Source organism: Lathamus discolor, chromosome 3 (assembly GCF_037157495.1).
Source record: "Lathamus discolor isolate bLatDis1 chromosome 3, bLatDis1.hap1, whole genome shotgun sequence".
In the NCBI taxonomy this organism is placed as follows: domain Eukaryota; kingdom Metazoa; phylum Chordata; class Aves; order Psittaciformes; family Psittacidae; genus Lathamus; species Lathamus discolor.
Window position 1 is genome coordinate 6989079 of NC_088886.1, and position 221156 is coordinate 7210234.

The following is a 221156-nucleotide window of genomic DNA, read 5'->3' on the forward strand; positions in this document are numbered from 1 at the left end:
TTTTTTTTTTGGGGGGGGGGGAGGGGGGGTTAAAACTAGTTTGATTTTTATCCACTTTGAAAACCAAGTAATTCCACTCTGACCAAGCTCAGATCTTTTGGTTAGGCATGAGACTCTATTCATTCCCTTGTTATTTAGGAACTGAAAGCAATGAGATGGCAATATCTAATGGGATAGCTTTGAAAAAAATTACTAAAGACAAGCTAGTAAATCAAAAGAGAAAGCAAGAAAAAAACCCAACACATTCAGAATCCAAACTTGAAAAATATGCTTTTAATGAGCTTTCACTTTAAAAAGGAAAACAAATGCTGGGTTCCTATTCCTTCATAAGGAAGGACAGCCCTGTCAAGCAGCTGTAAGAATTTACAAATCAGACGACTTAGACTCTGCCTGCCGCTTAGCACAAAGGCAATAGATTCAGCGCTAGCTTTAAAGCAAGACAGGGTTTCAAGTGTTCTGCTGTCATATGAAATCCATACAAAAATAATGAGAACCATTCCATGCAGACATCATCCTCAATTCCCATTTGGGTATTGTTTTCTCATTGATGTTGTAATTAATGCTAAAATAATTTGTCTATGAGCCTTCAAGATGCTTCAAGCTTTCCAGAGGGCTGCGAGGAGCTGAGGGAGTTTTGCACCTCACAGAACCAGACCTTGTCTCTGCTTCCGCCATTCACGCATGATACACCGCTTCTTTGAAGCTCTGGGGCCTAAACAAATAAGGTGTGGGAGAAAACTGGAGCAATGTCTAGCCCACAGAATGTCTAAAAAAGGGAAAAAATAATGAATCCAGGCTTGGTGCTGTTACTGGGTTTTCCTGCCTGTGTCTAAGACCTTGGGGAGCCACAGAGCAAACAGCAGCCTGTGGTACTAATCTGCTGCTTTACAGCGCTGGTATATGGTGACTGTAGAGCTACACGAGACACTGTCAACTTGAGTTTTGCTCCAATTCATGATTCCTTTGTTTGCAGTAATAGGATAAATAGTTTGAAGTGAAACATCTTGAAAAAAGTCCACTGTACTTGTTACTAACCATGGCCTCAAGTCTGCATTTCTGTTGGCTTTCACAGTCATTAGTCACTGTACAACAGCAAAGAGTAGATCAGTCTAGAGCAGTGCTCCTCTGGCATGCAAAAGATCTTGCCAGACACCTAATCCTCACTTTTTTTTCTTCTTGGTCCCTTCATTCTTATGCTCATTAAAATTGATGGAAAAGTCCCTATTGTGACTGTAGGTTTGGTTGCACTCAAAGATTTATTGTGTAGGGATACTGCTATGGCAGGCTGTTTAGCCTAGGGAAGGGAATTAAGGGTAGAAGCCTTCACTGTTAACTCCTCGCTAGCTAAATAAAAACTTCACCAATGGACTGGAAAGCATCTCTTACCTTCCCTCTACTCCCATGAAAGAGCTGCTATAGAAAGGCAGCAGCATGAAGTGGAAGATGGGTTTGAAGCCACACTCAGTATTGCGAGTAACACAGTGCTCTCCAGGAAGCCAGATTCCCAGGAAGCTGCTCTTCCCAGCTACTCTTACATGGCCAGAGTACTGCTGAATGGAGCTAGGGAATATTTCAGTTGATTTGCTAAGGAAATCCAGAAAGTATTAGTCAAAGTGGACTAACATGGGTTCCCAGTTATAGATATATTGATACAAAAATTGAAGGGAATGCTTGTGAGAATTGCTCTGAAGACAAGAATCCATGAGTGTGAGATACAGACTGTTATCTGCGCACTTGTGTATGCAGTTAGTAAAGGTGTGATGCAGTGTGTTTTACATTTAAATGGAAGCTTTTGTCACTAAATGTTGGTTCCATACCTTTGGCCAGTGGTGTGTCAGTGTTACATCATCCTGCTACTTATACTTGAATAAAGAACTGAGTGACAGTTTTAGGACAAAGAAGAATTATGGCTATGGAAGGAGGAGATCCTGGCTTGGAGGAGAGACAGTTCTTGGATGATAAACTGATAGGGTTTGTAGTGTGATTTAAATCCGATTGTGTGATGTCCTCCTTTCCTTACTAGGCCGTGAGATAACTAAAATAAGGGTATCTTTAGAAAATGTTAAGAGTGCTAATGGGGTTAAATTGACCTTTTAGGCATGAAACAAGTCCCAGTCGCTGTGAAAGGGGAAATGTATCCAATAGACAAAGTAGTACAGAGCATGAATGTAAAAAAGAAATATAAAAAAACCCCATTGAGCAGCTGATTTAGGGAACTGGAGTCCCCTGGAAAGAAGATGAAGTTAAAAGAGAAGAAAATTAAGTTAAGAAACTAAAGAGATTATTGAAGATATTGAATGAAGCATTTTAATACAATAAAAGTAGCAAAAATAAGAGCATAGAAAAGGGAGATCAACAGACACCATTTAGTCAGATACGAATGAAAATGTGAATTGGAAACAAAAAACCTCTAAACAGTTAGAGCCCTAAAACAAAAGGGAAGTAAAAGGAACATTTCTATGTAAGATGGGTAGAGTTTGAAACAAAAGACTGAATTATCTTACCAGGTAAAACCAGTAAGTAGAATTTTAAACCAGGCTATTAAACAAGGTACAAACAAAAGTAGGTTTGGTAATCCCCAAAGTAGGAAGAAAGCTTGGGAAAAGTGTTAGTCATTTTGAGCACAGTAGGTAAAAACCAGGAGCTCTGCAAAAGTCTTAGGACCAAGTCCTGATCAGAAGTGAACCTCTATGCTGTATGAAGATAGGCTGAGGAAGTTGGGGCTGTTCAGCCTGGAGAAGAGAAGGCTGCGTGGAGACCTCATAGCAGCCTTCCAGTACCTGAAGGGGGCCTATAGGGATGCTGGGGAGGGTCTCTTCATCAGGGACTGTAGTGACAGGACAAGGGGTAACGGGTTAAAACTTAAACAGGGGAAGTTTAGATTGGATATAAGGAGGAAATTCTTTCCTGTTAGGGTGCTGAGGCACTGGAATGGGTTGCCCAGGGAGGTTGTGAGTGCTCCATCCCTGGCATGTTCAAGGCCAGGTTGGATGAAGCCTTGGGTGGGATGGTTTAGTGTGAGGTGTCCCTGCCCATGGCAGGGGGGTTGGAACTGGATGATCTTGAGGTCCTTTCCAACCCGAACTATTCTATGATTCTATGATTCTATTTATGCTCCACTGCATTTGTCGCTTATTTTGTGCTTCACTTCATAGGAGCAGCAGAAAAAGTTATTGTTCAATGTAATATACAATAGTACTTACACCTGAAAACTCACAGTAGTTTGGGGAAAAGAGTTTTATTTTAAAATGTAAATAACTGCAGGTACTGACATGGCATCAGGCCATCACGTCACATTAAGGATGTGGCTGCTACTGCATTGCTTCAACTAACTCTGATTAAAAGGTTTCATTTAAATATCTGAAAGCTACGAGGGGACTGAAACAATTACATTTGTCTGTTGAAAGATAAGACTGAAAAAGTCAACCTCATGGACAGGGGATATTTTCAAAGGCTATTATACAAATAGAGAAGAACAGGTGTTTAAATGCCCATTTGAAAGAATAAATAAATATATTGAAGAAGGACATGAAGTTTTGGGGGGAAAATGGAAGGGGTGTTAGTACAAACAGATTAGGAAACTGCCCCCATGGCTTGAAGAGTTTCAGCAGGTAGACTGGAGACTTCCCAGTGGCAGTCTGTATACACTGGTCCTCTCCCTCTGCCCTCAGTCTGTTTTGGGTTTTGTTTTTAATTTAGCAAAGATTTTAACGACAAAAATATGAAGCACCCCCATTCATCCGGCCTTGAGAGAGCTCTTTGTCTGGGGCTGTCTCTCTGACAATGGTCACAAGGCAGGGGAGGACTATGGGTCCTTGGGTGGCAGTAAATAAGCCAGTGTAATTCTGATACTGCTCTAACTTGGCACCATTACGCCCAGGTTCTCAGTGTTAAACGGATGGAATCAGTCAGTGTGGATGGTATTGGTCACCTTCTCTTGTACAGCGAGCCTGTGGCTTCTGCGATGCGGTGAACACTAAAATGCACAACAAGTGGAAGTGCTTGTAGCAAAATATATCTGTGCTGTTGCTTTACAGATTCCCACAGTCTGGAGAGAAGAACCCTGAGCTCCTCTTCCAGTTTCCGACTCAAGAGGTGAGCTCCTGGAGGAGACACACTTTGGCAGGTAAATTAACAGTCTTAATTAACTATTGGAACATAAGGGATAAAACTAGATTTAATTTTTTTACACACCAAATAGTTTCCCTTGCCCAAATTCCTTCCCCTTTAGCACCTCATTTCCCTCTTGCCTCTGCAATCCCTTGGAGACACAGATGTCCACAAGATGGTACTAGGCTACCAGTAGCCCCTACAATGGCTGGTCTGTGAAGGCTGTTGAACTTGCTATTTGGCAGGTGGCATTAGAGCAATTCATCCAAAAAAAAAAAGCCTCTTAATGTTGTTTCCTTTGAGAGGCATCAGGCCTAAATACCTGTTTGGGGTTTTTATTTAATGAAACAGAACTGTGACAGCAAAAGGCTGCTGTGACTGATGCTGTGTGCACCCACCTGTCTTGTACCAGGTAACTTAGTTACTGTCTTTGGAGTCACTTCCAATTTAAACTACTTTAAGAAAGAGAAGTATGAGGCCAGGAATTACAGCAGCACTATGAAACTGTGTTTTGGCACATTTAAGAAAGAAATTTGACCTAATGCATTATAAATACCTCATTTGCTTTCAGCAATTATTGCAATCTATCACATCGAGCCAGCCAACACAAACACGCACTACATTTTGCATGCTGAAAAGTTGTTCAAAAAGGCTTGAATAAATTGTTAATAGTCTAAAAGCTGCTAGTGAAATAGCTCAATGATTAGCTCTTCTCTTCACATGGTTCAAACGCATTAGTGACACTACTGCCTAATGACTTGCAAAAATTCTGTTAAAGGTATAGGTGCATTTTTAAACAGCGGAGAAGCAGTTCTGAAGCCAATGACATTTCAGGCTTTGAAATAGGAAAGTTGTATACATTGGGCTATGTAAAATTAGTGCTTGATTTATTTTAACATTCCACACACAATCACGTTAATCCTGTTGTGATGTTAGATTCAAGTTGCTTCTGAAAAATACCTTTTCATAATAAGATTACTGAAATTCTCCTAATCCTGACTCGATGAACAACACCGCAGTGTTAATTAAAGACAGTGACCCGCTTCCTCATCAGCGCTGTGCAACCAGAGTGATAAACATGGCCCCCAACAGCCTGAAGCATTTCCCCTGTAGGTGCTGATCCAGGCTCCTGTGTTTGAGTCGCAGCAAGGGTGAGCAGCTGCTGTGAAGGGACGTTGCACCCTTCCCATACTCCATACTCATTTTACTGATTTGAAGAAAATTAAGTGGAGGTGACCGCATCAGTACGGTCATAATGAAATCCCTCAATGGGAGATGCAAATTAACGAGGAGAGCACACAATTTGTGCCTCCAGGCCATGTGTTTAATTGACATATTAAAATTAGGATCACAAATGACACTGTCATAAAATCACAGAATGATCTGGGTTGGAAGCAATGTTAAAACTCATCCAGTTCCAACCCCTGCCACGGGCAGGGACCCCTTCCACTGGAGCAGCTTGCTCCAAGCCCCTGTGTCCAACCTGGCCTTGAACACTGCCAGGGATGGGGCAGCCACAGCTTCTCTGGGCACCCTGTGCCAGCGCCTCAGCACACCCACAGGGAAGAACTTCTGCCTGAGATCTAATCTCAGTTTTCCCTCTGGCAGTTTAAAACCATTCCTCCTTGTCCTATCACAACCTGTCGTTGTCCAAAGCCCCTCTCCAGGTTTCTCGTTGACAGCTTTAGGCACTGGGAGCTGCTCTAAGGTCTCCCCGGGGCCATCTCTTCTCCAGACTGAACAACCCAGCTCTGTGTCGCTGCAGCTGGGACAGCAGAGGGGACCTCAGGACCCTGCGCACCTGATGGGAGCGGGGCAGGCCCATCCGCCCGAGCCGGAGCTCCTTTCAGGGGCCTGGCCTGCGCCGCTCTCCGGGGGCCCTTTGGCCACCCGCCCGAGGGGCCGTGTAGGGACGCCTCCCGGCGCGGGGCGCCCGCAGGTGACCCCGGCAGCGCCGAGCCGGCGGCGTGCTCCCGGAGGCGGCAGCGCCAAGCGGCGGCCGGGGCCGAGTCGAGCCGAGCCGAGCCGAGCCGAGCCGAGCGGCGGCGCGCGGGGCCCGCCCAGCGGGGCGCGTCACGGCGCGGCGGCGCGCGGCGGGGCGGGGGGCGGCGCCGGCCGCGCAGTCGGCACGGGGCGGCGAGCGGCGCGCGGGCTGCGCGCACCCCGCACACGGCGCTGCCACCGAGGGAGCGAGCGAGCACCATGTGCCGGGCAGCGCTCAGCCGGCTGCTGCTCCTCCAGCTGCTGCCGCTGCTGCTGATCAACGTGCACCAAGGCAAAGGTGGGTCCGGCGAGCCCCGGCGGCTTCGCCTCGCTGCTCCCGGGGAGGGGATGAGCGTCCTGCCTTGCCCCAGCCGCCCCACAGCGCGGTGCGGTGCCCCACGGGAGGGCTGGGACCCGGCGAGGGCCCGGGCACCGTCGGGGCTTGCGACCTGCCGGGGCCGGGCACGCTCTTCATCGCGCGGAAGCAAGGCTGCCGCTGGTGACAGGAGCTGCCACCTTTAATCCCCTTCTGAGGAGATTTGTGCCTCGGCAGAGCCCCGCTGCACCGTGCGTCCGCAAAGCAGATTTGCTCCGTGTGTCTGTCCCCGCGTATCCGCCCCCGCCCTCAACTTCACTTGGGTCAGTTCCCTTTTCCCGGGCCGGCGCCGGTGTCCGTTCCCCCCAGCGTCCCCAGGTATCTCTGCGTTCTGCCCCAGTACCGGACGCGCGGGAGATCCCAGCATCATTGTGCTTTATAATTTGTCTTTGTCTTTTGCATTTCGGGTTTAAGCATCTTCTATTCCCAGGCTCCTTTTCCCCCGCCCTGCCTTTCAAACGATGCCGGGAAGCACGGGAATGGTCCCCGTTATCCCTGCACAAAGCATCTTAGGCATCACCGCTGGTCTCCCGCGGAAGCGCGTCTCTCTCAGCCCCACACCGAGCCCTACCCCAGCCCCCACCCGAGCCCAGTGGCTCCCGGCCCGGCTTATGTGCGGCCGGGACCGGGCGGCGAGGCTGCCCCGGGCTGTCCCCGCCGCGGGAGCGCGCCCCGCTGACCCAGGCGCGGCCCCGTGTCTCGCAGGAGCCGTCAAGGAGTGCGAGGAGGACCAGTTCCAGTGCCGGAACGAGCGGTGCATCCCCGCCATCTGGAAATGCGACGAGGACGACGACTGCTCGGATAACAGCGACGAGGCGGATTGCCGTGAGTGTCCGTGCACCGCGCGGTGGGGCGGGGGGCCGAGACCGGGATGGGCGCACTTCTTACCAGCGCTGCACCTCTGTTTTATGAATGAATGAATGAATGAAGTCGCGCCGTGCCCGGCTCCTGCGCCGATTGGCTGCCGGGAGCAGCCGATCGGTGACGAGGCGCCGGGCCCGCCGCGGGGCACGCCCCGCCCCGCGGGTAGCGGCTCCTTGTTGCCGGCCGCGGGCACCGGGAGCTTCCGCCCTCGCCTCCGGCCACGCTTGTGCTCGGAACTCCGGAGGGAGCGGCGCGGTTTGTGTCCTGGGGAACGGGGAGTGGTGGAGAACCCCGGGAAGGCCGTGCTCCGGGCTAGTGACAGGTGCTGGCGTGAGCCGCTTCCTACTTACAGGCGTCCTACACGGTGTGCAGGTGGCGTGAGCTTTGCGGTTAAATGTGTGCTTGCTGTGACGGTGCGAAGGGAGGTGAACGAGGAGCCCTGCTCGGCAGTGTCAGTCGTGTAACACTGACTGATTCCCTGGTAGTGTTGGGGAAGAGAGGGCAAGATTTGTACTTCTGATCCTGAGCAGGTAGCAGTCCTGCCTTCTCCTGTACTGTGCGCCTGGTGTGCGTGACTGGCACCCAGTAAACTTTGGGTAGTTTGTAGGGTTGTCTTGTTAGCTCTTTGTTATTTTGCTCACAGCTTCTGCCATCCTAAGAGAATTTGTGTCAACTGCAGTGTGAGAAGAAGCATCTGTAAAGGGTGTTATGGAGGCCTAAATCTTAAAAGAGAAATTTCTTTGAGTTGCAAATACTATAGCAAGTACCACATATCTTGAATTATCTCTGTAGGATTACAGGTGCTGAATGTGCATCAGGTTATAATTTGTGGAATCAACTCTTCAAAGTTCATAGACAGAAGGGATGTATCAAGAACAGTCACTGGTTATGTGTGTGACGATCCTGTTAACAGCTTCACTGGTAAATCTGTCTGTCTTCTCAGAGTGAAGTTTGAGTAGATCAGTGTCAAGAGGGCAGGGATTCCCAAACCTCCTGCTCATGGGGAATGTCTCAATGTTGTAACGTAAAGCATAACATCTATATCTGGTGCTTTTATACTCAGAGGTCTTGGCAGGCTTTATATGTGCCTAAGTTTGTGATCTGGGGAGCTAGCAGTGTTTCTTAATTCAGATACAGAAGTGGTTTATGCAGGAATTACATTGGCAGTAGTTAGAAGCAAATTAGGTTTGGAACATTTCAAATTACAAAAGACTCGGCGAAGCTGAGCTGAGAACTTGCTTGGACTCGTTCATAACGGGGCATGTTTCCTCAGAGCTTACGAGTTTCCAGAAAGGCACTAATCTGAGGGGAGCACTGGCAACCCCTGAGCAGGCTGACAATAGTGTTCTTGAAGCTGGCTTTTTAGAAGTCCCTTTGGGCCGTTGTACAAAGGCTTGGTGAGCTGCAGGTGACCTATGGGCTGTGCTTTGGGAGCTGCTGTTTCAGGAGTAGCATCTTGAGGAACAGATTCTTCATCTCGCATTCCACACTGAAGAGTAGGTTTTTGGCCTGCACTCCTTACCTAGCAGCAGTTAATGGGTCTCGCTGGGCTGCTTTTTATCTTTCCCTTTTCCTTGTGTTCCACCCTCTAAGCATTGTGTCAGAGAGTGTAAAACAACATCCTGGTGAATATCAGCTTTGTGTGTATTGTGCTGTGTTAGAATGGTTAGATGGAGAATTGCATCTTATTTAGTTTTATTTCAGAGGGGAGTTTATAGTTGTTGGGTTTGGGAGTAGTAGGCATATAATGCTAGATTGTGGTAGAGAGGTAACTTTTGAGATGTTAGGAAAAAGAATTTTTCGATGTGAAGACATCAAGAAGAGTTCTTCCCTTTAATCTGAACTTGGCATTTATTATTCATTGGGGAGCATAGTACCGAAATTACTCACGGATTCCTAATTTAGTTCATATATTTGTTGACTTTGCAGTTGCTTCTCCAAGCAGTCTGAAAGACACTTGAATTGCATTTTTCACACATTTTTCTTGCTTACATTGTTCTGAACATAGTTTTCTTTTAAAAATACATACCGTCTTTCAGCATATGTGATGTTCAGAGTTCTACTCACTGGGTGAAAGAATACATTCCATGTGTTCTTGTTTCTAGAAACCACCTCGGTTATCACTGCAGTAATAAACAGATATGTATTTAAAAACTATTTTATGAACATATGCAGTAGAAGAAACTGTTCTGAAAAACTCGGCTGGAGTGGTGACGGAGAGGGAAAAGAACATGCAAATAGCCTGCTGGTAATGAATACTGATACGGGCCCTGATAAATCCTGGAATTACTTGCTGATACCTTTGTCCAGGGTTGATAGCATATTTGTAATAGCTCACTGCTGCCTATGTTTATCCTCCCTTGCTTTCGAAGAGACAGTATGGTCTTCATCTGTGTTAATGATTGGTTTCTGAAACAAGCTTGGCCTACACGGTCTGTATACACTGGAAGATTTTGTAACCAAGAGTCTCCAATATACTTCTGGAAGGAGGTGGTTTTTCTGGCAGTGCCGTGTGTGCTTCTCACTAGAAGCCATCTTTATGCAAGACTGACATTTTGGTTATATTTTAGCATTTTTGGTTTGTTTCCACCCCACCCCTGAAGCTTTGCTGGTATAATGTTGGCTGTTTTTAAAGGAGTTTTAGACTCGTAAGAAGAACATTGCAGTAGTCGTCCTCTATCATCCCCTTGGAATTTGCTTTCCATTCAGTAATATCTCTCCATTGTGGTTGGTAGTTCAAGTTATCTGCCATAGGATGATGTTAATATGTTAATTGGCAAACATAGGAACTGAAGCATGAAAAGGTAATGATCTCAGCTCTTACTTAAACCAGATTTACTCAGTACTGGTTCATAAGGTGTGTTGAATTTATCCTAGGTTGCTCAGTAACCTTCTTATGTATTATGGAGCCAAATTCTTGTCGTGTAGCAGTCGACTTCAGAGGTTTTACTTGTGAGAAATGAATGAAATGAAAGGAATCCAGTTGGGTTTTCTTCCAAGAATAAAAGGTGTGTAACACATTTCTTAACTTTAACTGATGTTGCTGATGAAGGCAGAATTGACGAGCTCTCTGTGCACATGGTTCACTTGTGACAGCAAGCGGGAGAGAAATGGGATTTGTTGCTCACACTATTTGGATTATCCCAGGCACAGCTACAGACTGGGCAAAGAAGAGATTCAGAGCGGCCCTGCAGAGAAGGACTTGGGGGTGCTGGTCGATGAGAAAATGAACATGAGCCGGCTTCAGTGTGCGCTCACAGCCCAGAAACCAACCGTATCCTGGGCCGCATCAAAAGGAGCGTGACCAGCAGGTCGAAAGAGGTGATTCTGCCCCTCTACTCTGCTCTTGTGAGACCTCACCTGGAGCATTGTGTGCAGTTCTGGTGTCCTCAACATAAAAAGGACATGGAACTGCTGGAACAAGTCCAGAGGAGGCCACGAGGATGATCAGGGGACTGGAGCACCTCCCGTATGAAGCCAGGCTGAGGAAGTTGGGGCTGTTCAGCCTGGAGAAGAGAAGGCTGCGTGGAGACCTCATAGCAGCCTTCCAGTATCTGAAGGGGGCCTATAGGGATGCTGGGGAGGGACTTTTCATCAGGGACTGTAGTGACAGGACAAGGGGTAACGGGTTAAAACTTAAACAGGGGAAGTTTGGATATAAGGAGGAAATTCTTTCCTGTTAGGGTGGTGAGGCACTGGAATCGGTAGCCCAGGGGAGTTGTGAGTGCTCCATCCCTGGTGGTGTTCAAGGCCGGGTTGGATGAAACCTTGGGTGGGATTGGTTTAGTGTGAGGTGTCCCTGTCCATGGCAGGGGGATTAGAACTGGATTATCTTGAGGTCCTTTCCAGCCCTAACTATTCTATGATTCTATGATTATCATGCATTGGTTGTTTCTGTAAGATACCCACTGCAATACAGACTAGACTGTCTGTCACTGTGTTCAATTTAAATTATCTTCACAATTTTAGCATACTCCAAGAAGCATCTTTAGAGTTGAAACTTCTTGTCTCTCTGAGGTCCTCCTCATTTGAGCAAGTTTCTGTCCTGCATATCGTGTGTATTTCATGTTGCATATTTCAATGTTAGCAAGTCCTTTTAATAATGGTGGTGTTTAAAAAAGTCAAGGAGCCACCAGAAAAAAATACATGGTTCTTGCAGTATGAAGACAAAGTGCTGAGGATTTAGGGAAGAGCAGGAAAATAGGGACTGTAGAAAGTACCTTGCCTTTTGAGCAGAGGTGGAAAAAAGAGAACCAAATAGATGTAGGTAGCAAGTAAGTGTGAATAAAGTTACTGCCTTACAAGAAGTAAAAGGAAACTGGTAGCAAAAGAACTGTAGCAAAGGAGGCTACTAGGTGGCTCATGAAGCTTTAAGAGAGGAGGAGATGCTAATTGTGTGCGTGGTGGAAGTAGGTAAAGCTGTATGCAGATTGCTTAAATATGAAGATGCCTTTTTTCTGTCTCATTTTCAGAAAGCTACAGCATTTTATAGGAGATAAAAGAAAAAAAGGAGTAGAGAAATTCCTTAAAATGTTCCTGTGTATCTACTAAAAGAGCACCCAAGAGAAAAATTGTGAAAGTTCCAGTGCCTGGGCTGCTGGGGAAATAAAAGTCTTAAGCTCTGGAATTAGGAATGTTGGGTAGCTATTACAGAGTTTAAATCTGTGTAAGACTATTGAGTCTGCCCAACACAAAATTATTTGCTTGAGCTCAATCCTGTCTGTGTAGGCCTGACAAGATGAAAACTCAGTCGCAGTTTACAGCTTGGACAATTATGATCTTCACTGTATGTGATCCACAGAATGGGGAGAGGGCTCCAGGGTAATTCTGAACGTGATTTTTTAGATGTATTTTACTCCTTCCATGTACAGGCAAGTGATGCCTTTTCCTCTCAGGAAACTGTGGAACATCAAGACTCAATTATATAACCCATTTCAGAGAATGTTTGTAGATACCCAGTCATCGAGACATTTCCTTAACGGTATAGCAGCAGCATTACAAAGCACCAAAGCTATTTTTATAGTGGGGAAAATGTCCATTTTCTGAAGCACAGTGTTTTGGCAAAAGATCACTCCTTGCTGAGATACTCAGGATGTGGGATGCTGGGTTTTGTTCTGTGTCTCTCTCAGGATAGGTGGAGGCTGCAGGGCCAGGTCAGCCTCAGTGCCCACAAACTGTGTGCCCAGGGTGCCTGCTGCTGTGTGATATGTTGCCCCCAATGGAAAGTCCTGGAGCTGCTTTGGTGGGGAAGTGGTTCTGGGAGACTTTTTGCCCTATTTTGCGAGTTTCTTGCTTGCTACCGAAGCTAGCAGAAAGCAGGGAAGAACTTGCAAACTGCAACCAGACACAATGTATTTGACACAAAACAAGAGATGGTTGTGGTTCATAGCATTTTATTTTCCTGCTGCAAATAGGGTTCACGTCATCTTAACCCATCCTGAAATGTGGCAAAGAGTATAGTTGCAGAAAGCAACTGTAAGAAGCTTACCCAGTTCGCTGAAATGCAGCACCAGCTTCAAGACCACTTCAGCTTTGTAATACCTGCCTGCAGGGGGACACAGCCAAATGCAGAATGACTGCTGCTCTTTTTAAAGCTCCATTTCCTATCTTTGTATTGGGATCCTTTCTGTGGTGTTGCTTTCTGGCCAGTACTGTTCATAAGGGTATGTCTTACCGGCCAGGACTGAGGCTGCCTCAGATAGGAGGTGCAGGCTGCAGGGAGTTACTGTTTCAAAGACTGTTCCTAGGTATCTAGAATTCAGGATAAACACATGGCATCCACAGAATTCCCCCTGCCTCAGCCCTTGCCCTGCCTTGGGGCCACACTATGTGACTGTATAGCTGAGGCACGCTTCCCTTGCTATCTATCCAGAAGGATGCAGACTCCTGTTCTCACACTGGCTTTCTCCATAAAGAATCTGCAGTTTGACTCCTATGCAGAAGTCCAGGAGGTAGCCTGATAATTCTCCTTGCTTTTCAGTACAAATTTCACTAGGGCTGGAATTTGGGAATAAAAATATATCAAAAGTCTATTTGAGAAATAAAATCTGGATGTGTGAAGGGTTAAACATGGCCTAAGTGGCTTTGAAATCCAGGAGTGTAATGATTTGCAGGTTTTGGGGCATGGCAAGGTGAGACAGCAGGCAGTCACATACATTCTGTACATATTTTTTGTCCTTCCTTACCTGTTGGTCCAATTTTTCTTCCTGTTCAGTGTTAAGCCAATATTCTCTGTGCTGAGTGATGGCTGCATATTACTCTGGAGATGCCTGTGTGATACCTGTGTGTCTTCAATATGTGCACATTGCCATGAGGAGAGTTTTGGGTTTCCTTGGCATACACATGGTCAATATGCTCTTGATTATGTCAGTGAGAGTTTAGCTGGGTTGTGTGACCAGCTTTGCGCATCCCAAAACTGGGAGCACTGGGAAGTGTGGTGCAGAGAGGCAGCACAATTGCTTGCCTGTGTGCCTGTTGCCTGCCTGTCCTGGTCTGTACCGTGTTCGTGTGCAAGCGCGGCTCAAAAACAATTTACTGATCTCTTGTGTTCCACAGTGAATGTTATTTGCTTATCTTCCTTTTTTTTTCATTATATTCTCATTGTCTGTTATGAGAAAAATAACCCAAACCCCCAAAATATGCAAGTTATCTTTCCTGTGCTGCCTCCTTTATGTAGAAAATCGAACATTATGTACATGTGGGAAGCATGTCCTTCTCCACTTCCCCATTTCCTGGTACATTCACTTGAGGAATTCTGTTATCTTGAGATACAAACTACTTTCCAGGAGGTGGTGTTTTTCTCTTGTTCCTGCTCATGGTTTCAGAAAGAGAGACTTGGAATAGGACCACTAAAAAGACAGAAGAGGGAACCAGGATGCATAGGATAGCCACCGGGGGCATTATGGCTACAGAGGAAGGGGGACTATATTTTAGGGAGTGCTGCTGTGCTAATAGGAACAAAGCACATGGATTGCCCTAGATACAGGTACAGGAACAAGCCGTGATCTGAAAAACTTTCCTGAGGTCGAGGAGAATGGGAAGATTGAAAATGATTAAGTTGAAGAGGGAGATTATGAAAGTGCAGTCAAACCTGACAGTGGCTTGGTTGGTTTGTCCAAGAGCTCAGAGCATTCCTTCCAAAGCACAGAAACACATTCTACATTTTGAGCCAAAGGAGGCAAACTTCATCCAGAGCATCTTAACGTATAAAGAGATAAAAAAGGTCAGTGTAGACCAGTTCTGTTTTGTCTGCTGCGGTGTTACAGACTCAGGACTAGCACAGCTTTGGAGTGTGATTTCTTACTGGCTCATCTTAGAGTGGAAGATACTTGGGATAATTTAATATTAATCAGAAAATGTTTAGAGAATAATTCAAATAACAAGTTACAACCATGAGGCTGAAGGAACCAAGTGTAATATGCTGGTGAACACATTTATCTAGGCTTAAGAGATTGCCAGTGCTAGAAATAATGAGTCTTCTTGACTCCATTGTCCACCTGAAGGACCATTAAATGCTCTGTAAGGCCTGAAAATGTCTGACAATTATTGATTTTCTTAGCTGCTTCTAATAGAGCAGACATGCAGCTTTTGTTTCTGCTTGCTTTCTTAATGGCACCAGCTTTCTTAATTCACTGGCAAATGTACCATGTCCTTGGTGTGCCTCAGAGAGCGTGATGTTGTATTAGAGACACGAGTGGTAGACCTGGTTTGGTGTGAAGTTCTGCTGGTCCTTCTAGTGTTGCTTTTCTGATGCCCTTTTCCTATCTACAGCTTTCCCATTTACCTGCAGCTTTTCCTTGGTAATTTCAGAGATGTTCCCAAAGCACATTGCTGCTCAGCTCTTGCTTTTCTATGTCATTACAGGAAAGTGATGCAGCATGGGGCTGGAGAACCTCTCCTGTGATGGCAGTGTGAGAGAGCTGGGCTGTTCAGCCTTGAGAAGAGAGGGCTCCGGACAGACCTCATCACAGTCTGCCAGTACCTAAAAGGGACTACAAGAAATCTGGAGAGGGACTTTTTACAAGGAAATGTAGTGACAGGACAAGGGGGAATGGCTTTAAACTGACAGAGGGAGATTGAGATGAGACCTTAGGTGGAAATTCTTCCCTGTGAGGGTGCTGAGGTGCTGGCACAGGGTGCCCAGAGAAGCTGTGGCTGCCCCATCCCTGGCAGTGCTCAAGGCCAGGTTGGACACAGGGGCTTGGAGCAAGCTGCTCTAGTGGAAGGTGTCCCTGCCTGTGGCAGGTTGAATCTAGGTGGTCTTTAAGGTCCCTTCCAGGCCAAGCCATTCTGTGATTGTCTGCCTTATAAAATGCCTTAAGATGTCAATTTTTTCTTTCTTTCCTTTGCCCAGGAAAACAAATCAGTAAAGCTGAGTTTGAGTGATGGGGATGAAGGTTTGTGTTGCTGCTTATTTTCTTAAGCAGTGGCATGTCCTTGCTAGCAAAGCAGACTGCCTGCTCCTGAGTGCTCTGCTTCCAGTGCAGACAGCTGGTTCTAGCCAAAGGGAAGCCTACATTATTTTACGGTGCGTGTGTGGGAAGTGTTAAAAATGCTGAGTGTGTTTTTCCTAACTCTCTATTTCCTGTTAAAATTATTAATATTTAGATAGCCACAAGGGAGGGGAAGGGGCTAAAAGGCCCTGTGATAAAATTAATGCAGATTTTCTGCTCTGTGGAAGAATTCTGTCTGAAATACCAATAAGAGGTAACAAACTGATTAAAAGTTACAGTAATGCTGTAAGCTAATTGAAAAATAAAACTAAACCCTTCCAAGGTGAAACATATTCAAAAGCTAGATTTTAACTTAAGAGAAGCCAGAAGATTTTTGAAGCAGGGATGTCAGCTCTGTCTCTGATGGTCTCTCAGGGTGAGGTAGACTCTGTGTCGTGCCCTAGCAATGATGCTCTGGTAGACTGTGGTTCTGTTCTTGCCAAGGGCTGCGGCTCCTTCCCCAGAGCTGAGGCTGATCTGGCAGCCCTGTGCGTTGCTCCTCATGAAGAGGTGGATGAATATTGTTACAGCTCTTCTGCAGGTGGGAGCTGGCCCCAGGTGACTCATGATCGTACAAGTTGTCAGCAGCAGAGCCAAGAAATGAGGTCTCCTACCTACCAGCACAGTGCTCAATACACGTAACCATGTTGCTTACTGCAGAGGTACCTGTTGGACTAGTGGAAGTATTTCAGTTGTTCCTCCAGGTTTCCTGGCTTTTCTTCAGTCTAAGCTAAGGCCTTACAGTTAATGCCAAGAGCAAGTGTCAGAAACCAGGAGAGAACGGGATTTAGAGTTGGCTTAGAGTAAGGCTAGTAGTAGCCTTTGGGCTGCAGCCATATAAAGTGAGCTTTATTGTTATTTTTTTTTCCTTAGGCATCCTGGTTTTGATACATCAATATTAGTTTTGCATTATTAGTATTGATTAAATGCTTGAGAGTGTGTGTGGCACTGTACCAGGACCAGAGCAGTCAGGGACTCTGTTTCCATGGCAGCCAGAGCACAGTCCTGCACTTGCAGAACCAGAGGGGCTCTTTTTGGCAACCACTCTCTGTGCTGTGATTACTTTTTAAAGATTGATGAACTAGACTTCAAATTATATCTATGCTGCACAATCTTGTCCATCCGGGGTGAGAGTTTTGCCTGCTGTAAGTTTCTTTATCTTCTCTGGAGTTCTAGCATGGTTTCTGTAGCTTCCGTGGGGGTAATTTCTTTTGCTTGCAAAACACTGAAAGAGGGGAGAAAAAGAGTATGTTTAGGATCCATTGAAATGGATGGAAGTTTCCTCTTGATTTTGGTTAAACTTGAAATGTTATGTCATTGTAGCCTTCTCTCCCTTTCTGAGTAGCCTATAGCATAGATTTATCACTTTAAAAAAATAAGTGTTGAAGAAATGAGCATGTACAACAGGCAGTAAACTCTTAACTGTACTTTTACCTCCTTTAGATAACTGCTTCGATTCCAGGTTTTAACTTTAGTTTCTATTTTAACTGGCCTTGTTTCGGCCCAAACTGCCTTCCTAGAGAGGTAATGTGTAGTATGATGTACATTGAGGTGGTATTTTGCTTCATTTCAAAGGGTGAATTAGAATTTTCTTTTGATCCCAAGTCTTTGTTCAGCTGTGCATTACCCAGTAGAGGTTTTCTGTCCATCTTTGCTTTCCATGTATAAATCTAATACAGTTAATTTCTTTGGTGGCTTTTCAGGCTTTTTCTGGTCTAGAAAAACCTTACTCATCTGGGTACTCCTGATCTAGATGAGTAAGGTTGTAGGTATCCTTCCAGATGTGATGCGTGGTTCTCCTATGATACTAGCTGCTTGGTTTGCTGATTTAGCAGTGATTGTATATTAGTAAATCTTGCTGGATTTACTGGACCTATTCTGTCCAGATATGATGCTATTCTGTGTGATCCAGGGAGTAGTTAAGAGCATAAAAATCAGCAATAGCAGGAGAAATGCACTGAGAATGTCAAATGTAAACTTACAACTGTTCCTGTAGACTTCTTACCCTGAATCACAATTGAGTCTATGCAGCTACTTATAAACAGTGAGAAATGCCCCAGTTTCTTTGATACCCAATGTCAGTGTTGACTGATATAGGCCAAGAAATACACTCCCAGTCCCTGTAACCGAGTGGTTCTATTCTTGTTGGTGTAGCTGTGTTATGCCGATTACACATTTGTCATCCAGTGGCTGGTTAGCAGTTTAGCTTTCTATAAATCTTCACCATATAAGTGAGCTAAATATTATCTTATGGATTTGAAAACTGATGCTTAGAGAAGTTATCCTTTGCCCAAGGCTGTAGAGTGATTCAGCAACTCATCGTGAACATAAGTGACTCATGAAGAATGTCCCCAATTTCTTGTTCTCTGCCACAGAGTTTGCAAAATCATGGGATCATTTAGGTGGGAGAAGACCTTTAGGATCATTGAGTCCAACTATTAAACGTTTTGATAAATCTCAGTGTTGAGAGACCTCACTGTTTCGAAATAGAATCATAGAATAGTTAGGGTTGGAAAGGACCTTAAGATCATCCAGTTCCAACCCACCTGCCATGTTAGTGTTGGGTTAAGTACGTGAAATACTTCACATGCATCACTTCCTGTATTTAGGATCAGAGACACAAAATACAGGTGCCTGAGGGGGGACATGGTATTTGTTTTGCTTTTCAACATGGACTTCTTTCTTCTTAGACCTTGTAGCATCCTTCCAGTATCTGAAGGGGGCCTATAAGGATGCTGGAGAGGGACTCTTCATTAGGGACTGTAGTGACAGGACAAGGGGTAACGGGTTAAAACTTAAACAGGGGAAGTTTGGATTGGATATAAGGAAGAAATTCTTTCCTGTTAGGGTGGTGAGGCACTGGAATGGGCTGCCCAGGGAAGCTGTGAATGCTCCATCCCTGGTGGTGTTCAAAGCCAGGTTGGATGAAACCTTGGGTGGGATGGTTTAGTGTGAGGTGTCCCTGCCCATGGCAGAGGGGTTGGAACTGGATGATCTTGAGGTCCTTTCCAGCCCTAACTATTCTATGATTCTGTGATTCTAATCTCTGTGTTTTATGCCTGAAAAAGTAGAAAAAGCAAATCGGTCAGTGACAACAAATATGCTATAGCAAAGATTGACTTCCAAAATGTGTCTGAGGTTTTGGGATGCTTCTCTTTTTGAACATTCAACTTGAAAGCTAAGAGTGATTCTTGTACATTCTAACATACCCTGAAGAATAACAGAGCACAGCCTGTACACAGGGAGTCATCACTGTCCCCATTTTGAGACTGCACTTGACAGATGTTGTTCATTGCTAAAGAGGCTCTTTCCGTTTCATGTGGAGACAACATCTCTCCAGACCTCCGTTACCTCCATGCTCACACCTCGCTGTTATCTGAGCACTGGCTATTGAAGTAATTTATCACCAGTACACCCTTGCCTTGATAAGCTGTAATATATCCTTGTTCTGGTAAGAACCAAGATGACTGGGGAAGTTTAATTTGCTATTATTTGTTTTATTGCTACCTCTCTTTTCCTTCTTCCTCTCTTGCGTAAAGCAATAAAGATACAATTTAGATTGCACAACTCTTAGGTTTGTGCAACAACATCCATTTCTGCTGGCTTGGTAAGTAGGGCTTCATCTTTAACTCGGTGGCAATAACAGGTAGCGTTTAAATTAGCTGGGTACTACTGGGTAATCCCATTGGGCTTGTAATACACTTTTGAAGGGGCAGCCTATGTGGGCACAATTCTTTGGTGGGTGATAAATAATGAGTTTCAGAGGGAAGCTCTGGAACAATCTCCCAGGATAACATTGGTGTGTTAAAATTGCAGGCTTTCCTTCAAGGAATTGCTCTTTGGTGGATGATTTCTGTTCCCCTTTACACAAGAGCTCTTTAGCACAGATTCCTGTCCTATTTTTTCTAAAATAATGTGTTATGTATGTTTGCCCAAGGTGCCAGTGCGTGTTGATCCCTGAAGTGAAATGAGGATTAAGGAGCTGCCTTGGCAGGTGCTGAAAAGAATCACATCCGTCCAGTTCGGGGCTGGAGGGCCTCTGATCATGGCATGGCACTTCAAAGAGTGTGAGTGCAGAGCAGGGGAGAGATCAGGGTGCCTGCGCTAGAAATCCAGGCACCCTCCTCTAGAGGGGAATGATAAATTACATAGTTAATGTTTCTTTATGGTTGTGGATCACCATGTGCCTGAGTGATGTGGAGCCTTTCCCAGGCTTGCATGCAGCATCTCATTGCCTTGCTGGAATCATTTTCCTCAAGTCTTTCAGCATGAGTTTAGCCATTCATTCTCATGGCCCTGTTTCACAGAGTGCCTGTCCATGCACAAAGCCTTTGTTAACACCTTCTCTTGCTCAGGCATTGAAGGAGAATCTGCAAAGCTTGGCTGAGAGCAGCGGGCGTTTCTTCCCATTTGATTATGCACACAATCATGTGAATGCTGCCAGCCTTATTTTGTGCAAATACTTGAAGAAAGGATTAACAGCTCCTGCACAAATGCTGTATTTCAGCTGGCTGGAATCTGCTAAGTTCACCCTGCCCACATCTGTTTAGGTCATTTACAGTGTTTTTAAACTTGGAGACTGAAATCCAGGTGGAGGCTGCTGGGGTGGCAGTGCTGGAGAGGCTGGAGGTGACGTGGAGCTTCACGCCTGCCTACTGTTGACTCCAACTCAGTTCAGGGCAGTTGTGTACCACATTGTTGGGCATATGATTGGCAGAGGGTAACCCAGAAGATGTGAGCTCACAGAACAAAAGCCATCACTTGTCACTGAGCAGTTCTCATCCTCCAGCTTTTGAGGTCAGGACTGAGATATTCTGCACCATGAGAAATGGTGTGTTCCTGCAGCAAAGAGTCAGGTTTGTGCAGGGGTTTACAGGGTCCTTGGCTTACAGGGCTGTTGCCCTGGCAGCTTCATCTCTGCCTGCTCAGCACACTGTAGGAGTGTTTCAAGAAAACTTGAAACCAAAATATCCTTTTAGAAGAGTGTTTTCTTTCCTTCTCAATGCAAGCTGGATAGCTGTCAGTGGGTTGTCCATAATATAAAGGTTGAGCAGTGATTTTTGTTACTAACAGGTTTCTGTCCTGTACTGTGTTATGCAGGCTTCACTATCACATTACAGGGTTGATTTTACAGTGCAAAAAAAGATGCTTCTTTGGCAGTGAAAACCACAGAGGGGGGAGGAAGGCAGCCAAGTGCGGGACCTGTTTAGCCCCCATGGGGGAGTGTGAGTTTGAATGTGGCATTAGAAACATATGCAATGGTTTAGGGCAGAATCTTGCTGTAGTGTTTTTCTCCCTGCTATTTGTTTTTACTGAAGTCTTGTGGGATTAATTTCCTGAGGGAAGGAACAAGCGCGGTGAGGCCTAGAACAACAAACCAGAATTCCCTAATGTTTTTCTTTTAAAAACTAAGGCTGTGACTGTGATACACCTGGAAGCTGGTGTCATCTCTCCTTGAGCTGTTTGGGAGTGAATTTCCTGTGGATGAAGCTTTTGGTGCATCAGCTTGACCTTTACATAGAGAAAGGCTATGTGTAAATGTCAATTTTTGCAGTAATCAGTTGGGATCATCTGTTACTGTGTTGGTTGTTTTTTCCTCTGCTTTTATGATAACAGAGATTTTTCCAGCGGTTTGATACACAAGGATGATGCAGGTTTCACTGTCTTATATTGGATAAAATCTCATGATGAGAAGGAGAAGATTCATACCTGTTAGTGCTCTGTGTGTATGAGAGAGAGAACTGGGTATTAAATGGAAGATGGAAGATTTAATTTCATTCTGAAGGGTCAGAAATCAAATTATTAAGCGATGGGTATCTCAGGATTTGAGGAAGATCATTGTGGCATTTGGTGGGGTTTCCTTATTACTTTAATCTGTGGATAGCCCTGTTCCCGGTTGTTGAAATTTGATGAAAGAAAACATATTGTCTGTGTGAATACTCAGCCTGATCTTGTGCTGCAGAAGCCTCTGAGGAAATGCTGATCTGTTATTTCAGGTTGCTGACTAACAGCTTGGCCCTGTAGCTTCATAGCATGGCCTGACCTCACTCCTGCTGGCATAGCTCTGTGAGATTGATGTCTCCTAGCTGGAAAATCTGCTGCTGTGGGCCTAGAAAGGGTGAAAGGAGATGGGTTTGTGAGGTTCTGCTGAGAGAAGAGCCCTGAGAGAAGAGCCCTGGTTGGCCTTGGTGTGCTTGTGGGGCTGGACCCATATCGCCATGCTGGCAAAGGCTCCTCTGGTTTGCTCAGGGTCACCATCTCCCATCCAGGCAGTTTCTCATCAGGTAGGTTTTATCTCCTGAGGTGAGCCTTGTGAGATAATGGTCAGGGGAGCAATGTTGTCAGGGGAATACGCTGGATAAACCATCACATTTTAAGTGATGTTTCAAGAGATCTTTTGTCCTCCACAGTTAAAAACAATCACAGCTGACAATGAGGAACCTTTCAAACTCAATGGTTTCAGTCCTGTTTTGTTTTCTGCAGCAGTTTTCATTAGGGTATTGCCCTGTTTTCTTTTAGCCGCTAGAAGTTCATGGAGCATCATTGTGGACCTACAGAAAATCAAGGTCTGATCCTGGTTTGTAATGTGTGCTTTGTGATTGTATCATTTGTTACATATCTGCAGTACTGCAGACAGGACCAGTGGTGTGCAGGAAGAAGAGCAGGCTTGCTGGGGGACTGGACCTAGATGATCTGAAAGTCCTTTCCAACCTTAACTGTTCTATGATTCTGTCATTCTATGTTTGTTGACTGCTTCTTCATCACAGCCAAGTTGTCAGTTCCCACCCAGTTATGTGCAGAGTAGACTCGATGTGGGGGCAGCCGTTCCTGGGCTTGGACCACTGTTTTGTTCCAAGTGAGGGTTAACTGTGATTCTGTCTGGGAGAAGAAAGTACAGTTTCATTTACTTCCTGATCTCGTGCATCCCCCAGTTACATCATTGTGTGAGGACTTGCCACAGGCAAGCCATGAAAATAGAAACCATCCATATTTTATTGACTATTTGTTTGGTCTGTATCCAGCACTTCTTTTGCCTGTGTTCTCCAGTGACCTGCTTGAAACGAAGATCAATCACAGGCTTATTTTAGTTTGTAGTATCCCTAGTTAAAGAATGATCTTACTTTCAATTTGGACATTGTAAAATAGCCCCCTTACCTGCTGGTACGCTGCTTAGTCAGCATTTACTGCTTTCGTCTTCTGTGGAAGGGGCTGAACTCACTCCCAACAGCTTGTGTGTTATTCCTACAGCTAAAGCAGGTTTGTGGCGAAAGTTGCAGCCTGATCTGTCACAGCAGGGATGGAACCGAGGGAAATGAGCAGCATTTTTCAGCCCAACAAAGTGATGGGCAGGCTGTGCCTCTACCACCGCTTGGGTTGAGCATCCACAGTTGATGGTCCTTGTCCTGCCCAACAGTCTTTTTCCTGGTATGAATATGGCTTGGAAAGTCTCAATGTTATTGCTGTAATCCACTTCCTTGTGGAAAAACTGAAGTTCTTGTTCTGGTTTGGATATAGTGCAATATACTCAACTGACAAAAAACCAAAACAAAAAAAGCCCAGCCCTGAGCCATGTGGAGAGGCGTTTCCTTCTGCTACGCTGCAGGCTACTATGACTGCGGAGCAGAACTCTTGGTGAGTTCAAAGTGAGTTTATTGTTGCTGTGTGAGTATTTAGTGAGTCACTGTAAACCTCTCTAATTCTGTTACGTCAGTATTGTAACTTACATCCTGCTTTTTCAGTACCCATTTCTCAGCTGATGTTAATAGGATTTTCTTGTAATGTATAGATACTAAGCCACTTCCAGTGTGTTAGAGTTTCAGTTTGACTGCAGAGAATGGCCAGGAAGAATTGCCAGATGTGTAGGCACTACATTTCTATCTCTGATGTGCTTTTGTTTGTAAGTGTATGAACTTGATGGAGATTTGTTTTGACGAGTTTTTTCCAGCTTGGACTTTTGTTCAAACAGTATTATGGCTGGGTGAGTCAAATAATCTGCCTTTGTGTTTGCCAGCATGCTGTCTCTCCTCCAGATGTGATTCAGTCCTGCTGAATCTATTGTGTTACAAAGTTCTTGTAGGGAGGCGGCTGTAAAGTGAAATCGTGCTGCTCTTGCAAGTATCCTTGTTCATGAAGGCTTCATGCAGCCCCTCTGGGGTCAGCATTCAGGGCCTGTGTTCTGGGGGAACATGCAGGTGAGAGCCAGCCTTGCTAAAGGGTGATTCATGTGCTTTGGACAGTTATGTCCAGTTCCCCACTGGAAACGTGCCTCCCTGTGTACAGACCTTATAGTGTAAGCTTGCCTGATTAGGCTCAGAGACTGGAAGACAAAGGAAATCTATAGAGAAATAAAATGTCACCAGGGCTGAGAATGACCTCCCTGTGCAAGGTCTGGTGAGGGAGATGGATCTCAGCCATGCCTGAGCTTTGTGGTTTTCATTAATGCAGCTTGCGTGATGCCTGGTGAGAAAATATGCCCAATGTGGACAAACCTGTAAAGGGCAGAAAGAGGACATGATGGGAAGGGCAGGCTGAAAGCTTGACAAAACATCCCTGTTTCAACAGGCTCTGTGGCAGGCTGTCCCTTCCTCACCCAGAGAAACTGTAAACTTAACCTCAGGTGTCATCAGAGGAAGTCCTCATCTGAAAATGAAGAGCTGTTTGCACCCAGGTCTGTTAGTTAGTCTCACATTGCTGGCAATAATTGTGATGGTGTGTTCTGCAGCGCGTAGATCTCGCCAGTTTTTGGGGCGTGAATAACTCCAAGCATCAGATGACACTTAGCTGGATCTCAGGTGTCATGCTGTGAAGGTGAGTGGCTTTCCCCCTCATGACCAAGTCTGATGGGGTGACAACACAGTTACTAAAACTTGCCAAGCAGCAGATACACCACAGGGAAGCAGGAGACCTCTGCACTGATTGATTGTTGCTATTTCCTGTAGAACTGGCTTTGCATACAGAAAACTATTGCTGTCAATGCAGAGAAGTGGAAGGGTGCAGCTGTGTGTCAGTGAGGTGTTTTTGTGTTGCAGTAAGTAGCATTAGGAAAACAAAAATGCTTACCTTACCCATCTGACTATTAGTGGGGCAGATAGGCCACCAAAGTGATATTCAGGTTATTCAGTAAATGCCCTATTTTTAAACATGAAAGCAAGAAGTCTTATTATGGCCATCAAGAGGTGCAGGGTACTTAGCTCTATTAAAATGTGGGCCATTTATTCAGGCAGGGGCAGGGTCTTGCTGTAAAATAGGTTTTATTTTATATTGGTGCCTTTCTAAGTTGTCATTGACAAGGTTCTTCAGCTCTGATTTTCCCAAGTTACCGACTTGTGGGATGGGGGAAATGGTTTATCTCTATTTTTGCATAGTAGGGCAGTCGATATATGGTCAAAAGAGTGGAATAGGAGCTTGGTATTGCTATTTAGTTAAATGTGTATGCTTGCAAACAAAATCAGCAAGTTGGCATTTGGTCAAGAGAAGCTTTCAAGTTTAGGGGGATGGACTTTTGAATCCGGTAAGAATATTGAATGCAACCCAGATGGCATCCTGGAGGGAAGTTTTGTGGCATCAATTAGCTTTTAGGTGACCATGCTTCCAGCCAACTGTGAGTTACTTGGCAGCTTGCCACTTGACTGCTAGTGAAAATCCAAGAGCAATGAGTTGAAATAGAGTTCCTGAGAGACAAAGAGAAAGATGTCTTCACTTGGGGGAAGAGATTTGTGGGTACTGTTTCTTAAATGATTTAAGCTGTCTGCTGTTGTACAGCCACATATCTCAGCCTCATTTATATACATTTCTTTGTATAAATAAACCATTTCAAACTTCTCTCAAATTTCACATGCCATTTGTTCTCAGGAAGGAATCTGCAAATAAAAGGGTCACCACTAGCTGGACCAGTGCCCTTGTAGCTATTAAAAGGTGAGCTCAATTTAACATTTCCTTCTGGAAATGAAGTTCTTATCTAGAGTTTTAGGACTAGGGCATTTCTACTGTAGGTTAAGACTAAATGAAGTTGTCACACTCTGTACTCAAAAGGAGCTGCCAAATCCCTGAAGAACTGGCTGCATTGTAGCAGATTGTAGTACCACGGTTTCATGTCTTTCCACTAAGAACGGAGTTGAAATAGCGGTGAGAGTAGACCCTCACTATGGGACAGCTGTGGGAATGTGACTTACCTGATACTGGAATGACCTGGAATTGTTTAACTTGCACAATGAGCATCAGCTTACAGAAATACTTCTTTATGGAGTTCCTGTTTTGTTTTGGTTATTGAAAGTCCATTTTAAAGGGACTTAAAATTATCTCTATGTGTCAGGTGCTAACATTTCAGATGGCTTTTGCATCTGCGCAACAAGGGATAATGAGGTTTGTAGAGCAGATGTTCTGGAAGCCTGCACTGCGGTGTGTCTGGCTGTTTCTGGCTACAAAGATTTACTCCTGGGTGCACTTGTTTTCTTTTTATGTAGGAGAACAGCAAATTCCCAAACAGTCTTTTCTACCAGTAAGGACTTCAGGGTCTCATATTAGATTTAATCATAAGTGCTTCACTAAGAGCTTTAGAAAGGAACAGTTTTGCTCTCAAGATCTTATTTCAGCTGCTCATTACTGAGTTTTTACTCTACACTGAAATGTGGCTTTTCAAAATGAGCAGAAGTGTTTGCAATGAAGCAATGACGGTGAGATTTCCTACTCCATTCTCCTGAGGCATAACAATTAAAAAAGAAGAAAAGCCCCAGGGAAAGAGGAATTCTACCGTTATCCCAGAATTGCCTTCTGCTGTGTACTACTTTGTGTGTACTGCCTGTTGGAGGAAGAAATGGGGTTTTGGAGATAGCCAGATAGGAACAAGGATATGAATTATGAATATGGATGTATGCTAAGAGTGACTTAAGACTCCCTTTATAAAACACAAAGTGTTCTTACATAAAACACAAAATGTTTGAGCAACCTGGTCTAGTGGAAGGTGTCCCTGCCCATGGCAGGGGGTTGGAACAGTATGAGCTTTAAGGTCCCTTCCAACCTGAGCCATTCTGTGATTCTAGGAGTCTTCATGGCACTTTCTGGGTTGGAGATGTGGTTTTGCTCGGTTTTATAACAACATGCAAGGTCTCATGCTGCTCTCAGTGTGGCTGCTATTTAAAAAACAGTGGTTTGCTTTTGAAAAGCATTAAATGCCCAAAGGTATTCAATGGAGGTAGCCCTTTTGATCAAGAAGTCACCTCTGACTTTTTAACTGAACAGATAATATTACATGCAGATGTGCTTGCCCTCATTTAGTCAGGTATGGATGTTTTTCACAAGGGCACCTGATCTTCTGCCTTTCAGAGGTCACCAATTTGCTTCAACTCCAGAGGGGTCAGCTCTCTACCAGGAATGACTTTGCTAGGTCATGCCTTCTGGCATTAGTCCAGTACAGCACACACATTTGTTTTTACAGCTTCAAAAAGATGTGGTTTGAGCAACAACAATAGCTTCAAGGAAGGACCTGGAAATACGGTACTAAAATAAGAAAAGCTTTCAAAGCTTCACAGGACGGCATGTATGGGGGAAAAATACTACGCATTCAGAGCAATACAGTGGAAGGTTTTGGGTGGAGGTGTGTAAGCTTTCAGTTGAGAATCAGAAACAGACACTAGTTTCTTGTTTCCATCTTACTGCTACTGAGCTGGGGTCAGTTACGTTGCAATTCTGAGCAAACTCATCTCCAGTTTGAAGTCAATGGAAATTGCAGGGGTTTCCTCAGTCTGGTTCTTGTGTTTCATTGTGCCTGCTGAAGGAAGAAACAAGGGCAAGTAATCTCAGGCCTTTTACAAGGAAAGCCAAACCAGAATGTTATTTTTAGATCTGTTTTTTTAAAATGCCTGCTCAAAGACCTTTCTCTCTTTTGCTTTGCATAAGAATGAACCTGGCAATCAGATCCTTATGTAAATAAAACCTGCAGCTCACTCAGTCTATATGTTGTTCTGCTTTGGGCACGTATAAAGTAAAACACAGAGGAGCTAGTTAATTTTCACAATTCATGCTGATTTTGCATTGAGTCACCTGAAATCTCTGCAAAGTCCTGGTCAGAGAATTTTCTTCTTTCTCCAGAGCTCTCATTGTCAGGCACTCGTCTGTTCTGAGACTCTCATTTTCATACCACTTTTGGCAGAATCATGTTTGAGAGCTGCACGTTTCTCCTCTTTAAATACCATGGCAATTAGGAAGACATCCTGACAGCTGAGTCATCTGAGTGACTTTCCTCTCATCCTCAACACAGGATGAATCCTCCTTCTGCCTGATGCACAGGGACGCTCAATTCCTTCCTCTTAATTACTTCCAGTAGTTTATGCAGTGATCTAGCAGCTACTGTGCGGGAGAGAGGAAGCAATAAATATGGCAGAGGGTTGCTATGCATATACAATTTCTGTTGCTGGCAAAGTTTGAAGTCTGCTTCAATTTTCCCTTGAATCATTCCAAAGAATCCCTCCACAATGTTCTAATATCTTGTCAGGGCTGTGCTCCAAGGATACTGGATGAACTGTCAAAACCCAAAGTGCTGCCGCGCTTCCCGTATGCAACAGCAGCTGCTACAAGGAGGAGAGGGAGCAGTGCACTGTTCCCTTCTGCTAGCAACAGCAGGAAGGTCTTGTAAGGGGCACTGTAATATTTTAGTACCTGCTGAGACAGTTTTTCTTCTTATCTCTGAGGCAGAAAAGCCTCACCAAGCTGGAAGGCACTTACATTTTGGAAACTCAGCTGCTGATCATCAGCACGGAGAGCTGAACTTTAAATCTGATGCAGCCAAAGGTGTGTGAGGCTAAGAGAGGTTTGGAAAGCATTGAGATATTTCCAGATACAAGACTGTTAATCTCCAGAGTAGACAAGACCTTGCTTTAACTTCTGGGCCCTGAACAGTGTCTGTTGTTGTGTTCGTGTGTTTTTGGTCTGTATAAAGTCCAATTTAATCCTCAGTCAGAATATGAACTTCTGTGGCTTTCACATTTTGAAGTCAGCACTGCTGCTCCCGCAGGATCATCTGATGTGGGTTTGTGCAGGAGACATTCCACTAACATGTGGCAAGTGCTCATTCTCTTCTTCCTCTCCCCAAGGTTTTTGGTGTGGCACTGCATTCCTATCACGTCATTGCTCTTGGAGTCATGACTTTCCCATCCTCATGGGACATTTTAAATCTAGTTTTTCTGTTTCATCGTGGTGGGTACTCTTTGGTGGTTTTGCTCAGTGACTGACCTGATTCTTTTTAGATGCTTTTCATATTTTGTAGAAATGACAAAAGGAGGACTCGCCTCTTACTCACTGGTCTAGAGGTGACTCAGCAGCCTACGAGGCTTACAAACCTGCCAGGAATTCAGGCCAAGTGGCCCAGCGCGATTTATGCTGCTCATCCCAGGTATAGGCAGATCAGAAAAGATAACGTGTGGCCCAAAGAAGGACAGCTGTGTTCCTGTTCCTGGCTTAATCCTTCTGTTTAGGATTGCCTGGCCTTTGTGCCGTCTGCGACTTTATGTCTGCTAAGACAATAGTGACAAAATCTTCTCTACAGATTTGTTTTGGCAGCACCAAAACCAGAGGAAAAGTGTGGTTTGTTTTTTGCCTTTAAAATCCTCCTGCAGAAAGTATGCAAGCATGGTGGCAGAACTTAGGAAGTAAAGAACGGTTGTGTGAGTTCAGACTCTGACCACTTCCCTCCCAAGTATTTTTTGGTCACTGCCTATGTTGATTTGAAATGAAGCAGAGATTTAAGTGGAAGCATTTCTCAGACAGTTATCAAACAGACATATCTAGCTATCCCTTGTGGGTGTTTTCTTAAGTCTTCAATAGCATCCCCATCTTTCCAACCTAAGTCGTATCAAAGAATCAGAGACTGTTTTGGTTTGGAAGCGACCTTAAAGCTCATCCAGTTCCAACCCCTGCCACAAGCAGGGACACCTTCCACTGGAGCAGCTTGCTCCAAGCCCCTGTGTCCAACCTGGCCTTGAACACTGCCAGGGATGGGGCACCCTGTGCCAGCGTCCCACAGCAAGGTTGCTTTTAGATTTTCTAATGCCTTTCTTTTTTGTATAGTTTATTGCAAAATAAAAATATATAGTTTGTATACTTTATATAGTTTATTGCAAAATACAAAACCGTTGTTCTGATGCCTCATCTGATTACCGCTTATTCAGTATTAGTTACTGAGATGAGTACCTGAAAAGCACAACCAATCCCTGACACTCATGTCACTAATTACAGCTAATGAGTGTTTTTTAAAGCATTCTCACAAGCAAATCCAAACCCAGCCCAGCAGTGTTTCAGGCTACTGCGTGGGGTTTTACTTGCTTATATTTTTATCAAGTTCTAAAATCTGATGTTTCACTTTGGCTGTAGACGATTGTCTGGTTTTCTTTAGATCTCTGAGCACCCTGGCTCTCACTGGAAGATTTAAGTCTTTACGGCAGGGGGCTGGAACTAGGTGATCTTAAGGTCCATTCCGACCCAAACTGTTCTATGAGGATATGATGTCACATATCAACCAAAATGAATCTTTTCCATTTCACAAAATAAAAGGAGAAATTGTCTGTTTGAGCTTCTACTCTCAGTGTAGGTTTGAAATTCAGTCCGCAATCTTCCATACTCAGTTTATAAGTCTGTCCCTGTTTTTGCTTGGTTTGTTTGGTCTGGTTGTAGTTGTCAAGATCAGTGAGATGAGAGTTTTTCTTTAATTAGAAGGCATTAAAGAAAATTGCAGTTAGAGATACAGAATAAGATGTTCTAAAAGCACCCAGCTTAATAAAATCTGAGCCATGTACTTTTGTCCTATGTGTCTTACCTGCATTTTCACCCTCCTTGCCCCCAGCAATCAGCCTGATTTCTGTGACCTGCTCTTGAGAGAGCAGAAAAAGCCAGGTACTCAGTGTGAAGCTGTAGATACTCTTGATTGGGTTGTCAGTGCATTGCTGACTGCCACCAAACAGGATGTGTGCACAGGTTGAGATTTGCTTTCCTTCCGTGAGGATGCTAATTCAGAGCGCTCTCACCCTGGCTGTCATTTCTGAATCTTAATAAAGTTCCTATAAAGATAATCATCTTGGAGAACTATACTTTGTTTTCAGACTTGATTGAAATTAATCAGCTGGTTTGATTACTGGGTATTAGTGAGAGGTGCAAGAGACAGAAAAACAACATGATCACATATATAATCATTGTCCTTAAGATACCAATCTACAAACACACTAGACTTTTTAACTGGAGTTCCAGTTTTGTCTCTGCCAGTAGCAGGGGTAAGTTACAGATACGTATAACACAGACATCTAGTGGCTGAATACCATAGAGTGAACAGAGGCATCTGACATACCATGGTTCCATGGGGATGCCATACAGGAAAGATACTTCCAAAATATGAGACCTATCAAAGCTCACAGCTCCAGAGTAATGAAAAATTGGACTGCTTCATAGGTGCAGTTGGTTGCGCTCTGCAGAGTGGGAGTCGAAGCAGAAATCCCCTGTAATTCCCATGAAGCTGGTGGATTGCCAGTGGGAGCAGATTTATTGCTTATATTGTTGGTCTTTGTTAAAGAGAAGTAGAGGAGGATGTTCAGGGCTTAAGGTCACTATAAGAAATACCTTTCTGAATTAGAGGAAGGTGATCATGTTTTGTCATGACTTACTGATTGGTTTACATGGTGCTTCAGATATCCCTTTATTGTTCATCTTCCTCTAAACCACAGACTTCTTCCTCTGATTTGACTGCATAATATATTTTATCTTCATAATAAATATTTTTTATGTATATTCATGTGAAATTTTGCTTATCCCTGAAATGCAGTTGTCCCACATTGGCTCAAGGGACACTTGTCACACTGCTGTGAGGTGATCCAGGCTTGACACTGTTCAAGTTCTTAAGCAGTTTATGGCCTTAATCCTGGAACATTTTATCTTGAGGCTCAGACTTGGTGTCTCTGACACCCCTCTGGCAGCAGAGGCTATAAAATTGCTACCTTTTCGTTGGTACCGAGTCTCAGGCTGGTGACTGTTACCTTGAACTACCTTATTCCACTGCAAAGATGGATTTTCTTTTCTTTGATTCTATTGATCTGGATTTCCTCCTGGCAATCTGATTTTCTTCAATCTGGTTTTCCTTCTCTTTACTGTGCAAAACAGAGTGATTATGTGCTCTCCCCTGTGCTCAGGTTGGCCCATGCTTGCTAGAGGCCTCACTAGTTCACCTTGACTGCAGAGACTGGCTTCCACAGCCCTGGAGGCCTTCAGGAGTGCAGCCTTTGATAATGGGGCCATAGTGTTGGTTAGGATGCGCAAGGTGCAGGGAGAGAGAATATCCATGTTTCATATTTGTTTGGTTCTGATTGTCTAAATTGCTGAACCCTTCCTCCTCTCATGTTGGGCTGATGGAGCTCTTCATTTCCAATGACTATAAACTCAAGCCCTTGGGCACAAGCCCTTGCATTTTAATCTGTTTTAGCTGTTTAGTTTGGACTAGAAAATGTGTGTGATTTCTTGTAGCAGGAATTAAAGCTGCAAATGGTAATTCCAAGGATGAGACTGGCAGAAGAATCACAGAATCACAGAATCACAGAATCCCAAGGGTTGGAAGGGACCTAAAAAGATCATCTAGTCCAACCCCCCTGCAAGAGCAGGGTAACCTACAGTACATCACACAGGAACTTGTCCAGGCAGGCCTTGAATATCTCCAGTGTAGGAGACTCCACAACCCCCCTGGGCAACCTGTTCCAGTGCTCTGTCACTCTTACAGTAAAGAAGTTCTTCCTGATGTTAACGTGGAACTTCCTATGTTCCAGTTTACACCCATTGCCCCTTGTCCTATCACTGGATATCACTGTAAAAAGCCTAGCTCCATCATCCTGACACCTACCCTTTACATATTTGTAAACATTGATGAGGTCACGTATTCTTGGAGTTTTTTGTTACCAGCCTGCAGATAGAGTCTGGCCTTGATGAAATATTAGAGGCCGGTATTAGGACTAAGCAAAAAGGGTTTATTTATGTGCTTTCTTCTTTTTGGGGGTTAATTTAAGTAGACAAGTTAGTCACTAGTTACTGAAGAAAATGGTAGAAGGCTGTAGTGTGATGACCGTGATGAAAAATGCGCTTTGGTGTGTGAATACAGAGAGACATGCAAGGTAACCTTCCTACTAATGGAGCTTCTTTCCAAGCAAGTACCTTGAGACTAGTACTGAAAATTCAAACTTGTGGTAAAGATTTAGTTCAGACATGTAAAGGGTGGCAGCAATGAAGGTGTGGTGTGAGCTATGTAGGGGCTATGTCTGTCGCTGGAACTTCTTAAGAACAAACAAACGTCTGTCAGGAGTGGCTCAAAGCATTTGATCCTGCCCTGGGACAAGAGTTGGAGGTGGAGGATGTTTCAAGATCTCTTCTGCACTACCTCACGTATTTCCCTTTGCGGGAAGGAACTTGTGGCTGCCTGATTTTCCTGCTGCTTCCTCTTTGTACACAGGTTCACAGGGCTGAAATGCTTGGCTCTTGGTTGAGCAATTACTTGTATTTAAAAAGCAGTCACAAAACTGATCCTCTCAGTGTGGGAAGAAGATGCTCTTTGTGACAGCTGCCTGGTGAGCTTGCTTACCTACAGTGAGTTCAGCTCTTCTGCAGGTGCTGCGGCTGCTAGGTCTGTTGGAATGAGTTCTGCAATTTGTCAGATCCACACACAGAAAACCACATAAAATCTTAGCTAGCCATAAAATACATATGGTTTGCAACAACTGATGTTTATTGCTACTGTATTTCAGCAAAAAAAGAAATAAATTAAATCTTGCAGTAAATATGGGCTATTTTTATCTTTCCAAGCTTCAGAGGTCCTAGCTGTGAGAAAACAATCCTAGAATGGTTTGAATTGGAAGGAACCTTAAAGACCATGTAGATTCAACCCCCTGCCACAGGCAGGGACACCTTCCGCTAGAGCAGCTTGCTCCAAGCCCCATCCAACCTGGCCTTGAGCACTTCCAGGGATGGGGCAGCCACAGCTTCTCTGGGCACCCTGTGCCAGCGCCTCAGCACCCTCACAGGGAAGAACTTCTGCCTAACATTTAATTTAAAACTACCCTTGTTTAATTATAAGCCATTTCTCATTGTCCTATTACTACAGGCCGTGATAAAAAGTCATGGGGTGTTTTGCCACTTGGATTCTGTGATATGATGTGCTAGGAATAACTTCCTCGGCAAGACAAGGTGGGGGGAAATGCAAGGATGGTTAAATTGCAGTAATCTCAGAAAATAAGCATGCATGGGACTCTTATTTCACTGCTGGAGGACAAAAAGCAGTAAGGATGTAAAAGACTAGTCTGCTCCTTGAACAGAAAACCCTGCTGTACTTGAATGTGAGATGGAGGCCCTGGCAATTGAAGGCTGGAGGCCCAAATTTGGTTGTGGAATTTGGTGTCTTGGGTCTGGTAGCATGTCTGCTACTGGGTTCCATCTCAGGGGGCTGCTGACTCCGTGCTGGGATTCTCTGGTGTCTGTCAGTGCAGAAATGTGTTCATTAGAGATGGTGCTGGTGTCAGACGTCCACATGCAGGGTTGCCGTAGTCTGGTTATTCAGCAAAGATTAGTTCTTTTATTGACTTTCTATAGAAGATTGGCATGCATTTCCTGAGAAAATCTGGACACCCAGCCCTAAAAATAACTGAAGACAACTGGCTTCTGTGTAGTTTGCAGCCAGTCTGTGGCCTTAGAGGAAACAAATCTGTTCATGAGCTTCTGGTGAGCCAATCCAATATGTGACTCTGTCCGGTCTTTTACATGTTCATTTATCCTGAAGCTTCAACTAGTTCACAAAGTGCAACCTCTCTCATAAATTCAGATAGAATTTAGGAGGTCAGTATGGCACTGGGCCCTTGTGCTGGATATGGCTGCTCTAGGTAAATCCCACCGTGGGATTTAGGATGTGCAAGCTGTAGTAGCCCATGGTCAGAACCATCAAGCAGTTGAAGCTCTGCTGGAGTGGGCTGTGTTCACAAAAATGTGATGTGTCCATGTAATCAATGAGAGAAATTAACAGGACTCAGTGCGTGTACACGAGTGAATAGGATTGATGGCTGTATAACTCACTGTCCTGCTACAGGTCTGCATACCAGGGAAAGGTAGTAAGTAACATTATGTCCAGTGAGACCTAGAGGTGTAAGTCATTTGCTATGGCTGTATCTAGTCGCTTTTGGAAGAAGCGTGACTCCAGATGAGAGGGAACGGCTGGGATGTGATGGCAGAGCTTTCAGAGAGGTAAGGAGTCTGTGCTTCACTGCTCTTCACAAATGGGTCTGTCCTTGGCTTCAGCTGCATTTTGATGTGACATTGGACAAATGGCTTAACCTCTGTGGGCATCGTTGCTTAAAATGGAAATGTCAATATTCTTGCCAACCTTTGTGAGCTATCCCTGGATTAATGGATAAAAATTGCTGTATGAAGTGTAAGCATCGTTTATGATGTATTTTATCTTGTTTTCTTGCAAAGCAGCTGCTTTACCTTGAAATATCACCACTGCCAAAAGTGGTGAGAGGCGACCTATCATGTTTGCCTGAGCCAGGGTAGCCCCAAAACTAAGATTACCTAGAATTTCTTGAGATAGGTTTAGAAATATGTTTTAAATAGGTTTTATTTAGTGTTTGAAGTTTGATGTAGTGCAGAACTTGTCTCTTTCTAATGGCCTCTCTGAGCTCCATGGTTTCATGAGTTGTTTAGGAAGATGACAGTACAGACACTGACAACCACAGCCATCATGAGCAAACGAGGGTAGGCAGAGGAAGAGAAAACATACTGTTGTACTTCCAAATAACCCATCTGCTGCTTTGTTTAATTCCTTGGATCTTTGTCTTTAACCTCCTATTTTTATGCAAACTCTTCCTGTGCATTTTCATTACAGTTACATGTATCACTACTAAAAAGTAGTGAGCTGACTTTACTGAGGAAGAGCCTTAATATGAAAAGTGGCAAATGTCTGAGACAGACAAAGTGTTTTAAAGGGAAGGTAACTGGGATTACTCCACATAGAAGGAGCAGCATACGCATGGACAGGTCCTGAAGATCAGCTGATGTGCTAGCACTTCCCTGTGAGGTGTTTTCTCCCCGCACTTCCAGCATGCAAATTTAAAACAATGTTTAGATTTAGATTCTTAAGAATGGAGGAAAAAAAGTCAGGTTGGATTCCATTCAAGATGACATCTTTATGCACATGTGTGCTTAGAATTAGCAGCCCACACTGAATCTTGTCCATTGGACTTGCTTGTTTCTGAGGGTACCCTTACCCTGTCTTTTCAGCATGCAGCTCTGTCCTCTTGCTTTGCTGTTGTGGAACCATCACCCGATCTTCCATCCCTGAGCTGATGTTCAGCCCTCACATAGTTCTTGGAAGTACTGAGTTTTGCTGCCGGGTTGTTTCATGTCTGATGAATTTGTACTGAAATAGTTAACTTGCTGTGCTTTTCAGATGCGTTTTTCCATATCAGACAGTCACTATCTCTGAGTGGCTTTAAAATCTTGCAGCATTGTCCTTGGGCACGGTTACAGTGGAAAAGTGCACGGTCTGCAATTCTCAACCAGAGCAGCTGAAAGAAGAGGCCAGTATGGGAGAATAGTGAGCACAAGTCAGGGCAACACGTGAGAAATCTGGCTCATCCAGTACCCATTGGCAGTTCTGCACTGGGACACCGCCGCAGTGTTGGGTACTCTACAAACACAGGCAAGACCTGGCTCTGAGGTTTTTAATTCTCTGCTTGCTGCTGGCAGCTGAGAAGTGAGAGGAAGCACAAAGATAGAGTGTCTTATAGGGGTGGGGTACCATAAGGGCAGAGCAAATGTCTTTGAGTATCAGTCCATCTCCTTGTCTGTGTGACGCTTTGCTATTTGTGTTTCAGGACTCTTGGACGTAATGGTAGAACCATGTTTCCTCGCTGCTGGAAAAACTTTGCTTGGCAAATGTGGCGTAACTCAGGCTGTGATTGGCAATGATTGTGAGACTGTCCCTCAAAAGCTTGCTGAGGTTTGCCCAAGACTTAAAGAACACCAGGGAAGGGCTGGGACAGGAAAGCATTTGTAGCCTGCAGTGAAGTTTTGGGCCAAGCACTGTCAGCACAAAACCCTTGCACTAAGCTAGGAGGAAGATGTTGGGGTGTTCATTTTGATTCCTTAAGCCACAACGGCTGTCTGCTTTTGTTAGCAGGCTTCCCTGTTATCCCGTAATCCCTTCAGACACTTGGATTTGTCTGCTTTTCTGCCTAGATGGCGGGGGGTGTTGGGAAGCTTCTTGTTTCAGAGACAGTTGTGGTCTTTGAATGCAACTTTTTACCCTAATGTGACAAAAAGGAGGCAGAAAGCCAGAAGTAACATGCCGGGCTGTTTATTGCTTGATTTATTTGTGGCCATGTCTGTCACACAGATGCCAACATGTTTTATCTTCATTTACAATAGCCCAAAATGTTTCACCTGGACTGATACGCAGTCCCCGGCCAGACAGGGAGGTTCCATTGGGAGATTTTTCTTAGCGTGTAGCTTGTTGCTGTGATTTTATTTGTTTTTAACCCCTGCTTCCCTCTCGAGCCTTAGGTTCACTTGTAAAGCTGTGCGTGTTTTCAGTGCCCTGTTCAGATAATTAAAATAGCTGCTTGCGGCGCTTGGCTTCTGTACAGTCTTTTATCAATAGTGCCTCTGAGAATACCTTGTGTTTGGATGAGTGGTTTTAAATAGAGTGGTGAGAACTTCATGGCAGACAAATCAAGTAGGCCTCTTTCACAGCAATCTCTTTTTTCTTCTTTTTACTTTCAAATGCCTAGAAATTATTTTAAAACTGAAAAGATGCCAAGATTGAAAATTTGATGAATCCTTGTTAATACTCTTTTCTAGTTATTAATAATAATTATTACTATTTTCTCTTTCTGGTGGAAAAGTTCTGCTCACAGAAATCAGCCATCAGTGGATCATTCCAGTGTGCCGGACATGCAGGACCTGTCGCAGTGAGTCTTTGCAGGAACCCATCCTCATTACTCTGCCCGGTGCAGAACCCAGGATGGTGGGCTTAAAATGATGGTGCCAGAAGCCAGTTAGAAAACCATCAGCGAAAGTTGCTACTTAATCTCCTTCAGTGATTATCTTAGGCTCTGAAACTGAAGACATTATATCCCATTAAAACCAGAATTCTCATTAAAAAAAACCCTACAACCATACTTATGGTCAAAATGATGGTCTAATTTCTTTTCTCCCTTACTTCAGAAACATCCTCCTTCCTCTCATTCCAAATCTTGGGCATGTGGGTCATGTTTTATACTGGAAACCCAGGATATTTAAAACCTTTCAGCTCCTAGTCTGCCATGATCCGTCCTCTGTAAGAGCCTGTAGAGTTCCTCATTTCCTTTCTTTTTCCTGTGCCATTTACTTCATTAAAATACTTTCCCATGCTTTCTCCAGCTCCTCTCTATGCTAAACAGTTCAGGCGCGCTGGAGGAAAGGGGGAGATGTATGAATCGCTGTCGTTATGGTGTACTTAGCCTGTGAACTTACATTTTCAGAGCCTTTCTTTGTTCTGCTACATTTCATGAGCAATGCTTTCCCTTAAATAAGGGTGTGTAGATGTCAAGGAATAAAGGTTTCACCTCTTTACAGCCCATTTCTGGAACACTGATTCTTGTATGTTACTTCTCAGGAAAATCTCCTGTGGGTCTCAGTATCTTATTTCTTTCAGAAAAAGGAAGGCAGGTGAGGCTCTTCTGAGCAAGCTGAACATTTCATGAAGGTTTTATTGGTGTTTTCATGTGGGGTTTTTTGTTGTTTGTTTTTGTTTCAACAGGAATTACCTCATGTAATAGATGTAGAGATGTAGAATACGCCTATACCCCAGTAGTGCTGCACTGTAATCATGACTTGCAAATCTGCATGTGTAACCTTGGCCAGTGCAAAGCTTCCTGAATTCCTACGGAGCTTCTGTCCTGAGGACCTTGAAATCAAAGGCCTTCTTTAAGCTTGTACACACATTCTAAAGAGGAGTACCAAGTGTGTGTGTGCGCCTTTGTATGACAGGTAATTAAGTTATGTGTTACTGCAGTATTGATTTTTCATCACTGACAGACTTAGTGGTGACAGAGCCATTGATATTTTAAGTCCTGGAGCTATAGGTGTGTAACATGATTGGTTTGATAACATCCTAAGTCATCTTGATAGCGTTTTAATTTTACCTGTGGTGAATTTCTGATCCTGACTTTGTTGACATACACTTTTGAGGAGAAAAGTGATGTACGTGGTCTGAAGAGTGGTTATAGAATACCTGTGAAAGCATTGCTAGCAAAGCATGAAAGGGGAAAAAATACTGAAGCCATGGTGACTTGGTGATGTTTTTACTCCATTTTAATTCCTTGTCCTCTGCTTTGCAGTTCTGGTGTGGATAAGTGAAATGGGAATTTGGTTATGAGTGAACAGCTGCAGAAATAAATTCCCAGGGGTGTGGACTGGGCTGTCTGAAAGTTTCCTTCATACTCACTGATGGTAGGGCTTCCTTTTAGCAGTATCACCTTCCCATTACTGCTTACATTCAGGAGCAGACAGTTTCAGGATGCCTCTGTGTTGATTCTTATTCTTGTGTTGATTAGCAGAGAGCTGTCAGTCTGGTGTGTATGTGGTTTTCAGTGTCAGCCTTCCTGGCTTCACTTGCTTATCTTGCATTTAAATGGGAATTCAATACATAATCAAGACCTACAACCTGCTAAGCGCTGACATAGCAGCAATGCCCAGCTCCTCTCCTGGTCTGACCAGCAGTATGTAAGAAGCTAAATGAATATTAATGCATTCCTGTCGACTAGCAGCTTGGTTTACTTGTCTCTTTCATCTTCTGCAATGAAGTATGAGCTTTCTGGCTGGGTCATTAATAAAACAGCTAGTGGGTGATTTATTTCACCCAAAGTACTAGTTGGCTTTTGTGTCTCCAGTGTCAGCAGTGAATGGCTTTTCTGCTGTTGTCATGGTCTCCCCTTTAGTAATCACAAGGATTCAGGAGGACGCAAAGCACTAATATCATGGGGAACTTGCTTACCACGTCTTGCTGCTATTGTTCTTATGCAGTTTTCAACTGAATGTGAATCCTCTTTTCCTGGGAGACACCAGGACCTCCTAGGCCTCTCAGTAAGAATGCAGGGACCTTGTCACATCCCTCATGGTGCGGGGCAGATGAGACTGCTGTAGCCAGTACAAAACAAATACATATATTTGTTTTCCAGACTGCTGAATATAGATGGTGTCTGTCTTTCTTCCGGGTCCGGAGGCTGTCGTACCAACCATCTCTGTATGCCTGATGTCTTCTCAGCTGCAAGTTTTGGCTTTGTGCTGCCATGGAAAAATGTGCTGATTACCTACCTGTCTTAAGAAAATATATTATTGAGAGTAACAAACTTGTTATATAGTCTCACTGAAGCATAAACCAAACAATTCTGATGCAATGAGCAGAAGAACATGATCAGCTACTCTCAATTAATATAAGATCTATTAAGGAGAGGGATCTTCTTCTAGAGAATGTCACAAATGGGCTGAAGTTAATTGGTCTGGATTTGGAGCACTGTTCAGTTAGCAGACCTTCGTTAGCAGAAGAATTTGGTTTACAGCTAAATAGTTCAGCAGTGAACTATGAGGTGGCAAAAAGTGTCTTGGTGTATTTAGATGCATAAACTTCTGAAACAGATGTGAAGACTGTAGAATGGTGTAGACTAGCAGATTTTATCAGAAGAATGATACTACTCCTGCTAATTTTGGTATATAATAACCTTTAACACTTGTTTACAGCCATTAAAAAAAACTAGAACAAAGCATTCATTCCCTCTCCTGTGGTTTTAGTGGAAGCTGTACATGCATATACTGGTCACTACGGAACTAGTCGTGCACACTCTTACTCAGGGATACGGTCTTGCAGGTAGGCGATTACAGCTCTAAAGAGGCAAGTACATACTCTGAAAGGCTTCTGTACAGTGTGCATTTCCATGTATGCAGATGAATTTTTCTGGTTTTCTTCTTGTTCTTTCCCCTTTGCTGATTTTTTTTTTTTTTTCAGGCAGTTTTGGCATCTGCTGTCAAAAAATTTGCCCCTTCATTAAGATGCCAACTTTAAAAGACACTGAAAAGCTGAAATAACCGTTTCAGCTGGTATAAGCAATTACAGATATTTCCAGACATCAAAATGACAACCTCAGTGAAGCTTGGACAATTGCTACATAGACGTTAATTAAGAAGGACACAGGCAGATTCCTGAATTACTAAAAATGCAGTAATGCTTCCGAAGCCTTGATATGCCCTGATGAACCATGCTTAGGGAACAGATTTTGCCTGTCCTAAGCTCTCTTCTCTGGTACAGCAGAGTAAGAACTGAGCAGCCTCCTCTTACTGCCTTTCATCAGTTGGAACATCTTTTCAGCTTTGAATTTCGAGGCTGTTTCATTGCTTGTGCTGCCATTCCCCCTCCCGCCCTTCCACTTTGTTTGCTTGACAAGAAGAAAAGGCAGAAAGTGAAGTGCACAACCACATTTCCATAAGCTTAGACAAACTCTTTCTTTCTAGCCCAGAAAGAGTGCTTCTAATTAGTCATCCCTGCTGTGGCTGAAGCGGAGTTTTTAGAAGAAAGCTTTGGTGGTTGCTTACCAGCAAGAGTGAAGAATAAAACTAATGCAAGTTGATCATTAATTTGGGGGATGTTTGTTAGCCTCATAATCCAGGCAAATAGCTTGCTTCAGCCATGTTTGTTAGGAATGCTGGAGCAGAGACCTACTGATACCTTTCTCTGTCGTGCTGAGATCAGTCAATGCTGGTGTCTCAAAGCTGAATGCAGAATTAAAAGCTGCTTAAAAAAGCAGGCTATTAAAGTGGCACTAAGAAAACTCGTTACACTGCTTAATGGTTGGGTGCATTAATCTGAGCTTCTGCTTTTAATTAAAAGTGGACCCAAGTTGCAAAATGCAGGCCTGGGTTGAGAGGGTTTTGTGTGTGTATTTTAAGGCCTCCTGAAACTGGCAGTATTAAGCTCTTGGGTTTTGGCCAATGAGCAGTTTTAGTGTTGAGACAGAAGAAAGAGAAGTGGTGAAAGAAAGGAAATATTGCTTCCTACTAGGGAAGTCTGGAGTGTAAATGGTATTACAGACTTTCTGGTAAGAATTGTAAAGCAACTCTTTGCTGGTAAGATGTGAAAGATGTGGTTATTAACCTTTTAGTCTGAGTGATCAAGAGAAGTAATTTCTGTCACCGTTCTTCATACTTGCTTGGTCATTATTCTGTCTTGTAAGGAGCTAAGATGTGATCTAGCTTTCTCTAGCTCTACAAAGCTTATTCTTTCATCCTTTTTTTAGTAGAAAGAGAGGAAAAGTATACTGAAAAATATGCACATAAACCCTGGCTATTAAAGTCATATAGTTGTGTTGGAGCAGCTAAAGGGATGAGTCCTTGTGAGTAATGCACAAAATTTCCCCTTGATTTCTTTTAGACAGTTGAGTGTACATAGCTTGTCAGTGTACTGTCAGCTCCAAATACAGCTCAGATGTAGTGTGAATTCAGGACTTGTTTGCACACTGCAGGAATGACGAGCGTATTACAACGTGATGGATTTGTGCAAAAATTAGGCCCTCACTGCTATTTTTGCCATGCAATAGATTCTTAGAGCTATTGATTCCCATTTAATAAGCATAATGTGAACACCAGTTCATTAAATCTACCTTATTTCTTCTTTTTTGATAACCAGAGATGAGTTGGGTCATTTCCTGCTGTAAGCATGAAATTGCATTTGTAAGTTCTATTTAATCCTTCTGGAAAATCAGTTCTTCCTGGAAACTTGTACCAGTGTTGAACTGAGAAATGTTTTAGAATTGCTTGGTCATTCTAGGGGAAGGAACAAAGATGTAAAAGGGATTTAACTTTCTTAAAGCAGTAGAGATCCAGCATTTTGAAAGGCAAGCAGTGCTACGCCCAGTATTACTTAGTTTTGATTGAAATAACTGAAATCCTCTTTCCAAGTCCACTACACAACAGATTTACCACTTAACTGAATTTTAATTGACCCTTTTATTATTGTAATGATGGGAATAATGCTCTACTAAATGTATTTTCCAGTTGCTGATTTTGGTAATAAAAAACAGCCTTAGACTGCAAAAGTCAAACTCAGGTTCATGGAAATAGGCTGTCCTTCTATTTTAAAGATAACAAGGTCTACTTTTAACCTTGGATGGCACTCCCTAACTTGTTTCCTGTCTTTTCTTCATTATGTTGGCTCCTTGCCTTGAAGAGGAGATGGCTTTTTAATACAGCCACTAAATTCCAGCAACCTAGAATCTTTCAATCCAATTACTATGGTACATTAGTTCTTGACTCTTTCCCTCTCCAGCTATAGCACTTGTGAATCAAATGTTTTTTCTATTGCAAGTTATTTTGCTAAAATCAAAGGGTTTTCTCTTTTTTCTTATGGCTTAGCTCACATTGTCAGTACAGCTCTTAAATGTTAATGGTGATGGTTTTACGTAAAGCATCAGCTGGGCGCTGGCTGCTGTGCTTTGTAAGATAAAGCTTGTGGTAAGTTGTGCTCAGAGACAAAGCAAAGGTTCCCATCCAGGAGCTGTGAAAAGAGTTAATCCTAGCTGGTGTTTAGTGCTGTCCAAAGGAAAAACCCCTCCAGTCCGTCCCCTACTCCTCACCAACAGTAGTATTAGCGTAGTACAAGATTTTGTATTGTAGTCACCAGCTTGAAGACAAAGCATAGAATGATAAACATAACAGTTGTTACCCTTAGTTATAATCTAAGGTATGTGTCATAGATTCTGAGGCAAGTAATCTTATCTGGAAAGGGTAACAATCCTTTATTCTAGAAAGGTCAGTTTTAAAACCGTTCAGCTTGGGCTGCCATAGCTCATTGATCATAGAATCACAGGATAGTTTGGGTTGGAAGGGACCTTAAAGCTCATCCAGTTTCAACCCCCTGCCACAGGCAGGGACGCCTTCCACTAGACCAGGGTGCTCAAAGCCCCAGATACAAATACATAGGATTTGGTTTTGAATTCTAACCTCTTGGTATATTCCACCCAGTGCTCCCAGCATAGGGCGCAGAAATTGGATTTGACTTACAGCACTTCTGTTCAGGCTCTGGAAAGGGAGGGTTTGCCTTTATGTTATGACCCTCAGGTGGCTCCAGAGCCTGGCTGGCTCCTGGCATCAACCCTTCAAGTGAGGGCTGCTCTGTGCCATCTAGAAAAGTCAGTCGACTGGCCAGAACTCACCATAGTGATTGATTGATATCTAATGTCATCCTGGCACGTCTGTAGTGTACTTGGTTGTCTTCTTCCCTTCCCCAGCTTATCCCTTTCTCCTTGGAAGACTCCACAGCCATTGCCATAGTGCAGATCAGCCCCAAAATTACCGAGCTGTGCTTGGACATGAGTGGTTTTGAGATGTAATACTTGTTTTCTGTGACTTCCTTTAGTTTAATATGTGAAGTTTGGTATAAGAAACTGTCACTATAAAAAATCTTTTGCCTATCTAGATATTTCTTTTAGTTCAGAGCATTGTGTTAAGATGGACTGATTTTTGCCTCCAGAGCTCCTTGCTGTACACTAGCTTCCCAACAGAAACTTGATTTCTAAGCCAGTTTCTGCTGCAATTTGTACTGAAAAGCCTTGGAAGTAGTTGGGGCTGCACTGTGAATACATTAAAGCAAATTCTGTATTTGTGTTCCATTCCCTGGTATTGGAATTGAGCATCTGATTTGATTGGCAAGTGCCCCTCAGCTGTATTCACCCTTTAACATGGGAGTTTACGGACAAATAAGATGTACACAGGCAAGATCTCTTGTACATTCAAATATGTGCAAATGTTTTTACTGCTGGTAAAAGAAAGAAATGAACAAGATATAGAATAAATTCCGGATATGATGGCATTTTTATCATATAGCAATGTATCAAATTTATAGCCTGCTGACAATAAATTAAAAGTTTTCAAACCCTCTTTTTGTTAGACAATATTAATGAGGATTAAATACTAGATGACGGGTAAGTAATGTGAATATAGGCAAAACAGATCTAGGGTGTTACCTCGTAGCGCTCCATGCAGTTAATGTAATTGAGCCAAGCATGTTGAGGCATTTTATAGATACCCATTTTAAACTTCCCTTCTCCACCCCTGTGGAGTTGTGATTCATCATGTACAGGCAGATGATTTGCATCTGGGTATGCAGTTATCTATTGCCATGCTTCTGTCATGGCCTGCTGCAGTGAAAGCTATCGGAGAGGACTTGGGTTCCAAATGAAAGCCAGTCTGTGCACTGGGGGCAGAGCGAGTAATCACTTGATGTCTCTCAGGCCTCACACCGTGGCAGTGCTGATCAGTGCTGTGGAACTACTGGAAATTTCACATTCTTCAAAGCAGAGCTTTGAAATCCGTCATGGATAGAGAGCCCAGCTTTAAGTGCACGCTCAATCTAGCTCATGGGAAACCAAACCCGTCCAAATTTTACAATGAAACATGTCATCTATTAACCGTCTTGTTTTGCAAGGAGAAAATATCCCACCCATCTCACCTTTAGTTCACATTTTTTATTGTATTTATGGTGTGGATTAAATTCCTATTTAAGCTTAACTTTGTGTGTTCCACCGTTAAAATAAATGTGTATCACATACTTCAAATACTGATATCCAACTCTTGTTTTCCCTTTATAAGGGAGAAGACTATCCATATATAGATGCATACACATGTGCACATATACTAATTATCTAATCAGTTTGTTTTCAGAATGATTTTGAACGTGTTCTTTTCCTAGTTCTGTGTTCTTTTAGCTTGTGTTTCCTACCGGCTGTGCATCTCTATTGTGATCTTCATTATTGTGATGTTCCTAAGAATGGTTACAAAGAAAATGGCATCAGCACATTAATCACTGAATTCTCTTTAAAAAGAGCCGTGAAAAGAAAGACGAATGTTGCATCATTATGTGCATTTTGCAGATTTTCCCAGTTTTTAAGACTGTGGCAGCTCCATCAGCTTCTTCAGCCGAACTGGGAATTTGGATGCATGCTGTTGTTTGTATTATATTACTTAATCTTGTTCTAGTGCTTAAAATATTAAGAGGGAGCGGGTACAGTAATGCTGTCAACATGACTAATGTGGAATTCTGAACAGTTGTTGACAGCGAAGAAAACATTGCCCAATGTTAAGGCCATGGAGGGGGGTGTGTTTTAAAATAATGGGAAGTAAAAGCAAATACATGTTGGTGAGAAATCTTTTTGTATTATACACTTTGCAGTAAAGAGAAGACTGGAGGGCCTGCAAAATCTCTGAACAAGTGTCTTACTGGGTTCTGTGTCATGCTGCTTTCTTTACCTGAGGGCAAAAGCTGTCAATGCATCATGCAGAGAGAGCTTACTCTCATTGGAAAACATCTAGGAAAGAAAAACTTCTGTGGATGCATAGCTGTGCAGTTGCCTTTATAATTTATGCCTCTTGCTTCATTTCAAGCTGCCTTCAGCTCTGGTGGTGGTGAGGAGCTGAATCCCATTTTGCTTTTCCCGTCTTGTTAAAGGCTCTACTTTCAGCACACGGTGACAGGGTGACCCAGATTCCCAGGGGTGTCTTGTGAATACAGTGTTGATGCATTGCTTTCAAAGTCCTTGGTTAGCAAGTCTTATCCCAGCTAGACGATGTTATTTTCTTCCCTGCTCATCAGTGCATCTACGAGTAGTGGCTTAATATAGTTAGCACTAACTAGCAGCATGTGTGCCTGGGTATTTGTGTGAACACACATGGCAATAACAGTTGGATGGAGGGGCAGGCAGGTGTGTTTAATAAAACAGACCAGTGGGAGAGGGTGGAAAGAGAGGACAAAGGCCTACAGGCATAGAAAGTTCATGGTGGAGCCTGGGAAGCTATGAAGCCAGGTAAGCTGGAAAGGGTTGGAAAAACCAAGGGGAAATAAGGTTGAGGGGTTGGGGGTGGCTTCTCCCTGGTTATGAGCAAAAGGAAGAGGGTGTGGGAACAGATGGCTCTAGATTATATAGCCTCCCATTGCTTTATGCCTTTCTGGGCTCAAACTGTGATTGACTTCTTATTTGAAGGTGAAGCTGAGGCTTTTGCAACTGATCCGTAGAACATCAGAGCCTTAAAAAGGCAAACCCACAATTTTGGTAATTCCTGAAAAGGAGAAGGAAGCCTGTGGGGGAATGTCATTGTTGTAAGAGAGTGGGACGTGAAGAATCATGAGCCTTTTCTGCTGGGTCATGACGTTTAAAAGACACAGCAGTCTGTTCATCGTAGTGTTAGTTTGTTGTGCTCGTTTGTCTTTCTAGCAACAATAAAAGCAAGGTGTAGGGTGAGGGATTTTTTTGAGCAGCTTTCTCAGGTTAGACAGGTTCTTTTACCAGGAGTCCTTAGTGCTGCCTGTAGGTGCCACGTGTTTAAAGTTGGCTTTTTGTTGTTACATTGGGTTTTTTGTTTGTTTGTAAAAGTACCCCAATCCTACAGCACAGCCATACAATGATGTCGCTTATTTACACAGCAGACTGAGTTTATAGCTTCCAAGTGGAATGCCATGTGAGTGGGGCACTGCAGGGATCCCCAGTGAACCCTGAGATCCCCAGAGAGGTTTTAGGTTTTCTTTTCTGTGAAGTACATTACTGATGCTTTCAGGGAAGGCCAGCCTGGATGACGAGAGGGTGAAGGTGTCTCCCATCTTGTGCCTGGCAAACAGCTAGCACAGCTAGAGAAATAACTTGTATGGAATCTCTAATGCCTGAGACTCAGGGAGGAGGGTACTCTTCTTGGACCCCAATGTGCTGTGTGTCCTATGGTCTGTCTTTTCTGTGTGCTGCTTATTACTGTTAACCAAAAGGATAAATTTCAGCAGCTAGATTGTTTCCTGGCTGCCCATTAGGCAGAAGACCTTTTGCTGGAGTTCCAGGACCATATACAATAAGATGCATTGCTCTTTGTGGTCACTGCAGAACATTCTTCTGAGAAGCTTTTAATATGAGGAAATGGCCAGAGAAATTAATAGCTTTTAGTAAGAGCCTGGAATCTTACTGGATTTTCTACTGCTTCTCAAATAATTATGCATATTCAGAAGAATGACTTTTCAGTTTCAGGCTTCCCCCCCTTTGGCAGGCAATATACCTACTCATTTTGCTGTAGGAACTTAAGGGCTGTATAGTCTTGGAAGCAGTGTCCTTTGCTTTGGGATCTCGTTGCCTTTTATAAGCGAGTTCTTCAAAACATGCCAGTAACAATTGAATTTGGCTTCAAAAGAATTACTGAAAGTGCCCCATTATTTTTAATTACTTTCTTTTCTTCCCCTTTATTTTTTAATCATGCCTTCTCTGGCTGCATCTTCCTACTGACATTGTATATCCTGTGCTCCTCTGGAATATGTTGAATTCAGTTGAGTGATGTGATGTGTATTGCTGAGATGGCAGTTGCGAGTTTGTGTTTGTTGAAGAAAAATAAGCCGTGGAGTTTCAAACCCTGCTGGTTTAAATGTACCTGGCTGAAGGGCATGAAAGCCCTGCTCCTGTAAGGAGTGGAAGCAGCTGTGTCCTTGCAGCTGCACAGAAACGTGGGTATCTGCATTAGGAACTCTCAGGCTGTAAGACAATCGCCCATCTTCAGCCCATGTTGGGATAAGTTGGTATTACTCCACTACAGTGTTGCTTTAGGATGGGCAGAGTTTTACAGTTTGTGTTGCAAATGGTACTTACAGGCTGTTTGCAGGATTGCTGGTCTCTATTAGGTGTTCTTTCCCTTGGCTGTCTTACTCTGTTGCCTTTCAAGGAGGGAAAAATACATCTGTCATGTAATCAGAGCCATGAGAAATACAAGGGAATTTCATGTCCTCATTCACCAGCTCCTGCTTCAGGAGATAGCAGCTTTCTGGGCATCCATCCCTAAAACACAGCCTGGGGTTTGGCCGTTCTGGCTGAGCCTAGTTGTCTCGAATGGGATAATGATGGTTTTGAAGAGCAGCATGAGAGGACATAAAGCGCAGCTCAGTGAGAACTTAAGAGGGCGTTTTGGCTTTAGTTCGGGGAGTCCATCACATTGGTGGCAGATGGAGTGAATGGATGTTGGCTGTGTCAGGAGACTGTCTTGGCAACCAGAAGGAAATCTGAGGGGACAAACACAGCAAGACAGGAGCTGGGGCAAGGGCAGAGGCTGCTTCATGCTGGAGAGGAAGGGATGGGCAGAGCACTATAAGCTCTGTAGCTTAAGTTATGTATCTTGATGTTCCACTTTCTTAGGAAGTACCTTGAGAATAGAAAAACTGCATTTGTGGTACTGTGTTTGGTACAGCTCTTAACCAAAACTTGAAAATAAAACCTGGGGTAGCTATTAAAAGCCAGAAGGAAGCTGTTTGTAGTTCCATTTCCGAAGCCAAGTTATTATTTGCTGTCAGATCACAGCCCAGCCTTGAGATTTGCTGGAAGCAAAACCCAGATAGGTGAAGGCAGAAGTGGTGACACCTGGTGATTTTGGATTGCCTGGTGTGGCATGGCTCAAGCTGTGGCCTACAGAGAGCTGTCTGGCACTGAACTGTGAGGGCAGAGAAGGAGAATCTCTTGTGGCAGCTGGACAAAAAGGCTGCAGAACATTACAAGTCTGCTGTAGGGAAACGCAGCAGTAGTTCCTCTGTTCTGAATGCCTAATGCTTTTCAACTCAATTTAAAGGATTCCCATGGTTTGTGGGAAGGATGCTAATGTCCTTTTCCTGTTTGCGGCAGGCATTGGAACTCTTAACAGGAAGAAAGCCTGCAGACCAAAAAAAGTCCAAGTATAAAATTCTTTTCAGGTTTTGTTGAGATAAAAATTGTGTTTTCCTTTTGCTGGGTTGTTTTATAAGACTAGCAGGATGTTTCTAAAACGCTGGCCTAGGTTACTGCTAATGGAGCAAAGCCATATGTGAGAATATCTGTGTGCCTGCAAATACTGCTTGCAGTTACATGTTCTGCTGTTCTGGAATTACATTCTTTGGTGATATGATGTGTATTGATCTGCCCCACAAAAATCTTCTGCCCTCTGGTGAATGTGTTGGACACATAAGAGAGTAGAACTGTGATCGTACAACTCTTTTGTGTGCTGGCACTGCAACATAACTGTTTCAGTTTTAAATATATCATCCAGATAATGCAGTGTGGGCTATTTATGGCAGCACAAATATTTCAAGATTATGCCTGGAGCGATGAAAGCAGGGAGAGTTATGAGAATTTGCAGATAGTAGTAAGCAAAGGTAGAGGATACAGTCATATCTGTTACACTTTGGGGAAGTCTGATTGCTGGCACAGAGAGCTGAAAATGAGGAGGACAAGATAGGGGTGGACCCTGCTATCCCTTGAAATCAGCACTTGAAAGCAGTCGTGTGCAGTCATGGGTTGAGGTTACTGCATCCTTGCCAGGAACAACAAAACGGGCAAACTCTCTGCTGCCACTGACAGATCTGGAAGATGCTGGTGGTTAGAAGTGAGTAACAGGTATTGGTGCTTTATCTTCAAGTTCTCTTGAGTTTTACATGAATTAATAATTCAAGCAACTGCTTCTGTCATTGTCAGTGATGGGGATCTGTCATGTAACTTCATTGGTCTAAGAGAAAGCTGGAGATGGTTCATTTTCAGAGAACAGCTTGTCTTTCACTAGTATTCTCTGTTTGGACAGGAGAAGTTCTGTTCTCTCCATTGGCATGAAAACGGCATGAAGCAAGCAGAAGGATGTGAAGATGTGAATAGGTATCTCTTTCTCCATCCTCCTATGCAGGCTTGAGGCAGGGTAAAAGTTACAGCTGGGTGGAAGAAAATGCTGTTGATTTCCATACTACAGTCTTCAGTATATAGTGTTGAACACTATAAAAATAAACTCAAACAAATATATGCTCTTCTAACTGTCAAAAATTGGGAAAACATGCGCTGGGTTTGATGAGCAGTTGTCTAGGCATTGTATAAATATATTCCTAAGAAACTGGGTTTGACAGACAGGGGAGGACATGCAAGCTGCACCATTTCAGCATTTTTGAAATCTCATTTTCATTTCTGGACTCTTAGGCTTCTTTTGTGTGCACATGCACAAAGACCCGTGAAGGCAGTGTTCCCATTGCAAACTAGTTGATGGTTTAGAAGTCTAAAATTATGCTGTTGGCATTTCAAATGGCATCAGATCTGCTATAGCATCAGGGTACCTTAAGTAACCCTAAGAAACAGTGTGCCTGGAGGGATAGCTGTTGACTGCTGGCTCTAGAAGAGGCAAGTTTTCCAGGTCAGCCGGGGTTTGGCCAGCTAAGGGGCAGGTTGTGTTTTAAAGAAATCCATTGCAGTAATACTTCTGGAATATGCATTTTGGGAGAGCTCCTTTGGTAAACTTCCAAGTGCAAATAACTTCTGAGTGTCTCCTTTTCCTTCTCCACTTACTGTACTGCCTTAGGGTCCTGCTAACAATTGTCCATCCCTTGCATACGGAAGGGCAGCTGGGGTCAGGGGGATGGTCAGTGCCCAGATCTTGTGTGTGTTTTAGCCAGGCAGCCCACCCGGCTGCTCTGCCCCGCAGCCTCCCCGCTGGGCAGCTCTGCAGAAGGACGGGGAGGGGACCCCACTGGGAAGCTCCATGGGGCACAGGCGGTGCTTTGGTATCCAATTCAGAGGATTAATACTACTTTCTGTTCCTTGGACACTGCAGCCAGTTGGCCTAGTGTTCATATTCAGTTTGCCCACTTCTTGAGTGCACTTACTTGTGTAAATCTGCTCAAGCGTTTAAGTCTGAAAGAGCAAACAAACAGGGAAATGAACAGACGGCTCAGCTGGCTCTGGAGAGGTCGCTTGCTTCTCTTTCCTTGTTTCCATGAATGTGGCCCCTTGCAGTACATACAATGCTGTCTGTCAGCTCTCCTTTCCCAGATGAAGGCTTTGCTGTGAAGTGTAAAGCACCGTCTGTGCATCCAGCATCTTTGCTCCTTTAGAAATGCTTGTTGGAAACTGGACACACATTCATTCTTCTTCCTCACCACTCAGCTCCTCTGCTGCTGCCTGTTCATGCCCTAGCACCCAGGGTGGGATGAATGATGGAGCCCCTGGGGTCTGTCAGGGGGAGCTGCCCTAGTGTGTCGTGGGTGCGTATGAGCAAACACACTGAAGAGCGTATACATGGGAAGAGATTGTGTGCTCGATCCAAAATGGGATATAAGGTGACACCAAGGGAGGATGGAGGCCTTTGACCATGCATATTCAAACACTGTGGCTTGTCCCATAGCTGATGGACCTCTACTTTATTAAGTAGCGAGGCGAGGACTAGGCTGCTTCATGTGCTGGCGGTACCACAGAGCTATTAATCAACTTGGGTTTATATCATCTAGTAGGTTTTCTCTGACAAAAGTGCCAGTGCTGTTTTGTTTTAGGCTATGGCTTGGTTTGATACATGCATACACTTATTACTGAAGAAATCTGTCCAGGTTTGAGAGTCTTAAGATAGTTTTTCCCTTCTTTATTACTTCTGCTAAAGGGCAGTGGTTTTGTTAATCCCTTGCTGGTCACACAGCGAATGCGGATTGTTTGGGAATCTTTGGTCTCCCAGGTTATTGCAGGGGTTCTTAGAAACACCCTTCTCTTGCAGAGATCCTGTGCTTGATTTTTGTTTTTCAGTCTATACAGCATTGCACCTTGTGCCTTTTGGCACAGTGCTTTCTGTGTATTATCCTGCATGCTCTGTCATTTTTATCCTCTAAACCTTCATATCTTTTAGCCTTGCACTGAATGCCTAACTCCTGATTTGAGCGAGTTAGACAAAGCAAACTTTCTGACCACATTCAGGGCAGAGTTTCAGGCTAGATTTCTCATAGGTAATTTGGTTTTGCTTATTTTAAAGTTCTGTGCAACCACCTCGCACATGAGATTTATTCCAGTCTCTAACTCTTCTGTGGCAATGTCACTACTGTTTTTAAAGCCTGCCACAGTCCATCCTTGAGTATCTCGTTTAAGATCATGTTTAATTCAGAAACTCTGTGTTTTACATATTAACTTCTTCATAAAAGCAGCATGGAGTTACCATCGTCTTCAGTGATGATAACAACTCTGAACAGCTTGTGTTTTACCAAGGTTTAAGGATTGAGATGGTGCAGAATTGGTCCTGACAGTATATTCTCAATTGAAGGAAGCCTGTAATGAGTGTAATTCTGTCAGAGCAATTCTGCGTTCTTGTTGTCTAACAAAGGGAGGTCATCAGGCAAAAAGGAAAAATGCCTAAGGTCTGCCACATATTTTGACAGTAATTTGTAATTAAGCCTGTTTTACTTGGTTTAGTGCTATACAACATATTTTGGCATTTGGTGACAGTGTCCCAAGAGGAAGGTTCTTCTTCTTTGGTGCCAGCTGGATATTAGGGACCCTCAGACAGCAGTGTAAGAGAGGGAATAAGGCAGGTTCTGGCCCCTTCTGTATCTAGGGTCCGTTTCCTCTGTCTGTGCTGGTTTTATAATTATCTGGCTTGGTGTGCCATCCATTCCAACATGTGCTTCCCTAAGGTGGCTGGTTCGTTTAAAATCAGATGCTTTGTTGGGAAGCCAGTTCTCCAGGCTTTTTGCACTCGACTGTGTTTCTAAAGCTGATGGATTTTTGCATTTTTAGTTGAGCTATGGTGTTAGGTTTTTTTCAGTGGAAAGTGTACAAAAGTGTCTCTGAAACTTCTCTGCCTGTTGTGTCCCTGTTTTCTGTGCAAACTTCTGCTGCAGCTGAATTTCATCTGATCTGTGATCCCACCTGGGATTCTTGCCCTGTTTGGAGAGCCATTTGCCTAAACACTCATAAAAGTGTATTGTGTTCTTTGCAGGCTCCAGCACGAGTGTCTGCCCCTCCTCCAGTCCTGAAAGGCGTAATTCTGGTGACACGTATTCTTGCTTTAGGTACAGGACACTGGGGCAGAATCATTCCTGGCACATCTGTATCAAAAGCAGGGATTTACTTGCTGCACTGCTGCTGATTTTAGTGTTATTCCAGCATGTTTGGCTTTAGTTGAAGTCGTCAGCGCTAACCAAACGCACAGATGTTCCTTGTTGATTATGCCTAAGGTTTCCTACAAGAGTTTCTTTTAAATAGTATTTGCAATTCCTGTTCAAATCCTGTGTGAGCTCAAGTGAAGATACCACACCACCGATTCTCTTTACCTCCCCTTTCACCAGGGTAACATGTTCTCTCTGGCTTTCTGAAAGTGCTGCCATATTTTGCACTCCACCCAGGAAACGTGTCTTGCTGCTTTGCATTCAGCCAGGTTTCTGTTCCTTGCTATTAAACAGATGTTTAAAATGTCACAGAAGTCACCAGCCTGCCTTTTGCACGGTTAATTTAGGATATTTATTTGCCTCCTGGTGATGACCTGCTGCAAGACTAGAGAGGAGGGTAAGCGAGTGAATTGAATGAGACCCAAGGTCACCTCGTAGATGGAAGGTCACAAGCACAGCAAGAGCATTGACAGAGTATTACTGGTGGCTGCTGCTGGAGAACCCTGCTTGAAGGCTTGTCTGCAGTTCTCTTGAGTGAAGGGGAAGATGCTTTTAAGGCAGACTGTCCCTCAAGAACAGAGGTTTGTTCTGCGAGGATTCACCGTGGCTAAGACATCCAGGCACTGGCATATGTTGTGGTGAACCAGGCAGGGAACCTTGTCACAGAAGCTTTATGGAACAGGATAGGAGGATAAAGAAAGTGGGAGACTTTGGGAAATCCCAGTGGTTCAGTGCAATGAGATGTATTCTTCATGAGATCTTTATAGCTCTCCAGGGGTTAACCAGAGTGCAAGGTCCTGGGACAGAGAGATTGATGGTTCATTCCAGTCTTTCCCTATATTCCTGATTGGTTGTCATTTGTGTGTGAAGTCTGGTGACTAATTGAACTCACAATACCTCCTGTTCCAGATCAGGGAGTTCCCTTATGCTAATACACTGCTTGAATTGCAAGTCGTACTCTCTTTTTTACTTTTCTGTTTCAGAGTACAATTATACATCCCCATTAAATGGATTGTCAAATCCAAACTTGTAGTAAACTGAAGCTGGCTTGCTTCGACTAAATTCTGCCATCGATCTTGGATCTTGACTGCCTGTATCCTAATCCCAGACTGGGTTCAGTGCAGCAGAAGTGGCCTTGATTTCCTCCCCTGCTCATCTTTGGGATATCTAGAACTACATCTTTGCCTTACTGGCCCTGAACTGTGTCTTTGGGAGATCTGTCAAGGTACTCTCTACCCCTTCTTTGACATTTGAGCAGATGTGTTGATCATTTGCATGGATCTTGGATCTCACTTGTATTGAAAAGTCCCTGTCCTTCTGAGCTGGGACAATTTGGGCAAAACTAAGATGTCAGTGTTAAGGCAGCTCAATTAATTTGCAAATCCTGTCTCAAATTTTGACTTCTTTCCACCAGAGGAAGGTTACCCTAGTGCAGCTCTCTGCACCTCGGCCCACGTCTTACTCTGAACCAGTAATTAAATGTGCGATCCTCCAGTAGCATGCCAGCACACTTGGATCCTTTTAGGGTTTAGTCAGGGTTTAGAGGGGGAAGCGAGATGTGGAGCTGAGTCCTGTGAGGCCTTAGGAAAAATATACTGTGCCTTGTAAAATGAGTGATTTTACTTCTTGCAGTTGAGGCAATTAACTGGCTAATTAAAGCAATTCCTCATTACATAATTGAATTCTGGTTCATCACCATTTCTACTCTGCAAGACTGCCCCAGAGAGCAGAGCCATTTTGGAGTGCTCTATCACAAACCGAGGATCCAATTGCTTTCTCAGAGTTCAGATGGGGCGCAGAGCCACTGCTGAATCTGGAAAAGGGAGAGATGGTTGGGTAGGACTTCCCTTAATTACTTATAGAAATAAATAATGGTGTATCCTAGAATCACAGAATAGTTTGGGTTGGAAAGGACCTTAAGATCATCCAGTTCCAACCCCACTGCCATGGGCAGGGACACCTCACAGTGAACCATGTCAACCAAAGCTCTGTCCAGCCTGTCCTTGAACACTGCCAGGGATGGAACATTCACAACTTCCTTGGGCAGCCCATTCCAGTGCCTCACCACCCTCATAGTAAAGAACTTCTTCCTCATATCCAAACTGAACTGCCACTGTTTGAGTTTAGACCCATTACCCCTTGTCCTATCATTACAGTCCCTGGTGAACAGTCCTTCCCCAGTATCCTTATAGGCCCCCTTCAGGTACTGGAAGGCTGCTATGAGGTCTCCATGCAGCTTCTCTTCTCCAGGCTGAAGAGCCCCAACTTTCTCAGCCTGTTTTCATATGCCATCCAGATGGTTAAGGAAAAGGCAGATTTCTCAGACATGTTTCTAGCACAAAAGATAAATTAAGAAAGGAGGTGATGAATATTGGAGACCCAGCCGTTAACACAGAAAACATGAGGTCTAGGATGACCAGGGATGTGGGACTCAAGGTTATACTCTAGAATGTTAGAATGTCTCGAGCTCTAAGCATTATGCTGGGTTTGGACATGCCAGTGCTCATCAACTATAGTCTTAAATAGACTGAGAGGAGAAAAGGCTCTTAAATTCTGGCAGCTTTCTCCTGTACAGAAAGACAGACTGAAGATGGAGTTATTTTTTAATGCAGGATGAATTGGGGAAGTGTCAATGTACTGAAATGTTGTATGGTAATGAAAGGTATATGGAAAAAATTAACTATAAGAATTTGAAATACTTTAAAATCTACCATAGAAGACTTTAGTGAGCATAGTTAAAACCAAGCATGGTGTCAAGCTGTGTCACCTGAAGGACAAGGGAGGGCCAGGTTACTGACATCTATTGCTGGTGAGCAACATTTGACAATAGGGGATTGTGGCAGAGATATTTTTGAAGTTAGGATATAAGTACTTCAAACCCCAGAAGAAATTGCAGTTGGCAGCTGATGTGGACTTTGAAGACCGAATGAGACACAATTAAAAGAGCTGCATTTAACACGTCCAGCTTCCCTACCTAGTGTGATACCCAGTGACTTTGAAGGCCCGGATCGTGTTGTGCCTTGGAAACAGGATTCATGTGGAGAAAAAAAACATCTTTTCACTGAAACCAGTCAAAATCGGTGAATGATGCGGGTTCAGAATTCAGGTATTTTAAGTGATGTCTCATTAGTGCACACAAAGTGCTTGAGAGAAAATGATCACGTGATTTACGTTGTGTTTGTGGTTTTTTGTTTTAAACGTTTTTGTCACATTACAGACCTGAGCTCCTTCTGGCGTGTGAGACACTGATCAGGTGCCTCCTTCCCTGAGCCCCAGCTCCTCATTGAGAAACTCATTGACTCTGCATCCCAGGAGTGCTTTGGGGCACAGTCATTAGAGTTTGCAAGTCCTTCATACCTTGTTGATAACAACCTCTAATAGAAATGAGTAGGCTTCTCAAACTCCATGGAAATAGTTGCTTGCTTAAAACAGAAAAGATACTTCACTGTGAAGTGCAGTGTATTGCAGGGAAGAGTGAGAACAAAATTAAATTTAAAAATATATGAAATTGGAACTATTGGTAATATTCATCATCTCTAGAGTATGATGAAGAGAGAAAGAAGAAGATAATGATGGCTTTGCACAGCGGAGTATTTGTTTCCCGTAGCTGGATTTTCAATGTACAGAATGGGAGACATGGAAGCAGTGGAGGCAGATTGCAGTATGAAAGCTGGGGGAAGGAAGAGGAAGGTCAGGCGGAATTGAAAATGCCAGTGTTAACTAATGGTGTGAGGAGGGAAGGAGTGGATATATATAGTGCTGTGAAAAACTACCCCAGAAGTGGGAAAGAGCATTAGATCGTTAATGATTGCGTTATATTTGATAAATATATTGCTGAGGAGAAAAAGAACAGAAGTTGGGAAATAAAATCTATGAGATCAGCATACTTGAAATATATTCAAACAGGAGATGGAGTATAAGAAGCTTTCAGATGTGTTACAGGAGCTGCCCAGCTCACAGTCCCTTGTGGGCTTAGGTTACGTGAGTTTTGCTGTGGGTTGAATGTGCTGGGGTTTTCGTCTTGTGGATTGAGGATATTTTGTTTGTTTTCCCTGTGGCTGGAATACTTTTAATACATCATATTTCACTTGTGACTGACGCTGCTTGGTGTCATGACACTGGTGGAGCTCAGTTCCCACCCTCGACCAGCAGCATCAGCCTCCATATGTTCCTATTATCATGGTGAATTGGGCATTCCTGATTTCGCATGGTCTGACAGATGCTGGTTTTACAGAGGCAGTCACTTCCTCTCTCCATCAAGTTATTAGTGTCATTGTCGTGAAGCACTCAACATCTTTCAGCCCTTAGGGAAGAGGAGCCCAGTTTGGAATGGAAACCTGTGCATCCTGACAGCACACACTGAAGTACTGCGCAGTTAACACATAAAACATACTCATGTTGGCTGTCCGTTAGGAATCACTCTGATTCCCAAGCTGGCACTTCTGTCATAACTCACTTACGGAATCATAAATAAACAATTGACATAGGCCAAGGAACTTCAAAGCAATCAGTGCAGTCATAATAGGTTCTAGCTTGATAAATAAACCATGCTGATGTAGTCTAAAGGATTCTTAATTTTTTTCCTCCTTCTTAGATCAAAGCTTCTTCCTTGAACTGCAGCCTGGCAACTCACCCTAACCCCTTTATTCCCCTACATCCCCTGCTGATCTCTCATTACAATCATCAGTACCCACAGCACTGGTCTCTTTGCAAGGTGTACTCTATCTCCTCTATCAATTGTATCCTCACACACCTTTGCATGTAGAGTAGTTCTTTAGAGAATGGCTCTTGGCCAGCATATTTTTTTAAATGGAATTGATACACCTAGCCTGGCTTCTTAGGCTATGAAAATCACTTTTATGTTGGTCATAAGTTACATCCATGTTGTGTGCTCTTTTAGTGGCCTGCATTACAGTTTTGTTACCTACACAGTGGGCTCTTATTCCCAGCAAGACTGATATACAGTGAGGTGGTGGCTGAGATAGTGTTGCTAGTACAGCTTGAAAGGATTGCTGAGGCCTTTCCCCCAGACTGTTTATCACTCTTAGAAGCAGCTGGTTGATGCATCTCACCTTCACTGAGCCCTAGGCTCTCTCTAAGATATCCCATCCTTCAGTACCAGAATGAAAACAGCATGGGATCATCTGAATGTCCTGTGAATCAGTACAAGCCTTGCAATAAACTTGCTCTGTTCAACACCTTATGTGTGTGCCACCCTTTTTTGGGGTGTGTGGTCTGTGTCAGTAACAAGCTGAACAAAGGAAGAAGGCCTGGAGGGGAGCAGGTGCCTACACACTGCCTCTATAGCTGTTGCAGAGGATCATAGAATGGTTTGGGCTGGAAAGGACCTTAAAATCATCCAGTTCCAACCCCCTGCCATGGGCAGGGATGCCTCACACTAGACCATGTCACCCAATGCTCTGTCCAGCCTGGCCTTGAACACTGCCAGGGATGGAGCATTTAGCACTTCTTTGGGCAACCCGTTCCAGTGCCTCACCACCCTAATAGTAAAGAACCTCTTCCTTATATCTAACCTGAACTGCCCCTGTCTAAGTATAAAATACACTGAGTCACATCTCTGAATTCATAGTTCAACTTAATGATATATAGGGTTCACTTTCACAAATTAACAGCTTTTCTCATTTATCCCCAGCAGTGGATCACCATTAGCTCCAAGGAAAAGGTGCTTTTTGCCCCTGTTTTGCAGTGCTGAATCCAGCACTGACTCTAGGATGGTGAGTGGGGTGAAGGTGAAAGGGGGAAGAAGCAGCAGGTGCAAGCAGGCTCCTGCTCTGAGCATTTAAATGCTGACCTGTGAGGAGTGTCAGGAGCTGGGAATCTGTGACAGAATCTGGATCCTGAGAGCTTAAGGAGGTCTGATGTATTAATAACAAGCCTATTGAGTGTGTATGTGGGAGAGTGGCAGGATTTTGCATGAGAAGATGTGACTTTGAGAATTCTATGTGATGCCCAGGTGTTGGTGCACACCCCATATCACTGTGCTGCCTCTTGTCCAGAGGAGGAAGTGGCTAGAGTTTTCTGAGAAGAAACCAAGTAAAACTGCCCTCCTAACCCCAAATAAACAGGGGAGGAGAAGTCGCTGGTGTTGGTTTCCTAACAGCTGCATTTACATTGAATGCTGTTAGTGAAGACAAAGTCTCTAGTTTTGGATTAACAAAAAGAGCCCGGTCTGTGAGGAGCTGATCTCTTCAGATGCACCCTGGCCTGCCACAGGAGACCCGTGTCAGAATAGTGCTGAGCATGTGCCTGGGCCTTTGGCTCAGCATTGTTTGATAAATATTTTAGAGTTTTGCACATCTTGTTGCCAACAACTCAGAGTCTGAAGCTGGCTTTCAGGGAAAGGAATCTTTATGTGTGCTCATGTTTGATTCAAGTGCTCGTTCTTACTGTGCGTGGTGCGAAAAGGCAAGCTTTAAAGTCAATTCTCTGCTCCATTAGCATCCTTAAAGGATGTCTCTGGTCACATCAGAAGCAATCTGTTCTTTATATTATTGTTATTTATTTGGTTTAAAGCTTCCTAGTCTATGAAATGATCTGTCACCCTCTGCAGAGACTTGTCAGGGCACTGTCTGTCTACCCTACCTGCTGGAATAACAAAGAAGTTTCTCTGCTGCTGGCTGCCTCTGCCTCCCGCTTGGCTTAGGGGGAAGTGGTTTGCTCAATATTCGTGGCCCATTTGGTCCTTGGCCTCTTTGTGCTGCTGTTCAGGATGCCAGTTAATGTTAATCTGAAGGCATGCACTTCTCTATTAGATCCTAGAATAATGCCATCAGCTGGTCTCATGTGGGCCACCGAACAGCTGTCAAGCAATAATGTTTATTGCATTTTTACTTCATATCCTTTACTTTGTGATTGATCACTGTGGCTTATATAAAACTAACAAAATTGGCAACATTTTAAACTATTGTGAAAGGCAGTAAGTGAAATGTGGGCACCAGAGGAGAGAGTTTCTAGCCAACAGCTTTCGTACAGTCATTGAGAATACAGAGGAAGGAGAGACAGTGAAATGAACTGCAAAGAAGGGTGTGTTTTGTTTAGATTTCAAATGGGAACCTTGGAAATTTCCCTTGTCATGTAAGGATATGATGTTTAGTAGCTCATTTTTAATTCATGTATTTTACCTTGTCGTTAAGGATGCCCTTGCACACTCACCTCTGGATAGGAACAGCTCTCAGGATGATAAGCAGTAAGATACAGTGTCATATTTATGCAGTTCCTCACGGGGTTTATATTTATTTAACCAGTGAGCTGAATAGTTTGGACCCAGTGCTGGCTAAATGCTCCCACATGATAAAGTTACTGTATTTGCCCTATAATACTTCCTGGTAAGGAAGTGGATAAAGTGAAAGCAGGATTAGACTGGTTGATCTGGGAGCTGTGCTGTGGCACTGAGCCTGCCTGAGCACACCATGGCTCACTCTAGCAAACCTCCTCAGTATTTGCCTGGCCATAAGCAGGAGTATGGCTCTGATGGAGCCCATGGACCCTGCTGTGCTTAGGATGAAGTGCTCTGTTGGACTTGATCCACAGGCTTCATTTTGATCACTTACAATTAAGTAAATCAAGCCTGTCCCCATGGAAGTTAATGGGATCAGTCCTGGAGTAACAGCAGAGCGAAGCCTTGCATGCTGGGATATTGCATGCCTCATACAGTCCATTTTTTCCTCTTTCTGGTTCTTTAGTCTTTTTCATGTGCCTTGCTTCACGAACGCATTCCTTTAAATGTGTCATGGATCAAAACTGTAAAATACCATCTGTCAACATGGGTGAAATCCGTAATCCCTATGCTGTTCAGGTAAGCAGCAAATTGACATTCATCCGTTTGGAAACGGGGCACTTAGCCATACACTAATGTTATGGATTTCTTCTCTTTTTTTCCTCTCCAGATTATTTAATTACATAATGTAAGGCCTAATAGTTGCTGTACAGTTTATAAGCAACTTGCTTCCGAGAATCCATGTCTAGGCAGGGAGCTCAAGATGACATAATGGAGGATTAAATCATAGTATTATGTTGTGGCGCAGAAGGCGGGTGACTGCAGTATGCCAATGATGCTGTCCAGCTAAAGCACATCCAGGCACAACAGGAGTGGTACAGCGTCTGTGTGAATGGCACTTCCTTCCCTTGTAGTCTCTGAAGCTAAATTCTTCCTGCTGTCTGTTGGATAGATTTGGGAGGACAGAGCTTTCCTAGCCACTGTAAATTGAGACTGAATTTATCCCAGTGTCACTGAGCTCTGGTGTTAATTAGTGCCTTCTGGTTGTGCTTAGCTTAGTCTGGTATTCCTGTTAGTCAGTACTGCTAATATTTCACAAATGAAAAATGTTTTCACTCTACTTTTGCTTTAGTCAGCCCCAACATTTTAGATCATCACTTCACAGCTTTAAATAAGCATCCAGGATTTTGTGGTTGCCTTTGTTTGTTTCATTTTAATTCTGCTTTGGAGCTGTTTGTACCTAAACTTGCTGTGATGCAGTGTGGGGTCTTGCTGCCTTTGCTCAGAAACGCAGGTTGGCTGAACTCAGCAGGTTTTTGTCACTGGAGAGTGGAAAGGTGAAGAGAGGTGCTGGAGAAATGCACTTAACACTTCAGTGCAGTGCTTCCAGTCCAGCTGTTAGCGTGTCTTAGGGATTCTGCGATATCCAGGGTGAAACAAAAAGCAGCACAAACTGTAAGATGTGGTCAGATAAATGACAACCTCAAATCACTTCCCTTACAGATATGCAGAAGTTCTATGAAACACAACAAAGACTCCTTTTTCATTAAGGAATACTTATTTATTTAGACAAGGAAACCCTTAAAGAATGGTGCTGTGTCTGATTCTGTAAGGGCTGCAATTTCCTGCTATGACAACTGGGAAAACTGAACCCCAATCCTCAATACAAATCTACAAGGAAAACCAGAGTGGAGACACAGGTGTGCCTTGTCTTGACAAGCATCTGCAGGCTGTCTCCTGCTCCAGGACTGTTTGCTGTCACTGCGTGCCATGGAGTAATATGTTTGCTATCAAACTAAAGCGGCTGGAGTGGCAGAGCCTTTGGGCTCATTATCCTTTGCAGACAATGCAGTGTGACAGTGAAATGGCTGATGAAATCTAATGCTGTCTTTTCAGTTAAAAAGCACTGTGATGATTACAGCCATTAATTTCCTGGAGGCAGCTGAGTGGCAGGGATTAACAAGAGCCAGGCAACTGTGCTAAATCTAATGACCAGAGGTTGTACTTGTGTGTGGAGGCACTTACCTCCTGAGCAGCCAGACCAGCTCTGGCCCAGGCCAAGGGAATTTGTGGTGGCCAATGGTTTGAGATACAGTAACTATTTCCCTTTGAATTAGGTTAACAGCACAGGATGATGTGTGTGAATGAATGTGTGTGGTCACACATCAAAAGAAGTGTGACCAGCAGGTTAAGGGAGGGGATTCTCTCCCTCTACTCTGCTCTTGTGAGACCCCCCCGCAGTCCTATGTCCAGCTCTGGGGCCCCAACACAGGAAGGATGTGGAGCTGCTTCGGTGAGTCGAGGAGGCCATGAAGATGCTGTGAGGGCTGGAGCAGCTCTGCTCTGGAGCGAGGCTGAGAAGAGATCTGGGCTGGGTCAGCCTGGAGAAGAGAAGGCTCCTGAAGGGGAGACCTTAGAGCAGCTCCAATGCCTAAAGGGGCTGCAGGAAACCTGGAGAGGGGCTTTGGACAAGGGCCTGTAGGGACAGGACAAGGGGAATGGTTTTAACCTGACAGAGGGGAGATTTAGATTATCTCTCTCTCTCTCTCTCTGTATATATGTGTGTGTATGTATGTATATATATATGTAAATGCAAGAAGCTCTTCCCTGTGAGGGTGCTGAGGCGCTGGCACAGGATGCCCAGAGAAGCTGTGGCTGCCCCATCCCTGGCAGTGCTCAAGGCCAGGTTGGACACAGGGGCTTGGAGCAAGCTGCTCCAGTGGAAGGGGTCCCTGCCTGTGGCAGGGGTTTGGAACTGGATGAGCTTTAATGTCCCTTCCAACCCAAACTGGATTCTGTGATTCTGGCTGGCTTTTACTGTGTATGCTTTTCTATGCATGAAAGTGTTGAAGTTTCCTGGGCCTTTGATGCTTGTATTGTTTTGCAGCCCAGAGAATGCTGCCGTTGTATGGTTTATGACAACTGTTTCTTATATGAAAGTGTCTTCTGTCTTTTGGGGGAAACTGCAAGGGTTAATAATAAACATTAGTGGCCATTAGAGGTCTGAAGAGCAGCTGAAGGTCTGCAGGACAATCTTGCACTTGGTGCTGAGGTTGTGTGGTGGGTGGGGGCTTCATAACATGCACCTGCAGGCAAGACTGAAGGCTTGCTGCAATTTGGTTGCAGACATGGAGCTGTGCAGTTGGAGGCCATTGTTGGAAGGGTTGTAGGTAAATTGTAGTAGCTTAAGGCATGTTCTTTCCTCGGTGCAGATTTTCTTCTGCATTGATTCATCTGCTTTAGAATGTACTGCAAATAGCACCATCTACAGAAGCCATCAGAACTGGACATAGCCCTGTCACTGGAAACAGGTATGTGAAGCTTTAGTTACCTAAAGACACTAGTTATGGCCTCTCTGTTGAGCACCCTCTGCCACGTTCCCTATGGATGTTCATTGGAATCCACCTCTGTCACTGTTACTTTGCAAGATGCTTACAGACAGTGTCTCTTATGGTTGGAACAATTCAGTCTTTGATGATTTTAAGGATATTTATGCATTCCAGTGGAGATCCATGTTAATCCCCACCCAGCCCTACCAGGATGTGCTCTCATGAGCCAGCGCTGACATCTCCAAACAGCTAAGGGTTTGCATAGTTGCTATAGTCATCTGGTGCTGCTATGCTGTCAGTCAGGGGCTGCTGACTGCTGAAATAAATGCTGTCCATCTAATTTATATGGGTAGCAGCAGAAGGTTTTAATTATATGGTTAAATACACAGAAATAGAGGATTGTCATGTGGGCTCAATCTACTGGCCCTTTGTGGCTGACATCCTGCCTCCAGCCGTAGCCAGTGCTGGATGTATTAGTGCATAACATACTTCTTTTTGGATGGAGAGTGGTACGCACAGGCTGTTACACGGTCAAACTGTGAGGTGCTGTTGCTCCTTTGGATACTTACACACAACATTCAGTACAGGGAGGGTACAAGGAGATTCCTGGGTTCCTGCAAGGTGTGAATTCCAGTCACTCAGTGAGTGTGTATCAGAGTGCTGTAATCTGAGTTAAACAAGCGTGGGTGTTATCTTATTTTTCACTGTGAGTGCTGATAAACGATTTAGAGATCCCACTGGACTGAGAGATAAGCCTAACAGGAATTTTCCTGATTACTCATTACTCTTTTGACACTAACTAAATTGAAAGGGGGAGGGTGGAAAGACAGGGCTCTAATAGTTTTTAGACTTGATTGGTTTAGATGTGGTTGAGGGGGGTTGTTTCCCCTAGTTTTGGACGTTGTTTAGGACTTGAGGTAATGGCTATTCGCTGTGTGTGAGACACACTGGGGGCTAATCGATTTATGGGCAAATTAAATGTTATATTTTCACAGGTGGGGGGGGAAAGAAATCACCTTCCCAAGCTCCTGTCCCCAGTGTGCTAAGCCCACACCTTGGCCCACAGCACCCTCCCTTGGGCTGCTGCGGTTACTCTGGGGCAGCGTTAGAACTGGATCCCCATGGTGACTGGGTTTTGGGGTTGGTTTGTTTTCTTTTTAATGAAATGGCACTGCAGAAAATGGAGTAAGGTAAAGCCGGACCATACCTTTTGATGCATAGTTTATGTGAGATCTCGATAACAGTATTTGTTGTGCGGTAGGTTGTGTAAATGAAAATCATCCAGTACTGCAAAGAACATACTGATTTAATAGGTTAAGGTAAGAGCATTTAGGTAAGGTAGCATTTAGGAGTCGTCGTTTGCAGTCTGAGAGTAAAGGAGTAAAAGCATTTGCTATATTGGTACACATCAGTCTTCCCAAAGATAGTGACTTTTCCTAGGCAGTCTGTGCTATACGTACAGGTATTGTCTACTTTGTTATCCTGGTGGATGTTAACAGAAGCTCATGAAATACATGTATAAGTTTGAGGTTTTATATGCAGTTTGCATACAGCTCTCCTGCATTCCTTCACTGGAAGGGAATGGCGAGGATGAGAATATAATGAAGGTAGCTGGATATTCTTATTCACAGCATTTTGCAGCTGTAATTCACAAAAGCTATAGAAACTGTTTACTTCTCAATTTTCTTTCTTTTCTCATATATTCTTCTCTGTGAGGGTGCTGAGGCGCTGGCACAGGGTGCCCAGAGAAGCTGTGGCTGCCCCATCCCTGGCAGTGCTCAAGGCCAGGTTGGACACAGGGGCTTGGGGCAAGCTGCTCCAGTGGAAGGTGTCCCTGCCCGTGGCAGGGGTTGGAACTGGATGAGCTTTAAGGTCCCTTCCAACCCGAACCACTCTGGGATTCTGTTCTCCTTCCCTTTCGGAGGGCTTGGCTTGGGGACTGTGTGTCATTGCCGCAGGAACTGCATTGGAATATGGCTCTAGTAGCAGCAATAGTTGTGATGGACACTGTTAAAAACTTTGCTTTTTAAAATCCTTTCAGTTGTCCTAGTTTATCTGTCTAGACCCACATATTCTCTGCATCTGCTTTAGACAGCTCTTGTTGATAAAGCAGAAGATTAGCTGTTTACCAGATAGACTTAAGGAAAATAGTCTCTTATGTGTTTGTGTTTTGGTCTTCACTGAAGAACTTGAGTCATTAAGGGCTTGAAACCTGTCATGGTTTTTCTTTTGTGTTGAGGATGTGCTTTTAATAGCCCCATTAAAATTCTGCCGGGCATGGATCTTTGTGCAAATCTCCGTATAGCTTCCATCCTGGAATTGTAATTTTTCTGTCTGATTCTTTTTTTGTTTTCTTTCCAAAACCTGAGAATAATCTTCAAGGATTTCTATTAAAAGCACATTGAAGGCACAGTCAAGCACTTCAAAGTTTGATATTGTCAGAATTGACAATAGGAGCTGGGTTTTGCAACCTCAAATACTATTTTAATCTAACTCTTTATCTGCACATTAAATATCTGGGATGTGATCTGAACCTGGAGACAGAGTTCCACGCTTTCTGGCTCCTTAAAAGGAATTGTACTTTGCTAGAATGGAGAAAATATGACAGATGATTTGGGAGGGTGGGAAGAGGGGAGTAGACAGTGAGGAATTTGTGGTGACATGTACCTACACTGTGAAAGGAAACGTACCTCTAGCTTATGGTAGCACATGTTGGGAATGAGCAAGCAGCTCATGCTTCTGGCCTGGTAATGAGATGAGCTCAAGAGCCTGAAATCTTGTGAGTGGGTCCAAGTTGCAAAGAAACTTTAGCAGTTTGGTCAAAGTCTGTGCTTTTTTGCTAATGGTTGTCATTTAAAACTAAAGTAGAGAATACATTGAACATGACCTTCATATAATTTTGACTTGTAATTGTTCGTGAAGGATATGTCTAAACAAGGCTGTGGGTTGTTTGGCTTCTTTAAAGTGCAGTATCTGTTTCCTTCTTGAGAAGCACAGAGGCAGCTCTTCATCAGATGTTCTGCAATGCCTGCTGGAGGGTATCATTTACTACCAACAGGAGCAATTGTTTGCTGTATCTCCCATTGCAAGTGGGAAGGGACTACTAAAAATCTGGAAGCAAAATCAGATACAGCTGCACAGCGGATGCTGTTGGCTATTGATTACAGGTGGTACAGACCTGATTCTGTTATTAGCATTTCTTTCCTTCCAGTGTGATTACTCTGATTCTTCTGTAACTTTTTATACCACTGTAGTTGAGAACAAGATTAGGCCCCCTGTGTTTAGTGATGAAATAATGATTCCAGGATACAGCTTTTTAGCTCTGCTGGTATCCCCACAGTTATCTGTATTCCAGTTGTTTAGGCATTCCCGTTGCTTTAGCACGTGTTTCTGTGCATCCCCTGTTGTTGCTGACTGGACCACACCAAAATGCACTTTTCAGTTTCGCCTGCTCCAGGAGCTGCTGAATGCATCTGTCACACGATGAGGGTTTCTCATCTGCACTCATATTAAAAGAGCAACTCTAGCTGTGCATGATGCATGCTTAAGTGTCAAATCTGGCCGCCAGCAACAATTGACTTTGTCTTTCTTAGTTCTAGTGTTAGTAACAGGTTAATTTGTATATTTTATCTACTATTATTATTAATTTGTTCCACACCATATTTAATTTTCACATGGGATAATAGAAGTAATAAATCTTGCTAAGAGAAGTATTTCCATGGCAGGAGAGCTGAAGCAGTAGGATGGATTCAGACTGCAGGGGCATTTTTGTAGCACTTAGATTGTCTATTCTCTGCTGTATTCTGAAGCAGCAAGGGAGGAATTTCCCTCAACGAATGATGCCTGGTTACAGAACTTGGATTTTCGAGGTGGGTTTTGTTTGTGCTCTGCTGTGTGCATGGTCAGATGATTTGGATTTGGGTTGGGAAAGCAGCTTAATGCTGATTTGAGCTGTGAGTCAGGGATCACATGTCTGTGGGGCTGGTGTGTGTTTGAGCAGCTGGAAGTGCGTGGTGTGGGAAGGAGTCAGGTGAACTCTGGAGAGAAGACAGTTCATGCAAGTGGAAGTGAGCAACTCTGCCAGTGCAGGAGCAGCCAAGGAAAAGTTGCCAGGAGCAGGCAGAGTGAATATAGATCCCATAAACCAAGCTTAGCTTATCCAAGATAACACTGTGGAAGGTGAGGAGGAGAGAAGAGGTTGGGGCTTTTGCATGTCCCCATTGAGATGCATTGTAGAGGTCTAGAGAGCTGGGGTGGAACAATAGGAAAGATGGGGATGTGGGGTTAAATTTGATCACTGTGATTTGCAGGAAGGCAGAAGCATAGGTCCTGGAAATCAAGGAGCTTTGTGAAAGAGCAGGAAGAAAAAAATCTTGAAAAGGAATTGTAATCTTTTGAACATTGGATTTAATCTGAAACCAGCCTTCCTGAGTGAGGCTCACTTTTTATGATCCCTTGGCTTTAGAGTGATTATAATTAAACCTCTGTTCCTCAGAGAAACCACCAGGTTTTGTGTTGTGTCATGGAAAGCCATCCACTGTGCCCTGTACTGAGTCTCAGCATTGGTTGTAATGTCTGATCAGTCACTTCATAAGCCATAAACTTTGGAGGGTCTCCTGTTGTGTTATACCTCCCTTACTCTGTTCTGCAGGCCTGTCTGCTGGTTCTTGCTTTTGCTACGTTGCAGTCCCTTTTGTGGGGCCGAGAAGAAAGGGAGAGTGGTTTTTTTTTGCTTGGTTCTTGAAGCAGTATTATCCTATTTCATTGCCTTGCTTGTTATATGGAGAATAAAGCAGGTGGTGGTTGCTTTCCTCGCTTCTCAGAGCAGAGGACGGCTGGGCTTGCCTTTCCCCAGTAGCTGGGATTTGAAATGTGCACCTTTCACACTAGTTTAAGTGACTTGATGACAACTAACCCCGGGTACCACAGTGAAGGATGTGAGCATACCTCCTCAAAAAACACTTGTGTGGCTGAATTGCAGTTCCTTCTGCTGCTCTAGGTGCCATCGAGACTTCATGAAATCATGTCATGAGAGTGCTTATAAGGTAGAAATTGTCAGCTTGCTGTGAAGTTTCACTGCAAGTAGAAATAATAGGGTAAAAATGTATTATTAATACTGAGATTCCTGGATACAAATGGAAACCATTTGACAGATTTCAAGCGTGCTATGAATTTCAGGTAAAGAGAAGAAAACTGCCAGGAAGGGAAATGGTGTGTGGGGGGGAGACTCACATGAATCAGAGACATCACAGGTTGTGGTGGTTAGTGTGAGCTGGTTTTAAAGATGTGCTCTTGGCTTCAGGTGACAATGTGGAAGGTCTGTGTTAATGCATTACAGGCTCTTGCGCCACGGGCAGTGACCTCTTCCTCCTCCCAACTGCCACCTTCCTGCAAGGAAGTGACAGCAAACTGCACCCCACAGGCTGACCCTACTGAAAGGGATGCAGCGGGTCTGTGGGCAGGTGAGACGGAAGAGCAGCACTGCAACATGTGCTGGGAGAGGAGGATGTGAGCCTACTAAAGATAATAGCAGGCCTTCATATAAAGAATAAATCTAGACTGTGCCCTAAGGTGCTGGTTGCCTCCTCAGTGCCCTCCATTTGGAATCTGTCCTTTGGTGATGCACATGAAATATCTGAATGACTTCCTATTACCAGTGCTGTATGTGGAAAAGAGGGCAATGGTTTTAACCAGGGATATGTAGACAGTCATTGTCCCATAGAACTAGCAGCAAGTGTCTTCCACCCAAGCTGGTAAAGCCCTGCCTCATAGATATATCTTTTTCTTTCACTGTCACGGCCAATCTTCACCCTTTTAATGTCTTTAAGACCACTAAAAGTGCAGTGATCCAGGTGAAAGTTTATTGCTGTGTTCCTGGTCAGCTAACAGCTCTCACAAGGTCCCTTTCACCTAGTTCTCATGCTCTGCTCTTAGCTGTTGCTTTAAGGTAGATCAAGGTTGCATGGGGTTCCTTTTCCGTCCTATAAATTTTGACCAGGTAATCCAATATGAATGGAAAGACCAACCTCTTGGATGGCTGAGTTGAGTCTTTGTTGTAACATTTGAGCTGGCACTAGTGAATGCTGAGATCTGGGTTTCTCTTTTGCTACGCTATCGCTGTTGTCTTCACTGGAGCTTGCTCTTGATTTACCCTGCAGCAAGTAAGAAGGGCCCCAGCCTAAGCAAAGCTGAGTAAAAGCTACAGCAAAAGAGAGAAACCCGGAGAGGAAAATGCTAATTACATATTTTGACCTTGTTGCGTTAGAGATGGCATCACCCACATTAGCCACTATTCATGAACGTTCCCCAGGGCCTGAATTGCTTCTGGACAAGGAGGGAAGTCTGGGGCTTTTATTGTGGCTGCCTGGTTAAGTTACAGGATGAAATATATACCATGTAATGCTTTTGGACAAATTCAGTGCTTCTTAGCTGCCATTTGTCTTGTGTAGCTCTAAGTAACTTCTGTAGCAGACAATAATTACAGCCCCAAGTTAAATTCTAGGCAGAGGATGGGAGTGAGCTGCCCAAAGAGGGCTGGGATGGAGCGCAGTGTCCCCTTTGTGGAGGAGGAGGGGAAGTTGGTCAGTATATTCACAAAGGAATTTGTTCTACTCATTTGCCTTAAATGTTGGCAGGTGGCTCAGTTGTCTGTGTGCATGACTGGGAGCCAGAACTTGTGTTGTAACATTGTCCTGCTCAGTCATCCTTCTAAAATGTTCTTGAGCCTCTGGCTCTTACTCTTTGGTACCTCATATGAGGCAGGATTGCTCGCAAATGCGAGTTGGTAACAGACTGCTCATGTTCTAGGGGTAGGAAGGGAGTGGGCAGAGGCAAGTGGGAAAGAGGCACTTTGTGAAGGAAGGTGAGAACAAGTTATTTTCTGTAAACCTTCTTAGCTTAAATCGGTGCTGTATTTGGGAGAGGTAGAACTTAGTGCCTGGACCTGAACACGGCTGGCATCCATTGACTGACTCAGTATATGTTACACCTTCCCTTCTTGGAGCAAGTGGCCTACCTACTATGAATCTGGTTAAAAATAAGTCCAGTCTGTCGCAAGGTGTGTTTGGTTGCCTAATCTGTTTTTTTCCTGTGAAAACAAGACTTGCATATGCTCACTTTTGGCATATAGGTGTCTGGCTTCTTTTATTTGTGAACTGATTTCAGTGGCACTTGAATGAGGGATGAAGGTCTCAAGGCAGTAAAGAAATAGGTCTCCTGCTTCTATCTTTTTTCAGTTTCTTGAGTTTGGGGGGTGGGGGGGGTGTTGGAGAAAGGGTCTTGCATAAGTGTATAAGACACCACAGAATCTGCACAGAGGAGTCATGTTCTGGTCTCAAAACCCACTTCTTTCATCTCTTGAACATATTCTACACCAAATGCTTTGAAAACTGAGCTTCAAGGAGGGTAGGAAATTAATTTGCTTTCCATGACTGAAACCCAAGTTCTTGTTGCTGAGCACCAATTCATACAATCATAGAATAGTTTGGGTTGGAAAGGACCTTAAGATCATCCAGTTCCAACCCCCCTGCCATGGGTAGGGACACCTCACACTAAACCATCCCACCCAAGGCTCTGTCCAACCTGGCTTTGAATACCGCCAGGGATGGAGCATTCACAGCTTCCTTGGGCAACCCATTCCAGTGCCTCACCACCCTTACAGTAAAGAACTTCTTCCTTATATCCAATCTAAACTTCCCCTGTTTAAGTTTTAACCTCTTACTCCTTGTCCTATCACTACAGTCCCTGATGAAGAGTCCCTCCCCAGCATCCCTATAGGCCCCCTTCAGGTACTGGAAGGCTGCTATGAGGTCCCCACGCAGCCTTCCCTTCTCCAGGCTGAACAGCCCCAACTTCCTCAGCCTATCTTTATACGGGAGGTGCTGCAGTCCCTGATCATCCTCGTGGGCTCCTCTGGACTTGTTCCAACAGTTCCATGTCCTTTTTATGTTGAGGACACCAGAACTGCACAATACTCCAAGTGAGGTCTCACAAGAGCAGAGATGTCCCAGTGGTGAGCAGTTGTCTTTACTCCAGTCAGACACAAGCTCATTTTGCATTAAGGAATGACAGGCTTTACTGTGGTGGTCAGTCTTTCAGCTGTGCTTTCACAAACTGGATGAGCAAACCAGGTAGTAACACACAGGTTGCGATTCTGGGCTTCCTTCTTTGGGATTACCTGTTTAAGCTTCCCAGACTTTGGAAAAGAAACACACATACAATATAATTATGTTGTGTATATATATATATATTAGACCTGCCTTTCTCTTTCAGGTGTTAGCCTTCCCTGTTTAATTTCCATACATTAACTGCACATTGTCCGTCTCTGCATCCTAACAGTGTCATGGGGTGGTCTTTTGTAAAGGTACTGATGCTGTATTTCCTGTGTATGGAACAATTTGCCTCCATGTGCATCCTCATCTAATTCATCATCAGTTCATCATTTTCTAAGACTGTATTTTATATTATGTTGTTTTAAACCTGCATGAAGCACAGCCTAAGCTATTGCCTCATTTTTATTAAGTCCCATGCTGCCAACTTGACCTATTTTTTCCATTCTACCGACTGTTCAAATCTCACAGATTAATTAGTCAAGGAAGGCACAGCTGATCCTGGAGCGAAATCCATACCCACACATTCTGCCTCTCTCTGATCCAACCCTCTTGTTTTTTTTCCTCTCATTCTGGGATGTAGGCTGTCAGTATTGCACTGTGCTGTAACAGACCTGACTAGCCATTATCATTAGCAGTGGGTACCAGCTTAAAAACCCAGTCATCAAAGAACAAAAATGCTGGCAGCTAAATTGGGAGATCCAGCCAGGAGGAAAACAACCCGGAGCATCAGCCAGACGGCTGCTACTCCCTGTACAGAAGAGGAGGACCATGCAAGGCAAGTCAGCAAAATGTTGTCTGACATTTAAAAACAACTGTTCTGTTGTGTTTGAGAGTGTTGTTAAGAAAGCCCAGCCCAATGCAAATTGCTGTAAGGATGCCTTAAAATGACCACAAGCAGACTGAATCCCCCTTTCCTCTGTATATGTGTTTGTATACATATATATATATATACGGTCACACAATTAGCCCATGTATTGTATGGGAGCCATGTCATCTATTAGAACACTAGGATGTCTTTAAGCTTGCTTGATCAAACCTTGGCAAATCCTGTTACACCTGAGAGTGCCATTTGCATTCACATCCTACTGAATTTAGTTCCTTCTCTGTCTCTCCTCTTTCCTCTCCCCCACTCCCCAAAATGTTATTAACTAGAGCATTAAATGCTGGCCTCCAGCAGGGCCTCTCCATATGTTTACGACAAATGTTTCCTCCATAGAGGGAGGATGTATGTGTGTGAGAAAGCATGCAGATATAATGGGGCAGCTCCCAGATCCAGCTTCCCTGGGAGGCGAAACTCAGGCACTTGAAAATGCTTATCAGTTCAAGTAATTCAGATGGAAACAGATTGTAACATCTCCCAATGCAGCTTTCACCCATGGCGAGGAGAAGACTGCGAGCACCACGACCAGATTTTTCTCCCTTGTGATGCGTGAAGCTTGGCCTGTCTCCTGGGGGAGCACGGGCTGTTATTCAGCGTGGCAGAAGCTGCTTTATCAGGCAGGTCAGACTTCAAAGCCGGTCAAACTGACTTGCCCCTCTCCACTCTTCTTTCAATCCAAATTCTGCGCATAAAAAGCGTGTTTTATCAAGCCATGACTTGCTCCCCTTGTAAGCAGTCAGGAGGGTGTAAGAGCATCTGCCTTCAGCATTCCTGAACATCTTTGCTGCTGGCTGGTGCCGTGTGGAGGGCTGTGAGGTTTTGTGCCTGCTGCTAGCCCTCAGCTGCAGTGTTCCCAGAAAATAGCACTTCCATGTAGGAGGCAGGGTTAGAGATGCTGTTGAAAGCGACTCTTGTAATACAATGGTTATCAGGTGGAAATGGGTATCATTGCGTTGTTCCTCTAGTGTCAGTTCTTTGTACTGTTTGGGTAGCAGCAAAGGCAGAGTTAATTGCAGCTGGTTTTAACTGAAAATAGCAAATAACATTCATCATTTCCATCCTCCTTTTGGCTTGTAAATAATTAATCAGCTGACCCTTACATTATACAGATGTGTGGTGCTCTCAGTGGGTATTCTTTGCAGGACTTATTTAGTGTATTCTCCTCAGCTCCTTCACCTTCATAATCTGTTCTACTGTGGCTGTCACCCAACAGTATAGGTTTTGTTTCTGCTTCCTGCTCAGCAATTGAAATTTAAATAGGGAGAAGCAAAGAGAGTAACAAATAATATGCTTTGGTAGACATTTTCATGAGGAATAATTGTTTGAACTAAAAGCTTTCAGGATTTGTTAACCACTGGGCGTTTGGTGGAAATGCTATCAGAGCATTTATGAATAATGGAACATGAGTGACTGTTGCACACTGAACTGTGGCCTTTTGGATTATGCAAATATTTGTGACCCTAACTGTGTATATTGTGCCATCTCCTCTCCTTGCAATAGTGAGGAGATGATTCAGGAGTGGAAGCAAGAAAATCTGGGTTTCCTTCTTTGTTGGTTTGAAAGTAGTTGTAAAAAATAGAGAAAACAGTTAAAATTGAATGTTAAAATTGAAAGCATTTTATGAAACTGGGAGAACCACACTTCCTCTGATTTTTGCAGACTGGTATAGCTTAAATTTGTGTTGTCTGACTTCAACGTGGGAGAATAAAATGTGTAGCCTGTGCATAGACCATATGTAGGACACTTCAGTTGAAATGATTGGTTTGGTGTAGTTGTAAATTATGGGAAGTCCAGACCTTGATGAAACATCAAGGTTTTATCAACATGCCTTTGGGAAAGCTACAGTAGGTGATACATTGGCCATAAGTTAGGTAGGTCATTTTGAAGTTCAAGTAAAAATAACTGTACTGCAAGATACCCACTTTTGTTCGGCACTTTTTATATATGTTACAGTGAAGCTACTTTCTCGTTCCAAACACACTGAAAGATGAGGCAAAATGTAATCCAAAGCTTCAAACATGCCGGTTCTGCCAAAGGCCTGAATTCTGCTAGGGTCCATGTCTGAGGACACTGCAGCATACCTGGTACATAGGCAAATATTCATGAGGGATTCAAGTAGTTTGAAGTGGAAAGAGGGGCAGTGGAGCATCTGAGAAGTGGCGTTAGATGATGCCTTTTGCTTCTGTCCGAGCTAAAGACATCCTCACTGCTGTCTTTGTAAGCAGGCAGGAGTCACGTAATACTTGCTCATAGTGATTGTGAGTTTTCCCTGCTGAAATCAATGGCTAATACCCTTCAGTGACTTCAGCGAAAGCAAAAATGGGCCACTTGCTGGGAGCTTGTGTTCTTTAAAGGGTAATCCAGAAAGCGTAACCAAATTAATTGCATCATCTCCTGAAATACTGTCAGATGTTGGCAATTAAATATTTTCTTTATATTCACAGCATCTTCCAATTTTTTTCCCCAAATGGTCTCATCCTGCTCTCCCTTAGCATGTCACTTGTGCTGTGTTGCTCCCTTTGATTGGTCTGCATGTATCTCAAGAGATTTAATTCAGGATGCAATGCTTTTTAAGCCTGCTTCACTCAGCTGGTTTTATGGTTTATGGTCTGCTGCGGAGACTTTGTCTTCTGCCCAGCCTAGCATAATTCCAGCTCTGTTGCTTCTGCCTTTCGAAACATCATAGGGTGTATCAGTGCTGCTCTGCTTGATAACGTTTGATGGAAAGTACTGCAGTTAGGACCGTTGCGTGCAGTGGCCATGGAGATGTGTTTTCACGTATTTATTTTCCAACTCATGTTTCCTGGGCATTTTGATGTGATAGATGCTGACTTTTGCTTGAGGAGCCTAGGCACTGTTTGTGTAATTAGGGCCTGGGCTAAACAGTTGGTTAGTTTATTTTCCAGCGATTGTTTCCTGACTGCTTTGATAGCTACATCATTGCATCTCAGTACTTAACTGTTTGTGAAGCACGTGAAATTGTGTAATAACTTCAGGATTTGTTTTCATAATATCAATTTGCAGTAGCTAGATAACTATTAATTCTCTTCTTACTGCTTTAGTAATTGTTCTTGAAGGTTAATACCCATAGTCTGGCAGCACTAGTGGTACTTTAGCATCTGTTTCTCATTGAGGCATGTGTCTGTCTGGCTGTGTGGGGGCCTGTTCTCGCCCTGAGTTGACATGAGTAGCCAATGGGGGAAGCACATGTGGAAGTATAAATCTTTATGAACATTTATGTTTTGAAAGGGGTTTGGGCACAGGTGAGAGCAGAGCTGTCATCTGTGTGATTACCTGGGATTTGCTCTTTGCTTCACGGACAGGTAATTCCCTTCTTTCTTCTTCCTTTCATCCCATCAAAAACCCAAGTTTCATTTAACAGCTTATTGCTGCAGAACCAGCACTGGACTCTGCAACACTGTTCTGAGATTCATTAGCTCCTAGAAATGATGTTACACCTCCAGTCTGAACTCACCTTGTCACTGGAGCGTGGTAGACTTGACCGCTAGACTGAATGAGCCTTCTAATACCCCAGTTTTGTTTGCCAGGTAGCGGCTCCCAGTCAAATCACTCTTCACATCTGCTTTGACAAGCTACAAAACCTGTTATTTCTGTAAGGCTCATAGCATGCTAAGGGAAACAACTGGTTAATTTGACAGGGCCTCATTTTTATAAACTCACGTTGGTTGTCTTAAAACTAAAGTTGAATCTAAATTGGGTAGAACTGATGTTCTGTTGACAGGTCAGTAAGCACTCATACTTAGATTATGACATAAAACTTGCTTTCTTTTGGAATGGCATGAGTAGTCTTAAGATTTAATGAAACAGGATTTTTTTATTGCCTCCTCTCAGCCGTCTCTTAAACTCTCAAGTGCCAGTTTCTTGCCTTAGAAAGTCTGAATTTAGTAACTGCTGATTAATGGCCTTGTTTTAGGTGTTAAAATTGAAGTATTTTGTTATCTTCTGCTGTGGAATGGAAACTCTTTTTGAGCACTTTCTACATTATTACCATCACTTTAGGGTATTTTTAAATGTCTGTCTTTAGTTTTGCTTCCTGGAGAATTTCTTCTTGTATCATCCTGTTTGAATGTTGCTTTCAAGAGTTCCTGCCCTGTATTTATTGCTATCGATTTGCTTTTTGAGTCACCTTTTGTATAGGTTGGGGTTTTTCTTTTAAAACTTAGTCTGCATTTTTATTGACTATGAAATGAGTATCAGGTAAAATGTTCCAGCCTTTAAGTGCGTGACAAAGATTGCAGCTCCTCTTTGGTTCTGTGTATTCTGAAGTAAGTTAATATGTATTTACTGAGTTAGCAGGCACAGGGCTAAGGACCACTTTATTATCAGAAACATGCTGAGGATGGCATATATGTCCAAGGGATGCTAATAACTATTTCATTATTATTAATTTTCCAGTGAAGTGATTTAGTAACAGACCTTCACCACAAAGATAATTTAGCTGCTAAATTATATCTGAATTGCATGTACATTTCCACTCTGTACACAGCCTATTAGCACTTCTGTTGAAAACAGATAAAGTTGAAACACTTTTTGTAAAGGAAAGCACGTCAGAGAACAGAAATTAGTTCAGTTCTGCTTTCAGGGGGAAAAAAACCATCAACCTCTGGAATATTTTGGATGCTTTTTCTCTTAATTGTCTGACTTGATGTGGCTTTCCCTCCCTTGTGTCACCTGAACTAGCAGGGCTGATGCTTGTTCATCTTTTTTTTGTGGGAGAGTTTCTTTGTGTGATCTATAGTTATGGATTAAAAGCATTCAGTGCATTACTGACAAAGCAGCATTGCTGAATATTTAGCAACAAGCTTTTTCTCTCAAGTGTTTTTAATGAAACAGAAGTTTCTTGTTGCCATCTAATAGGTTTAAACACTATTAAAAAGGAATCCCCTCCATTTCAGTTAATCTGATTTTGTTTGCTACCCATGATAACATAAGCTTGCTGGATCTCACATGTTCAGAGGGAGATGAGACCTGAATGTTTCATTTTAAGAAGAAGGGCAGCAACAAATAGGGGTGGTTTTGTGTGAGAAAACTTCCTTTGTGGTTCATAAAACCAAGAAGAGGGAGAATAGGGTGCAGTAATACATTCTCTTCCTTTTACGCCTCATCTTCAAGGAGAATGCATGAAACGTACTTGCAAATTTATACAGAGTAATGTGATTATGTTTGCACAAGAGTGTAGTTATGCTTCAGAATTTATGACAGAAATTTGCTTTCTACTTGTGCTGGGTGTATTTGTTGTTTTGGGTTGGGGGGGTTGGGGATTTTTTTTGTTTCAAGACCTATAGCAAGAATATTGTTTGCCAAACACTAGTGTTTTTAACTACTTCCCTGAAGAGCAGCTTGGTAACTCTCCAAGGGTTCCCGTACTGCTGACTTAGGAATAAAAAAGAGCGAGCGCAGAAAGAAATGTATTTGCAACCCAGGCAGTGAGAGAAGAACAAATCCCAAGTGCCTGTGGGATCTGCTGACACCGCATTGCCCGGAAACTACGTGGTGTTAGGTGCGTTTTGGGATTGGGCTGTTGTGTGACACTGAGAACCTCTTGGATTTGAGGGTGGAGTGGGAGTCCCTTACATTTCCAGTGGGCAGCGGGACATAGTCAGCTCTGCCAGGCAAGGGGTGCCCAGAAGGCATCTGCAGCAAGAGTTGGGTTTGCCTCTGCTTTGAATGATTAATAGCTCAAGCCTCACAGGTCATCATTTCTTTAAAATTACACATAGTTGGTGGTGCTTTTATAGCAGGGACTTGTCTGACACTTCTGATTTATACGACAGGCTTCCCTGTGTTTTAACATTTGCCAAAGCATGACATTTCAGTCTGACCTTTTCTTTGTGCAGTTGATGTGTTTTTCAAGCCTTTTATTATTTATTTATTAGGTATACATTCTTTTGTTAAAATAAGTCTGATACTATAAAATATCACAAGGGAATTTTCAGCTTTGCACTCAGTGGAGAGACTGGCTAATGTTTGCTGAAGACCAAACAACCAGGTATAGAATCAAAGGGATGAAGAGAAATACTCAGTAACGCCCTGCTCTGTAAATGAGGCTCAGATGGTAGGGCAGGAAAATAGCCCAGGAAAATATGAGCCTATATTATACTGTAAATGCACAAGGGAGCTCAATTAAGGTTGTTTAGGAAATCTTGCTTGACAGTTTGCTTTGAATGTGTGATTTTTATAAACCTAATGCCCTTTTAGAACAGTCATTTCTAAACTACTGTGTGTTTTCTAAAGAAGCATATAATGTACTTCCTTCAGGGGGAACCTGCAAGCAAAAACTGAGAGATACATTCAGCTCGTGTGAGGACTGTGCTCACACAAGATACTGATCTTGCTAATAGAGAAGCCTGAGTTGTGCTGGAAGCCGGAGTGACCGATGCCAACACAGACGTATGTAGTTGTCTTGCTGTTGGGAGAGGACCGATTGTGTGCTCCTTGATCGTACCTGGTTCCTGCTCACCAGAGAAATCTCAGCATTGAATTTATTCAGGCAGGTGGTTGTTTTTACAAGCCTGTGTTTTGTAGTCAGCGTTGGGAGAAGATGGATGTGAGAGGGACTTGCTGTGGACCTTTGGTGGCTGCAGCAATCAGGTGCTTAGTGGAGTCCAGCCACTACTGCTTCTACTGCTGTCCGTCCTGGGGGAAGTTTAAAAACCTTGTGTGGATGAAAGCTGGAGGCCTAAATTGCTTCTACTCACATGAAGGTAGCAGTTTAAGGCACCAATAATGTCACAACTTGGGAAAGACGAAGCTGGGCAGAGCCCCTAGGGATCTGTGCACACAGTGCTTGGCTCCAGCTCTTGGCAGGAGCATCTCTAGACAGTGAAGGAGGACTCTGGCTGGTTTGTTTTCCAAGGCTCTGCAGTGACTGTGTCTGTGATAGCTGCAACTGTGTGGGTTGTTTGAAGGTGATGCTGTCCTCCCTTTATAGATTTCCTTCACCAATAGCTGGAAGAGTGGTGATACCCTTCAAATTCTTAATAACACAGAGTTCTGTTATTGTAGAATAATATGGAAGCACCACCAAGTATTGTGTTAGTGTGTCTCTTGAACACAGGATGAGTGAATTGTCCAGATTTCTGACCTCTGTACTAAGTTCCTGAGGTCACACAGGTCTTGACCACAAATGAGAAGTACACACGCATCTGGATACTAACATGGTCGTTGATACATGTTCTTAAAAAGTAGGTGGCTGCTTCCCTTAACTCTTCTGTTCCTGCAGAGAGAAGTAATTTGCTTGTGATCCTGTTATGTGCAATGTAGTCTTTTGGATGGCTGATTTCTTTATTCTTATTTTGGCTTGGTTTTTAAACTGGCATTTTGAAACTGGGTGCCAGTTAGCATTCGGCATACGGAGCAGAATCATCTGCTTTGTCAATATTTTTACCCCAATGTATCTTGTTCGTTGTAAGTTGAAATGAATTGCCTTTTTCTTTCTTCCACAAAACCAATTACAATTCTGTCATCTCTTTAGGATTAATACTCCTAAATGTATCCCCTTTTCCAGATAAATATTCCAATTAGTACACAGGTATTCTACTTACCCTAGGCTTATGCATAGGCAGAAGTTACATCAATTTCAATTAAATCCCTCTAGCCAATTGTTACAGGATTTTGTCCTTACGTCCTTAATTAGAGTTAAATGTGGCTTATATTGATGGGGTTTAAATATGTTTCTCACTGAACATAATTAAAATACAGAAATCCAAAATCAAATTAGGAATGTCCATTTGAGTGGGTGTTTTGCCTCCTGAGTTTTATATTGAGCTACTGATACTAGATTAACTTAAACATTCAAAATATGTTAACACAGCAAAAGAGTGAGGACCTTTGGTGAAACTGAAGATGGCAGGGATGGAGGGAGGAAGGGTCAGGAATCTACCCATGCAAAGAAAGCTGCTCCTGCCTGGGTTTTGAGTACCAGGTACCATGTGAATACTTTGGGTGTTTCGAGTGGGTGTCTTTCCTGATGGTGGGAAGGATGGGTTGATTATGTAAATCTAAGCAATGGCCACTGAACCCAGACATGGATTTCAGATATTGCTCAAGTCTTAGTAATATGTCGTGTGTATTCAAATCCCAGGATTTATCACTTCCAAAGGTATCACAGCTTGTCAGGACTGCCACTAATTGTTGTCACCTTGCACCATCACCTGCTTTACAGTCTCACCCCAGGACCTTTTCTGGCCCTGAGAGACACACAGTGTATTCGGCTGGAATTTGTCCCAGTTTATGCTGTATTGATTCTTACAAACTGGTAAAATGGAAAAACGTAGAATCCCAGACTGGTTTGTGTTGGAAGGGTCCTTAAAGTTCAAACCCTGTGCCATGGGCAGGGACACATTCCACTAGACCAGGTTGCTCCAAGCCCCTTCCAACCTGGCTTTGAAGAAGGCTTTTGCAAGGACTCATATCTGTCGCACTCTGTGGGGTATGGGATGCATTCTGTTTTCACTTTGACTTAGATGAGCTCATTGATAGGTTACCTTTTTGGTTTGAGTTCCCTAAGTACAAGAGTTGCCTCTCAGCCCTGAGTACTCTCCATTCAAGTGGAGTGCGGTTTTTACAGGGCTGTGATGTGAACTCCCCAGTAATTGGTCTCTAACCAGTACGGGTGTTCCACACACCCCTAATGTTTACAGTGTGGTCAAGCAAGATGCAAGTAAAACTTGCATGAATATAGTAATATATAAATTAGCTATCGGCTCCTAAAGTGATAAAAAGTCATCTAAATACTGCTGGGAAGGGCAGGGGGGGAAGCGTTCACTGATCTCTGTACACATTGGAGAATACTTTTGTTTGGCTCAGGAAAGCACTCAGCATGACCTCCCTCCTGCCCAAATACACCAAGAGCTGGTGTTACACTGAACCATTCATGTGGCAAATTAAAAAGTCTGCTGGACGGATGATATGGTTCCTAGAACTCAATAAAACTTATTACCTACAAGACTGATTCTTTCTGTTCCAGTGACATATGTGCTGGTAGTTTTGCAACAGCAGGAATAATTACGGAAAAAAAAATGCAGTATATTGAGGCTTCATTTTAATGGAGCAAAAGAACTAATTTCTGTGTCTGTATATGCAGGATTAAGTGGTAATCTCTCCTCTATTGCCTTCCCCCAAAGATAGGAGTTTCCTAATCAAGTCATGGTTGTTAAGCTCAAATCAAGATAGAGGTGTGACTATATTAAGGTAAAATCTTGAGCGGCCTGAAGGAAACAGTAGTGACTTGACTTGCATCATCTGGGGTATGAATTTATCAGTTTTATCTGGAAAAGAGGCTCACTTCATTAGATGTGATGGCACCTGAGAAACACGCAGTTGGTCTTCCCTATGAAAATTCTCCATAAGGTGGTTTAAAAAGACAGCAAGCACTATCTTTGATCCATGAACTGGTTGGTGTTTGCTAATGATTTTCCAGGATAGGAAACAATAAGGAAAGCTTTCAAATCCCAGCAGCCAAAGTAAGGCAGACCCCTGAGTAAGCTGTTTTGAACACTGACATGAGCATAATGATCAGCAGTGTAGTAAATCACAAGGACTCTTCAAGAGCCCTTGAAGCACTCTTGACAGGCTGAGTTTGGTTCAGCCTGGAGAAGAGAAAGCTCAGGAGAAACACTGAACAGCTTCCAGTGCCTAAAGCAGCCTACAGGAAAATCGGAGAGGATCTTTTTACAAGGGCATGTAGGGGCTAGGACAAGGAGGAAGGGATCTAACCTGGCAGAGGAGAGATTGAGATTCGAGAGATATATATATGGGAAAAGCTCTTCCCTGTGTGTGAGGTTGCTGAGGTGCTGGCACATGGTGCCCAGAGAAGCCATGGCTGCCCCATCCCTGGCAGTGTTCAAGGCCTGGTTGAGTGGGGCTTGAAGCAAGCCCCATGGCAGGGGTTGGAACTGGATGAACTTTAAGGTCTCTTCAACCCAAACCATTCTGTAATTCTATGATTGTAAGCCTCTTCTGCCAATCTGTCTTCTCTATGACCCAGGGATACCAGTGAGAGCCAAAGAGGTGGTCCTCTTTGTCTTCTGTTTTCAGGATGTATTTGGACATCCATTCTGGAATGGGAGCACTGACTGAAGCACTAAAACCAGACTGCTTGGTCAGCTGCTGTCTGAGCCATAAGAAGCAGTACAAAAACTTTAGAAACCACTAAGTTTCTACAGTTTTTTCACAAGCGAATGTCACATAACTCCTTGAAGTTGAACTTGCAGGCTGTCTGTAGTGGAAACCTGCAGAGGCCACCTGACAGCCTTATTTGTATTATAAGCATCCACCTGTTTCTGGGATAGTATCAAGTCATTTCAGGGATAGTACCAAATCATTTTAGCTCTATCTTCTTTTAATTTGGGGTGGGGTAGATCATCAGTGTTCTGAACCAGAAATCTTGTTGGATAGTCCTGTGATTATGAGAATCGCAGTATACTTTTGGATCCTATTAATATATATGTTATTACTATATAGAATCATAGAATAGTTAGGGTTGGAAAGGACCTCAAGATCATCCAGTTCCAACCCCCTGCCATGGGCAGGGACACCTCACACTAAACCATCCCACCCAGGGCTTCGTCCAACCTGGCCTTGAACACTGCCAGGGATGGAGCACTCACAACCTCCCTGGGCAACCCATTCCAGTGCCTCACCACCCTAACAGGAAAGAATTTCCTCCTTATATCCAATCTAAATATGTTGAAGCCTATGCTTCTGCACAAGTCAATTCAAAAGAATTGCCATTATTCAGTGTAGGCATTAATAGGTAGTTCAAAGTCTAGGCAGAATTCTTTTTATTTCCATTTCCACTTGCAGCACTGCTGCATATACCAAGAGAAATTCTCATTATACCCTGCTTCTATTTCAGCATTTTGATGTCAGCAGCTCAACTGTGTGTGTGTGCCCTTGATCTTCTTTTCCTTCCTCTGAGCCAAATAACTTTAAGAAGCATTTGGGGGCTGATGGTGACCATGCAGTAATAGTGACTCTGCAGTTCTGGTAGCTCTTAACTGCACACGTAAAATCAGGAGACAGGCTCTAAGAAGTATTTTAGGATGTTCCTTTTGTTCTGTTCCCTCTTCCCTCATTTGCTTATATTTTCTTTGGAAGGATGTGTTTCCTTCAGTTGACTACCAGGGAGGGCCTGCATTGCTGGATGTGATTTTTATAGTCAGTTCTGTTCGTCGACAGAATTTGCAGATGGGGTAATTGCCATGCACATGTCACCAGCTTCCTTTGTTACTGCCCTGACAGGTTGCTGTTCGGTTGACTTGACTTTGAAGTTCTGAGTTCTTATTTCTAAGGAATTTGTTGTGATTTTTTGGCATTATTTCTTGTATGTTTACGAAGCTTTCCATTCATATTCACTTCTTGTCACTGCTTTTGCACTGGCTGGTTACGAGAGAGATTGGGGGTGTTATAAATAATAAACCAGAAAGAGACAGATCTATTCCTTGTTCACTTCAGCAAAGCTCTTGGGAAGCAGCTTTCTTATTAATGCTCATCTTTCTGCCTGTGACAAGAGGGGGGGATGGACACGCATGGTTGAGGGGATGGCATTGTTGTGTTTTCATCGGTTTTGTCTCCGCGTGTGTTTGTGTTGGGCAGAGACTGGCGTGAGTTTCTCAGCTCTTTACGCAGGATCATTGTGGAAGCAGTTCATGTCTGTTAGTTGTGAACAGATGGGAATGCATTATTTTTGGCATGGGGAAGGACAAGGAGACCTCACATTGCATATGAATAGACATCTCCGGGGGTTATCCTACCAAAAAGAGGATCCGAAAGTAAACACAGAATGAAACTTACCTGGGGTTTTGTGCCCTGCTCTGTAGCACTTCAGTCTGTCCTGGCTTTATCTGTTGCTTCGGGAAGATCTTCAGACTTAGAGTGGACGCAAACATAGCAGGGCTGATGAGCTCATTTATTTTAGCTAGTCAGAAGGTTACATTCTGCAGGTTTTGGAGGAGTATTAGAAGGGGGTGGGTAGATGAGCTAGGAACGTAAGGACCAGCCTGACTATAGTAACAATTCACATCATTGGGGTTTTTATTATTAGCGTGGTTGGGACAGTGGTATGTTTGCCATTGTTTTACCACAGACAAAAACTGTTTCTGACATAGGGGGTTTGCGTTCCATGCACAGGGAAGCACAAGGAGATGCTGCTGTGCTGAGGTCGGCATAATAACTGCTAAGAAGAGCACATTACAAGCTTACCTGCGTTGAGTTTTTCTTAGGAGGTGTAGCAAGTAGGATTTTCAAGGGACTATTTAAAAGCAGTAATGTGGTTCCATGTGATTCTGACAGCTCCTCTGAAGTGTTGGTGACCATGTGAGAGAAGGCAAAAAAAGACTACGTAGGAAATAAGCTAGAGAAAAGGTAAAAGTCCCTTGCTGCGACATGAGGAGTGCATGTTTGTCAGCAGAGGGATGTGCAGAGGTTGTGCCGAAGTGCTGCTCAGTTTTTCATGTTGTTTGTACCAGTCCTTGGCTAGAGATAGCTAAAAGTGATGGCTGCATCTAATCAAGGAATAGAGAAATGGATCCTAAATTACTCGGATTGATTAGACTCCAAGCAAGACCTGTACCTGTAAGCAGAGAGGAGCCAGGGTGTGCGAGTTGCTACTTGCATGGGTTAAGAAGGTATCAGTTCAAAAATGAGGCACAGACTACTGGTGAGTAATGTAATGTGAAGGCAGCTTCTGACTGAGAAAAGAGGTTATGGGGAGCTGGGAATAGAGATCAGAGTTTGGATTAGGCATACAGACTCTGGTGAAACCTGAACATCTGCAAGGGGGGAACAAAAAACTAGTCTGATTCTTGAGCATAGGGAGCTTTGATTCATCCATCCACACACACATGCCTCCCTTGCTCTGTTTACTACCGTGTTCACTTACTGTTCAGCTTTCAGTGTAATGCTCAGGCTGTGTGAGAAGGTCTGTAACACCACTGCCTCATTGCCTCCAAAATACACTGCACAAAGCTTCATGGTGAGGAGCAAACAGAGAGGGAAAGAACAAGAGCCGGGGATTTGAAATTGGGGTTGTGGCTCTTCAAGCACTCATCCTAAATGCTCAACATCTTCAGAGATGATTGTAGTCAGCAAATGGAGGAAAATCTGAGGATCCTGGGAGCTTCAAGAGATAATGCATCCTGGGTGAGATGTGGCACTGTAGGTTCATGTCATCTGTTAGTGGACTGAGTACAAGGTAACCATCCTCTGCCATATCTGCTGGTACCTGTGAAACGAAGTATGAACCAAGACAGAAAACAGAGTATTAGAAACTTGGGTTTTCTTTGTGTTTAATACATAGCATTTGGCTTCAATCATTTAAAATTCCAACAGCATTCTCCCAGGAATTAAGGATTCATGGGGGAAATGGGAAGCTCTTTGTATTCCTGTGCAGAGTCCAGCCTGGGCTGAGTGACTGCTCTCCGGCACAAAGCCCATGAGATTCCGAGATGCGTGGTCCTGCTTGGTTCCCTGTAGTTTCCTTGTTGTCAGGCTTTGAGTTGTTTAAATACAACTTGACTTGCAGCATGAAAAAATTGTTCCTTGGATGCAATTGTAATGAGCTCTTGTACAGCTGGTGGGACCCAGAGGTAGTTCAGTGCCTTCTGTTCAGTGCTGCTGATCCTTGTTGGAAATCAGTACATGGCAATGCTCAGTGACTTTGAAAACCATTCAAACACTGATTGTATCTTTTCTTTTTGATCAGGAATATTTTACAGTGGTAGGTTGGGTTTGTTTTGAGTCACTGCCACTTTGGCTTTCGGCCACATGTTCTTTTGCAGAGCTGATGTGATAATGTTTTCTGGTCAGATCAGCCTAATCAAATGCTAAGGCACGACTGTATGTGAGGGTTTGAGAAGGTCAGCTCTGAGGCTTGCCTGTAGCCCTCTCCTCAGAGAGTAATTGTATCATATCTCACTCTTTGGGCTGAAGAGTGCTGCTCTGTTAGCAAGCCTGGTCAAGTTAATCATGCTGCTCTGAGCAGACATATGAGCAAGGGTTGTACTGTGTGGAAAGATTTGGTTCTTCTAGTGAAGGCCACTTAAATATAAGTGCAGATGTCTGTGTTAGCTTTTCACACGAGTGTGCTATTGCCTTTTAATTCTTTTGCTCTTAATCTGGTCTTTTGGATCATCGTAATGCATTGATACGCTAAGATGGTTAAAAATGATGCTTTTATGTTTTTACTACAGTGTGAGTTATAAATAGCTGTAAATCAATAGCTTTTGTTTTAAGTCGTTGTTGTAAATGACAAAAAGTGCACTCTAAAAATAATCAGAAATACAATGATGAGAAATAGGCACATGTTTTAATTCTTTGACGAATGCACCTTGCAGTTTAGTTTAGGTTTTGGTTTCAGGTACTTAAAAGCTGAAAACCAGATTTGATATTCCATGATTTCTTTGTAGCTGTTGTAACTGGATTTAATCTTAAAGATAAAGGGGTATGGGGAGTGTTATTTGGAACCATGGGACCCGAAAGACTTGCTTTTCCCTTCCTTCTAAGTAATGCAGGATCAAGAGGAAGGGACTGAGCGGTGGTAGTTTCCAGTGATTTCAGCGCTCTGTGACAAAACTGGAAATCAGAGAGTCATAGCATAGTTTGGGTTGGAAGGGACCTGCAGAGTGAATAAACACTGCCCCGTTCATGCTGTGATGAACTTTTGAACCGGGTTTCTTTGTAGAATATGAATTCTGTGTGAAAAATGATGATTATCTGCCTAAATTAGCTCTATAAATAAGCATCTTATTTTAACAAGGGTGGTTTCTGCTGAAATACAGGTGCTGTGTTAGGGGAGACAAAGGTATTCTGTTTTAATGAAGTACCAGAAAGACTGTGCATTTCTTTGCTTGAATTCAGTAGTTATTTGAAAACATACAGGAACTTACTTTCCTAGTGTATATATTCTGTAATACTTAACAGTAAGTAGGTATCACACTTTTTCTTACTCTAGTAACCATGAGGAAGCGGAACATGCTGCAGCAGCAATAGATCTGGCAAAGCTTCAGGTTGCTTGTAGTTTTGGTGATAACATTTCCAATTTCAGACTTGCTCTCAGGTCAAAAGGGACAGGAGATAGCTTGTTATAGTTGCATCCCAGCAGCTGAAGTACCATTTATGGGAGAGAAGAACAACCTGCAAGCATCTCAGAGTTTAAGAGGGTTCTGTGACTGATTGCTAATGTGCAGGGTAGGTTTACACCGATAGATCCTGCTTCAGAAAACATTTAAAGTTGCAAAGCAGTATCACTTCCACGCATTGTTGTGTTAAATGCATGGGGTTCTGTGCCTGTCACGACAGAGGTATGTGTCCTGTAACTTGCACTTTTTCCTCTGATAAATATACCAAATATGAGGGGGTGGGGTGATTGTTTTTGAGTATGAATTCAGCTCATTTGGCTAACTGCAAATATCAGGAGAGTCAGGATGCACAAATCTGTCTCACAAGCTCAGCGGCACAAGCTCTGTGCTTTTGTCTTACCATCAGGCAAAGAAAAAGGCAAATTCTCTCCCTGGTGTATGTTGACACAGGCTTTGAAGTCAGTGAACCTTCCCAGTGAGCTTTGGTTCATGCAGTGTAACCCTATAATAACTATAGGCAGACACAGAATCTGGTTGTCATTATTTCCAGGGGCCACAGTATCGAAGCTCATCAAAGGGTGGAATGATAAAGCTGGTTATTGATCTCTGGGTCCTAATGATCAACAAGAGTAATGACTGTATCCAGACCTCCTGTGACGGTGGAGAGCTCTATGGCACTGGAAAATTCCTCTGGACCGTAGTGCCTACGGCTTTGTACTTGCACCAGCAGAATTGGGTGCTATTATTTATTTCTGTAGCAAAAAAGGCATTGAGGACTTTGCTGTGAAGATTCTAGGAACTCCAAGCAAATTAAATAAATTAATAAAACTGATGCAACTATAAACTGATATGGTAAGAATCGACCTTAAGCAGATCAGTACCCTTTTTTATTTGTATGAAAACACAGAGTCACTGATGGAATTTGTCATGATGCTATGTTTATTTCAGAAGGTGGTATGACTTAGAATGGTAAGTGCCCCAAGGAAGCCTCTGTTGTTACCAGGTTTGGCTTCAGAGTCAGTACTTTGCTGTTCAGAACAAAAACTCTTTGTTTGGAGTGGCTTCTACCAGGTTTCTCTTCAGTACTACGACAGAGCCAGGGCTCTTGGAGGGGTTTGAATGGAGGTACTATAGCAGGCATCCCCTCAAGGGAGGCTTTCTGGGAATAGGGAAACACAGAAAATCCCTGAGATCCTTGGACTTCTTGACAGATTGGAGCAGACAAGAGAAACAGTGAGATTCTGGTGAACGGTCTGATAGCAGACCATTAAAGGAAAGGGGAAACTTGGGGTGCAAAAATGCAGTGAAAGGGTGAGTTGATCAGTGAGACTTATGTGGAGCCTTGGTGCTTGCATTCAGTGTGGATCAGAGGTTAGGGCAGAGAGAGGGAGGCTGTGCATTGCTTGGAGTGAAATAGAATCACAGCCTGGTTTGGGTGGGAAGGGACCTTAAAGCTCATCCAGTTCCAACCCCTGCCATGGGCAGGGACCCCTTCCACTGCAGCAGCTTGCTCCAAGCCCCTGTGTCCAGCCTGGCCTTGAACACTGCCAGGGATGGGGCAGCCACAGCTTCTCTGGGCACCCTGTGCCAGCGCCTCAGCACCCTCATAGGGAAGAACTTCCTTAAATGTAGTCGAAATCTCCCCTCTTTCAATGAAAAGCAACTACCCCATGTCCTATCAAACATAAAAAAATAGAAATACAACATGATCTGGTACATTCCCCCCAGAGCAAATCTTCTCAAGGACCCAGGAGGTTTTGTATGGTCCTCAGGGTGGTGGTCATTTTGGCTGCCCTCCAAAGGAATTCCTTTGGAAATTTCCTCTCCAAACCTGGAAGCAGCAGCCCTCTGTGCCTTGCCTGCCTGCAGACCAGCTGTGGCTGGTCCGTTTACCCTGCAGAGGTGACTCTGTAGGAAACCTTAATGGAGGAAGACTTGAAGGAGTAGTCGTGCGTAGGATTTGCGGATGATTTTTAGTTTTTATTGGTCAGAAATGACCAACGGTATTGCAGAGCTGACTTTCTGAGGGCAGGTAAGGAAACACAGGTCAGTTAGTGCTGGCTGTCCATCGTCTAGTGGAGAAGATGCAGTTGTGCTCTTTGTGGTGGTCTCAGCTGTAGGCGCAAGGAGATGCGGCAACATCCTGCAGAAGTCTCCCCAGCCTTTCACTTGGCAGGCTCATGTGCTTCCTCCGAGTAGTTCTGCTCTCTCTGAGCCTAGGCTGACACTTCCAGCTGTTATTTTAATGCTGTGCAAATAGTCTTTGTATTTCAAAGTGGGGTTTAGATTTTAACAACAGCTCTTTCTGCAAGAGCCGCTATTCCTCAGTGTTCTTTCAGCATCCAAAATGTCAGAGCCCTTGGGAAATAGCAAGCCTAATGTATAGTGGTCAGTGCTAATTAGATTTCTAAATATTTCCTCTTGTGTCAGGATGCTGAAAATTCTTTGCCTTTGTTTAGCTCGCTTTGTGATTTCCATGCTCTGATTTTATTATGGCTGCTTAAAGCCTGTTGTAACCAGAACACATGTTTCACTGCGTAGAAAACACAGTATTTGTGGGGGAGAAATGTAGGACTTGTAAACTTGAAGTGCTTGCCTCTTGTTAGTTATACTTAGTTTCTATTTTAACTATTGTTGTCTATGCTGATAATTGTCACTTGCTGCTCAAATAGTGAGCTTTCTTAGTGTTGGAAAGGGTTGCTTAACACAAACAGAAAAGTAATTTGTAATCCGGTGTTAGCTTTGGAGTCAGTCTGTGCTTGTGGAACTGGCAGCTGACTTACAGCTTTCTATTGCTTCTTTTTGGTGTTTTGGCAAAGAACACGGCTCTGGCACGCTGGGCACCCCGTCCTTCCTGTACAGGAGGCTGATCTTCCTGAGAAATAGACTTCTTTCTATTCTCTACAGCTGCTCTCAGCCTGACTTGCTCTGAAACTTGTGGAGACTCTTTGAAAGACCTAGTCATGTTATTCAGTCAGTAGCAAGGGAGGTAAAGTCATCCTGGGCAGCTGTGAGAGGTACCTACCTCCATGTCCCTCTGCTTGGGAGGGCTGCTGCTTTTCCATGCCTGGAACTCCCACGAGGGTCTGGGGGATGTACAGGTTTCCTCCTTACTACAGAAGGATGCAAATGCCAGGCCATGTTTGTATCTCTTTGGAGACTTGGAGGATTCAAGGGTATGAGTGTGTCATTTGCATTGCAAATGTGTGTGTGTGAGTGATGTGGCATTTCTGTGCTAATTTGGCCTATCAGCTAGGTAATGTCCTGGCATATCTTGTAACAAAAAGAACCTGTGTCTCAGGCCGTGGGACCGCAGTGTCTGAGCAGTTACCAATATTGTAGTTCTTTATTTCTGTCCTTTCAAGGCTCCAGAAGGCACAACTGTTAATTTATAGGCTCTCTCTCCCATTTGTCTGATGTGCAAACATGAATGTGTTTGGAGCAAAAAGGAAAGGGGAAGTCCAGGAGGAAAAACAAGCCTGAGTTTTGAAGTTGGGAAGTTCGGCTCACAAAGGACGTGTGACTTTCAGCAGCGAGCTCTGTCGTGACCCAGCACAAACAGCAACAGTGTTGGCCTTGTCATGGCTTCTTTAGTGCTATCTGAATTAGTCTTCAAAACTCTTGAATCAATGATTGCTAAAGGAAAATTTTCTGGGCCCTTTATTTATGTCACTTATCTCCATCTGTTTCGGTTCAAAAGTATGGAAATCCATTCCAACTACACAAATGGTATGGGGGCCTACAAAATCTTTTTAGGGAAAGGGATATATTTGAGAGTAGAAGTTTAACTGCTCTTTTAAGTCCTTGAATAGCTGTTAGAAAATTTGTCACTGCCACTTCTTTGAACTGGAAGAGAGCAATCTGTATTTTCTGGGATTTAATGAATCCAAAAGATTGTCATTCTTCCTTCTCTTTATCAGGGAAATGATGTAACATCATTCCAAACAAGATCACTGCGAGCAAGGCATAGAATCGTAGGTTGGAAAAGACCTTTAAGATCATAATTGGGATCACAGTGAAAGCCAGTCATTAAAATTCTTTTGCATCTCAGGATCTCCTTTATCACTGTGTATTTTCACAGTGCTTGTTTCTTTATGCTGAAAGACAGCAAGGAGGAAAACCCCTCTGGTCCAGGATTGGGAGTCTGCAGGCAGCAGCACCCTGCTTAGGAGGTGTTTCTGTCCTCATTCCTTTCCATTTCACTGTTTTGTATATGACCCTTTGACATTTGCATATGGCAGGAGGCAGAGAAAAGATGGTGAAGGATTTAGCCTGGAGGAAAATAGACTCTGATAAGAAAATGAGCCTTTCAACCTGGGATATGTGCATACAGTTTGGTAGGGGGGAGTCTGACTGGGTCTAGTTATTATTCACTGTGGATATACATGACACAGAAGTGATGGTCTCTGTCTTATGGCAGTGACAATGTGGATGGGCCCTGAAAGACTGGGAGATCCCTGGCGTAGGAAAGAGTCTGTGTAGAAGCAAAATCTTCTGTGTGAAAGTGGAGCATTTGAGACTGTAAACAGCATCATTCCCATTGCAGTTCGCAGCTGTCATTTCCTAGGAAGCAGGGTTACCTTTTTTCTCCTGCTTCCTTCATGGGATGAGAAAATATCCCAAATGTTAGACTTGTTCAGGTAAAGGCTCGGTGCCTCTGTAGTTCTGGTTTCCAGTCGTTTTCCTTCAGATAATTCAGAAAGCATCCCTGTTGGGGTCCCCCTGGACTTGCTGAAGTATCAAGAACCATTTTCTAGGCTCAGTAGTGCAGTTTTCTAGCTTTTGATCTTTAGTGCTTCCTTCCTAAATTCTCTTATTTAGATTTTTAATATGTTCTGCAGGAAAGACTCCGTGACATTGCTAAAGTTCACCTAGGTGCAGTGTGACAGTATATATTAGAAGAAAGAATTGGGAAAAGGATTAAAGGAACAAGAACTGGCATGTTTGCATTACTTGATCTTTTGTCTTAGTGCTGCCCAGACAAACAGAAATGTCTCCAGTGGCTGTGTCTCAGCAAAGAATAAAATCGGGGAGTGTTTGTCTTAGTCTTTTCCTTCTAATGTACATATACACGTGTGTGCCCATACACATGGGATCTAGGAGCATAACAGTGATAAAGGTAATCTTTGTCCCGGAGCTGTCACTATGCAGGGGTGAGACAGGGTGCAGGGGCTGAGCAACTCGGGCAAATGGGAGAGTACGAGGTGGGGAATGGGACTGACAGAAGAACAGAGGATGAGCGATTCCTGTTAAAACTGAGTTTTCTCCTATTTCCGGTGTTCCTAGGTGGGTATTAATGAGGGCTTTAAAGACAATACAGACATTGCTAATGAGCCATTCCACATAGAAAAGGTAGCTGAGAAGATGAACCCAGTGGCCATCATTCTTGCTTTGAATCACCAGATAGATTATTCCTTCTTTTGACTTGTAATGGCTTTTCCTTTGAAGATCAGCTCTTCCTCTTCACTTCCAGATTCAGCAATGCAGCTCTTTTTTGAATCCTTTTTGCACTGCTGTACTGTGCTAATGCAAGGTTTCTCCTCCGCTGTAATATCTGTATTACACAATCTCGCTATCCATCAAAGTGGCGGTGAGAGAAAACAGAATTGCATTATGTTTCCATGTTTGGTACTTTAATTTAAATAGATGTAACCAATCTACATTTTTCTTTAAATTGTCTATTACTAGTCAACTTAATACCTAATACAAATAATCATTAAAGTAAAACCACAGGATTAAACTCTTTGTGTAAGCAAAGAATGGAAATGATTTCAACAACTTAATGAATTAACCTGTTCCAGGAATAATTTCCAGAACTTAATAGCACATTAGGAAGGGCTTTGAAGTGAATAATAGATAGTGCTGCATATTTAAGAAAGCATATTTTCTTTGCATCAGGGCTGCATACCTGGTGGAATTTCTTGATGTGTGTCTGAACACGGGACTGCTGTAAGGGAGCATAACTTAGACTTGTAGAAGTGCATCTGCCACAGTGGATTTGATCCATTACATCTCCACAAACATGCTCTTCATTTTGTTTCTCACTTGAATTCTTCTTGTGAGTAGCATTTTGGGCTCCATTAGGTACCTTGTTGATGTCCTAGAAGCAAGCCTGGTTCTTAAAAGCATTTTATTTTTTAGGTTGGAAGGGACTCTGGTGTTTATCCTGAAGTTCATTCACATTTGCTTGCTCTTCTCTTCTAAAGAGGAAGAGATTTTGCTTGGAATTTTCCTTTCTCAACCAGGCCAAACAGCCCTTTCTGGATTAGGGGACACTCCACAGAGTAGAAGAGGAGGAATCCCCTCTTCCCTGAAGGGAAATGTTCTCCTTGCTTCTAAATGGGTTTAGGGGTAAAAGAACTGGATGCTAAAATAGCAGTGTCTACCTAGAGATACTTCATAAATCCACTGCACTTTGAGAGTCCTGGTTGTGATGCTTTGTGTCTTGTCCCAGCCTCAGATGCAGCACTGCCTTGGTTGTGCAGGAAAGCCCAATCTAAAGGAGATATGTGGATAGGGGAAGAATTTGTGCCTTTGTTTCTACTGTCTCATTTCTCATTTCATTTAAACAGGAAAAATAGTTTCCCTCTGGCTTTAAAGGTCCTCCCACAAAGCTGTGAGTGCATGAACTTTAGGTAATGTTTCAGTAGAATCTGAAGCTCTGAAGCTTAAGATAGGACCGGAGAACCAGCAGGGAAAGGTGACCAAGCCAGTTATGCATTAAATATGCAGGTACCCGCCTGTGCTTCAGGTGGCTAGGGAACTGGTGCATTAAAAGAAGTTCACAAAGTAATACAGTTGAAATTGGAGGCTGAAATGACTGTTGTGATAGAGAAGAAAATGTTTTGGGGTTAAAAAGCGAAGAGTGTTAGGGGCAAGAATACTACTGAAAGAGAATTAACACTCGGAGATGTGAGAGTAGGCTGGGTTGCTGGATTATGAAGTGGGCTCTCTGGTAAACTTGCCCTGGTGTGACTTTTACCATTGTTGAGCTGTGGGCAGTTTTACAAGTATACCTGATAACAACTCATGTAATACCTGTGCTCGTTATTTGTAAGCTGGCAGAGTTCACATATTGCTTTTGCATGAATGGTGTTGGTGGATGACTGTATTAGAAACTCTTATGGTGAATATATTAAAGCTTGTACAGTGATAAACAAACACAAATCCAGCAGTGCTGCATGTTTTAAAGTCCATGTTTTTAAACTGATGTGCCGTAAAGGACTGAATCCTTAGCAGCAGCGAATGTAAACAGCTCTGTTGATTTCTGTAAAGCTACACTGGTTTATGTTGACTAGAGTTGTGGCTTCAAATACTTAGGTATGTTTAGCACAGTGCATTTGTCCAAGAAAATATGATGACAAGTCTCTTTGCAGTGCCAAGAAAATTGTCCCACAAGCAGTGGAGCACACTCAGCACATCATGCCAGTTCGGTCAAGGCTGAGTAGCAAACAACAGGCCCCAGAACTGGGTAAATGCCTCTGTAATTTGTCTTCAGACATTGTACTGCTTGCAGCTCTGCCAAGGAAATGGAAAAATGGAGAGAGAGCCCCGAGCAACCCACCACAATACAATGAATCCAGCTCCCAAAACTCTTGTAACTGGGATGCTGCTTTCCTCACACATGCCTCCAGCTACAAAGAATTGAACAAAACAAAAGCAACTCCCCTCTTTGAAAGAAAGAAAGGGGGGAAAAATAATCACATGATGTCATATTTTGTGCTAGTAGCATAAACGTGGCAGTTTGAGCAGCAGGATTGGGTGAGTGTGTGGAAACAACAGGCAAGTCTAGATCCACGTAGCCTCCTTGCTTCGGGCCCTAGCTGTCTTATACCTCTGACCAGCAAGAAGTCAAGGAAGCATTCAAGATGCTCCTTTGGTCACATTCTGCAACGTGCACTTTATTATTGTAATAGGTACTGATGCAGCTGTGATGAAGTGGAGCAAGAACTGCTCATCCAGACACAAAATCGCTGTTGACAACAGTAGATGAGGTTCTGACTTCCCAGGGAAGGTCTGTGCTATGTTATTAAGTGTGAAGTGAGGGGAACTGAGCAAAAGGCAAAATCCTCTTGAAGCTTAGGACCCTCAGACTTTTGATTCAGTACAGTTGCCTGCTCTGGCTTGTGTTGTGGACACATAGGATCACTCCAGGGATCTCCTAAATCTGCAGGGTGCTTTGGAGAGACAATGCAGCTTTCCTGCCAGCATTTCATGTCCAGGATCTTTTCCTGTTCTGCCATGTTTCCTCTTTTTTTTTTTTCCTTCTTTTATTTTTCCCCCCAGCCATGTTATTAAATACAATAATTTTTATTCCTATAAAGTAGATTTTTTCTCCAGATAAATCTGTTCTTCAAACAAAACTCAATGGCAGAAACTTCCTGAGCAAAAATAAACTACATGTCTCTGTTGGAGCTGTGCTAGTGACAAAACAGCCCTTTTCATCTTCAAAGCACTGTGCAAACTTTAAATAATGGATTTCTTTTTTTTCATCAGGGCTGTGAAGTATGTTCCAGATGAAAGATGGGAAACCAGTAAGAGAGGTGAAGTTATTCAGCTAAAGTTGTTGGGATCAGAGCCAGCTTACAGTGGAGACTCTCCAGGCTGCCTGGTCCTAGAACATGAGATTCATGCTTCTTCACACTTCTGCCAACCTGGGATGTAGATATAATAAAATCTAATGAAGTCAGTGGAGATTTACTTGGAATAAATTTGTTTAGTCTTATTTGTGTGCTGAGGTGCTGCACCATCGAGCAAATAATCTTAACTATTCAAGGGTAGGTAATACAATGAAGACAAGAAGCTTTCTTACCTCTTAGAAAGAAAGTGAAACACAAAGCTTCCTGTGTGCTACAACCCCAGACTGTCTGCACACATGCCTTGGCAGACCCAGAATTTCATTGTGCTTTGATTTTTATAGTTTCATGTGGTTGTATTTTGAACTCAGCTGCTCATTGCCATGTATAACTTTGTAAAGCTCTTGGTGCCTGTGCACCAGTATGCACTCTGTGCTGTGTGGCAACTGGATAGAAGAGAGGAGTGAGTGGTTCCAGGCTTGAGCTGATATGTATAAGTAACACTGGATCATGGAGGGGTCTGATCTTTTCTGTGAAACATGTTTATTTGCTTGATTTCATTGGGAATGATTTTTATGGCTTTGATACGAGATGTTGTACCGTCCTTCTCTACGGCAAAGATAGGAGTGTGGCCTTGGTGCTACATTAATGAACAATTTACTGATTTACAAGTTCAGACCAGTGAATGTGATATGTTGTAAGTGTACAAGAACTTGTAATTGATATTAGTACTTAGTAGAACATGAAAGTCAGAACATCACTCATTTCTGCTGGCAGCAGCCAGTGCTGCCAATGTGTCCATCAAACTATTACCTAGGATGTCCTGTGAGTTAGAGGGAGCAGTTCAGTAAATGCTTTCAGTGAATGTCTTAAAAGTGAAGAACATTGTTAGGAGTGAAATTAAGCTTGTTTGACTTTGCCATTGATACTGACTGTTCATAGGAAGTGTTTCCAGGATAATGACCTCTCAAGTGATGGTAAGAAATAGTGTATCTGGAGTTCTCAGGCTTTGGAGAAACCTCAGCTGTACCTTTAGGGATGGATATTGTGGTGTGGTGAATTTATGATGTCCTGACAGCTGTTAGGGTGCCTCAGCTTGTTGTAATGATAAGGTCTGTTTATTCCAAGCACAGCAACATCAGCAGCATTGTAATTTAACAGTTTTATTTATTTCATGGCTCATTCTTGCAAATGCTATAAGGCAAATGAGAAGGAAATATAAAATTGGAATGAGAAGTAGGGTACCTGAAATGAGAGATTTTTTAGTCCGGAATACTGTGCAGATACTTGGTGGATATGAAAGCATTTGAACCTATGAAAAGTTGATTTGTCTGAAGCAACTGTTGTTTATACACAGGTCATCAAAGGAGCACATTATGGAAATAGGCAATAAATTAAGATGAACTGAAAGCAGGAGGTGGGTCAAAAGGGTGAGCCCACCAGAATAATTCAAGCACAACCCAGTTGAAAGGTCAGGTTATTGAGTGGTAGCTACTGTTCCCATGAGATTAGGGGAGGAGAAGGCAGCCAGATGCTTCCCAATCTTTATTATCAGAAAGATTTTTTTTTTTTCCTTATTAAGGAGCAGTATTCCCGTCTGCAATTTCAAGTGGATGGGAGGGTGGTGAAAACACAGCACATGGCCTGAAACTAGCTTCAGATATTACTTGTCTTCATGAAGTGCTGCCCACAGCTACATCTGAGCTCTGGTGGTCCTTGTCCTCAGTGCTGTGTCAGCATACATAGAATCATAGAATCATAGAATAGTTAGAGTTGGAAAGGACCTTAAGATCATCCAGTTCCAACCCCCCTGCCATGGGCAGGGACACCTCACACTAAACCGTCCCACCCAAGGTTTCATCCAACCTGGCCTTGAACACCACCAGGGATGGAGCACTCACAACCTCCCTGGGCAACCCATTCCAGTGCCTCACCACCCTAACAGGAAAGAATTTCCTCCTTAGATCCAATCTAAACTTCCCCTGTTTAAGTTTGAACCCGTTACCCCTTGTCCTGTCACTACAGTCCCTGATGAAGAGTCCCTCCCCAGCATCCCTATAGGCCCCCTTCAGGTACTGGAAGGCTGCTATGAGGTCTCCACGCAGCCTTCTCTTCTCCAGGCTGAACAGCCCCAACTTCCTCAGCCTGTCTTCATACGGGAGGTGCTCCAGTCCCCTGATGATCCTCGTGGCCTCTTCTGGACTTGTTCCAGCAGTTCCATGTCCTTCTTATGTTGAGGACACCAGAACTGCACACAATGCTCCAGGTGAGGTCTCACAAGAGCAGAGTAGAGGGGCAGGATCACCTCTTTCGACCTGCTGGTCGTCACTGATGGGAGTGAGGGAGGAGGAAGGTCTCCCTGAAGTCCAGTGAAATCTGATTTCTTTGGTGCTTACATCCTGCTGCCATTAGCAGCAGGCTCGAGTTTCTGGCAGCTCTTTTAAAAAGTAAGTTTTAAACGTGTAAGTGTCACTTCGGTTCATTTGTGCTGTTAAAAATCAGGCCCTTCACTGCCTTCAGTGCTGCAGAAGGATGGCCTTCTTAGCATGGCTGCAAGAGTCCAGAAAAGTCTTCAGATGGGCTGTCATGAAGACAGCTATGTGCTCAGTCCTGACTTGCCTTGTGTGCCCCTGATTGGGAGTTTTGAAAACTTTAAGTAGAGCACAGGTTTCCATTCATCAGAGAATGACATTGTATAAGTTGCTAGGAAGGTCTTCCAAGGTGTGGGAGCTGTGGAGTAGCAGGGAGTAGCAGTTCTCTGCATATCTGTTTGCATCCTTTGGTTGTGAGATAGAGCTTCTTGTCCACTCCACCCTTGAATCGATAAGCAGTAGCAGGTACTTGAGCATTATAAACAGTGACCATGTATTTGTTATTGACAAGTAAGTAAATAATGTCTCTTGGAAAGCAAGAAGATAAAATTACTTCTGAGTCTGAGGATGCTTGGAAAGGTGTATTTCTGCTAGCTACGTGGTTGTAGCAGTTGAAGACTTGGATCCTTTCTGAAGAACTAAGGATGGATGGCTAAGGTCATACTAGCCTATATGTGAGTGTGTATGTTTGTCAAGCACATGCATGCTAGAAGACTGATTCCCAGCAAGTGGGTTAAAACTTTTATCTCTTCAGGGAGTGTTATATTTTCTGCTTATGTGTTGTTCCCTCTTAGGGTCCCTTTTAAGGTGTAGACAATGCTGTCACAATAAATGGTGACCATCCTCAGGTGTATAATCAACATCTGGTTTGCTGTGCTGCATTCTGCCATGTTTTGAATTAAATCTTTCAAACTGATGAGAAATCAGTTAGAAATTTTCAAAGTAAGTCTTAAAAAAAGAATTCTTTAGGAAATGCTGTTAAACATTGTTCGTGTCTTTGGATTTTTCTCATCCTTTCTGCTGGGCCAAAAAATCAATATTCCTTAGTACTGGTAAGAGGGTATAAAGCTATGACAGGTGTTGGCTCTCCAATACATATAGGCTGAGAAGGAAAGAGGACTCGCTATTTAGGATTGATGTATTCTCAGAGTATCAGATGAATGCAGTATTATTCTATCTCCATAGTCTGTTTTGGTGCTTTGGCTTCTCATAATCGGATTAGAAGCATTTGAATGTCTTGTGCAGGTAGACTGATTTTTTTGTTTGCTCCTTACAATCCATGTGGGAAGGTTTCTGGAGAATCTTGCTGGTTTTGGCTAAGGGGCTGTATGTGTTCAAATGAGAGATTCCAGTATTAGTTGTGCAATCAACACAAATTTAAGTAAAAATTGTTAATTTGGAACTAAATCAGAAATACTAAGACATCACCTTATTTTACATCTTTCTCTTCTGTGCTTGACTTTGAAATGCTGTCCTTGACATGGACTATATAATAATAATTCCCTAGCTAGCATGCCCTTGCTGCTCAGCTCTGTGGGAGGGCCTGGAGCAAGTGGGTGATTCCTAAAAGGTTTTAATAATGTATGAATAGCATTAAAGTAAATGCAGGTAAAGCTTTGACCTTTTGAATTACTGACAGATACATTCTGGGAGGGGAGGGAGGTGGTGTTGATATATAGTTGCCCTGGGGGCAGTAGAAGAGTACTGTCACTGAATGTGATGTTACAACACTCTTGACTTAATATCTTGTCATAATGTAGATTGGAAAGCACTACAGTGTGGGAATGGCATCTCACCCTGCTTCTGTCCAACACCGTAGAGCATTTGGCTGGGACATGATTGCTGCTGAGCATGACAGTGGCTGTTGGCAGAGTGGTTGGCTTGGAGACATCTGGGATGAAGCTGCTCCAGAGGAGTTCTGTCCCTGCGGTGAACAGATTTTCATAACCAACAGGTTACATATGAATCCTGGCAGGGAATGATGTAGGAGGAAATGTGGATATTGGCTTGACTCTGCTTTTCCACCTTTCCCAGCTGATTTTGGAGCTGACAACACATTGCTCCAGAAGAGCAGAGTCTGTGGCCTGGTGTGCCTGTGCGCTCATGCACTTGTTCTGCCTTGTGTGGGTTTTCTTCCTGAGGTCCAGAGAAGGGAAACCATGGGGCAATGCAGCCACAGAATAGGTGTTGAGCTGTCACTGATTTAGGACTCTGCTGTGTCCTTGCAAGGTTAAATGGTAGTTTTTGGTTTCTTTATCGCTTTGTTATATTTTACTGATTTATAAAAGATCACAACAATGTAGCCCAATAATAAAAGGACTGAGCTATGAACTAAAGCTTTACCCTGGCAGCATCCTTGCTATATGAATAAAAAGAGATTCTGTGATGTGGCAAGGTGTACAATAAAGTTGCACTGAGAAAACAACTGATTCAGATAAAGCAGAAAACAATACATACTTTTTAAGGTGGCGATTGGGAAAGGGATGAAATTCGCACTCGAGCTCTATATTTTCCACAATTTTATGTTTGCATAAATAAAATGTAAGTAGTCTCTTGTTGCTGACTATGGAAAAATATTTCATACTGTAATTTTGTTGCGTGTGTTTGTTCTGAATGTTTTTATTAGATTTTAGAGAATATCGAGTCTCTAAGGACAGGCCTGAAGCTGAAATAACTTTCTATTGCTCTGCTATTTAAAAACTTGTTAACCATTCTGGTCTCAAAGCAGAAAAGTAGGTCCAGGGAAGAATGGGCTGTTACTGCAAGCACAGCAGCAGGTTGTCTATGGCTTTCCACTTTTACTGCAGCTAAAACACAGAAGATCAGATTTTGTTCTCCATTTGAGCTTATGTAAATTCGGATTAGCCCATTAGGAGAACTCTCCTGGGCTATGTTAACAGCACAGCATGACTTGGGGAAGCAGGTGATTTTTGTCTTCTGGCTTGGATTTTGATCTGTGCGGATTTCTTGAGAGGATGTAATTTTCTCAGTGGTCTCTAAGGAGCTAGTAGCCATCATCAGTTATGCTTTAAATATTAGTGACTGGTGTCCATTTGGCCTTAGATGACTTGTGGAGACAAGGATTGTGTGGATGAGGATTTGCTCAAAATCACAAGCTTGCGTTTGAATTGAGTTAACAAAGGACTTCGTTTTTTCACAGAAAACTGGCATAAGCCTGAAGACTTCTAAGCAGCTGATTATAAACTGCTCTGTCTCCAAAATAACTTTGTACCTTTGTACACAGTGCATCTGGCCTTAGGGGAGAGTCAAATTTAGTCTTCAGGAGACTGCCAGCAATCCAGTAAATCTTTGCTATGCAGGGCAGGTCACTGATAGCAGTCCTTCATTTGGATTTGGGCTCTTCTGTGTGGTGTAGCCTTAGACCTGTGGCTTCGCCTTGCTCACTGTGCAGCAGCCTTGTAGGGACAGCGAGAAGCTTCTGTCCTGCATTTGCAAGGAGCACAACCCCTGGGGCGCTCTGGCTTGGGTGCAGGACTCAGAGGTGGTGATTCTTAGAGCCTCAGAGTCCTGCAGTGTTTCCAGGCATTATATGCATGTACCAAGTTCCTCCTTGGTAAACAGCTATTCCGTTGTTAGCAAGCTTTGACATAGTTGCTTCCGCGGACAAAGGAAGAGAAGAAAGTAAATCAGTGTAAGGCAGCTCCATTACATAACAAAGGTTATCTGAAGACACCGATACCCTGAAAGTCCCCTCTGTTCCTTTCTATTCCCAGGGACAATCAGCTTATTCTCATCTTAACAGCACACTATCAGTTCTGGCCCATTTAAAATTCACCTGCCAGTTGAATTGTGTGACAGGACCTAACTGACCCAGGAACGAAGTTAGATGTTGATATCTTACAATGAACTGCCGCAGACTGAGAGCCGAGAAGAAAAAAGGAAAAGAATGGAGCCAGCTTTATGAGAAACAAAACTTTTTCACAAGGCAGGAAATAGGAGCTTTCTTACTCGTATATTGTAAGTGGTTTTGCTCTGTTTTCTGTTGCAGCTTCGGATCCTTGAATCCTTTATCCTTTCACGAGAAAGGAAGCTTTCAAGTTGGTGCATGTTTGCGCGTAGGCCCCTTCCCTTCTCTAATGATTCTCTGCCAGCCCACTCCTCCTTCCACCTCTCTGAGTCAAGAGCCAAAGGCAGAGGAGGGAGCATGGGTCAGTCTGTGTGTCACCTGCTTCTGCTGGGCTTGTGAATGACTGTCAATCATGTATTGGCCAGGGGCTGTGCTTTCAAGGACCAGGACTGTTAAACATATGGCCATTTGGAGAAACTTCTGAGTGTTGCAGCTGCATTTGCTGCGTATTTGATGTCAGTCGTGGTTCGGGGTGTTTGTTTGCTTTGGGATGAGGTGTAGTTGCTTTTAGACATCTGTCCTCAGTAATTCATTTCATGGTAAATTGCCACATGCATATCTAGGGATACCTGTTAGGTGATTACCTGACCAGGGGTTGAGCTGCTGTTGACTATAGCTATTGCTGTTGCAGTGGTTTTAACTTCATGTTCATTATTCTGCTTCATTTTTTGCCCGTAACAGCCAGATAAATGTGTGAGAAGCAGAGAGTATCAAAGCCAGCGTGAAGTTATTTCCTCCCCATGCAGCTAGACCCCTCCTTCTGTTTCCTTCCTAGTTTCCTTTCCCAGAGGAAACTAATGGAGAAATGTGCCCATAGATTGAAAATTGAGATGTCACCTGCTGAGTAACAGTACTGGGATTGAACCTCCTAATGGCAAGTACTGTAGGACAGAGTCATTAATAGCAATAGTAATTTATGGTTCTTGACTTCTTTAGGTTTTCTGAGGGATTTCTTCATCCCTATCTTCTGCTTTTGGGAAAATAAGCACATGTTAATGGAGAGTTGAGATGAGCCACATCCCGCAACTTCCCAACAGCTGTTCCTTGTAGCCGTCGCATAGTAGGGGATCGTGAAGATCTCTTTATGCCCTTTGTTATTTGTCTTCTTAGAATGAATATTTTAAGTGATTCTATTAAGTCTTGCCTTTATTTGTCAGTTTGGAGGAAACCTTTGGTGCTTTTGTGCTTCGGTTCTAGTTGGTACTGAAGTCAGTAATGTTCTTGCTGTTGGCTTGCAAGCAGGGCCAGGTTAATGTATCCCTGTCCCACTCCTACTGAGTTAAGTGTCTTTGGTTTGTCTTTAGTTTGTTCACGGGCAGGAACAGCATGTTCCTCCCATAGTGTGAAGCAGGATGTCTTGGAAGAATCCTTCCTTCTCCCCTCTCAAAACAGTCAGAGGGAATGACTGGTGAGCTGGGAGGTTATGACTGAGCATAGTGCTCTTTCATCTTCCTGCTTGGCTTTGGTGATTGTAGTTTTAAAGGCCTGACAGAGCAGTGAGGGACTCTGTCTTGTTTCCGTGAACTGACTTGCAAAGGGAATGTGCAACAGAGGTGCCTCCTGCCTCCGTAGTGCCTCCTCTCTGAGAATGGAGGACTTGGCAGCATAAGGAGAAGACCGGGTAGACTTCCCCATCCCTGTATCACGCACCACTGAGCATTTAATTACTGCATTGCTGGGACTTCACCAGCACACACTCAGCCTCATGGAATATGACAAGTACTCCGAATGCAGATTTTATTTCATCCTTGTGTTCACAACAATGCTGAAACCATTATTTCTTTTATTGGTTTTAGTGCTTCAGTAACTTTATCAGGGACACAAGCTAATTATTGAAGCACAGCATGTTTTCTTCTCACAGCTAGAGACTACACGTTTTATGACCTGGGGCTGTTGAACAAGCAAGTGGGAAAGTGCAGAACCTCGAATGTTAAATGCCTGGATTTCAAAGTGAAGGAGCAAAGTAAAACTCTAAGGAAACTAAGGGTGGTGAATTCATCAATAAGCTTCCAGTCTTTGTTTCTGCATGTGCGACTGTTGAAGGGATGATGTAGATAGGCTTATATTTAAATCCTGTTCTAATTTTATTGAAGTTGGAGTTACAGCGAATGTGCATCAAGCTTAAGGAGTCTGGTGGGAATTGCTCTTCAAACTGCCTTTTTCTACTTAGTTGGTCACTGTTCAATGCCATTGAATTCCCCTGCTCATAGTGGCTGCTACAGCAATAAAGCATTTCTTGGAGCTGTTGCTACCTGCTGCTCCTATAGTCTAAGTCACCAGAAGGTTTCAGAGAGTCTTGCTTCACTTGGCTGGCCAGGAACCACAGCAGGGCACTGAGCCGTGTCTGGTTGGGAGTTACGAGCTTTCCATTCAGACTTGGTTCTTCTGTAAAATGTAATGTCTCATGAAACCAGGCAAAAGTGAGATGATTAATGCAAGTGTGAGGTGTGAGCAGACTGTATTGCTTACAACTTGATTTGACATGGGAAAGGAGGGAGAAGAGCAGGCAAGTTGTTTGAGATTGAAAACCTGAGGGAAGTTCTGAGGTTTATAACCTCAGTCAGCTGCCAGATTGATTCCAAGATGGAAAGATGCTGAGGGTTATTGGCAGGTTCTGAATATCACACTGGTCTAGATATTCAGCCCTTTGAATGCCCCATGCCTGGCTCTGAGGGGGACTCATCCACCCTATGGGCAGCTTCTGACAGTGGTGAATATTGAGAGTGATCTTTTGGGAAGTTGGAATTCTTTATGTCCAGGTTTATTATTCACATCAAGATGATCTCTTAGCAAATTTGGCCTGAAACCTGTGTTTGTCTCTCCTAGCTCCGGTGACCACACAAGGTAAGCCACAGCCTGGAGGCACTGCAGGATTTGCAGAGGAGGGCCTGCATGGCACAGCCAGCTCAGCACGTTGTCATTAGAACTGATGACTAATTTGCTGTGTTGCCCTCCTCTTCCCCAGTTGCACTTAATGTCCAAGTCATACTGGGCTCATTTAGCCTACCATGTAGCTTATGTGGCCCAGCATGGCAGTGAGATCCCATTTTTATCTCCTCTTGAGCTGTCACTAAAACCCTAGGTTTCTATCAGTTGCTCCCTTACTGTATGATAACCACTGTGTGCTGGCACAACTGCTCTTCTTGGCTCCTCGCACAAGCAGCAAAGGCTCTGGAGTTTACAGAATTAGCAGTACAGTCTGGATCTTTCACTGTCAAGCTGAAAATCCAATGAGTTAGATTTTAATTGAAAATGGATATTTTTTTGACCCAAAACACCAGAGATTGTCTGATGGCTGCATGCCATGACCCCTTGGGGTCCTCTGAGATCTGCGTACATTGGCATACCAGCCAGCAGCATACATAGTAGGCTCTACAAAATACTGTCCTGAATGTTCATATACTATAAAACATAAGGATTTTTTTAGTGCCCGGGCATGAAGAAAGTTCTCTTGCTTTCAGAAATAAACTCTTCTGTGATTTAATGAATTGCTCCCAGCTGGGCAAGGGAAGGCCTAATAAAACAGGAGGTTGTATCCCACATCATCTTCTATGGAACGATCGATGTCTCAAGTGATTGTAGCTGTGCGGAGCATCCCACCAGGCAAACTGTCATTCTGTAACAGAGGCTCCTGCCTGGTCATACAGACTATCCAGCAGTAATTTAACCTGGCAGGAGAATGAGAATTTTTTACTGAAAACCTGCACTTTATTAATCTGGTAGAGAGGACTTCACCTTAGCAAAGGAAAGGTGGAACAGAGCGATCAGGCTCACGTTGCCTTGCTTTTAGCTCTCCGCAGTTGAACTGCTTGCACTTGATACTTTAATCAGTAAATCCTCGTGTAGCTAAGCACTTGATAAAAGTGTCACTGTAAGAGGAAAAAGGTGTGTGAGCACTTCAGCAGCACCCAAGCAGCTATGTGAGCTGTGGGCAGCAGGACTTCTGTGCTGGCTTTCGCTTGTCGGGGGGACCTGCAAAGCTGCCAAAAGGTCCAGACCTCCTGTTAGGAATATTACAAGAGTCTTGATGTAGGAATATGGAGCCTAATAATACATTTTATTTACTCTTATATCTAACGTAACAAGGAACAGCTTAAATGGCTCTGGTAGCTGAGGGGTTTATTTCACTTACCTTTCTGTCATTTTAATTGCCCCGCTGCTTGTTCTCGAGGGCTCCAGTTCAGCAGGCTTCCACCAAAATGCAGGACTTTGGGGTTTTTTTGTTGTGGTGGTGTTGGTTTGGAGGGGTTTGTTTTGTTGGGCTTTTGTTTTTGTTGTAGTTTGCATCAAGATGGAACAGCAGGAGAGGAAGAAGTCTGGCCAGAGCTCTGTTGGCTCTTGCTGGTCATGAGAAGCTTCAGATGAAGTTACCTCATGATGGAAGCCTAAAACTGAGGGTATCACCAGTCTTCTCCTGAAAATCTGTCTCTGACTGTTCTGGTTGTAAAGTGCTTGGGATTTTCCAGTGAAAAATGTCCCACCAGGATACAACTTTACTGTATGTTACTCAGCAATAATGGGGAGTGCGGCTTTCAGTGTTTCCCACCTCTCCCTCATCCCCATTCTTCAGTTTCTGAGCCTGTCATGTGTCTTGGCATTCGAATGTACATTGCCGAAGTCCCTATATGCCCACTTGCTGAAGCTATTTACTAACTTAATTTTTTAGGCTAGTAACTTAACTACCGCTGTGCTTGGTTTATCAGTGTTTTCCCAAAGAGGTTTGTGCATGCAGATCATTTCTTAAACACCAAGTTTTATAATGGCCTCACACACAGGTGCCAAAGGCATAAAAAGGTACATTTCTTCTTTTTCATCTTTTTTATGTTTGCAGTTGTCAGAAATAGAACAATGGAAATAGCTCCAGGGCTGTTTGCAACTGGGCATCTCTTGACTTCCAAAGCTGCCTGGTTTTCTTCCACATAAAGTCCCAACATTGGGACTGATTTATAGTTGATATCCAGGACAAGAAGTCAAAGAAAAAGTGAGGTTTCCTAGGGAATGAGAAATCTTTGCCTGGCACTCATGAATTACAAGACTGAACTTTTTAGTCTGTGTCTCCTCCTCCTTTTGCTCCATTTTGTTGCTGCCTCCACTAACATTTTTCCTGACTATAGTACCATTGACTCCTGTGATAGTTTAATAGTTTCTGCTGTTTACACAGTTGTCACTTAAACTGCTGTGATGTAAATTTGCATGCAGAGTTGATGAGTACTCAGAGTTTACGGTGGTACCCCAAAGGTGATTTGTATTCTGGTCGCTGGAGTTGTCTTGGTAACACTTAGGTGACTGGAAACCATTTGCAGAGGGGAAGTTTAGTCGTGGTATTACTCACCGGTCCCAATTCTGGTGGTGACAGGCTGGATGATACTTGGTAGCTGAACCTTTTAACTTTACCTTGTAGCCATAGTCTTCATAAGGTCTTCCTTGTGCTGCTGTTCAGAGAAGAATGAGTTTGTTCCTTCATTTCTGACAGGCTGAGTTTGGGAATGCTGTCCCTCCTTCTGGAGGCACAATTCTCACCCCTGAATCTCACTTGTTCGTTCTGATGTCACTTTTTAGTTTCTAGAGGGTACTGTAGCTGGGGGCTATAGATCGTTTGCTGTACTGCAGTGGTAGCCACACAGTACTGCCTGTGGGTGTGAGGTAACAGACTTAAAAGGATAACTTAAAAGTAATAACATTATCCTGTTGCATTAAAAATGTACCCTTAGATTAATGGTTTTAGTGTATGGGCACCCAGAAAATTACTGGTATCACAAGTTTAGGACTCCATCCTCAACAGCTAGGCTTTAAGAAACTCCTCTTTTGAAGAGTCTAAAACACATTGCTGATTTTCACGTTGAAAACTGCTGTTTCATTCTGGCTGCTCTGGATAGAAAGCCTCGGTACTTTTATCACCTACAAGGACTTAGTACAGAATGGGCAATGCTGGAAAAAAGAGAAAACAGAGCAGACATCTGAGGCGTTTTCATGGTCACTGATACCCTATAAATCCTTTGCTAGCTGTTCTTATGGAAATCACAGTGACAAAAGACTTAATCAGCAGCCAAATATCAATACAAACCCCTGTGTTTGTGGGCTTCTTGTGGCAAAAAAATACCTCTTCTGTAGTACACTTAAATCTGCACCTAAGTAATGGCAGTGCGCTACTGCAATACATCTTGGCGAAAGAGGGTTTTAGACTAATCTGAATCAGAGTAGCTGCAGTGACTTCAGAGCAGATAAGCCATTTCTCACAGCAGCTGAGGGCACAGTGGAGGCAGGTTGGGTGTTCGGAATTGCTGAAATCTGCAGAGCTGCTTGTGCATCACACAAGAAATGCTTTCTCTACTTTTTGCCTTTCTTTCCTATTGTGCGTGAACCACAGGAGAATAAGGCCAAAATCCACATTTGTATTGCTGGAAGAAAGCTATTAGGCTTTGATAGCAGCTTAGTTTCACAGAGTTTTCTCCTTTTTACGTCTCATTAAATATGGCTTCCACAGGTTTTACATAAGTCACTGGCCTCATAATAAAAAAAGCCAAGAGTGAGAAGCACATGGAGGGGGGGAAGTAATAATCAGTGGGAGGGTTATATGTGTGGCTGTGTTGGGCTTATGGTATTCAGTCTTTCAGCAGTGTTCATGTGGGACTCTTTAAGCACTAAAAAGTTCACAGTTCTGTAGAACTTTGTTCCTTTTATTCTCATAAAACATACAGAATCACAGAATGGTTTGGGCTGGGAGGGACCTTTAAAGGTCATCTAGTCCAATCATTCTGTATTGAGCAGGGAATTCTTCAACTAGAACAGGTTGTTCAGAGCCCTGTTCAACCTGACCTTTAATGTTTCCAGGGATGGGGCATTGACCACCTCTCTGGGCAACCTGTGCCAGTGTTTCACCACCCTCATATCCAGTCTAATTCTTCCCTCTTTCAATTTAAAGCCATTCCACCTTGTCCTATTGCAACAGGCCTTGCTAAAAGGTTCCTCCCCATCTTTCTTATAGTCCCCCTTTAGGCACCAGGAGCTGCTCTAAGGTCTCCCCTTAAGGAGTCTTCTCCAGGCTGAACCAGACCAGCTCTTTCAGCCTGGCTCCAGAGCGAAGCTGCTTCAGCCCACATAGCATCTCTGTGGCCTCCTCTGGTCTTGCTCAAGCAGCTCCATGTCCCTCTTGTGTTGGGGGTGTCGTGGTTTAAACCCAGCCACACAGCTCGTTCACTCACTCCCCGCCTTCTTGCCCTCCCCCTACTCCCAGAGGGATGGAGAGGAGAACCGAAAGGAATGCAACTCCCATGGATTGAGATAAGAACAGTTTAGTAACTAAGGTATAACACAAATCACTACTGCTACCACCAGCAATAATAATGATAAGGGAAATAACAAGGAAAGAGAGAATACAACACCTCAACACCAGCCGACCAATAACTCGCCCCACCCGACCAAGCACTGACCGATACCTCCTCCAACCCTGCAGTCCTCGCCCTTCCAGGTAACTCTCCATTACATTCTGGGCATGACGCACTGTGGTATGGAATACCTCTTTGGCTAGTCTGGGTCAGGTGTCCTGTCTCTGCTTCCTCCCGGCTTCCCCTCCTCCCTGGCAGAGCATGAGGCTCAGAATGTCCTTGGTCAGACTAAAACTTTTGTGTTACCAGCTCTGTTCCCAGGCCGAAAGTCAAAACGCAGCGCTGCACTAGCTACCAAGGAGAAAAATGACTGCTACTGCTGAACCCAGGACAGGGGGCCATAGAGCTGGACACAGGACTGCAGGGGGGGGTCTCACCAGAGCAGAGGGGCAGAATCCCCATCCTCAGCCTGCTGGTCACACTGCTTTTGATGCAGCCCAGGACATGGTTGAGTTTCTGGGCTGCAAGCGCACGCCTCTGGGTTATGTCCAGCTTTTCATCCACCAGTACCCACAGGTCCTCTATGACAGGGCTGCTTTTAATCCCCTCCATACATCTTTGGAAATCAGTTCAAAGACACAGTAGACTTTGTATGCTTTTCAGTCATACCTTCTAATGTATGTTTTAAGATGCTTTTTTCTTACCAAGTCAAGGGAATTGCTGATGAGCTTGACTACTTAATAACGGAGTAAAGAAAGAAAACCTTCTGAAAGTAGAGATATGTCTGCAGCTGCTGCTGCTGTATGAGTGATGTGAGGATTGCTTAATAAGTTAAACTACACATCTTCTGGGTCTGCTTTGGGATCATCTCATTACTGATGTAAACCACAAAGTACTAACAGATGGACCGCTGCACAGGACCAAAGGCATGATGCTCCATCCACCTAGCCTGCTTGCATTTGGCTGCAAGGGGCTTGGTCTTCTAAATGAGGGGAAATCTCTATTCATCAACATCTCCTTGCACAAAGAGGGAGGGTTGTTTCTGTTTAGAGGCAGCAGGCAAATTGGTTTCTCTTTGTCTTGGCTTTCCTGCACTATCGCCTCGCAACTCGTCCATCTCCAGCGAGAGACTCGTGGTTCCTTTGTTGCCTCCTGCTCATTTCCATGGCAGCCGATCCCACCATGGCAGGCCCCAGCCGAACGGCGCCGCGTGGACATGTTGCAGGCAAGGAAACGGCCGAGTGTGGGAGCAGAGGAGAGCAAGAGCAAGAATGGAGCCTGTCACCAGGACTGGCTGTACATAATTGCATAAATTCCATCAAGTGCATCCCATGGTTGCCAGCCACTGGAAGCTGTGAATAATGCGTTTTAAGTAATGGGCTGCCAGGAGCTTTAGAGGAAATCAGATTGGACCGAGGGCTGCAGAATTCGGCAGCTGTAGTGGCTGGAGCAGACATGCAGCTTCACTAACTGCTGATTGTTCATTTTGTTTTAATTAAATGATTTAGAGAGCTGCAAGCTCCTGCCATCCTCACCTGGGTACTATTGAAACCTGCGAGGTACAGAGCTGGGGAATTGGGCGGAACTGGTTGACAATAGCAGCAGAGGAGACTTTGTCTGAAGTCTGCAGGGCTGGCACTTCAAAGTCATAGGAATCGCAATGTTTCCTGGATTGTATTTCTTTGTGTGATCCCTCTGGTTTGGGTTTTACATTTTCTGTGCATCCAGTGCTACTGGGGGTGAACAAGAAGCCTTTTGTCCTGTCCTCTGCTAATGGAGCTTTAGGACTGGCAGGTGAGAACCATCAGAGCAGCCATTGCTCTTTGTAAATATACAAAGTACTTTAGAGTGACATGTGCTGTAGCTGTGCTGTACAAGTGAATCATACAGCATTTGGTAACTCATTTAGCTGCAGAAATGAGCAGTGTAAGGGCCACTGGAGGTATGGTTTTTAATGCCTTTCCCTGTCCTGTCAGCATCTTCCAGCCAGGAACAGAGACTGCATCTCTGCCTCAGTTTCCACCATGCTAATGTGCTACCCTGTGGTGTGGGGATATGTTGGAGAGGAAGCATGTGAAAGATGGGAGCTATGCCAGTGGAGGAGGGAGCACACAGGTACCTCAGATGGGTAGATAAAAGGGTAATGCTGATCCCTGGTGTGGTCCAGTTTATTGACAATCTGCCTGCTGCTTGCCCATGACCTCAGTTCACAGCAACTCAAGAGTAAGGGGACATGTGCCCACTAAAAATGTTGACATGGTTCCACCATCTGCTTCTGCTGTATTAACTTTCCTGACTAATTGCATGTGTGATGCTGTGCCACATGGTAGCTTTGTTCTTTACATCAAAAGATAAAGCCTTTTTGTGTTTCCTATGGACCTTTGAACCACACTTGCCATTGAAGGCCCTGTCAGTGTGACACAGTAGCTGTTGATGTCTTCTTGTCTTGATGATTAGACAGCTCAGAATAAGTAATCTTGGTCATACTTGTTAATAGGTTAAAGGGTATTGCTGCATGCATCATAATTTCCATGTTGTGCCTATTCATTTCCCATCCCCAGGGTACTAGTATTTAATATTGCCATGCACAAAAGCATTTGACAACACTCGATGATGGGTGAAGAGGTTTGTGCTTGAATGGAGGAACTACATGACCGATGCCTAACTCATAACCTGACCACTTCACTTAATGTAATGCAAGAGCCCATCCGCTCGTGCTTCCTGGCAGAATATTACCAGACATGTGTTTGGCGCTGTTCCTCTGTAACAGACTTGGATCAAAGGATGAACCTGCTGTTCAGTCTGAAACGATGCTGGGTTTGGAGACGTTTCTGAAAATGCTTTTGTGTGCGATCCCTTACAATTCCCAGAGCTCTGATTCAGCGGCCTTAAAAAGCAAGATTCCTGGCGAATTAGTCATTGGATGCAATTCAAGTCTCCTTTACAGAGCGGCTAACAGAGCTGTAGAAGAGGTATCTTCACAGGTACATGCATAGGGACATCTGTGGCCCTGGTCTGTCTAAAGATCATTAAGAACTAGGGTCTGAATTTCCTTTTTATCATCTTAGACATCCTGTGTTGTTACCCAGTTAATTCAATGCAAGCTCCTATGTCATACGTATTGTTATGACATGAGATGCTTTTCAGTAGTGTTTATTATGGCACAGGAGTTCTCTGTGTGTATTGTTTCTGCTGTGGCACACCCATTATTACTTTCCATTCTCCATTTCTGAAGTCTGAAGCAGTTAAAGAATTTGGGGTAATGGTCAGAAAGTAGAACTTTAATAACTGTACAAAGCAAATTTATTCCAAAATGTGCCATAATTGAGCTGAAAACAAAGCAAATGAGAAAGAGGATAGAGCTGAAAACGATGGATTAAGTCTTTAGAAAAATCCCCACTCCTTTTATTGCTATTGACTCTTCATTCTTCCATGACTGTGCCGTGGGTATTTTAATGGTAGTATTTTAGCTTCCCAGAAAAGGAAACCGTGGTACATGGGGTGTTTTAACCGAATAGAGCATTTCTTGCATTTTTCACCCTGCAATGTATTGATTAAAGCAGGAACAGGAGACCAAGAGCAAACATTGATCCAATGTTAAGCAACTGGACCATGTATAGAAGTGACATCAACTGCAGTGATGCTTCTAAAAAGAAATAATAAATAAATGCAGCAGAACCAAGCAGAGAAACAGCTTAATTTCTCTTGCTGTTGGCTCCACACAGGATGCTCAGGTGTGGTACTACACATGTAATTACCTAATCGGGAGCACAGGCCTGTGTTGCCTTTCCCTGCTGGCCACCCACATATATTTGTGCACAGAACCGGCGATATCTTCCTAGTCATCTCGGATCTGCTGTCTGCTTCTCTTGTCCCCTCTCCCTGTTTCCTACCAACAGAAAGCCATCCAGAGGATTGAGTCCTCGAGATTTAGGTCGTCGATCCTGATTCTTGAAGAGCCTTTGCTGCTTTTCCTTTTTACCCTCTTGTTTTGTTAGAGATTGAGTTTTGCATCGAGTTCTGCTGAGTTTCCAGTATGACATTAGGTTTGGATAATTTATATCACAGATCAGAGATACCCAGGCTGTTGGCAGCTGACACATTTTGGAGACTATATAATGTTTGTTCATAGGAATGTCCTATTTGTATGTTTTACCACGCTTAAGCGCACAGAGCTCACAGGTGTAAATCTCAGGTTACTGTTTTCCCACACAGTTGTAGTAACAGTGTTCAGCCTGGACCCACTCCAAGTCCTGCAAAACAGGGTTTACATGGTACATGTTTCTCTTCTGGCTGTTTTAAGGCTAGAGCTGCAGAAGAATTGACTTTGCCTACAATTTTGGGGACTCCCGGTGTGTAAGCACGCTGCTCTGCTTTCAGTGGCAAAGGTAGCTGAAAGGTGGAATCGCTGCTGCTTCCAGCGTGGTTTGTGCTCTCTCAGCCTGTGTTGGCCAAGTGACCTGGGCTGCAAAACATAACACAGCTATGAAAGATGCCTGCAGTGAGGTGGTAAATGTGTGGCCAGGGGTAGAGGGTTGCCAGAAATGCCCTATTTTAACCCCAAAGACAGTATAGATCAAGCAACTGCTGAGAGAGCGTGACGTGGGATTGTCGTGACTGGGTCTACACAGAGTTTGGGACTCCTGGATTTCCCTCCTGCTGCAAACTTGACTTGTAGCAACTTAGCATGAAATTCTGCCAAAGGCGCCGTGTTTTGTTTTGCTGTGCTTTAACCTCACTAAATTCAGACAATGAGAACTTACATACTGTGTCCAAGATGTGAAAAGCAACTTCTGCAACATGGTGTTTCATCTCTAAACTCCAGTGTTGTGCAGTGTTTTGATCTGGCAGCATAGCCCAGGCAAGGCAAAATGCTTCAGGCTTTGGGGATGTTCTTTGCTATCCTTTCCACTGGTCTTGGAGATTTTGTTACCGCCAGCTAACACCAATCAGAGCGGAAATTTGTCTATATGAGGAGGCTCTCCTGTTCATAGAATCCCAGACTGGTTTGTGTTGGAAGGGACCTTAAAGCTCATCCAGTTCCAACCCCCTGCCATGGGCAGGGACACCTTCCACTGGAGCAGCTTGCTCCAAGCCCCTGTGTGCAACCTGGACTTGAGCACTGCCAGGGATGGGGCAGCCACAGCTTCTCTGGGCACCCTGTGCCAGCGCCTCAGCACCCTCACAGGGAAGAATTTTTTCCTTGTATTCCTTCTCAGCATCATCTAGTGGAAGGACCTGCATTTACATGTCTTAGCCTCTTGTTTTCTCTCCTTTTCTGACTAACTCAAGAAGTATTTACCATTACAGTGTTCTCACTTCTCTGTGCAGGAACATTGTTGTATCTCTGCGACCATCCTATGGAACTTACAGGTGCTTCCCTGGGGCACGTAACTGACTTAAGCTGAAGGTTATAAACCTAGATGGAAAACAAGCATCATGTAGTGTCATGAGAACATCTGTGTCCCTATTTTGCGCAGAGACTGCTGAGGCTAATAATTATTCATGGGCTTCGGTGATGTTTCATCAGGGTAGAATGTGGCCGCTGGTATTAATTCTCAGAAATAGACAGAATAATGTCAAGTGCCTCTTGAGGAACTGCAGATGCCCTTCACTGTGAAATAACATACGTGTAGGTGCCACCCAAGAGCTTGTGTCTTGCTGCTTGTTAAAAGGAAGCAAAACAAAACTGAGAGCAGACAGACAAAGCTGGCAATTCTGTCAGCAAAAGTCAGTGCAGATGAGCTTTAGTCAAAGAAATATTTAGAAACAAACTGGAAACTCGGAGCATACCAAATCCTTTGAAGAGGTCATGACTGCAGCAATATGGAGTTCTGGAAACACGTTCAACTTCCACGGCAGAGTGATGGCTGCTCTTTTCCATAAAGAGGAAATTCTGGCTTGAGCCTGAGATAACCACACTGGCAGGTGTGGCTGAAAGATGTGGGTCAGATCCTTGGCCATGCCGTGGATTTGCTGCATGACCTCTGGTGTGGCATTTAATGTCTCTGTGTTCAAGTACAGGTAACTGAGGACATGCATGACTTGTGCTTTTCAAGTTCTTAGATCTCTGCGAGAGGAGCTTTCTGATAGTCGTTTCATACAGTGCTACCTTGAATAAACTTTACTATAATAAAAATCTCCCTTTCGGAGCCTGACCCTGTCTGTACACTTGCCACCCTCCTTATCGCCGCTGTGTGAGGATGTCAGTGAGGTTTTGAGAGTGGGCATGTTTTGACACTGAGTGGCAGGGACTTCTTCACACCTGACAACTTGCCACATCGCCCTAAGGTTGATTGGTGGCACCCAGAGGTGACTACAGGCTGGACAGGCTTGTCAGCGTATTCCTGAGCAGAGCTGGGAGTGTATATACGATGCTAGTAGGAAAAATTCTCCCTTCTTTGCTCCTTCCTCTCCAGAAGGACATGATTCTCGCCTTTCAGGTAGAATGGTGGAGGAGGTAGGTTGACTTTCGTATAGGTTTGATGTTTGATTGTTTGTTCTTTAAAACTCCAGAGACTTGAATACTGAGGTGGTGCAGGTTCCTGGAGAATAGCGATGAGAAAATTGTTGCAGAGCCTGGCTTTGTACAGCTTAAAAGATCACTGATGTTTTATGAGTGGATCTTAAAAAAACCTAAGCAAGCTGAAGGAAGAACGGAGGGAGCAGATGTTGGAGGGAGCCTTGCCCGGAGCAGTGTGAAGCGTGTTCCTCTGAAGTGATGCAGTGCCTGAGCTCTGCCCGTGCAGTTCCCAGCTGCGAAGCTCCCCAAGACAAAGCCCCAGAGCCCCGCCTAAGCCTTTGAACTCCGAAGGAGAACTTAGCTTCAAGACCCGTGCATCATGTTTTACAGATGCCTGCTGTCCTTGAAGGAGCTCACCAACACAAATGGTCATTTTGTCCTCAAATTCTCTTCTGAAATTCCTGCTTTTCCTGCTGGTGGAACCTGGTGTGTAGGAACAAACACTGCATTCATTAAACCAACTTGTATGGCAGGCAAAAAAACAGAGCACCTTTTGAGCATGCAGCCCCTTCTTGAAGTCTGAAATGACAGCAGCAGCCTGTGAAAAATTTATTAGGCTTTGCCTTGATTACATGAGTAAACTTAGCAATGAAGGCATGTGGTTGTTGGTTGAAGTCAGTTTAATTTCATACACAAAACCAAATGTTGTTTCAGTGGTCTGTGCTTTCCTTAGCTTGTAATAAGGTGCTGCCATTTTCACATAAAACTCAGTGTTATATATGAAATGCTGAAAAGGTATTTAAATAATTCTGATTAATAGGCTTACACATATTCCCATGTAAATGCACAAAGGTTGATACCTTTGATATTACTGAAAAATCACATCTCTTCTTTAATCGATCTGACTGATCAGAGAGGCTATTTTAGACTCAGTAGCTTCATGTTTTGGTTACTGTGATAGCAGCTTCAAACAGCCCCAAACCCTCTGACTGGGCTTCTCTCAACTGAGTGCTGTTTTCTGGGGCTGGTTCAGGGGGTCTTGGGGAGAAGGTGCTTTAAAATGTGTTTCTTATGCATTAAGTATCGGAGACCGTAGCCTGTGTCTGAGCAGCGGCTGTTTGAGGTGATCTGATTAATCTTGCTTTAGAAATGTAATAGCCTGCAGGGATGGCAGCGCTAAAAAAAAAGGTGGCCAGATTCAGAGAGTGTTTAAATATTCCCTTTCATTGCTTCAAGGTGTCTTTAACTGTCTGAAAACTAAAAGGACTCGACAGTCCACACCTGCTAGGATTTCCTGACATTTCAGCTCTTGGATCTTATCTACTGCTGCTTGTAGGGGGGACTTCCTATGCCAAGGACTTGGCAGCGAGGTGCTGCCAGCTCCCAGTGCCCAGTGTTTGGGTGCCTAAGAAGAGGCAGCTGGATATTGCCGGGAATGGAGTGTTCTTTGCCCACCTGCTGTGACCAGGAGCCCACACCAGGGTGGATCGTCCTACACAACGTTATGCTTCCTCCTTTGCAAAATCAGTACCATGTTAGTTTAGCAGCAGGAAGATGGGCTGAGAGAGCTGGGCTTGTTCAGCCTGGAGAAGGGAATGCTCCTTAAGGGAAGACCCTAGAGCAGCTCCAGTGCCTAAAAGGGACTGCAAGAAATCTTGAGAGGACTTTTCACAAGGGCCTGCAGTGACAGGACAAGGGGAATGGCTTTAACCTGCCAGAGGGGAGACTGAGCTGAGCTCTTAGGCAGAAGCTCTTCCCTGTGAGGGTGCTGAGGCGCTGGCACAGGGTGCCCAGAGAAGCTGTGGCTGCCCCATCCCTGGCAGTGGTCAAGGCCAGGTTGGACACAGGAGCTTGGAGGAACCTGCTCTAGTGGAAGGTGTCCCTGCCCATGGCAGGGGGTTGGAGCTGGATGATCTTTGAGGTTACAAACTAAAGATGTCTTTGCTGATGGCTTTGCTGTCAAGTTTTGTGTAGTCCAGAATCTCTCTTAAGAGCTGAATAATGCACCCAGCCTCTACCTTTCTCTTAGTAAGCAGAAAACCACCTTGGGCCAAGCAAATGATTCATCTGGCGTGTATTTTGCTCACTGTGAGACTGGATTAATTGAGGTCCTTAGGAAGTGCAGAGTTGAGCCAGAATAATGATGTATTTCGTTCTGGGAGGAGGCAGCTTGTGGCCTGTATTACACTTCAAGCTGCAGTTGGCCCCTCTCAGGGCTGACTGATGGCGATGGTCTGTGTTAAGCACCTGAACTCATGCATTGTTGCTTTTCTTCCTCTCATGTGGAGTCTCGTCAGTGTCTCTGATATGTCACTGATCAAAGGTACCATTGAAGTTTTCCAACATGAAATGAAGACCCTGTTTTCTGAATTTCAATTTCTCTTTCTGGCCTACTGTTCTCTTCCCATTCTCACATCCTACAGGGTTGTGCTATTTTACATCTGCAGAAGGATCACAGCAAAACTTTCATTGTGCGGCCTTCATTTTCTTTTCTTTCTACAATGGCATGGTTGAAACTAGTTTCTGCAAGAAGGCTGAATAGTGGGTGCAAATGAGAACAGATACACAGTTTAACAGTAGATCTGGTGTTTTTTCAGAAGTTAAAATAGGAGCTGTGCAAAGGAATAGCAGAAAAAATGAAACCAGTTTTCAATGGGTTTGGTGTCTGCAGCTTTTGGTTATTTGTATTTTAATCCCTAGCTGCCTTCCTCCCTCTGCAGTAAACCTACCTCGGATAGGAGGTGCAGAAGCTACACAGCCCCAGCTGGCTGGTGACACCTGCCATAGACCAGTCCAATGGCTGCTTTCTGCCCTCCTTTCCCTCTGTGGAGCTGTAATTTTGATTGTTCTCTGTTCAGCTACCGATTTTATGGAACTTAGAGGAGCAGACTTCTTCTCCACGTCTTTCCCCCCTTTCAAAATAGGTGGAAATTGCCCAGCAGTTACTGGGAGGGGAATATGGGGATAGAGCACAGTCTGCAGTGTCTTTGTGTAATAACACTCAAGGATACTTGTATCAGCCTGGTTTTTCATCTGGAAACACAACCTAGGGTTTGAACAAAACCCTTAATCTAAAAATCCTGTGTTTAGAGTCTGTTATTACTACATAGGGGTTTATTCACTTGGGGGATCTTTATTATAACTGTCCTTTACAAGTTGTAATCCAAAAACGTGCTTTGTATGTCCTTCTACATCACTGCTGCTCTTGAACAGCTACAGCTTTGCTCACAGAACTGTGGGTGATAAGAGAGGAAATATGTTCACTGTGCTTTTCAGCTCACACTGAAATTAGCAAGCAATAAAATTATTGTAGAGTGGTGTGTTGCTTAGTATTACAGATGTGCAAAATAGGAGTAAAGAAGAGGCATGAATCGGAAATGGAATCACAGGTCCTGGTATTTTATAAAGAGTAACTATAAAGATGTTCTTGCCCCATAAAGCCTCTAAGAACTGAGACAAAAGTTAAGTGAGGTTAAATAGGCTTGTGAGGGCAGTGTAAGGAGGTTGAGGCTTATGAGAAAGAGGAAGAAAGAATAAATCCTGGACCTTTCATTTAGGTTCAGATACCTTTTTGGCTTTAGAGTCAGCGAGGTGGGCTGATGCCAACCTTATGAAGTTCAACCACGACAAGTGCAAGGTCCTACACCTGGGTCGGAGCAATCCCAGGCACAGCTACAGACTGGGCAAAGAAGAGATTCAGAGCGGCCCTGCAGAGAAGGACTTGGGGGTGCTGGTCGATGAGAAAATGAACATGAGCCGGCTTCAGTGTGCGCTCGCAGCCCAGAAACCAACCGTATCCTGGGCTGCATCCAAAGGAGCGTGACCAGCAGGTCGAAGGAGGTGATCCTGCCCCTCTACTCTGCTCTTGTGAGACCTCACCTGGAGTATTGTGTGCAGTTCTGGTGTCCTCAACATAAAAAGGACATGGAACTGCTGGAACAAGTCCAGAGGAGGCCACGAGGATGATCAGGGGACTGGAGCACCTCCCGTATGAAGACAGGCTGAGGAAGTTGGGGCTGTTCAGCCTGGAGAAGAGAAGGCTGCGTGGGGACCTCATAGCAGCCTTCCAGTACCTGAAGAGGGCCTATAGGGATGCTGGGGAGGGACTCTTCATCAGGGACTGTAGTGACAGGACGAGGGGCAATGGGTTAAAACTTAAACAGGGGAAGTTTAGATTGGATCTAAGGAGGAAATTCTTTCCTGTTAGGGTGGTGAGGCACTGGAATGGGTTGCCCAGGGAGGTTGTGAGTGCTCCATCCCTGGCAGTGTTCAAGGCCAGGTTGGATGAAGCCTTGTGTGGGATGGTTTAGTGTGAGGTGTCCCTGTCCATGGCAGGGGGGTTGGAACTAGATGATCTTGAGGTCCTTTCCAACCCTAACTATTCTATGATTCTATGATCTGACCTTTCAGAGAGGTGTTTTTAGGAGCTAGAAGTCACATTTGGATTATGCAGGCCCCGCTCACAGGCAGTACAAGATTTGCACCTTTCTGTGTATGTTTATTTCCTCCAGTCCAATTACACATATCCCCGGTGATTGCTTTTTTATGAATTCCCTCTATAAATGTTCATATTCTAAACCAGTCGCCCTGGGAACTTTGCGTTTAATTTGCTGCAGGGATGGACCTGAATCTTCAGTTGCAGTTTCAGGGTAAAGGGATGTGAGTAATGAAAGGAAAAGGATGTTTTGCAGAATGAGGGACTGTTGGTTTGATGCAGTTTGGTTAAAAATCGGCATGCTGCGGTGTTTTTCTGTCATGGTAGGATAAAGCTGAACCCTTTTTTCCCCACCTTGACTTTCTTCCTGGGTGAAGAGAAGCAGGAAGGACTTCCTTTGACCAAGCCTTCCTTTGGAAAGTCCGTGTTTGTACAGGCACTGAGTTCCACCCTGGAGTTCCCAACGTATCTGTCCAGCAGCAGATGTGGGGAAGGAAAAAGCAGGTACCACAGGCAAATCAAGCAAGAGTCAAAAGAAAGGCAGTCTCTTTGGTGTCACTCTCTGCATCCAAGCAGGGAAGAAGATGAAAGGCTCTGTGTATGCTTCAGTAGCCGCCTCTTTTCTTGTTCCAGGTATCAGTTTGCCCTCCCCCCTGCCCCCCGAGGAGCAGAGGCACAGGGATGCTGTGACTGCTGACTCTTGTTTGTTTATGTTCATTGGGAAGAGACATGGGAACGGAGCTGCCTGGGCTGCTTACGGCAAAGGAAATGGATCTCAGGGGAACAATTAATTTTGCTTGGCTATTTCTGAGCCAGGTGAAACCGTAAAATGAACCTGTGTCCTCCCCATTGTCTAAAAGGGATGTATTTATTTTATATCTTCATGCACCGCTGTCAGCTTATGGTGTGAACCTCAATGAAATTTTAATAGGGAATTGATAGAAGAAAGATGTATAACATGGGAGATTAATGGAAAACGGTATCAGACTTGAAACAGCAAAAGGAGGAAAAAGAGAGCTGATATTTTAATTAACTGCTCCCTGCCTGTGTTGTGATCCCAGAGACATGACGAGTGAGTGCCAGAAGGTGAATCTGGTTGGGAATAAAGTGATTACAGACTTGTATTAGAGGTGAGAAATGAGACAGTGCATCAGTGTTCTCGCAGTTTGAAGAATTCGGGTTGCTGATTGCAACACAAAGCAGAGTTTATTGGGATTAAGACAGTCTGCATGGCCGTGCCCCAGTGTTTGGAGAGTAACAGTAGTAAAAAAGAGTAACAAATAAAATATAGTACATAAAGTGTAAATAATAAAAAGAGTAAAAATAATTGTAGGAGTAAATATAGTAATCAGAGGTTTGAGCTCCACCTCCTTTAATCCTGTTCCTTTTAGAGATTGGACAGCTTAGATTCAAACAAAGGACCAAATGCATTTATATCCTGCTTATTTCTCTGACGCGGGGCTGTTGGACCTTCAGGTGGGCTTGCGGATGGGGATAAGACTCTCCATCTCGGGCACTGCTGAGGAGTGGTTTGTGCCCAGCTTCATTTAGCAAAGAGGAGCCGCACTGGGGGACCACATTAACACCTTCCAAATGACATCCTGGGACTGGCAGGGATGCTGCTCCTCTCCCCCTTTTGTGAATCCTGGCAATCTATTAATTGTGCTGCCGGAGCAGTGTCAGGGGAACAAAGCAATCAGTGCCACCATCTGCTGCGAGCAGGTTGGCCATGGTGAAGGGGATGCCTGATGCTTCTCTTTGCGGCTGATCCCCTCACTCATGCTTGTAACCATGTGTCCCAGAAATAACAGGGATCAGTCCCGGACTGATGGAAAAGGAGGAGGTTTATACTGAGGTGGAAAAGTAGCTGTTTTGATCTCTAAAGAGTTAAGTCAAAGGCTGGTTTTCCTATGGGAAAAAACAAGACATTGGGACATTGAAAGGGCTAGTATAAAACCAAATACACTTTAAAAATTAAGCTTCTTATGTCTCCATTATTATACTGGTCTCTGGTGTCCAGATGAAGATGTGATTGTTTCATTTGTAGTTGCCCTAACCATCCCCTCAGAACAGACACTAACATTTTACCCACACAGTTTCACAGTGCTCCAACTTCAGTTATGCATGCATATCCCATCAGTATCTGGTCAGAGTTTCTGACTTTTAAGTACAACAAACTAATGAAACCAAATTTGCATTAAATACACCAAAAATTATGCATCATAGCTGGTTTCACAAGTTTTGGGTTTCTAACCAGAGATGTTCAAGAGGAAAGTCTTTTCCCCCAATAACAGATGTGCAATGTCTTTGCAATGACTGGATTCTTAGTATGACCGGTCTCCTGTAAAACTCTTGGCCTATATGGGGTTGGGTTTTCTTCCTATATTTGTTCATATCTGGTTCTGAATGCCTGAAAATTGTCTTCTCCCCCTCCCCAAAGTCTGACTCATTCAGCAACAGAAGTGGAGTAAATGTATGTTCTCTTTGTAAAGTGCATCCTAAGAGATTGTACAGTCGCTTAGTGATGCTTTGCAGTGTTTTTGTGCTGGGTGCCTGTTTAGGGAAGCTGTATGTTTTGTGTAGTGGAAAGGGAGTACTTGGTTCTGGCCATGTAGACATTTCCAGTACCTCACACAGTGATGCTTCTGTTTCCTGTGTAGGCACATGAATGATACTTAATGTGTTCCCTCCCTGACAGCAGCTCATCTAAGAAAAAAAGGAGAATAAAAGATTAGTTCCTAGAGGCTTATTTGTGGTGTTTAATGCTTTGAAAATATTTGCTGAAAGAAATACTGATATAGGAATCATGTGTGCACATGGCTTATATCAGGGAATAGCTACAAAGCCCAAACCTCACCATGAGGGCAGGCAAGCAGATTGCCCAGCAAGGTTGTGCTGTCTCCTTCTTGGGGTGATTTAAGATCAGGCTGGATAAAACACAGAGTAACCTGGTCTGACTTCAGAGCTGACCCTGTCTTGAGCAGGAGGCTGGACTTGACCTTCTGAGATCCTTTACTACCTCAGTTTTCCTGTGATCCTGTTAGGTTGTGAGCAGCTTTGCAGAGGGGAGAAACAGTTGTTTTCACTGCCAACACTTCCCAGGTAAATTGGTCACCAACAAAGGTAGATACCAGTTAGCCACCAAGTCCTGCACTTCACAGGTGGTAACACTGAGCCTGAGCCATTGCTCATGACTCTCAAGGCATGGCTGTTCAATCCAGAAAATCTACTGAAGTCACCATTGCAAGAGCAGTGACTGATTGGTGATGACATTGACACTGAAGCCATGGGCTGAAGAGGCTGGATATCTGTAGGCAGCTTTATTTCGCTGCAGAGGGAAGATGCTGACTAATATTACAGGGCATTGGTGGTGCTGTGCCACTGGCACAGAGAAGTAGATCAATTAATCACTTGAGCTCATGTCTTGCATCTTTTTCAAGCCCTAGATTAATGCAAACAAAGCAAAGAGTGTGGAGTGGTTGACATTTAATGAAATGATTTTTAGTGTTTGGAGGAGTGCTCTATGATCATCTACTATGGTGACGGATGTACTTCAAAGCCACAAATGGATTGCACAGATAAAAACATTATTATTTAGGTTATAGTACTCCAAAGGTGAGAGTTGTCTGTCTTACCTGCCTGTAAATTATGCAGCACACTTTCAGTTCTGTGTAGGCAGCAGCCCTTTTGTAGCAAAAGCCTTAGAAAATTGTTTTGAAAAAGAGTATCTTTGATTTTTGAATGTCTGGAAAAAGACATAAGGAGTGAATCCATGTTAAATAATGGAGGGGTAAGAGTTCTAGCGAGGAGTGCCCATCTTTGATACCTGTTGGACTCTGTCATGAAGAATCAATGTTGAATGTGAAATTAATCTTCTTAATACAGAGCAATCAGTATTGCCCTTTATGGGGTCGGATGCAATGGAGCTCTTCTGCACTGTGTATATTCATGCCAAGTAATGCATTTTATTTTCCCTTGCAGCAAAGAAAACTTGTGCTGAGTCAGATTTCACTTGTGACAACGGCCACTGCATCCCAGCCAGGTGGAAATGTGATGGTGAAGAAGAATGTCCCGATGGGTCAGATGAATCAGAAGCAGCATGCAGTGAGTAGAACAGAGAAGTGATGGTACATACACCATCACTTCTCAGACATGTCTTATGAAAGCATAGAGAAACTGGAGGTGTTATTCCCAGCACTTACAGGAGGATCTGTCAACTTTTGCTTCTGTTAGAACAGAAATGAAAGACACAAGATTCAGGTCACTCAAATCACATGGTTTCCAAACTTAAAAAATGTACGAGTTCTCCAGACTATGATACAGGCAGCACTATCTACTATTTGTGTCTATAACAGGGTTCAAAATATCTTTGGCTCTGTTAAGTTTATCTGTTTGTAGTGCTCGTGATCAGCAGCAGTGTATGAAGATTCACAGTCACCTGGGATCAGGCCTTTTGGAATCTCAGATTTGTAGTGTTCTGCGTAACAGCATACTGGGATTTATCATCACTGCAGACAGCACTTCTGTCATAAGAGAGGAACTTTGCAATGTTAGAACATTGCTCAATTTTAGTTGTTTTTGCCTCTGAGAACAAATGAAGAAGAAAGTAGCAGATGAAAGATGATGTAAAATAACTAAAGCTGAGAATAAGTATGACAGATGTTAACGGCAGGTAACACCTTTTAAAACCCCATTGATTCAGTAAGTAAAAGAATATGCTTCATTTTCATGTAGCGTATATAATCTTGTTCTTTTGACTCTCTGAGGAGGTCTATTTGTTCTCTGTTGTTCTAGGACTGTGAAGGGTTGTCTGATGTTGAGTTGAAGGGCATCCCAGGGGTATTTTAATGAAAACACTAACTAATATGCAGACTTCTATTTGTGTGCTTACTTATGCCTGCGGATTTGTTCTTGGGCAGACCAAGAAACTAGTACAAGGCATTCTATTGAATTTCCAGTTATGTACTTTACAAACATATTCCCATGAGTCTCAAGAGTGTTGGAGGAAGTATTTTATTGGATTTCACCAGAACAGGGCACATAAAGGACTTAAAAATTAACCATACTTTCATTTTTAAGCCTAGTACCAGTCCTGCTTTCCCCTTAATTAAGGAAGGTGAATGTGCTTCTCTTGCATAAAAGAGAGTCATTTTTGCAGCCGTATACAGGCTACAGGAAAAAAAAAAATCTCTTCAGTAACTACATTAACATATTTATGTTTTGTATTTGTTGGTCTTTCACCCTGCATCCTTCTTAGTTAAAAGCCATCTTATTAATGTTACTTCCACTACCTGATTGTCTGGAGGGGGGCTGAATAAATAAGCAGTTCCCTTCTCTGCAGTCATTGTCTAAATCCCTCATCAGATGCCATAGCATGAACTGTGTATAGGCCATGCAGTGCTGAGACCACTGACAACTTCGTGTACTTATCTTCCTTTCCTTTTGTAGCTGTTTCATCTTCTGTTTTCCCCTGCCACTTATTTCATCCTCTGTGGACATGGGGCTCTCTGGGAGTCTCCAGGGAGATCTTACAGCAGCTTCCAGTACTTAAAGGGGCTGACAAGAAAGCTGGAGAGGGACATTTTACAAGGGCCTGTAGGGGCAGGATAAAGGGGAATGACTTTAAACAGACAGAGGGGAGATTGAGATGAGCTCTTAGGCAGAAGTTCTTCCCTGACGCTGGCACAGGAGAAGCTGTGGCTGCCTGTCGTGGTTTAAACCCAACCACAAAAGCTCGTTCACTCACCCCCGCCCCCCACCCTCCCCACTCCCACAGGGATGGGGAGGAGAATCGAGAGAATGTAACCCCCATGGGTTGAGATAAGAACAGCCCAGTAACTAAGGTGTAACACAAACCACTGCTGCTGCCACCAATGATAACAATGATAAGAGAAAATAACAAGAGAAGAGAATCGATACCACCACTGAACGAGTTCGACCCCCCCCGAAAAGAGACTGTGCCCTTCTGGGTAACTCCCAGTTACCTCCCTGGGCATGACGTGCTGTGGTATGGAATGCCTCTTTGGCTAGCTTGGGTCAGGTGTCCTGTCTCTGCTTCCTCCCGGCCTCCCCTCGTCCCCGGCAGAGCATGAGACTCACAAAGCCCTTGGCCAGAATAAACATTACTTAGCAACAATTAAAACCAATCGGTGTTATCAGCTCTCTGCCCAGGCTGGAAGTCAAAACACAGAGCGTGCACCAGTTACTAAGAATGAGCAAAACGGCTCCTGGTAAATCCAGGACACTGCCCCATCCCTGGCAGTGTTCAAGGCCAGGTTGGATGGGGCTTGGAGCAGCCTGGTCTAGTGGAAGGTGTCCCTGCCAGTGACAGGGGGTTGGAACTGGATGAGCTTTAAGGTCTCTTCCAACCCAAACCATTCTAGGATTCACTCTACGTTTAAAACTTAATTATTGAAAAGATGCATGAACTCGTGTCTCGATACTCACATGAGAGTTGATACAAGCCTGTGTCTTGACTTGTGGCTAGCTCACAGGAGAAGCCAGTGTTTCTGTCTGTATCAATTAAAAGCTTGCCTGCAAATCTTAAAAAATATCTGCAAGTAGAATTTTGGAACTTTACTTGTTTTATAGGATTATTCAGATCTGAAGGTCACACTTAATACGATGAAGATCATGTAGTTTTAATCTTGTGACTGTTGATAGCTATAGGCTTTAATTTGCATGCTCAGGCCATTCTTTCCAGATGTTTTGTATCTTGTATGTCTCATCTCAAAGGCTGATCTGATCTGCTCTATGGGGAAACAGAATCAACTTGGTAATGTATAAGCACAGTGCTGGTTGTGGGGTTATAATTCACATATGTCTGTAAGACTTCAACCACACTGGTCAAGACGGTAGTGAGTTATAAACCTGGTAGGCTATTACACAAGAAACTGGGGTGTTAGGCTTTGCTTTTAATTTGTACCCTTAATGTAAAAGGCTTAGCTCTTTGTGTGTGTAAATGTTAGTTAAGGGCAACGAGGGGGTGTAATGATGGACAGAAAACGTAGTGAGAAGTAAAATGTGTAGTTGGATATTCCTGTATGGTTTCTCCTTCCAGTCCCGTTTTGTTTCTCCCTGATGAAAACAAGGCTGAACTTTCTCCCTGTGGCTGAGGAATGGCTGCAGGCCCTCATGACTGTTTGCTTTTCCTGCACAGCCCTTTGGAGGAGCCTATGCTGCAGTTTCCTTAGGAAATGGGCAGGCTGGGAAACAGAGATTTCTTACCTCTGGCAAGATCAAACTGCTTTATAAAATCAATTTTTTTCAGACAGGCCACACACTTGCCAGCATCTCTGCCAGGATCTAGGGTTATTCTTCAGTTAATATGACACTGGGACATTTTCCATGGTCCTTTCAAACAAGGGAGGTTAAGAGAACTGGTAATGCTGACTGTTGCATTTTTAGGAGTATTTCCACCTCAGAATGTGATGAAAACAAGGCAGTTCCTCTCAGCCTCTAAGGCACCTGCTAAATGGCTTTTTATTTTCTGAATGCTCGTGTGGTGTGTTTTTTAAATGCATGTTGTGCTCTCTTGTTTGTAGTTAGAAATGTTGTGTCCCTACCTCTAATGCTCAGTTAAAAGTAACAGTTTATAAGAGTTTTTTAATAACCCTGCTGCAAAGCCTGAACAGTATTTGGCTTTTCCTGTTTCCCAGATCACTGAGGTTACTCAGCTTTGTACCTAACAATATCCTCTCTAGGGCTGTTATCCATCCCCTGGTGTTGAGGACAGCATGACGTCTCTCCAGTGGGATAGGTGAGGGAGCATCACAGCTGCCTGACTTCTCTTGGACCTGGATGTGTGGGCCTTTTTCTGCTGTTCATGCAATTTTTGTTTCATTTATGTAGCCTGCATTTTCCTCAAGCCACTGAATGTGGCTGAGAGTGGTAGTGTAAGGGCGTCTTTCAAGTTCAGCTGAATGCTCAACTGACGAGGTCTATAGGACTTCTCCCTGTTGTGAGTTTTGGTGCTAGCTAAAGGTTGATTAATTTCTAGGATGGGCTCATTTTGGAGATGGTTATCCAGGCATCCATTTGAAATTGGTTTTGGTAAGAAAATGCTTACATTTACTCTTTTTTCTTTGAGCCAGATCCTTAATCTAAACATACTCTCATATCCATAGGTTGGCCCAACTGAATTATTCATGTAGCATGTGAGTGTCACCACTAAACCTCAGTGTTCTGCCATCTGTCAGTTTTTCGGTGTTATTATGTGGCTGCTGAATGTATTTTGTCTCATTTAATTTCTATTAAGGTTTCAAAGAAATGTGTCCCCCTCTTCTGTGAGCTGATCTATTCAGGGGCATCTTGTGGGCTGGATCTGCTCTCTCTGGAGTCGTCATCAGAAATATTGTTATTCTGGGGGGTAGGTGTGTTTTGTTATGGTTTTTGTTTCTGTGTGGAAGCAGAACGAGCCCCTAAATCAAGAGCAGCAAAACCATGTGAACTCAGAAATTAGTGCTGTCTACATGGGGTGGAGGCGACTGAGTTTGTCATTCCAGAAGTTGTGTTGATAGGACCTGGGGTGGGAGAAGAGGGAGGGGGAATTTAACACTGAAGAGACAAAAGTTATTTTGAGAAACACAATAAATGAAAAGAAATAGGATGGTGGGTGAGAGGAACAAAAACCCACCATTTAGCTGTGCTACAGTGGTGCTACTGGTGGGGAAGGAGAAGAGTTTGTACTTGGCCCTGCCAGCTTCCAGCCTCATTTTCCATCACTGAGCCTCTATAGATTCAGCAATTGCCTGTACTAGGCCTCTGTTCAGGAGAGGTTGGCTGCTGGTACACAAAGGAAATGAACCACATTGGCCTTGCAGGACACATGCCAGGAAGGGAAGAAGCTGGCTTGTCCTCCTGTTTGACATCAGCCATTGCTGCTTCTCCCTGCCTGCTGAAAGGGAGAGCCTTGTGGGTGCAGAACTGCTGCTGCTGGAGGGTGCTCTGAAACAAGAATGGATTTCATCTTCCTCGTGCCATCTTGTTAGCATGCAAGGAGCTCCCCACAGATCGTTTAAAAGGATAGCCAAGTATCTGGAAGTGGTGGGAGTCGAGTTAGTGCCTCTGTCAGCCCAACGCCTGCAGCTCACACGTACCTCACCAGCAGCTGTTTTGGGATACAGACATATTTTTGACCTCAGAGTAGGCTCAAATGCTGAGGATCTGAAAACTGTTTGCTGCAAGGTTATGCAGCAGCAGGCCTCTGGCAACTGCAGGAGTTTTTTAGCAGCCTACATGTACTCTCATTGGAGAGCCCACCATGGCCTGAGCCCTGGCCTTATTCTTCATTACTCTCACTAAAAGCAATCCAGCGTGGCTTGGTGATCACCCTGGAGCTGTGGTGCAGCCGCTGCTGATATACACAGGCATTGCTTATGCATATGAAAAGATTCCTCACCTTTTCCTATCTAGTTTCTTGAAGCTGAGAGAGGGGGAAGGGAAGTCATTTTCTTACTGAGCTAAAAAAGACCTCCAGCAAAATGAATGTTACCCACCTAATGCTGTTCCAGCACAGGTACTGAATCATTCTGGTTTTTACAAGAAGGAGGTGTTAAATTTCCCTCTGAAGTGTTTTGATTATTTAACCATAGACTTAAACAAAAAATATCTCTAGAGAAGAATAAAAACAAATGCTAACAAACAGTAACAGCACTGATGGGAACACAAATTAAAGGGATGGAGCAAGTGAAAATCTAAGCTGGCAAACTCTTGCCTTAGGACACTGTATATATAATGAGATGGAGGAATGCAGGCAGCATAAACTCACCACTTATTTCTCTATCAGATATGTGACATTCTAGTTAAGAGCAGAAATTATTATACGGGAAGGTATAGTAGGGTGTTATAAGGGGGGGGAAGGGAAACATGAATTCATATTGCATTTAATAGGGTGGTTTGCAGCAGTCCTGGAAATAGATTTTTAAATGGAGATGGGATATAAAATCAAACCCTGAGCGTTGGTTTGAAATACAGTACCAGTGCTTTTTTATTTTGTAGTGCATGTCACGAGTTGTTCAGGGAGATGTAGCCGAACTTGACAGTTATATTTTTAATGGGTATTTTCCATGGTTTTAGGCGCTTCGTGTGCTGCTGCTGTGTATGCTGAGCTCTCACTGTGGTGATCAGGTCTGGCCTCATTGTTTAGTTGCCCAAATGCAAAATTCGGTAATTATTGGTGGTGATGATGGTATTGCTCACCCCCAAATGCACAGTTCTGTCCTAGCTCTACGTTCACCCCTAAGGATATTACAGCTCTGTTACTCTTCTTTGATACGGATCTCCTGCATGACTGAGTTTGGTGACATTACTGTGCTTTTGTGGAAAGTCACTTAATATACTATTCCCTTATTCCCTGCCCGTGGAGAATTTATCCTGGAGAAGGATGGACTGTCTCATTCAGGGCATCACGTACACTGGCCCTTGAACTACAAGCAGCAAAATCAAAAAGTAGGTCAAATCAAGCTGTAGGACCTGGGGCTGTAACAAAGAGGAATTTTTTGCCTTGTTGTTTTGGTGTGGGGGTTTTTTTTCCCAACATGAAGAGCAGATCTGTTTGTACATATGTGATACGATGGTGGGGGATTGCAAACGCAGTAGAATGTGAAAATTAAAGACCATTCTGTTGGGTTAATTTGTTACGGATCATTCAGGCAATTCAATAAGATGATGGTAATGTCAGGTGTACAGGTATGCTTTTTGACAACACTCCTACTATGCTAACTGGCTATTGCCAGCATTAAATACAGCAGCTTTAATAGTGCTGTCACTCTCCCTGGTGATCTGTTGGGATCACTGCTGAATTACAGCGGCTGAGGACTGCTGTAAAACATCTGTAAAACAAAGGACAAGATACAGGGTGAGGAAGCACTTCCACAGCTACAGGATCCTCCCAGTGACAAGGCACAAAAGAGGCAGTCTCATTTTCCAGATGCCCCGGCTGGTTGGTAAGCCTAATGGTGAAAGCTTTGATTTGTCAATGTGACTCAATGTATTGAGGCAGAATAAAATTAGAAGAGCCATGATCATCTCTCCATAAAGTCATAGGATAATTTAAGATAGACAGGACCTCTGGGGTCATTTAGTCCAGTCCCCTGCTCAGAGGGGACCCCTGTCCTTATGTTTGACCACTCTTACTAATGAAAAAGAATCACTATTACCAGACTTTCCTTTGTTGCAGCACGTGTCTGTCACCTCCCATCCTGTCACTGTGCAGCTGCGAGAACAGTCTGGCTCCATCATTCCTAGGCCCTCCCATTTTGTAGTTGAAGGCAGCAGTAGTCTTCCTTTAGCCTTCTCTTCTGATGGCTGAACCAGTACTGTACCCTCAGCCTCTCCAGGGTAGTTTTGTCTTGTTCAATGACACAATTCGACAGCCAGGATGCAGGTTTTGCATTGTTCACTCACCTCTGTCAGTGTTTCACCACATCCAAAATATGACTTAAAAAACTAACTCGTTTTTGTCTTTATTGTGCCCTAGCTTCCAGGTTTACTTAGCAGAAAGTGCCAGGCTCTAGAAAACTCCTTTGCATGGAAGTGTTTAACGGTACACTAGAGATGAACAGAGACCTGTTGAGACCTGTTAGCAGACTAGTAGTTCCCTATGGATTCTGGCTTATAATTCCATGCAGAGTTATGAAAGTCCTTTTTATCCTGAATGTCTATAACTCTTCAAATTCTCAGATAGGCTCCTTCAGTCCTGGTTTAATCATCCTGGTTCAGCCCCTGTACACTTGCTTCCCATGTGCCTCTGGTTCCTTGCCTAGTGTAATTGCTTTGAATGCCTCTAGCTGTGTCCTTATGGACAACCCCAAGTTGACCTCAATATCCCAAAGGGCACAGAACTGTACGAATTAACACAAGAAGGCTTTGTCAGGGTAAGGAACCAAATCTAGTTTTTCCTGCATCCTGTTCCTTTTCTTGAAGTGTGAAATTATCCTTTTACATCAAAGGAAATACAGCGAATTCAAAGCCAAGCTGTTTATCCCTAGTAGTAGGATAACTTTATCTGTGGCTCTTGGGCAGTGAATTACATCTCCTTTTTGATGATTACATGGCTTTGGTGATCTCAGCATTTTACTTACCTACAAATGTAAATGAATTTAGAGTTTGTAATGATAGTGCTCCAATTCTGCTGGTGCTAAAGAGTTTTAAGTCATACCTGTTCAAAAGAAAATGTGTTTTTCCTTGAAGGGAAGGTGTTTAGAGCTTGTATCTCAGAGGATCTCTTCAGAGGGCTGAGTCCTAAAGGAAAGGCAATAGAAAATACCTATGGGGTCTTCTCTGATGTTTTTATTATTCTTTTCCCAAGCAGTGTTGCCTTGTGAGAAAGTCACTTTTTCATGTAGCATTGCAAGCTTTGACATTTGCAGTGTTCCCGTTCCCACTTTGAGCTGTTGCTATTTGACTGCTAGAGAGATTTAGACACTGCAATTAAATGTTTTTCCTATTGGTGTAATGCGTTCATGCAGTTCATAAACAGAAACGGTCATAATAGGGTTTGATGCTGCCTTTTTATGGCTATAATTAATCTTGCTGTTATTTCAATAGCAGAGAATAGCTAGAAAATGGAAGTTGAGCATGTGAAGCTCTTGTATGTGTAATTATTTACTGGATATAAATATTGAACTAGTAAAAACTGAAGAGGTTTTCAGGAATCTCAAGCAGCTCTTCATTGGCTGGTGCTTTCGTTTTTGCCGTTCTCTCGCTGTTTGCCCTGTGAAGTTCATGTTACCTGATTTGTCCGTGTGTATTTTGCTTGTTTGTTGGGGAGGGGGAAATCGAAAGGGAATAATTCCTGGGAATCAAAGGCAAAAAGATAATTTGGAACTTAAAATGTTGTACTGAGTGAAGCACTATTGCACTGCAAGAGCACAGAAAGCAAACCTTCTTTCTTAAATGGGTGAATTATGGTGTGAGGAAAACTGGTGAACATCAAATGACGATTTTAACGTTCTTCACATCTCAACAGCTTCTGTAATTTAGTACTTTAATGAATCATATATTGAAGCTGCGATTCCTAGTTCCACCACCTTTTCCTTGGTAGTTATTTTTCCTCTCTTTCTCCATTTCTACAGTTGTAGGATCATGTTTTCATTCCAGACAAACCCCACATCATTTGAGGTTTTGAGAAGGGTCTCGTGACACTCCATCCTACTTCCTTGAGGATTAGGATCATGATTAAGACTGATTTAATTTGCAGTCTCTGCATGCTTTGTAACTTAAACCTTGCACTGGAGATTTCCAATTCTCTGAAATGCTTTCAGTCAGACTGTGCTTTGGGGTGAGGCACGGTCACTGACACCACTGTCTGCACATCTCAGGGTAGCTTAGATCTTCACCCTGTGCATCTGTGGGATGCAATAAGCTCCCGTAGCTGCTGAGAGCCTTGATCAGGGCTTTGCTTTAGCAGTAACTTCTAGCCTCCTTCCTAGCTGTATTCAGTGGCTGTATTTGAAGTGACAGATTTCAGCTCACCCTTTCTGTTTTGTATTTTAACATATTAAAACATGGTAATCCTTTGCATTAAAATACAGAGGACTTCGCTTAGTAGCTTTGTTAGACTGCACATGCTTACACGTTCCCGTAAGAATGGACTCATGCCAGTTATTGTATCATTTTTCTGGCTTGCACTGCTAGGGTAGTCATCTTACCATGTCATTTGAGTTCTCCAAGTGTACTGTTGTATGAGACACAAGTTATTGTATGAAGACTGTGAATTCTCTGTTTTGGCATAGAGGTAGCAAACACCAGTCATTTTAGCACAAACATAACCGTGCTTCTCCCGTTTTGTTGGGGCTTTTTTGTACAGGGAGAAGCATGTCTAGCATGTTTGACAAACAGTGATTGCATCTCTAGCCATTGTGTGTGCATTTATATGGGGGGAATCATACGTGTGTATTTAGAAACGCACATGTGCACACGCACAAAAAATACTGGTGTGATAATCCAGTATTTCAGCAGGTATATTGACCCTGTGTGGAATGCGAATGAGGAATAGCAATTAACATACTGATTTCTGCTAGAATTTATATGTTTCTGATTCAGTTCCTGCCTATAGACATGTTGCAGGTGTCAAACTTGTAGCTGAGTTTTGTGAACCAGCAGGGGTATTTGTAATGAAGTAAAGGTGTAGTTGGTAGGGGAAGGCCTTTTCTTCTCAGCCACAGGTCTACTCACCATTATTCTTGTGCAGCAGCCTGAACATACTCAATTAAAATTGCTATGTAAGCTGCCTATTCCATCCTCTGAAGAAAAATAACAGGTGGGGTTTCTTTGTATGTATATAAAAGGTGAAATGTTCATTCTAAGATGAAGAAACACAATTATTTCATAGCAGCAGGGCCTTTTCAGACTTACTTTTTTGCACAGGTAAGAGTGAGGAAATACTAGAAATTATTAAGTCTACGCTTTTCTACTGAATCCTTTTTTTGCCTCAAGTTCTTCAGGTTCTATTGGTCCCTTTGAGTGCCAGTTCATTCACTGATACCTTTAATACCTCAGAACAATTGTCACCTGCACATGAAAAAGCAGCATCTTCATTGGGTATTACTTTTGCGGCCATGTAGACGTGACCAGGGATGGTGGAGGATGGCTTGCTTCCAGCCACTGCGGCTGCTGGAGGTGGCCTCACATACAGTAAGACAATGCACTCCATTTTTCCTTTATGGTATGAAGTTTTAAAAAGCCCTGGATGCTGTTCGGTGTATTCAGCCCTTTGATAGAACAGAGAGGAGATACCATAATGGCAGATACAAGGTGAAATACCAATGTTGCAACATTCTTAGCCAAGCTTTTCATTTGGATTAAATAAATACAGAAGGTGCAGACTTCAGGTGGCAGGAAAAAGTGTTTCATGATAAATTCTGGCAGTTTCCTGGAGACCTGCACGATTTTTCTTTCTATGATTTATATCACTCATCTTGTCAGGTTTCATTATGTTTGCTCATCTGGGGACGTTTTGTGCCTTTGTTTTCGCTTTTGATAAGAAGCACTTTTGCGCCCATAATCTCTCTTACAAATGGGCATGGTCTCAGTGCTGCTTGACTCCTTTATCTTTTGTATAATTCTGTCCCCCTAGCGTTCTGTGGGGTTTTATTCCTCCCTGTTTTGATTGGAATCAGAGTAATCTCTGTGAACGAGAGAAAGAAAATGAGTCTGGGAAGAGGGAAGATGAAAGAGCAGCTGCAGCTGCAGAGGCTCAGAGAGCCCCACGGGTGATGCCGGACTCTTAGCCACAGTTGAGAGACTTCTGAAGAGGCTGTTTTCTCATTGCTGTTTGTAACCAGCAGGCTCTGGATGGAGCCCAGTGTGCAGCCTGTGAGTGTTCCTCCTTCCCAGTGCCCAGGGTACAGAATTGCCTCTTGTTAGCCAGAGAAAGAAAGGGAAGGAGCCAGCACACGCACTTGTACGTGAACTCCCCAGTCCAATTTGTACTTTAGCATCTGCTGACTCCTCTGGACCTGATACCCCCTGAAACATTCACAGAATCACAGAACGGTTTGTGTTGGAAGGGATCTTAAAGCTCATCCAGTTCCCAATCCCCTGTCACGGGCAGGGACACCTTCCACTAGAGCAGGTTGCTCCAAGCCCCTGTGTCCAACCTGGCCTTGAACACTGCCAGGGATGGGGCATCCACAGCTTCTCTGGGCACTCTCTGTCAGCACCTGACCACCCTCGTAGTGAAGAATTTCTTCCTAATGTCTACTCCAACTCTCCCCTCTTTCAGTGTAAAGTCATTCCCCCTTGTTTTGTTACTACATGTCATTGTAAAAAGTCTCTATAGCTTTCTTGCAGGTCCCCTTTACATGTTGGAAGACTGTTATAATATTGATACCTACGTGGCTGTCGTGGGCTGACATCAGCTGCAGAGCACCCGCTCTGCTGACGGAACACTGGTGTCTGGGGAAGAGATGGTGACTGTTCAATTAGCAGCCTGACATGGTGGATAACTCCAGTGATGGACACCTCCCTGTGACCCTGACCTCTCTGACTGTGTGTCTAATGATAGTCCGGCTTTTCAGAGCAGGGACTGAGAATTTGCTCTGCTTATCAAGTACCTGTACATATAGCCACTGATGTTTCACTTCTGAAACGCTCTATTGCTGGCATGCTTGGCAACAGCAGGTTAATCAAGCAGGTTGCTTCAGCTGCAAATGACTGGGAGGAAATAGAGATAAAAACCCATCAGTAAAATTTTCTAATCTTCTGTGTGTCCCAGAGTACACTGAGCTTTGTGTAGTTTATGTGTAATGAAGAAAAAACCCACCCTGTAATAATAGATTTAATTAAATTTATCTGTGAGGAAGAATTGAAGTGGAAGAGGTAATTCAGATCTCTCAACCAGATACAATGTTTTGGTTTTTACAAAGGAAAAACATGTCTAAGTTTCTAGCAGGGCTTTTGATTATTTTAATCAATGGTTTCTTCCCAGCTTGCACAATATGTTCACTTAGAAGAAACAGCAATGCTGTGGAAGATCACAATAGAACGATCTATGGGTTTTCTCCTAATTAAAGTTCCATTCTGTTTCCATAATTACCTAACTGCTTATCTGATGTGAAACCTGCAGAAACAGTTCCTGATCCATTATATTCAAGCCAGACAACAAACTGAACTGCTTTTAAGGGATTAACAAACATGGTAATGCTAGAAATCACATTTTTAAATGCCTTTTGCACTTCACTGCTGTGAGCCTCTTCTAAATTGCACTTCGATAACCAGCAAGCACTTTACAAACTGTCATTAAACTTGGTGGTTATTTCAGCAGCAAGAGGTGTGTGAGGTGCTTCAGGAAAGCAAATCAAACATAGGTCCTGTAATAGCACTCACAGTTTCCTTTGTAATTAAGTAATTGCATTTGCAGCAGAGCGTTGCTGAAACCAGTGGGATTCTGCACGGACCTCTGCAGCTGCATTCCAGCACAGAGCTTGTGGCCACAGTGAAGTTACTCACATAGGGGCTTGCAGAGTGGGTTTTGTATCAGAACAGACCCAAGTGAAGCAAGAAGACTGATGAAACAGAGTAATGGCAGGAGCAGGAAAAAAACGTTACAGTAATAAGGTCAGAGGGATCTCTTACCTGAGGCCAAGCATATATTCAGTGTTAACATATATACACACATAGATATATAGTTTTATTAACAAAATTATTACAGATTTGGCAAAAGTAACCTGTGAAGGATGGATTTGAGAAAGAGGGGAAAAAACACAGGCAAGAAGTATGAGAGGATGCTCTGTGCAAAGGGCAGGGTGAGCAGCAGTTGGGGTAGGAGGGCAAAAGGAAGGGGTGGAAGAAATAGGAGCCTCGTGCCAGTGGTGCAGCACGACTGCTTCTGCTTTGCACACTGAGGTAGTGGTAGGAAATAAGAGAACTGGAATGTGTTTCTCAGGGGACTTGCATGGCATTGCTCAGGAAAGCTGTGGAGATGCAGGTCTGGCAGTCAGGAAACCTATTTTTTTTCTTAAGTTACCCTTTTCTAGGAAGTGTAGGCAAGGAGTAAAGCCTGGATGTTCTGAAGTGCGCAGGGAGATGTCTATAAGCTCTGGGCTGAGATATTTAAAAAAGACTAATGCACCTTTTTAGGTCTTAAGTGTAGGCAGTTTCTTCTAAGCTGCATGCCCTAAATTAATGGCTTCTAGGAAGCAATTTCTTTTGCAGCCATTACTTCTGTAGTGCTAGTGGGAAGGGGGCATCTGGCCGTGCTCATGCTTTATTATCATGCACACATGCATCATCAGTTTAATGAGGGCAGTGAGGTGCACAGGCTCTGACAAAAACTGAGCTCAAGGAACAACTTCAAAACCATCCGTGTGCAAGTTGTTCTGGTTTGGTTTGGTTTGGTTTGGTTTGGTTTGGTTTGGTTTGGTTTGGTTTGGTTTGGTTTGGTTTGTTAAAGTGGGAGTTTTGAATCTGTGCAGCCTTCAGGCACGGATCATCCCTTCCATGTGTGCTCTTGGATTTCACATCTTGCTGTTCTAATGCATGCTGTAGCTTGTCCTGAGTTTTAAAGGTCAGTGTTGCTACTTCCAGCTGCTGATGGACTGGGAGCGTGGATTTTTGGTCAGTCAGGAAGTCAGTGTATCATTGCTGAATAGCAGTATGACGTTGTCTCAGTACCAGTCATGTTCCATCATTGAGTGCATTTTGAGCTATCCCTCGTTGCTTTTCATGAGCCAGTAATCTTGCTTGGGAAACATTTAAGCAGTATTGTATGTCAGGACGATGGAGAAAAAGCAGAATTTTGATTGTTCTTTTTCCTTCCTTTCATTGCCAAACTGCGCTGGTGTAAACATTACACCTGGTTTAGTTGAAATGCAGAATTATCCTTTTAAGTTACGCTTGCAATGAAAACCAGTAAAAAGTAGCAGATCTGAGCTGTTGGTGGCCTCAGATCACTGGTGGCCTGAATTCTGAGCACAGTTTTGAGTCCTAATGTGCAAGGTTTTTTGATTATCTAGTAGTGGCTACTGCAGTGTGATTATCCGTACCAGCTGTTATACACACATGTATCTAAGTTCTGCACTACAGTTTCTTTCCACAGACTGGTGAGCAAGAAGTTTCCACGTGTGTGAGGTGTTTTCTTTATGAGTTGGAAGCCCATCATACTTTCATCATATGGTATAAAATATTTATGATTGTTCTTAAAGGTTGGCTTTAGGAGACGCTGTGATGTGATTACATTTAGTAACATAAATCAAAGTCCTTTTCTTTTTGTATATATTTAAGAAGCTAAGAGGAGTTATTTGTGGTGATTTCTAAATACCAGGGAGACGATCACTGTGAAAATATTTCAAAGGCAAATAGCTTGAAGCTGTAGAATGTTGTTTAGCCAATTTTAGTTTAAATTAAAAAGTAATCCCTGTTATACATAATAAATGAAGGACAGATCTCTCAATTTGGGAAAAAGAGTTTAAAAAATAAAAATGTCTGGGATTCAGGTTCCCAAGAAAAGTGTGCTCAATGATAACGCAGAATCAAGTCACAACTGTGGGATCAGTTCTTATCTTTTCGTAACCTAACAATGATTCTGCATATTCCTCTCCTTTGCTTGGCTTTTTTCTTTTATCCATCTCCTGTGGTCCTGACTTGGAAGAAGCTGTTTTTTCCATAGAGTAGAAAGCAGCTGCCACTGGAAGCTGTTGTATAACATATGTCCCAGAAGGAGCGAATACACCCCTATCTGCTCATCAAATATTATGAGAACTAGGGCTGATGTTTCTGGATTTCAAGAGATGTTTTCTCTCCTACTGAGCCAAAGGAAAAATTCTGGTAGTTCATACCCACGCATGTGCTGGCTTGCTTCTTCTGTACTGTAATTACTTAACCAGTTTCCCAAACCCCAGCGATTTTTAAAGGTTAAAACTGACTGGATGGGGAGGATGGAGGGGAGGCAAAGGAGGAACAGTAGAGTGCAGTTCTTGAGTGTGATGATTCAATGCACATGGCAGCCATGGATGACGCGTGCCAATACATGCAATACATGGATGCACAAATCTGTCTTATAAAACATTTGCTGTGCCTGGAGCTCCTGCGCATCGCCTAGCGTGTAGGTGCTGTCAGCTAGACCTGTATTATAACTGGACTTAGCAGAAACACTGGACAGAGCAGTTGTTTTGTTGATTGAAAGTCAATGAATATTATAACCACTTCTTCATGCTTCACACTTGTGAGGTGGGCTGATGCCAACCTTATGAAGTTCAACCACGACAAGTGCAAGGCCCTACACCTGGGTTGGAGCAATCCCAGGCACAGCTACAGGTTGGGCAGAGAAGAGATTCAGAGCGGCCCTGAGGAGAAGGACTTGGGGGTGCTGGTCAATGTGAAAATGAACGTGAGCCGGCTTCAGTGTGCGCTCGCAGCCCAGAAAGCCAACCGTATCCTGGGCTGCATCAAAAGGAGCGTGACCAGCAGGTCGAAGGAGGTGATCCTGCCCCTCTACTCTGCTCTTGTGAGACCTCACCTGGAGCATTGTGTGCAGTTCTGGTGTCCTCAACATAAAAAGGACATGGAACTGCTGGAACAAGTCCAGAGGAGGCCACGAGGATGATCAGGGGCTGGAGCACCTCCTGTATGAAGCCAGCCTGAGGAAGTTGGGGCTGTTCAGCCTGGAGAAGAGAAGGCTGCGTGGGGACCTCATAGCAGCCTTCCAGTACCTGAAGGGGGCCTATAGGGATGCTGGGGAGGGACTCTTTGTCAGGGACTGTAGTGACAGGACAAGGGGTAACCGGTTAAAACTTAAACAGGGGAAGTTTAGATTGGATATAAGGGGGAAGTTCTTTACTGTTAGGGTGGTGAGGCACTGGAATGGGTTGCCCAGGGAGGTTGTGAGTGCTCCATCCCTGGTGGTGTTCAAGGCCAGGCTGGATGAAACCTTGTGTGGGATAGTTTAGTGTGAGGTGTCTGCCCCTGGCAGGGGGGTTGGAACTGGATGATCTTGAGGTCCTTTCCAACCCTAACTATTCTATGATTCTATGATTCTTGAATAATGTTCATGGAGCTTGCATTTGATTTTTCTGTATACCCTGGTTTGCCAAGATTAGGCAATGTTTCAAAGTAGTGCTGGAAACTGGATGCTGGGACAACTTTTAGTCTGGTTTTTGTCTTTTGTGTAGCTTCATGTGCTACCTTTATTGAAAAGGCTGATGTAATCAGGTAATACATTTGAACATTGTTTGGAGCACATTTCTCCAGGCGTAGTCAGTCAGGGTATTGGGGTTATTTCCAACAATAATAAATAGAGTCATAGAATCATCGAATCAACTAGGTTGGAAAAGACCTTTAAGATCACCAAGTCCAACTGTTCTTCCAGCACTGTCAATTACACCACTAAACTGTGTCACTAAGGGCCTCATCTGCGTGGTTTGTGAACACTTGCAGGGACGGTGACTCCAGCCCTGCCCTGGGCAGCCTGTTGCAATGCCTGAGCACCCTTTGGGGAAGGAATTGTTCCTAATCTCCAGTCTAAAATTCCTCTGGTGCAGCTTGAGGCTGTTTCCTCTTGTCCTGTCACTTAACTATCTGGGAGAAGAGATCAGCCACCTCCTCACTCCAGTCCTCCTTTCAGGTAGTTGTAGAGAGTGGTAAGGCCCCTCCTGAGCCTTCTCTTCTCCAGACTAAACTCCCTTCAGGTCCCTCAGCCATTCCTCATCACGCTTGGGCTCCAGGCCCTGTGCCAGCTCTGTTGCCTTTCTCTGGAGCTGCTCCAGCACCTCAATGTCTCTCTTCTAGTGAGGGGCTCAGAGCTGAACGCATATGATTTGAGGTGCGGCCTCACTGGTGCTGATGGGTATTTTATTTTGCTGATGTTAGGTGTCATTTGGTTTAGTTCAGGGGGTCTATATTGGTTTTTTTTATCTCAACGGAGTGAAGAATTCTTTAGGTATTCAGACAGTTTTCATACTTACAGTTGCTTTTTAGGGGGACTATAAGAGAATTTTCTTTACATCTTGAAGGTTATACTGGTTCAGGTCAGCCTTTGTTATCAGCTCCAGCCTGGGATCATCAGAAGCGTGTGTTGTTCCAAGGCTGGTTGTAATTGTGACACAGATCAAAAGCTCTGCCAGGCTATCCTTTCCCTTTTCTAAAAGCAGATTAGCAGCCTGGCATCTGTTTTCTTCAGGGAGGGTGGCACAGATGCCCATACTGCTGACTCACAGTGGTATAGCTGACCTTTCTGCGAGGCGTGGGGTGATGAAGGGAAGGTGCATATGTGCTTGCCAGTCACCCCATGTCCCTTATGTTAGCAGATAGGGATAGTGGTTTTTTGCTCCTCTTCAGTGTGAAGCAGGGCTGAGCAGTGCTTTGAGCCTCACAGTGAAGCTCTTAGTCTGGTATACCCTTTTCCCTTGAGCTCTTTGTGTCTTCTCTCCTGCAGTTGGCAGGTGGAGAAGCCTACACAGAGACAGCTCTGTCTCATTGTCAAAGGAGGTTTTGGAAAGGTTAGGCACTGCAAATGCATCAAGTTATTTAAAGTTCTGGCATCAGGCTCCTTCAAGTCTTAAGTGGCTGCATAGGAAATTATAGCTGACCTGCATAGGAAAGGAGGTGTACTTTCAACTTGAAAGTCATAAAAATTACTTTATCTAGACCAGATGCAATCTTACCTACTATACAGGCCACTGAACTTTGTCTCAGAGATCTATTCTGCCTCTTTTAGTTACGCCAGGTTGGAAAGAAAATCTTCCTGCTGAAAACATTAAAAAGCCTCAAAGCAGCCTTTAAGAACCAGTGCGTTATACTAGATTTCTGTGAGCTTTCCCCCCACTTGCTGTGTGGATTGGATTCTTGCAAATAAATATATAATACAAATACATATAAATATATAAATATAAATAAGTAATCTAGTCCCTAGGTTAGCAAATAAAAATCTGGAGCATCAGAACAAGGAAAGTTTGGGATCAAGGCCCAGGTGACTGAGAGGTGGTAAAAAAGCATGGATAGATGCTGTAAAGTGGAAAGGTTATTAGTCAAGGGGTTGTGAACAATCTTACAATTTCACATAACTATAGAGTTGAAAAATATACCTTATTAGAAAGGTATTTGGTTTATTGAAGAGAGGGTTGAAAGTTGCCTTTTTCCTTAGAGAAGAGGTTTCATCAAACAGTTGTTTCTTTAGCTTAGCAAGAAACAGCGTAATTTGATCCAGTGAACAGAAGCCAAAACTAGGTAAGAGAACTAGAGATAAGGACTAGAACTAGAGATAAGATGCAGCTCTTAACAGTAGTGGTAAATAAACAATTGGACTCACTTGTCCAGCAGTCTTTACCAACTGAAGGCTTTAAATCAGAATAGATACTTGTCTTAAAGGTATGCTGTCAGTTAAATGGGATGTTGATGTAGAAAGACAACCTTTTGCTGTGCAGGCATTCCGCTGATCTTTACGGCCCTGTAGCTTTTAAACTGGGGAGTTGTCCCAGCCAATACACAGATGTTGGTGAAGCTGCACATTTTATAGGTAAAGACATTTGGCCAAGCTACTGTAAACCACAGTAAGCTGTGACATGGGGAGGTGCTCCATCTGGGAATTGAGCTGGGCATTCAGAACACTGGGAAGGAATTTTCAGGACAAAATACCGTTGTTTGGTTAAGGGAAATAGTTTGTTCATGGGTAGGGGAGAGCCACTCTCCTTCCTCCTCACCAGCTATGGGTCATCATTCATAGATCTCCAAAGGCAGTCATATGTATCAAGAAACCTTTTTGCTGTTCTGTGATCCTCGGAGATCTGGTTTTCCTCAACAAATGGAAACCAGGAGAAACCTCTGAGAAGAGACATGTTACATGGATGGAAAACATAATCAGTGAGATTTTGCACAGTGTTACCGTACTGCCTGATAGGCGGGTTGATGACAGAGTTTTCATGGAGTTAATTATTCAGCACTGAGTAGAAGCTATCTAGTGTGTATGTATCTGCCTATACAATCTTAAATATATTGTCTGTATCTCATGTATCTGTATGTACTTCTTTTCATCTCTGATCTGCACGGAATATCCCCAGAGATAAAGAGACATTATGTTTTAGAGAGAAGAAAGAGTTTCTTGCCCTTGGTAGCTTTTGCTGCCGTGACCTGTTTGAAGTAGGCTGGCTGCATTTCAGGATTGGGCCCACTGGGAAGCTGACAGTCACAGTTAAAGCAGGCTCCATTGTCTGAACAAACTGGCTCATTTTCTTCTGATCAAAAGTACTTAGTGAGAGGTGCAGCTTGGATTCTTTAAAGCATCTCATTATAGATTATATTTAGAAGTGGGAAGAATATATTATTAATTATGAGGATGCTCTAAAGCAGAAAAGCTGTTTAATCCTGCCCTTGATGAACAGAAAAGTTAGTGTGAAGGAAGGTTATGCAATTAACAGTATATTCATTAGGAGTTCATCAGTTATCAAACTATGCTTATCTTCTGGATAGTACTGGAATATCTGACAGTTTCGTAGTTACTGCTTAAGTGATAAGAGCGAGAGACAGAAACTGCTGCAGGAAAATTTATATAATACAGTTTCCATATCTGTTATCTGCCAGTTGACATATATATATACTTTTACATTTCAGTTCAAATACTCTCCTGTTGCCTGGGTAGGTGTGGGGTTTGCTGGGAAGACCTGGAGATGGAAGTTGGCCCCACATATTTATTGGCTTACAGGGTTGCTAAATAGCTACAGTGTATAGCCACTTACTGTAAGGCTCATTACAGGGGGTTTTATATCCTTTGTTCCCACAATACCCCTTTTACCAAGGGGTAAAAGGTAGCTGATCAGTAGGTTCATCGCAGTATCATTTTGCATATTTGCTGTGATCTGTTTAGTACTCTCAACTGCAGCCTGTGTACTGGCCCTGTAAAACAGAGCCACCTTTGCAGAGGCGTTTCTCTAACTTCAGTGATTCTTGTAATGACTTTCAGTACTTGCAAAACATGGTAATTGTTCTGTCTTCAAGTTCAGACTGACATCTGGTAACAGATTTTTGTTATCTGTGTGATATATTCTGGTGAGCTGTTTTATAAGCTGTGCTTGAAACCTAATTTTGATTTAAGCATTAATTTGCTTCAGAAGAAGTTGAAAAGTCAAGAGCTTAAATGTGCCAGAATGTGTATGAAATAAACTGCCTTCTGGAATTTGTTTCTGGGTTTGTTGTAAGAAGAATGGAGCACTGTGGTATGCATATTGTGGGGAATTCTGGAAGTTAATGTATGGGAAGAGAAATAGATTGGTCCTGGTGCTGTGTTCAGCAGCTCGTATGAGTGACCAAGGTGATTGTGGCTGGTAGGCTTGTACTGAGGGAGATTGCTGTTAGTGAAGAGCATGAATTCTTTTGAGAAACTAATTTTTTAAGAGTGCCACAGATTTAGAGTCTTGAAAACTCTCCGTCATTTCTATCCATAAACCAAAACCCGTCAAAGAATACTTGATTCAACAGAGAAGTAAATGTGTCTTCTGTCTAAAAGTATCTGTGCAGAAATTGTTCCAAGATGCTTTCAAACTGCTGAGTTACAAATCACAGGGGGAGGTATGATTGATTTATTGTGTGCTGCAATCTGGACTATTTTATCACTGAATCTATAGTGAAGAAAGTTGATGTTAATAAAGCTGCAATGTATTTAGACGAAAAGCCTAGGAATAAAGAAAGAAACATTAGTACAGATCAGGAGAATATAGTTACTACCTGTGTTGTTGTGCAGAACAGTTCTGTCCATGGCCTCTGCTAAATCAGGCCATGAGGGAAGGGCTTTGCAAGTCAAAGCTTGAGATTGGGGTCTGGTGTGCCCATGGGATGCCCAGGTAATGGGAATTAGTCTGTGCTACTTAGGCACACAGCTGACACAGCCAAGCTGATATCTGAATAGATGACAAAAGGCTTGCAGTAAGTCACGCTTCAGTGAAGGAAGGTGAAGGCAGTTGTTCCCTAGCTGTGCACCGTTGCCCAGCAAGGCCATCCTGGGCCCTGAGAGCTGTATTCAGCAGCTAAATGCATCAATTTGTCAGCTGTGTGGCTGCGTGAGAAAGTTTGAAAGTTGTTCAAAGATCTGTTTGCCCACAAGGCTTCGGAATCACTGATCTAGGGCAGGGAACGAGTTTTCCTTTCAAAAGTTGCATTTCTCAGGGTTAATTAGCTGACTTCCATTCATGCCTAGCTTGTGCCGCCTTCACCTCATGACTCTCATTTCTTTCTTGACACTCTTCTTTCTTCCAATACCGTGTCTGTGTTTGAACTTTGCTGATTCCCAGCCACATTACTACCAGTCTATGCTGGGTCAGCTGTTACCTTTGAGTGTTTTATTCTCCTAAGGCTTGCTTGAATCAGAGTTGCCTTGAAAGCATCATGCATCACTAATCATGGGGGAATGAAGTGGATCATGATGGATTTTAAAGGCTGTCTGTAGCCGCACTTGGTTTTTCACAGTAGGCATCCCTGGATATAAGCATAGGTAAAGGATCTGTGTTGAGGAACGCACCTCGCTCTGTTCTCAACCATGCCAAAAACTGGAGTTCAGTTTGATGTCTGGGCTGTAGGAAAGGCAAATTTCTTCCCCCACAACCTCCCCAACCTCACCCATTATTATTAATGCAAAAAGGAGGGGAGACTGAACTGCATTACAACTAGCAATGTATACACAGACTGACAGGGTAATTACAGATGTAGACAGTGGTGGGGTGGCAGGTTTGACAGGACAATGTACATCACTCACTTCCAAACTAGCACTAAAAACAATAGAGTTTAAAAGGAGATGTTATGTTCAGGATTGAAAAAAAGGGGAATATTTTAACTGACCTTAAATAAAGCCATGTCATTGTTGGATTGGTTTAGTCTTTGCTTTTGATTGAGCGTGAAAAATGCCTCTCACAGAAGGGAACACTTAATAGCTTTGCTATTAGAAAACTCTCTGAAGAAAATGATGAGTCCTGGATTTTAACAGAGCTGTGCATTTGCTAGCTAACAAAGTCAACTGTTCAGTTTATTGAATTATTAAATGGTTTGAGATCAGTTTCCTGCTTTATGTACACCAAGAACAAGTGGTTCTTCAGCTGTTCTCATTTCTTATTTTGATGTCTAAGTTTTCCCCTGTGTTTATTAGTAATACCTCTCTCTGTGCAAAGGGCATGAGCAGCTGATCGTGAGATCAGAGATGCTCATCAGTGACCAGAAAATAAAGATTTTAGTAGTGCAAAATGATCAGAGGAACTCTACTATGGAAACTCAGGTTTTCAGTAGCCAGAATAACATCTTTGTGTCGCAACTCCTCTTGAAGACATGCTCTGCCCTGGCTTAGAAGTGGAGCAGAGAGAAGGGCAAGAAGGTTTGGTTGTTTCACAAGGAGGAGCTGTGTTAGGGCTTCAGTGGGGGCAGGGATGGGGGGAAGCATCCAGCCACTCTGACTCCATGCCTATTTATCCTGCTTGGCTACCTGATGGGCTTCAGTGGCATGTGTAACACCAGCCTATTTAAGTCTCTGACATTGCACTTTTTTACCCATAATTATCACCAGAGACTACTTTTGTGCTGATTTAAATGAATCCCTTGAACTCTTCCTGTAAGCAGATATAAGTTAAAGTTTCATCCCTCTTGAGTTTAAAAGGGTTTGTCTGCCTTGTGTCTACTACTCCTGATAAAAGTGCAAACCTAAATCTTCTGTATAGCTATTCTCCTCTAAAAGATCACTGTAGTAGTAATTTTGTGACTGAATATAAGGAAGTAAATGGCACAATTTACAACTATATATTTCTATTGGTGTCCGTATTTAATGTTGGCCTTCAAGAAACTGGCTGGGATGGAGTAGTAGCTGGGCCCATTTTGGCAAAATTTCAACGTGATCTGTGATTTAATCCCTGATTCAGTTGAAGTCAGCAGCAAATTTCTCGGGCCAGGATTTTTCCATGAATGCTTGAATATTTCTCCATTTTGAAGTCCACAGAAAATCATGGATTTGTCTCATCCGTAGAGAAGAGACACAAAGCGCCAAAGTTGGTAGAAGTAGGGGGGAAAGTTGGCAGATGGCTTCAGTCTTCAGTTTGTTGAAATCCCCTTTTTGTTCCCCTAAACAATGGGAGCTGTGCTTCATAGTGATAGGCACTAGCCTGGCATTGTAGGGCAGTATTAATTTATTCTCTGGATTAATCTGAGTAAACGTTTCTAGCGACCATATGGCTGTGGTGTGAGGAAGGATGTACAACTGTAGCATTTAGAGGTGGCACATGGCTCATGGTATCTCACATGGCTAAAGGATTTCTGCATCTCTGACCAAATCAATGCTTAGAGACATTTAACTAACATTGAAGAGATATCTGGCTAAGGCCAGGTTGTACACGGCTTTGAGCCACCTGGTCTAGTAGAAGGTGTCCCTGCCTATGGCAGGGAGTTGGAACTAGATAAGCTTTAAGGTTCTTTCCAGTTCAAACCATTCTGTGTTTCTATAATCCAAGTACTATTGATCACAAGAAGCTGGATGAGCTAGGTGGAGTACAAAAGCCAAGACAGTCCAAGGACTGATGTTGAGGAATTGCTGAACATCTGTGTGGAGATACTAGGTGTCCTGTGGGAAGGGAACTTTTGTTAGGGCATAAAAGCTGCTGAGGGAATGAGCCTTTACAATATTTTCTGTAATTCTCATGTGTGTAATGGCAGATAATGAAATGTGGTTGGATTGGGAGCAGAAAACACTTATTGTATCATGTAGATCTTAAAAATCTGTCATGATCTCTTAGAACCTGCTCTCTCTGTGCTCAACCAGACTTGACAGCAGAGGAATGTCACTGTGTCTTGTACAGGCCCCACGATAAAAGTGTCATTTTACAAGTGCTAGATGCTTAAAATGAAAAAGGAGTTTATTTAGGCTCAACAACCTATATATATCCCGACTGTTGTTAGACATCTGATCTTAGTTTGTAAATTCTGAAACTTTAGAAAGTTTGACCGTAAGAATAGGTTAAAAAAGATAAAAAAGCTTCCTGACTCCAAATGAACCTATCACAGGTTTCCTGTAGTTTGAGGCTATAGAGGGTTGTAAAATCTGCCAATTTAACCTCTTTTCCATGTGCCATTAACATTGACTTGGATTTACCTGGAATGGGCCAAGTGACTTAAGGGACTTCAGTTGTTAGCAGCAGGGCCTGTTGGGCGTATCAGGTAGATAAAAGAAGTGCCATCAAGACAGTATCTTGCAAAGCTATGAGATTACTTAGGGGAGGCACGGTCAGATGATTGCAGTAAGTGAACATTTGCTATGTTTAGAGAAAGACAAAATCAGCTGAAGTCCTGCCAGTCTGACTGGGGAAAGGAAATGCTTTTCTTATCCAAGTCTGATGGTAGTTTTGATTTTCAAAGTGGGTGAGTATGGCCATTGGGAATCTGAGAAAGATGATGTGCTAGAAGCCCAAGAGCACTGATCCTTTCTGCCCAACATACTGTCTTGAGCTGTGCCAACACTCAGTATTCTGGGAAAGATTTGAAAACAAAGTGTATCAAGATAGATCTGAACCTGGGTAAAGAATCACTTCCTAACCTGTGCAGATTACTCAAATTGTGGGACGTGAAGCTTAGTTATTTGTTATTACAAAAACTGATGGCATTTGTTTTTTCAGCCTACTATAGAAATATCTCTTTACACCATACTCAAATACAGTTTATATTAACTATTTAAACTACTGGCAGTACCCTTGAGAATCATTTTCTTCTCTGAGATTGTTTGTAGTGTCTTTGAAACATGCTTTTCCTATATAAGCTACCTCATTTTTATTCTGACAGTGAGGCTGTATTTCAGTAATTAGGATTAATCCTGGGATTTTGAATTCCTGATTATTTTACTCTGATCTTAAAGGTGATAGTCACCAATGTGATAACCTGCAAAAAAACAAGCTACATGCTGTCTATTCTAGATATGCTGAACCCTTTGTACACTAATCTTATTTTCTCCCTCCCTTCAGTTTTTAGGTAGAGGGCTTGGACAGTCATCAAAGACTCTTAACCCATGCTCTTGTAAAAAAGCTTTTCTTACAAGCACACAGGAATGGACTTAATAAGGGCTGTACTATGCAGTGCAATGGTGTTAAAGCTGCATAAATCCTTTTCCATTCCCCTGGGAATAGAAAATAAGTCACGCTCAAACAAATCACACCATAGAATCTAACTTTTCATCTGGTGTATCAACTGTTAATATTGTTTATGGTATGATTTCTTGAACTTTATAGTATGGTTTCTTAGTAGTCTTTCCCAATCTGTCTTTTCAGTCATTTACAGTAATTTAAGTTTAAAGGTAATGTCCATAAGTTAATTACCTTTTTGTGCAGAAAGAATAGATTTTCACTATTTCTCTGCCTTTGCATGCTCCCACAAAGGTTATTGCACATAAGTGTGTACTTACATACTCAAAAACATAGTCAGGTAGCATCAGTCCAAGCTCCTGGGTCCTGGGAATCGGTGTTGTCAGCATGCCCCAGTTTCGACCTGACCCATCCTGTGCTAGCAGATGGATGGGTTGGCCTCCTCTGTCAACAAAAGCTTCAATTGTGGTGGTGGTTTGGTCTTATTCCAAGTGTCTCTTAATTCACTTAAGCCACTATTCATGACATTGGTTTTGGCCTGGGCTGGGTTGCCCTTATTTTCTCAGTGATCTTAAGTGTGTGCTTAATACAGCTGTGGTGAGCAAACCAAATGCTACTACTGGATGCAGTTGCACTGGCTTTAGTAGAAGTTGCAAGTTCACATAAAGCTTGCTATCCCAGCAGGCTGATGATTGTAGTGTGTTGCTTTACATGACAGAAGGGAAGTTCACTACAAAATCCTAACCTTTATGGAAACAATACTTCGATTAGCATTCCCCACAATATGTTCTGTCTTTGCGTATTGCACTCCAAAACCACAAACACTTCTCTTTGTAAATGAGATTCTTGTTTGATGTAGTTTGGTTTGGGTTCGGCTTGGCACAAAGAAGACCTAAGGGAGATTAACTAAATATAACAAGCATGATTATATAAAACTTTAGCAGAAAATCAGATGTGTCTTGCAGAGTTAAATGAAATAAACTAAGGCAACAGCAACCTGTCCTGAGCTACAGAGTGAGCTAGTGGGTGAATAGAGTAGAAGCCAGTGTGCATAGCACCCATGCTGAGGTGAGAGAAGAGGTGAGGGAGGGAAAATATCAATGCAAACACACCTTCAGCTGTGACAGTAATTAAAGTCACAAGATGGATTTTGAAACGTGTTTCTTATTCACCCTAAATACTTCAATGGGAACGTATAAATAGTGAGTGTAGACTGGGATATACATTCATATATATGCACACATGCACACACACACACATATATTTATATATACACACGCATACATAACAAGACTGTACATGCAAACTTGTGACTGAAATGCTTTTCTGAATCTCAAATCTCCAGAAACTGGGAATTCTGAGGTCTGAATTTCCCTAAGCAACCTCTACCAGTCAGCTACCTTCCTCTCTTCTGAACAGTTGCTCCTTTACCAACTGTGCTTGTCTTGGCTGGAAACGTAGAGGTAGTAGTCCTGTACATGGGCAGGTATGGACATTTATTCTTGGTACATCTCTGGGATAGGACTGCCACCTATGACAAAAGAAGATGTAAAGATAATATTTGAGGAGGAGGCTACCTTGATAAAACCACTCTTCTTTAAGAAAAAAGGCTAGTGCTGGTGGAAAGAGAGAGGTAGGAATTTTAAGCTCCATAATAAAAGTAGTAGTGGAAGTTTTGCAGGAACAGTTTATTGGCATGTCAGAAATTAATTAATACCATTTTAGTGTGGTATTTTCTCTGCAGAATGAAGTTGTGAGTTGGGATTTTTCTTCTGAAGAACCTGGGAAAAACACAGGGGACAGTCTGGAGAGGATGGGGAGTTATTTCAGCAGAGATAGAGAAACTTTTCAGATCTATAAGATGATGTACAAAGGGCATTCTTTTCAGTCTGCTGATGAAAAGTCTTGTGGGTTTCCCACCAGTAGAAGCTGCTTAATTACATTTTGTGTATGCTCTTAGAGTACCTGTTTGGTGAGAACCTGACAAATGGTCTTCTGAAAGTAAATCAATTATGTTTTCTTGGGCTTTCTTGAATATACATGATGTCCGGAGCCTGAAAAGCACAGCAGTGGCACAAGAGGAAGCAAACAGTGGGGCGCCAGTTAGGCTCTATGGTTCTCTGAAAGACTTTGTAGACTCCTATAAAGAAAAAGAAGAATGTGCCATTGGCGGTAGTGAGTAAATGGAACCTTCTTGTCTTCTTTGCTCTTGTCTCCTTATAAATAAACCATTGTTGTCCATCCTTGGCATTTGCAGTTCATTGTGATAAATTGGTCTTGATGTGTCTGACATTTCAACCAAGTTGCTTAATGGTGCTTTTCTGAAGAGGCAGATCTTGCTATAACTTGCATTGGTGCAGAATATATCGAGGGTAAGAGCACTCACCATCATGTGCAGTGCTAACTCTTTCCTTTCTGAGTGGGTGAAGAGGAAAGTAGGAAGTAAACATTTTGGTCACATAAGCCCAAAAGGCCAGGGTGTGTGTAAGCAGTGTGCAGAAACAGAAATGTCAGGTCTGGACTGCAGTTGATAAAAGCCTGTTTAGCAACGTGAACACCACCATAGAGTCCACTTGCTGCAGCATCTTGGGGCAGGGAGGAAAAAGCCCAACTTGCTAAAATAATGCAGAAGCATTTTCATCAAACTTTTGCTTTGAGTTTTATGCTAGATCCCCTGTCTGTTATCTGCCAGTGCTTACAAGTTGTTGGCTTCCATGCAGCGATTGCTTGGATGCAGAAACTACTGGAACACAGAGATTTGATGAACTGTGACCAACAGCACCTTCTGTTGCTGCATCCCTGAAAGGTCAAGCTTTGATTTATATTTTTTAAATGGCTGCAATTACTCTGTCAGGGAAATGATTAACACAAAAATTGCTTTCCGTAAATAGGAGTCTTCTGCCCATACCTTTCCAAACCTTTCAGCTTCCAAAGGCTATTAAGCATCTGCCCACAGCAGCCAAGCAAAAGGAATACCTGTACTTAAACTATGACCAATAAATAGCTGGTTTGCTGGTTAATGGTCCCACTGTGATACGATGCTGTATTATAACTTCTTTTTACCTTCTTCAAAATCAGGTGTGTGGAAAGTGTTCTTACCTGTCTCGACCCATTTAGTTCTCCATGGAGATTTACGATGAGGAGGAAACAGCTGGTCCTACTTGGCATCAAGGCACATTTTCTTTTCCATTTCATAGCCTGAGCAAGAACTAGAACAATTTTTTGGGATATGGACCAATAACCTGATTAACAAAGGACTCCATTACTATTTCTGGTCTCCCAGTTTTCCCAGAATGCCAGTCTAATAGAAACCTTGTTCTTGAATGTGCTCCACAAATGTAGTCAAGAGACAAACTTACTAAGTGCAAAAGCATGTAAATCCGGTCGGAGTAGTAAATCTAGCAAGGAAAGTTACTTTTATCTCATGTATTCCAAGGATGTGTTTACTTATCTTAACTTGGGGTGGCCTAGAAGCCAACCTCATTGCAGGGCTCACGACTGAATCGGTTTGGGAGGGGGAGAAGGGGGCAGTTGAGTGCTCTGTCCCATGCAGCAAGGAAGCTGTAACCTCCTTGCCCTCCATCTTGCTGGCCCCCTGAGGCAGCTCGTCAGCAGCCAGGGCTCGGTGATGAAGACTTGCTGGGGTTTGGTGGCCATGGAGCTGCACACCTCAGAGCTGAGAGGCTTTGGAGGCCTTGATGGAGGACTGCAAAACCCAGGGAGCTGTTGGAGACCCCAGTCATGTCATCCTTTTGTGCAGTATTTGGGGCAAAACCAACACTGCTACGCCCTCAGGAACCAAGGCAGCCCTGCTGTTGGGGTTGGGGCCCCCTTCCCCACTGCAAAGCATTGTGCCTCCCTCACCCCCTCAGGCCTCTCCTGCTGCCTCATACAGACTCATACAGAATAGCCACCTTTCTCCTCCATGGCAGTGAGGTGAGGCCCCCGGCACCTTCCCTCCCTGGCCCCTGCAGGCTCGTCCTGCCAGAGTGTGGTCTGTAATCTTCATGAGGCTCAACCAAAGCGATTAAAAAGCCTCCAGGCTCACACCTATGCTTGAGGACTGGATGGGGCTGGCAGAAGCAGTGTGTTTGGGGTGCGAACTCTGTGCTGAGGGGCTGTGGGGGTTCTAGGCCAAATGGACAGTTTGACCTCCATTTTGGTTCTTGTTTGAGGGGGCTGCTGGTTGCTGATACAGAATGTTTTTCCTGCTGTACCCAGGAGTTACTTGGGCACGTTTAAGGATGGTGCACCGCAGCATATAGCTCTGGGGATGATGTGTCCGGAGCAGTGAGACATGCCAGCTCCCTCGAGGCTGAGGGAGCCATTTTGCCACTTGGCAAGTGACCTGGTTTTCAGACATCCTGTCTCACTTCTGTGGAAGGACGCGAGTCCTCAGCACTGCCAAGTGTCCCAGCAGTTACAAACCTGCAGCTTAGGAGGACCAGGGCTAAGGGGAACATGCAGGACATGGGTCCCAGCCTGTGGTGGGCACCGATGTGAACTGGCAGAGGTGTTCCTGGGGAGTGTCTGGAGACCGGTAACAAGTGGTGTCCCTCGGGGACCAGTGTTGAGACCAGTCTTGTTTAACATCTTCATCGATAACATGGACAGTGGGATTGAGTGCGCCCTCAGCAAGTTTGCCGATGACACCAAGCTGTGTGGTCCGGTTGATACGCTGGAGGGAAGGGATGCCATCCAGAGGGACCTTGACACGCTTGTGAGGTGGGCTGATGCCAACCTTATGAAGTTCAACCATGCCAAGTGCAAGGTCCTACACCTGGGTCGGAGCAATCCCAGGCACAGCTACAGACTGGGCAAAGAAGAGATTCAGAGCGGCCCTGCAGAGAAGGACTTGGGGGTGCTGGTCGATGAGAAAATGAACATGAGCTGGCTTCAGTGTGCGCTCGCAGCCCAGAAAGCAACCGTATCCTGGGCTGCATCAAAAGGAGCGTGACCAGCAGCGCGAAGGAGGTGATCCTGCCCCTCTACTCTGCTCTCGTGAGACCTCACCTGGAGCATTGTGTGCAGTTCTGGTGTCCTCAACATAAAAAGGACATGGAACTGCTGGAACAAGTCCAGAGGAGGCCACGAGGATGATCAGGGGACTGGAGCGCCTCCCATATGAAGACAGGCTGAGGAAGTTGGGGCTGTTCAGGCTGGAGAAGAGAAGGCTGCGTGGAGACCTCATAGCAGCCTTCCGGTACCTGAAGGGGGCCTATAGGGATGCTGGGGAGGGACTCTTCATCAGGGACTGTAGTGACAGGACAAGGGGTAACGGGTTAAAACTTAAACAGGGGAAGTTTAGATTGGATATAAGGAGGAAATTCTTTCCTGTTAGGGTGGTGAGGCACTGGAATGGGTTGCCCAGGGAGGTTGTGAATGCTCCATCTCTGATAGTGTTCAAGGCCGGGTTGGACAGAGCCTTGGGTGACATGGTTTAGTGTGAGATGTCCCTGCCCATGGCAGGGGGGTTGGAACTGGATGATCTTGAGGTCCTTTCCAACCCTAACTATTCTATGATTCTATGGTTCTATGAATGGTGTGTGGAGCCTTTCCAGTGTTAGGTGATTTTTATTACTAACTGCTGGTACCATACTCAAAAAGCCTAAGTAAGGATCCCTTTCCCACTCCCAACTCCCCATCATGCAACATTCATGAATGTTATTTAGGTATGCAGTGAGCAAATTTCAACAAAAATGCTGTCTTGCCTCAGGGTTCTAAAACTTCGATGACATCTGTTATTAACTGTATGTGGCAAGACCTAAATTTTCTTGATCTATTGCTTGCCCATAGCTTCTAGAGACTGCTTCTTATAGCACTTCAAGGTGCTAAAACGGAGAAATCCTGAGATTAAGATGGCACTGCCTTCTAAGTGGCTGATTGATGCTTTGGGGCTGTAAGATGCCCCTCTCCAACCTTCTTGTGCAGGTGGAAATGCAGAGATATCATTTCCATCTTCTTTTACTCAGCACATGGGAAACGGATTGACTTTGCATAAACACCTTTAGCAGGGCAAGGTAATGGAAAAGTTTTAATGCAGAAATTAGGTTCCTCCCTTTTCAGTAGACCTGCAGTTATATATATATGTGTGTATATATATATATAATGTGTGTGTGTGTTATATACGTGTGTGTTATATATATGTGTGTGTGTATACATACACACACATATATATATCTCAATCATTAATACCAATGGAAGAACTATTTGAAAACATGTAATTTTTTTCAAGAGAGAAATTGGTCTGTTTAATAAGCAAATCCTGCCAAACTGGATGATGATTCCAGAATACTAAATAATTGTTGAAGCTGTGGAACATTATGCATTCAAGCAGCCTTGTCACAATAAATGTAGATCTGTTGCTCTTTACACTAGTATGAAAAAAAAACCCTAGGAATTTTGGCAGTGCAGAATAAGAGAACAAGCTTCACAGCTTACTTTTGGTTCCAGATAAATTTGTCAGGTTTTTTTTTCATAGTTGTGTACTTGCATGTACTAGCATTATTGCTTCTGCATGTCTTCCTGTGTCTCCATGTCTTAGATCACAGTCGCCTTTAATGTAGACAGTTAAGTTTAACGTGTTAAGTACATGCTTGTGCTTGCTGCTTTTTTCCAAGCTTTACTGACCATAATCTGCCTAGATCGTTACATTTAGAAATTGCCTTGTAATACCAAACATATAAGTAAACCCTTATGCTAAAATTAGGTAATTTTTTTTTCCTACTTTGAGGTAGTATTTTCAGAGTAGTTTATCCAGTACTGCTGCTGCTGTGTGCAGGATGTTAGTGTTATAATAGCAAAAAGCACAGCGTACTGGGGGTTTGAGGCAGTCACAGACAGGCAGTGCCTGAGGTTCTTAGTTGAAATCCCTGTTGATCCATTGAAGCAACTCTGTGTATTTGTTTTATTTGCATGTTCCTGTACAGTTGCATTCCTGAAAGGGATTGGCTGGGTCAGGAACAGGCTAGAAGGACAGGAAGGTCCGTGTTTCTGGAAAATCCTGTGCAAGGAGACCTGATTCAAGAAGCAGCAGCATATTGCAGAGAGAAAAGTGGCAGCACGAAGTTGAGCACTTCTAGGCCATGCATGGGCTGAGATAACAAGGAGAAGGTGGGAAAAGGCCACCAGGCTCCAAGAATGTTTTAAGAGCCACGAGACCTATGCACTTTTTGTTGCAGCTCGGGGTCCCTGGGGTGGCCAGAAGTAAGACCCTGCCTGCAAGAAAATGCTAGGTAGAAGTTGCGTATAAACCGGACTTCTGTTCTTGTCCCCTAATTTCTTTGAGTTCAAAATTAAGTTTCTGGGATTTTGTTGAAATAAACAGTGGTGCACTTTTTCCTTTTCCTTTTCTTTTCTTCTCTTTTTTTCTTTTCCTTTTTTTTTTTTTTTTTCCTTTCTTTTTCTCTCCTTTCCATATAGGTTTTGTGTTCTCTTTGGGGAACACATACAGGACATACAAGCAGCCATACCTCAAAATCGGTGTTGACTTGAGATTTCATTACAATATGTCTCAGGATTCAGCCATACAAAATAAAAGTAACTTTAAAAGGGTAAACAATGTTAGGAATGTCTAGGATTATGTTTAACTTACTGATTTTTTTCCTTTTAATTTATTCTTCCAGCCAAGCAAGTATGTCCGCCTGAAAAAATTAGCTGTGGAGACTTAAGCAACAAATGTATCCCGTCGTCCTGGAGATGTGATGGACAGAAGGATTGTGAAAGTGGTATTGATGAGGCTGGTTGCACTCCTGGTGAGTTAGAGTAATACTTTAATATGTATGTGACATCTCCCTTTCCAACCATGAAAGTCCTATTACAAATTGCATGTAAAGGGATAACTTTTCTTGCCAACAAAGTCATTCACTCTACATTTGCAGTGCAAAGTAGTGAATTTGAGAGAAAGAGAGGAAAGAAGGATGCTCCAGTTGGAGCTGGCTGGAAACTATAAAGTGAACTCTGTGGAGAATTAAGTATTCTTTTGCTACTGTAGCAGAATATAGCTAGTCAGTTTGAAATGTGATTGTCAGGGTTAATACCCACATGATGTGGTAAGGACTTAAATAATAATGTTTAAACCTTCCTCTGTGGTAGCTCAGCAGCTTATGGCCATGTCCTTCCTCCTGCAGAGTGTAGCTCTATAGACTAAGGCTAGCTTCTGCTGGGGTATAATGGATAGGCCTGGACATTTCTTTGTTAATAGCTTGTTGGTTTCTGGACAGAAAGGGAATGATATACTATTTACTGTAACTGTTTTACATTCAGTCCCTAAATGGCCATTGCCTTTTATTAGGCCTTTCTCTGCTGAATAAAAGAGCTCTTTAAGAGTGTTTTCCCTCTGTGAAAACTCCTACACTATGTAATCAAGCCATTTCTCAAACTGTCTTTTTGATAGACTAAACATATTTAGTTCTTTATGCTTCTTGTTGTCAAATATTTTCTTTCAAATGAATGGTTGATTCGCTTTTGTGGCTCCCTTCAGTATCCCAGCTGATTTTCCAATTTTATTTTTATACAGACCACCAGAACTTAGGGAATATCAGCCTTACCAGTCTGTGCAGAAGTAAAATCACCTTTCTAATACTGTTCTTAAGTAACTCGGGTTGTTATTAAATTTTTTAGAGTGCAAACAATCCCAGGCTATTAAGAAACTCTCATACTCTGTGTAGTTATTTGCTCATCCATCATTGTTTCTGGTGTTGTACATGATAGCAGCATTGTTATTTTTACTTCCAGATTACTGGTGAAAGGGTTGAATGATTACATGCAAGTACTCATTGATGTTTCTTCATTTGAAAACCGAATTTGGGGCTCTAATACCTTGCCAGTTCCTAATCCACATTATATTTTTTCATTGAAACTGTGTAATGAAATACATTCCATGTTGAATGTTCTGTGGTTCTGAGTAAAACACTGTGGATAAGTTTATTTCTTTGCAGTCAGCTTTGGCAAACAAAAGCTTTTACTGTCTTTTTACAGCCTATTCCAGTGTTTAGCCACTCACTGTAAAAACATTTTTTCTATGTCCATATTTCCTTTGTCACAATTTATGCTCATTGCCTCTTTTCCTTTTGCTGGACACTTCTGAGGAGAGTTGGCCTCCAGCTTCACTGTATCACCCCTTCAGATCTGGAAAATTGCAAGATGTCCCTCTAATCTTCTCCAGGTTAACCAAACCCATTTTCCTCAGCTCCTAATTGTGTATCGTGTGCTCCAGGACTGTAACTATTTCACCGGACTTCCACTGGACCCTTTCTAGGTTGCATATGTCTTTCCTGTACTGTCAGAGTGGCACAAAACTGGACACAGTACTTCATACACGACCTAAAAAGCACCAGCTAAAGGAAAATAAGCACTTCCCTCAACCTGCTGGCATCACTCTGACTGGTGAAACCTAGTTTGCAGTTTCTCATATATGAAGCTCAGTGTGAAGGTTTGATGTGAGTCACTAATTCAGTTAACTACAGATTAGATATTCAAAGCATCTCTGTTCCGTATTGCACATTACTCAGAGGTCCAGATAAGGGTGACAGGCTACTGTGCTCATATTTGGCTTGTGTGGATTGTTCCAATTGGGTTGTCTCACAAGGAAAAGACACAGGTTGCCTCATGTTGCCTCCTGTTTTATATAGAATTAAATGCTTGGACAATTTCTGAGTAATAAATTATATGATATGGTGATATGGTAGGTTGATGATGTGATTAGACCACTGGTCCTGTGTCCTTTATGCTAATGACATTTTGCCAGTTTTCAAGTCTCTCATTTGTTTTCTGGATGAAACTCTTTAGTGTTTTCTCTGTAGCATATGCATTCTTTTCCCCCCTTGGAATGGGAAGCTTGAATTAGAGACAAGTTCAGATGATAATTGTAACTGCTGTTGGAAAAAATTACTCTTCCCAATATGAGTTAGTGAAATGAGAAGAATTTTTTCCACTGGTGGCTGCCTCCCCTAATTTAATGCTGCTGCTGGTGCTTACACCAGTAGGAGTTGTTGCATGGAGTCTTTCATTTATCATAAAGATCTACTTGAAATCTCTTTGAACTTCTTTTTTTCCAAGCACTAGGTAACCTCCAACATGAATGTGAATATGCTGTGAATGCCACATAATTTCAGCATAATGATGCTATTAATGGATTTAGAAATAGCTGAGCGTTTCTCTTCTGGATGTTTCAGCATCTCTAATCCTGCTTACCTTACACAGTTTTAGTGCGCATGCAGGTTCTTAAAATGGAAATTTAAGGAAAATGTACATCTTCTGATGGTTGGTTGGTAACCCATGGGAAAAGAATTAGTGACTTTCACCTAGTTCCTTCTGTGACTGAGTGTTTATTCCACACAGGCTGCTACCTCAGTGGCTGCACACTGTCAGTCTCTACTGAGGGGTTGCTGCAGAGTCTGAATGTGGGATGGGTTATACTATGGCAAGAGGACCAGGCAGAAAGGCACTGACAGGCAGACTTGGAGCTTCCTGGGTGGGGGCAAACATCAGAAGCTTTCAGTCCTAAAGTCTGTTGACTCAACATTTTTCAAAGGTGTTAAACTTGCTTCAAGAAGGAAACAGGAGGCACTGCTGAATGGCTCTAGTGGGCTCATTTTCAGTGAGGTTGCTTGTCAAATTAAGGTGTTTTCCTCATGGATGAGAACAAATGTCTTAGCCGTTTAAACTCTGAGAGCTTATGGAGGATTGATAGCCATCCTGTCTTTTATCCGGATCTGATAAACCTCACTAAGCCTATATCCAATGATATTTGTTAACATTCCTATTTCTTCTCTGTTTAGAATCCGCTTTTATCCATTTTCTTTTATCTCTCTCTTTTTTTGTTGTTTAACCTCTGCACTCATGGTTTTGTTCTCATTTTAAAAGAAGCTTTAGCACTGTCTGTCACCTGCAACCCCTTGGAGCAGATCAACCTGTCATAGCTGCGGCTGCACCACTCACAGAGCTGACCATATTGTCTATAAATAACACATCTTTCTGGATAAACATTTAGAAGGGAGTTTATTTATGCTCAGGATAATTTCTATGGTGAAAGCCTGCATGTGCAATAAACAAGTGGAAAATGACTTGAAGGTACTGTGAGGGCATCCAGAAGAAAAACACTAAGCTCTTTCTAAATCCATGTTAACAAAACTATTAGTTCTATTTCAAGCTAATGTGACACTTCAAACATTTTTATTATGAATCTCCTATTTTTTGATAGGAACAGCTAGCTCTTCGTATTATAGTTCTTCAAAAGGACTTAATACGGAGTTTATGAACATTACTTGAGCCTGCATTTCTACGTTGGTAATTTGTACCCCTAATAATATCGTGCTGGCTACAGATACAGGAGCAGGGCTTGGTTGTGCTGAGGCTGTGCAAGTGCCTGTCCCTGTGTCAAAATGTTCACAGTCCAAGTCAAGGGAGGATCCACTGCAGGAAAGAAAAACTGTGGTTATGGTGGTAGAATCACCTAAAACTGTGAGAACAGTCCAAGTGTGTCACGGTTCTTACTCCTGTGTCTGCTTCTGGCCTCCAAAACTTGCTTTTCAGGCACTGTTCTGGATTTGATAATTTGATGGATTTTTCTTCTCAGAATTGTTCGATTGCTTTTTGAATCAGTGTGAAATTTTTCCACCGTAGTCCCTGTAGGCACTGCACAGCCAGCTGGAGGAAGAATGCTGCTGTCCAGAAATCTGGGGACAGAAGTATTGATTATGAATAAGAGAATCTTCTGTTTGGGTTTGATTTTCCTTTGTGCTTTCTATGAGCCACCTCTTTGGTGTATCGTCTTGCACAAATGGAAACAAACTGTGCTTTACATCCCTCTCCTTTGCTTTTGGTCACTGTTGAAGACTTACTGTTTTGATTAGCATCCTGTGTGATCTGAAAAATGTTTGTCAAAGCAGTCTTCAGAATATCTTTCCTTCAAGGAAGGAGAGAATTTGTAGTCTTGTATGTTGTCCTTGCGCAATCCCCTTTAGACAAGGGGTTCAGCTGCAGCTAGCAAGATCTGGACTTACCCGCAGGTATGCTAAAAAATCCCAGACAAATAATCTCAAATAATAGATAAATCAAGTGTTGGGTTTCTCATCTCCCTTAGGAATAAGTAAAGCAGACTGTATTTATCTGAAATAAGGGTCCTGTTTACTATGTCTGGTGTGAGAAACGACAATTTGATAGATGAAATCCAGTAAAATAAAAACTTCCAAAGAGATCTGTCAGCCTCTGTTAGCCTGTTAGGCCTTGTCTGGTGCCAGTATGAGAAGGGCAGTTATTTTCATAAGCATTGACCCCATCATACTGCTTGGAAGCCGTTATCAAGGGGTGGCAAGGCACTTCATTGTTCTTGTTCACCCATGAACAAGACATAAAACTGGTGTGATTTTCACCTGTGGAAGAACTTCCCAAGGAACCAGTGGAAGCTGTGACTTATTTAACCTGCAGTGGATTAAGTACTAGTGATTAGGGATTCAGGTTTGTGTCTGCAAGGCTGTAATGGCACCAGGGATTAATAGTGGGTATTAATCCTTACATGTAGTTAGCTAAGTGCCTGTCTGCCTAAATAATTCCAGGTAGTGTTAAGTCCGCTGCTCACTTCCAGTGCGCAAACAAGTTCTGCAAATTCATCTGCCTTTTTTAAACAAAAGAGTATAGAAAAGAATAAACCCTGTTATTTTTCAGTTCTTCAAAGCAGAAGTAATTTGTTTCTTTACAACACTGGAAGTGTTGTAGTCATCGGTCAGGTTAAATCCTCTAAAATAGACATCAACTGTTAATAATGTAAGAGCAGTCTTGAATTTCCCGGCTTGGAGGTGCTGGCATCCTCTTACTTATTTCCCTGGATGAGGTTTTTGCTCCCAGTGTCCCTAACCTTTGTCACAATTGATTGGATAAGCTTAGGAACACATTTACTAAGACTAAAGAGGAAATTAAATATGAGAGACTGTAATTAAAGCACCACAACTCAGGATCAGTCTGGACTTTGCTAACTACTGCAGAACTTGTTAAATCTCTGCTAGGAGAGGTACTAACCAGTGCTTTCTCAGCTGCTCAGGAAGGCAGAGATCATTTCAGCATGGTTTTAGAACAGATGAAATACCACCCTGCAGGAGCTGTAATAGGCATTGAAGGCCTTTAATGCACACATCACTTGTTCCTCCTGACAGGACTCTGATATGCTCAACAGAGAAAGCAAGGCTCTGGCCCTATGTCTTCTGATTGTTTTACTGGTTCTCACCTGGACCACTTCTTGCATGCAGTATGGAAATGATGTCTTGCAGATGAGGAGTTTTGGAAGTGTACAATTTTCCCAATAGTCAGATACAGTGAAATGGTGCATTCATTGATATATCAATAGCATAATAAGCTATTTTCCCATACCAAGATTTATTCTGCTTAACTATAGTACAGAGACAGCGATCAATGGGACCTTGGGCAGGTAACAGACACACACTGATCTCATAAAGATGTTGAAAGGTGCGAGTCAGCAATTCCTGCAGGAATTTCATGACAGTGACAGTGTCATTACTGAGAGCATCTTCTTTTGGACCCTGGTCTTCTGGCTTTTCATTGACCATATATCTCAGAAACAGTTCTAGTTTTCAGCCTTATGATATGCCAGACTAGAAGTTAACAAACTGGATAGAGTTTCTTAAATTAATAATGGAAGCAACAGTAAGCACAGTCTTGCCCTGCTGTAAGCTACACCTCTTTGCCATGGTGGCTCAGTCTTCACAGTTTCATGGTATGTGTATCATTTAAAAGATCCTCAGGGCAGGAGCTTTTCACTTATTCTTTCCTGGCAAGACTCCAGACACATGTGTGATTCTCCATAAAAAGCAGCAGTGCCTGCAGCGAGGGGTCCTTTTCTTGGAAGATCCAAGTGTAGAAAATTCAGAGTCAACTGTTTCCAATGCCCTGCTCAGTAGTCCTACTGTGACCTGAGAACCATTGGCAGAAGGCAGAACTTAAAGCAGGCTAAAGCTGGTCTGATCCCTCCATCACCTTCACCCGGAGACGAGTCAGCTGAAGTGGGTAAATTACAAAGCTATTTAAAGCCATCTTCTTCAACACTGCTGCTGCACCTACGTTCAAATGAAGTGACCTTTGTATTGACAGTTAAATTGTTTTATCATCTTTTATCATTGTCCTATAGCAGTAAGGAGCATCATGTCATCTCAGCATCATTTTCTTCTTCATGCAGTAGAAGGTACCTGTGTTTTCATCTGAGTCACACTTCCTATGGGACTACCTATGGGGATTTGACCATACTGATTGTTTGTTCCACATCTCCACAGGTCCTACTGAGAGCTTTTTACTGTATGATAATGTAGCACTAATTTAATCTTCCATTGCAGCCTGATTCATACGTGCTTTTGTCCAAGTTATAAATATTGTTCATTACCTTCATCAACAGGCTACGTTCTCAGTGTTCTGTTCCTCAGTCAGCTCAGAGAGAAATCAAACCCTAAGGTTTTGCCATATTTTATCCCTGAGAAATGCACCCATTTTGATGGGGTTAAAGCCCACAGTATTGCATTCAGTCTTGCAGAGGAAATGTTAATCTACTATCACTATTCATTATTATTGCAGCATGTGATTAAAGAGACATGGCTAGTCTGAAATTCCTGTTATTTTATAGAAGGTCCTGTAACTTGAGGACACTTGACATGATGGAGGAATCTAACTATTTCCAAGAATGGCAAGAAAATGACTAGATTTAACAAATGTAAGTCCTTCATAAATAAGATAAGGTAGCACAGCAATGATATCCTCTAGGCTGTACATGGCGTTTAATTACTGGACAGCTGGAGGGATTAATGCTTGCGCATTATGCCCTGGCTCTCAGAAATTAAACATGTACAGCTGCCACTTTATCACTGCTTAAAGTATTAGGGCTCCTTCGAAAGCAGTGGTAATTGCAGGAAAATCCCTATTGTTGTTTAGGAAAAATCTCAGCCCATAATCATATTTGTCATGAGTTCCTTCAGAATAAAACAGCAAGAAAAATGAGATTGGTAGCTACCTTTAATTGCATTCTTACAAGGAAGAATGAAGGTAGTTGCATTTTTAACATCTTGGATGCTTGTTGTAACTAAATGTAAAAAAACTACATGAATTTGGTTTAGAGGTAAGATAGTTGTTGCATAAATGAAGAATTAAACTCTAAAGCCATGGGCTAAGCTGTGCCAGAGCTCTACCTGCAGCAGGTTAGGGAAAAATTGCACTTTTTTCCCAACTGTTGTCTCTTGAGCTTAGGTTTAAAAAAGAACAGGCGTGTGTAACATTCTGTAAATGGATTTTCCCAGTACTGAGAGGCGCCTCGCTCACCACAGCAGCATTTGGTGGTGACCTCTGCACATTTGCTCTGCGCTGATCCCTCGTTACAGATAAATTGTCTCTATCGGTATGTTCCATGAATAATTTATTCTTTATAGCATAATAGATGCAAACACAATATGAAAACAAGACAGTTTGGAGTTTGGTGCTTTTACAATGTTTCCCTGAAGATAATGCTAGGGAAAAAGGATAGCGTGCAAAGAGCCCATTGCAAGCACACAGTTACACATCCACACATCCTCACATCCTACACATCCCAAATAGTTTTTCTTTCACAAAGTTGTGGTAGAGTGGTGTAAAAGAACTGGGTTTACACAAAGATTTGTGAATAATTATAATGAAAGCCTAATACTGCTTGACTGCATGTTACATGTGCACACAAAAAAAAAGCTTTGTCCTGTTCTTTCTGTAGTTTAACAGAAGTTGTCTCTGATTCTTCTTTCCAATTTCACATGTCGTACTGTCAGAGGAGAAAATATTGGCCTGTAGTTATGTTTATCTTCTGGGCAGTCTATCTTTCAACAGTTAGAGCTCTTGGAATTAAAATAGCCAAGAAATTGCTTCTCTTATTGGCAAATGTGATTGTGTTTCATATCCCTGAAGTGCTTTTTTGATAAGAATGGAGCTATAATTCTGAGTCTATTCATCCAAAAAGAAAGAATCTGTTTTAGTTTTATTAAGGGAAATCTTCTGTAGCTGTCAGTGCCAACGAACATGTTACGATGGCAAATTTGTGGGTAGGAGTTCCATCCTTCAGTGGCTATGGGTACATATGCGTTAGGCTAATTAACAAGTGCTTAACAGTTATGCTTCCTGAGCATATGATCTGAAGACTGAATCAAAATTGGTTAGTTTGATCTCAGTAGAATCCTACGCAGAAGGGGACTATGTAATGTTTGATGCAAAAGCAAAAAAAGAGCTGGTTTATGAGTCACGTTAATGGATAAAGCAACATCTGAAAGCTATCTAAGTGGCTGAAAGACACTATCTTCATTCAGAGGAAGATATAATGGTTGGATTAACTTTGCTTATATTTTGCAAAGAAATTAATTTATTTGGTAAAATATAACTGGGAATGTTTAGCTCACAATAAAATACACTTCAATACACTTGTTTTTTCCAACAAGTTTAAAATAATTGCGGGTATTGTACAATTGATTCTTTATCTCAACCCAAATCCAGCAAAGTGCTGCCTTCTATTTCAAATCCATAGAAATTGAAGGGCAGATCCTAATACCATAGAAATATTACTACTATTAAAATGAGTGCAGTTAGCACATGACCCTTACACTATTAATTGCAGTGAGTGTCACTCAGTGCTTAAATTTCCCATTTGAGTAGAAAATCTAAGATGTCTTTTCTAAAAATGATTGCTGTTGTTCTGTGGAATTGTGGGTATGTTACATGGGTATGTTGTTTGCATCAAATAGTAGCTGTGCCCCCTAATATCACATAGGTGAATATAATTAGGGGTTGGTTGTTCCCTGAAAAGTCTGTCAATCTCCCTCCCTCTCAAAACCACCGCAGTGCTCTTGCCCTTATGGGCTTTGTCATATATTCATAACCTTGAATGTGGCTACACTGAATTCTGCCACTTGTCTCCGCTGTATCTCAATGCTTTTTTAAGGTACTCTTCCCTTCAGATCAGTTGCGTTGCAAACTGTTTTATTTCAAAAGCATCTTTTTAATTGTTATTGAACCTATATCTAAACTCACTTTGAATCACGTTTCTAGGGAAATGTGAGAGATGGATAAACTGGGGGGGGGGGGGGAGGGTGAGATGCAGCAGCTCTCAAGTGTTTTCTTGTTTTATGTGTGCTCCAGAAGGGTTAATAGTGCCATATTCTAAATCCCATGAATGTTTAAGTCTAATAGTGAAGCAAACTCCAATAAGAAGTATCTCCTCTTACAGAGAATTCCCATCAAGCAAAATAGATTCATGGAAGTGGAGATTTTATGGGGCAGTAACCTTTTTGCTAGCGACATGAGCACTGCTTTGTTCCTCATTACTCAGCTGAGCTAAAACCTGTGAGCCCTCCGCTGCTGAAGCCAGGCTTTTCTCTCTGCCTTACATGTTTATCCCATTGTTCAGAAACATCCTGGCAAATATGGCTTTTCTTTACTCTTCTTTTTCACAGATAGGCCTGTGTAGCTAGGTGTGTGCAGTTTTCACGGCGTGAAGAGTAGCTGCACAAGCATTAGTAATTCATGCAGTTTTGCAGTGGCAGTTGCTGCGCCCTTGTTCCTTATCTGTGTCCAATAAAGATAAGTATTGTGGATTGTTACAGGATTCCCTTCTTAGTTATGGCAGCATAAAAAACTTGATTGATTCTGGTGGAACAGTTCAGTTTGCCAGCTAGTTAAACTGGTGCTATCCCTGTGCTTGGGAATGTGTGGATAAGGAGGAAGTGGCAGGCCAGTAACATAGCTGTGTACCAACAGATATGGGTTTGAACTCCTTGCCTTTTCCAGTCAGAAAAAAACAGAGCTTAACTTGCCAGTGTGACTAAAGTTAGCTTTTAAGATCCTGATGAAGTCTCTGTCCTGAGCTGGACATAGGAAACCAAAAAGCAATGGAAAAATGAGTCAGGTATAATAAGGCAATTCATGTCTCTGTATTAGCAGCTGAGACCAGAGTGGATGACTGCCCAGTGGATGGAAGATGAGGTCAATGGGGTAGGTTTTTCCTGGCAAAGTGTCTGGGATTTAAACTCTGCAATGGCAAAATTAAGTCCTGTTAATACAGAAAATTCGGTGCAGGCAGTCCTCACAACCGCAGGGAGGGCTGTTGAATCCAGGAGGTCTGCATATGCAGAGTGTGGGTTTTGTGTCTACTGTCACAGGATCAAGACCCTGTTCAGTAATACTCAGTTCTGGTTGCTGGAAGGTTGTTTATATATTCCTCAGGAAAACAGGATTTTATGTGGTGCTATTACAGCAGCTGTTAGTTATGTGGATATGATCAGATGTTTCTGAGGGATTTGCCAAATTGGTGTAATTTGTAAAATTGCCATTTTAATAAGCAAGTCATGTCTGAGGGAACAGCAGTGAGCTTGTCCCATACAGGTTTCAATTTTCAGAGTCAGAAAATGAACCCACCAAACACATCCCAGCATATCTTTTCCATCTAAATTTTGGCTAGTACTAAACAACTCCAGTCTCATTCAGCTGATTATATTCCTATCAGAATATAGAAGGGCAACGATAATGTCTTTATCCCTATGATATCCATAGAGTATCTTGGATTTTAGCAAAAAGCAGCGCAATATCAACCTTAGGCATCCTGACCATCCTATTTTTATTCCCAAGCTGTTTTGTTTTACCCTTAAACCTTCTACACTGGACTCATTTGTTCTTATTTTGAGGTCATTTTCAGTCACTTAACCAGGCAAACCTGGATAAACTTCCTAATGCTTTCCTGCTATGAAGTACAGTTAAGGCGACTGCAGGTATGAGTTACCAACCTTATTGCACATCAGTAAGATTAAAGCCAGGGAATAAATTCATTGTGTGCATACATTTTACGTGTAAGCAGCTTCTCTCCATAAACTGTGGCGTTATAATTAATTCCATTTTCAGAAAATTAAGCCACTTTGAATGAATACATGATTCTCAGGAAATATATTCTAAATCAGTAAATACATTTTTTGAACCAACTATTATTTATCAGCAGGGGCTTTGGCATCTGGTTGCTCCATTATAATTAACTAATAGTATGCAAATAGTGCTGCACAGAATGGAAAAATAACTCATTTGTGTTGGAGAGGACAGCATGGCAAAGGCAGCAAGCACATGCAAATACTAATTTGCAAGAGTGTGTGAGATGGCTCCTTAGCTACATTAGTGATGCGAACAATATCAGGAATTACTATTCCTCCTGCAGTCTTCATCTATATGGGCTTTTTGGTATCAATCACCATAGCAACAACCACTGTTAGTAGTGAGGCTGCAGTTCAGCTGCATTATTCCCTCCATGGGAGGCCTGTCATTTTTTCAGAGGAATGCACTTCAAGGTCATCTTCATTTACCTCCATCTCTTTTGCTATCCTTTCTGGAAGGTAGCTTTCCATGGGAAAGTTGTCCTTCTAGGCATGAATCTGTGCTTTAAAGGCTGGCATTTGTCCAGAAATCTGTATGAAATACTCATATATTAGGTAGGCACACCAGTTATCTGCAGACAAAACAAATAATTTAGATACAATTAAGCCTGAAAATGCAGTTTGTATAAAACTAGCATGATGACAGCATTGGTAACTGGATGGGAATTTCAGCTTAATTTAGCCTGTCTGGATTCTGTGACCTCCTTATCCAGCGCAGAGATCAATTTATGTGAGCTGTGGTAGCTGGGTTTGCACCTCATACAGAATAATTGGGCAGATGAAGCTCGGTCATTCTACTCCTGCAGTCAAGTGGAGCTTAGACCCTAAAACCTCATAAGCTTAGGATAAGTTCTAAAGTCCAACAGTCTCTCCTGCCAATGTTGAAGTAGTGGAAAATCACCAGCAGATCTCTCCTTCCCCAGTGCAAACGTTATATGTGCAAATCATCCTTCACCTTCTTTAGAAGATCCTTTATCAGGTCCTTTAAGCAAACAAGAAATTTTGAGCCACACTTTTACTGAAGTTGCCCTGGGGAGGGTGTCAGAAAAATACAGTGTAATGATTCATATTTTCTTGTCTTGCACATCAGTAATTGCAGTTATCCACTTTACCACAAATTTTCCCAAATAATTCTATTTTTTTAAGCCATTCATGTAATTTCAAGTGGAACTGGGTTTTTGGAGGCCAGAGATGAATTAAATACCTGACTCCTCCTGAAAAGCTAGAAAATCTTTTAAGATTATCAGCGGCAGCCGTTATAGTCCATTGTACATAATTCCCAGCTCCTATTAATGATGAATATCCTGTTTGTTTCATATTTTGAGTTTTATCCTGATTTGAGGATCCTTGCTTGGTGGAGGTGTCCCACTGTAGAAACACTCTGTACAAATGTATATTTTTTGCAATTACGGCTCTCAAAGACTGCTCTGTATCTTCAGAACATTCTACTTTTCTCTCTAAGCATTCAAAAGCATGAGGTAGAATGAGTTTAATTTTTTTGGTGCAGAGCCTGAGTTAAGATTTTTCCTGCTGCGCCAGATTACTCACTAAAGCCTCTGGTTAAATCCTGGCTCTGGGCAAAAGAGAACCAGCCAGTACTAAAACCCTAACTCCACAACCGCAGTCTCTCTCTTTTCTTTTTTGTCTTTCTTTTTTAAACTTCCTCTATTCAAAGACTGCTTCTGCTCCATTCTCCTCAAGAGACAGAAAAAGACTGCAGCTGTGAGGCAAAAGTGGTGACAGTTGTGCTCTATGTATTGGTATATAGTACAAGGCAGAAATTAATGCAGAACACCTCTGGAATATATTATCTATAGGCCAAAGCACGTGTACACTATCATTTAGATTTGATATTTTGCTTCCTAAAACTGTAAAGAAGCTTAACAGATTACAGTACAGTTGGTTAAACACTTCTTGACAAACATTTCCAAGTTTTCTGCTGGGATCACTTTATATTTATATATACTTTATAAGTAGTTTTTGCATCTCGGAGTACAACATTTATTAGTTTCTTTGGCACTAAGGCAAGCAAGCTAATATTAGTTTCCTTTGTTTTGCACAGATAAGCTTACAGTGGGGCAGGCAGCAAAATCAGAGACTGCAAACAAATTGCTCAAGTCAAAGAAAAAATACCCCAGTGATCATTTAATTACTATTCACACATTTTCTACGGAAATGTGATGGAACTGCCTAGATAATTCTGGCATATTCATGAAAGGAGATGTGAAGTAAACTATCTCTGGGTCTTTGCTTTCCTGTCCTCATCTCTCCAGGTGCTATGTAAGATGATTTGTAGTGCTACTTTTTACTAGGTTCTTCAAACCATGCAGCAGGGACCCCAAAGAGCACAAGCGCCTGGCTCTTGCCTAGGTACAGAGGGATTATAAGCAGCTTTTCTCCTGTGTTGCCTGTTTGTGCCAGAGCAAGCTCCCCAGTGGCTAGAAGCTGCAGACTTTGCTTTATCCTGGCATGCCTTGCAGATTTTAGCTGTCAGAGAGGATAATGGAAGTGTGAGAGGAACTGGGAGGTTATCTGTCTTCCCATGGCCAGCAGGAGGGCCAGCTGCACAAAGAGATGGGGATCTCTGATGGGGACCTGTGTGACCCAGAAGGAACTGTCCTATATCAGCTGACCTGAAGATGGTCATTAGGTCCTTAAATGAAGAAAAGAGCATTTTTAGAGTTCACTAGAATGTGCCTAGAGCAGCTTTCTATAGTGAGGGACCACGTACTCCCATTTGGCACTGCCACTGGCTGCTAGTGCATGCACTGCATTGGTCCTTGTGACAGCTCTGGTGGCTGTCCAGCGGCCTTCTTGTTGTGACACAGTAGTAGCAGCCCATCACTTTTACTGGCTGTCCCAGCAGTGTGTGGATGCTATAATTGCAAGCAGGAAGATCTGAGCACCGTCAGTGCTGGTGCCTCTGCCCCTGGCTTCAGCTGTATTGAGCGAGTTACAGGGATTAATCCCCACCTGAGGACTGTGGTGGTGGGAAGGGGGGAGTTAGCAACAGCCAGACTGCAGTGCTTGTTCAGTGGAGGGAGAACTCATAGTCTAGTGCTGTCATCACACTAAATTTAATATTTAAAAGGAAATAAAATAATCATGACCATGCGATTTTCCTAGCTAGTAATTCACAAGCTTCACTGAGAAAGTCCTCATGAGAGGTTGCAAAAGCTGAAGTGCTGCTATTTTCTGGCTGCGATTATCAGTAATTTTGTATCTGTGCTGGGATTTGTAGGTGCAGAGGAGAAGCTTTTGTGCAAACTTCCATTGTCTGTATCCCACACATATGTTTATCAGCTGTTAATTTGCCAGTGCAGCAGATTTCTGAAGGATCTGAAAGAAAATGCATACAGACAGAAGGAGGGGTGGAGGTGGGACCAGGGAAACGACGAGGGAAAAAATGGGCTCATTACAGTGGGGGGGAAGGAAATTAATGCACATTTGGAGTGTGTGAATCATTCAACCTTGACCAGAAATTAGGGATCAAAGGATTATGGAAGATTCTGCTCATTGATCTGTTTCTGAGATTCATCAAAAATAATGCCAAAAAAGCAATTTCTTCTTCTCAGCCTTGATCTGTTACAGAAACTGCACATAGCCCTAGAAATGTTCCTGTTTCCCACTTCCTTTTTTAAATAGATTGGTAAGATTATAACTGTGACCTTATATTTCCTACATTTCCACTTGTCACTCCTGTATTATGCATCACCTGAAGAGAGTGTTAGGTTATACCTCTGTGTACCTATCAGTAGGGTTAATAGATTATTTCTAGTTATGGGATAAGGATAGAAAATGGTCTATGAAGAAAAAGAGGAGCATTTGGGTGAAAAATGGAGCATTTTAGCAGTCTTGATTCTCCTATGCAAAGAAGGGGTTTTTTTCGGATTACTTGTCCACCAGACTGCTCATATTTCATGTCCATATAAGAGATTCATCTCCTATCCTTAGTTGTCTAATCTCAGGTCCCTCTGTTTGGAGATGAGAAATATAAGCCCCCCCAAGGGACAGTGCTTGTCCCAAGGTAGGTGGCAGGAGTTGCTTGTTGAGGGCATCTTTCTATGTCCAGAATACTCTACGGGGTACAGAAGGAGCCTGAGCAACCTTCCTGAACCAGATGATACTTTGGTGTTTAACACAAGATGCTCCCTTGATGACCACACTCTGTTGCATTTAATTATTGATGTCAAGTTGGGCACAGCAGCCTGCAGCTAAGATTGTCTTTAACACTTATCTGCGTTAGAGGGATCTTGGGTTGTAGCCAGTGCATGGTGGTATTGCATCAAGGAAGGCAAACCTCTTTTTCTTCTAATTAGGCAGATTGCTATTCTGGTAGACGTAGTAACATCTGGAAAGCTTGGGAGTAAATGGGACAGAACACAGGGCAGGAGGGGAGAGGTATATGGACTGTCACACTATGATGTAAAACTACCCGCTGGTTAGGTTAGCAGATACCCCAGCAAGTTTGCAAGCTGGAATGTAATTATATATCTGTGTACAAGTGCACATATTCTTAGTTGCTAGATAAATAGACTTTCATTCCAGGTATAAAACAGACATAATATTTCAGTAGAATACCGCTGGGTTCCTTTTGTTGGCTGAAAGCTGGGCTATGACAATTCCATTACCCAGATTCTGCTGATGCACTTGCGACTGCAGTGATCGGTACTATCTGGACTATGTGGTTTAGAGGCTGTGTGGCAAATAGTTCTGCTTCTGAAGACAAAAAGACTCCCAAGCACAATGTAAAACAAAAAAACAACCTTACTATAATTTATTAGTATGCATTTATTGCACTTGTAATTTATCAAAACTGTCACTTTCCTCTGTATGACTGAAACTGCAGAAGCAGAATTATTTTTAAGTAACTACCTAAAAGTGCTTAGGGGGAATGTCTTACAGGGTCATGGTTGCTCCACACCTTGATGAAATAAAGTGACTGTGAGCTGCAAATATTTTGGAGTACCTGAAAGTTTAATTTGAGCAGGCTTCTCTGGTTCAGTTGCCCATTAGGCTCAAAGAGGAGAGTACTCAGCTTCTTATCTGACAAACGCCTCATTTGTATGTTAATGTTGAGTTGTGATTTCCAGGGAAGGCGTTCAGTGTGTTGTAAAGGGCCTTACTGGCAGATTGCAGCTAAATTGATGCTCGACTCACTAAATATTTACCCTACACATCCCACTTAATATGTCCAAAACCAGGCACACTGTGAAATCCTGAAACCTGATTCTGTGCTTGTGAAAGTCAGGAAGCTGATAATGTCAGTGTGGAGCAGAGCGGAGCACTGTGGCGTCCACCAGTGTGTGCCAGTGCACCTCCAGCCCACCCTGCAACCTCCATGCTCTTTCCTTGCTGCCACCCCATACACTGGGGCTTGCCCTCACCTCAACACCAGGGCAGTGTTGCAGCTGGCCCCCCACTTCTCCTACCTGCACTTCTTGCAGCCCTGCTGCCCCTTGTTCTTCAGGGCTGCCCATGGAGGACGGTATAGCACAGCTGGGGAGATGACCATTAGGTCTTCACCTCCTTCTTGCTATGTAGTTTACCATTGGGAATGTAATATTCTGAGTTAGGACAGTCAATATAATGCTTTTGTGTCCTTGCCCTCCCCCTGTCTCAGACATTCCTAATGTGCTAAAGCTGGCACAGTGGTGAGGGGCAGGTTGGAGACTCATAGCTCACCTGTTTGTTTTTATTCCCAAGCCTGTTCTCCCAATGAGTTCCAGTGCAGTAACAAGTCATGCATCTCCATCATCTTCGTGTGTGACGGTGACAATGACTGCGGGGATGGCAGCGATGAAAGGAAATGCTCCCCTCTGACCTGCAACCCCAGTGAGTTCCAGTGCAACAACAGCGTGTGCATCCCAGAGCTGTGGGTCTGCGATAACCAGCCGGATTGTGAGGATCAGTCGGACGAGTCCGTGGAGAAGTGTGGCTATGATGCCAAAGCCCTCAACACCTGCGCAGCTCACGAGTTTCAGTGTGGCAACGGTGAATGCATCCACCTGAACTGGAAGTGTGATGGGGATGAAGACTGCAAGGACAAGTCTGATGAGCAGGATTGCCGTGAGTATCTGCAGGGCTGGGACAGGGCTGAGGGCTCTCCTTTGTGGGGGAGAGGGGCCCTGTGGGCTGTTTTTTAAGGCAAGTCTTTGATGTCTATGCAGCAATTGTGTGCCTGACAAGGAGTGTTTTGTGTCCCAAATGGCTTGATGCCCAACCCAGCAGGGTCAGGTATATTCCAGACTCCCTTTTATGCTTTTTCCTTGAGGATTTAGAAAGGAGGTGCAAGGATGGTACCATGCCTCAGAAGAGGTCTGTTTCACTAGAAAGGCAATGAATGGAAAATAGGAAAAATGTTCAAAGCCCTCAGGCTGCATGGTGGGGTCACAGCCTGGAGGTTAGAAGCCACAATGGTAAAGGGAATATATGATCATCAGGAAAAGAAATAATTAATTTTCTGCCTCTGAAGTTAGGGTATACGGAACAAGGCAGTCAAGAGCAGTACCTCTGAAGAATCCAGTTGGAAATGCACTTTGAGCTTGGCTTGATAAGGCACACAGAGCTAATAAATAATGGATTTCTTTTCAGCTGGCTTTATGCATATAACATGGTGTTGTTGCTGTGCGTGGTATTTTGAGTGATTCATCCATTTTTAGCCACTAAACGGTTCATGCTGGTCACTTACCTGAGGAGGGAGAGACACAAGAAACTAAGAGCAAAATGTTGTGCTAAAATATTCATAGTGACAAGATTGAAATAAAATAAAATATTTACATAGCTGTATATATTTAGCAGCTTTGACATTGGGCCACCTCTGGGGAGGAAGGCAGCAACTAGCTGCAGAGAACAGACATTCTGGCAAAGGTGCCTAAGAAAATTGACCACTTTTGCCGACACCATCTTTTCATACCCATGACAGCCCGTGGCAGATGTAAATTCAGTGGCAGCTTTAGCAAGAGGAGGAGGATGTAGTAAGTCCTGGATACCACTGATTACACTGCAGGAGAGTGGGGAATGAGGCACAGGTAGCTCTGGAACTGCTGTGCCTGTAAAAGAGCCAAGGACTCTTATGAGCGGAGTAGGTGAAGCCAAGTATATTCTGCTAGGAAGAGAGCAGTTTTGACTGCTGTGTACACAGATATCATTGTTAACAACCCCCTTCTGAGTAGGAATGGATTAAGTGGGATGCCTCTTTTTTCATCCCTAAGAAAGGATACAGGAGTAGACAGAGCTCTTGTGCAGCATATACCCAGGCAGTACTTCACAGAATCACAGAATCACAGAATCCCAAGGGTTGGAAGGGACCTAAAAAGATCATCTAGTCCAACCCCCCTGCAAGAGCAGGGTAACCTACAGTACATCACACAGGAACTTGTCCAGGCGGGCCTTGAATATCTCCAGTGTAGGAGACTCCACAACCCCCCTGGGCAACCTGTACTTCCCGTGACTGAAGCGTTGCAGGGACAGTGGGGTCAGGAGGCAAAGCTGGGTCATGGCATCCATATCAGTGTGAAGTGACTGTAAGAAGGCTGGGCAGGAGTATGTCCAGTGGAGGTGTTGTACTGCTAGCTGAGACAGCCTGTGGTGTTTGGTACCTCTTTTCATGGAGACCTCCTGCAGGCAATCCTGTACTTGTGTCCCTTCTAAATTAGGACATAGTGGCCAAGACCACATTGCAAACACAGGTGAAGAACTGGTGTCTGGGGCAGGAAACTCCCAGTGGAGCTGATCTCTGTCCCATAGGTTGCATTCCCTGCAGTGATGGCAACCTGGCAGGATGGCTGAGGTTAGACAACTTAGAAGTAGGAAAGGTGAGCTCCCTTGCATTCCCAAATGGTGAAAGAGGGGAGCAGCTTATAGATGGTGCTTTCTGATGAAATATCTCTGAAATTTCAGTCCCTGTTGTTTCAGCTTGAAAGGAATTGTTCTAAGTCTTTCACAGGCCCCATTTACTTTGACACTACGGGATGAGAGTAGTGCCCAGGTACCTTGCTGAGGCAGATGCAGCTCTCTGTTCCCCATCTTTCTCTCCTGGATCTGACAGAGACTGCCAATATCCAGCTGAGCTCAAACCGCCGAGATGTGAGGCCCAAAAGCAGCACAGCTCTGACAGCAACCCTCAGCTACAGAGCAGCTTCACCAAGTAGCACTTCCAGGTACTCCAAGGGCAGCCTCCCTGGGGCAGAAGACACAGCTGGACACTGCTGCAGCACAGCACAGTGCTGACAACCAGTGGAGGAAGGAGGGAATGTGGCAGAATTGACTTGAGATAAATGGTATCTCTGACTAGCAGAGATTCAGCACTTGAATTTTTTTCTAAGTCTCAGCAGGGCACAACATGCAGCTTATCTACCCAGGAGAAACAAGCATGTGAGCTGCTCCTGCTGCTTTCAGTCCTGTGGTCCAGGAAACAGTGGGATTCAAAGCACCATGTTTTAGCTACTCCACTGCTCCTCTGTACAGAGAGGCTGGTTCTGCCATTTTCACCCATGCAAGCCAGGAGTCACCCCAGTGCCACAGATGTGCTTAAGCCTGCTGCTGTTTACACCACAGGGAGGAGGAATCTTTAAGCCAGGAGAGGACTTGTGGCACTGAATGCTTATGTAGGTGATGGCTCAGCTGGGTCAGGGGTCAAAACTAAGGTTGCTTCCCCATCCTAAATGCAGCTGTTGCTTGGGTGCACACATCTGCAGTAAGAAAGTGACATTTAAAACTCAGCATCACTGCTCATCTGTTAGAATGAAGAGTTTAGGGATTGACCTTTATTTTTTTCCCCCCTCTCCATAAATTCTGGTTTTGAAATCAGTACCATGTGGCACACAGGGAGTTAGAGGTGTATGACAGTGCTCTATCCCCTTAGCATCAGGGATGGCACAAGTACCACTAGGCCTGACCTGGTTAGAACTGAAGATACCAGCACTACAACTCCTCTCACAAATGGGAATCATTTGGGGTTTGCACTCTATAAAAGGGAGAGTTGGGAGCTAATGCTTTAAAAAAGAATGTCATGAGGCCATCACCAGTCATTTGTTGTAAGCATTTTGGGGTGATAAACAAGGAGAGCAGAAATGAAGGGTGACAATTGGTGAACAAGTTTTGGCAGCAAGACAGCAAATAAATAGGGAATGAGTCATTTCAGGAAAGCTGTGTGAGAACATGGAGTGGTTGGGGTTTTTCTTTAGTATATGTACAGATAGGTATATATGTATTTATAAAATTCACATTACATTAGATTTATTAGTCTCCAAATCTGGAATGATTATGTTTTAAAATACCCTTTGCAACTCACATTAGGGCATCCAGGAGGGAGACTAAACAATGCAAATAGAACAGATCCCTTGGGACCTGACCTCACACTTTTGTGCCTCTGCCTCCCCATCTATAAAATGGGATTGATGCATTTTGCAAATGCACAGATTTTCTTGAGATTAAGTTTATTTGGGGGTATGGAAACAGAAGACACAAGAAACATATGCTGAGACTTGGAATCTGGAATGTATCTGCTGAATTTGAGCAGTACAGCTTTGAGCCCAGTATTTGCAAATGGTAAGTGTGTCTGTCTGAGTGTGCCTGTTAATTTAGCAGGGCTTTGGTAAATCGTTCCGTGTTTGATTTGCAGAGCAGAGGAGACGGCTGTAAAACTGCTGAGATTTCCCTGATTTAAACCCTAAGAAATAGCACAGCAATTTTCTGAACATCTTGTGCAAATAAGCAGCACAGCTTTTCCCTCTTCTTAGGATATTGCTCTGCTTTGGGAATGGCCCTGATGGCAACCTGCTCTCAACTCTGCCAGTGGTGCTGAGATGGGTTTGTGTCCCAGCTTCAGGATAACAAAGTTCCTGGCCCTCTTCCCTCAAACTTATGCTCTCCAGGCTAGGTATAAACATGGTATTCTCTCTCATCCTACTGAAAAATGCACCAAGAAATAGAAATGCTGTATGTGTACCTTAATGTCTTTGTGATCAGTAAGAGTTGTGACTGCATCTGCTCTTTTTAGATGTCTGTTCAGAGTCTCAGGGGCCATTCCTCAAAGCTCTGAACTTACACAGCTTTGCTTGAATGAGAAGTGAGCCAGGAAACCAAGCCTGATCTCCACACTTCTCTCCCTTCTTGAAGCAAAAGCTTTGGGCAGTGACGTTGTACAACCCCACATGCATGTTTTGCAGTCCCTCTAGCAACTGAGCTAAGAGCTGTGCTGTCATTTCTCTCCGTCTTGCTTGTTCAACATTGTCTTCACAATTCCTGCAAAATTTTTCCTTCATCTTGTTTTAGGATTAGAAGCCTTTCTATTCTTAGCATCTAACTATAACTGCTTTTTAGAAGAGCTTTGAAGATTACAGTTGAGAACAATTAGTAGGTTTTGTAATGCCTGTCTTCCAAATCTGTAGCTGTTGTCATGCAGATTTACTTGATAAAATGGAGACTTGTTCCTGCTCCAGAAAAGACAAGACTCCAATTAGCTTTCATTCCATGTTCCGCTTTTGTGGGAGTTAAAAGAGGTGAAGTAAACTGGTTTTCATGTTGGGGGTGAAGACAAGAAATAATTGTGGCATAGGTATTTTCAGCTAGGCAGTAGGAAAAGCTTTGCAATGGCCATGGTTTAGCTCAGAAGAGGTCGAGAGAGGAAGGTGGTCTCTCCATTGGCAGGGCTTCTCCAGGCAGGTGGTTGTATGTGGCAGGAACAGTTCAAGCACAAGTGCCTTTGCTTCCCGGCAGGAGCTCTCAGTGCCACTTCCAAATGTGTGGTCTGCTTTTTCCAGACTACAGCTTTGCTTCCTCCTCTCCTGCATTTTTCTCCATTTAGAGCAGCAGTTCCCACATGCTTAGTTTGGCGCTGCTGTCCCAGATGTCCCACTGAGGTTTCCCATTTGTGTGCCTGGGTTTATTAACTGAAATGTGGCAACACAGCTGGTCCCATAACTCTTCTTATTGCTTGGGATATTTCTCTCTTTTCAGCTTTTTATGAATACGCTGCATATGGCTTTCCTCTCCAAGGAACAGTGCTATTTCCAAACTTTCCTCATGTGAATACTGTCTATTTCTAAAGGCAGGATTCCTCCCTTCCTCCACCAGCCCTGCAGTTGTGGCTTTTCCTGTCTTTTGTGCCCTTTGCCAGCTGAAGATGCACTAGAGCTAAGTCCAGCGAAGCAGTCATGAATCCAGATCCTGTGTCCTGTTGGATGCAGTCACCAACAATACCGAGCCTTTGTGCAAGTGATACTTTACGGTATCGATGCTAACTCATTTCATATCTGTGGCTCGTCCTGAGTTGTCTGCAAGTAGTAATTTTTATATTAGAACCAGTTTGTCAAATTGTCAGGGAAGATCTGCCACATAGCTCTCACCTCCCATGTAGTAACATTAGTGCTGGCCTCCTGTAGCTATTCAGAGGCAGTGATTTTCTGTCATGTGACACCAGGACATAATCAGCAAGATAGAAAGGTTAGAATCAAGAGCTCTCCAGGGTGTGCTGCCTTAATAGGATTTGAAGACAACATCTGCAAGATGGGCCCTTCAGAAGTAAGCTGCAGAACATGTCCCAGGAATGAGGAGCTGGTTTTGCCAGTGAACTACAGACTAGGGCCTTTTGCTGGCTAGTGAGTGCCTGTACCCTTCCCAGCCCACGTCCGGTCCCAGCTAGGAAGGTCTCTCGTTTGTGTAACCCTGGAGAGGGAAACTTGACTGCTTTTAGTATGGTCAGTGCAGCTGTGTGTTTTATTTTTTTTCCCCAAACTTTGATATTTACCAAATCTTTTTTGAGTCTGTAATAATCTGACGTGGGCAAATGAGCTTTGGGCTTGAAATCTGGCCTTACGCTGTAGAGGTGTTTTTTGACTGGAACACCAAGAAACACCAATTTGCAGTGCAGTGAAGCTCTTCTGCTGCCTTCTGTCTGTTAGCTCATGGGCATTTAGTAACCCGAATGGTATGTCTGAGTTACTAAGCTTTGTTCCCAGTGTGGCCACACTGGCTTTGGCAGAGTCAATACATGTATGTCTTGCCTATGCCCTTAGCCTGAAGGAGTTTTGAAATTTATCTTAAATACAACTTTTTCTGAAGGAAGGAGAGCTGAGGAGCAGTTGCCTTTCCCTTTGCCTTTCCAGTGCCACTTTGCACTCCTAGTTGGAAGGCAGCCTGGCCTCTCACACAGACTTAGGACCCCAGAGAGGCTCTGCTGCTAATAGTTTTGCTGCCTGCTTGCTTTCTTGTGTCTTACCCAAGAAGCTTCACTGCCTGCACTATTCTGTTTTGACTAGATCTGCTCATTTGGGCTTTGGGGCTCTTTTCCCAAGGATGTAGAGAGTGATCTGGGGTGGCAGAGGGGCACAGGAGCTGCCTCAGCTGCTTTGGTGGAAGCAGCCAATGCTCTGAGATTTGCTGACAGAGGTTGCAAAACTCCAGCAGGGTCAGAGTACATGGCTAAAAGGTACCACAAACTGGAGATATTCAAGGCCCGCCTGGACAAGTTCCTGTGTGATGTACTGTAGGTTACCCTGCTCTTGCAGAGGGGTTGGACTAGATGATCTTTTTAGGTCCCTTCCAACCCTTGGGATTCTGTGATTCTGTGATTCAAGTCCTGTGTAGCTAATGCTCAAATGCATTATCTTACAGCTCTGGTGACCTGCCAACCAGATGAATTCCAGTGTGGTGATGGGACCTGTATCCACGGAGCAAAGCAGTGTGACAAGGTGCATGACTGTCCTGACAACAGCGATGAGGCAGGCTGCATACAAGGTAGGTACAGACAGATCGGCAGTGCTTATGCTCCATGGTGTGAGCCTGTGAGAGCTGTGTGGCCATTGGAAAGGGAAAGAGGCCTGTACTGCTCCTCTGGGCCATGGCAGGCTGTTCCTGTAGAGAGTTTTAAGCTGTTCTGGCAGTGAGGTTGCATGGGAGAGATGATTGTGCTGACCCTGCAGACTGTATGACTTGAAAAGTACCTTGCATGATACTCAGGCTTAATGTTCATTTGCTTAATCCCATCCTATTTCTGCTAATGGCACCCTCTTGAAGCTTTATGTCATGCTGTCACATTGTCTAACTTAGTTGCTTTCCTCTCTTGCCCGAAATGACAGAGTCAGCATGTGAAAGTCCCAGCAAGTTTCAGTGTAAGAGTGGAGAGTGCATTGACGGAGGCAAAGTGTGCGATTCACATAGAGACTGCAGGGACTGGTCTGACGAGCCTCTGAAAGAATGTGGTACAGTACTTGCCTTCTACGTGTTGCTCCTGTTGTAACTGCTTCCCCTCTTCTCCATCTGGTGCTCACAGCTTTGAGTGTAACCACATGTAGCTGCTAATGCTATTTCTCACTCTGCTTCTCTTTCCTTGCCTTTATTCTTTCATCACCCTTCATATGAATATAATTAGTAGCCTAGTCTGATCATCTGTAAGTTTGAACTGTGCCCTTCTCAGCTCAGCTTTTATACTTGGAGGGACGTATGAACTGGGCATGGGTCTAGGAAGCAGGAATTCCCCCTCTCCTCAGATACTAGTGTCCTCTACAGCACAGGCCAGTTTATTTAGCCTTACTTCCTAAATTATCTCTGAATTGTAAGACGATCATAGCATCATAACAGTTTAACATTGGGAAAATACTTTGGATGTGAAAACATGTAGAGAGATAACTGAGAGATGACTTTATCCATTTTTGGATTTTACATGTTGTTGCTGCTTCCCTTAGAAATGACAGCAGGTAATTCTCTGCAGCTTCCTGCTCACTCTGGGCTGGTGACAATGCTCAAGCGTAAGAGCCAGCTCTGCGTGTCAGAGTCAGCAGAATGGAAAGCCCACACCAGAGAGCTGTGCCACTCTCACTAGGGCAGCTCCTCTCTCAACTTTCCCTCCTGTCAAACACTGTGGGCACCAGCCCTGATCTGCAGCATTACTCAGACACATTGGATTTGTTCCCCAGTGCAGAAATGTCTCGGGCAGAGAGACTCTTTCCATGATGTCATGGAGCACCTGTAGCATGGAGCTCAGTGCCTGACTCAGAAATAATTCATGTTCAGGAAGAACTGTCAGTCATTCTTCTGTATCAGTGCCTAGTGAGGATGCTCTTACCTTGTGCTTTCAGTATGGCCTTGCTTCCTTCTTACACTAATCCACATCTCCCTGTCTTTCTGAGTGGGTGTTGTAACTTGTCTGTCTGTGGAGGTCTCTCAACAAAGCTGACAGCCCAGTTTATCTCAGAAGACAGGGCAGTGGCGCAGCTCAGCTGGGCCTGGTGCTCAGCTTGGTGCCCTGGCTGACGAGATGCAGTCCCAAGCTGGCAGTGAAGTGTGGTTTTGAGTCAGGAAGCCGAGCAGAGAATGGCCCCCAAAGAAAACATGTTTCTTTGAGTGATGTGGATTGCTGTGAATGTAACACCCACACAGAAGTAATCCACACAGAAGGCAGGAGATGCAGGACATGCTCCTCATCTTGGTGTGTCTGTCTAGCTGTGTGCTAGACGCTGCAGTGCCCTCCAAGATTGCCAAAAGAAAGCACGACAGAAGACGGAGCATCACTTGTCTTATTTTAGGCAGGCAGTGAATATACTGCTTGAACTTTAGCTAATGGGCAGCAGCTGCCCAGCAGAAAGAGAACAGGCTTATGTCTCTGCCAGGCTCCTCCTCAGCTCTGACTGAGAAGTGTAGCAAGTGAACCAGCACTTGATTTACAGTCTCTCCATTCCACAAAGTACCTCTGAAACTATGGGAATCATATGAGTGAGTTTGCTTGTTAGTTGAAACAGCCTTTGTAGTATTTTGCAGAGAGCAGTTGTGCATGTTTATGACCCCATTTTCTGGAGTTCTGTGCAAGGACAGGAATATATGATACCCATTAATAAACATCAGTGACAACACACAGTGACTCTGTGGATGTCTTCTTGGAGCCTAGTGAACTTGCTCTATTAATAATGTATTGGTATCTGTATGTGTGTGGCTTTGATAGGAAGGTGAAAGCATCCCAGAGCTGAGATGGGGTTCCTTCTGGCATGGTATTTTTCTAGTCTTCCTGACTTCATTAGCTTGTGGTTGTTTTCATTTTCTTCGAAGAGCACTAGTTTAATGGCTCTGCTATACTGCTCACCTGCAGTGTGCAAGGAAGCAAGAAGTAAGAGATAAATGAAAAATTTGCCTTTAAATTGCATTATAGATTGAAGCAGACCAGTTTTGCTTGTTCTAGTGAGCCCACTATCCCTGAAATCCCACAGCTTCTCTTCAGCAGCCTTACTTAGGGAGAGGACTTTTACACCTTGCATAGGTTAATTATAACAAGAAATGTTATTTCTGACAGGAGACCAGCTTTCCTCAACCTCTCATGCAGTTCCAATTACAAGGATCCACGTAGTCTGTTTTTCATTTCAGCACTTGAAAGCAGGATCAGAAAGGTGGCCTTGGGATCCGACAGGGACCCAGGAAAGGATTGGGTTCATAAATTGCACACTTGGGCTGATGCAGGCTGCCTGCAGAGGCTGTAGTGTGGGATGTGCTTGTGGGAGGACTGTACCTCGGTGTTAATGGAGTATCTCTGACAGACTGTACTGTGGTGTTTTCTGGAATTTTCACATAGATCATTCCTTGGAGCTAGATGGGAAAATAGTATTTCAAAATAGCTGGCCCTTGGGAGGTGAGATTCCCCCAGCATGAATTATTAAAGCTCAGAGAGACTGTTCAGAAAAATCAACATGAACTAGTGCATGGGGAAGAAGGAGCCTTCTGGAGAGAGCCCTTAGGTCCCTTGGAAGTTTCTCACATGTGGCAGAACATGCTCAAAGCAGCAGCTCTCTGATGGGATGAGATGCAGAGACTCACATACACTGTATCCCCAGGGCTCCCTGTTCATTTAGGCACTAGCTTTTCAAATGATCCTACAGTGTTGGTTTGGAATAATAAAGAGCCAGAAAGTGATATGGTGGTGGCTTCCTATCTGTGAAGTCACTCATATGCTCTGTGGCTAGCTCCTGGCTACCAAAAGCTATGATATATGGGAAAATGTCTCTCAGAACATCTCTTAATTTTGTTCAGTCTTACAACTAAAAGTCACAGATAATCTGTGTATCCCTTTCAGGTATTAATGAGTGCTCTATGAACAACGGTGGTTGCTCACACATATGCAAAGACTTGAAGATTGGTTATGAATGTGAATGCCCGCCCGGATACAAGCTTCTGGATAAAAAAACGTGTGGAGGTAATTTACATGCAAACAGCAGTCCCTTGTGTTTCGCCATACAGAGACGTGATTATATTCACTTCAGCGTTGCTCCATCACAGATGGTTTGATTTCAAGTTATTGATGGGTTTCAAACACTCCTTTCAGACATAGATGAATGTGAGAATCCAGACGCTTGTAGCCAGATCTGCATTAATTACAAGGGGGACTACAAATGCGAGTGCTACGAAGGATACGAGATGGACACCCTGTCCAAGAACTGCAAAGCTGTAGGTAAGACAACACCACAGGCACTTCAACTCTGCTTGCTCAACATCCCAACTCTGATAAGAAAACATGCTTGCAGGGCTGAGGCTGGAGGAACAGAAACAAAAGGAAACTAGCAAAGAAGGAAAGCAAAGGCGTTTCATTCCAAGCAGCACAGAACTGCTGTAGTGATAGCAGATGCGTCTCTAGGCAAGAACTACTGATCATGCAGATCAGAATATTTTAACAGTGTACAGAGCAAGATTACAGTCACTAGCTGGCTGTTTGAAGCTGAAACTAGAAAAGAAAGTCTTTTGACAGGTGTTATTAAAAACAGTGCAGCAAAAGCATTTAGTGGTGATGCTGTTAAAAGGAAGAAAACATGCCAATTAAAGCACAGTGGGTTAGCCACCTCGCCACCCTCCTATGCAAATACCAACATGAACACCAGCAGTTTGCTTGACCTTATTGCAGAAATGAATGTTAATGTCAGAGGGATGGAAAGCTGAATTGCGCAAGACCGAGCATTAGCCATGCAGGGGGGGTTTTAACGGAAATGGTGGGTCTCTTGGGGAAGAGTTACCTGCAATACAGAGTTGCTTCTCTAGTGCTGTCCTGCACATCTATGTAGCCTCTTCCTTCCCAAGTTCTATATGGTAGACACAGTGCCCTGCTGTCCTCATAAAGTCTGTTAGTCTCACATCTGCCATGAGTTAGGACTGACCTAAATCCTGGGACAGTGACCTGCTTGTTGGTTAGAAAATCGTGTTGTGCCCAAGTCTGTGCATGATGTATTCCAGAGCTAGAACTTTGTCCCAGCTCTTCCCTCTCAGTGTCTTGTTCCTTAGCCCCAGTGAAAGGACACTTTTTGCTAGGATCTTCAACTGGCTACTGTTGGAGAGGACAAGGACATGCACCTCTTGGTCTAAGCTAGAGACACAGGTGCCTGCCTCCTTCAGTAGGAAACTGGCCACCATGGGGCCCACTGTGAATGACCATGGAGGCTAAGGTGCTGGCTATGGTCTTCTAAGCAAAGTAACTTGATATCTGTATGTCCTGCTCTCCTGGAAAATTCAGGTCAACTTTATGTTTGAGAGGCTTCAGCCTTGGCTGGCTTGAGATTGTGACTGGAGTAGCAGTATCATCAGCACCCAGGCTGCTGGCTCTAACACCACCCACCCCCCACAAGAGAGATGTGAACTGCCTGAGCCCAAGTGCTCAGGTGACTGTTGTGAGTTCTGCACGTACATGGCAGTCTAAAATTCCTCTCCAGCAACCAGTCCTGGCTTTGCTGGATTCACTGTGGCTCTGTGATACCTTGAACCTGTCTGTCTGCCTTCCTGCCAACCAGCCCAGAGCCTGGGCTTCCTTCTCTTCCTTGTCCTGGCCATGAGTCACCAAACTCTGGCCCATGTATATTGTATCTAAAATGTGTGATTGAACGTGAGAACATTACCCAGACTTTTGCTTGTGGCTTAGCAGAATGGGCAGACCAAGAGCTAGTGTACCTCTAGTGACCACAGAGATACTGTGGTACTCCATGTCCACATGATAGTTCTGCCTCTGGAAGCCATTTACACCTGCTTTTGGTGTGGTGTAAAGCTTCCTTACAAAGCAGAACTATCAGTGACTGAGAAGAGAAATGAAAGCTGAGTCGAGCCCTTGGGTCAGCTGCTAAACTGACTGCTTTTCTATGGTAGGCAAGAGCCCATACCTGATCTTCACCAACCGCCATGAGGTCCGCAAGATAGACCTGGTGAAAAGGGACTACTCTCGCCTCATTCCCATGCTGAAGAACGTCGTGGCGCTGGACGTTGAGGTGTCCACAAACAGGATATATTGGTGTGATCTGTTCTACCGAAAAATCTACAGGTAAGGGGCAAGAGAGGATGAGTGGTTTGGTACCTTCCCAAAGCTATGGTTCAACCTGCACCCTTAAAGGACAACCTGCAGAGAGCAGTGCAGGGTACCCGAAGGCTTTTCTTCCCTTACTGGATTATCTGTTGTGGCCCAGACTTTTTAAGCTTCTTTAGGAACTGATAAAGAAATCAGGGCTTTGTGCAGTGATCTGGTTTGGTAGTGCAGGAAGGCTTTTTGTCAATAATAGATCCTGCTGCATTTGTGCAATTACATGTAGACTCCTGTTTACTGAATTATACTATTGCCAAGCAGTGCTGTGAGAGACTGCTGCTGTGCTGTGTGCTTGCAGTATGTGAAACCACAAGGGGCTGAAAGCACAAAGGAGGCAGATGAGGGGAGCAAGGATGCAGCAGTACAGATACTGGCTGCCCACTGTAGACTCTGCTAGACTGGGTTTAAATTCACAGCGTTTGACCACAGCACACATTCTGTGATTCTCCTTCCTTCTTGAGCTGTCCTATGGCATCCATCACAGTATTATGTACCAGGGCTTTGTGAGTGTGCCTAGTTAAAAATGTATTTAATTTATGTGCTGAAAATCCCCCATGTATATTCTGATTTGCATAGCTGTTGCAGCCTGTTGCAGCTTCTACAGCGATTTGTTCTGGATTTTAGCTAATGATCAGGCAAAGGTTGATTGGTTTCAGTGTGTGGGAGCCAAGGCAGGGTTTCTGTAGGCTCCGCCATTGGCAGGGAAATTTGCACAGGCTGTGCTGGGTATGAAGCATTCGAGTAGCTCGGCAGGTACCCTGAGTCTGTGGGGATCTGAAAATGGGGAGATAGCATAGAAGAAAGCTGCTTTCATTGAGCCTGATTCTGCAGGCACAGGCAGGGTGGGTAAGGGTTTTGTATGCATACACAAGAGTTACTTGAGACCCACTGCTCCTTCTGCAGCTGACAGTGAATGCCCTGGGGCACTGGGGGCCACTGAACAGCGTACATACCCTGGACATGTCTATACCAAGCTTTTGTCTTTCTCCAAACAGCAGGATTTTTCTCTTTCTTAATGCTACTTGCATGAGCTTTGTTGTAAGTTTCACCTTGTCTGCAGAGCAAACTGTGCAGTTGTAAATTCTCAACAATTACTGTTTAAGATACTGCTACCACCACTAATATTGAACCCTTCTAAACAAAAAGCCACCATGTCCTTCCAGCAGAGAACAGGACTCACCTGCAGGAGCCCTCTGGGGAAAAGCAGGCTATAGCTGAGAGGCTGTCACAATGTGAAAACTGGGACAGGAGGTAATTGCTGACAAGAGGTCCCGTCTTTCTTAATGCACCTCACTTGCCTTTCCAGCTCCTCTCCTACTGAGGTGATGTCCCCTTTGGGGTGTCAGATCTTTTACAAGATTTAGTTGCTGGGAGATTTGCTGTCACCTGTACTTCAGCCCTCCCATTCTGGAAGCCACAGGAACCTCTCTCAGCTTCCCCACCAAGTGTAGCGGGTGAGCCTGAGGGTACAGTGCAGCAGCTCTCCGCAGTGGTGGACAGGAAGTACCGAACACGCTGTTAACGCTGAGGAGGAGTTACCTGGCCTGGAGTTGCGCAGTTAGAACACGTGCTGCTCATCAAACTGAAACAACAGTCTTTTTTAAGATGTACCAAGTTACTCTAGGAGCCAGACTAAGCATGCAAACTCCATCTCAGTTCACTTGGTGCAATTGATACTGGTGCAGGGGCAACAGTGCAGAATCAGCCTGTGTGCTTGTAGGAGCAACACTGAGTTTCTTACCAATCATCCATGTGGAGTTTGCTGCCTTCCATTAGTGTTTGGAAAGATGTGGAGGCTGCCATTGATGTTTAGTGAACATTTTCTTTGTATCTAACGAGATCACTTGCCAAATTAGTACAGCTCCATGAATCCCTGTGATGAATCATAATTAGTTACACAGGTCCTAATTCTGCAGTACATTTAAGCACGTTTCTTTGTATGCTGAATTCAACTCTGTTCAGCTGAGCACTGGAGATTATATTTCTAATGTCCATAAATCCTGTGAATTGATGCTATTGAAATCAACATGTCTGAAGTCAAATGTTTCCCTGGATTGTGCAGTTATAGCAGGAAGCAGGTAGAAAAATGGAATGCCAGTTCCCTGTTCTAGAAATGCCTGTCACCCAGGTGTAGGGAAATGAGAACAAGCTATAGGAAAGCTGAAGGTTGCAGCACTGCTTGCCATAAAGGTTTCTATGTCACCCTTGCAGCCGCTTGTGTACTTTCTTTCCATGGGGATGCAGAGGTGCTACCTGGCATTCAGCTGTCTGAGGGACAATCCCATGCATGTGTTCATGGCCCTCTCTGTGCCATGTCAGCACTATGACGAGTCCTGTCTTTGTAGTGCCTACATAGACAAAGCGAGTGACACCGCCGAGCAGGTGATTCTGATAGACAGCCAGCTGAACTCTCCCGAAGGACTGGCAATAGACTGGGTCCATAAGAACATCTACTGGACGGATTCTGGAAACAAGACCATCTCTGTGGCCACTGCAGATGGAAGCAGGAGGAGGACACTTTTCAACAGTGACCTCAGTGAGCCAAGAGCCATTGCTGTTGATCCTACACGGAGGTAGGTGTAAAGACCACAAACACTCCCTTTGCCAACGGAGATGTTCCAGTCATCTTTCTGCCTCTCTTACAAACTTGTGGGTGGTTCTTAACCTCATCAAGACTTCAGGTGTCCTTTAAGACAGATCCACTGAACTGAGATGGGACTGATGATATAGTTCAACTAAGTCTTTGAAAGGCCACAGCTTGCACTTCTGGTGCAAGTCCTGTGGCAGAGAACCTGTGGAGCAGTATGTGGCTCCATTAGGTGCATACTAGGATTCACTGAAGAGGCTGAAGGGAGAGCAGGGCACGTTCTACCCTGATTATTAGTGCTGATTTCTTACACTAGAGCCCAATTTACTGTGTTGTTCCATCTTTCTCCTTCAGGTTCATGTACTGGTCTGACTGGGGAGACAAAGCTAAGATCGAGAAGGCTGGCCTGAATGGCGTGGGGCGGCAAGTGCTGGTGACAGACAACATTGAGTGGCCGAATGGCATCACACTTGGTAAGAGCCCAGAGAGGAGCTACAGCACCTACTGTGGCTGACATCAATTCATTTTTGTTGTTAATTGTGAAAACAAAATTGTAACTGCACAAAGACAGTGCTTAGTGAGTACATCAAGGGAAGACAGGCGGCCTGCAAAGCCCCTTTCACGTCAACATCCTGCCCAGCCACTTGGGCTGAGGGTGGTGAGATGGAACCCATCTTGGCTTGTACCTTGCATCCTATGAAGACAGGATGAGAGAGCTGGGCTGGTTCAGCCTGGAGAAGAGAAGGCTCCAGGGAGACCTTAAAGCAGCTTCCAGTGTCTAAAGGGGCTACAGGAAATCTGGAGAGGGACTTTTTGCAAGGGCCTGTAGGGACAGGACAAGGGGAATGGCTTTAACCTGACAGAGGGAGATTGAGATGAGATTGTAGGAAAAATATTTTTCACTATGAGGGTGCTGAGGCGCTGGCACAGGGTGCCCAGGGAAACTGTGGCTGCCCCATCCCTGGCACTGCTAAAGGCCAGGTTGGACAGGTCTTTGATCATCACGGGTGTTCTTTTCCCATGGCAGGGAGGTTGAAACAAGATGATCTTTAAGGTCCCTTCCAACCCAAAGCATTGTATGATCCTATTGGCCCACAGTGGGCTGTGGTCACTCTCACTGCACACCAAGTAGCAGGAGAAGGGAGATTTCCTGCTCTCATGGGGCTACAGGGGACACCTTCCTCTGGAGCTACAGCTGTCTGTGTTTGACACCATGTAAATGTGAGGTCCTTTGCTTGGTTTTATACCTGAAAATTCTGGCCGTGACAAGGATGGAGGAGAAAGTGCTGCTACCAGTGCATGGTGTTGAAGTGCTACTGCTGTGAACAAATAACGTTATCCTTTAGTAATTAAGAAATTAATTAATGACTTGTTTAATTACAGAACTTGTTTTGTGTTGGCACTCATCCACTGGCATTCTGTTCAGTGAATCTCATCCAAAATGAGTGAACTTACTCCAGGAAGAGAAATTGAGTGCTTAGTATTCTAAGTAACACTGAATCTTTCCCTTCTACTCTGACCTGCAGCCTCCCCAAAACCTGTTTGGCTTTGGTACGAGTGTCCCCCCCACCAGCCATTCCCAACCAGGAGCACAGCAAGGCTTCAGGACCCAGGATGATTCTTCCCTGAAAATGTGTAAATCACCGCTCCTTCAGAGAGGTGTTTCATTTGAATCACAGTTGTCCTTCAGCAAGAGGCCAAGGACTGAATAGTCTTGAGAGGGATGAAGCTTCTCCCTCAAGCACTGATAAGTGTGACTCTGGGAAGTCCAAACCGCTGCTGGCCTGCTCCTCCTCGTAACAAAAGGACCTCGTTGTACAAAGCTGTCAGTCAGCCATTCCCCACACACAACAGAATGTTCCTCCTTTTTAATCTTATTTATAGGGCCTTATCCCAGCATATCTGGGCACTGAGTCAAAATCAGAGCTAGTGTTAAAAAAAAATAGGGCCCAATAATAAAGAGATTAGTCATGCTGCCAGCGGGAAAAACATGCTGGGCAAGAGAAAAAGAGTGCAGGAGCTGTGTGTAATTCTGCTTCATTGTGTTTCACTTCTCAGATTTGCTGAATCAGCGTCTCTACTGGGTAGACTCCAAATTGCATTCACTGTCCTGCATTGATTTCAACGGCAGCAACAGGAAAGTTCTGATCTCTTCTGTGGATGATCTGAGCCATCCTTTCGGCTTAGCAGTGTTTGAGGTAAGAGTCAAAACTGGCTGCAGAACAGACTGGAGGCTGCAAGAGGTCTCAGCTCTTGATTAAAAGCTCTGCCTTTTGCATAGCAACAACGAAAGCTCAGCAAGGGCGGTCGCTGCTGTAGAAACTGATTAACCTGGTGTGGGTTCAGTGGGGAAAAGTGTTCTTAACGCCCTTAATCAGGAGCAATGCATCGGTCATATCATGCTTTTACTGAATGTAGCATGAGTGTATCCATGAGGATAGTGGTGCCCAGCATAACACCTCCCACAGAACTGGAAAATGGGGTTTCCCTGGTTTGAATTGAGCCAAACGTTCATACAAAGGCCTGGGAGTATCTGCGCAGCAAGGGCCTGGCAGGGCTCCCCCTGCGGTCACTGTAACCAGTGTGTTGCTGAGGGAGGGGTACTTGGCATTACAAAGATGTGTGTTCATCTGGTGCTGAAGGGGTCAGAGAGCTCTCTTTCAGGCTGAACTGCTCCAGGTGTGACACACACACACAAACCCTGCCACATATCAGAGGAACCTCCCTGTCCCCAGAATTACAGCTCTAATCCTACAAAGACATAAGCTCATCTTCAAAGGCTCCCAACTCCTACTTCGGTGTTTTCCACTGAAAACCCACTGAGCTGTAGAGTCAGTACTTTTGTTACCGTTGAGTGTCACACGGCAGCATTACTAAAAGCAGATGGTAATTAATTAAATAGTACAATCCCAACCCTCAAATGCCATCAGGGAAGAACTCAGACCTGCTGAGATCTACACAAATTACTACCTAAATGGGCATCCACATTGCTGCTGTTAGCTCATACAGAACTACTCTCTAGCAGGGCCCATGGCTAACAGCTTCCTTGCAGTTTGTATCTCATGCTTAAGATCTAATATATGAGATACATGCGTTCCAAACTGCATTCCCCATCTTATCTCAGGAGTATTCTAGAGCTATGGAAGACATAATTGAAATTCCTGCTGTGGCTGGGTGGAAGCAGAGAGCCCATTCAGCTCTTCCTGCCCTGGTAGAGGATTGCCAAGTGTCACTACCTTAGGACAGCGGAGTCTTCTGTTGTAGCCAAGCTCCCTTCTGTGATCACCTAAACAATTATGGGAACAAAAGCTTCAACTTTGGCCCCTCACTTAGAGAAGCTATAGCAGAGGAAAGGTGTCTGGTTGGCTCCGTGTCACAGGGTGCGTCAGCCTCCTTTCTTTTCTCGTCATGTCACTTTCATAGGTTGGCTTTTGACTCAGGAAAACCCTCTTCCATAAACCCCTTACTCCTCCCATTCAATGTGTATGGTATCTGGGCATCTTACTCTGGGCACAGGTTTCCCCAGGACAATGCTGCTCTTTACTGTGATGCTCACAGCAGTGTTTGGAAGGATCTCTTGGGTTATTTCACCTGTTACACCCTTCCTCATCTGAATGGCTGGTCTGAATAACAGACAATCCTTCTGCTTTTGATAATTTAATTTTTTATTTCATTATGATTTCAATAAATAACTCTTGTTCTCCAGTAATGTGGCTTTCCTTACTGTATTATATGTGGGTTGAGCAGGCAGCAGCGCATATAGCTGAGCAAGCAACTGAATAGTTTGATAACTGCAGTTCCTGTGTACCTCCTTGACCTGTTATTTTGCATCTTCAGTCCCAGTATGCCATGCAAAAGATATTAATAAATAGATACGCATCTCCCAGGTGTGCTCTAGGCACTGGCCTCTTTATGGACACCTGTTCAAGGCAGGTCTTAACTTTGGAAAGGGGAAAAAAACCAGCAAAACAAAGGTTTTTGGTGTGGCCTTTTGGTTCTGCTTGTGCTCCAGCCTGGCTTAAAAAACAAACAGTTGAGAAACAGAATGAATGCAACTCTGTACTTAACCAGATTTCTGTTCCCTCCTGTCAGTCTCATAGCTACTCAAATGGCTAAGCACTTTGTAGACATGTGGGATTGCTGTGCTTTTGAACACTCAAAATGCCAGTGCCCAAAAAAACCCCAGAAAGCTGCCATGGTGTGAACCAGCGGTGCCCCAGGGTAGGAGCACAGTGCAGTGACAGACTACTGGAGTTTAATCCAGCTTGACTTGGATTTGAGGAGTTCAGGAATGCGATGTTTCCTGCAGGACAGAGTGTTCTGGACTGACCTGGAGAACGAAGCGATCTTCAGCGCCAACAGGCTGAATGGTTTGGACATCTCCATTCTGGCAGAAAACCTCAATAATCCTCATGACATTGTGGTATTCCACGAGTTAAAGCAGCCCAAAGGTAAGGCCTAAATGAGGTTTATTTGAGCTAGTAAACGAAATGCTTCCTGGTGGCCCTCAATGAGAGAGAAAGCACAGGTAATAATGTGAAATCAGTGCCTAAAGTCTGAAGTTTCTGCATGATTAATTCAGCAGCAATTATTGAGAAGTCTGCAATTTGTTAATAGCTGTTTAATTAACACCTCTGATAACAGTGAGTTACCCTTGTCGCGGCGATGCCTGCCATTTGTCTCCTATTTGGGCAGTTTGGGCAGCAGAGTGTAAGGTCTCACTCTGCTCCAAACTGAAGAGATGTTTAAGCAGCCCAGTTAATTGAGGTAGGGAGTGGAAGAGTCTTCTTGAACTGGTATGTCTTTGCCAAGAACAAGAAATAAATAATTAGAAAAATAACTTGTCTTTTCTTCCATCCTTGAACAGCTCCAGATTCCTGCGAGCTCAGCCCCCAGCCCAATGGAGGCTGTGAGTATTTGTGTCTCCCTGCACCTCAGATCTCTCCCCATTCTCCCAAGTACACCTGTGCCTGTCCTGACAACATGTGGCTGGGTCCTGATATGAAAAAATGCTTCAAAGGTAAATACAGTCACATCACTCTTGTGCTACTCCAACCAATCATACTTGTAGTGAATACACTGGCTTTTGTATGGCACCACATGCTGCCCTCTGAACACAGCATTGTGGTGCCCTTTACTGAAAGCTTGCTTGGTTTGCACAGCATGAGAAAAAGATACAGGAAAAAAGGATAAGACCCAACACTAAAAGTGTGAATGGTCAATAAATCATTAAGATCTGCCACGTTGATACTGGATCTGAAGAGGCCACAGTCAATGCTGATAACATCCTGAAGAGACAAATGGTTTCAGTGAGTTTTCCCTAACGTGCAAAATTCAGTTCCCTGGTACAAAATCGTCGTCTTCTGAGGTACTGAGAAAAGAACAAACCACGAGTTGTTTAACTACTCAACAACCCTCCATCCAGATGCTTTGTTACTGTTAATGAATTCAGCTTGACTTCAGGAAATCATTTCTGTAGCTTCACGCAGAGACCTATTGATAGTCTGACTGCTTGGTAGATAGAACTGGAATTTGGTTTTTGCTTCTAATCATTAAACATAACAGTCCTCCCCAGGTTTATAGCACCATTTGTGATTTGCTTTGTGTACTGACTTTAACCAAATATCATTGTTACTCTTGTTTTTCAGATCTTCCAATGACTTCAACTACTGTACTGGTTTCTACAACCACAGCGTCAAGTACTGCTGGTACCACGACCATCACACCTGTACTTGGCAGTGCCAATAACACCACTGAAGTTGTCCCCAAAGCTGTATCAGAAGCTACAATTACCACCCCGAGTTTTCATTTAGCTTCCACCACGTCCATCCTGATAGACTCTGAGATGACCACTGGAAACAGCAATTTATCACAGCACTGTAAGAGAATGCAATTCCTCTTTTCTTTTCCTATATATATATACTGTGTCACAAAAACTCATGCACTAACCTAACATCTGTGCCACTGTCATGGTTTAACCCCAGCTGGCAACTAAGTACCATGCAGCTGCTTGCTCACCACCCCTGCCAGGGGGATGGGGAGGAGAATAGGGGAGGAGAAAAGTAAAACTCATGGGTTGAGATAAGAACAGTTTAATACTTAAAATAAATACAATATAATACTACAAAAATAACAATAGCAGCAATAATAATGAAAAGGGAAATAACAAAAGATATGGAAAAAGAAGAACCAACAAACAGTGATGATGCACGATACAGTTGTTCATCACCCACTGACAGATGCCCAGCCCGATCTGGGCCTTCCAGGTAACTGCCCCCAGTTTCTAGACCAGGCATGACGTGCTGTGGTACGGAATACCCCTTTTTGGCTAGTTTGGGTCCGGTGTTGTGTCTCTGTTTCCTCCCAGCTTCCCATGCTCACTGGCAGAGCATGAGACTGAAAAGTCTTGATCGGGGTAAGCACTGCTCAGCCACAACTAAAACATCGGTGTGTTATCAACCTTGTTCTCAGACTAAAGCTGAAACCCAGCACTGCACCAGCTACAGAGAGAAAATTAACTCTATCCCAGCTGAATCGAGGACAGTTAGAAACAGGTCAGATGCAGGAGACATCAGGTACTATTTCTGCAGGCATCTCTGTTATGATGGCTGATGTGATTCTACTCACTCTGGATGTCAGGGAACTTACTTACATCAGGTTTTCATCCACCACACATCAAGCAGACTCTAGACATGAGGCCCTGAGAGTTCACAGCAGTCCTTGCCCTGTGCCCACTACTAGTTCATCCCAGCTTCAGTGCTGTTTGCAGTGCTGCACGTTGTAAGATGGATGATTCTAAGGCACTTCACCTATTTTAGTTGTTAATGTGATCCAGCACAAGCTGTGGGTGAAAAATGCTGCCTGTCCAGCCTCAGCCCTGCTGGAAGTGTGGAATTACTTCAGCCCAAGGCAGAAATGAGTAACGAAACACCAGCCTTACCACCCTCAGTTCTAACAGGTGACCCCTCTAGATCCTGCTGCCAAGGGACAACAGAAAAGCTGAACTGATTTTCCAGAACAAACCCCAAATTCTAGTCCAGAGAGAAGACTTCACCCTTCAGGGTTGTAGTTCAGGGCCTCAAACAGATCCAGATTGCTTGAAGAAATCTTTTTGGCCTTAAACATTTCCCTGAGCAGAATAGGCAGTTTCTGTTGCATCTGGAAAGCAAAATTCAGCCGTCCCCATTAGAGTTGGGTGCCTGGTTTCAGGAACAGCGATGGAGCACGCTCCATACTGCGTGTGGGGAAGCATATTCCAATTTCTGAAATTCATTTCTTACGTTCTTGTTGTGCAAATTTCTTTCCAGTGCAATTAATCTTTTAACAAATCATGGAAGATTTTATAGTCCACATTTGAAACAGTCTCTTTTGTTAGCAAGTAAATAACTATGGGATAGAACAACCTGCCAGAGGGAAGTATTTAAAAGGAGAAAATGCCTGTTAAGCTCCATGGATTGGTGTGTCAAAAGAAAAACTGCAGGTAGTTCCTGCTCTCAATTCCTGACACTTTAGCAAAAACAGATTTTCTGTGCTGATCCCTCGTTATAAAAGCTCCGAGCAAACATTTTTAAATGTATAACCAGAAAGGTGCATTGATGATATATTTTTAATCATTTTCCTCTATAATTGTGGGGTTTTTGCTCCTGTAAGTCCAGCGCTGAGTTTTGGCATCAGTTTTGCACGCTGAGGCAGGCTGCAGCAGTGAGTGCTGTACGTGTTCACTAACTCCTCAGCTGCAAAGCAAGAAGAAAAATAATTACAGAGGAGCTGTGAGGATGGCTTTGAACCACATTCTTTTTCTGACAGCTCAGTAAATCATTAATTGTGTCAGTACTAAAAAGCGTTCTGCTGAGGAGTTCTAAGAGCACTCTTCGCCATCCCCTGATCCATGCAGGGAATATCCATTAAACATCATGCTTTGTAAAACTGCCCTCCTTTTGTCTGCTTGAAAACACAAGGCACAAGTGCAACCGCTCACTCATTGCTGGGCAGAGCTTCTCCATCTGGTAACACTGCACCGAGCACTTCCCTGACCCTCGGCACCCTCCTGGTGTGGGGTTTACATCCTGCAAGGGCAGGAACACTTTCTGGCCAGGCTGTGCATCCTTCCTAGGATGAAGCAGGCCAGGTTCGGGTGTATGTGCTTCTTCCATACTGATTTTATTACAACTTTTTGTAAACTCTTTAATTACAAAAGCTTTCTGATGGGCAGAACAACACTGAATCACAGGATAGTTTGGGTTGGAAGGGACCTTAACGCTCATACAGTTCCAACCCCTGCCATGGGCAGGGACACCTTCCACTAGAGCAGCTTCCTCCAAGCCCCTGTGTCCAACCTGGCCTTGAACACTGCCAGGGATGGGGCAGCCACAGCTTCTCTGGGCACCCTGTGCCAGCACCTCAGTACCCTCATAATAAACAATTTCTTCCTAATAGCAAATCTAAATCTCCCCTCTTTCAATTTAATTTTTCCCCTTGTCCCCTTAGTACCTGCTCTCATAAACATGGTTACCAACATAAACCATTCCTTAGACACGGCTTTAAAACCAGCACGAATGAGTTAAATGATCAGAACAACTTCTGTAATTACAGATGCGAATAATGACCAAGGCTTTGATTCCACCGTGACAGCAGCTGTCATTGGCATTGTCATTCCTGTCGGTAAGCTGATTTGATGTAACCTTTGAAGATCACACCAATGTGCTAATGCAAATACACTCCTCTGAGTTTCAGGGGTGGGGGTGGAAAGGCGCACAGGAACTGCTGAAATAGGGAATAGCAGCCTGGCTTTGAGACATGGGCATGTACATGGGGACATCCCAGGAGATTCCTGTCTGGCCAACAGCCTTATCTTTCCCTTTTCATTCCCCTTTCCTCAGTGGTCATTGGCTTGCTGTGCATGGGGGGATACCTCATCTGGAGAAACTGGAAACGGAAGAATACTAAAAGCATGAATTTTGATAACCCGGTGTATAGGAAGACAACAGAAGAGGAAGATGAAGATGAAATCCACATTGGGCGGACTGCCCAGATTGGACATGTCTACCCAGCAGTAAGTATCTGCTGGGTTATATAAGATACGTATATATACCTCATATATATATAATATATATATATTTATATTTTTTTTATACATATATATTCCTCACATATATATAAGGAACCTGCTGATGGAGAAGATTCATTTTATTGAGAGTTTAGATGCAGATTTATCACCAGCCAATTACAGTGTTGGTTATTTGCCATATAATGACAAGAAAGAACTTATTTAATATTCGCTTGTATAGGCAGAAGCCTTGACTTCTAGGCAGCTCATGCAGTTACTGTACTGTAGGTTACCCTGCTCTTGCAGGGGGGTTGGACTAGATGATCTTTTTAGGTCCCTTCCAACCCTTGGGATTCTGTGATTCTGTGATTCTGTGAATACGGTGGTCTATATAACCAGATATTCTGTCCAAATGAAGATAAATTGTCCTCATCAATATACCTAGCAAGCATACCTGCCTTAAGAGCTCAGTATGTGACAGCTGATCACTTACCCTCCACTGGATTCTGTTGTATCTGTGCTTAGACTGCCAAAGTATCTAAACTATTTTAAGTACATCTTGAGTTTTTCTGCAAATCAGGGAGGGTATTTTCGCTGTAATAACAGTGTAACGATGAGTCAGATTCCTCACAAGGAGGAGCGAATGAGGTTCTGTTAAGAGGTTAAGGACATTTGCTTTGGCAAGATTAAGCTTTACAAAACGGAAACGCACATTTTGATAGCAAGTCCTGTGCAGAAGAGAGAGAAGCCTCTCTTCTGTAGGGGAGTTTGTTTGTAAAGGTGCCTCCTTCAAACCAGCAGCCCTGGTGACAGGAAATGCCAGCAGTTATAACTGCACTGTATTTTAAGAGAGAGCATAAAGCTCCATAAGTAATGAGTTAAGGCAGTATAGCTTCTATAGGCAGGGAGACATGTAGGTGATGCCCTATATATCTAAAGATTGTGTGAAAGATCACACTAGAGGTGTCATCCCTCACAAGGAGTCTTATCCAATACACAAGTGAAATAAACTTTGCAAAGCACCCAAGTAACACTTGAGTGAGAAACCCCATTTGGAGGGGAAGAACATCAGTGCTTGAAATAGATTTGTCACCAGTACATTGGGACAACAATGAGATTTTTAACAAGAGATGCAAGTTAGGAACACATCACACATGTTCTCGAGTGTGTCTGTTTCTCTTTCACAGCGTGTAGCATTAAGCTTAGAAGATGACGGGTTGCCGTGAGGATGAAGCTGCTGCTCCAAACAACACATTGAACAAATCTGCTTTGGATCCCAGAACCTGCTTCTTCTTTCCGATCGTTATTTATGTTGCAGAAGGGTAACCACAAAGTTATAATGAACTGCAAACATCCAAAGGATGTGAAAGTTTTGTATGTATAATCTTTTATACACACTTTAACTTGTTGCACTACCCATTTGTGATAGTGAATAAGCGACGGCTGAGCTACTAACTCAATGTCCATAACCAGCCCGGCTGAAGGTTCGGTAGCGATTGCTTTATTTTAAGACTATATTTATAGAGATTTTGTAAATATGTTGACTATGCTTTGTGGCTATCCATCAACATAAGTAAAACCAACCCTGTACAGGCAGCTTAGAAATATTTATTAACAAAAATCTGGATTATAAGATCTGTTCTGTAAATATAGTAGAGGGGTGAGAGTATTTATTTTTTGTATGTTTGGCTTGCTGTGCATAGAGTATCTGTGTCTATATCTGTCTGGACCAGACAGATACATAGGCATATAAATATATACATATATATAAAAATATACCTATATTTTAAAACTACTAGCCTACATTTATGAGAATTAGGGATAATTGAATTTTTACCAGATGTTTGAGAAGCTTGCTTTGAAATCTGAAGACAGGAGCTAAGGTAACTGACGGAGGGAGCACTCCCATAAGATGCAGAGCTCCCGAGTTGCTTTTACATTCCCCACTCTATCCCGAAGGATTCATCTGCAGTGCTTGTACGTGAAGAGTGTCACTGTTCTCAGTCAAGAGAAACTCCTACAGCACCCAGTTTGTGCGTTGTATTGTTGCTATGTACAGCTTGGTACAAATTGGATCTAGGCTTTTTGTGTGGTTTGTTTCTAAATGGAAATCTGAAGTTCCTTTCCCTACTGGGAATCTTGCACCTCTCAAATTAGCTTGGAATTAGCAGAAACAACAATTTATCCCTATATTCCTGTACACCCAAAGTGTGCACTGTCACCTGGCTCATCAGGAAAAGAAACCCAACACAATGACAGAAGTTGATTCCTTCCCTCCTTCTCCTTTTCCTCGGCTCACATTAAGAGTCCAAATTTAGGAGATGCTGTGCGGCAGGGGCTTAATTCAGCATATGTAGCAGTTACCTTATTGCTGCCATTGCAACAACCTGCACCAGGCCAAGTCTCCAGTACCAGAGCACTGGGCAGGGAGGTTAAAGAAGGTTAAAATTCATCCTACACCTTGCAGAAAAACCATGTTGTTCTCACCTCATTCTATAAGATTCCCAGGGAATTCTGTAGGAAGCAAATACCCGTCACTGCATGATGGACTAGTGCCTCCCTGACCCATACAAAAAGCTTGAGAGACCTTCCTGGCGTTCTTACGTCAGTCCAAGCTTTTGTGTTCCCGTGAGTAGAAGAAGCTCAGCCTGAAAAGCTCTGGGGTGATTCTTCCTTTTTTTCCTTTAGTTTTCCTTTCTTTTAGAATAAATTCAGTGTTCTGTGAGCGGGGAGTTGATTCTTGACTAAGAAAAGGAGGAAAGTTGTCTATAAAGCCCCTGTGTGCGTTACAAACCGAAGGCGTACTCTCAGAATCCTCCATGGCCTGCAGAGACAATGCCTAAATAATGAAGCATCCTTCTATTCAAATTTTAGAGTTGAAGGCAGTGAACAGATGAGTGCGATACCCACGCGTTGTTCTAAGGTAGAAAGCTGTTTCTACGGCTGCATGTGCTGTGTGCATGAAGGAGAGAACTGAGGCCGTATGTGATAACACTGTAACTAACAGACCCCTGTAAATAGATTTGGAACTTCTCCAGTTTTGATACTTTTCTAAGAACGCAGCCGCAAAACCCAACCTGTACAAACCACCTCTGGAAGGCTGCAGTTTTTCACGCCCTTGTAAATGAACTCAATGTGCAGCGCTGGATTCAGCCTTTCCAGGTTTATAACGACTGAGAAGTCAAACACCAAATTGGTTTTTTAAAGAGCTTATTTTCAGTAACGGTTCCGATTGGTCGGATGGTGTTTAACAAACACTGTAATCCTCCTGATCTCTGTTGTCATGTCCAGTTCTGTTAGTATAAGGTCTTGCTTGGTGCCTTTTGTGTTCCAGTTTTTATGTTACGGACAAAAGGACCAGGGCGGGGAGGGGGAGGGAGACACTTTGCTGTTGGACATCCATGAGGGTCACTGGAAACCAAATGAACACATTTGTAACACAGTGCACTGTTTCTATAGAAAGATTAAATTTTTTTTATCTGGGACTACTGAGCTAATTACTTTGTAGTGCCTGAAGCACCATCCTAGACCTGGGGCTCTGCTGTATTTTGGGAAGAGTTAAGGAAAACTCTTACTTTCCAAACCTAACGCGGGATTTGGGAATGCTACTGTATAACCCGGCTGTTCAGCTGCAGTGCTGTGACAGCAGCACTGCAGACAGTTCATACTCTACACAGAAAGAATTGGCTTTCTCTGCCACTCTGGGTTTGGTCATCTTCACAGGAATGGAAAATGGTGCCAGGCATGTTATTTCCATGAGCTGAACCATTGTATCAGTGATGTAACTAAAACAGGTAAAACCTCCAGTGGTGCCAGTACACTAATCCGCACACCTGTACACTACATGTACACTAGTCCTTGCCCACTGGGATAAACTTGTCTCAAAAATGAATGGCACATGCAACAAAACTGGTGTCATTCTTAACCTGAACTCTTACACATTAGAACTGCCCAACAACTAGGTGCAAAGTGCTTAAGTTCATGTGGAAAATCCGCTGCATCACTTAAAATCCCAGTTACCAGCCAGGGGAATAAAGCAAAGCAACCACAAATACCATTACCCATTGATAGGGGCCTCTTAACAACCATGACAGCTGAGCTGGTCACTGACTGACTGGGTGATCTGCAGGAGATACAGAAGCATCAGAAGCCAGAACACTGAAGTCTTTCACTGCCCCTTGCTGTTAGGAAGCCTTGGGAAGCAGCATCTTTATTGAAGGTTAACTTCCAGTCTGGTTTTGTCCCCAGAGGAACGCTGCCAGGCAGCTAACACTTTTCAGACACACACACACGGTTATTACCAAACTGATATGGACTTAGGTACTGGTAAATACTCACACTTTAGTTTTCTGTTCCACTGGAAATAGGTTTTTCTTGGTTTATTTCTCCATTTCAGTTAAATATTTTAGCAGAATAACATAGTGGCAAATAGAAAAAACACCACCACCACCACAATCTCTAAAATGCCTAAATCGAGAGGACAGCACAAGCTGAAGAGCCCCATACAAGAGTCCCAAACCAACCTTGGCACTGAGGGATGCCTGCCAAACAATTACTTTTTCTTCCCCTCCATTTTTCTCACTCTCTGCTGTATTAGCAATGAAACTTTAATTCTTTTCTTTCCCTGTGTACACGTGTAACTGTACAGCACGAGAGAATCCACACTAACACGGTGCTGCCTGCTGTCATTAAGGTGCTGTATCAACAACATGTACTCCTCTAAATCCTCTTAGTGTTTCTATAACGTAACTCGGTTACCTTGCTGCCTTCCGCAGAGCACGTGTGCGCCATTTCCTCACACTGAGCTTGTTCTAGTACAAGTCGCACCTTAACTTTGTGAAACAGCTGTAAGTAGGTCTCTTACTCGTTTACACCCTTGCCTTCAAGAACAGGTCTGTTGCAGGCTGCTTCACTGCTTCAGTGCAGAAGTTCAGTTGTCTCCTAAACATAGTGTTGACACTGGAAGTATTCAATGGGACAAAGATAGCAACAGAGACTGAATTTAGATGTGAGCCACACAAGCCACCTTTTAGATTCAGCCCTTTGCACATTAACATGCTGGTGCTCAGCAACCAGCACAAAGCACCCACACTCTTACTTTGCGGGACCTGGTGCCCTCTATTCAAACAGCTCCAGCAAACAGGATCTGCCCCCATGAGCTAGAGGAAAGGTTTTATTCGTGTGGCTATGAGCACAGCCTCCCCACACACAAGCCAAGTCTCAGAGAATCCAGTTTTACACAGGCAGAGATGAACCTGTCTGCGGCTTTTGGTAACACAGCAGCCCAGTAACATGGAAGATGAGCTTCACAAAAGGTTCCCTCATAGAAGAGTCCCCAGAAGTGAGGCCATTGGCCTCAGGATGCTGAACGTGGCTTTCCCACCCAACACATCCAACAGTGGTAGTGTCTACCAGAAGAAACCAACAAGCTACAGCTGAACTTAAGGCTATGTCCTTATTGTTGAACTTCAGGCTATGTTCTTAGCTCCTACAGGAGGTTACTAATGCTAACTCGTATCTGTCCCTATGCATCAACGAGCAGAAGGAGAACATGATGAAAAGAACAGTAATCTTTTTCAGATTATTTGCAGCATTCAGATTTCACTGTGTGCCTCAGTGGCAGAACATTCCCTCAAGGGATTGGCCATGGCTGCCTGTGATATTCTCTGCACTGCGAAGGAAAGCACTGAAATTGTGTTGGTCATGATAAGGTACCATGTCAGCAGGGAGCTAAAATAGTAAAGACCAAATCTTCCTGATACTTGGATAGGCCTCAGCCTGGTTACAGGGATGGCTCACACAGGATTACAGCAAAGACAAGGCAGAACTGATGGGGCAGTTCAGTTCTTCAAACCTTGCCTATAGGCTACAAAGTCAGGCAGAAGAGTCCAGGTTAAAACTGCAGTTCTCAGCCACGTACAACCAAGGCCAAATAACAAAGACATTTCACATGGTTCAGGACTCTATTTCCTGAGTCTGCCAATCAAGAAATTAATCAGTTCCAACTGCAGCAGTTTACTTGCATGCATATATTCCCCCACTGGGGCTTAGCTGGAAGCATGTACATGCATTTCGTTCAAGCCATTACACATAAAAGATAATGGAAAGCCTTATGAGCAAACATTAAAGAAAAATCCCTGAACCTATGTATTTAGGTCTGTGCCCATTAGCAAAGTAAGACCTAAGCACAGAGAACACCTTGCAGTAATGCTTAGAAGATAAAAAAGGTACTTGGAAAGTTAACATTTAGGTTGAAGTTTTGGTGTCAGGAATTCCCCTACAAATAATGAAAGCTGACACAAAGTTAGTAGAAATTTACATTAAAATATTATTAGCACTACCCAAAGCATGTGCCCCATTGAAAAGCCTGACCTCACAAACTGACTTCATATCACTCATCCTAAATGCATCAGCAGCAATAAAAGTCATGACAAAGTTAGTAGTAAAACCTCTCCAAGCACAGCAGAATCCTGCAGAAGAGCAGCTGAGGTTACAGAAGCTGCTGCTGCAGGGGAAGCTCATGGTCAAAGTGCATTTCTAACTTGGCATACTGCCTTGATCTGCCCGTCTTGAAAAGGTCCAATGCGGCTGGAAGAGACACTGGGAAGGTCCACAAGGATAACTGAGGAAGAACTTGCATTATTCAGAACTCCAACGCAGAAAGCCACGGCTGGGAGGACGTACAATACCCATCCATAAAGTCATTGCTGCTGCAGAGAAAGCACTAGGACATTTCTAAGTATCCATTACTATGACCAGATAGGAGGTGGGGAGAATGGAATCAGTCTGATCCAGTATGACAGTCCTGATGATCAGATGAGTAATTTCTCATATTTGCTTTTCCTTTTTAATCATTTCCTTATGATCATTGCCTACAGGCCATGCAAATTTTTGTTAGAAAACATAACTGAAGCTGATCAGACATTGTCCACATGGACAACGCGGCTCACAGAGCTCCAGGGCAGCTCTGGTTCCACATGGTGCTGCCACCAGGCAGCTACACACCTTTCCTTCCTTCAGTCCTTAATGCTTACAGAAGGAAAAGCTTTGCAGTTTACCTCTTTTAGGCAACACCTGACCAAAGGCCTCTATTTCTGGGTTGCCATTAAGGTCACAGTAGCACTTCTACACCTGGGTCTCTGCTTTTTTGTCCCTCTCAGTCACCTCCTGTGATTCTTCTGGAACACCTTTCTCTGATAAATACCTGATATCCCTTGTTTAAGAGGCAACATTCAGCAGAGTCACTTTGGCCACACATTCATCCCACCCTCAGGAGCTGAGTGGGAAGGATGCCCTGGCTGGGATGTTTACCTGCTGCTCTCCCTTTAAGACAGCCCCAAGAAACTGCAACAGGAACAGCAGCAGTCTTCAAACAGAAGCATCCTCACCCAAAAGGACACATGCAGAGTTGCTCAGGCACTAAAACAGACAGTGCTTAACCAACAGGCAAACAGGGGTTTAAACAATTACATGTTGATAATTTCAGGTAGATATGTTAGGAGGATTTGCTGTTTCACACAGGCCTTTTTTATTATCAATATTAGGATCTTAAACAGAGCAAAGGGGAGCAGCAAAATGTTAAGGGCAATGGCCTTGAGAAGAAAAAAAGTCTATTTACTAAAAGGCCTAAGAGTCAGGCAGCAGCAGGCTCTGTGATCTCACCATCACAAAACACAGTTGCGAACTGTGCAAACTTGTTCTCAGTTCCACGACTGACAGATAAACACGAGCTTCCCAGCTCAGTATCACTGCACCGAAAATACAAGCACTGCAAGAACAAGCCATCTTAAATAGTACAGCCAGCTCAGTCAGTTCATTCTGAGACCGCTCTCTCAGCCACACGAGATGCTCTGACAGGCTGCCGTTTCTGAGCATTGAGCTTTCTGCAGGAAAGGTCAGACTTCAAATCTTTTGCCTTTTGGTGTTAGGAAGATGCAAGCTCCATACCCATGTGGTGAGACAGGAGCTCACCAAACTACACCTCCCTTTGGTTTCTCCTTTTTGGTGAGGTTTCTTTGGTGACTGAAGAGCTACCCATTAAGAACTACCACTACACACTCCGATACCTCCTTTGCCTTTTGCAGGCTAAGAGACAAAAACACAGGGCTTCGGCTCACAGTCCCAAATGACACCTTTGCCTTAGCTACCACTTCTTGCCCAGAACATAACTCAAATGAACAATGACGTCTTAAGCAATACAACTGCCAAATACAGAATATCTTGAGCTTTTTTCTTCAGTCACATCAGTTTACAGAATCACAGAACCCCAGACTGGTTTGTGTTGGAAGGGACCTTAAAGCTCCTCCAGTTCCAACCCCTGCCACGGGCAGGGACACCTTCCACTGGAGCAGCTTGCTCCAAGCCCCTGTGTCCAACCTGGCCTTGAACACTGCCAGGGATGGGGCAGCCACATACAAAGCTCATATAACTTCAGTACATAAGGCACCAAACCAATTACACTACAGAAGATATGATATTCAAAGTATGATCACTGGCCTACATTCAGACTGTAAGCAATACAAATATACACATATAGGGATGCACCCCAAACCTGATTTACACACAACCAAAGATAAGACACAGGCCCATATGTAGACTAAGACAAATGAGAAGCTACAACTGAAGCACCTGGAGATGATGCTGCATTTGTTTGGAGTACATTACTCTGGACTTTGAGCCACACTCTTCCAGGAATCAGCTACAGTTATGGTTTCCCATAGCAACAAGGTATATGGGTTTAGTTGTTCCAGCACAAATTGCTGATGAGCTGTACCTCCTGCAGTGAGCTCTCCACGTGCTTCCTTGATTGGCAGGAAATTGGAACCAGGCTACAACATGTGCAGCTGAAACACAGCTTCAGTTCAGTCAAAACCTGCTCCTGCCCACAGCAGCAGGTGTTCTACCACACCTCAATTTCAGACTCTGCAGACAAGCCTGGTCAAATCAAGGAAGAACGGACTAACCCCACTAAACCTGCCCCCAGATTCCCCTATCCTCACCGATTTACATCTATGTCTCTGCAGCAGCAGAAGGCAGAAGATTAACCTCCACTTACAGCACTGCCAGTTTATAATAAAAATGTTTATTAATTCTGAAGTGAAACAATGCATTGTTTGAAGTATTATACCAGGACAGTCCCAGGCACCTACACCATACAAGTACTAGTAGGCTGTAACAAATGCACATGTCAGAGTTATGACCTATCTTAATGTTAACCATTATTTTTCCAAGTAACATCACACAGTATGTAAATGCAGCCTATACCCACACTTTGTTAGGAGAGCTCAAAACTTACCACAAGCAACCCCATAAGAACACATTCTCTTGAACTCCTCACCCCAGCCTAGAACAGATAAATCCAGCCTGGGTAGAATCATCATTAAATACTCAATAAGTCACCATTCAAAGCAACAAGCTGACAGTTTCTGGCTTCCCACTGCGCCTTCAAAGCAGAAAGCAAACGGTCTGGTTTCATCTGGGTGGGTGGTAAAACTATCCTGAATTAACTGGAGAGGGAAAAAACATCAACTGGCAAGAAACACAAAACCAGGACTACAGTGGGTGGCACACGGGAAAGCAAAAAACACCCCCACGATAAGTACGCACAAAATAACAGAAGCTGTAATGTCATAAAAAATTTCAGTACGTCTTGTGCACAGGAACTGTGCTCATGAGAACACCGTCATTCAGTTCACTTTCCCCACACACCAACTATGCAGACTGGGTCTGCACTGATTGTGCTTTCACCTGTGACTGCACAGGAAACTACTGCAGGTAATATGAACAGCCACACGCAAATCTCTCGTATCCTACCCGATAAAAGACACTTACTTTGGAGCTGGCACCTGTTAAGAGCTTTCACCTTACAGAGCAGATGTGTTTTTGGCAAAACCCCCACCCAGAACTGAACAGGGCACGGATGGATCAGGGGAGCGAACTGCAGCTTTCTGAAGGGAGCACAAACAGCAAAGCCTCAAACACTGCTCACATCTCAGCCAAAACACAAATCTGTATTAGTATATATGTTTATCCGATGCACAGTTATCTCCCTCTTTCCTGAAGAGCCTATGCACTGTTTATGCTACCTATACAGGCAGGCTACAAAAAGGCTCAATTTTATCCCAAATACTGGAGCAGCACCTTCTAATGTGCAAGTATACAGAAGCCTTTTAATTTCAGCTTAGATTCTAGGTAAAATCCTAATGAAGACAACAATGTATAGTGTTAATAGCTATTACTGCTATGAAGGCTACAGAATACACTGAGCTTTGATTTAATGTCTCCCTTTTAGAGTGCACTCTACCTTCGTAACAAGAAGGCAGCCAAAGAGGAATAACCTCTAGCTGCTCCAGCAGATGAGGAGTTCATAGTCACATATTATTTTGACTAATATTTACTCTTTTGAGAAAAGCCAACACACAGCGCTATCAGAACATTTAGATCATCAGATCCAATGAATATCCAGTAAGACGTCAGATTAGATTCATAAAGTACCAGCTACTGTCTTTTCAAGATAGACTCAGTAATGAGGTCTCCCTAGATCTGTTGAAGAAGATTCTAGGTATCTCTTGCTCTTGTGAGAAGCAGCTCTGACTCCAGTAAGCTTCCCTTTCTGAATCAAGGAGAAATCTTTCTGGTTAACACTGATCTTAAGCAATGCCAGTTTTGTCTACTTACCCCACCTCTTGCAGCAGCAGGCCTCACGTTCCTCCTCTTCTCTACTAAAAGCTTTAGAAAGAAAGGAAATAAAAACTGTCCACATGATAACCAAAACATAATAAAGTTTCCTTCCAGAGAGGATGAGAGAAACTGATGTGGGAAGAGCACAAAATGTGAGTGATCTGAGACCAGAGGCAATTAGGAAGGAGCAAAGGGCAGCTGAGCTGGAACTGTGGCTGGAATGGCCCCAGCTGACACTTATTCAGTAGATTTGATATTCCTCTAACAAAGAATTTTAACCTCCAAGTGCACACACACAGGTGCTGCTGCAGAAGAATCTCAAGCAACTCTAAGAAGAAAATACACAGGACAACCTTTTCTATGTGAGTTCATGTCAGCCTTTGGCACCTGGTCATTAGTACGAGTCCTTGGGATAAAGTAAAACTATTTGGCAGTTTGAAAACTGTGCTCACATATAATTATTGTGCTGTGTTCACTATGCTCAACAAGGCGGCATGGTAATTTCTGATAAAAAGACAGGCACCTCCTCAAGCCACTGCTACTATGACAACACAGGAAGAACAAAGATGATGGCTTTCTTTTCTACCACTACCCTAAAATTAAGCCTTTCCCCACTGACATTCATTTGGCTAACACCTCTGATTTGATGAGCATGTTGAAGTAAGTCTTTTTTAGCTCCTCTTTAATCATCTCAAAGGCCGCTGGAGAAAAACGGAAGTCAAACAGTCAGTGATGAGCTGGCTGTAAAGAAAACACTATTTCCTCAGTGGAAGAGTCACGTTATAAATTTCATATCAGACCTCAGTATTTTTAATCATTTTCATTTAGTTTTCCTTCTTACTCCATGCAAAAACCATTGCCTGAGTCAAACACCAATTGCTTTGTATTTAGCCACCTTTACTCCACACTCATTCTTTTTACAATTCATGTCATAAAATCTCCACCCTAAACCATAAGTCTTCACCTCACTAACCTTACAGCTCTTGAGGCCAAAAATGCAGATGGTTCTTTATTATATGCTAAACCATTACCCCTCTGTAGTCTTTAAAGCCATGTAAAACTATGAACTAATAAGTTGCAATGTCAACCTCAGCACTTCAGGCTTCTGACTAATGTAGAAAGTAATGTTCAACAAATGATTTGTTAAGCTCTATTAAGGCCAATGTGCTGCTAGTACTTACTGTTACCTTACGATTTAATCCTTTCACTCCAATGCCCACACCATGCTCTCCAGCCACCAGTCTGTACTTCAGTTTTGCAGTATCAGCTCCATATGCTGGTCTGGCAGATTCAGAGAGAGGATGCTTACGAAGTGTCTAGAAGCATCACACTACATGAATAAGGATGTTCTTGTGAGAATTAACATAAAGAAATAAGCTTTCAAGACACTAGCTCTGAGAACAAGAAGTTGTTCAGGCTGAGGCCTTGAAACACCTAGATAGGTATTACTTTTTTCAGGCAGAGGATACACAAGGCTGTCTTCCATTTTTTTTCTGGCATAAGACAGAGAAAATTAGTATGCCAGAGCTAAGAAAAAAGAGGTATCAGCATATGATTACACCTGCAGCATTCTTGAGAGTATACAGAAGGGTAACACCTACCTTGGATACAGAATTACTTTTCAAGGACTACATTAACTCTCAGTAAAATGTGTTTGCTGTATATTAAGACTGCTAAAAAAAACCTGTGTCAGAGGCAGCTGCAGAGTAGACATTTGAAAGATTCATAGCTTTATCTGCAATGGAAGTGGCCATGATAAAGTTAAAATACATATAAATGCATTCTATCACTTTAAGGAATCTTTCATGATGGTTAAAAACTGTGAAATGCCCCAGAGTATTAAAATCAAACATTTCTATCAAAAATTCAAAAGCTATACTGTTAAGGCCTAGTGAAATATAGGCTTTTAAAGACAGTTCAAATAAATTGTTCCCTCTTTCATGAAGCTCTTTAGTGATCTTACAATGCAACTACTGTCCAATTTTTTACAACAGACAGTCTTGATCAAAGGTTAGCGGGCATGCTACATGAAGTGAGATGTAAGATACTCATTACAGTTACAAGAAGAAGGCTGTGTAATATACAAACACTTTACTACTGCTCTGTATCAGTTTAATCTGTGGCTACACACTAGAGAGCTCTCAGTTTGTTGGATGTGCTGCCGACGGCTGATGGCCCATTCCTGCAGAGGTTTTGATAGCTTTCTGTTCTAGCAGACTTTTCTGACTCCATAAGGGTTGTAAGTGAGCCAGCTGCACTAACACCTGGAGAATGTATATCCTTCCTTCTACCATCTTACAAGATAACTACCAAGATACAGAGAAATATAGCTTAGAGAATGGAAGTCTATTTAATCTACACTGGACATTTTAATTGTTATTACTTTATCAAAGACTTAATTTTCTGTCTTGGTCCTCAAGACAGATTACAGAGAGATATTCTTACCTCTCTGCAGACCTCTGAAGGAACTGGGTGGAAATGGGGGAGAAAGCAAAAGAGAAAAGATTAAAGTGAGAAAAGAGAGGAAGAGGACAGCAGAAACACTGTCAGCTTCAATTCCACTATGCAAATACTTCTCCTCTAGACTGTTCAGTGTTTTCAACAACTTGCTTTGTACTTTGAACTATATTTAAAACTAAAGAGGACTAGGAATTATGGTCACTCTGCATTAAGAACAGAAAAAACACCCTTCTGGTGAAAAAACCCAAAGATTTAATCGTTACTCAGTTTGTAAATTGCTCAAGACTGGCATCATGTTATTTATTTGTGTCCGTTATCTTTATAGATGCCAGTATTACCCTCTGTGTCAAAAGCAATAAAAAAGCCTCTAAAACAGTAACAAATCCACTTGCAGTATATAAATGCTCAATCAAAAAGCTTCTCAATAAGAACTAAAGTGTTATTCTACAAAATATCATTATACTAGTAATGGTAATACAGGTCTGTTTTGGTTTGTGTCTCTGTGATTCCAGGTAGTATTTTCTGAGTATAGAGGGAAAATGTGAAGGTCTGAGGAGACAGAAGGGTCACAACATTTTGGGTTGGGGTTTCTGAATTTTTGGGTTTGGTTTTGTTTAACTACTACCAGTCTTACCAAGCCCCAAACTGGTTCCTTCCTCCCAGATGCTTTCACACCGCAGAGGCCTGGTTCAATCTCTACTAGAAATCAGAAGCAGGGTATTAAGAAATTAAAAATACAAGGAAATAGAGTTGTTAGAAAGGTTTTCAGTTCTTAGAGCAGCTTCATGTTGAGAAGTTAGAGGTCAATGAAACAATAAGAATGCCAGTACTCGGTCACTGTTTTGTACTGACACTTCATTTTGAGGCACCTAATGTAATTCACTTCCCTAAGGAAAGATACTAGAATGGGAATCTGTCCAAGCTCTTGCACAGTGAACAAAACACCCCCCCACAAATCTGTGTGAATCTAAATGGCTTATAAGGCTGGCACAGCCAAGACATCCAAGTTTCTAAAACCCAAATAAATCAAAGACATAATCATATGCAAGCACATCTGCTATACTGGACTGCAGGACAACGTACCCAGTTGGAGTTGGGTTGACTTGGGACAGGTGAAGTTAGGTGGAAAAAAAGAACAGAAAAAATGCAGGAAAGAAATTAACTTCAGCTTCAGCAACAGTAATGCAGTTTTAATGGACCATGGAATATCAGATACCCACTAAGATGATGACCTTTTCTCCAGTACTGAAATAACAAAGCCATAGAACACAAATGGTGATAAACCAACTTCAAATTTACAAAATCAATTTATGTGAGAATAAAAGAACAAAAGACATGACCTTTTCTTTACTATTAAATAAACCAAATCCATTCTACTGAAGTCTTTCTTTTGAACATAAGTTATTGCCCGACCTTTCCTATTCCACTGCAGGATGCAAAGTGACTGGGCAAGCATTTAAGCTCTTCTGTTCTTCCTAAATCAGAGGCACGTGCCACCATAGGAAGGAAAATGTGCACACCTTTCCTAACCTCAACATAGGCTGGTACTGGAATGGGACTGGGTATTTGGATTAGGGGCCCAGAAGCCAAAAGCAATGAAGACTGGGATATGACTGGACATCCAAACGAGCCCAGTATCCGCTCAGGGTCCTACAGCAAGCAAGTATCAGTTCATGGTACGTGCAATGAAGATCACTAAAAGTGAGTTATGGTTATGGGATATTGTATCTATTATGTCAACAATATTGTACCTAATACTGTGATCCTCCCCCTTTACTCTGCTCTTGTGAGACCCCACCTGCAACACTGCATTCAGCTCTTGGGGCCTCCCAACACAAGACAGACATGGACCTGTTCGAGCATGTTCAGAGGAGGCCATGGAGATCCTGCGAGGGCTGGAGCAGCTCTGCTCTGGAGCCAGGCTGAGAGAGCTGGGCTGGGTCAGCCTGGAGAAGAGAAGGCTCCTTAAGGGGAAACCTTAGAGCAGCTCCAGTGCCTGAAGGGGCCACAAGAAACCTGGAGAGGGGCTTTTTAACAGGGCATATAGTGACAGGACAAAGGGGAACGGCTTTAAACTGAGAGGTGAGACTGAGATTAGATGTAAGGAAGAAGTTCTTCCCTGTGGGGGTGCTGAGGCACTGGCACAGGGTGCCCAGAGAAGCTGTGGCTGCCCCATCCCTGGCAGTGTTCAAGGCCAGGTTGGACACAAGGGCTTGGAGCAAGCTGCTCCAGTGGAAGGGGTCCCTACCCATGGCAGGGGGCTGGAACTGGATGAGCGTTAAGATCCCTTCCAACCCAAACCACTCTGGGATTCTGTGAAATCACCCTTTCTGTGGTTTTACCACAAGATGTGGTTTTGATCCTATATTGGATTCTCTACACAAACTGTTTAATAAACAGCATGGAATCAAAATGTAATGTAAATTAACAATAATTACATAATTAATGCAATGATAGTCTAAACATCATTTTACCTGTAATTTTTCTCTTGTGGAGGCAGTGCCCAAATAAGGCTCAACAGATGGATGTTACTGACTGGGATAACTGCAAAATAGGTTTATTCACTGAAAATAGAAATGTGTTATTATTTTCAATCCTTTTAATCCCAAGATCCATCTGTGGGCAAGATACTTTATTTGATGTAGAAAAAAACATATGCATATGCACTTGCATATGTGGAAATATATAAATATACATTAATTCATTAAGCTGCCATCCACCACTGTTAAACCACTGCCAATAAGGTACTGCTTATGCGCCATCTCCCTGGTTTCACTAGATAGACTTACAGTAATCCTGACTGACTGGAATCAAGAATGATTTTCTGAGAGAAAGAAAACACTTTATTATGAGATCTACACCCAGAGAAATAACCCCATCGCTTCTGGAAGAGGATTAGTTTGTTACAGTCAGTGTCATCATTTTCATCTCAGATTGGGTTTCCATCCTCCAATTTTCTTTTGTATCACTGAAAAATTGCCAGTGACATGAAAGAGAAGCAATCTGATGGCTCCTATGGGCAGGAGAGCAGTTATGCACAACAAAATGGACTCCTGGAATAGATGACCAAGAACTCATTGAGCTTAGGGAAAGCAGACAGGGGAACGGCAGGACTGAGAATTGTATCTTCTAGCTATGAAATAATAGTGCTCAAAACCCAGAATCTGAAATTACTGATCTGAAAACCCAGAATCTGAAATTACTCCATGTCCCCATGCAGTATGGAAGGGACAGTCTTTTGCCAAAAAAACATAGAGAATAAATACTGGTATACTTACAGATGAAGAATAACGAGCTTTAGAGCACAATAATGCACAAGAGGGCCTGTGATACTGATAGTTTCAGGGCCTACCTATTGCTTTTAAGAGCTTTAAGACCCCTGAACAAAAGTCACAGGATACTGTGAAAGGGTACAGCTACCGATAAAGCAGTTATTTTCTGAGTAAAAAAAAGAGGAAAGAGGTTGCCATGGCAACCGTGAATGAATTCAGCACATCACCTGCACATAGAGCCCTTGCAGGGCTCTCTTCAAAGTTGAGGGTTTGCCTACTTCTTGCTAGGGGTTCCTAAGGATTATACAAAGGTTTTACAAACAAGGTACATTAACTACATAAAGGGAAAGCAATATATTTTTTTGACATAAGCTTTTGAATGTCTGTAGAGACTGGAAAATACAGGGGGACAAATAAGGCCTGGAAGACTTCTGTGAGAAGACAGGACATGCCAGAGGTCTCTACCTCTTTGCTAATGAAGCCTTATGTTTGGATTTCCTGACCTACTACACTGGTTTCCTTCTCTATAGAATAAGGGGAAAGCAAAGGACTAAATATCGGAACCCAAATACATTGGAAAAACATGAGTTATTTAAGAGGAGATGACAAACATGAGAAAAAACTACATGAAAAAAACAATTTAAAGTATGCAGAAACATAGGTTAAAAAGTTAGATAGAAAATTCAATTCAGGTTCCTGTCAAAGCTTAACACAGAACATGAGGTCCACTCAGAGCAGCACAAGCATGTCTCTAAAGGTAAAATTCAAGTTTCTGTTATGCATGCACTGCTCCGGGTCTCTCACCTCTGTAGAGTCTGTGAAATTCTGGTGTGTCAAAAGGGCCTGCCTCATGATCAAAACTTGGATTTGGTAAACCATTTCAACTGAAAGAAAAATAGCACAATGGTTATTGAAGACAAAACCAGGCCGCATGGAAGCAAGTAAGAGTAGCCCAGGTCTGAAGTATCATCTTAAGCAGCTCAACACAACTAAGATGTCCTTTCAAGTGACATGGACCAGAACCTGGACGTTCCAGTTAAAGAGGTAAAACACTGACCACTTCTTTGATTATTTCCACAAACATACAAAATTATTGTGGACATAACCCACCCCTACAGAAAGGTCATTGGCTAAAGGTTAGATAAATACCTTTGCCCCCTACCACTTGAGCTCCCTTCAACCAGTTTGGCATATTTGTTTAATTAAAAACAGCTTCCACAGAAATACATTCATAGATTACAGCACTTGGTGAACTTCTAAATGAAGAGCTTGAAACATACAGTGGTATAAGACACCTCCTTCTTATTTAATAGCATCATTTGGGGGGAACTAATTAGAGGACAACTCACAAAGGCTGGCTTAAGTCAAGATGTGCCAGATTCTTTCTGCATCTCAGAAAAAAACACTGGAGACAAGCTTCCCCATGTCAGCCCCTAGAAATCTCTGTTATTTGAAGTGAGAATTAACACACATCTATTTTTAAAGAAGAGCAAATTGAAGCCACAGCTCTACCATGGGGGAAAAAAAAAAAAAGTAATACTTATTTTTCTTAAATTATTTGTGGAAATAAACCACAACAAGGTGGATTCACCTCTATCACCCCATGTTACTCTGTAAGCAGTTCTAACACACCAGGCTACACACCAACTTCTAGCATTGCCAAACTAACCAGGTTAGAGCCAAACAGACTCATATGTGGGCTGACTTTTCAAATGAGAAAGTAAATTACATTATAAACTTGCATTTGCCACAAAAAAAAAAAAAAATCTAGAAAAAGCAGCAAATTAAAACCAATCCAAGTCAAAAGCTTCACTAAAATCCACAAAAAGATTCACATGAGAGAGCTGATCTTGTGTGAGTGCAGGAGATGAACATGGCAACTATGACAGTCCCTTCCAGTCCTGTTTGCTATTAATTTCCATTAATCTTTCTCCATTTCAGACTCTCACTCACACATCTGAGTCTATGCTGAGCTTAAGACTCTCTTCTTCTAATACAGATGTCAATCCACCACATTTTTATTTACTTAGTCATCTCCAGCCAGTATTGTCTTGTAAGCAAGGATGTGCCTTGGCAAAGAATGTCTTTCAGTCAAGAGCTGGCAACAGCAGGGAAAACCTCACCTCTGAGAGTAATAAAGTTATTTCACCTGGCACCAAAACAGCAGATGTTACTTCCTCCAGAGCTGTATGTTTTTAACCAAGTAGCTAAAACTTATCCGTATCGCAAAATCAAGGTACAAGCCGGAATGTCTTTTCTAAATAGCATATGGTCTGAACATAGAAACCCACTGTCAATTTGTCTCTAACAGCCACAACAGACTGCTGACTCAGCTATATGTGCCTACTAATTACTTTTCACACAATGCAGAGACATAGGAATTAACAGTCTGCAAAACTAGAATTGCTCTTCCCAGCAATTAAAGAAGTCACACAGGTGTAACAGTGATCTACATGCAAAGTCAAGATCCGCAGCATGGAATGCATTAAATGCTATCAAATACATTTTAAAGAAACATTTTATGAATTTATTAACTTCCAAATATTATATTGTCTTAATTTAGTCTGCAAAAGTCGTTTATTTGATAAGGGAATCAATAAGAATTAAAGCCTCTGTAGATACAAGGAAAAGCAATTGCATAAAGTTCTGCATATTTAGAACACAGTTACAGACATAGAAAGTATCAGAAAAGAACCTGACTTACTTGAGATCTATGAAAACAATTTTGTCACCCAATTCTCCAAGGTGTTCAATGTTTCTTGTGAAGCAACCAGCAGAAATACAACTATTGCAACACCAGAAGCAGCTGTTCGGAAAAATACAAACAATTCCTAAATCTTGCAACCTTAGAACTAAGTTAAATTAGGAATTCAAAGTAGGTTGATTTATTAAGAGCTTTCTGCCAGCTTTTACTAACAAACAACAAATAGGGATATTCAGAGCATGGTTATCTGATTTCTACCATTTTGCCAAGTCCCTGCTCCCCACACGTCATAAGGCAAAATAATGTGAATTTTGCTCTTCTTAGAACAACAAGAAGTAAAAAACCTTATAGAGCAGTATCAGTATCCAGTTTTGATATGCATATTGTTATGTTATAGCCCTATCACATCTGAAATAATAATGCTAAAAATGTGTATTTATACAGCTATTCAGAGACAGAGCAATTATCGCATGTATATGCTTTTAAGCAGACAGAAAATACAACCCACACTTTTCTGTCTTTCACAAATACAGCCTCAAGCCAATGCATTCAAGCGTGGCATGCCGTTTGAATATACATGTGTCAAGATAACCCAAACAGCACTGTGGAAGCAATACACTACCCATTGTAATGCTATCAAACATGACATTTCTTTTAAGAAGACAAAAAAACCTAATGCACACAAAGTAAAAAAAAATTTTTATCTCACCCATAATGTTCATTCACCATAAAACATGTTAGAATTAGTATATAGAACTCCAAAACAGTTGACACCTCCTAGATGTAGGCTTTCAGGGTAACTCTATTCCACTTTGCTCTTCCTTCCAACACAGTAATTGAAACAACAATGCACTAAGCACTGATATTCCTGAAAAGGCTTCTAAAACAATTTAGATAACAGAGTCATTCTCTCACAAAAAAAAAAAAAAAACACCAAAAACTCTGAACCTGAAGTCAAACCAGACAGTACTTAAGAGGAACGTGCAAAGCTTAGACTCGGTATTACCTTTAGATTGAACAACCAAGTTCATATAATAAACAGGGTAATAGTTCTCCTAAAAATCTTTCATTCTGACATAAACATTATGTTTTCTAGGCTCGTGTTTTAATTTCTTTGCACTACCTGTAAATGTTAAGAAAGCAATTGGTTAGCTATTTCTCTATCAGTAGGACCTTCCTACTGAAAAGCCAACATAGAGGTATTTTATAGAATAGAAATTCATAAAGAATGTGGAATGCAACTGTGTAGATTCAAGCAACACAAATGCAGCGAGTACTGCCTTATTATTAGTTTTAAATGCTCTACTCCATCATTTAGCTGAGATGGACATACTTAGTTTTCAATCTTTATTCATAAATAGATTTCTCCAGGCTACTAATCATTGTCCCTCAATATCCTCGAATTCCCTTGGGAAGAGAATGTAAGAAAAGCTGTCTAACATAGGCAGCAGAGAAGGAGCTTGACCTACTACCACATGGTAAATAGCACCAGCAGTCCATTATCTGTTCAAGGGTGAGCTTTAAATATTTCACCTCCCTCTACCTATCCTTTTATTTTCTTCTCTCACTCTTGGTGATTCTGTAATAAATTGTTCTCTGTGTGTGCCCAGTGAATAGTGTCTTTAGGTCCAAACAAATAGTAATTTCAAGTTAAACAAGACAAAAATGAATTTTTTCTTCCATTATTTTAACTCAATGAAGTCCTAAAATACATCCAAAGTAGCTATTTAACCCTGATTTATAAGTGCCTAGATTTAAACATTCCTATTTTTCCAGAAAATTACTGTTTTGCCTCTCACTGCAATGATTCATATTAAATGAACCACCAAGCTCAACACGTTTTCACTGTACTAGTGAAAGCTTAGAGCTCCTACATAGCCAGAAGAGGAAACTAGATCGCAAAACATACAGTGCTCCCGAAAAACAAACTGCAGCCAAATCTGACCTATCAATAGGGGATTAAGTCAGTTTACGTACGCATTATGTCCTGACATGGACACCTAGGGCTTCCCTCCATGCAGAATTAACTGAGATAGGAAGGCTTATTTCATTATTTACACAATGCCATACCAAAAACGACATTATTGCCATGGACAGATTAGAACTGGAAGCAGTTCAGCTATTTCCACTGTAACAGTAA

The 221156-nt window shown here is 43.3% G+C and overlaps 1 protein-coding gene and 1 long non-coding RNA gene across 5 annotated transcripts; both read left to right on the forward strand.

Annotated features, from left to right (window-relative positions):
* Positions 1–6238: 6238 nt before the first annotated feature.
* Positions 6239–203350, forward strand: LRP8 (LDL receptor related protein 8). 4 transcript variants are annotated; one of them, XM_065673311.1, is made up of 19 exons: positions 6239–6391; positions 7175–7294; positions 125479–125601; positions 158651–158779; positions 175655–176017; positions 182567–182689; positions 183031–183153; positions 186009–186128; positions 186258–186383; positions 188057–188228; positions 190613–190840; positions 191209–191327; positions 192913–193052; positions 195164–195305; positions 195722–195874; positions 196503–196733; positions 199447–199515; positions 199734–199906; positions 201088–203350. In XM_065673311.1, exons 1-19 carry the CDS (start codon positions 6313–6315, stop codon positions 201124–201126), a joined length of 2772 nt encoding a protein of 923 aa, XP_065529383.1. In that variant the 5' UTR covers positions 6239–6312; the 3' UTR covers positions 201127–203350. The 4 variants fall into 4 exon arrangements, with proteins under 4 accessions (XP_065529383.1, XP_065529384.1, XP_065529385.1 ...); XM_065673312.1 differs by lacking the exon at positions 183031–183153; XM_065673313.1 differs by lacking the exons at positions 6239–6391; positions 7175–7294 and adding an exon at positions 23731–23803.
* On the forward strand, positions 50227–55373 carry LOC136011469 (uncharacterized). The gene is made up of 3 exons (XR_010611391.1): positions 50227–50297; positions 50479–50549; positions 53632–55373. It is a non-coding gene; the product is annotated as an uncharacterized LOC136011469 (long non-coding RNA).
* Positions 203351–221156: the final 17806 nt, after the last annotated feature.

Bases quoted from the DNA above. Each gene is read 5' to 3' on its own strand.
- LRP8 (XM_065673311.1), top strand. From the start codon at position 6,313: ATGTGCCGGGCAGCGCTCAGCCGGCTGCTGCTCCTCCAGCTGCTGCCG. The intron at 125,602-158,650 runs GTGAGTAGAACA...TTATTCTTCCAG, and splicing joins TGAATCAGAAGCAGCATGCA to CCAAGCAAGTATGTCCGCCT. The intron at 193,053-195,163 runs GTAAGAGTCAAA...TGTTTCCTGCAG, and splicing joins TCGGCTTAGCAGTGTTTGAG to GACAGAGTGTTCTGGACTGA.